At 38.2% G+C, this 288358-nt stretch overlaps 20 protein-coding genes, 1 long non-coding RNA gene and 3 pseudogenes across 31 annotated transcripts; 14 read left to right on the top strand and 10 right to left on the bottom strand.

The window, feature by feature from the left end:
- Nucleotides 1-6538: 6538 nt before the first annotated feature.
- Nucleotides 6539-8754, top strand: LOC126799587 (uncharacterized). Its single transcript, XM_050526826.1, has 6 exons — nucleotides 6539-6973; nucleotides 7151-7253; nucleotides 7343-7398; nucleotides 7698-7865; nucleotides 8007-8123; nucleotides 8594-8754. The coding sequence occupies exons 1-6, from the start codon at nucleotides 6683-6685 to the stop codon at nucleotides 8648-8650; spliced, it is 792 nt and encodes a 263-aa protein (XP_050382783.1). The 5' UTR covers nucleotides 6539-6682; the 3' UTR covers nucleotides 8651-8754.
- A 5985-nt stretch (nucleotides 8755-14739) lies between these two features.
- LOC126799618 (uncharacterized) lies at nucleotides 14740-17165 on the top strand. The gene is made up of 4 exons (XR_007672638.1): nucleotides 14740-14854; nucleotides 15287-15352; nucleotides 15464-15503; nucleotides 16880-17165. It is a non-coding gene; the product is annotated as an uncharacterized LOC126799618 (long non-coding RNA).
- Nucleotides 17166-49242: 32077 nt separating this feature from the next.
- Nucleotides 49243-56363, bottom strand: LOC126782321 (TOM1-like protein 5). The gene is made up of 11 exons (XM_050507542.1): nucleotides 56162-56363; nucleotides 55971-56039; nucleotides 54359-54479; nucleotides 53527-53605; nucleotides 53301-53399; nucleotides 53100-53213; nucleotides 52572-52687; nucleotides 52146-52221; nucleotides 51011-51096; nucleotides 50023-50187; nucleotides 49243-49854 (listed from the first exon to the last, which is right to left on the bottom strand). The coding sequence occupies exons 3-11, from the start codon at nucleotides 54457-54459 to the stop codon at nucleotides 49524-49526; spliced, it is 1167 nt and encodes a 388-aa protein (XP_050363499.1). The 5' UTR covers nucleotides 54460-54479; nucleotides 55971-56039; nucleotides 56162-56363; the 3' UTR covers nucleotides 49243-49523.
- A 13894-nt stretch (nucleotides 56364-70257) lies between these two features.
- On the bottom strand, nucleotides 70258-75564 carry LOC126790452 (uncharacterized). The gene is made up of 6 exons (XM_050516692.1): nucleotides 75461-75564; nucleotides 74511-74932; nucleotides 72649-72773; nucleotides 72081-72395; nucleotides 71677-71846; nucleotides 70258-70818 (listed from the first exon to the last, which is right to left on the bottom strand). The coding sequence occupies exons 2-6, from the start codon at nucleotides 74835-74837 to the stop codon at nucleotides 70409-70411; spliced, it is 1347 nt and encodes a 448-aa protein (XP_050372649.1). The 5' UTR covers nucleotides 74838-74932; nucleotides 75461-75564; the 3' UTR covers nucleotides 70258-70408.
- A 1070-nt stretch (nucleotides 75565-76634) lies between these two features.
- Nucleotides 76635-82133, bottom strand: LOC126791333 (uncharacterized). Its single transcript, XM_050517810.1, has 8 exons — nucleotides 81784-82133; nucleotides 81504-81639; nucleotides 80732-80801; nucleotides 80478-80571; nucleotides 79262-79475; nucleotides 79023-79164; nucleotides 77978-78148; nucleotides 76635-77174 (listed from the first exon to the last, which is right to left on the bottom strand). The coding sequence occupies exons 1-8, from the start codon at nucleotides 82076-82078 to the stop codon at nucleotides 76983-76985; spliced, it is 1314 nt and encodes a 437-aa protein (XP_050373767.1). The 5' UTR covers nucleotides 82079-82133; the 3' UTR covers nucleotides 76635-76982.
- A 1903-nt stretch (nucleotides 82134-84036) lies between these two features.
- On the bottom strand, nucleotides 84037-88708 carry LOC126782810 (uncharacterized). Its single transcript, XM_050508136.1, has 12 exons — nucleotides 88272-88708; nucleotides 88015-88201; nucleotides 87597-87831; nucleotides 87425-87493; nucleotides 86843-86944; nucleotides 86475-86515; nucleotides 85518-85651; nucleotides 85116-85179; nucleotides 84907-85003; nucleotides 84690-84808; nucleotides 84510-84532; nucleotides 84037-84422 (listed from the first exon to the last, which is right to left on the bottom strand). Exons 1-12 carry the CDS (start codon nucleotides 88670-88672, stop codon nucleotides 84341-84343), a joined length of 1554 nt encoding a protein of 517 aa, XP_050364093.1. The 5' UTR covers nucleotides 88673-88708; the 3' UTR covers nucleotides 84037-84340.
- A 17690-nt stretch (nucleotides 88709-106398) lies between these two features.
- On the top strand, nucleotides 106399-107923 carry LOC126796921 (aspartic proteinase PCS1-like). The gene has a single exon (XM_050523639.1). The coding sequence runs from the start codon at nucleotides 106411-106413 to the stop codon at nucleotides 107695-107697; it is 1287 nt and encodes a 428-aa protein (XP_050379596.1). The 5' UTR covers nucleotides 106399-106410; the 3' UTR covers nucleotides 107698-107923.
- Nucleotides 107924-117604: 9681 nt separating this feature from the next.
- LOC126796901 (CBS domain-containing protein CBSCBSPB3) lies at nucleotides 117605-122062 on the top strand. Of its 3 annotated transcripts, none has more exons than XM_050523616.1 (14): nucleotides 117607-117865; nucleotides 118023-118191; nucleotides 118277-118409; nucleotides 118529-118699; nucleotides 118818-118896; nucleotides 119010-119123; nucleotides 119252-119318; nucleotides 119435-119540; nucleotides 119615-119676; nucleotides 119856-119962; nucleotides 120144-120274; nucleotides 120672-120754; nucleotides 120858-120947; nucleotides 121581-122062. In XM_050523616.1, the coding sequence occupies exons 1-14, from the start codon at nucleotides 117747-117749 to the stop codon at nucleotides 121752-121754; spliced, it is 1605 nt and encodes a 534-aa protein (XP_050379573.1). In that variant the 5' UTR covers nucleotides 117607-117746; the 3' UTR covers nucleotides 121755-122062. The 3 variants fall into 3 exon arrangements, with proteins under 3 accessions (XP_050379586.1, XP_050379573.1, XP_050379580.1); XM_050523623.1 differs by having other exon boundaries at nucleotides 117608-117865; nucleotides 119618-119676; nucleotides 121581-122061; XM_050523629.1 differs by lacking the exons at nucleotides 120672-120754; nucleotides 120858-120947; nucleotides 121581-122062 and adding an exon at nucleotides 120385-120649 and having other exon boundaries at nucleotides 117605-117865.
- Nucleotides 122063-122142: 80 nt separating this feature from the next.
- LOC126796811 (uncharacterized) lies at nucleotides 122143-125690 on the bottom strand. Of its 3 annotated transcripts, none has more exons than XM_050523553.1 (4): nucleotides 125619-125690; nucleotides 124932-125046; nucleotides 124631-124720; nucleotides 122143-124419 (listed from the first exon to the last, which is right to left on the bottom strand). In XM_050523553.1, exons 2-4 carry the CDS (start codon nucleotides 125034-125036, stop codon nucleotides 122386-122388), a joined length of 2229 nt encoding a protein of 742 aa, XP_050379510.1. In that variant the 5' UTR covers nucleotides 125037-125046; nucleotides 125619-125690; the 3' UTR covers nucleotides 122143-122385. The 3 variants fall into 3 exon arrangements, with proteins under 3 accessions (XP_050379510.1, XP_050379502.1, XP_050379496.1); XM_050523545.1 differs by lacking the exon at nucleotides 125619-125690 and adding an exon at nucleotides 125129-125255; XM_050523539.1 differs by lacking the exon at nucleotides 125619-125690 and having other exon boundaries at nucleotides 124932-125274.
- Nucleotides 125691-129619: 3929 nt separating this feature from the next.
- Nucleotides 129620-134645, top strand: LOC126796887 (filament-like plant protein). 2 transcript variants are annotated; one of them, XM_050523608.1, is made up of 5 exons: nucleotides 129620-130053; nucleotides 130504-130664; nucleotides 131048-131228; nucleotides 131813-133152; nucleotides 133911-134645. In XM_050523608.1, the coding sequence occupies exons 2-5, from the start codon at nucleotides 130554-130556 to the stop codon at nucleotides 134073-134075; spliced, it is 1797 nt and encodes a 598-aa protein (XP_050379565.1). In that variant the 5' UTR covers nucleotides 129620-130053; nucleotides 130504-130553; the 3' UTR covers nucleotides 134076-134645. The 2 variants fall into 2 exon arrangements, with proteins under 2 accessions (XP_050379565.1, XP_050379560.1); XM_050523603.1 differs by lacking the exon at nucleotides 129620-130053 and having other exon boundaries at nucleotides 130139-130664.
- Nucleotides 134646-136706: 2061 nt separating this feature from the next.
- LOC126796850 (fatty acid amide hydrolase-like) lies at nucleotides 136707-143223 on the top strand. The gene is made up of 20 exons (XM_050523572.1): nucleotides 136707-136814; nucleotides 137252-137361; nucleotides 138165-138225; nucleotides 138457-138644; nucleotides 138820-138949; nucleotides 139282-139359; nucleotides 139502-139649; nucleotides 139882-139994; nucleotides 140171-140246; nucleotides 140352-140423; nucleotides 140517-140565; nucleotides 140822-140893; nucleotides 141040-141120; nucleotides 141328-141431; nucleotides 141520-141612; nucleotides 142143-142211; nucleotides 142435-142499; nucleotides 142600-142661; nucleotides 142741-142836; nucleotides 143020-143223. Exons 1-20 carry the CDS (start codon nucleotides 136712-136714, stop codon nucleotides 143122-143124), a joined length of 1875 nt encoding a protein of 624 aa, XP_050379529.1. The 5' UTR covers nucleotides 136707-136711; the 3' UTR covers nucleotides 143125-143223.
- A 368-nt stretch (nucleotides 143224-143591) lies between these two features.
- On the top strand, nucleotides 143592-146877 carry LOC126796865 (pentatricopeptide repeat-containing protein At2g29760, chloroplastic-like). 3 transcript variants are annotated; one of them, XM_050523593.1, is made up of 3 exons: nucleotides 143592-145438; nucleotides 145534-145787; nucleotides 146515-146877. In XM_050523593.1, exon 1 carries the CDS (start codon nucleotides 143596-143598, stop codon nucleotides 145426-145428), a length of 1833 nt encoding a protein of 610 aa, XP_050379550.1. In that variant the 5' UTR covers nucleotides 143592-143595; the 3' UTR covers nucleotides 145429-145438; nucleotides 145534-145787; nucleotides 146515-146877. The 3 variants fall into 3 exon arrangements, with proteins under 3 accessions (XP_050379550.1, XP_050379542.1, XP_050379546.1); XM_050523585.1 differs by having other exon boundaries at nucleotides 146453-146877; XM_050523589.1 differs by having other exon boundaries at nucleotides 143592-145442; nucleotides 146453-146877.
- An 8699-nt stretch (nucleotides 146878-155576) lies between these two features.
- LOC126796856 (protein PLASTID MOVEMENT IMPAIRED 2-like) lies at nucleotides 155577-157966 on the top strand. The gene is made up of 3 exons (XM_050523577.1): nucleotides 155577-155698; nucleotides 155796-155921; nucleotides 156052-157966. The coding sequence occupies exons 2-3, from the start codon at nucleotides 155802-155804 to the stop codon at nucleotides 157804-157806; spliced, it is 1875 nt and encodes a 624-aa protein (XP_050379534.1). The 5' UTR covers nucleotides 155577-155698; nucleotides 155796-155801; the 3' UTR covers nucleotides 157807-157966.
- A 4400-nt stretch (nucleotides 157967-162366) lies between these two features.
- Nucleotides 162367-172391, top strand: LOC126796842 (receptor protein kinase-like protein ZAR1; annotated as a pseudogene).
- A 1176-nt stretch (nucleotides 172392-173567) lies between these two features.
- LOC126796830 (diacylglycerol kinase 2) lies at nucleotides 173568-180513 on the top strand. 2 transcript variants are annotated; one of them, XM_050523557.1, is made up of 8 exons: nucleotides 173568-173647; nucleotides 174269-175467; nucleotides 175856-176222; nucleotides 176303-176379; nucleotides 176846-176965; nucleotides 177078-177242; nucleotides 178709-178846; nucleotides 179856-180513. In XM_050523557.1, exons 2-8 carry the CDS (start codon nucleotides 174358-174360, stop codon nucleotides 180003-180005), a joined length of 2127 nt encoding a protein of 708 aa, XP_050379514.1. In that variant the 5' UTR covers nucleotides 173568-173647; nucleotides 174269-174357; the 3' UTR covers nucleotides 180006-180513. The 2 variants fall into 2 exon arrangements, 1 of the variants encoding a protein (XP_050379514.1); XR_007672427.1 differs by lacking the exon at nucleotides 179856-180513 and having other exon boundaries at nucleotides 177113-177242.
- Nucleotides 180514-188184: 7671 nt separating this feature from the next.
- On the bottom strand, nucleotides 188185-192448 carry LOC126786260 (phenylalanine--tRNA ligase, chloroplastic/mitochondrial-like). The gene is given in 12 exon segments (XM_050512036.1): nucleotides 188185-188412; nucleotides 188502-188615; nucleotides 189000-189104; nucleotides 189308-189352; nucleotides 189539-189716; nucleotides 190136-190208; nucleotides 190478-190515; nucleotides 190517-190593; nucleotides 190686-190750; nucleotides 190753-190891; nucleotides 191443-191633; nucleotides 192205-192448. Coding segments are annotated over 12 exon segments (1278 nt in total). The 5' UTR covers nucleotides 192407-192448; the 3' UTR covers nucleotides 188185-188361.
- A 3878-nt stretch (nucleotides 192449-196326) lies between these two features.
- On the top strand, nucleotides 196327-201694 carry LOC126789845 (uncharacterized). The gene is made up of 11 exons (XM_050515910.1): nucleotides 196327-196413; nucleotides 197343-197502; nucleotides 197742-197914; nucleotides 198426-198847; nucleotides 198925-198976; nucleotides 199138-199478; nucleotides 199592-200028; nucleotides 200283-200430; nucleotides 200534-200695; nucleotides 200773-200861; nucleotides 201243-201694. Exons 2-11 carry the CDS (start codon nucleotides 197384-197386, stop codon nucleotides 201394-201396), a joined length of 2097 nt encoding a protein of 698 aa, XP_050371867.1. The 5' UTR covers nucleotides 196327-196413; nucleotides 197343-197383; the 3' UTR covers nucleotides 201397-201694.
- A 630-nt stretch (nucleotides 201695-202324) lies between these two features.
- On the top strand, nucleotides 202325-205478 carry LOC126789854 (uncharacterized). Its single transcript, XM_050515923.1, has 6 exons — nucleotides 202325-202468; nucleotides 202550-202617; nucleotides 203622-203744; nucleotides 203854-204016; nucleotides 204976-205128; nucleotides 205212-205478. The coding sequence occupies exons 1-6, from the start codon at nucleotides 202373-202375 to the stop codon at nucleotides 205236-205238; spliced, it is 630 nt and encodes a 209-aa protein (XP_050371880.1). The 5' UTR covers nucleotides 202325-202372; the 3' UTR covers nucleotides 205239-205478.
- Nucleotides 205479-220300: 14822 nt separating this feature from the next.
- On the top strand, nucleotides 220301-225489 carry LOC126798983 (uncharacterized). 2 transcript variants are annotated; one of them, XM_050526191.1, is made up of 14 exons: nucleotides 220361-220449; nucleotides 220539-220634; nucleotides 220767-220844; nucleotides 222489-222569; nucleotides 222651-222870; nucleotides 222979-223037; nucleotides 223468-223517; nucleotides 223614-223701; nucleotides 223792-224049; nucleotides 224160-224252; nucleotides 224382-224486; nucleotides 224605-224721; nucleotides 224816-224907; nucleotides 225019-225489. In XM_050526191.1, the coding sequence occupies exons 1-13, from the start codon at nucleotides 220384-220386 to the stop codon at nucleotides 224885-224887; spliced, it is 1383 nt and encodes a 460-aa protein (XP_050382148.1). In that variant the 5' UTR covers nucleotides 220361-220383; the 3' UTR covers nucleotides 224888-224907; nucleotides 225019-225489. The 2 variants fall into 2 exon arrangements, with proteins under 2 accessions (XP_050382078.1, XP_050382148.1); XM_050526121.1 differs by lacking the exon at nucleotides 225019-225489 and having other exon boundaries at nucleotides 220301-220449; nucleotides 224816-225005.
- Nucleotides 225490-226947: 1458 nt separating this feature from the next.
- On the bottom strand, nucleotides 226948-228098 carry LOC126802875 (protein DOG1-like 2). The gene is made up of 2 exons (XM_050530585.1): nucleotides 227228-228098; nucleotides 226948-226958 (listed from the first exon to the last, which is right to left on the bottom strand). The coding sequence occupies exons 1-2, from the start codon at nucleotides 228054-228056 to the stop codon at nucleotides 226948-226950; spliced, it is 840 nt and encodes a 279-aa protein (XP_050386542.1). The 5' UTR covers nucleotides 228057-228098.
- Nucleotides 228099-232887: 4789 nt separating this feature from the next.
- Nucleotides 232888-235998, bottom strand: LOC126802864 (protein DOG1-like 3; annotated as a pseudogene).
- A 10358-nt stretch (nucleotides 235999-246356) lies between these two features.
- On the bottom strand, nucleotides 246357-253911 carry LOC126798552 (subtilisin-like protease SBT1.7; annotated as a pseudogene).
- Nucleotides 253912-254583: 672 nt separating this feature from the next.
- LOC126798826 (cyclin-dependent kinase E-1) lies at nucleotides 254584-261507 on the bottom strand. Of its 2 annotated transcripts, none has more exons than XM_050526008.1 (16): nucleotides 261092-261507; nucleotides 260858-260968; nucleotides 260639-260742; nucleotides 260503-260545; nucleotides 260297-260395; nucleotides 259483-259552; nucleotides 258702-258796; nucleotides 258555-258588; nucleotides 258362-258446; nucleotides 258066-258143; nucleotides 257872-257919; nucleotides 257681-257713; nucleotides 257365-257470; nucleotides 256791-257000; nucleotides 256582-256706; nucleotides 254584-254851 (listed from the first exon to the last, which is right to left on the bottom strand). In XM_050526008.1, exons 1-15 carry the CDS (start codon nucleotides 261344-261346, stop codon nucleotides 256638-256640), a joined length of 1440 nt encoding a protein of 479 aa, XP_050381965.1. In that variant the 5' UTR covers nucleotides 261347-261507; the 3' UTR covers nucleotides 254584-254851; nucleotides 256582-256637. The 2 variants fall into 2 exon arrangements, with proteins under 2 accessions (XP_050381965.1, XP_050381886.1); XM_050525929.1 differs by lacking the exon at nucleotides 254584-254851 and adding an exon at nucleotides 254948-255499.
- Nucleotides 261508-281890: 20383 nt separating this feature from the next.
- On the top strand, nucleotides 281891-284029 carry LOC126802854 (probable metal-nicotianamine transporter YSL7). Its single transcript, XM_050530567.1, has 2 exons — nucleotides 281891-282941; nucleotides 283014-284029. The coding sequence occupies exons 1-2, from the start codon at nucleotides 281891-281893 to the stop codon at nucleotides 284027-284029; spliced, it is 2067 nt and encodes a 688-aa protein (XP_050386524.1).
- Nucleotides 284030-288358: the final 4329 nt, after the last annotated feature.

Below are 288358 nucleotides of genomic sequence, written 5' to 3'. Positions count from 1 at the left end.
TTTGTTTCACAATGACAAAATTGTAAGCAACAAAATAGCCATAGCCATAACCTTACATCAGAATGTCCATTAGCAATACATATCGTCATCATTTCATTATTAAGCTTCAGCACTGCCCTAGGAGTAGAAAACAACTCGTTTGCATTCTTTCCACTAGTATGTACGGCATGAACTTTGGACGCACATTTCCCCCAGAATTGATCTAATTCCATTACAGTAGGCAATTGTAGGTTTTCATATCTAACTCCAGTACAAAAATCATCTTCACCAGTACCCCCATTCAAGAAGCCAGTAGAAATAATCATGAGGGCAATACAGGGCGTAATGGCATCCAAATTACCCAATTTACAAAATTCAGACACCAGACCAACATGATGTTTGTAAATTTCATACATTACAGTTACCTGCTGCACAACTGGAGAATAGAGACCAAACGTGGCATGACTAGCAACTGATAGCTCAACAATTGTCATAGAATCGATACACACTGCATTGGTGCCTCGAAAAGTGTCACTAGTTCACTGCTATCGCTGTCTTTATCACCAAATAGATATGGTGGATCATGAATATCGTCTGTTTGCACCACCTGAAGAGCAAAATCTAAACAATACACCAAAATGACTTGAGAACCTCAAGTTCAGGCATAATAACTTGAGACCAAAATGTTTGCAAGATATGTTTTGATTCATATGGGCAACATTTTTGTGAAGGACCAATCGGGACTACTCTTATCAGGTTCACTGCTCTCGAGTGAAAAATCATTCTCCCAAGTCAGGGACCCTTAATTTTAAGGGACCAAATGACAACCTTGTTACTTAATAACCTTAGAAATTGTGGGACTAATGAAAAAGAAATCACTCAATACCCGGCCTGGAGAACCAAAACACCATACAAAGTGGTTCATCAACCCCAAGAGAAGGTGGCATCACCAATGTTTCTATAACACAAACCTTTTATTTTAAGTAGAGACAAATCAATGCTTTAATCTGCTCTGATCAGATGGCAAAGCATTAGATAACCAACCATACAAACCACACCAATGCGAATACATCCGAAATTAAATTGAAGCAAAAACAGTATCACACCCTAGTTTTGAAATTGAGAAGGATCATATACATTTAACCTCCTTATGGAATCAAAATAAAACCACAGAAAAGTTTGACAGTTTTACCGTGTTATGGTCAAGTAAAGTAAAGCTAAATCCATCAAGGAAACCCAAACAAGAAACTCTACTACAAATAGTTACTTACATGTAATTACAAAATTACCTGGTGTATCGTGATACAGTGCATGCAGCCTCAAGGGAATGGTACTAGTAATATTCCCTCTACAAATTACAGTTCTTTTTCAGAGAACCAAGTATAGTGGCCAATATCCTAGACAATATGGGAAGGAGCGGTGAAGGGCAAAAATATATTTAGCTCATTTGAGTCTAGTACTGAATCTTGATAGAAGGTTGAATGATCAAGTATGAACCACTTGTCCACTAGACAAACCACTCAGACTGAACACCATACATTTTCAAGAGGTTCAAATCTTTCACCGAATTAAGTGTGTCTAACATAGTCCCAGCAGCAGAATAATAGTGCTTTTAGAAGATTATTAGGCTAAAGGTTATAATCTAAATGGCTAAAACCATTCATTAACCTGCCTAAGGCGAGGCATGACTCTCCTGAGCTTGTCACCTAAATCACTAAAGTTACACCTACTGCTTACTATCTTGGGCCAGTCACTAGGAACTTAGGATGCTTTAACCCCAAAACAAGATGAAAAATATTGTAGAGAAAAGCCTAAAAAATAATTACAAATTTATAGATCAAAGGAAGGAGAATACTTCCACACCTTCCACATACGCTCAGCAAATTTAACATGAGCTGCCTTTACTCCATAATCCTCTCCAGCTTTTGACAAACCCTGCAAAATAAATGTAAGAAACCAAATACCAAAACTGCGTAATGGCAGAGACAGAATTTATACTAAGCATTGTCTTACCTTAGTGATAACCAAAAGTGACAGACCCATGCGGTTCATAAGAAGATCAGATAAAGTGTTCTTGACACTGGACTACCCCAGGAATATCTCTGTCAATGAGTACTTTGTGCAAGCACTCGTTACCAGGTTGTTTACGAATAAGCAATTGTCTCTCTGTACTGTTTCGATGCCTGCCATATAGGAATTATGGATTAGTAATATATAGGAAAAAAAATACTTAAAGGAAAAAGAGATTAAGGCATTATTAACCTTATCCCTTTGGTATCCATTTTGTCGAACTTGTCTCTCGATTTGTCTAAAACAAACCAGCATATCTCTTTTTGCTAATCAGGAGATATCGATAGTAAATTTTCTCAAACTCAAGTTGGATAGGCTTCAAGAGAAAGACGCCCAAAATCAAAACAAAACAGCGAAATTTATATATGTGACAGTGGGATCCATCATGCATCTATTACTTAGCAGTGTGCGAGACTGCGTCCAGTGTCTAATTATCTTTACTACTCTGATTATCATAAACTCAACCTCAACCATTATACTCTTTATTTTCATTGAATCTACCAAGGAGCCTTAAGTTTCTGAAACCAAGACTTACAAAATGCAGAAGATTGAATTTAACTATTTAAGGCTCTGCAAAACGAGTACAAGGGTTGAAGGCTTCACAAATTAATGCAGATGATAGAAACTTACTCTAGAGAGCAGAAGTGAGAGGACAAAGCCCTGGTGGATCTAGAAAAGGAGCCTTAAGTTTGTGAAATCAGGGCATACAACGCAGACGATTGAATTTGGACCTCTGCAAAACGAGTACAAGGGTTCAAAGCTTTACAAATTAATGCAGATGATAGAAACTTGCTCTAGGGAGCAGAAGAGATAGGACAACCCCCTGGTGGATACACATCTTGGCACCAAGCTTCAAAAGACATTATTTACTGATTTCAGTCTGATTGCCCTTAGAGCTTGTGATAGCATGATGGATACGATTCAGATGCACATCCCCTGAACATGACTACTACAAGACTCATTAAACAAATGGGCATAGTGTAGGTTGGGCATAGTGTACTTCATATTTAACCAAGCTATTGCCACCACACTCTGGTGTTAACCAGGCCTTCGATATAATAATTCACCACCAGCAAATGTTATACACGTTTCTTTATTGACGAAAGTAATCTCTTACGCATTCTGCTGGATACTAGCGTGATAGACTCGGTGTGCCAACATTTCACTCCAGTTCTAGCTTAGGATTTTGTACAGTCTTAAGACCTAAACAAGCTCGGCAAATGGATAGTATAATGTGAGAGCACGATAATAGAAACCTGATTTACTACAATAAAGGTAAATACACCATAAGATTTACCCAATTACTTTCCTTTTCATGCAAGCACAATGGAAGATCTCTTTCAGTACCCCTCCTCCAATTAATGTTCACTGCTTGTGATACATAGGTCCATTCAGAAATAGATACAAAGAGACCCCTGCTGATGTATCACAATTCAAAACAAAACCAGTTGTCCAGTTTCCCCCCTTGACCTTGTTAGGTTCAGCTCCCTTACTCGGAATTGTGTAATGAACGTCCTCAAGCACGATAGTGATGAGGTGAATAGATGGTACAACTCGCATGTCATTCGCATCGTTCTCTGTTCCATATCTGCAGTCTGGGGATGATGTATTTAAGGTGGCTGTTGTATTGTACCTCATAGGCACAATATTTTGGAACTTATTTTCAACCGGAGAGAAAATTCTCGACTAAAAATCCTGTGAGAAAGAATCAAAGGAATGGACGAGCCTGCAGTCTACATAAATGTAGAGATGAAAGTATACAAAGGGATGGAAGACATGTAAACACACCAAAGGGCAGATCATGTCTAGTGAGCTAGAGTTTTTCGGTACCATCTGTATCAATCTTTATGTAACAAACTTCAGATGCCCTTTCTGGCTGGTGACCCCTCCTTTTTAGGTTAATGTCGTCTTTCATTTTAGTACATGCTTGTAATGTCGAGAACTTACAGGTAATTTGCACCCATGAACCTTTTGCTTTGCCATACAATGCTAATAGTACATGCTTTCTTTGGCTCTTTCTTACTGGATATCTCTCCACTTTGATACATATGCATTAACTTTCAAAATCCATGAATAGATTGTGCGGAATGTGGATCTTACTTGGAATCAGATTCTTTTTTTAACTTTGATGTCTCCCTGAGAAATGCCAAGGATTGGCAAGTGACTTTGATTCTAGCAAAAGAAAGTCTAAATTTTTAGTAGATTTAGTTGAATGTTTTTAATATTATTTGTGTGAATGAATAATGTATTGTAATTAAGTATCGAAAAACATAGAATATTTATTAATCTTACTTGATGAAGTCAATGAGAAAGTTAAAGTTAAAATACTAATAAAAAGGGAAGTAATAGAAAAAAGAGAAAATTAAAAATACCAGCTCGCAACATTTTCTTTATTTGGGTCTATCTCATTTTTCTGTGAATGGTATATCGATGAGGCATGATCCAAATGGGCCCAATATTGGGTTTGAGGCAGATACAATGGTCAATGGATCTCTTTGGAGGAGGACATGTTGGAGGGTCAAACAGGTCATTATACTAGACTACTGGTGTTTAGGCTTGAGATGGGTGGGTCGTGTTTGCCGCCTGGCTTGTTTGAGCGATACTTGTGGAAAAAAGATGAGTGTTGCTCTATGTCCATTAAAGCAAGAATCCCCGAGTTGTCACTATTCTTGCGATCAAAATGGTGACTTTGAAGAACATAGCAACGAGCATTTTGAAAGAAGATCATCACTTTTTCTGCAAAATGTAATCTACTATACCCTAGAGTGCTCAACCATTTTACACCCAACACTAAATGTCTAAATCACAATCTACCACATGAAGCATAAGGAAATCATATGCAAATTCATAGCTCGAAAATATGCACAGTGGCAAAGAGAGCTTTCTTGGCCCGAGTAAGGTTGTGGCCGTCCGGGGACGCGTAGGTAAAACCTTTGGTGCTATTTAAAAACTGGAATATAAATGCAAATGGAGATAAAGACAGAAATATAGAAAATAAATTAATAATCCTTCATTCATGCCTCAACTAAAATACATAGAGATATCTTCTCCAAAAAAGAAATATATATATTATATATTGTATGTCCGCACTTGGAGTATTGGACAATGCAAACATAGATAGGTAATGGGCCAAAAACAATAATAATAGTATTTCCAACAGCCATTTAAAACTCAAATAATCTCTATTATAGAGGCAAAACCTAAAATTTTAGCTCTAACAGCTCGTCTAAACTGTCTCATATAATAGAGAAAGTTGGAAGAGAGATAAATCTCTAAATTTCTAGAATTTTTAGAACTCTATAATTTTCAAAACAATCTATAAACTTTATTTCTTACTAAAATAATTCACTCTCCATCCTAAAAATTAACACAAAATAAATAATAGAGTATTTTAAGATGAGTTGTTAGAGATGACCAATGAGTCTCAACATAAAATACTCTAAAGTCTAAACCCTTATTTGCTTCGCCTGATGGAATCAAGATCCATCAGGGGAATTAGAGGTGGCAAGTGGGGCGAAAAGCCCAAACCATGTACGGGTTTGGCCCGTTAAAAATCTGCCAGACACGACCCGAGACCGTTAGCACTCCGGCCGGCCCGAGCTTGTTATTGTAATAGGGTGGGATTTGATATTTTAACACATGGGCCCGCCCTGGTCTAGGCACGATAAATTTATGGGCCGGCCCGCAAACACATAATTTTATATTATTTATATAAATATTTAAACAATTATAATAATGATAATTGAATATTAAACCTTTTAAATATAAACTTCTTGATTGGTTTATTATTTTAATTACATGATATCACAAATATAATCAAAGTAGTGATAAAAAGTCATAGTTTTGATATATGTAACTTTCAAAAATAAGATTATCAAATGTGATGTAGTATTTTATTTATTTTACTATTATAAATAGATATATAAAAACAAATATTCTAATTACACAATTTTTTTATGTTAATTGTGTCTTATAATCCTAATGGGCCGAGCCGACCCGCTGCTTGGCCCTGCCTGAAATGGGTTTGGTCCGTGGACCGAGCCAAACTTAATATTTAAGTTAATGGGCTGACTCGAACCCGGTACAAAAAAAAATGGGTCGGCCTGGACCGGGCCGTTTGCCACCTCTAAAGGAAATTGACACAAGTAAAATGCAGAAATTTTAAAGAAATAATTAAAATAAATTAATATTCATTTATTTGAATAGGAGCTCAGATGAGTGCCTTATATAGATCTTTATAAAGAACCCTCGATACCCATTTAGAATATGATTCCACCCGTGTACTAATGAACCTATTTAGGTAAATGAACATAATAACCTCAAGCAATATATAATTATAACGTATTAGTCCTAAGCCCTAACATCGCCCTTGCTTCAGTTTTCAATGGCAATAGTTGCAGCTCTCTTGGCCAACCCAATTTTCTTGCGCAATCCTTCCCCAAAATCTCCCGTTGTCAATCCAATTTTGTTGCGCGCTCCTCACCCTAAATTCAGCGCAGCAAAACTGAGGGCAAGTTGTAACAGTCGCCGTCCGTCGACTGTTTCTAATTCTTCTTCTGCTCCTAAATTCGCCGCAGTGGAGAAGAGCAAATGCTCATCAAGAGTATTAGGAACTAGGCATGCCTCCCTGTGTATGCCGCCTAATGCTCACCTTGGTATCGGAAAACCACTTGGACGCGTCGGTGGGAAGTTGTACCCGAAACACCTTCTTAAGTCCTCGACTGATCCTTATACTTCGTCCAGTCGCCTCGACCCGATGGTGACGGCACTTAATAGCTTCTTGATCTGGCTCCTTTACGCATACATCGTAGTGTTCATTAATCCATGGACTATCCGGAAAAAGGCCTTGGTCTTGACACTTTCTGCAGGTCTGGAGTACTTTTTTGCACGAATGATGGCAGATGCAAGTGTTGTTAATCTTCAGGTATTCTAGTTCTTATTGCTAAGCTAAGAAGCTATATATCCTTTATATATTGTGAGTGTACTGGTTGATTTCATCTACTTTGTTAATCAAGCTTTTCCAGTTGCGGTGATATTTTGTCGTCTATATATTTATATTTGAACTATAACTGATGATTAAATTGATGCTATCTCTTTAAAGCTTTGTTTCTCGGGCAAGGGGGGAGAGTTAGGATTCCATCTTAATCAAATTGCTGAAAATGCAGATACTTCTACCCCTACGGGTTTGAGCTATGTTTTGAACGGTAATTTACTAAACTTTGCTTCGATCCACTCTTTTTCTTTTTAAGAGTTCTGATCCCGATCGGTCTACAATGTACACATTTTGTTGCAGAAACGACTGTAGCTTTGCTTCGGCATCTTGATGATTACAAGTCGGGTTCCGTATCTGTAAGTACATTATCATTGCTATTCATTCACTATTTGATGCAGCATATATATAGTAACAGATGGTGAGAGTATGTACGTTAGGACCTGTGTTGGGGGAACAAGGTAATGTAATGGTATTAGAAGAATTAGAGAGTTTATAAGGGAGATATAAAGCCAAGGCACTAGCCATAAATAAATAGCTTATTCATTCTAATATGCCCTTCCAATTTCTTTATAAATCCATATTTATGGGCTTTAAATACTTAGTTTATGATCGATTATATTTAACTTTTAGCTTATGCTCACATTCTTTGTTGAAGGTGCTTTCAACTTTCGGAACGAACGAAGCAAACCTTCGTTTTGATCAATTATCTATCGATGAAAGGATTAACAACACAGAAACACTCGTTAATGTGAACAACGTGAAATTTCACAGCCCAAAAACCCAAAACTCAGCTAATGATCATGAGTACAATGATGATATAATGGTAAGGCCGGTTAAATGCAAATCTTAGACTTAAATTTGATGATCAAGTGAGCTACCCAACGAGGATTGTTTTTGCTTTGTGGGATATATAAAAGATTAATTGACGTGCCTAATTTGATTTTCATTGCATTTCAAATATCAGGTTGCAATATTTGTGGGTGTTCACTTTTGGCTTAAGTTGCCTGCCATCCATGATAAATATGACCTGCAGGTTCTGTTGCAAAAACTCAGATCTGTTGGTACCTCCAACTGCATAAGAGTAAGAACCTATTATTAGCCTTAATTTTTCTTCTTTTCAGTTTATACATATATACAAACCTCATATCCATACTTATTGGTGAAGGGAGGTCTAATTTAAAAGTTTCCTTAATTTAGCTAAGCTAATAAACCTTTTGGATGATTTTATCTTTGAGTTTGAGTTTTTCTTTTTTAATTATTAGGCATTTCAAAATGTGGTGAATTGATGTAATCATTATTCCTATTATATATAAAATTATAAATATGCAAAAGCCTGCTTATGTCAGGGACAGTTTTTAAAAGACTGAAGAACAAGTGCAACATGTTAAGTTGTAATTTCTGCTTTTATGTTTGATACTTGCCGTTGAGTTGCATTTGTCCCTTATAAAAACTGTCTCTCATGTGAACAAACTTGTAAAGATGTCTATGTTTAAACCAAAAACAAGGGATACATAGATTCTATGTGTTTATATTATTTTTTTTCTGTGACAGGCAGTTGAGGTGTTATGGACTCCTCAGATATCTTCATGTTTGGCCACAGCAATGTGAAAAATTTCTGGGTAATGAAGATGAGGGTTCCATGCTGCAAAATATATTTAGTTTTAAGAGGGAATTTTATTTTTCAATGCATCATAGATGCAGATATAAGCATGATGGTGTAATTGGGATCATTTATCTAATATTGTTTACAATGGATAACCGCAATTAATTACAAATTCCATGCTTCTCCTTGGTTTTTTTTTTTGTCTATTTCACTTTTGATGTACTTGCTATTCCTTAATGTCTTGGTTGAGTTAAAGTGTTCATCCTAAAAAAAACGTATTTTAGTTCTGGATAAGGTAAGACCATCCGGCCCAGGATTTGGGTAACACAAAATTTCTCAAGTTCAATCTGTGTGAGGAGGCAGAGCAGGATCAATTCAAGACGAATATGGATGGAGATTAAGGAGATTTCAGTCGAAAAAGATTTTGGGAAGACGAGTCTGCCAAAATTTGATTGAGGCTAATAACTTCAGTATTGAAAAAGATTGCGTGGATTTCATAAATGAATAGGGATAGATTAGAAGGGTACAAAGCTGTATACAAGATTACAAGTCTAGAGTGAGTGGTACTCAACCCTAAGTCGGATCTGATATGGACATTGCAGAACTCAGGAGGAAGAAGGTTTGCATTGTTCATGTTTCACTGATGATTCCGATGAGTTAGTATGTACCACGTGTATGTTTCTAAGCTGCATGGAAACGGAAGCGGGTACGTGGAAGCGAAACGTTTGGAAACGCGGAAACGTTTTTTTTGAAATTTTTTAGAAACGGGTACGTTTTAGAAACGGGTACGTTTTAGAAACGTCTAAAAAAATAATTATATATATATATATATAACAAAAAATTTCATCTTTGTTTATAGGGTCCTTTCATACAAAAAAATTAGAAACGGTTTTAATTGCTTAAGTAACTTTAGAAGTTCAATAATTATTGATAGTGGCATAGTACACAGAGATGATTAAGAGACCATTATTTTGACCAAGTAAGGAGATGATGACCGAGGGTAATAATCGTGGTTGGTAGGATACACAGAAACAAAAAGGCACAAACATACAAAACTAGAGTTTAGTGTTAACCAGACCGAGCATGTTGACACCAAGAAACACGTAATAATTGCAAAGATTATAGAAATAGATATAACGAAGAAGATAAGGATTTAGAAAGCGGGGGGCTAGTTGGCGCCGTGGTAATACCCACTAGAAAAACCCAGAAGTTAAAACCCCGTACCAGATAACATGACTCACCCTCATCCTTTGTTTTAGATTCTTCCAATTTCCTCACAAGTGTTTGGATAAAAAGGACTCTTCAAGTCTTGAAAGCTAGATCAAGTCTGGTCTTGTGGATAAGAAAATCAGAGTAAGAAAGAAAGATGATACTAGTGGCGATTGTGGCGGAGATGATGGAGGAGTACACGGTGCTGCTGGCTAGGATTCTTGAGCACATGTTTCATTCTGCACCTTTTTCCAAGACGGTTCGGTTTCTCATTCTCAGGAACCTTCCTTTTGTGTCCACGTACCCTCTTCCTCTACGTCTTCCTCCTATTCCTCCTCCTTTGCTTGGAGCTACTGCTGATGCTAAAGGAAACTTGAAGAACAGGGACTTGCTGACATTCTTTGTATTACTCCTACCTCTCCTCTTCTTCTGACCCTTCGGTCCTTAATTGACCAAAACTTGGTTCGATTACAGTACCCAGAATCACAATCCAAACCTCGCGCTTCCGGCATAACACCCTCTGGCGCTTCCACTTAAGAAACTCACGCTTCCGGCGAGCTTCCAAACCCACATTTTTTTGGAAACGCGATTCCGACGTGGTTCCGCTTCGGAAGCGGGAAACGCTACCAAGTCCACGTTTCCATGCTACGTAGGTATGTTTAACATATGTTTTATGGTTTTAACTGTTTCTGTGTTTGTTGTAATATGTTGGGTATTCTCATTGGGTATTCTCAGACAGGCCTAAGAGACTCTAGCCCATTTCCTATCTATGTTCGTATTGTCCAAGTATGGACAATTTTGAAAAAACAAAAAAAAACAAAAAAGCCACTTTTACACCTCTAAATTGATTTATAACATTGTTTTCTAAAAATGACCACTTTCTCTGTCTTATCCTTAGTATATATAGCTTTAACTCTCGCAGATTCTTCTTTTCCAAATATGAGATTCAATACGTCATGATGTACAACTGATCTAGTTTCTTCTTCATCTTAATATTTCCCTTGCCCTCCATCTCATCGGATATCATCAATCTTATGAGCAATATACGAGTGGCATATCAAAGCCATAGATCCCAATAGACAAGCAACATATATGCCTGAACATCCCCCATATCCCCACTTTTTTTTCTTATTAAAAATCCAATGTTTCATAACTTATATATCAAATTCAATATTCCTAATTTAAGATCTTTTTCCATCAGAAGTATATATATAGTCCCTATCCAGAGTGAAGGTTCACTCTAAAGTTTCAGAGTGAAGTTCCAATTTTGGCACAGTTTTCGGTCAAATTTTTTCAGTATGAGCGATTCAATATTTAGGTATGCTATTCAAGATCATCTCTACAAAATTTCATCTAATTCGGACATCGTTAAGGTATTGAAATTAGATTTAATGAATGAATTAACACTGTTCAACGTGAACCGTTCGTGTAAATCTCAATTTTGAAAGCTCAAATCATTGTCAAATTGGATGAAACTTTATAGAGATGATCTTGAATAGCATATCTAAATATGCTATCACTTATGGTGAAAACATTTGACCGAAAAGTGTGCCAAAATTGGAACTTCACTCTGAAACTTCAGAGTGAACCTTCACTCTGGATATGGAATGTATATATATATATATATATATATATATATTTCCTATCCAGAGTGAAGGTTCACTCTTAAATTACAGAGTGAAGTTCCAATTTTGGCACATTTTTCGCTCAATTTTTTTTCACTAAAAGTGATTTAATATTTATGTATGCTACTCAAGATCATTACTACAAATTTTCATCCAATTCAGACATCGTTAAAGTATTGAAATTAGATGAAATCAATCATACGAATCGGGACAATCAAACACTTTAATTTTTTGTCTTATATCAAGCTTCCACATCTTATTTAGAAGCCGAATTTGATCATGTTTATGCACCTGATCATATTGCATCCAAGTAGCAGACTCAATCGAAAACTTACAATTCGAAGAGGGCCCCCAAACAAAGCTATCCTCTTGTTCGTAAACCAGTGTAGGAATACCAAGTATGTAGCTAACAACATCTTGGTCAAAAATATCAGTGAGTTTACCTCTATTCCACATGCTATTAGTAATATAATCTTCAACAGTTTCATCCAATTAATATTACTCTGTTTATCAGATGATAGAAGTTTTAACAAGGGATAGTCAAAAACCCAATTAAAAGTCCAAAATTTAATTTGCATACCATTTCTAATGATCCACCTCATTCCTTTCAAAATCAGGTCCCTAGAGTCCAGGACTCCATTCCAAGCTTTAGAATTTCTCCGCACCATTTTAAGGGTTGTGCCTTTGTTTGTTGAATGTAGAATGCTTTCAAATCGTTAGCATGTGCATTCTATCAGGTGGCGGAACTAGCCCACCTGAGAAACATCTTGGTATTTAATCAATTATAAATTCTAGTCCTATAGAAATTAAAGTCAGTTCGGTTGGCCAAATTACCCAACTCATTGGGCTGGGATTCAAGTTCGAATCCTAGCTTGCTCTTCTTTTCTTTATTTTTCTGTTTCCTTTTTTTCTTTTCTCTAACACTCTTTCTGAATTCTGCTCTTTTGTACACTCTTTTCTTTACTCACTCTTCTTTTATATCACATATTTTCTCAGTATTCAAAAAAATCTTACAATATTTTTTGTAAGTAAGCAATAGATCTCATATTTCCTCATTTTCTCCTCCTTTTATTTTGGTCATAGCATTTTATAGTATAATTTATTTAGCTATATAGTTATATGTTTTCTACCATGTAATGTAATTGTGAAGGCTTTTATTTAATTCTTCTTAACTGTTTTCAGGTGTTGAACGCTGCATGGGATGCTAACATTCCAGTTGCTAGAGAGAATGCTCTTAATTGACATGATAGAGAAGGCTACAACAAGACATTGGAAAATGCTAAACCCTTGAATGATCCAGATGGTAGGCATTTTTCAGCATTTACCAACCTGAGCTTAAGCACAGTTCTCCTTGAGACTTGAGAGGCATAACTTCATGGAGTTTGAACGATTTGTCAAGAAAATGCATGGTACTATTCTTCTTCTATATTGTTAAAATACGCAATATCATGACCATACATGCACGGGCAGAAGCTTCTGTATCATACCACGTTGTTTCATACTTCTTTCACTGCTTTGTCACTGCGTTCCTTTTTTAGAATGGAGTCGATCATCTGATATGTACCGATATAGTTGTCACTACTAGACATGATTACTCACATAATGGACTGCTTGTTGTATTTCTGTTGGCCTCATCTCGTAGTGTAAATCTTGATTTATTCTCGCTCTCATCTACGAAACGTACACTTGCAATTTTAGGAGAAGCTGCTCCGGATCAGTTCAATTCAAACGAAGAGCACACTGAAGACTCATATGCAAATCTACAATAGTATATAGTACTGAAATACAGGAATAAATGAGTGTATAGCATTATACAAGTCCCGTCACCAGCTGATCCAACTGTCGTAACTTGTTCAACGATCAGTTAATCCCCTGTCAAAGTTAGACGAACTGCTTCCACTATAATCGTTACTCTTCATTACAAATGTTTGTAGCTTACCGTTGTTTAAGAACCCGAATATACGTAACTATAACTATATGACATAAAAAGATGAAAAAAACATGAATATCAATGTTTACCACTTGGTACAAGATATACGAAACTGTGAAGGGTTAAACTCTGATTAGTGAAAACTGCTTGGAAATTTTAACCTCAATAATCAATTACTGCTTTCTCTTGCATATTTACTATATATTAGACGCGCTTGTAGAATAAAAGTGATTTATTGAATATCAAGCGCGGGGTTACAATCTTTGTGAACTCCTCTGATTCTATCTCCGTATATGACTTAGCTCAAGGGTGACGTGCACTTGATCTTGAGAATTTGAGTTTCATTTGGATTTGGATTTGATGAAGAACGAGCGATTTGTCCACTTGATGATTCATCGTGGACTTGAGTTTGGATTTAGATTTGATGAAGAACGAGCGATTTGGCCGCTTGATGATTCTTCGTGGATTTGAGTTTGGATTTGGATTTGATGAAGAACGAGCGATTTGGCCGCTTGATGATTCTTCGTGGACTTGAGTTTGGATTTGAATTTGATGAAGAACGAGCGATTTGGTGGCTTGATGATTCTTCGTGGATTTAATGATCTTCGTGGACTTGATGATCTTCGTGGACTTGAGAGACTTCGGGATTTGTCGAGAATGATCTTGCCCAAGTGATTTTCTCTTTTCTTCTCAAGTCCCCTCTCTGCATGTTGGAATGGGGTATTTATAATGTCAAAGTTTATAGTTTGTAGAATATTTTAATGACACTAAAATAATAAATTTCTTTAATTGTATAATTAAATCAATATGTATTTTCCGATTAATTTAAAATAGTTATTCTCATAACTAAATTAAACAGAAAGTAATTGACTTAATTATAACCGTTAAAGAATTTATTAGTTTAATCAAATGTCCGATTACCATTTCGAATACGTCAATGACATTCAATTTTCCGATTTACGTCGGAATCCCGTAGCTTCGATTACGATCATCCGTTTATGTGCTGACACGAGTTTTATTCAGATCCGCACCAACTTTATTGACTTTTGGCCACGTGTGGAATTTTGTCAGGCTCTTGGTCAATTTAATTATTTAAAGAAGATAATTTACTTCATTAAATTTCATGTGTCTACAGCGCTATAGTTTGGTATTGTTTATAAGGGTTTTTAGAGAACCTATGTTTTCTTAGTAATTTACGGTGCTACCACTAGGTTTTCAATTGGTGGATAAGCCCCTATTAGTTGGGTGGGTCAAGTCGGACCACATGTGTTATGTTTATATGCCTCCACGTTTATCAGCCCCCGCTTAATTGCTTACCGCGTGTGCTTCCGCTTAAGATTGATAGTCTCTCGGCTTCTTCTCTTTGCTTATGTTCTTTCTGATCTCTTCAAAGTAGTAGTTTGCTCAGGTGATGGGAAAAAAAGATAGTTTGTCAGAGAGAAGAGGTCAAGTCCTTTCCGGATTTTAATTGTTTGATTTAGAAGTCGTATGCCTCTGTTGGTCGATGAGTAGTTTTATTTCCTTTGAGATTTTGTTTTCTGTTCATATGAAAGGAATGACCATGTTATGGTATGGAGTTCCATTGAGTTTAGTTAAAAGTTCAGTCTTTGGTCTTTCCGTTTTATGAGATTCCAATTCTCCAATATTGCTATTGCAACATATGTGTGTTTGAGTTTCCATTGCATTCGGTTTTTTTGTTTCCCTTGATTTTCAGTTGATTGGAGTAAACCTAAGATAAACATGTTAATCTTTATTGAGTGGGCTTTCAAGGTATAGGAGAGAATAGATAGTGGTGACAAGGACATGTTTGATGATTTCCATATAATATCTCTTTATCTGTACAGACCATCATGCTAATTTCATTTATACCTTTTCAGATTCTGCAAAAGCTGAAGAGGAAGAACATGTCAAGGTGTATAAATTGGTACTAAAATTGTGCGCAGGTTGGATTCTTATTTTTAAATCTATGCTTAAATGGATTGATTGTCAAATTTTTAATTGATGTATATATCTGAATTTATCTTGAATTGAATTGGGTTTTTTCTTCTCTACAGGTTGTTGTTCCTGATTCGCTGATGTTTGAGCTCATTTAAGGTGAGTTTGTTTCAGTTTATGATTGATCACTGGTCTTCATTACATGTCTCTTTCTTTTGGATATGAATCTAAATCTGGATTCTTGCGTTTCACTTTTATTCCATTTTGGGAAAGCCATTTACTGGTGAAAGTTATCTTTACTTTGATGTTCCATATGATGTATATAAGCTTATATGTTATATAAGATCCAAAATTGAGGTAGACTTGATCTTTGTTTTGCTCCGTAGATTTGTCCAATTGATGAAGTTTTGCAAAGACTGAAATCTTTGACATCCGTAACATATGAAATATTGATAATATGGCACTTCTGTAACAGTTGAAGTTTGTGTGATGGGTTAAAAAATAAAGACAGAGTGATAGCAATAAAGGGTTTCCATGTTGTTGTTCTATTTTGTGCGGCTTGGGTTTTTTTTTTTCTTTCGAAATTTGCTTATATTTGTTTTAGAATTGATTTTTATTGATCAATTTAACCACAAAATTGTGAAAGTTTATATATATATATATATATATATTACTCTCTCTTTACGCAAATATGTTTTGTGAAGTGAGTTTAGTATTATGAAATTTGTTGGGTCAAACTTTAGGTTTCGCTTCTCTATAATTGTTCTTAGTAATCAACTTGAACAATTTTGCTTTTCCATAAGAATAGCAAGGTTGAAAAACTATAAATGATTTCAACATCAATATAACCAGGTGCATTCTTATAAAGATTGATTGAGTTAGAAGTGGGTTTCGGATTCTAATTGAATACTTCGTTGATGTTTTTGTGGTTGGATTTCACTATTGGTTCTAAAAATATTTGAGGCTTTATTATGTTTTAATGGAAAGAGTAGTCATGTTGTTATTGAGTTCTGTCATGGTTCTGTTCATGTAGGTTATTAATGTTCATGTAATTTTGTTGATGACCTGGGTTTTCTTTTACAGTGCCAATTTCCTTTTGTTGGTACAGAATTTAGTTAAATTTCTTCATTCCCGATGTCAGTGAGAAAAAGTCTCAGTTATGGTATTTGATCGCATGAGTAGTTACATGTTTTCATTTTCATTTCATTCTTTTTGGTTCTTATTTAAATTGACCATATTCAATTTAGTAGTTGTATTTTGTTTTACGCAACCTTCTCTTTTGAATTTAACTGTTCAACATGCAGTTTTAAAGCTATTATGAAGTTGCATACACTCTTGCAAGTAGGTTTATTAAACAAAGCATAATTGAATAAGTAAAACTTTACATCTTATTGTTTGGCCGTTGGAGAATATACTCTACGGGTGTATGGTTATTTGAATTTTGGCAGGTGAATGCTTATTATGCCAAAAATTAAAACTTGATGACAAAGGGATGTCAATCTAATCTTCTAAAGGCATTATTTCGGTCCATGCAGGTGAGTAAATGCTATCAAAAGACAGCTGACAGAGGGATGTCAATCTAAGGTTATTGTGAGCAACATTACCAGCCATATCCTTACTTGATCAAGTTTCTGATTTTTGTTAACTCAATGTCAAAGTTTCATTGTAATGTCAACACGCATGCCTAAATGTTTCTACATATGTAAATATTATAGAGTAGAAATTGTCAAATAATGTTGAGCATTCCATTCACAAACCCGCAACAAAGTGCGGAGAAGCTATCTAGTAAAATCCATCGAGATCATAATGGAAATTTTTACTGTTTGGTAGCATTCCTATGAGATTGAGAGACGTAAAGATGAACAATAAGAAGCACAAGAAATAATAATTGGTTGGTTAACAGTAAATTTTCCTTCCGACACTTCAGCCAGTAAAATCTAGCTAATTGAACTAAACTATGAGTCTAGGATGAAGCCAAGTACACACTTCATGTGAGCCGGTAGGACACAGACACCTCCGCCCCCACACATGCAAACCCCACGCTCCCGGCAAGTGGGACACGTGTTTACCCCACACGTGACCTGCGTGAGAATGCCAACCCTTCCGCTCCGCCGCACATGCTCGCACGCCCGATGTCTCTGCCATCCTCTCCCCGGGTCCCGGCTCCTTTCCCTAAAACCAAGCCGTGCCGCGTCTCCGCCCATTGGAATTAAGTTTGAATCAGGCGTTGTGAGCTGCGAAAGTGGAATCGGATGAGGCTTGTGGCCGGAGGAGAGTCGATATCGCTGGAAATTGGAGCTTCGGTGACCTGAGCTGAGCTGAAAGTTGGAAGGTAATTTATTTCATTAAAGATTTTACTTTTGGTGAATGGTGAGTTTAGTTTTGAGTTAATTATAAAGCTTAATTTGTGTTTGTTGGAATTATTGGATTGAAAATTAGAGAGAATAGAATCTTGATTAGTTAAAAAGATGTAAGCAAACGCATACAGAGTATAAAAGTGAGTTAAAATTCTTTATTGTTTTCAATAAAGTCAACTCATTTAGTTCTAAACCAGTCAATGCAGTATTTTTTTTCTTTGATTCTAGTTGATTGGAGCTATTTTTTAATAATTATTTGGAGCTTAAATTAGTGTTGGTTTTACTCAGTGTGGATGGTTAAGTGGCTAAAGTTACGATTTTTTATACAATCAACATGATTGTGTAAGAATAGGTTGAAAAGTTTAGAGTTATGCTGGTGAATTGGGCATAATGATCAGGTGTATGAGAAGAGGTTAAAACAAGTAGGGTAATTTAAGGGTTGATTGTGTAGGTTTTGAGGGGGATAGGGAGAATATGGCGACAGATATGCAGAGGTTAATTGGGACGAGTGAAGAAGATGATGAAGTAGAAATGGACATGGAAGTGAGGGAAGAGGGAGAGGGGGATGATGGTGAAGATGGTGAGAAGAATGTTGATGCGAACCACATGATGATGGGGTTGATGGAGGGATGTCGACGAGTAATAGTGATGATAATTGGGTTCAACAGCAGCAAATTCAACACGCTTGGTGGGGGAGTAGCTAGTAGGTGTAGACCGTTAGAAGAGAAGGAGAGAACCAAGTTAAGAGAGCGGCAGCGCATGGCGATACTGCTAAAATCTTGGCAGGGTTGCGGAGGCATGGGAATTATAATCTCAGAGTCAGGACATGATATTAATGATGTAATTGCGACATTGACTATGGAAGCTGGCTGGGTTGTTCTTCCGGGTGGAACCATTTATCCTTCAAAAAAATCAGGCACTTGTCTCTTAAGAAATAAGCTTACATTAGATGTTTTGAAAAAATTTGGTAGCGATATGAACATGAAAGCACCAGAGAAAAATGTTCATTATGATTCTCTTACACAAGGAAAATGATAGTGAATGTTGTTTGGTTCTTGACCTCCTTAAATGAAGCTGAGGAAGACAAATCTATTGTGGTTCTCATTATCCACATAGTCCAGAAAAAGAAAATAGCATATCCCAATGTTTTCTCTTCAACTGCTTCAAGGCCTGAGGACTGCTGGTGTCAATTCTACAGTGGTCACTTCATCATCTTCCAAGATGGTGTCCCAACAAACTCCAGTTTCCTTTGAAGGAGTTACTTCTGGCTATCCAAGCTATGTGGAGCATAATGCAGATAAGATGAAAAATGTTTTTATTCCTGGTTCATCACCCTATGATCTTCCAGCCAGTGGCGGATCCAGAAAATTTTCTCAGCCAAGACAATTTTCCCAGTGGCGGATCCAATACACAGTGGATCAAACTAGACTGCATTGTCTTCAATTCTAATAACACACAATACTTTCCACCATAAACTATCCAATATAGTATCAAAATCAGCCATACATCTTCATTTTCTTCAATTTGACACTTTCCAATATAGCAACATCATCTCTAAAGCTATTCATTAACCAGTACACCATCTAATCTGGGTTTTTGTCGGTTTCATCAGAAAAAAATATAGAGGAAATGGAAATAGAGGGATTGAAAATCATAAACATAGTCGGCTGATAAGATTTTTCTTATTCTTCGGCCGCCAATATGTGCATGGTCTTGCCTACTCTGATCCAGTAACGTCACGTACAACTCATCAGTTGAGCACAATCCATGAGTTCCTTTTTTAGCTTCAGTTTTTCTCCTTGAATTTTCAATCCATGAGACTAGCCACTACCATTTCATTTGGTCATTTTGGCGAAAAACTGAAATTATCGATGTCCACCAAAACCACATAAAGTTTGTAATCTGAGCAGCCAGAGAGAATTATTTTTTTTATAAATCCGATCAGTATTAAATTAATGGGTTTTAGTTAATTATGGCTGATTTAGTTGGTCACAGTCCGAAAGGTTAGAGAAAGTGGGGCTGAGTAGGCACCAAGTGCAAACATATCACAATTTAATAAGGGGAAAGAGAAGGGAATAAGAAAATAGGAGTAGAGGATCAACTCCCTAAAACGACACTAAACATATAAAAAAAAAACAGCCAATCTTTTTCCTTTGTAAGTTCTCTCTTCTTTCATCCTTTGTTGGAAACTGCCATTTTCATATGGCATTTCTTCCGGAAAACTTCATCCTCAACGCCTAGTCACTGCTTCCAGCAATCAACACGGCAAATGGAGGAGATCAAACACAGTGCCATCCTCTTATTGGTGGCTCATTGGATAATGTTGGGGACAAGCAGGTACAAACATTTCAGAGTTGTTTAATTTAACACATTTATTGAGCATTGAGCTATGTGTGACATATACAAGGGTTAGTGTGAGTGAAATGTGTGTTAATCCATGTCATCTGAGTACTGAGTAGCATGTTTTAAAGTAAAGCAAGTGTGTCGATAACATCTGATTACATTCATATACTGTAATGGTTTTATTGGGTTCTACCACACAAATGGAGACCCCCTGGTTACTATTGCACTTAAGCTTGGCAAAGAAGGACTCTGTATGTGACATATATGGCTATACACATGTGTATGTATGTGCATGTGTATATATCATTATATCTCTTTTATGGTACGTCGATGCTGATTAGGTCAATTATATACATGGTTACTGTTCTTCTTGCTTGTTTATTTCATCACTTATCACATCTTTACAAGACTTAGAAGTGCCTTGAGAAAAGATAATGTTTGAAATCCCATCCCCTTGTGTGCAAGCCAAAGTTTGTTGATGTATGGCGTCTCCATCACTGTTGCACTGAAATCTATTGACAACACATAAGGACTAAATTTCTGTCTTATTAAATTTCGCTACTTTGTCATACTTTTATTGTGTGAATGTTGAATATAGCTCCACATGTTATGGACTTCTGGCTGTATTTCATGCATTTGACATGCATTTAGGTTGTATCCTCAATCCAAAACCTTGTAATTGCATTGATCTTCGTCTAATACTATATTCCACTCATCAATATATTTCGTTCTCTCCCATGGTGTTTATGGAGTTTGTTTACCTGGTGCTTCATCGTTTAAATAAGTGGCTTACTATGTACCCTTTTTGTACGTGTACCATGAATCCTTGCCTACCCTAAAAATGTGGTTGTTCCTTGGTGTTACGGGAGTTAAATCCGGGAGACCTAACCTCGTAGCCTTGTATTTCAATGTGTCATCTCAGTGGGACCTGCGCACAACACAAGTCAAAGTCAAAGGGCCAACGGTGTGCCGGCCTTTTGATCATCTGAAGCTTAAGTTAGAATCTAGTATGGAATACGTTCGAGAGTAAGGACTTAGGAATACGTTACCCCTTTTAGGTAGTTTAGGCATCCTATTTATAGCTGCATTGGGAAATGTGTCTGGCTCTTCCTTTAATGTGGGACTGTGCACTAGCACATAGTGTCTGTCATTTAGACGAGCCACCGTGAGTGGCGTTAATGGTGATAACCGTGCATGCATTGAGGCTACTGGACATGATTGAGGATTACGGCCACCGGTCCGGCGGCCGGAATAGAAGGAGTTTAAGCCGGAGATCACCCCGTTCAGGGGGTGGTGTTAACAAATCCCAAGTCCCGGTCGAGGAAATACCTTGGGTGGGGAGTTTCGTATCTTCATCTTAGGCGTAAATATCCGAGTTTAAAAACACCCGGGAAGCGGGGCGGCCTACATGTGGCCATTGAGAGTGATCTAGGACCTCGGGGCTAGGCACATGGGTTAACTAGCGCGCACGAAGCATTTATGGATCTAGTGTGACCTAGGTATGTCGGGGTCAGGTACTTACTGCCAAGTCGAGTACTGACCGCCCGGTCAGGTGCTGACAATATGGAGCACCCATGGATCTGGTTAAGGACCTCCGCATCGAACGCATGTGTTAACCAGGTGCGCGAGCGTAGTCGACCTGGAGTGTGACCTAGGACCTGGAGAGTGGTCAGAATCTCAATGTTAGACGAGCATTAACTAACAAACCTAGTTAGGCGCGTGGGTTAACTAACATCAGAGCATCCTTGGACTTAGAGAGTGACCTAGGATCTCGACGCTAGGCTCGTGGTTTAACTAACACGCTCGGAACATCCATGGCTCTAAAGAGTGGTATGGGTCGGTGATTGACATTAATCCGGAGTAACATGGTAAGTCCCCAAAGTCCCCAGTCAAAGAATGTCCCATGTTGCAACGATCGAAACCGCCCAGTGCAAGTGGCCAACCCGCCCAGAGGTCAGGACAATTAATGCAGGAAACAAGCGTGGGTCCTTCAAGGAAACGAAGCGATGGTGACATCAGCGGGAACGATGGCGTATGGGGGAAGATGAGGGAATGGGTTTTTAAGGGTTAATGCGCACATGGGGGGCGCTGGATGGGTAACCGAGGCGGTTTTATGGTTAGTGCGGCACATGGCTTCGATCTGACGGTTGGGGGTTTTTTGGTTTGATGGCCCGGATCAGCCCGAGCGGCTATATATAGAGGGAGAGTGAACTGTATTCTTGTTTCACATTTGCGAAAAATTGATAGAGAGAGCAGAAGAAAGAGGAGAGAAAGAGAAGAATTCCCGGCGACTATGATTGAAAAAGAGTAAAAAGTCCAGCGTTTGCAACCACGGGAATCACCATTTAAGTTCTACCACAACCACTAGAGGTATTTTCTCATTTTCTCTTTGCTTTTTGGTTTGGGATGGGATTAATGGGCGTGAGCTAATCTATGTTGGTGTGGGAGTTGTAGCGAATGGGAAAATTGGCCGGGATTGTTAGGAGTTGCTGATCTGAGGACTCGTACTCGGATCCACCGGCTGCCAACATATGCCGGAGCGGACTGTGAGGTAGGGAGAGGGCGATCCGGGGGAGGTTGACCCATATGAGCGACGGGGGTCGTCAAGTAACCTGCTCGGTCAAGTACACTTTGTTAGGTACTGATACAACAGATATTTGATTCACAAAAGATTCATATGACTTTGATAATCTCCTAGTGGACATATAGTTGGCTACCGGATATTTTGATTTGGCCTATAAACTAGGTTCATATCTTTTGGGGGGTTGACCTCTAGTAGACCTGTTTGGAACACATATTGCCCACTATCAGACTTAATACTAGTACCAATGGATGTACATACCTCAGATGAATGACCTTCTGCACTAGTAAGTTGTTAGTCGGGGGTATATGAGTGATGGCTGGACGGGCATTTGTTCTCTCAACTATTGGTTCTCCTTCTGAAACCTGGGTGTCTGATGCTTCTACCTCTGGTGGAGCTTCTGCCACTGTCAGTATCTGATTATCTGAAGTTTCCACCTCAGAATGAGTTTCTACTACTGCTGATACCTGATTATCTGAAGTTTCCATCTCAGAATGAGTTTCTGCTACTAGAGTCAAAGTATCTCTAATAATGACTTTTTTTTATTCCTCCCCCTCGCCATGATACAACTCTTCAAAAATTAATTCTCCCCTTGAAGGGCTGGATCATAAGAGGTAAAATAACTCATGTTCTCAAAGAAAGTAACATTCATAGTGACATAATATTTTTTGGTAGGTGGATGATAACATTTATATCCTTTCTGATTGCTTTCATATCTAACAAACACACACTTGATCGCTCGGGGATCCAACTTTGACTTTCTTTGGCTTTTAAGAACATAAACAAAAGCCATACACCCAAAAACACAGGCATGTGTATTGTGAAAAGAGGGAATGGATACATGAGATGCAAGAACCTGAAGAGAAACGTTTCCTTGAAGGACACTAGATGGAAGACGATTGATAAGATGAGCTGAAACTGCTACAACATCACTCCACAAATACTTAAGCATATGAGCACTAAAAAGAATGAAACAAGTCATATCAAGGAGATGGCGGTTTTTCCTTTCGAACACCCTATTTTGCTCTGGTGTTCATGGACATGTGATTTGGTGAATAGTCTCATGATCTTTCAAAAACTGTTGAAAAGCATGACTGACATACTCTCCCCCCCCTCCATTATCAGAACAAAGAATCTAAATGGTACTATGATACTGTGTTTGGACATGAGTGAAAAACTTGAAAAGAAGGACAAATCTCATCTCTGGTTTGGAGAAGAACAACCCAGGACAACCTAGTACAATCATCAATAAAAGACACATAATACCGCATACTCGTTATTGTAGGCTCTTTGGAAGGTCCTCAAACATCAGAATTAATTAATTTAAAAAGAGTATGACTCTTTGAAAAGCTCAGAGAATAGGTAGAACGATGACTCTTAGCAATGACACATGTTTCACAACACAAAAATGACTCATCCACTCCAAAGAAGTTTTTTTTTCATAACATGAAAAAATAAATGTCTCAATCGACGATGCCATAACCCAATTTCACGTAGCTGATTAAAACTTGTTGTCGGAGCGATGGGTGGCTGTGCTCCTGGTTTCTGTCCTGCATATATCTGATCTAGGTGAAACAGTCTGCCCCTCAAGTCCCCCGACAGAGTATTTCCCTGGTGAGAAGATCCTGAAAAATCACATACATGGGGAAAAAAGTTACAGAGCATTGAGGCTTAAGGTGTAACTGGGGGACAGATAACAAATGATGTGATAAATCAGGTACATATAGAACATTATGAAGTTCTAAAGTAGGAGTGATATAAACTTACCCTCTCCTTAACACATGAAAAGCCTCACCATTAGTATTAGTGACATATGACACAGGTGGAAGAGATAATTTAGTAATATCGTAAAATTTATCATAAGTCATATGATCAGAGGTACCCGAATCAATAATCCAAGTATTAGAATGAACAAATTAGAAACTTTTCAAAGCCATACCGATCTTACTACCAACCCGAGATTTTGGAATGACAGAAATGTTACCATTTGTGCAGTATTACCAAAGCATGGCTAGAGATGTGCGAGAACTCAACTCTCCAACCATTCTTGCCATCCAACTCTCGAATAGTCTTTGTAGCATCTCTCATGTGGACAAAATCAATGAAAGCATAACCAGGTGGTCTCCTTGCAACCCATATTCTGCTGATCATTTCGAAGTAATTCAATATTTATGTATGCTATTCAAGATCATCTCTACAAAATTTTATCCAATTTAATAATGGTTTGAGCTTTCAAAATCGAGATTTACACGAACGGTTCACGTTGAATAGCTTGAATTCTTTCATTGATTTAATCTCATTTCAATACCTTAGCAATGTCTGAATTGGATGAAATTTTGTAGAGATGATCTTGAATAGCATACCTAAATATTGAATCACTTATGGTGAAAACAATTGACTGAAAAATGTGCCAAAATTAGAACTTCACTATGTAATTTCAGAGTGAAGATTCACTCTGGATAGGGACTGTATATATATATAGTGTGTGTGTTTTACCGACTCTGATTCTTGTTTGGTGATTAGGAAAGTCCGAAGGCTAGTCTCAAAGGGAATTTAGAGGTGACTGGACTTCTCGCTAGAGGTATAAATAAGCCGACCCGAGCCGAATATTAAGTTGTTCATGTTTGGCTCGTTTCCATTCAATCGAGCTCGAGTCGGGCTAAAATTTGATTTTGTGCTTTATATTCAAGCTCAGCTCAAGCTTCTCGGCTCGGTTTGAAAAAGTTCGAGTTGCACTTGGGCCAAGTTGAATCATACGAAATTAAAAAATTTAAATTTAGAAATAAAAAAGAAGATTCAAAATCTAATGTCATTGCATCATACAAAATCTATTTTATTTGTAATAAAATAAAAAAAAACAAATCAAACTCATTATAGAACTTAAATCCTTTAACTAATTATTCTATAAAGAAATATTTTAGCTCTTTCAAACTTCCGGTGTCGGTGCCGGTGTGTGTGGCTCACGAACTTCTTATGGCTGGACACAAGTACTTGGATGTCAAGTTTGTTTTATATACTAATCAAAGATGTTATCTTTGATCTTTTCTTAGCTAACATGCAAAGTCTGATAGTTTTGTTTTTGTTTCCGAAAGTTATTCGATACACGGACCGTGTTGATACACGGGTGATCCTAACCGTTCGTTTCAACACGTGGAGCTAATTTCTGATCATTTGAGATTAGAATAAAATTGGCAGAAAACTCGCGAGTGAGGTCTAATGATAAGGAATAAATATAGGAATTTTAATCTATGTATCGGCCACAACAAATTCTCCATCTTGTTATATCTTTGCAGCTTTCAGATCTGATATAGGTACTTTCAAGGTCTGCTCGGCATGGTGTTAGTACATCATTGGTGTTAATCATTTAGTAAACCTATGTGTTTTCTGCTCTAACCACGGTGGTGTTTGAAGCCAATTCTGAAGAATGGTAAATAATGACGGATCTCTGAGTTCAATCAGCAGCCTTGGTGGCGACGTTGGAGAGGAGAACGGCTGGGTGGACGGGAAGAGTTGGAGAACATTGGTGTAAAGGTGGAGTCTTTGGGATAATAGGATTTTAGGTGGACACCTGAATGTCTAGATCTGAAAACTAATATAACATTGAGAGCAAGGAGAGGTTGCAGTCATTGATCTCGAAGGGCTTTTCGGTTCAACTAGAGATTGTTGCAAAAACTATTCCATTTTATATGGAAGACAGAGATCACGCAATCATCTATGATAGAACCCAATAACAAGCCACAATTTCATGCATGGCACGTGGGAGTGCAACGACCCCATGTGTATACACGGGCCGTGCACAGAATAAGCTCTCTTTTGTTTTTTGGTACTTTTTGTGTTTAGGACTCTTGAAGAGTTTAGTGCACGACAAGTTTCGTACTAGTGAGGTCTACTCCTACACCCACTATTTATATCAAGGACTGAAATATCCATAATTTCCTCTATATTTCCGCGAAAGTTTCTATTTTTCGGCATATGGATATATTCATTACATACCAAACATTTTTTGATGGAAATTTTCGAAATTTCCCAATATTTCCTGATATATCCGGAAACTTTCGAAATTTTCCAATATTTTATAATATCGCCACGTGTCATGCCAACTTCAAATAAAATAAAAAATCACTGGTTATGAGAATCGAACTTCTGATCCATCCTTGTGCAATGACAAAGTTATAGTCAACTATACTACACCAATTTATTGTTATATATGGCTCTTTTTATTATATTATTTATATATTGCATTTCATGTCTCAACATTCACCTAAAATTGAAATAAAACTGAATTAGTTGTTGAGGGGAATCGAACCCCTTTAGTCTAGGAGGAAACAATGATGAACCTTACCCTTAAGGGGGAAATTCAACATGCCTTATCCACCATATGTATTCTGTAATGAGATGTAATAAAATGAAAACATATGGACACAATCTGATGCACAATCTTCACAAAGCCATGGTTATGATCAAAGTCGAGAAATGCTTGATCCAAACGGGAACTACCAGTACCACAACTCACAGTCAATCACCCACGACCCTTATGGTCGGCATATAAATAAGTATATGCAAAATTAGAAATGAGAGGTATCATTTAATGACTATTCTGCACAATAAACTTAGGATTTTATTTAAGGACATGATGAAAACAGTGAAAATTGTGTACCTCATAGATTTTTTATGTGGTTCTAAATCACTCATGTAATCTCATGTTTAATGTATCATATGTAAATAAGGCGTGATGAGCTAATCTATCTTTGAGTAAACATATATATATATATTAAGTATATTTTTAATAATGTTCAACGATTATTTCATCTCAAATAACTATAACTCACTATAAACCAATAGTTATATATTAACTTCTTATGACATATAATAGATAATTAATCAAATAAACATTTCTCAAAGTTTCATTCAAAATTTCCATGTTTTTATATAAAATTTCCATCAATTTACTTAATTATTTTTTAAATCAAAATTTCCTCAAAATTTTCAATTTTCGGATTCTCGATATTTCCGTTCTCACCGAAATTGTACTCCTTGATTAATAGAACTTTGTCGAATCGGGCGGACATCTCCCAAAGTAAGGAAGGCTCCCCTAAGCAATCACTCTCTACATAATTTAAACTAGCAAAATACATTATCTATGGGCTACATTATTTGCTACTCTGAACACTTCTCGAATAGAAACATAATCAAACATTCGCATATACGCATTGCAATCATCAACTATTCGACTCACCTCAGTTGGAGCTCCGGCTTGCTGTTTGAGAGCTGCCACCAATACGTACAGCAGTCACTCTCAAGCGCAATATGGCGCCAACCTTGCAGCCAAGCCTTCATGAGCCCCATTCTACAAGCCACTGCCTCCGCATGAAGGGGAGAATTGAAGTGCGACAACTGAACTGACCACACACCCCTACTCCTCCCCTCAGCATCCCGTGCCACCACCCCCACTCCTCCACTGCCGTCTGACTTAAACGAACCGTCAAAATTGATCTTCTACCTTCCCGTAGGGGGGCACACCCACCTAACTGCCCGCCGCTGGCTCACATTGTTCACTGGAACTGGATTAGCCCTTCTATACTCCTCAAGAAGCTTCAGCGCCCAAGCCACAGTACTCCTCGGCTCAAAAATCTTCCCCTGCCATAAAGTGTTATTTCTCTCAGTCCACACTGCCCATAATAACATGAAGAAAACCTCCACTTGATGCTTCTGTAGCGTCTGTATCATCTCCCCAACCCAATCCACTGTAGACCCCGCCCCATGATTTCGGGCACGTAAGCCAAGCGGACTAAAAATCCACATGCAAGCAATGACATTACAGGCTTCAATACCTACCTGGATGTGCTTCACTTCAGAAAGTTTCATGTGCTTCGTGTATAAAACACACAGATCGACGTCAGAAATAGAGAGCTTCAGCAGCTCACTGTTTCACCATTTTGCTTCATAAAAAAAATTCATAGTTGCTTTACGCACCATAAACCTCCTTAGCTATAATCTTATTCAGTATGGTAATTGTCTCTCTCTGTAATAACCCTAAATTTTAAACAATGTTAGTTTGATTTGGAATTCTATAAAATTTCGAATTTTATTAGAATGAACGTATTTGGTTGCGACGTTAGTAAACGAGAAACGGAAACGTTCTCGGAACGTTTAAATTGAAAAACGTTACATTTCCGTAACGTTTATATCGACTTTTATTTCGTCGATCGGTTGCGAAAACTTCCTTCACGAAAGTTGTAGAGCTCGTCGATACGAGTGCGTGGACATGTGACGCGTCCTAATCGGACGACGTACGTGAAAGTTATTAACGACGGAAGTTGGTTTCCGATTTTGAGAGGGGGTATATAAGTAAATGTTGCAACTAGGGTTCCCATAATTGGAAACCCTTTCTCCCTCTCACCCCGCCGCTCTCTCTTCTCTCTCCCTCTCTCGGGTTTTTTCTCTCCTTCCCCGACTCACCCTCCCCTCCTCAGAAAACACCACGCCGATCTCCCTCACCGCTCCACCGTGTTGCCCACCGCCTATCTAGGGAGCATCACGCGACCCTTCACTACCGACCCCAAGCTCGACACGCCGTTCCACACAACGCCGGAGCTCCACCCGACCCCTGGACTTCGGCAGAAGAGACGTCCGCATCCTAAGCGCACCCCCGACGAAGCACGAGCACGGAGGAGGACTTCTCTACGCCGATCCTCGCTTGGTGCTCTCTGCCTTCATCTCGGAGACCATCGACGATCCAAGCCCTTCCAAGACCAAATCGGAGATTCAACTTCGATCAAGGTATTAATGGATGTGTTGTTTGGTTTTGAGTGATTGATGTTGAATTTGGGATAGTTTAGAATGATTGTGGAGTGAGAATCGGAGGAGGAGGAATTTTAGGGATACCGCCGCCTTAGGCGGCGCGTGTGGAGGCGTGGGATGGTGTAGGGGCTGCCTAGGGGCGGAGGAAGGAAGAGGGGAGAAAGGAGGAGAGTTTAGGCACGGCGGTGGCATCACACGCGCCTTGGTTGGCGTCGGCGCGTGGGCCCCACGCGCGGCCGGCCGGAGGTGGCGCATGTGCCACACGCGCCGCCGTGTGAGGCGGTGTAATTAGTTTTGACTGAAGGGGTATTTTGGTAATTTACTGTGTTACGGTAAATGTAAATGTAATTTTTATTTACTATGGTAAATGTAATTAAGTTTTACCTACGGTAAATGTAATTATAAATTACTTTCAGTAAATGTAAAAAAGTAATTTGTAAAAGGGTAATTTAGTAAATTTTATTTACTGAGTTGTAATTATATTTTAATCGTACGTATACGTACAGAAATACGTATTAATATTTATACGTACAGAAATACGTATGAATATTTATACGTACAGAAATACGTACAGAAATACGTATTAATATTTATACGTACAGAAATACGTGTTTAATATTTATACGTACAGAAATACGTATATAGTATTTATACGTACAGAAATACGTATATAGTACTTATACGTACAGAAATACGTATTAATTGAGTATTGCACAGTAACCGTGAATAGTGAACCGTGAACAGTAATTTCGTAAAACCGAAAATTGTTGAACAGTAACCAATTAATACTGTTACGGCGTTTAAAGGTTTAAGAAACGATTCTAAATTCTTTTCTTATTCTTTTAAGGTGTTCATTAATCGAGGAAAGGAATTATCATCGAGAATTGAGGATTTACGCTCGAGTCGATAAGGTGAGTAAAATCTCACTGAATTACGAATCTACCCTCGTGGTGATTCAACATTTTTACAAGTGTGTTTATCAGATGAATTACAACATGTATATAATTTGGTGGACTACATATATACAGTATAATGGTAATAAGTACATATATATATAGTTCATTAAATTACGTACTGTTATTAATTCATTAAAAATAGTCATTTCGGTGACAGAAAAATTGTGCATGTGTGTGATTTAAATGGTACGATATGATGTGAGATTATCGTACGTAATTTTCAGGTGTTTATGAAATATGACATGTATAGGATATAGTGGACTATGTATATATTGTATAAATGGTAAATAAGTACGAATATATATAGTTTGCTATATAATATACTGTCATGATTTTTATTGTGGATATATCGTGAAAGTTTTAAAACGTACAATATGATGTGTGATTATTGTACATGATTTATCACGGAAAATGTGAAATATTGTGATTTGTCTTCGGACGTGATGTGTGGTACAATATGATGTGAGATTATTGTACATGTGAGGCAAGTCGGAACCTAGCCTTTGGCCGGGCGAAGGTTACGATACAGTTAGAGCTCTAGTCTGTCTGCCATAGTACTGCATGGAGGTAACGGGTGGTTATCTGCTCATGGGTACTCAGCTTGTTTTGGATGTTGGGTGGCGGGTGGTTACCCAACATCAGCGGTATACTAAGTGAGGGGTAACGGATGTGTACCAGCGCTCATTAGTTACCATTTTGTGAAAGTATTAGAGTAACCAGATGGGCTGCTCATTTTCTCATGATTTTCATTATACTGTGTTGATGTGGAGTTGTGTCTTTTACGAGACGAGAGTTATTTTAATATTTTACTCATACGAGCTGCAAAGCTTACCGGGTTTGTGTTGCAATCCCGGTGCACCAATTTCAATGGTGTAGGGGATACTTCCGCAGGTGCTGAGTAGTGGTGATTGAGTGACGACTCCGAAGACTCGAAGTCGATCGCATCCAGTCGTGGTGAGGTTCCAGCGTGGATTGTGTGTGTGATTTGGTGTGATTTTATTTGTGAGGTTGTTGTGAGGATTATACAATTCCATTTGTTATATGTTGAACTATCATTTGGGTTTGTAATAATCGGCTTGACTGAGTTATATTTTAAACTCAGATGTGATCCGCTGTTACGCTTTAATGATTTCGATTTATTTGAGATTATTTGGTGTTTAACGACTTTAGAATTTTGAGTTTTTAAGCTCGGAATTTTGGGGTCGTTACAGTTGGTATCAGAGCCTAAGCGTGTATTTGGCGATTATCAATATCATCCGGGAGCGATGATCCGACTGCAGGCGGGCACCCATCACATGCTCCTCGGTATTGATATGTCGTCGGGTACGCGAGAGTGTTAGGAGCCACACCTCACGGTTTGGTCCTCTAGGGAGTATTGTGATGATACTTCGATGATTCATCTGATTTTGGAATGTCATGTTATAATCTTTGGATCTGTTTTGGCTGAGTTCGAGATTTCTTGAGTATTGACTAAGTATATTGTTTTTGAAGGTGATGAACGGTGACAAGGGCCGAGGACAGGGCCGAGGACGGGCGAGAGGCCGAGGTCGAGGTAGGACCACAGGCCGAGTCCGCAACGTGGAGAACCTTTATGAGGAGGCTGCTCCACAGGTAGAGCAGGTAGGCCGAGGTCGAGGTAGGGCCACAGGTCGAGTCCGCAACGTGGAGAACCTCTATGAGGAGGCTGCTCCGCATGAGGAGCAGGATGAGCCAGCTCCTGCGGTTAGAGATGACGGTCGAGTGTTGAAGCTGATCAAGGACATTAGTGCACTGTCAGCTCCGACCTTTCATGGGGGACTAGATCATATGGTAGCTGACCATTGGATCGAGGGTATGGAGACATATTTTGAGATGATAGAGTGCACAGAGATTGAGAAGAGAAAGATAGCTACATTCTTTCTCAAGGGTGATGCTCTAGATTGGTGGAAGAGCATGAGGCAAACTGTGGATGTGTCTACATTCACATGGGGAGGTTTCACCACCATATTCCGAGAGAAGTATTTTCCAGCCTCAGTACAGGAGGACTTAGAGTTGGAGTTCCTGGCATTGGTACAGGGAGACATGACCATTAGAGAGTATGATGCACGATTCTCGCAGCTGTATCGGTATGTCAGGCCTATGGGTACGACTGCTTTAGCTCAGAAGTATCTACGTGGGCTGAAACAAGAGTACAAGACCATGATATCAGTCCTTTGCCTGACTTCACGGGAGCAGATATTTGAGAGTGCTATGAGTTTGGAGCAAGCAGAGAAGACTCAAGCAGGTGATGTGGGGAACAGAGATGCAAAGGGGAAAGGCAAGGCAATCTATACAGGCAGGGAACACTTAGTGCCGAAGGATAGGTCATGGAAGAGGCCAAGACCCCACTATCAGGCCCCGATAAGGGCACCACCCCTAGCTATCAGGGCAGCACCAGTCAGACCATTAGCAGCAGTGAGGTGTTATGGCTGCAATGAGATGGGACATTACGCCTCAGCATGTCCGAAACCGAAGAGAGGAGGGTGCCATCGGTGCGGGCAGGTGGGGCACATAGCTCGAGATTGTACCCGACCACTTCCGGGTAGACAGGAACGGCCGCAGAGACAGCTACCAGCAGGCCAAGCTAGAGTGTTCGCAGTGGGTCAGCGAGACACAGGAGTGGAAGGTACATTATCACTCTTTGACTACCTTGCTAGAGTATTGTTCGATACGGGAGCATCGCATTCATTTATTGCTAGTTCGGTAGTGGAGATGCTAGGATTGATTCCTACACCTCTTGGGAACGCTTTATGTGTCACTTCGCCCCTCGGAGTGTCACTTGAGTTAGAGACAATCTGCAAAGCTTGTCCGATCTTGATTGGAAGTAGAGAGTTCTCTGCTTCGTTGATTGTGATTCCGGATCACACTTATGATGTGATCTTGGGTATTGATTGGTTGAGACCACAGCATGCTGTGATTGATTGTTTTGACATGGTGGTGTCATTTCATAGACCTGGGGAGCCAGTGTTTCGTTATCGTTGCCTCAGGTCAGATAACGCCATGAGATCAGGAGTTTTGGCACATGTGGAGTCGGCGGGTCAGAAAGTATCTATCGCAGACATTGTGGTAGTATCTGAGTTTGGTGAAGTGTTCCAAGAGATACCGGGGCTACCTCCTCGAAGAGTGGTAGATTTCTGCATTGATGTAGTACCCGGTACAGCACCTGTGTCAAAGGCGCCATATAGAATGGGGCAGAATGAACTTAAGGAGTTGAAGGTGCAGATCGATGAGCTATTAGACCAAGGGTTCATTAGACCTAGTGTTTCACCTTGGGGAGCACCTGTTTTGTTCGTAAAGAAGAAAGATGGTTCTCTGCGGTTATGTGTGGACTACAGAGAGCTGAACAAGGTGACCATCAAGAATAGGTATCCCTTACCTAGGATTGACGACTTGTTCGATCAGCTCAAAGGTGCTACTGTGTTCTCTAAGATTGATTTAAGATCCGGTTATCATCAACTCAGAGTGAAGGAAGAAGATATATCGAAGACAGCCTTCAGGACCCGGTATGGACATTATGAGTTTTTCGTCATGCCATTTGGTCTAACGAATGCACCAGCTGTCTTTATGAGTTTGATGAACCAAGTATTTAGCCCGTACTTGGATGAGTTTGTTGTGGTGTTTGTGGATGACATTCTGATATACTCCAAGACACAAGAAGAACATGTGGTGCATCTGAGAACAGTGTTGCAGACCTTGAAGGAGGCGAGACTGTATGCCAAGCTAGAGAAGTGTGAGTTCTGGAAAGAAGAGGTCAAATTCCTTGGTCATGTTGTCTCAAAAGATGGAGTACTAGTGGACCCAGCAAAGGTAGAGGCAGTGAAGAGTTGGAGTCGTCCAAAGAACCCTACAGAGATACGTAGTTTCCTCGGTTTGGCAGGGTACTACAGGAGATTTATCGAGGGGTTTTCTAGTATTGCATTTTCATTGACCAAGTTGACCAAGAAAGATACTCCGTTCGTGTGGACGGATGCATGTGAGGAAGCATTCAGCAAACTAAAGACTAGACTGACCACAGCTCCAGTGTTGACGATTCCTTCTAGTGGTGGTGGTTATGTCATTTACAGTGATGCTTCGCTCCAAGGTTTGGGTTGTGTGTTGATGCAGCATGGAGGAGTTGTTGCTTACGGCTCGAGACAGTTGAAGATTCATGAGAAGAATTATCCGACACACGACCTAGAGCTTGCGGCAGTTGTATTTGCTCTGAAGATTTGGAGACATTACTTGTATGGTGAGAAATTTCAACTCTTTTCAGATCATAAGAGTTTGAAGTACTTGTTCTCACAGAAGGAGCTGAATATGAGGCAGAGGAGATGGATGGAACTCCTCAAGGACTATGATTTCACATTAGAGTACCACCCGGGGAAGGCAAATGTAGTGGCTGATGCCTTGAGCAGAAAACCGAGAGGCGTGGTAGCTTCACTTATGGTCCAGGAATGGTTCATGCTAGAAGCTGCATCAGAGTTCGATTTGGTACCATCGGGAGGAGAACCAAGGGTCTTTCTTGGTAGTGTCACAGTGCAACCCACATTGATCACGAGGATCATACAGGGTCAGGCGCAGGATAGACACTCACGAGCTAAGTTGGCGGATCTTGTAGTTGATATGCTTGATGAGTGCCCTTCTGAGTGGAGAGTTGGACCCGATGGAGGGTTGAGGTTTGGGGCAAGATTGTGTGTCCCAGATTGTGATGATCTTCGGGAGGAGGTTCTTCGTACGGCACATCGTTCACGCTATACCGTCCATCCAGGGAACACCAAGATGTACAAGGACCTATGCAGACAATTCTGGTGGAACGGTATGAAGAAAGATGTAGCAGAGTTTGTATCGAAGTGCCTTACATGTCAGCAAGTGAAAGCAGAACATCAACAACCAGCTGGCATGTTGAAACCACTGACTATTCCTCTTTGGAAGTGGGAGCAGATATCTATGGATTTTGTGACCGGGTTGCCTAGATCGAAGAAGGGTCACGATGCCATATGGGTGATTGTCGATCGATTGACGAAGTCGGCACATTTTCTTCCAGTGTCGATGAAGTACTCAGTGGACGTGCTTGGGAAACTATATGTGGATGAGGTAGTGAGACTTCATGGTGCTCCAGTTTCTATTGTTTCCGATAGGGATGCACGTTTCACTTCGAAGTTCTGGGGTGGTTTGCAGAAGGCGATGGGCACTACCTTGGATATGAGTACAGCATTTCACCCTCAGACGGATGGACAGACAGAGAGGGTGAATCAGGTGATGGAAGACATGTTGAGAGCATGTGTGTTGGATTTCAAGGGTAGCTGGGAAGATCATTTGAGATTGATTGAGTTTGCCTACAACAACAGCTATCATTCTAGCATCGGCATGGCACCTTATGAGGCACTTTATGGTAGACCATGTCGATCTCCGATCTGTTGGGCCGAAGTTGGTGATGAGGCACTGATGGGTCCAGAGGTGGTTCAGGAAACCACGGAGAAGATCTCGATCATTCGAGATAAAATCCGGACCGCTCAGAGTAGACAGAAGAGCTATGCAGACTTGAAGAGGAGACTTGTGGAATTTGAGGTCGGTGATCATGTGTTCTTGAAAGTTTCACCTATGAGATGTGTAGTGAGATTCGGCAAGAAAGGAAAGTTGGCACCGAGGTACGTTGGGCCCTTTGAGATACTTGAGAAGGTGGGCGAACTAGCTTACCGACTAGCCTTGCCTACTAGCATGTCGGGCGTACACAACGTCTTCCACATTTCCATGCTGAGGAAGTATGTACCAGATGAGTCACATGTGATCGATCATAGCACCATTGAAGTGAAGGAAGATGCCACTTTTGTTGTCGAGCCGGTTCGTATCCTGGATAGATCCACAAAGAAGCTTCGGAGGAGAGAAGTTGGGCTAGTCAAAGTGTTGTGGAGTCACCATGATGAGGGCGATGCATCATGGGAGCTAGAGTCGGACATGATGACCAGATATCCACAGTTGTTTGTTGAGTGAGCTTGAATTTCGGGACGAAATTCCTTTAAGGGGGGTAGATTGTAATAACCCTAAATTTTAAACAATGTTAGTTTGATTTGGAATTCTATAAAATTTCGAATTTTATTAGAATGAACGTATTTGGTTGCGACGTTAGTAAACGAGAAACGGAAACGTTCTCGGAACGTTTAAATTGAAAAACGTTACATTTCCGTAACGTTTATATCGACTTTTATTTCGTCGATCGGTTGCGAAAACTTCCTTCACGAAAGTTGTAGAGCTCGTCGATACGAGTGCGTGGACATGTGACGCGTCCTAATCGGACGACGTACGTGAAAGTTATTAACGACGGAAGTTGGTTTCTGATTTTGAGAGGGGGTATATAAGTAAATGTTGCAACTAGGGTTCCCATAATTGGAAACCCTTTCTCCCTCTCACCCCGCCGCTCTCTCTTCTCTCTCCCTCTCTCGGGTTTTTTCTCTCCTTCCCCGACTCACCCTCCCCTCCTCAGAAAACACCACGCCGATCTCCCTCACCGCTCCACCGTGTTGCCCACCGCCTATCTAGGGAGCATCACGCGACCCTTCACTACCGACCCCAAGCTCGACACGCCGTTCCACACAACGCCGGAGCTCCACCCGACCCCTGGACTTCGGCAGAAGAGACGTCCGCATCCTAAGCGCACCCCCGACGAAGCACGAGCACGGAGGAGGACTTCTCTACGCCGATCCTCGCTTGGTGCTCTCTGCCTTCATCTCGGAGACCATCGACGATCCAAGCCCTTCCAAGACCAAATCGGAGATTCAACTTCGATCAAGGTATTAATGGATGTGTTGTTTGGTTTTGAGTGATTGATGTTGAATTTGGGATAGTTTAGAATGATTGTGGAGTGAGAATCGGAGGAGGAGGAATTTTAGGGATACCGCCGCCTTAGGCGGCGCGTGTGGAGGCGTGGGATGGTGTAGGGGCTGCCTAGGGGCGGAGGAAGGAAGAGGGGAGAAAGGAGGAGAGTTTAGGCACGGCGGTGGCATCACACGCGCCTTGGTTGGCGTCGGCGCGTGGGCCCCACGCGCGGCCGGCCGGAGGTGGCGCATGTGCCACACGCGCCGCCGTGTGAGGCGGTGTAATTAGTTTTGACTGAAGGGGTATTTTGGTAATTTACTGTGTTACGGTAAATGTAAATGTAATTTTTATTTACTATGGTAAATGTAATTAAGTTTTACCTACGGTAAATGTAATTATAAATTACTTTCAGTAAATGTAAAAAAGTAATTTGTAAAAGGGTAATTTAGTAAATTTTATTTACTGAGTTGTAATTATATTTTAATCGTACGTATACGTACAGAAATACGTATTAATATTTATACGTACAGAAATACGTATGAATATTTATACGTACAGAAATACGTATTAATATTTATACGTACAGAAATACGTATTAATATTTATACGTACAGAAATACGTATATAGTATTTATACGTACAGAAATACGTATATAGTATTTATACGTACAGAAATACGTATATAGTACTTATACGTACAGAAATACGTATTAATTGAGTATTGCACAGTAACCGTGAATAGTGAACCGTGAACAGTAATTTCGTAAAACCGAAAATTGCTGAACAGTAACCAATTAATACTGTTACGGCGTTTAAAGGTTTACGAAACGATTCTAAATTCTTTTCTTATTCTTTTAAGGTGTTCATTAATCGAGGAAAGGAATTATCATCGAGAATTGAGGATTTACGCTCGAGTCGATAAGGTGAGTAAAATCTCACTGAATTACGAATCTACCCTCGTGGTGATTCAACATTTTTACAAGTGTGTTTATCAGATGAATTACAACATGTATATAATTTGGTGGACTACATATATACAGTATAATGGTAATAAGTACATATATATATAGTTCATTAAATTACGTACTGTTATTAATTCATTAAAAATAGTCATTTCGGTGACAGAAAAATTGTGCATGTGTGTGATTTAAATGGTACGATATGATGTGAGATTATCGTACGTAATTTTCAGGTGTTTATGAAATATGACATGTATAGGATATAGTGGACTATGTATATATTGTATAAATGGTAAATAAGTACGAATATATATAGTTTGCTATATAATATACTGTTATGATTTTTATTGTGGATATATCGTGAAAGTTTTAAAACGTACAATATGATGTGTGATTATTGTACATGATTTATCACGGAAAATGTGAAATATTGTGATTTGTCTTCGGATGTGATGTGTGGTACAATATGATGTGAGATTATTGTACATGTGAGGCAAGTCGGAACCTAGCCTTTGGCCGGGCGAAGGTTACGATACAGTTAGAGCTCTAGTCTGTCTGCCATAGTACTGCATGGAGGTAACGGGTGGTTATCTGCTCATGGGTACTCAGCTTGTTTTGGATGTTGGGTGGCGGGTGGTTACCCAACATCAGCGGTATACTAAGTGAGGGGTAACGGATGTGTACCAGCGCTCATTAGTTACCATTTTGTGAAAGTATTAGAGTAACCAGATGGGCTGCTCATTTTCTCATGATTTTCATTATACTGTGTTGATGTGGAGTTGTGTCTTTTACGAGACGAGAGTTATGTTAATATTTTACTCATACGAGCTGCAAAGCTTACCGGGTTTGTGTTGCAATCCCGGTGCACCAATTTCAATGGTGTAGGGGATACTTCCGCAGGTGCTGAGTAGTGGTGATTGAGTGACGACTCCGAAGACTCGAAGTCGATCGCATCCAGTCGTGGTGAGGTTCCAGCGTGGATTGTGTGTGTGATTTGGTGTGATTTTATTTGTGAGGTTGTTGTGAGGATTATACAATTCCATTTGTTATATGTTGAACTATCATTTGGGTTTGTAATAATCGGCTTGACTGAGTTATATTTTAAACTCAGATGTGATCCGCTGTTACGCTTTAATGATTTCGATTTATTTGAGATTATTTGGTGTTTAACGACTTTAGAATTTTGAGTTTTTAAGCTCGGAATTTTGGTGTCGTTACACTCTCTGAGACAGAAGCAAGTCGCAAAGGTTCTCTCTCTGCATGGAATGTTTTCTAAACCCATATAAGTACGTACCCCGCAAACGTACACTTGCATCTTACTGAACCCAGCAATAATATCAACCAAGCAATTCTAAACCCAGCCTCAAATTCTTCATTTTTACTACACCAGATTTCAGATTTCCAGTTCCTGATCTGTCTTGATTGTAAACTCGTTAGTTCATGGTTGAGCACTGTTAAGTCTTGACTCGAGAGATACTCTTCCTGAAGTACATAGCTAGAGAAGTATAAAAAAAAAAAGGCATTCAGCTCGACCAAGTATTTACAATTTTAGGCTCACATATGGTTCCGGCAGCAATCAAATGTACCTTAACGGTTTTCCGGCCAGGGCACATAAAAAAGGTTGGAGGTTGGGGTTACCTGGTTTCGTGCAAACCCACCCATATCGACACTTCAGTCAGTTCAGTGCACCACAACAGATAGACCGGTCTGAACGACACTTTGGTGCGAGACACTTACGCCGGTCTGTGTTCGGAGACCATTACCTCGGGAGAACATGTACTTGAAGCAAGTACTCGTTCACTCTGATAAGGAAACGAGCATTGCCCCCAGCGGGTTAACCGGAGACAAAGCCTCCTTATGTACATGCCTCTTCCAGAGGCTGCCGATACAGCACACGCAGACCCCTGTCTAGTTTTGGCCAAATCCTAGACAAGGAAGCCCCTCCCAACATTGCCACAGTTCCACCTTAATGCCCCCAACTCGGGTCACAAGCTCTCGTTACTGAGCTCCGTGGTGATTGCTCGATTACTCGACATCAATATTTAACCCTGAACACATCATAGTAGTATAAAACAAGATGGTATCGTTCACAAACCGGGGATCCAGCCAGGGCTTAGGATCATAACACTTACACGAATTCATAAAGGTTTTAAGGTTTGATATAGTTTCGGATTGAATCATAAAAACAGTAAATAAAACCTAAACTAATATATACATGTGATCAACCAACCAACACATAAACAATCACCAAAACATCTCATACAAAGGAAATCGAACCAAGCTCTATGTCTTTCTTCTAGCATCATGCCGAAACCATATATATTGAACAACTAAGGTTGGATCATGCAATCTAAGTTCCAAATCAGTAACCTATATGCATAGATACTTAACACATTCAAGTCTTGCCACTCGGCTTCATTGAAATCTAACATGTTCATCTTACCACATAATCCCAAAGCCATGCATATCGAATTCATTAAGTATGTCACCTACTTAACCCCCAATCATGCAATTTCGAAAATCATATAGAAAAGAATAAACATGTTCATAGCATAAGTCTTTAATCCAACAACCTAAATATCATGCTACAATCGTACACATAACACTTAGAAATCAAAATTGATCAAGAACAAGGTTCGGCAGAAACCAAAAACAGAAATTCCATAAAACCAAAACATAATTTCGAATCCTCTACATAAGTTGAATCAAGTAGCTATTTCATAGACAAAATTGATACAAGATTACTCTACACAAATCGCAACTCATCCAAGAACAAGAATAAAACCAAAAACCGAATTGAAATAAAGAGAGAATCATGGTTACACTTTATCAATCAATCGATCCTACAAGGTGTAGCCAAGACTTCTATGGATGAAACCTCTTCTCAATCGTGCTTCAAGGCTATAGATAAAGGTGGAGAATGGTGGAATCGGTTTTAGGATTTCTTGGAAGGATGAAGGATGAATTCGGCAAAGCTAGGCTTGTGTTTATGTGTAGGGCTGATGATGTTGCTGAATGGAGAGGCCGGCCTCTATATATAGAGGTCTAGGAAGCCTTCTTGCCGTGCCATAAGGAAATAGAATCCAATTGGGAAACTGAAATCCTCTTTGTTATGGATTTGATTTATGTACTCCATATCCAAATTGATGTAGGAAACCAAGTCCAACAGGGAGAACTCTAAAGGCAGCTCGGCAACAATCTTGGTCCAACTAGGAGTAGCTAGGCCGGCCTCCTCTTCTCCTTCTTCAACTCGAATATGATTTCCTTGTTCAACTAGGAATGCAACTCGGCAACTTTCCTTTCTTTCCAAATATGATTTGTCTTTCCTGAAAAGAAATCGTCGATTAAGGAATAGGAAAGAATGAAAATAGGAAAGTAGAGTCCTAGTCGAGTAAGGAATCCTAGCTCAATCAGGAGTTCTAACACTTAGCACAATTTCATCATCAAATCATCTCAATTCGAAATAGCTCTACCTAGAACAAACATATGACAAATATGAACCTAAAGCAACTAAATAGGAAGTAACAAAGCATAAGAATAGGGCATATATACATTAAGAACGTCACACTTTGTGCTCCTATCACTCCGCAAACTAATTCGTAAAGCTTAATTATATTAGGTATTGGATAGAAGAATACTTTTTGGATGTGGGATTTTTTTTTAAAGGAGAAACTTTGATTTAATTCTTGAAGACAAATTAAGACCCTTCCTTATGTAATTAGGATAAGCAGTCTTCAAGAAAAATATTAGGTTTTAGGATGAAATCGATGAGAAATCATGTTTTGAAAGTTGATGAACCCTTGCAGGCTTGTGGCATACTTCTTATTATGTGAGCATATTCGTGTATTCGCTCCAGAAGAGGTTTTACTCCATGAAATCATACTCAAGGTTTAGATACGAGATTGAAGGATTAAGTTATTGTCATTTGAAATAAAAAGAAAATCACGTTCCATCAAGTTGATGGGCACTTGTATGCTTATATATGGCACACTAGGATGTTGAGTGGTGATTGATTATATCATATCATATCTCATTAGGCTCATGTCGACCTGTGTTCAAATTTCGAAACAAATAAAGCCTTTCTATGTAGTGAATTGAGGTCTCTATATAAGCTTATCTTTTAGAACTTTCTACAATTTGATTTTGCCATTGTAATGGGAAATTTTAAACTTTGTTGCCACTACTCTTTTATACAATTCCCTCTGAGGAAGTAGGAAGCACTTTAATAGACTTCCCTGCACCATTCTCTGTAATATCCCTTAGGAACCGTCGCAATTGTGAATTTGTTCGTACTGAATGTGCAGTTTCAAAAGCTTCATGCGTGGAAAGATTTCTCTTGGTTCTACAGGCCCATATGAATACTTGGTTCTTGATTCTGACGATTTCTCTTGAAGTTGTTAAACAAAGATTCCATCACGTACCATCCGGCCGGGAAAGATTGCGACTCATACTCCTATGAGTTTGAGGAGGACCAACAAGAACCTCGATCGGCATAGTTCTTGCGGGTATGTTCTGAAGAGCGCTGTCCCTTTCTTGAGGAAGATGATAATTCGAGGCAATGCATCCAAGGCCTTCTCGATCAACCTCGTAACCACACTGAGCAAGGACTTCTTTTATAAATCACACCCAAGCTTAACTCCGACTCGTTTCAAAACGCTGAGTCGTGGACAGCATCTTGATTTTACGTACGTACATTGTATACCTAGCTATTTCGTCCCATACTAGCTTTCTCACAACCGTCAAAAACTGGTCGCCGGAATGAAAACCTTAACCCTAGCCTTTTACGTACTTCTGCTCTTACTCTTTGTGATTAGCAGTTTCTAAACTTTAACACACCGTAGCTACACTTTAGGTTTGATATTAAAATGCTCGTGTAGGGCTCACTCCACATATATATAGTCGATAAGTGTTTATTGATTGATTGCATATTACATACATTTGATGATCTATATATAAGTTAATTACAAGTGGAGTTAATCATGCTAAAGTGAATTGCACTAACTAGCACCAACACACACTAACTAGCACTAAGTAGCACTAACAAGCACTAACACTCCCCCTCAAGTTGGCGCATATACATCAACCATCATAAAAAGCCCTTTTAGACACTCCTTTTGTGAGCATATCGGCAAGTTGCTCTTCTGTACGAACAAAAGGAAAATTAATGATCTTTGTGTCTAGCTTCTCCTTTATAAAGTTACGATCAACTTCCACATGTTTTGTACGATCATGTTGCACAGGGTTATGTGAAATATCAATAGCCGCTTTGTTGTCACAGTACAACTGCATAGCACCCTTAGGCTCAATGCCCAAATCTTTGTAGCAAATTTCTCAACCATAACAATTCACACACTCCCTGAGCCATACCTCTGTATTCTGCCTCAGCACTAGATCGGGGTACCACTTTTTGTTTACTACTCTTCCATGTAACAAGATTACCCCCAACAAAGGTAAAGTATCCTGATGTAGATCTCCGATCTGTAATATTTCCAGCCCAGTCTGCATCTGTAAAGCCACAAATTTCAAGGATTTTATTATGATTAGAGAACATTACTCCTCTCCCCGGAGCTGACTTCAAGTACCTCAAGATCCTTACAACAGCATCCATGTGATCCTCGCTGAGATTATGCATGAACTGACTTACTACACTTACTGCATGTGCAACATCTGGTCTGGTATGTGATAGATAAATCAGACGTCCAACTAGCCTCTGATAACGAGGTTTGTCAGTAGGGACTTGATCTGGATACTCTGCTAACCAATGGTTCTGCTCAATAGGAATATCAATGGGAGTGCAGTCCAACATACATGTCTCTGTTAGTAGATCAAGAATGTACTTCCTCTGACATAGATAGATACCATCACTTCCCCGGGCTACTTCAATGCCTAAGAAGTACTTTAGTGTACCTAGGTCCTTCATCTCAAACTCTGTGGCAAGCTGTTTCTGTAATTTATCCACCTCAACAGAATCATTCCCAGTAACCACCATATCATCAACATATATAATTAGGGCTGTTACCTTCCCTTGTTGATGTTTGAGAAATAACGTGTGGTCTGAATTACTCTGTTTGTAGCCAATCTTCCTCATGAATTGTGAGAATCTTCCAAACTAAGCACGAGGTGACTGTTTAAGACCATACAAAGACTTTATCAATCTACATACGGAGTTACTTGGAGAAACGGCCATATATCCAGGCGGAAGATCCATGTATACTTCCTCCGTTAGTTCTCCATGAAGGAATGCATTCTTAACATCAAACTGCCTAAGTGGCCAGTTTAAGTTAGCAGCGACAAAAAGCAATACCCGGATAGTGTTTATCTTTGCAACAGGTGCAAATGTCTCATCATAGTCTATGCCATATGTCTGGGTGAACCCCTTCGCTACTAAGCGTGCTTTATACCGGCTTACTGACCCATCCGTATTATGCTTCACTGTAAACACCCAACGACATCCTACTGTCTTATTGCCATATGGTGGAGGTACAAGCTCCCAAGTATTGTTCTTTTGTAATGCTTCCATCTCTTCCTCCATTGCTTTCCTCCATTTTGGATCTCGCAATGCATCCTGCACTTTGTTAGGTACTGATACAGTAGATATTTGATTCACAAATGACTCATATGACTTAGATAATCTTTTGGTAGATATAAAATTCACTACCGGATACTTGGCTATAGTCTGAAGGGTAGGTTCATATCTTTTTGTTGGTTGACCCCGAGTAGACCTATTTGGCAAAACATATTGTCTACTAGTAGCTCTAATAGAATGACTAACCTCAGGTGAGTGATCTTCTGTACCAGGAGACCATTGGTCAGGTGTAGAAACAGTAGTATGGGAGATATGAGGGGCAGTTGTGTTTTCATCTGCTGGTTCCTGAATCTCTGGAGTGACTATACCGCCGGAACCATCCGGTGGCGCCTGTGTAGGTGCTACATTGGTAATCTCAACTGAACCTGTCACCATATCTACTGGCTTACTTGTCTCCCCCTCTCCATGATACAGCTCTTCAAAATAGGAATTCTCCCCCTGAAGAGCAGTATCAGAAGGGGAAAAATAACTCATGTCCTCAAAGAAAGTAACATCCATAGTGACATAGTACTGCTTGGTAGGTGGATGATAGCACCGGTACCTTTTTTGATGGCCTCCATACCCAACAAACACACATTTAACCGCCCGGGCATCCAATTTAGACCGCTGATGTTTTGGAAGATGGACAAAAGCAACACAACCAAAAACACGGGCAGGAAGATTATGAAAAGAGGGTAAGGAGACATAGGATGCAAGTACCTCATACGGAACTTTACCCTGAAAGACACGAGAAGGAAGACGATTAATGAGGTGGGCGGAAGTGATGACAGCATCACCCCAAAGATACTTAGGCATATGGGCACTAAAAAGAATACACCGAGCCATTTCAAGTAAATGACGATTTTCCTTTCAGAAACGCCATTCTGCTCGGGTGTGTAAGGACACGTTGTTTGATGAACAATTCCGTGTGAGTTAAAGAACTCCTGAAAGACATGATTCACATATTCCCCCCCCCCAATTATCAGAACGAATAACTCTAATTGTGGCATTATATTGTGTTTGCACAGTGGTATAGAAGGCTTGAAAAGCCGGGAAAACCTCATTTTTAGTTTTAAGAAGAACAATCCACGAAAGACGGGTGCAATCATCAATAAATGACACATAGTACCGCATTCCTGACACAGTAGACTCTTTGGAAGGTCCCCAAACATCAGAATGAATTAATTCAAAAGGAAGAGTACTTTTATTAGATTTACTAGAGGAATAGGTAGACCGATGACCTTGCCCAAAACACATGTTTCACAATGTAAAGAAGACTCATCCACACTGAAAAACAAAGTAGGCATAGATTTTTTCATAACACTAAAAGATGGATGCCCTAAGTGACGGTGCCATAACCAAATTTCACTTAGCTTATCAGAAGTGGAGATTAAAGCGGTTCGAGACTGTGCCCCTGGTTTCTCCCCCGCATATGTTTGATCCAGATGAAACAACCGGCCCCTCAGATACCCCGACCAATTAACTCCCCGGTGAGAAGATCCTGAAATATGACATACATAGGGAAAAAGGTCACAGAATACTTAGCGTCAGTGTTCAATTGAGGAACAGATATCAAATGATGAGATAAAGCAGGTACATAGAGCACATTGTGAAGCTCTATTGTGGGAGTAATACGAACTGACCCTTTTCCTAATACGGGAAAGGCCTCACCATTAGCATTAGTAACATAGGGTACCGGTGGAGGAGACAATACGGTAAAATAAGATTTGTCATAAGTCATATGATCAGATGCACTAGAATCAATAATCCATGTATCAAAACCGACAAAGTGAGAAATATTCAAAGCCATACCAATTTTACTACGAACAGCTATGGATGCGGTAGGTATAGCTCCTCCTACTGTGTGAGGATCATGTCCAACCCGATCATAGATATCTGGTTCGTGGACGAATTGAATGGCGGCGTGCGCATGTGGATGATAATTAGGCCGCTTAGGCCTAAGGTGTGGATACAACTTCCAACATGTTGCCCGAGCATGATTAGTATCATAACAATAAGAGCAAGGAACACAATAGAACTGAGAACTCTCTGTGTCATCTCTAAAACCCATTGAAAACGAAAAAACAGGATTGATGCAGCGGAAACACAATAGAATGAAGTGGAGTTGAACCTGTCTTGGGTGTACCTACACTGACAACCAAAATAATAGAATTCGGGTCTCCGGGTCGGGTCGGATCCTGATCTCCGGGTCGGGTCGAAATGGTTCCGGGCCGGGTCGAATTGGAATTGATCCGGGTATTATTTAGGGCTGAAACACCCCGAATTTGCCAGAAATTGGAATTCCTCTGCCCTTGTTAGATTCGATCTCGGGCGGAGCGGTGGAGCCGGAAATCGGTGCCGGTGGAGACTCCGATGCGGGCCGGTGAGCGCCGAGGCTTGGTGTCGCTGGGAGGCCACGCAGAGGTGAGCGCCGAGGCTTGGTGTCGCTGGGAGGCCACACAGAGGTGAGCGCCGAGGTGCGGAGGCAGAGGGGAAAAAGTGGTGGAAGCAGAGAGTGGCGAGGAGGACCTGGACGCACCGCGGATTGCTGACGTCATCGGATGATTCCGACGAGGGGAGGAAGGCGCCGAGGCTCCTGCAAGAATACTGAAGGCGCCGAGGCTCCTGCAAGAACACTGCCGGTTCTCTAAAAAGGTAAGGACACCCAAACCCAGAAAATAGAAGAACTAGGCTCTGATACCAAGTCGATAAGTGTTTATTGATTGATTGCATATTACATACATTTGATGATCTATATATAAGCTAATTACAAGTGGAGTTAATCATGCTAAAGTGAATTGCACTAACTAGCACTAACACACACTAACTAGCACTAAGTAGCACTAACAACCACTAACATATATCACAGTATATTACGTACTGTGAACTAATAAAATGAAGGGACCAAAATTAAGATACGTGAACTTTACGTACTTGAAGTTCAGTACGTATAAATCTGGGATCAATGTTATTGCATTTTTGGAAATATTAATAGCCACTGAAATCATTAGGTTTAATGAAGCAGAAATTAACAGGATATAAATCAGGGATCTGATCTTTCCTGTTGCAGTGTTACAAAGGGAATGCATGTTAATTAAAACGCCCATTAATTGTATACTTGCTCACTAATTTTTCCTGGCACATATATACTTTACACAGCATAATACTAGTTGATAATGTTTATGATGCCCTGGACGTATTTTTGGCTGGAGAGCTTGCAACTGGCTTTACTTGGGAGATAGAAGAATCAATCCAATAAAAATAAGGCCCTAAAAAGAAATCATTTAAATTAAAAAAAATCAGTTAACTGATACTTGGCAGAATATATGTATGATCTTGTTGGCAATGCAACAATTCTAGGCTGGATGTATCACTCTTATAGATTTATCTAGCCTTAGAGAGTTGACAGATTGTACATTTTTGTACATGGCTACATGCAAGACTTCATCACCTTCATCACATTATATACTTATATTGATATAGAGATGGGCTTACTCTATCTATGTATCAGTAGCTCGGTCTAATCTCGACCTTGTCTAATTAACATATATCAGGGAGAATCAATCTACTGATACACTAATGTAGCACTCTCCAATGAAACCAACTGTACTTGCTAGAACTCATGTTCAACTTGTTTTATACATTAGACTCACATTGGAGAAGAGACTAACTCGCACAAATGCACCATTTATGGTGCCATTGATTTTCAGTACGTGCTAGATGGCTAGCTAGTGACTTCAGGAAGTTCGTCCAATATATGATGATGGAGTTTGGAACGACAAGTTTGGTCAATTTTAGTGGATTCCAGATAAATGCATCTCTGAACAATGATAGTGAAGGCTTCTAGCTATTTCACGTTCGTTAATCTCATCTACCTTCTGCAAGAGTAAAGAGAAATTGTTCTGACTGAAAGAAACAAGCCGCTCCAACGAAAGCGAGATACTTGCTAAGAATCACAATGCAGATCGATGCATGTATATATATAAGACTAGCATATTGGATCTGAGTGCTACAGCTCACCGTCTCATAATCCCATTTCGACATGTAGGAAATAAGTTCATGTTTAATGTATTACGAACGTTCAAATACTTTTATCATTTTCCACTAGTAACACATTTCCAGAAAAGAAAAAGAAAAACACAAATGCTAGCTGTGCTTGGTAAATGATTTAGTGAGATGGTTCGCACTTGTTGCAAAATCAATATTGTTTACCTCATTTGAGCTCCTCCTTCATAGGTGAAAAAACAAAATTACAAGAATGATGTATATAAAGAATCCATGAGAACAAGTCAACGTCACAAACCTGGCATTATCAAATCATCACATTATTGTGATTGCTACCTGCTTTTGATATCCAAAATTCCAAATGTGCCAAATATTAACGAAGATGATGGAATCATTGGCTTCAATGTTGGCTTCTGCATTATAAGACGCGAAATTTATCTGTTGGAGATAGTTCTCAGATTTGGTCCATATAACAGATGATCAGAGATCACCTGATACAATGTTTGTAGTCTTTGTTCAAATGCAAAACGTAGACATTTTGTTAAATAAATTGAATAAAATTAGCCTCTTAAATTCTCTATACAACTCTTCATATATGAAAGGGTCAAAGCTTAAAAGCACAAAAACCTGAGGTCAGGATACATCACATATGGAACATGAGTCACATGACTAATACAGAAGCTTCTGCATATTTTCAACTCCACAACACCAACAGCACTACCAAATCTGAAGCCGGCACCATATTGACTGCTAAAGAAAATGAAACAGACTAAGCGCACGAGAGGACCCTTTAGCAAGACGGTCAATCACTAAAATCCATGCTTCCACTGAGAGAACTACTTGCATTGCGGCTATGTAATGAGAGACCTCTCACATGGCTAGCCAAACTAGAGCCATTGACTTTGGTTTCCTGGAAGTATTTTTCCCTCTCAACGTGTTTTGCAGGTGGGGGTGGAATCGCAACAGGTGGATGATGTCCATTTGATTCAGGTGATCGCTCCAGGGAAAGTGGCCGTATAAGTGGACGGTTGAGCCTTTCTCCAGGGTTGGATGATCCAAGGAAACCCAAGTGGGAATGCTCATTTGACTGCTCTTCATCCTCAGGCCTCAGACAAGCTTTTCCTTTTCGTAGCCTGTTAAGGTTTTCAGCCAATTGACAACTAGTGTCAGATCACAAGATTATTCCAACTCTTCATCTCCATTTATAGGGACACCCAGATCAAAACAAATTATTAGAAATACCAAATGCCCATGTAAAAACATACATATCAAGTTTCCACAAATATTCGAATTGAAGGTACCTTCGAACAAGCTGTTCTGGCTCTTCTTCTTCCTCCTCTCCCTGTTCTTCAATAAGATGGTTCAAAGTTGATGTAGGCTTGCAAGAAAGAAGGGCATCATGTCTTGTAAGAACCTTCTGGAGCTTCTCATTCAATTCAACAGCTTGAGAAACCACCTTTTCATTCCTTAAAAGTGAAATACATGGATCAGTTGATGTTCAAAGTGCTAAAGTTGCAAATTCGTGGATGTTTGCTTTGATGTATGCACAGCATCTAACCAAGTACCAGCTTCTTTCCTAACTAAAGTGATCGCATTTTAAGAGAATAAGAGGCAACTACAGATGCCAATAGCGCCACGTACTATATTATGTTCACATTTTCAAGACTCATCCTTCAGAACGTGATAGAAACGAATTGGAATTTCTTACCAAATATACACCACTTTTTATTCGATGCAGTTATACATACCTTTCTATTTTTAAGTTTTCAAACAGTTACGTATATCCTATAATGTGCGCGCGCGTCACTGAATCTAGTTTTATGAAACACAAAAAAAAATTTACAAAGGTGCTAAACCATCTGAACAATGGCACACTTATTCAAACTGTTCAAGGCGCAGGACCTCCTCCCTTCTGAAGAAGTCTACCCCACTTGGATATCATCCAACCACGGTCAAGGTTCTCATACTCTGCTCGACTAAAAGACAGCTGTAGTTTAAGGTCTTTGTACAAGCTAGGGTTTCAACATTTATGCATCATTTCAAGACCTTTTCAGTATTTATAAAGGTTTGTATTTTCCCGTTTACAGACCTATCTGCTCCTGCTATTCCCAATTATTAACACAAATAATTATACCTGGATTTTCCTGAGACCTACATTTCAATTGCTCCCCTTGTGGATTTAACACATCCTCAACAACATTTAGTTATCAGAGTGCAGTTTACTCAAAAATATTATGAAGCCAGTAAAGGAGGAACTTACTACATTTCAGAGGATAAGCAAAGCCTTACCGAGAAGTCATCACAAGATGCATAACCTTTTGCTTTTGGAATGAACACTGCTCCACAAGATCAAGTGTGAATTCATCTCTTGCCCCCTAAAGAAACATGTCTACGAGTCAGAAATTAAAAGTAATACAATCAAAATTAAGACAACTAAAAAAAAGTTTGTTCCCAAAAGGTTATAGTGTTATACAGTGCAATTATCTTTAATAGGCTCAAGGTATATTACTTGTGTATTCCCCTGTCACATCATATGCATTCTGAATACACATCACTACCTACATCTATTAGAAGAGTCTTCTGTCAGACTTGAATATCCAATCACGCCTTATGTACACAGTGCCAAAATATGATGGCCATAACTCAAAAGTGGCCCCTAGCGTCCATGCATTGATATAGACGAGAAGGAACTTCAGCAACAACTTCTGGAGGGGGCCTTGGGAACTATTACTACAAACGGTACAACCTAACCCCATGTCTATGACCCTATGAGGCTCATGGGACATGGTTTTGATGACGGTTCCATGTTGCTGAAGGAAATGATGCAGTCCATATGCTACAAGTGGAGTGGATCTGTAGCGACGTAAATCATTCTGTAATGTGGTTTATAATGCATCAAGGAGGTCTATGATAACTTAAGGGAGGCCTAGGAATCCAAATTACTTTCAACTGCCACTTTTGCATGAGGCCTTGGGTCAAATTCGGTACATGCAAAATCGTTGAAACGTAAGGGAAAAAGATTTTAGTTACACAAAATTAATGCAGCACCAACTTAAGGTTGGTAACCTTATTTACACAAAAGAATGAGATAAAAGTATGAAATCAGCCAATTAACCAAAAGTGCACCTGCTATTCAATCTTACTTGTGTATTTAGAAATTGGTTCAATAATTCTTTATTGAGCTTAACTGAGTACATGAGAACTGAAGAAATTCATATCAGCACATACTATTTATCAGAAAGCACCAAAAGGATGTGTTAATTTTCCGACTTCAGTTTGACACTCTAAACCCAAAAAAAGGATGAAGAAACCCTACACATATATAATTTCACCTTCGAAGATACCATCAAGAAGATGTCAATTTGTCAAGTAGCATGGTGAAAGATATTAGTTTGACTGATTTTTCACATGTTTATTATCATACCTCTGGATGCTGACTATCAACTGCATCAAGGACCTCTTTCAAAACCTCCAGTGCATTAGCAGCCTTCTGAATAATACTGCATGAAACATGTACAGAATAGTAGATAACAATCTTTCGGAGACAGAAGTTGTGTCTGATATGTAACTTTCAAAGCCCAGGATGCAGAGAGAAAAGCACAGAAACATTGAAAGAACAATAGATTTTTCATGGAGTGGCTCTTTACAGGAAAATGGAATATTTTCCTGGGATCTATTGGTAACGCTTCATATTTGCATTTCTTCTTGGTGGATTTTGTGAGAATACATGAAGGCGAGTATGCAATGGATGTTTTTGTATCTATTCTATTGTAGGGGATGTAGCAGCATGTATTATTATATGGTTTCTACAAAACAAAAGTTTACATTAAAAGGCTGAAACTAAAAGTACCTAGATTCAGGAGCAACCCCTTCATCCCTGTTAGCTATACTATTCTTAGCTGGTTCTGGTACTTGGCAAGTTGAAGGGACCGGAGGAGGCCTTTGAGGGAACTGTATTCCAGCACTCTAAATAAATGATTCAGAAGGAGTCAGACAGTCATCACATGAAAGTATTAAGAATCTTGAGAAAATCTGTTGTCTTTCATCAAAAATATAAAGGAAAGCAACTATCAAAGTAAGAGGATGCTAAAAATGTTCTTTAGCTGGCACTCGATGTTTTAATATAACCTGAGATCTATATTATAGCAGGCACTAGATATTTGGTAAGTGATAGGGGCAGCTATATTGAGTCTATATAACAAAAAAAAAACTGAGATCTATATTATCTCTGCACCTCCAAGTATGCATGATATAATTGATATAACCAATTCTTCTCCCAACATGCCATAAATCAAAATCGGCACCTTATGCTGTATTTCCAGCAAAAAAATTATTATTATGTGTGAATATTAGTGTTATATTGGTAGTTTGTACCTACCACCAAGTTGTAATAAGCAGTATAATACTGAGGGAATTTTCCAGAGGCACCACCAAGGGATGTTTGCGTCGCATCTAGCAATAGAAAAATGCGCTCCCTCACCGGTAAATCTGACTGTAACCACCAAACGGAACAAGTACATAAATTACTTTTGAAATCAGCCAAGTATTAGTTATTGTCTACATCAGTACAAGTTCAAACCTTTTTCTTGACTATCTTCACCAGAATATGAATAATCCCAACATCGATGACTTGCTTATGTATTTGTTCTCCAATATTGTTCATCAACATCTCCAGTAACTACAAAGCCAAAAGAAATGGATGATATTATATCAAACCAAATTACAGGAGAAATATCAAGACTCCTTCCCCTAAAATAAGAAAACATTACAAAATAATATCATTAAGAAATCAGGCTCTTACTAACCATAACTGCATAAAGTTGAGAATTTGCATTTTTACTCCCCAGACGTTTCTTGATAGCTTTGATGACATCTCTAGCTTGCCTACACCAGAACAAGAAGAGTGCATGTGCAAGATATAAGTGACTATGTAAGTTTGGATACAAATTATGAATAAAGATATATTTGCAAAAGATTAGATTACTCATGTCAAAAATGCAATTTCAAGACAGAGAGTTTAAACTTAGAAACAAAAATCTACCAAGGGCATTATGGCCAGACCAAAGAAGTTGGCTTGCAGAGTGCAAATACTAACCAGTTTTTCAATGTGATAAAAAAATATAATAATGACACCATTTCATGAAAAGGCACGGAGGAATTAGTTGGCAGATCAAAATGTGGTAGTACTACTTCTTCCGTGTGAAACAACTACAACTTAAAGGAAATCACAAGAAAAATGAACAATAATATGTCCTAAACTAATTATCTCACCTCCCAACAGAATTTTATACACTTAATTGTAATCACGTTCACATATCTCAATTGTCTGTACGTGTAAATGGCCTATTACGTCCTAGCTAGTTTCCAATAAGAGCATGTCAAACATGTAAACGGTATATAGGCGAAATTACATTAGTTCAGTGGACCTTATAGTAATGTTGTGACAATGCAATAGCCCTTCCCAAGCAATGGGTACAAAACGACTAGAAATTTTACCCAAAAGCAAAACCCTAAGGCAACATACCAATAACAAGCATAATCCACAGTACAACTACTAAACAAAATGGTATCCTTTCTCTGAGAGAGAGAGAGAGAGAGAGAGAGAGAGAGAGAATTTGTAATGTATAACAGACATACCTATTATCATGAGCGACTAATTCACATATTTGAATATTCTTGGTCCAATCCATCTCACTCAGTTTCTCACTTGTTGCAGAATTGACAAGCTCAGCAGCCATCTTTTGGTTAACTACAAAAACTGAACAAAAAGTAAGAATATGGACTTAAAAGATGTGCCCGATCAAATTACAAGCTCAAATACTCCACAGTGGTTGGCCCTACTTGCAAAGTAAAGCTATCAGAATGATTTATTTTGCCGCATTCATACCTTTTATAGTTTTTCAACATTTCAGTTCTAACATAAACTTAGTAAAGAACACAATCCATCATATAATATACAGAAAAAAATCATCTTTTAAGAATGCAGGGAACTTATCTTGCAAAGTCTAAGTTAAGGCCGAGAATGCTCTAGGTATCAATTAAACAGTGGTTTTTATGAGTATACATTCAAAGCTTTCACCCCATACACACAAACAGGTCTAAAAGCAGCGACTTTGCCGCCAAGGTTGTGTCAGACTAGTCACAACGTTGGGTTATGATTTCAGCCACATCATCTTAATGTGGAAAAAGGACATTGAGCTGTGTCACAAAATCTTTTGGAAATAGCCATGCACCCATTGTATTCAATATTTATTTCTATCAAAAAGATACAGCATCTCCACCTAATTACTTTTCTTATATAATCCAGAAAAATTGTAAATGCCTACTTTAAAATCAAACAAGAATGCGGTTTATTTATTTTATTATCTTTTATCCTGAGGATATCATAAGATTGACAGTTACTTAATTTCCCGAAAGAAGAGGCAGTTACTTATAAGAAACATGATCTCGTTAATAATGTAATCAAATGCCATCAATGGTGTAGAGGGCCAGACACCCAGTGAAAACTGTGACATTAGAACAGTTAAATACCGGATATATGAGTGACAATAAAATCCTTCTTTTTAAATATAGTCCGCACTCATATATGCAAAAACAGCAAACTGATACATGCTGCAAAAACCTAGAGAGTAGAGATGTCCAAAACAAACTCTATTCCAATTTGCCTATAATCTTGAAAAAAAGAAGGATTTTATTGTGCAAAACAAACCTTCCCTGAGACTGTGAGAAGTCTTTTCCATGTCATTCCATCCAACTGTCCAGAGCACGACACCCCAAATATTAAGAAGTGAACTATAAACGGCTTAGAGAGTGCTAACCAGAGAGCAAGCACAAGAAACTTAAGGCATCCTGTTTCAATCTATAGTTCTGTATTCTTCTGATTGTCTCTTTATTAGCTTGAAACGAAAAAACAAAAAACAAAAATCGGAGCATAGATAGTGTAATAGAATCTAAAATGTTGGTGTAGTTATGAAAGATCAAGGCTTTGGTATGTCTGTTTACTTAAAGGAGCCAAACTTTGGTATTCCCACCGACCCAAATCTTTCTCTGATACTCTCATAAACATACAAAAACCAAATCCTGGTGCAGAACATATAAGTAAAAGCAACTAAGCATACACAACTCTATCATACAACAGTTGGGAGCTGAATTCCTATATATCTATCTATATCTATATCAATATCCGAGTATGAATCGATATGCTAAAATACAGTAGACACAAAGATATAGGAATGACAGGAAAACCAACCTGAGAAAGATGATTGGAATACAGCAGCAGCTTCACAGTTGAGAACAGCTCAAAATGCTAAGCTCTACTCTGCAATCATACACGCATGTTTTCCTTGATCGAACGACTTTAATAAATCCAAAAAAAACATAAAGGTAGAACCTTTGAGGATGATTGAATTGAAGACAAAAGTATTGAGCTTTATGATGTACCAGCTAACAAGAGAGGGAGAGGGAGAGCTAAACCCTAGAAAGGTTGAGCATTTCTGAGGAAAAACACCAAGAAGAAGAAGAGGAAGATCAAAAGGGGAGATTTTTACTGATTTGGAAGTAATAAATATATATAGTTTGTGCTCTCTGGTGTTAGTTGTATTATTATTGAAAAGAAATATGAGTTTTTTTTTTTTTGAGAAAGAAAAGAAATTGGGTTTATTAAAAAAAACATAGGGAAATCTAAGTGAAATTGACTAGACTGGGATGGGAAGACAGAGAGGTTTGAGGTGGTAATGGAGAATCTTGTCGGGTGATAAAGATTAAGGGTTGGATTAACGGAATAGTTAATTGAGATTAGAGAGAAAAAAAAAAGAAGAAGAGAGGAACTGAGGAATCTAACAGAAGTGTGGAAAGAGGGGCACCGCCCAGGGCCCACTGAGCTGTCAAACTAAAGCTATTAATCGTCTCCCTACAAAAAGCATCGGGTTTTGATAAAGTTACGGCAATTTCACTTGAGTTTGGATCCAAAGTGCTCATTACACAAAAATAATGACTCAAATCTGGTCATAACACAAGCACTAATAATCTGTAAAATAACTCCCAGCTATCAGCCGCACCCGCACCAGCTCAGCTACCAGCCGCACCTGCACCCTCACCAGCTTAAAAGGGACTTAGAGAGGCACTGAAAGAGATTTACAGGCAGCTGACGGATTGAGAGAACATTTTATCTCATTCTTGCTTATTTTTGTAATTACTACCCTCAGGAGTTTCTTCTCGCATATGCAACCGGTGAGCCGTTTTTTGAGACAAAGCCCGTCCCAGATATTGTCTTCAGGAAACATGAATGGTTCTTCAACTGTTGGATGGCTGTTTTTGTTGTATCGATGATTTTCTGTTGGTGCGTATTTATTAGATACCTAGCTAGTATTCGGTGGTGGTTTTCTATCTCTATTGGTACTTTAGCCGACATGTATGTCATCATCACACATTATTCAAAAACAAATTTTTTTTTTTAAATAAAAGGCTAGTACGATTGTCCTCAAGTCTTTTAATAAAATTGTTGAATATAAGGAGAAACATCAAGCCTAAATCTCTGATTAGAAAGACCTGAAATAATATCAAATGTTCCTACGAACAAGTACTTAACACAACACCAACTAACAAAGAGAACTACACTAATGCCGACTTTATTTGTTACACAGCGGTAACATAATGGAAAGATCAATAGATATGCAACACGACTACACATCCTAATGTCTCATAAAACAATTATAAAATCTCCACGTTATGGAAATAAATTTGTATACGTAATATCTCCACAATTGTGAATTACTTCTCCACTATATATCTATTATAAAACTCGCAGCAACGATGAGGGGAAGTTAATTGATTAGGCAACAATATTAGATATCGGCTAATATTATGGGTCATCCGCACCACTTATGCTAAAGGCCTCCAGCTCAATATGGATATATTGGAAGAGCGCGGAAAAAAAGCCCACCTCAGGTACATAAACAACAAACATCAAATTGTTCGGCATTTGTTGTAGAAAGTCTTGCCCCGGTCCGAAACATCATATCGGGGGACTAGGTAATGAAGGAAATTTTACCGGAATCAAGGCTAAGTGAAAAGCAACCATTCAAAATTGTTAATGCTCCACGGCTTGCTACCTTTACCTTTACCCTTCGAAATTTTTTTTAAGGCAGTACACATAGGAGATCCTAGGTGATGCAATTATTAAAATTAAAGACAAAAGGCAACATGGGGGATGAAGAGCCAAGACCCCGTGCTACATTAGATAGATCACAAATATCCTCGTAGAGCACATTTTGTATAATGTCAGGATGCTCCTCAAACCACATACTGTCAATAGAACCACCACAAGCAAAGTGAACAAGATGATCCACTACACAATTTGCTTCCCGGAAAGTATGACGTATGGTAGAAGACGGCAAGGCACGAAGATACCTCTTGTAATCCTCTATAATACACCCACCTCTGATGTATCTACTATAGCAGAACTAAGAGCAAAGACTAGCACTGAAGAATCGCTTTCAATGTCTATGTTACACCATCCTTGGTGAATACCAAGAAGCAAGCCCTCTCTACACGCCTCAGTCTCCATGACAAGAGCCGAGTAAGCATATAGATAAGACTTAGCAAGCACATTGATACTCCTTCCACTTTCATCTCGACAAACCACTCCAACACCTCCTGCATTCCTACCTAAGTCGAAGGCACCATCCACATTAAGCTTCTGTCTACCTCTAGGGGGTGACTGCCATTTAGCATGAACCATTTTCTTCATGCTAATAGACTTAGGATGGTACATCTGAAATTCATCAAGCATCTGAAACACCCAATGCACCATATTCATAGCCTAAAACCCTGACCTTTTCCATAAAATTTGATTACGCTCAAACTAGATCGCTCACAGACTCCTGAAAAAATGATCTATGTCATCTACAAAAAGGGAATCCACAACATCTAATAACCAATCAACCAAAGACACAACAGGGTGGGCCATCGTTTGCAAATGAAGAGGACCATGCAACTAAAAATCCTAGACCATGAGATCATTCTTAAAAAGGTGAAGAGATGACTCAATCAGATCCCCACAACTTAAAAAGGTGAACACCACATGCCGACGCACTAGAGCTGCCCTAGTGGGAAGAACCTCTCAACACTCTCCATACAAAATTGTGCACCTTAGAGCATCTTTGTCAAATTTGAATTTGACATGTGTGTTGGCAAATTTGAAATTTGACATTTTCATGATATTTCTACTCCAACCAAGCTTTTTTCTTTGGCAACCTCATTTCTTGTTCATTGTTTCCTTCATATCTTCTTCCTTTTATTTCTCAAGGTATTCAATACATGCCCGACCAGTTTTTTTCTCATCTTCCTTTTATTTCTCTTTGTAATTAAACTGCCCATAGATAATTCTTTCGACCTTCCCAAGTTATTGATCAATTGAAGTCAAGATCAATAAGCAAAGCTATTGAATATATGAAAATCCAGATCCCAAAATTCAATTCCACCAAATCATGCTCATAAATTTAGATTAAAATTCAATCCCACCAAATCACACCCATAATAGACCACTTGTAGTCTTCAACTGTGCTTGGTCTCTGTCCAAGATCCAGAGAGTCCAAACCATATTGATCAACACATACTCTTCCCAAATCAATCAGTCATTCTCAAGTTCTCATTGATATAGAATCCTCAACTTTTTCCAAATCAAGCCCAGATCAAGTGCGTTTGAATTCTACTTTTTCTCTAGATTCACCGCCTCTACTCTCCTTCAAATCGATTAATTGGTTGTTATGATAAGAAAAGAAAGAATGCAGAAGAAAAGAGGAATCAAGAAACAATAAAATATCATTTGACAGTTTCCTTTCATAATGTCAAATTTGACATTGCCCAGCTCAATGTCAAATCCATGTTGCATTTGACATTGCCACATCAAAATTGACATTATTGTTGGAGAGGATCAGAATTGAAAACTAGTTGTTGGAGACTCCACCTTTTATTTGACAATTTTGTTGGAGTTGCTCTTAAGGGGGACCTTTGCACCCCACATCATTTGCCATTGTCTTTTGTTAACCCCTCCAATCCCACCAGTTGAAGTAGAAGCATAAGCCATGTCTTTCTTCACCTCATTATACACATGATACACATTCTTCACATTATAATAATATCTCCTATCAAAATGACATACATACCTATTAGGGTAAGACTCAAAGCCAATCAGAATTGCAGCCCATCATCTCCACCTCCCCCACTGTAAACAACTCATGTAACCCATCAATATTCCAACTCTTACCATCTTCATTAAACAAGTTACACACTAAAAGCTCATCAGTCCCCTCCATCACCGCCGAATACGGCCTTATCCCCATTTTGTTTGGGAAATCCCAAGCGAGTGGGCGGAATCTTTTGACCCGACCACTTATGCTAAAGACCTCCAGCTCAATATGGATATATTGGAAAAGCGCGGGGAAAAAGCCCACCTCAGGTACATTAACAACAAACATCGAATTGTCCGACATTTGTTGTAGAAAGTCTTGCCCCCGTCCGGAACATTATATCGGGGGACTAGTTAATGAAGGGTATTTTACCAGAATCAAGGCTAAGTGAAAGCGGCCATTCGAAATTGTTAATGCTCCACAACTTGCTACATTTACCTATACTCTTTAAAATTGTTAATGCTCCGCAATTTAGGGATCTTCTTATAAATTGGCACATACACCTCCTTGGTGAGTGGACCTACAATTTGCTTTTACAATATAGTGAAATGCTATTTAAACCTCCATATTTTTTCCAAAATACCTATAATCCAATTGATAATAAAATATTATTCATACCTCCAAAATTGTATTTTTAGTACGAAGTAAAAATGATTTTATTCAGTAAGAGTACACCACACAACAAACATGAGCCAAGAAGCTAACCAAGGCCCATGAGCCAATCAGCCCAAGTCCCAACAAGCTAGCTCACTGATTCCTTTAGCCAAATCATCGTCAACACAGTCGTCTGCACTGTCATCATCTCTAAAATTGTTGATTTGACCACTTTTAATTTTGAACATTTGACTATGATATTTTTTTATTCAATAACTTATGTCGAGATTCAAAGCTTGTTTGTTTAAATCAATACATCATCAAATATATTTATCTTTAAGTTCTTTGATCTCATCAAATAAAAGTAGAAAAATTGTGGAGCTATACACAACAATATTGGAGGTGCAAATAGAACTCCCCTCATGAAAAAGTCGATGGAACAAAAAAATAAACTCACTATAATTAGAAGCACAAAAATATATAATTATTAAAATTCTATGACTCTAGTTATTTAACTAAATTAGTAATGCATTCAAAATTCTTATAACTCTATTTCATTAGCTTCTACTATACTGTGTTCTTACATGACAACACACAATTCCATATATCTAGTTCATTAGGCAATCTTACATTCTCATTTAGGATCGTTTTTGGTCTTAACTAAAATTGATGTAATTGTTTTCTATCGAACTCGTTTCATGAGTGAGCCGAGCAACAACCCACTTTTACGTTCACAATCACTGACAAATTAGTAGGTGATTAATTATTATCGTTGTAAATTATTTGGGAATGTTGAAATTTCATTTGTCACATCCCGCAAAGTTGCAAGATTCCAATCCCTAGAGGCAATAATAGTAGCATCTAGTTCACCATAAGACATTTCGACAACATCCTAACAACAACAAGCAAATACATATTGAGAGTTTATTGTCAGTGTTCAGCAAGCTTCAATACTCAATATACTTGGGGCAAAGAAACCACTCTTATCACAAAAATAACGGTCATGGAGAGTTTTGACTCTACCTTAAGTGGATACTTCAACCAAAAGAGAAGTACGTACATTGTAACTCTTTCGGCAAAGGAAAATTTCAGGGCAACTCACAACAATAGAACATAGTTGGACGACAGATAAAGTGGGTGAACTCATCAGGTATTTATGATTAAATTTAGAAATTCAATTACAACTACGTCATACTTCAATCATTCTTATTTATGATATATATATATTCACGATATCATCAAAAGCACCGATGAGTTAATGTATGGTTGCAAGTTAAGTCACAGTATGGACTCAGATTTGATATATGTGATTGTCAATGAAGTAAAATATTATGGACTTCTACCGCATTTGGGTCATCCACACATTCCAAAATGTTGTGTTTACTTGTTTGAAAAAATTGCTAGGATCTAGCCTCACCAAAGAACTCGAAGATTTTTCAAATTTGGATACCGAATGTTTGAAGTAAGTGTAACATCCCACTCCTAATTTTGAAGATTGTGTTTTTATTATCTTGAGTAAGTTTCTTGTTAAACTTCTTATTTCTTTCACCATCAAGGTATTATACTTGGGTTAAACTATTATATATATGGATGTTCTACGAGGGAGGAGAAAAAAAGACAAACTTGAGAGAGAGTGTGTGGTGATGATGATTAGTGGAGAATCAACTTTGATTTTTGGCAGACGAGAATTTCTAGGAGGAATTGAGTAGTGATCTTGTCATGATGAGTTTCGTTTCCAGAAGAGGGAGCGAAGGAAGTTTAAGATGATTGTAATAGCTACATAGAAGAGGAATGAGTTCAAACTCTTTTGATTTTTAAGTTTACTTGACTATCTTTATTCCTCTATCATTGCACATTTATTTGTGATAGTTTTATAAGATGGTATTGTTTCACTATTACTATTTGAATCAAGTAAACCATTTGTGAAAAGTGAGTAGATGAATAGGATGTGGAGTTTGGTGATGGTCCGATCATCACCTATTGCTTGGTGCTATTTATCTATTTAATTGTTTCCTATCTATTCTAAGATGTCCTTCACCATTTATTTTCTTATAAATGTAGAGAGCAGTTTCAGTTTTATGGTGCACATCCTAGGATCTCAACTCTCAAGTAAATGTCAGCGGGCTACTTTAATCCTTATGGAATATGATGTATGTTCGAACGGACGTGTGCTAGAAAAAGAGATAGAAGCTCTATCCCCACTCTTCGTCTCTGAGTTTTTGTGGCTTCTTCCCATACCTCACTGGAAGGCGAGGATCACTAAATTTGAATTGAAGCAATTAGATAGTTATAACAAAGGCATTGTGCACATGGCGACAGACCTCAACCCTCAAAAAGGATTTTGGAAGTTTTGCAACTTTCATGTGCGTTGCTTGTTATCATTGTAATGATAAAAAGGTTTAGGGTCTGCTATCTATTGAAGACTTGCACGACGAAGTGGAAGAAGTTAAAAATCACAAAAAAAATTTGAACCGAGTGTACGAACATCATATAAATCACTGCCTACAAATTTTGTAACCTTCAAAATGACATAAATTATTACTTAATCATCAATTGTGAATGATTCCGGATATATAATTATTGGACAAATTTCACTTTCTTCCATGTTGTATTGCACGTATGTTGGGAAAAAAATTTCTCATCCTAAGACTTATGTTGTGGAATCAACCACTCATTTTATTTTATACTTTTTATTTATATTTAAACTCTTAATGTCTTTTTCGGTCATTTTACATACATTAACCTTTTCAATGTTGATATGAAAAAGGAAGGAACTTAGGTAATTTTTTTTTTCGCGAAAGATGGTGATGATAAAGAAGATGTGTAGGAAAATTGGGAGCTATATATGTAATTTACAAATTTGAGAAACCATAAACCTTGAGAAAGAAATGGGGAATTGATGAGGAGGAAGAATGTCATAGGAGATCATATGAGTCTCTATTGGGAGAGAGTGAATGACAAAAGAGAAAGGAGGAGAGGTCTTACCTAAGGGAATCAAATATGAGTACTTGGGATAACACCTCTTAAAGAGGTAGAAAATGAAAAGCGGTCCTAACTTGTGCCATTAATTTTAGCCCCTCCCCACATCAAACATAGGACAAACTTCTTAGCACCTCTTATATAAAGCAGTACCACTTAAGACTGTCAAACGAACATACACTAAGAGTCTATTGGTGGATAGTAGAGAGTGGGGATAATAAGAGTCTATTGGGGGTAATAGAGGTGTATTGGGAGGCGATAAAGAGTTTTAATGGGTCAAGGACCAATAGTCAATATACAGCGGCCAAAGTAAATAGTTAATGGTCCATGACACTGGAATTCGGCCATCGGTGTTTGGAGTCAACGATCAACTATTAGCGGTCAAGTATTGTCTTGTTATAGGTTTATTGTGGGGTTTATTTAATTTACTGAGAGTACAATGGTCTTTTTAGTTTATTTTAGGCTAATGAGAATATTTGTGTTTATTTTACTAGTGGGGATAACAGGTTCACAATTTGGGCTAATATGGTCAATAGATGCTTTTGATTTTTTTCTTCGGGGGATACTTACAAAGATGAAGGTCTATATGATCAGTTTATCATACATGGTTGATTAAGTATAACTCTACGGATAATTCTAGTATATGCATCAATGCATCCCACATTAATCTTATGACGGTCATTATTTTATGAGTGGGGATTAGAAAAACAACATCAGACTACGTAGTACTGTATATTAATACATATATACTTACCGATATATTATGCTAGAGTGCTAGTAAAAATATATATGATCAATGTATTATACTTATATGATCAATATATTAACAAGGATGCTTGTGGTATTAAAATAACGATCTTATGAGACTGTTCTTCAGATCATCGTGTAGAGAAAGCAACTGAGAATAGATAAGTCATTCACTCATAGAGCGCGCTCTGTAGTTTTTACGTAGCATCAATCACCAATTATGGAGTGGAAAAAATAGAGCACGCACACAACAGATCTTAAACAGTTATAGCTGTTTTTCAGTTTTTGCTTTGAGATACTGCCCCGTTTTACTTCAAATCCTGAGACCAGTGGTTACATTGGCACTACAAATTACAAAGGATATATGCTCTTTTCTGTTTAATTATACTAGTGACCCAAAGGATCGGAAGCTTGATGCGCTAATCATGTTGAAGTATGGATTAAGGTTAAAGTTTAGTACTTCATATCCGCACTTATTGGATGTCGACCCATTTTTCTTCCTCGTGTTATTTGTCACAAAGGTTTGCAGTTGAGTTTCTTCACTTTCTTGTAATGAACCTACGTACGTTTACTTGTGTTAGTTTGTCATACATTGCTGCTTACTGTTAAATCTAATTGATTTGAAAACTAAAAAGCTGAAGTTCTGATAGATCAAGTCACTGTGTCACAATATGCATGCTTAATTATTGGCTCAACGTACCTTTAAACCCTCGCCGGGCGCTACTGCTTAGCAGAGAGCCAGAGAAAGATAGAAGTGATAGAGACTGGAAAACACTCTAGCCTCAAAAGTCAAAACTTTGCGAAGTGGATACTGTTGACGAGATCACGGTCCGGTGGCTGGAAGCTAAGCCCGTCGATCTCAGCCACCAAAGGGTGTAGGCTACCTAGGTCGGCGTCGGAGACATATATACGTTTTTTGTTGGAAAGCAGTCCGCAACTAACTAAAGCTAGGGTTTTTATAAACGCTCCTTCATGGGCAGGGCATGTCTCGACGGCATGGAAGGTGTACAGTATTCAGGAACATGTGTCGATCACGGTGACAAGTTTCTCTTCTCCATCAGATCGACAGGAATCAGATTCTTCGATTGAGAGAACGTACATACCGTTAGCAACACTGGTTTTCGAGGTCAACGTGCGAGGATTTCTGCCGGCGTTTCATTCTGACCAGTGTACGTATGCGGCGTCTGGGAGCTGATATATTCAAACGGATCCAGTGGAGTTCGATGAGCCTGCACGAGAATGTGTACATATCAGAGTGGAAGTTGATCCACTTCCAGCTACCGGCCTGTTGTTTATGTTGGATTGAAAAATATGGGAACATATACTGTGTTGGAATATGAAGGAAATCAGATATTGGTTCTTTTGAGTTGCTGCAGCAGAGCTCTTTTTGGTTTTTTATTAACTTGACATCATTACCTACAACAGTACATTAGCTAAGTACTTATAGCTTATAGGCATGGTTAGTGCTCTAGACTATTCTATTCTAGAGACATACAGAAGACTAACTAAGACTAATACATTATTAATTAAGCTAACAGATATTTCTAGAGATAAGTAGAGTTGTGTAGAAAGTACATTAATTCTAAGTTTCCAACACTCCCCCTTAATGTGCTTTCTTCACAACGCCAATGAGCTCCCTGAAATGGCAAAACTTTTCCTTTGAAAGTGTTTTGGTCAGAATATCAGCTAATTGTTCCTCTGACCTGCAATATTCCAGCTGCACTATCTCTTTCTCAATTGCTTCTCTGATGAAGTGATACTTGATTGCAATATGCTTTGTCCTTTCATGATTGACTGGATTTTTTGCAATGGCAATGGCTGACTTGTTGTCACAATATAGGGTGGTTCCTTTCTCTTGCTTCTCTCCAATATCTTCAAGAATTCGTCGAAGCCATATTGCTTGAGATGTTGCTTTTGCTGCTGCAATATATTCTGCTTCAGTTGAGGACTGAGCAACAACACTTTGCTTCTTTGAAGCCCATGAACATGCTCCAGAACCAAGAGAGAACACATAGGCAGATGTGCTCTTCATGTCATCAAGGCAACCAACCCAATCACTATCTGTGTACCCAACAAGAGTTGAATTTTCTGCTGTTCTGTAATGGATTCCATAATCAAGAGTGCCCTGCAAATATCTTAACACTCTTTTAGCTGCTCCAAAATGAATTTGACTTGGCTCTTGCATATACCTGGAGAGAAGACTTGCAGCAAACATGATATCAGGCCTAGTAGCCGTTAGATACAAAAGGCCACCAATTAAACTTCTGTACTTTGTAGGATCTGCCTTCTTTGCACCATCTTCCTTCTTCAACTTTTCATTTGCTATCAGAGGAGTAGCTACAGAATTACAACCAAGCAAATTGAACTTCTTGAGGATGTTCTCTGCATACTTCCTTTGGGAAATAAAAATCTCATCTTTCGATTGAGATACTTCAATCCCCAAAAAGTAATGAAGAAGGCCCAAGTCATTCATCTCATAAGTATTCATCATATCCCTCTTAAATTGCTGAATCATATTCTCATTGTTACCAGTAAATATTAGATCATCAACATAAAGGGAACCAATGAGAATAGAACCTGACTTCTTGTACACATAAAGTGTAGGCTCACTTGGACTCTTCTGGAAACCTTGCTTTGCAAAGTACTTGTCAATTTCAGCATACCACGTCCGAGGAGCTTGCTTTAACTTGTAAAGAGCCTTCTTTAACATGTAAACTTTGTCTTCTCCCCCTTTAACTAAAAATCCTTGAGGCTGCTCTACATAGACTTCATCTTTCAATACTCCATTTAGAAAAGCAGACTTCACATCAAGTTGATAAATCAACCAATTCCTTTGAGCAGCAAGAGAAATCAAGGTTCTAACAGTTTTAAGTCTTGCAACAGGAGCAAAAGTTTCAGAATAATCAATACCTGGCTGTTGAGTAAATCCACGAGCCACCAGCCTTTCTTTATGTTTATAGATGCTTCCATCTTGATTGAACTTTGTCTTGTATATCCATTTCACCCCAATAACTTCTCAATCTTTTGGAAGATCAACAAGCTCCCAAGTTTGATTCTTTTCTATCATACTCATCTCCTCCTCCATTGCTTTCACCCAAACTTCTTCTTTTTTAGCTTCTTCAAAGTTTTCTGGTTCTATATCAGCAAAGTTGCAAGACTCATATAAATCACTTAGCATTTTGGTCCTTTGAGGAGGGCTCTCTGGTGATGAGTACTTTGGAGTAGGTGGATCCTCATTTGAATTGCTTGTTGAAGTTGTTGGTGACTGAGGAATGACACCATCTTCATACTGCTCCATTTGAATGTTTTCTTCTTGCTGATCAGTAGCATATGGTAACTCCTGCACTTTATTTTCTTTCCAATCCCAGCTAGCTTTTTCATTAAAAATAACATCTCTGCTCACAATTAACTTCTTCGTTTCAACATTGTAAAGTCGATATCCTTTTGAGCTAGTACTATACCCAACAAATATGCATTTTTGACTTTTATCATCAAATTTACCTCTTAAATGGATTGAAAAATATGGGAACAGATACTGTGTTGGAATATGAAGGAAACGAGATATTGGTTCTTTTGAGTTGCTACAGCAGAGCTCTTTTTAGTTTTTTATTAACTTGACATCATTACCTATAACAGCACATTAGCTAAGTACTTATAGGCATGCTTAGTGCTCTAGACTATTCTATTCTAGAGACATACAGAAGACTAACTAAGACTAATACATTATTAATTAAGCTAACATATATTTCTAGAGATAAGTAGAGTTGTGTAGAAAGTACATTAATTCTAAGTTTCCAACAGTTTAAGGCTCATGACCTACCTATAGTATCAGAGTAGTAGTCGATCCACTTGATCGTGCCCTAGATATCGTTTGAGCGATACATTTTCCTTTGGCAAAGGATACAATTAAACAAAACAAACAAACACACCAGAAAACAAAGAACCAAACCTGCAAACCTCCTAACAAAGTAACAAGCCTGAATGCCTGATGAGGGCAGGCCATCAAAAACCAGAATATTTAACAGGGAAGAAGGGGGGCGAACTATCCAGTCTGTAGGACGACAACGCCCGTTGAGGGAAAGAGCAGTTAGACAACCAGCAGCTCTATTAGATAACCTGCTGGTCCACGACCAGCTGACTTTCCGGATTGAGAGGAGCGACCGGGCTTGGGAGAACAATTGCAGAACTTTCCAATCTTTAGGGATACAGTTTTCCTTGGAGGCAGAAATGAGAACCTTGGAATCTGATTCAATGGTAATTGAACGGTTAGTTAGGGAAATTTTGGGCTATCCTCGATCAGCGCTTCACAAATAGCCAGAAGCTCCGCCGCAAGAGGGGACTTGCGCCGGAGCATTTCCTGCAAAACCAACTCCGAGGTGATTTCTTACAATGACAGCCAAGCCTGTAAGTTTGAGAGCGTCACTCCAAGCTATTTCGTGTTAATCAGCAACTGGTCATGAGCAGGAGGAGACCAATTCAAGTCGGGGGAGCAGGCACTTGTGACTGAGAACGGCGAGGATGCAGGAGGGAGGCGTTATCCAGAAATTCCAGAGCTGCCGTGTGGGCACGAGAAGCAGTCCTAGCTAATAGGATTAAGAGAGATGTGATCGAACACAAACTTGCATCGAAGAGTCCAAATAGACCACAACATGAATGCAATGGAAGAGTGTGTATGTGATGAGCATTGGGGATAGCCATAATAGCTTCCAGCCATTGAGATATCGAGGTGATAGAGGGAGAGAAGAAACTCTGTAGCTATTTGCAAAGAGGAGAAAAGCAGGTGCTCGATAGATTCCAGATAGTCATTGCAAAGATGACATAAAGGGGAGTGAGGTAGATGGCGCTTGACGAAATTTTCTTTAGTTGCAAGAATGAGCGATACATTGGTGCATACCTTGTGTTGCAGCACTGAACCGGCCGGGAACGTCGGGCCTGGCAATCGAAGCTCTTGTTAACACACGGTATGTGCATGCATGGGATCTGATCAACTTCAATTCCTTTATATCAATTCTATGCCGGCTAGATATCATTAGTGAAGAACCGACTCACCGGGGATCATAGTTTGAGCTAGCAGATCGAGTACTCACGTACAGTAGTGAAATCACATGTACAGTGTGTTGACAATTACGTTCATTCCTCATCCGCTACCCATTTTTTCGACTTTGATTACCACAACTCCTCAATTGTCATGCAATGTTAGTAACGGTTGACTAACTAGCTAAAATGTGATATAGAGACCTTGGCAACATGTCAACATGATTCTTATAATTCCACATATACTGTATAGTGTATACATGTTTCACAAATGGAAATAGCGGAACTTTGCGACGACGATGATGAAATCCCGTTGGAGTTGTACCATGAATGGTACCAAGGAACAAACCAAAAATTAAGAGCCCAATTACGTACATACTTTCAATGAGAAATTATTATATATACCCGCCACATATTCCGCGCGTGACGTACTCTCTTAATGTTATTGGTCTATTCTGATTGGTTCTTATATGGAAATATAACTAATTACTTACAATGATTAATGAAGTTTTTAAGCATTGATGAGCCAAGGTACCACTAACATAACCAAATGGAAAGCTGAGAACTAGTGCTCAATCTCAAACGCCTTGCCTCAAACATGATGATATCCTCGCAGCTCAGACAATGTTACATATTGGGCTGAACTAAAGGTTTTACAAATCCAACAAAAGATGAGTCTGTAAGACAAAGGTTGATATGGTAACGAGTTTATCACTTTGAATTACTATGGTGGGGACTGGGGAGAGGCCAATAGGCACACTCAGTCAGTAGCAACGAGACTTAGACAGCATCTGATCATTACTTAGTTGGTATATTCACCACTAACAGTAGTCTTATCACTAGTTCTAGATTACGATAACCTTATGATCTCAGAAGTCGAGTACTTGCCCCAATCCCCCAAGAATGGAATCGTATAGCAGGTACTTGCTCGACTTGCATTACATACTGAATCACTGCATAAAATTTATCAAGTAGCTTTATAAAGAAAAACAAAACAAACAGATAATATTATTGGGGCATGCCTTACCAAATTAAATTCAAAAATAAGAAATTATCAAGTTTGGAAAGATGCCAATGAAAGCTCCACAAAAACAAAAAAAAGTATTTTACTTGGTTGCTCAAAATTCACTATGAAGAATCATAATTATTTACTCTCTATAGCAACCTGCCGCACCTGCTTTCCTCCGTGATTAATTGACATACGAGACAGCTTCACCTTGATGGCCTCAAAAACTGCATTTTGCCTCTCTTCATTTGTCAACCATGAATACAAGCAACGATCGATCATATCCTTGTCGCAGCTTAAGGAGGAACCTCCCTTCCTGAACCTTGTAATACTGGCTAGATTTGAATCTGAAGGTTCGTCAGCGTAGCTCTCTAATATGTGAGCAATGGCACCACACCAAATCGGTCGAGCTACTTTAAGAAAGTCGCACAAAACCAAAACTGGAAGGTTCACACTACCCAGCTCGGACTCACCATGCCCACCTCTGCCATGGTAATCTGACCCTCCTAGCTTCAGAAGACCGTAGTTATCAGCTAGATCACTATATGCTGTCAACAAAATAAGCAGATAAAATGAGACAGGGATGAAGAAATCTTTATAATTGCATGCATTCAAATGCCAGAAGCCAGTAATGAAGGCATTAGAGATCATATGACCAAGAGGCTCTACATACCCATTCATGCCAGTTGAAACTTGAAAGTAATTTCATCCAGTCTCACTAACAATTGCTTTATGTCTCAAGGAATATCTGTGGTTAATACTAACAGAAAACACTAAACTAAAGTCCAAAATGACACCCGATCCTATGTTTTGAATGTTGTTGCTTGGTTAAGTGTATGCACATATAGTAAACCGTACCAATTTTCAATTCTATCTTAAGTTCGTAACTCTTTACAAGATATTTTCAGTAGAACTGTAGGGATTAAGAAAAACTGAATGAACTGATAATTGTTATTTTCTATTCTTCAAAAGCAGATTATAGCGGATTCCTGATATCCTGGGAAATGACCACTTCCGCACTGTCCAATAATGTTTGGTTTATCAAAAATTACAAGGCTGCTTTACCCTAAAACATAGGTTATGATTAGGGATAACTTGTTTTCTTTCAAAAAATTGAACCCTAATATTTATAACAGCCTAAAATATTATGATCGACATCTACAACCCAACTTCATTCTCACTCTCATCTTGCACCAACATATATACCTGAAGAGATATGGATAAAAATAATAAAAATAGAATAAAGCTAAGACTCAATACAGATAGAAAATGGAGGATGGGATGAGAATGTAGGTTAAACAAGAAAAACTTGTAGGAGTATAGTCTCCACACCGTATCCAATAATTTCAGAATGCTACCATTTATTCCGCAGTCTAAAATAAAAAGTTGATTCTCAGTTTACATACCAGTCAGTTTTCCATCACATCTGTAAACTTCCATCCCATGAAGACCTGCTTCTTTCAAACTTCTGATGATGGCAACTGTATTTTTTAATGCCCATGGATGAGCAAGCACAGCCACACCTCCTGTATCACATATCATTTTTATTGCATCTTCTGTTGGGGGTTCACTTCCCCTGGACACAATAAAGTGTGGATCTTTACTTCTTTAGTCACAATGGGTTTCTTAGTTTAAGTTCATATATACCAAACTATTTGCAACAATATACACATGCATATGCACTCTTTCCAAAAGAAAAATACACACACACACACACACACACACACACATATATATATATGTGTGTGTGTGTGTGTGTGTGGTGTGTGTGTGTGTGTGTTTGTGTGTAACAATAGGCTTAGAATATTACGTAGAGTATGCAGGTCCACCGTCGAAAAGATAGCGAGCAAAAGCTTGTTTTAAATTTTCCACATAACCAGCTTCAACCATGGCCCGGGCCACATGCAATCTCCCAGGAGCGACTCCCTTTCCTGCAACCCGTGCAACATGCTCCCACGTAAGAGGAAACTTCAACTTGTTCAATTTGGAGACCATATTCTTGGCACGAAGATAACGACCATCCCTTATATTAGACAAGAACTTTTCAACCTGTTCATAAATTGTTGGCCCACAGCTGCTATAATATGCCAGGATGTGCACTGGTTCTTCAAGTTCAGACTCTCCTCTGAAAGCAGTCCCAAATCCATGGTTAATGAAAGAACTACACATATAAAAATAAACCTGCTAACATTGATGTATTTAGTATTCTCTTGCAATGTCTTGGAAGTAACAATTTTTTTTAGAATAAAGTTTGGCATTCGTGAATCATAAACTGATAAAATTAAATCAAGGGCCACTGCAGAGGTAAAACACGAGTAACAAATGTAATGGCTGCAGAATCTGATATAGTGCACAATGTGTAATTTTAAATAATTTACCTTGGTTGGAAAATTGTACTGATTTCTACACCAGGAATTATCTTCAATCCAAATCTCCTAGCTGCTTCTAGGGCCTCAGGGATGCCAGACATTGTGTCATGATCTGTGAGAGCAAGAACTTTCACCTGTTAAAGCAAGTATACTAATTAAACCCTCACTACATCTTAGCATACACTTAGTGTGTTCTCAGTGATATAGGAATAACAATTTTCCTAGCTAAATCCCTTCTGATACTCAATTACTCAAATAAAGGAGTACCGATTTTTCTATGCAAAGAACTCTTTGAGTGTCTGCCAGGAACATGTTTAGATTTAAAAGAAATGTGAACATCAATTACACCGCAAGATTAACACAGACAAAAAACGGCAAGTATGTCTTCTTAACACTACAGCCTATGATGCACAGGTACGGATACGAGGTGCGTGATACGTGAATTTTCAAGAAAAACATGATACGGGATACATTTTTAATTATTAAAATAACATATACTATAATATATATAAAAAAATATAAACATTATTGAAACTATTGGCATAAATTTGCATATATAAAAATAATGGAAAAGAGGTTAGTTAAATTGTTTGATATAACCTTTACTAAAATAAGCAAGAAGTTAACCAAAAAAAAAGAATTAAAAGAATAGGGGTTTATCTTTAATTGATGAAGAAAGACAAAAATGACCCTAAAATGTATCCAAAAACGTATCCCTGAAGTGTCTATTTGGTCAAACGCGTATCCGAATTCAAAGATATGTCAAAATAAGTTTGGATACGTATCCAACGTGTATCCGTATTGGATACGGATACGATACAGCATTTTAAAATTTATGCCGTATCCATGCATCATAGACTACAGCCAATCCCAATGAAGATATATCTTTTGCTTAATTTTGACAGTTTTGCGTGATAAGTATGTAAATTTTTAGACATGAGATTAAAAACTACCTTGTTCCACCTGTTTGACAGGCGCACTCACTAAAAGACGATGATACACGTACAAATTACATGACTATTAATATCTAATTCTGAAATAACACAATACAGACAAACCAAACCCAAATTAGGGATCAAATAGTATGCTATCTAGATCCTATCGGGGTCTCTAGAAGCTAACTATATATTTTCTTAGGCTAATTCCTTTTGCCATACAGTACGCAAGAGAGTGCAGTGAAAATAATACTGAGCAGATACACAGTTATAATCCAACTAAAGACAATGGTTTCTTAACATCTAGAGCAGTCTCAATTTTCAAAACCAACAAAAATAAAACGAAAAAAGTTGTATGGATAAAGTATATACTTTGCATCTTCTTTTTTATTTACATATGCTGCAATCTATGAACAATCAAGTATTCTCCAGCACGGGGCCACGGGATTGATTATTGGCCCCCACCTATATATATACCATAGTACCACGAATGCTGACAGTGTTGAAGAAACACCATAATAACTGAAATTCAATCTGGAGGATCATAACTAAGAATAAAAGTACAAATGTCCAATACAGGAGAAGGAATTAAAATATCAGGGGAAACATTATAATTTTTTCTTATACGAGGTGAACTGATACATCTTATATCTCATAATCATAAAGAATAACACGGAAGTAGTTCAGATTTTACCTGTCTGTACAGACTGTATTAATAAATTACCCCACATAAGTGAAAAATAAACAATGTCTGTCAGGTAATTTATAGTTCCCAACACAAGAGCCACATATATAGACAAAATCTAATACCAATTGCATTTTCTGAATTAATCTCGTATAGAATACTAAGCCCATAAGAGAAAGATAAAAAGGAAAATGTAAGACCAATATAAGCAAAACTGTTGGACAAACAGAATAAATGCAAGTTGAACTTACCCCATTCCCATGAGCCCTTTCCACCAACTTGGAAGGCGAAAGAAACCCGTCACTGCACTTTGAATGCGAATGCAATTCAAACACCACCTTCTCTCCACCTCTTCCAAGAGTCTTCTGGACCCCGAAATCATCCACGACACAAGAAGCTGCAGAGGCAGCCGGTGAAGCAGCTTGATCCAAATAAACCCATTCACTCACAGACTTGAAAGCCATAGTCTGTTCGGTGGTCATTTTCTTCTTACTTCCACCACGTTTTTTCTTCTTAGTTTTCTTCTGGCTTTGTTTGTTGGACATAGTTGGGGTGTGAATGACATAACTGTCACCCATCCCTGATTGTAAGAAGCAAGACCTTAGAGTTGTTGTTTGTTTGGTTATTTAGACCATCAGCTTCTCTTATAGATATATACACTTTTCAACTGCGCCTGGAGAAATACGAAACGAGAATGAGCCAGTTATCTAAAAAGTTCAAAACTTGTGGATTTCTACTTCATTCTAACAACTTCAACTCCATATAGATGATTTAAAACTGTGTACTAAATTCTAGCCTGGTACACAATAACAGTCCGCCTACAAAACCATCCATCCTAAACTCAATTACTCAACTTGGGTTTTCCTCATGATGGTTCAAATCAATTCACCTCAAAACAGATATACTATACTAAATCCCACAGATTCAAAGCTAAAAACTTTTTCCACTAAACTCTGAGAATTAATTTTCCATTAATAAAGAAAATCATAAAGAACCAAACTTGACAGAGAACATGAGCCAAAAAGAACAGAACTCACATTGCAAACAAGGACAAAGACACAAGTGAAGAAGCAAACATAAATCTCAAAGTTGAGGCAAGTGGATAAAACATAGTAAATCAAACCCAATTCGACAACAGAGTACTACACTTCTAATTTTCTTGTAGCCATTAAAAAACAAAAATTACGAGAATTTCACATACCTTAAACCCAGAAAAGAACACAAGCACTTATGTCTTTCTTGTTTGTTTGGTTGGCGCGGCTCCTTTCTTCTTCTGGGTTCTGCTTTTGTTCCCAAAAAGCTGCAACTTCCTTTTTATTCTGTGCTGCAACTACAATATGCTTGCTTTTCAATCTCAGCCGTCTATTATCACTTAAAGCGATAAACAGTTGCCACGTCACCTTTTCTGATTTTGGTGGAAATGTATTGGACAATTCGACTGATGAATTTGACACGTCCATAAAAGGAAACCTAGCTCCTTTCTTCTTTGGGAAAGGAAATGGGGAACTTAATTTGCGGCTACGGCTGAACTCGGTGTCAACGGTTCAGTTTATGAGCACTAACCGAAAACCGACACTGAATTCTTGGTTTCATATTTTTCAAAACTAAAATCGAAAAATATATATAAAAATCGCGGTTTCGGTTAATCTATAATTCAGTTCGGTTTCGGTTTCATTTCGGTTACAAAATCTAATATCATTATTGATCATTCGTAATTGACTAATAAAAATAAAAAGATTAAAAGTGAAGGAGTAAGTTACAAGTTCAATACTTCAATTAAGTTACATTTACCAAATGAATAATCAAAAACTCAAATATTAACTAAATAAAAATATTGTACTTCGCTGAAACACAAGTTAACCAAAATACACATTAAACCTACTAAGCTTCATCATTAGACGTCTAGACTTGTCTTAACATGAGGGTTAGTTGACAAAACCCCCAAGCATTACATTAGATATTTGCATGTATGATTGTACACATACAAAAATCAAAATCACATCTCTTGCATGTACATATTTATTACTAAATATATTTTTTGCATAAGCACCCGATTATATATGTTCACCAAATACAAGCTATAACCTTAGCTCATAATTCTCGGTTTGGTTCGGTTTCTATCGGTTTTATAAAAGCATATAACCGATAACCGACACCAATTATTCGGTTGGATTTCCGACACAGACGCAATAGTTCCGTCCAGTTCCGGTTTATCGGTTTCAGTGCGGTCGGTTATGGCCGGTTTTAGTTTTTTCGGTGTCATAAAGTCCAGCCATAGCTACGGCTGTCTACCTCTGTCGTTCTCACATTAGAACTTGACGAACTCAACATTTCTGACCTGGTTTATTATTTTTCGGTGCAAGTTTGCAATCGAATAATCCGCTCCGATGTGACAAGCACAGAGCTTTAACAAAGTGAGTTCTTTATTGCATGTTACTCTTACATGAAGAAGAACTACAATTTTATTTGTTTCATATTCTGATATGTACATCTAAACAATAAGAAAAGTTTAATGTGCATAAACAGGATTACAGAAGCAATACTGAAGTAAAAAACTGAGGAAAATCGTCTAGCATTCAACTCATTAGGACTGATACTGAAGTAGATTGAGCAATGTCCGTCCGGGCTATGTTTATTTATGTTCCTTCAATCTACTTCGGGGTCTACTTGTACCTTGAGGCAGAGCTCTGGCATCAGGAACAGTCAGCTTAGAGGGAATAAAGCTACATTATCTCAACGACAGCCCGACCAACAATTCTTCCCCGGTTGAGATCCTGGAACGCAATGTCAGACTCCTCAAATTTGTATTTTCTTGAAACAGCAGTAGACAGATCAAATACACCACTTTCTGCTAGTCTAACTATCTTTGGAAGATCCTGCCTTGCCCTTCCTCCGTATGATCCAATGATTTTTATCTGCGCTCCACATTACAAGAAGGGTAAGATGTTAGTAATTCCAGACAACTTGAGCATGGTTCAGCTCTACAGAGGATAGAAACAAGCATGAAAGCATATATGGATTTAAAGTCCACAAAGGAGTTTGAGTCAAATCTTGCAGTGGTTTTGATGCAAGGTAATAAATCTTCAGAATCAAGGGAGTTGATATAGCCCTTGTATCACTTTAACTGTACATTAACATATCTGCCATTCCCAATGACATCCACTTGTTTATCAACAATACAGATGCCATCTACTTGTTTGTCAACAATAAAGATGCCATCAAGGACCACCTAATGTGTAAGTCTTTTATTGAGAATAGATGACAGTAATTGATTAGAAGTAAGAACAAACAAACAAAAGAAAAAGGGGAGGAAGAAGCAACGGAAGAGCCGAGAGCAAACAGGCACAATGCCCCAAGTAATGCTGGAACCATAGCAGAAGAGGAATGAAGGAAAAATAGTAGGCCATATATAAATTTCAAGCTGCAAAACATTATGCGTTACGAGGACTTTACTTTATTACTAGTTTACTACTGGTAAGAAATATCAATGGTCCTTGAGGCACAACAGAAGTAGAATTTAGAAGACCAACTGTGCAAGTAGATTACTAGAAATTGCTGATAAGTTCTTGTGATTATTATTTCCATCTTTATTAATTTCTTTGAACTCCCATAATAATGTCATGAGTATGCCCAAGTACTACTGCTTACTGATATCATCATAAACATTATACCATGCTGGAACAATTGAAATTCAATTTTTACTAAGATGCATACCCACCTTTCTACGAACAAGACGATTAATATCTACTTCCCCAATTGCACCGGCTGCTGTAAGCCCGATGAAGACAGCTTTTCCTCCATCTTTCACACTCTTGGTGCATTGCAAAAAGGTCTGTTGTTTTCCAAGGGCTTCCACAGCAACGTCCACACCTTTCCCACCAGTTATTTCCTGCCCACAATAGTAAAATATAATAAGAACAGTAAATGAGCAACATAACAAAACAATGGTTGCATTTGTAGGCATGTCTACCAATTTTCTATTATAGAATTTAGAGCAACAATCATTTATATTCAGAATCACTATAAGCAGCAATGTTGTTTAGAAAAAGAAGAATCTTTCTTAACAAACAGAAGTTCTTCATGCATTTGCACTTGAAAGTGTTCTTCAGGAAGCACATGCTGGTGCCTCTCCAGGAAGGACTACAGGTGGATCTATCTCCCCAAAAAGCACCATTTAACTTTAATGCCAATTACTATGTGGAACACTTTGCAATGTTAATGCTACATAATTACCCTTGTGTTGAGCAGAAGAGAAATTATTCAGGATATGCTCTTATTGTTTACTAGTCAATCGTTCAGCGGATTACAGTTCATGGAATCACATCTTAAGATACATAAGATATTAGCATATCATCTATTCCTTCCACAGCCACATGTATATAATGCCAGAAGCTTTTGGTCAATTATTTAGGAGATCACAGTTCATTATAATTTGGTTAAGGATGCAGCTTTCTATCATCAAAACAAAAGGCATAATACAAAGAAGCAGACAAGAAGTCCAAAGAAAGCACAAGGAAGATAGTTAGACAGCTCAAGTGACTTTAGAACAGCAAGCAGATCACATATCATAGAATCACATCTCAGTGTAACATGCATAAAAATCTGAAAAAATTTGCAGCAGGTAACTATCCGCATAAAATCAGAAGAGATCAACGCTTTTTGCAAACTAAATGAATTGTCTATATTGGAATTAGCATAAAATCAAATTTAGCAAGCACTAAAGTAGCACCTCGTACTAGGTTATATATGGTAAGGTTACATACCAATATTTTATCAACAGCATCTTCTTTAGCCGCATTTATAACATGAGTAGCACCAAATATCTTGGCCTTCTGCAGTTTGTCGTCCTGAATATCGACGGCAATAATATCAGAGGCACCAAATGCTCTGGCTATCTGCAGACAGCTGTACGAAGTGACATTGTATTTAATGAGCAGGAGTAAGAGCACCATCAAAACCCGAACAATGTGTAGATGTTGAGTACAAAATTCTACAAATTTACCTGGATCCAACGCCCCCAGTTCCAATAATAGCAACTGAATCCCCAGGACGAACCTCAGCCGCATGTGCCATAGCACCATAAGCAGTGAATACTGCACATCCTAAAATGGCAGACTCTGTAAATGGCAATGACTTAGGTAAAGTGGTCAATGCATTTGCTGGTACAACACAATACTCAGCAAGGCCTCCCATACTATACATGTATACAGGTTTTCCTGCAAAAAAGAACAGCTTTTAGTAATCATCTTCCACTTCATCAAAACCAACCAAATTTTATTTCAGTCGAGGACAAAGCTTGAAACAGACTACATGTCACATTAATAGATGGCAATCAAGATCAAAAACTGTTTTCACTGAAATTTTCTTGCTGGACTCTTATCATTCAACTTGTTCTTTCTTTTTCCTGGTGACTAATGCCTACATTCTTTCAATTATTCATCCACTAAGTGCACAGCAGCACAAGTAAATGATCACTTCTCTACTTTTTCATCACATTAAGGAAAACATGTATTATACTTGTTACATACTTCTCGACTTTCTACAGGTTAGGTTTTGAATTAGATTGCAAAGCAGGATGGAAATCAAATTACATTTATTAAAGTTGTGGAAAGCCAAGATTCTTTCAATACATGTCCATCACACCTTTGAGATACTCCGGCATTTAATCAATTTTAATTTGATTGTAGGAGTGGCTTTTACTTATATACTTTTATCGTTAGCCTCAATTCAAGAAAGATGCATAATTGGGTGTCCTTTGATTGTTCCATACAGACGTTTTTCAGTTTTTTCCACCAAAAAATTGGTCTTACAACAGAAGTTAATCGTAGATAGAACTTAGAACTAGGAATTTTTCATTTTCTTTACTAATGGAACTTTCTAATGCTCCTGCTGTTCCCAGTAAACAAACCAAACCATAAGGCTTAAAGATTGAAATTACAGGTCCCGAGATAGAGTACTACTACAAATCATGTCATATGCATTTGTGCTAAATGCTGATTCATTATACTATGAGACTGAGACCGAGTCATAAATAAATTTACAAAGTAGAAATTAAGAAAGATACGATATGAAAACAATATTGGAAGGTTAAACACCAGCAACAAAAAACACTTTCTGGACAGAAATACTAGAAATAAAATAAAGGCATAAGGCATGGGGAAATGAAAAATCAAGACGAAATAGAATAATAATGAAGAAGAGATAGAGAGCACACTTACCACTGCTACGGAGGAATAACCGAGTTTCACCATCATAAAGGGTTCCTTTGGCACGGTTGTAGGCAAAGAAGTCCTCGCATAAATCGTCGTGGCCCTTTTCTCAATTCAGTCACCAAGAAAAATCAATGAAGTGATACAAAGTTTCTCCAAAAAGAAAATAGTAGTACCCACATTCCTAAGCAGTCATTAATTACAAAACCAATCAATACTGATTAAAGACAAATAATCAAAGTTCAATCTCAAAGTAATTTTACCTTTGAACAATAGGAACAGCTACCACAAGGCATGATAAAAGCTCCAACAACATGAGATCCAATTTGTAATCTGAAACAAATTTTCTGTGTCAGAATCAAAGAGCTGGTAATCTGAAACAGGTAAATGATGCTTGCCTATACAAAATACTAAGGTGAAAGAGGAAAATGCAAGTTGTTACAAAACACCTAAAGATATCTGCTACAGGTCTATAACCACATTAAGCCACTTTTAGACAGACTCTCAGAGGAGAGGTTTTAATAACTTTAAAGTGGGGCACTATTCCATACCAGCTCCTTTCGTTACTACATGCCAAATACTTTTCACTTAAGCTTCATCTCTATATCATCCTCAATTTTAGATATATCTTTTTGTCAGCAAGATTTTTCCAATAACATTTCTGGAGCGGCACTAGCATCCAAAAGCTCTCTCCGCAAACCTAATAATATGTGATTATCTCTGCACCTCAAACTTTCTCTAGTAGAAATACTTTGCACAGGATATCCGCTTCAACAACAACAGAGCTCTACCATTCTTAACTCCCAATTTTTTAAATCTTGCTCCACTGAGTTGCATACATCCTTATAAGTCCCAACTTCATATATATCTAGATCGAATGCTCTCTCCTCCCAAACATGTCAAATACTTATCAGTCTACTGTCTAAATCTTAACTATCAGTCACTTCACACTTCTTATATTAAAAATAACTTTCAATTCCAAATTTCTAACATCAATGAACTCTTATACATTGCTGCTATATAACTAAGGTGTACCTTTCTGTGGTCTTATTGTCCGTAGCCGGTCCATGTTCAACAACCTCACCAGTGATCTCATGCCCCACAACACAGGGGCTAGCAAACGGAAGCTCACCCTTTATAACATGGAGATCAGAATGGCAGACTCCACAGGCTACAACGAAATTATCGAAAACCAAACAAAACAATGTCAGAGACCACACCAAGAACACTAAATTAATCAATCAGTTTAAAATGACAACACCCGAATGAGAAAATAAAGGGAAATGATGGAGTGGAACATAGTCAACACATATACCTTTGGTTTTGATCAGAATTTCACCAGACTTGGGGCGAGGGATGTGGAACTCTTCAATGGTGAGAGGCTTGTTGGGTTCCCAGAAGACAGCTGCTCTCATGTAAGAAGGAAGACCAACAGGCGATGAGGTGGTGCTGCTGCTGCTCCTGCTCCTGCTCTTCTGAAACCCATGGAGGGTTTGATCAACACAGTTTGAAGAAGTATGAATGGGGGTGGTGGTGGTCAACCAAGCATGAGAGGAAGAAGAGGAGGAAAGTCTTCTGCCGATGGCACTGCGGATGATCATCATCATCATGGACGATAAGAAGAACAACAACAACAGACAACTAGTGAGACGGAAAGAGTGAGTTTGGGTCAAAGCAAACAGCTATGAATAAAGTCATTCGAAAGATTATCGTGTGACAGTAAATATATATTTATTTTAAGCACGAAAGATAAGAACGACAACTGCAACAAAAAAAAAGTGAGTAAAAAAGGAATGCTGGCATGCTGCCCCTTCTAGCTATCCGCCAAAACAAAATTGGTAGGGTATAACCTTATAAATGATATATAATTTACCACTTTAACATATTATTTATTATTATTTTTTAAATTCTCGAGTTATAAACGATAAGATATACCGTATACATATGATTTTTGGATGACAACGGTTATTATTTGAATCTTAATTGAAAAAATGACCACTATTTTTTTTGTCAACATCTACAACAGGTAGTTAAAGAACATTTTTTAAAATTATATATAAACACATATTCATCGCATCATTTTTCATTCCTCCAACATTTCAATTTTATCTTCTATCCATTGTCATGAGCAATTTTGATATATCATCCTCCTCTTTTTCTTCAAATGAAACCGATGATTACTTTTATCGAATCATGGCTTCATTTGATCAAGAGCAAGATTTATTGTTTCACACTTATGCAAATAATAATCAACTCTTAGCAGAGTTGGAGAAGGGTGACGAGGCTGAATCAAGACACATAGGAGCGGTTCCTGGCCATATCGTTATCAATCGGAATCGAGAAGAAGCTGGATACAATCTTTACATAGATTACTTTGCTGAGGTGCCACGCTATCCTGAAGCCAAATTTCGTATAAGATTTCGAATGCGCAGAAGCTTGTTTCATCGGATTGCAGATGTCGTCAAAGACCACAATATTTTCGACTCTGGTAACTTCGGTAGATATGGTGATCACCATGGAGAAACAACTGCATTTAGTGGAGTCCCTCATTATGGAGAAAATGGTGGTTCTGGAACAAGTGGTTCACAAGGAGTCCAACGATTCGACGATAGCGGTGGAACTGGAACATATAGTAGATATGGACGGATGCCAGAATATGCAAGAGGTGATGATGACCTTCAAGAGTACTAAATTCGGTGATTAGTGACTTCTTTTAATATTTATGTAATATTTAGTTATTTTACTTTTATGCATAAGTATGTATGGTACTTTTTCCGAGCTCGGAGGTCATTCCGAGAAGGTTTTGAAGAGACCGTTAATTATTGTTTATAAAACCCTAAATTACTTATGATTTATAAACAATAATTAACGGCCTCTTCAAAACCTTCTCGGTGATGACCTCCGAGCTCGGAAAAAGTACCATACACACTGATGCATAAAAGTAAAATAACTAAATAATGCATAAATATTAAAAGAAATCACTAATCACCGAATTTAGTACTCCTGAAGATCATCATCACCTCTTAATGTGATGAATATGTGTTTATATAGAATTTTCAAAAATGTCCGTTAACTAGCCGTTATAGATGTTGACAAAAAAAATAATAGCCGTTTTTTCAATCAAGATTCAAATAATAACTGTTGTCATCCAAAAACCCTATGTATACCTTACCATTTATACCTTATGGTGGGAGCTTAAAAACAAAAAGCAAAAAAGAACTAAGGAATATGCTAAAATGGTAAGCCATATATCACTTATACCTTACCAATTTTACCTTATGGTGAGAGATGCTCTTAGGAACACATTCAGAAAGCCGTCACAAACCCTATCTATCGAAACCCTAACTTTGCCAATACCAAATTGGCAAATTACATGAAGCAACAGGAATGATGACATCAACAGAAAAACAACTATATTTTTCCTATCATCCCTGACATCCCATGTAGCTGGATTACGGTCCAACAGTAATACTGAATTTAGATAGGGGAACATATTAACCTCATTGTTATCATCGTCGGCTCTGACGTCGGTTGAGGATCAAAATTCAGTAAACCAGTAATGCAAACTAAATTTGTTACAGTTTTCGCATCCATGTCATTTTATCTCACTTTTTTGAAGTAACAAAGAAGCCATTTTTTTGAGTTACATATGAAAACACATGCTCATACCTGCTATACAAAGTAAGGAGCTCAAATCCTTTTCGACAAGAAACTAAACTAAACCTCCTGCTCAAGGAACTAATATGATCTTGGACTTAATTAAGCATGGTAATTGTAAGAAAATCCATCCGTCGGTCCAATTCTAGATATGTGCATCTTTGCTGCAGAATGCACAACCAGCAGAAGGCAATGAAAAACTTCTGCAATCAATGTTAATTGGCATCCTCGGTAGCCTTTTTCTCCTTTTGTTTCTCCCTTTTCTTCTTGTTTCGCAATGCATTCTTGCTCATTGTTCTTCATTATGTAACATAGAGAAGCATTAAATTAGTAAAAATGTATCAAAATCAGAACTATAAAGTAGACAAATATGTGTTTGCATACTCTGATGAGGTCCCTCCGAACAGCTGCATTACAAAATAAGTGAAACCATCAGCATCCCATAAAGCAATAAATTATTCCAAATATACACCAGAAGCAGATGTCCTTATGCATGAATATGATTACATCACCCATGAAGCAACAGAAATCAAGAAAACCAATTTGTACTTGTATCAACAATACCTCTGCCTGAACGACAGCAGCTTGCCTAGCATTTGGGGGCCGATATGCAGCAGGCTTTTGTGCGGGTGGATTTTTAGGGGTGGCTTTGACAGACGTCTGAGAAGATTTTGACCTTTCTCCTGATAATTACCCCCAAGTTACACGGGAAATGAAATACATATATGAGAAAAATGTCCAAAATCCACAATCCACTGAAGTTCAGATAAATTAATGAGACCTTGAGGTTTTGCATTATCGACTTTTATTGATTCGAAGGACTTGACGAGGTCTGAGATGTCACTGAAACTATCTGGTGACTCTGGCTTCCAGTCAGCCTGAAAAAAAAAATAATGATTCAGAAAAAAGAATTAAGAAGCCAAGGAGGAGGTATGCATAAAACAAAAGACCCGGTCACACTACTTCACAAGAGTCACCATCAATACTCACCTGGAACAGCTTGTCAAACATCTTCTTGAAGAACAAAGAACCGTTGTGGTGGAAAATCTTAATCCTTCAGAAAAGTAGAAGAAATATGAAGTGGTTTACTGGTTATTAAGTTTCTTAAAACCAAACATCATACTCTCGACATATCGCACATGATAGCATGTTCCATACACGAACATAAAAGTGACATGGTTAATCTTACAGTGTTTCCGAAATTCATTAATGAACAATTCAAGATTAAATGCAATATCAAGATTTACTTTGTAGAACTTAATTAAACAAGAGCCACAAATGCCAGCGACATAATTTTATTGCACCTAATTAGTTCAATTAAGTGAACCACTATATACTTGACTCTTATGCCAGCCCTCATTTCTCCATATCAGTAGCAAAAGGTTAACATACCCATTGTCAACTTGCAGTCTTGGAGCAGTTGTGGCAGTCATGAAATAGCGTCCATCTGGAGACCATTCGCTGGTCACAGATAATTCAGCCTTTGTTGTTCCAAGCTGTTTTTTCTCTATATAGTCCCAAAATGCCTATACGGTAAACAAACTACGGATCAACTTCAGAACTCATAAGATATGAGGCCATCACGAGTATATGAACAAATGAAAGCTTGTAAATATATCAAATGATGAGTTTCTTGCATAAGATTTTGTACCTAAGATATAAGATATGAGCATGCAAAATGGGAACAATTCTATAAGATAAGGATTTTTGGATGAAAAGGTCTCTGTCTAGTATATTAGGAGTGTGTTCTTCGAAAGAATTAAAGAAACACCCAGGCTAGTTGGTTTTCCTATCATTGTATACTGGTCTTCCATCTTCAAAGATGCATGGATGATTTTACGATATAAATGTTGATGACTTCAACAATAAAGGAGTGGTTAATTCAGAAACAAATGCAACTTTTACTTGACTTATTCTGAAAATCTAAGCTCAGCTAAGTTCAGATACATGGTGCCCGTAAAACTTTTTATTAATATACGTTAAACCTTGTCATGTTTGGTTGTCATGGCTCAGGTAATGAAGTTGAAAGAATTCAATAGTGTCCAAACAAGTTTCCAGATACAGGAAAAGAAAGTGATATGTTTGCCAGTGTTTGATTGGCTGAAGTTCTTAATTTTCCAAGTGTCAGAATTGCATTTTCAACTTGATTTTAGCATCGCCATAGACATTCCAAAACTTATTTGAGTGGTTACCTACTCACCAACCACATTTTATTAGTTACTGTTAAGCTGCTTATCAGAAAAGAGGCAAAGGACAATAATTGAAAGGGAACCACAGTTGATTTAATCAATAACAGGGAGAATAATCATCTATGAAATATTAGTAACAACTAAAACAAGGATAACGTACCATATCACCTGGTAAGTTTCCAAAGCCTGCCACACACACAACTGCAAACACAAAATTAAGGCCAACAAGGTATAGATTTTTATTTTTCGTCATACCACAGAAATAATCAAAATGGGTATGTTCTTGGCTTGGTTTTTTGGCCTTTTCTTTTTAATGTTTCAAGTTACCAACCTTACTGAAAACAATCAAATAAGAATGAAAACTTAATTTAAAAGCACTACTCACGAACTGAATTCTTCAAAAACACTAGATGATAGACACATGTATGTGTCAAAAGGAATATAATTAGCTATTTCAAGTAGATATAATCGAACAAAATTTCATAAAGTAAACACCCCCAAAATGAAAGAGACAATTCTGAAGGATACATTTTCCCTTTGGATTCCATCGGATAGTATTGTATGGGCCTGTTCCGAGCTCAAGAAGAGGATTGCACTTCTTGTCAAACACGGTTGTTTTAGAAGGCATAACTATTGTTGTTCAAGGAACTAAACAAATCATACACATTTGCGAAAAGGATTGCAATGAATGATAAGCTAAAAATAAATAAAAACATATACTAACAGAACATACGTGTACCATTCAGACATCAATAGTCAAACTCTCGCACTGATGAGAGTTCTAGCAATTACAATGATTCTGAGATGTCATAATTATGTTCAGAGAGTCATGCACCAGCAGAGAGCCCTACTCAAAAGGTTTATCAACAGCTGACGAACATGGTGATAAAACACCCATCTGATGACTGTCCAAGATAATTTAAATAAAACCTCAAAATTCTGCTCTCTGGAGTGCAACAAACATGCATAATACAAAATGAACTGGATCTTTCACATGTATGCTTAATTTTTTTCATTACCTATATGTAATAAACATTGAGACTTGTTGGATAAGTGCCTTATATAAGCTATCTCTTCAAAACATCTCATAGGGGAAAAAAAAAAGGATACAGCCATAAACTACAGCAAACTCTGATCCTGAATATGACCACTGAACATCATGAACTGGCCCCTCTTTACCTGCCAAATATTAAGGAATATCATGATGTGGGATTTTAAGATTGAGGAAAACTAGGTTGTGGAAAATTTTAAAATTGATACGGTTTTAGTATTACAAACATACGAAGTGGTACAAGTCCTTCATGGGTTCCATCTGTTGTCAAGTAGTTCAGCTTTGATTCCCCGTAGTAACTTTGGTTGGTTTTATCAATATCAGACTGCGCCACAACTAAAAGCCCCGTCGAGCCATTATTCCAATGCAGTTGCACTGAAGAGCATCGAAAGAAACTCCTTCGAGCAACCGGCTGACTCTGTAAATCTTTACTAGTTGAAAATATCTGGACACTAGCAGGAATCCCCTGCACCAAAAGAAGCGACCTCTGAATTAATGTGACATAGTAGCTGCAAATGTCCAACTTATATCCACTACACATATTTCAGAATTCTCCATAATCCAAAATGTACTTTCACAATCCGAGAATAAACAAAATAAACACTTATTCAAAGCAAATAGTTCCGAAAAATCGTTTCGGCCTACGAACCTTGGCTTCAGGAACAAATGCGGCCACATGGGAGCCTGGAGACTTCGAAAGCTCAATTGCAGCAACACCAGGAACTCTCAACCGATTCGTAACTCCTTTCGAAAAATCCACACCATCGAAAAACTGAATCTCATTCGTCGCCATCTTACACGCAACCGCCTCGTCGGAGCTGAACCTAACCGACGGCCTGAAACACCGGAATCAAAACCAACACAGTAGCATAACCAAAACAGCATAGAAATTCCGGCACTGCTTACCAGTTCGTTCTGGTGATACTCTTCTGGTAATGCTCGTACACGCCCTCGCCGGAGTCGACGCTCCACAGCGTCACGTTCTTGTTCTGCGGCGTCGAGGACTTCTGGAAGGTCTGGAGAAACCTGCCGCGTGGGGACAACGCGGCGGCGGTGAGGTTGGGGACTTGGAAGGACCTAATCTCGGCGTAGCCCCGGCAATCTAAGATTGCGACGACGCAATCGGGCTTGAGCACCATGAGGCGTGATCCGTCGTCGCTGAATTTGGTAGTGGAGCAAGGGATTTTGAGGTCGAGCTTGACGCCGGATTGGCCGTTGGTGAAGGGAGGGCCATTCCAGAGTGAGAAGCCTTCCGGTGACCGGACTAAGATGTCGAGCGGCGGCGGAGGTTGAGCCGCGGCTGCCATAGCTGTAGGCTTTGTTTGGTAGAGCTTCTTGGATATGGTGATTATAAGTTAAGCCCCTTAAAGTGTTTGGTAAAGTGGCTTCTTCCTTCCGGCTTCTAAAAACTTTAGCTTTTTTCCCTGGCTTTTAGAAGTTGGTACCCCCCAGCTTTTAGAAACAGAAGCCTAGAAAACACGGAGAGAACTGTAGCGTAATTAAATGAAGTTTTCAAAATACCTTTGGGTACCTCTCGTCTATTTCAATAATTACCTGATCCAAGTTCTTCTTCGTCTTCGTCTGTTCAACTTTAACTCAGCATGTTCTTAATAAGCTTTGATCGAATACAATAAGTGACTCTAAGGAACACGCCCCAAGCGCCCCCTTTCGAGTCCTAGGGCAGAAGCAATCAAGAGAAGTTTACTCTGTGTAATGGTTCAGTGGATCATTTTCGATCTTATGGGTGGCGTGGGTCCTTTGGTGGAGGGCTTGTTGGCCGGGTTTTGGAAAAGATATGTATTGCTTAGAATTTCATGGCTTCTATTTTAACAGAGTAAGAAGATATGCATAAAAAGCTATTGCCAATTGAGGTTAGTGATTGCAAGTTCATTTTTGTTTCTATATTTTGGAGACGAACTGAAAACCCATATATTACATGTATGGAATGATTGGTTTTGATGCAAATGTCCCTAGGTTTGAGATTGAGGATTGTTCTAGTTTCATGGGCTCTTTTGTTTATCATGAGTAATTCTCTGTTTTAGGTGCGTGGTGTTATGAAAACTCAGAGGGGACCTATTGGGTTGTGCAATTCCTTGTTGGTGGGAGTTTTCTTGGTATTGTATTTTGGTATTGGTTCTTCTGCAGTTTCAGATGAGGTTAGTTGCTTTAACTTTATGGATATTTATATGTGTATATGACATTATTGCACTGCAATTTTTTATGTTCTCTTGTTTTGTAGTTGTAACTGATCAATTCTTGGCAATTACATTGTCTATATAGATCAGGATTGAGACGAGTTAGCTGCTTCTTTTCTGGAGGCAGATACTGTATTAAGGATCTAGTTGTTTACAAATAGTGTTGGCTTGTGCTAGAACATAGTTGTTTAAAAATTTACTAAAGTTTACTAGAGGTAGTAAACTTCTACTGGGGATATTAAACTTGAAAAACAGTATTTCTAAAGGCCATAACACACCTTAAAACGGAGAAAAATCAACTTAGATGCAAAAAAATAAAGTTTACTGGGGGTAGTAAAAATTTACTAAAATTTACTAGCTCTAGTAAACTTCTACTGGGGGTATTAAACTTGAAAAAAAAGTATTTCTAAAGGCCATAACACACACCTTAAAACGGAGAAAAATCAACTTAAATGCAAAAAAATAAAGTTTACTGGGGGTAGTAAAAATTTACTAAAGTTTACTACCTCTAGTAAACTTCTACTGGGGGTATTAAACTTGAAAAACAGTATTTCTAAAGGCCATAACACACCTTAAAACGGAGAAAAATCAACTTAGATTCAAAAAAATAAAGTTTACTGGGGGTAGTAAAAATTTACTAAAGTTTACTACCTCTAGTAAACTTCTACTGGGGGTATTAAACTTGAAAAATAGTATTTCTAAAGGCCATAACACACCTTAAAATGGAGAAAAATCAACTTAGATGCAAAAAAATAAAGTTTACTAGGGGTAGTAAAAATTTACTAAAGTTTACTACCTCTAGTAAACTTCTACTGGGGGTATTAAACTTGAAAAACAGTATTTCTAAAGGCCATAACACACCTTAAAACGGAGAAAAATCAACTTAGATGCAAAAAAATAAAGTTTACTGGGGGTAGTAAAAATTTACTAAAGTTTACTACCTCTAGTAAACTTCTACTGGGGGTATCAAATCTATGATGTATGCATCTGTAGTATTGATTTAGGCCTTACATAATAAAAGGTATGAAACTACTTGATGAAGGCTTTCCATGATTGTCACCTTCTTGTTGTGGCAGCTTGACTGCTGTTTAGGTTTTCCTAAAAGCAGCTGTCTAGGTTACCACCCTATAAAGTGCCCCAATAATTGGTGCATTGTGATATAATGATAGTCTGATATACCATATAGATTCAAGCAGTCTGTCCAATCAATTAACCAAATACACAAGTGCTTGTTAAATGTAACATCTGATCGAATTTCACAAATTCTGAAACTCAGAAATGATGCTAAGTACATGTTATGTAGTACTGTGTTAGTAATACAATCCCCAACATGTTAGTAGTTAGATCACTTAGATGCATAGATTTTTACTGTACCACATGTGTATCTAAATAAGTTCAATCACTGTTATGATTAATTTAAACATCTCTTGTTGTTTTGAATTCAATCAAATTAACATATATTCATCTTCTGCATTCTTTAGGTAAATAGCCATTCTGATTAAGGAGAGAGCTGCAGTAACTTACAAAACAATAGTGTTCCCAAGGTATCTCCTCTAATTCGAACCTTAACAACAGATGAACTATATTCTTGAACATCATGTTAGCTTATGTATTTGGTGACATGTGCATGGTTCCTATATAATTGTGTACTTGATTGTGTGTTTTCATTACGTATATGTGATAGATGGCAAATTCCAAAGAACAAGCTAGTTGGAATGAGAATTTAGTTGAAGTTTTTGTTGACTTGTGTATAAAGGAGGTGCATAAAAATTCAAAGCCAGGTTCTCATTTTAGTTCAGCTGGATGGAAGACTATTGTCAAATCTTTTGTTGAACAAACCGGAAAAGATTATACCAGAAAACAACTTAAAATAAGTGGGATTCCTTTAAAGGTGACTGGAAATCATGGAAAACATTGAAGAGTTTAAAAACCGGTCTTGGGTGGAATCCTGTACTTAACACCATTGATGCGGATGAGGAGTTTTGGCGTGAACATATCGGGGTACGCGAATCAGTTTCTTTCAATTTATTTATTGATAAATATATTTACAATGAGCTGTTTTTCATACATCTTATGATAAATGCTACTGTTTTTATGCAGAAAACAAAGGAATATGCAAGGTTTAGAAAAAAAATGAATATCACCCGAGTTTGAAGCCAAGTTGGAAGAAAAATGGAAGATTTTAAAAGACATGCAAGGATATTCATTCGAAAAACAAGTGAAGATTGTCATCGCTACTATGACACTTCATAATTATATCAGAATATATGCACATCGTGATAGACATTTTGTCCGAGATGAAGAAAGGGAAGGTGGTGGAGATAAGGAAGATGATGATGATGATGATGATGATGATGAACAAAATCATCATGGCGCACAAGAAATTGATATATTAAGAGACATGATTGCTCAAAGTTTGATGAATGCACGTGATTGAGTATTTATGTATTAACATGATCCTAATCAGAACCAAATTATCAATATCAGAGTATATTGGTTTAAGATAATTTTAAAATTATCCAATATTAATATGACATATATTTTTAGGCATTGTTTTAAACTAAAATTAACTAAAAATTATCTTACATGTCTAAATTGGTCATTTGACAAATTAAAAGCATAAGCTAGTTTGAGTTTACAAAACGCTTTGTCATTACTTCTGTCACTAACAGCTACTTATATAAGCCAGTTTACCAAACAATCTGCAACTTTATTTATCAGCCACTTATTTTCAAAAATCAGCATAAGCTGACTTTTTTTATAAGTCCAGCTGTACCAAACACACCCGTAGTTGTGAACTGAAGATTGAAGAAGGAAAACAAGAGTGAAAACAAAGTCTCAAGGTCAAACCATATTTTGATCACAGTGAAATTTTCAAAAACCAGTATTTACCATATAAGAGCAGTAATTATTTATCTACTGAGTTTATACTCTTTTTCATCTAAGAGAGGATTTTGGAATCCAGCCTAGTTGGGAGCCTCACATGCAGTTTTAGTCGTCTATAGTCCCTTCTATTTGATCATCGCCGTAGATGTCAATGGCTCAAGTTGTGATCATTTTGTCTCCCTTCGATTAGGTGTACGTACGTACATGTCTATGAATTGGATCATAGTGTGTTTATGTCATAGATCATAGCAGGGCCGAAGAAATTAATTTATTTGATCCACTTATATCTATTTCTCATGTTGTCTACTACAGTATGTAAGTCCAATTCACATGTTTTTTTTTTTTTGCGATTTCCATATTTTAATTTGGTAGGCCTGCCTTATGGATTGAGAATTGCACAATGTAGTTTGATAACACATCTATGTTTGGATACTTATGCAGGTAGATATGATTTGTGTTAGTGGGGTTGGGCATATGCCCATTCGATCACCACGATGTTGATGTCAACTTTCTACAGATGAGCTTCCTTTTTGCGATGTTTGATGGGATTTTAGGCACATTTTCGATAATAATTGCACAATTTGAAATGTATGATGCAGAGCTAGGCTAAATACATCAAACAAAATGTAATTAAGATCATTCCACAAGAATCATTAGCACATATACATATGAATACAGAAGAATGTATTATTAGAAGAACTAAGAATCATACCATAAATATATATGGTATCTTGATGACTCTCTTCATCAATCTTATTAGTACCTGCTTCAGGTTTAAGTAGCTAGGGGATGCTGCAGCCGGAGGAGGCAATGTCTTACCAATGATCGAGCTCTACTATCTCATCAGCATTATCCATCACAGTCTGCGAACATCAAGAAGATAAACAACTTTGTGAAGACAACCTAATAAATGCAAGGATGTATTAATTAAAAGACAATCCCTTCTCTCTCTCGTTTTCTCTCAACAGTGAGAAGTTAGGGTTTCCTTGTGACGTCTAGCAGCGACAAAGATTCAAGTGGGATCTTATTGTTGGGTTGCTGGAGTCGTATGTGGGGCCTGATTCGCAAGGTGTGGTAAGGAGGGTCACTTTTGGAATCTTGATTGTGTAGGATGGAGGATGTGCCAGGGGAGATGGTGAGGAGATTGGTTCTTTAAGAAAAAGAGGCCAAGGAAATTATCATTCCGGATGAGCCAGGAACGTGGCGTCAGAAGAAATTCTTGATCATGGGACAGTTGTTGACGCATAAGAGATACAACAAGGAGGCTCTGATGGCCACGATGATTTCCTTGTGGAAGCCGAAGAAGTTTGTGCATGATAAGCTTATTGTTTCTGCAGTGGCTCTAGAAGGGAGTGACCGTATTGTTTTCTCGTTCTCCCATGAATATGACCGGAATAGGGTTTTGCGGGCCAGTCCGTGGCATTTTAATAAAACCCATTTTGTGGTGGCGGCTAGTGATGGGGCTGATGATCTGCTTAGAGTGTCTCTAATATGCTGTTCTTTTGGGTTCGTGCTTGGGGTATTCCTCTGTTATATATGGAGCCGGGGACTGGGAAGAGAATAGGAGGGGCATTGGGTCAGTTTGGGAGAATGGAGGAGTCGGAGACGGGTTTGTACTTTGGGTCGAACTTGAAGGTGCGTATTTGTGTTGATACTTATAAACCCCTTCATAGGGTTGCTCATATTCGTCTCCCTGACAAGAGTAGAGATTCGTGCTTTGATGTTAACTATGTTGGCCTCCCAAATTTCTGTGAGTATTGCGGGATGCTTTGGCACGATTCTAATTCGTGTGCGCGGGTGAAATATGAGGAAATTAGGGAGAAACAGTTTGACCTTAGACTGTGTGCAGAAAAGAAGGACCTTTGATTGGCAGCGCAGGAGTACAAAGCCTGGGAGGCAGCGGTGGTGCCGCCGCCGGTGAAGGAGAATTACTTTGGGGTACTGGAAAAAAGTGGAGGAGGTTGAAGAATGACTGCTCCTGATCTCACGGTTTTAGGCTTCCGGAGGGATAGATCGGAGTTTGATTCAGATGGAGTTGATCTGGCGGTTGGTCAAGCAATCGGTGAACGCATGCAGATTGATGCAGGGTTGTCGGAGGACGGTGATAGGAAAAAACAGAGAACTGCCGGAAGCTTCATCTCGGCGTTGGCGAGTTCAAATTTTGAATGTTCCTTCAATCTAGGAGTTGATCACAGTTTGCATTCTTCACAGGGTGCATAATCTTCGCCGTTGGCGTCTCGTTTTGATCTGAATGAGTTATCTCTGGAGATTGACAGTGGAACTGTTTTGGTTAAAGAGGGAGTCTCAGCTGCTGACTTTTCTCATGTGATTATCTCGAGTGGGGATACAGTTGTTTCCTCTAAGTCAAATATAATTAACGAGCTAGAGGTTGTGGTGGGGCCTCTTCATGATTTTAGGGTTGCTAACCCTTCTATTGAGCTTACGGGGGTGGATGTTAATGGTAATGTGAAGTTGGGGTGGGGTGGGGTCAGTTGGTGAGCCTAGTGTAGTTAAACTATTCTTTTGAGTCGGAGGGGTGGTTATTTATGGGCTTGTCAAGGTGGGCCGGGCTACTAGTAGGAAAGGGGACCAACAACAGACCGAATTGGGTTCTCAGAAAAGTAGGCCGCTTGTGAGTAAGGTGGAAAAGCAAAAATGGGGAGTGCGAGTGGGAGGTAGTTTGAAGAAGGGTCGGTATGGGGTGGTGAAGGTCCCAACAAAAGTTTCTAGTAATTCGGAACGCGTTGCTTGTCATTCGTCCGTGATAGGTTCGGTTTCGACCCATCACGAACAACAATGAATGTGTTGTGTTGGAATTGCCAAGGGATTGGGAACTCTTGAACAGTGACGGGGCTTAAAGGGATAGTATCCCTCAATCTTCCCAAATTAATTATTATTAGCGAAACGTATTGTACATCGGCAGATATGGAGGGTATAAAAATGAAGTTAGGGTGGAAGAATTCGTTAACACTTCATTGTCGTTTTATTCAAAGAAGAAATGGTAAAGGTATTAGTAGGGCGGGAGGTCTTTGTCTCTTGTGGGATGATGATGTGTCGGTGTCTCTTCACTCTCAATCGGAGAATCATATTGACGTGGTGGTTGGGAAGCAGGGGGATCCAGGGTGTTGGCGGTTTACAGGTTTATATGGTTTCTCCAAGCCGGACCAACATGTGAGAACTTGGAACCTTCTTTGACATTTGAGTCTTTTGGGAAATTTGCCTTAAGTGGTGGGTGGTGACTTTAATGAAATATGTGAACTGGTTGATAAACAAGGTGGGGCTCGACAGAAAAACTACTTCATGAATGAGATGCAAGACGCTATGGATTTTTGTGCATTACTTGATATTTATTTTGTAGGGCCTCAATTTACATGGAGTGGTAATAGAATAGGGGAGGAAGTGAAAGTTCGATTGGATAGGTTTACTTCGACTCTCTCTTGGAGAGATATGTTTTCAGCCTCTATGGGGCGTCACCTCAATCCTAGTGCTTATGACCATGTTCCGATTTTACTAGAAGTGTCTAAGGTTCGTAAGCCGAGACGGAAGAGGAAGAAACGTTTTAAGGATTTTTCTATAATTACTTATCATTTTTTGAAGTTGAAGATTTGCATTGAAAAAATTACAGATGTTAAGTTAGTTTGAATCTGTGATTTTTATGCAGTAAATGTTTTGGCTAAAAATGAAGTAGTTAGGTTGGTTATTTGCAGATAATGTCTTCTAGAAATTTGTAATAGGCATCCTAAAGAACAATTGAGAACTTGAATCATAGATAAAGGATTTGACTACAATTACTTATTATTTTTTGAAGTTGTAGATCTGCATTGAAAAAATGACATATTGTTTTTTCTTTTTCAGGAAGTATGAGTGCAGGAAGATCAACTCCTATCAGTTCTAGTGTCAGATCAGTTAATACCAATGCTAATGTTGGAGATGGAGGTAGTCATGAAGATTGTCAAATAGATGTAAAACTCCATTGTGGGCATTTGTGAAGAAGATTAGCAAGTCTGCAAGCGGAGGTAATTGGAGATGGCATTGTAGCTTCTGCAATATGTACTACAACGGCTCGTATACTAGAGTTCGGGCACATTTGTTTAGCGAAGGAGGGGAAATTTTTGGGTGCCCTAAGGTTGATCCCGAAGCCAAATCTAAATTGGTCAAGTTGGTAAGAGAATGTAAGAAGAGATTGACGAATACAGCTCCTAAACAAGTTCTTCTACCATCAACAAGACATCAAGGGGGAGTGGTGCCACTAGTAGCGTTGGGCTAAGCACTTATCATGCATATGCACACGAACCAACAATAGGCGATATAAGAAAGAAGAGGAAAACAGTTGTTGGTTCTAATTCCATTGAGAAAGCCTTTCAAAACTCAGCTAGGGAAGAATGTGATGTTGAGATTGCAAGGATGTTCTACACCGGTGGTCTACCATTCAATTTCGCAAGAAATCCACATTACCAGAACTCTTATATTCGTGCTTCTACTCTCCCGGGATATGTTCCACCAGGTTACAATGCCATAAGGACCACACTTCTTGCAAAGGAAAATAAGAATATCAAGAAGCATTTGCAACCACTCAAACTTTCATGGAAGGATAAAGGTGTGAGTATATGTAGTGATGGTTGGTCTCATGCACAAATAAGACCATTGATTAATGTGATTGCTATTTTTCTGAGAGTGATCCGATGATGTTGAGAGTTGTAAATTGTGAGGGAGAATACAAGGACTCGGAATTAATTACAAACTTGATTATTGAATCCATCAAAGAAGTTGGATATGAAAATGTAGTGCAAGTGATTACCGACAATGCTCACGTTTGTGCAATATCCGGTGCAACGATAGCAAGTAAGTATCATACTATTTTTTGGACATCATGTGTAGTTCACACATTATATCTTGATCTGAATAATATTTACACACCTTCTAATTGTTTGAGCAATATAGATGTATATGACTCATGTTCTTGGATACAACCTATTGCGGAGCATGTTATGTATATTAAGAACTTCATAATGAATCATGGAATGAGATTAGTTATGTTCAATGATAATTGCCCTTTGAAGTTGCTTTCGGTTGCTCCCACAAGGTTTGCATCTACGATTATTATGTTTAAGAGGTTTAAGGCAATCAAGAATGGTTTGCAACAAATGGTGATTAGCTCAAAGTGGGATGATTATAGATTAGATGATCAACTTAAGGTAGCTAGGGTAGAGATGTTGTTGGATGATTTAATGTGAGTTGATATTGACTACATTTTTTGCTTTTACAGAGCCTATCCATGAGATAATTAGAAAGGCGGATATTGACAAGCCTTGTCTTCATTTGATGTATGAATGGTGGGATAATATGATTGTTCAAGTGAAAAATATTATCTATAGGAAAGAAAGAAAAGAACTTGAAGAAGAATCTCTATTTTAGAATGCGGTTCATAAGGTGTTGATGGCTCTTTGGACCAAAAGCAACACGTCTCTTCATTGCTTGGCTCATTCTTTGAATCCTAAATAAGTGTTATTTGTTTTCTATTTTAATTAGTGCACTTTATATTCTTGTTTAGTAATTTTATAAAATATATTCATATTTATTTAATTGGTTAGTAGAAGCTTATATATATATATATTTATATTTCAATATTTAGGTATTATAGTTTGGAATGGCTTAGTGGAGCTACTCATCGTGTTGCTCCCCACAAAGATTTGGAGATTACAAAAGAAAGGAAAACATGTCTCATGCGGTACTTTGCCGATGAAGATGAGAGAAGAAAGGTTAACATTGAATTTGCCAATTTTTCTATGTGTATGCAAGAGTTTAGAACTGTAGATGCTATGTATGATAGATACTTATTAAAGCCAATTACATGGTAGGCAATTCATGGAGCTTCGGCACCTACTCTTCAAGGTATAGACTTTAAGCTTTTAGGTCAACCTAGTTCTTCATCTTGTTGTGAAACAAATTGGAGTACATACAATTTCATTCATTCTTTAAAGAGGAACAAACTACTCCCACAAAGAGCGGAAGATTTGGTATTTGTGCATACCAATCTTCGCCTCGTATCTAGGAAAAGCCCAATTTACAATAGTAGTGCAACTCTTATGTGGGATGTAAGAGGTGATCAATATGAATCCTTGGAAGACATTAATGTTAGAAAAATTGAGATGGCCAACCTTACACTTGATGAACCACAATTGGAGGGATACTTATTTGATGATGTTGACGATGATGATGTTATTGAAATGGAGAACATTGTGGAGGATGACATTGGAGTTTGAATGAAGTTATTAACTATTGCCAAATGAATTTTATTATGTATTTTGTTTAAAGTTTGAAACTTTGTTGGACTTGTATTTGTATTTGATATTTGAGATGATCTTGTTCTAATTTAATAATCTATGCTACTTATTTTTTAAAATTAGGTATATATATTTAAAATAATAATTAATTAACGTGTCTAAAACGTATCCGTGTCTAATAAAAATTTCATTTGGCATGTTCACGTATCGAATTGTGTCCAATACGGACACTCGTGTCCGTATCCGTGCTTCTTAGCTTATATAGAAGTATCATGTAGATAGGCGCGAAGCTATCCAGAAGGCTTACATCGTATTAGGTCCTTGTCAACGTAAGCTCCAATCTTATAAACTTTCACAACATGGGAAACAAATGCGAGTGTTTAATTATAAATGGTTTGAAGGTCATCGATGGCTCGAGTACTCGAAGGAGCAAGATAAGATCTATTGTTTCCCATGTTTTCTTTTTGATAAAGAAAATGCTACTCATCATCATTCATCATAGATGGGCAGAGAAATTGGAAGAAAAAGAGGATTCTTCAATAACATGTTGGGTTTACAATGGGTGTGCATCATGAAGCCATGGCGAAGTGGAACTCATTGAGGAATTTAGCTACACAAATTGAGAGAGTTTTCGTGAAACAAACAACAAAAGAGGTGGAGCATAATCGCTTTAGGTTGAAGGCTACTAGGATGAAGCAAGGATGAATTCGAATTGGTAGAGGAGGAAGATGAGCACGGTTTGGTGATGATGGATGAAGGTTTTGTGGCTTGAATTTTCTGGGTGTGTTTGGGCAGCAATTCGGCTAGTTTTGTGAGAGAATAGAGATGTCAAATATGAAGGGAGGCCGTGCCTTTTATAGAGGAAGGAGGAGAAGAGGGGCTGCTAGGGTTTTGATGGGCTTATCCATGTATGCACGGCTATGATATTTTCTCTTTAATTGGATCGAATGGCTGCCATTTTTTTCCTTGTAGAACAAGCTTTTATCTCCTTGTTTCTCTAGGGTTACACGGCTGGATGGGCTGGTCCATGTATGAATTGGATAGCACGACATTGGACTGCTTTTTCTTCTTGGATATGGGCTGAAAACGTGAGTAGCTTCATCTTCAAGCTCCTTGCTTCACACGGATTCCATGTTTTCCTCTAGCTTTCTTCACAAGCCTTGTCGTGCCTTATCTTCTTCCTATCCCATACGGCATGGAACTCCTATAAATCCTCAAGAGTCTTGCACGGTTGGATTCCTCTTTTTATTCCTTGAATTATCTCTTCAAATCTGAAAATAAAAACCGAAACTAATAAGAAGAGATAATGCATTTTAAAATTCATGTCTTAATCTAGACATTTGTTGCCTTAAAAAGACACATGTAATAGACGAGCTTAACTAAATTAGGAAAGTTTCTAATTTGCAAAAAGGAAACTTACTAGAACAAAAAAGTTACTAGAACAAGAAAGTTCATTTAGAAAAGTTTCGTAATAAGAGTTTGAGTTCAAGTAGGACTTTTCAAAATGGTACGTTTCCTAGTCTAACAAGGATTCCTAATGCAAACATGACTCTCAAGATATCGCCAATGCGACCAAAACGTAGAAAGATGAAGACTCCTAATCCAACTAGGTTTCCTAGTCCTATAAGGATTCATACTCAAACTAGGACTCTAGACCAAATCTTCGTTTTAAACTCGTTTAAGCACAAATACACATCCATAACCATCCAAGACTCCTATTGTGACTCAATGACTCGATATTACAACAATAAGGGCTAAGCAAAGTACAAATTGAGGTAAAAACATATCAAGAACGTAGCACAAAGTGCTCATATCAACTCCTTATGCTCACTTCGACTTTGGATCCTCGAGATAAGTTCAACCTCTTTGAAACTGAAAAGATACTTCTTCTTGCTAAAAGCTTTTTATCCTCAAATGTTTTTGCAAGATGACTTACTTTCTCTAGAAGTAGAGTGTGCATATTATATGAAGGATATAGTTGAGAATGCAACATTTAAGAAATTAGATTCTATATTTGATTTATGTTGGCAACTTGTCCAAACAAGGAAGTCAGAGTTTTTTCCGATGATATATGGACTGATTTGCTTAGTGTTGACCCTTCATGTTTCTACTCTACCACCGATAGAGCTTTTTCATCCATGAACATAATAAAAAAACAAACTCAAAAACAAGATATAAGACGAATTTCTTGATGATTGCATGGTACTCCAGATTGAGAAGGAATTTGCTGAAGCGGTTGATAATGAGGTGGTGATCAAATATTTTGAAGAGTTAGTTCCACCTTAGAGTAAAATTTAGTTAGTTTTTATTTATGTTCATTTTATATTGTATCGTATCATATGTTGCGCAAAATGTTCATGAGAAATACTTGCTATATTAATTTTAATTAAAAAATATGTACTGATATGTAAGTCCCTGCATCATTTTAATCTTGGATCCGTCACTGTATGGAAGTGGAAGACTGGAATACTCCATATTTAGACTTTGGCTATAACTTGGCATTTTAGTTGATAGTCTCTAATAAGAGAATCGAATCATGCATGTAAACTTCATGGGGTTCGTTTCGGACTTAACTCCCCTCCCCTTCCGATCCCTCCCCCCATGGTACGTACATATTCCACCCCAGTTAGACTGCATGCATGACATCTACGGTTGCATTTCATATTCCAGACTGCTATGAGGAACAGTGTGGAAGCAGGGGCAGAGAGAAGTGGAAGGCTATATGGGTTTAAGCCCGTACAAGATTTTGGGTCAAAAACCATCATATATATATATATATACAGTCTCTATCCAGAGTGAAGTTTCACTCTGAAATTTCAGAGTGAAGTTCCAATTTTGAGACACTTTTCGGTCAAATTTTTTCACCATAAGCGATTCAATATTTAGGTATGCTATTCAAGATCATCTCTACAAAATTTCATCTAATTCGGACATCGTTAAGGTATTGAAATTAGATTAAATCAATGAATGAATTAAAACTGTTCAACATGAACCGTTCGTGTAAATATCAATTTTGAAAGCTCAAACCATTGTCAAATTGGATGAAACTTTGTAGAGATGATCTTGAATAGCATACCTAAATATTGAATCACTTATGGTGAAAAAATTTGACCGAAAAGTGTGTCAAAATTGGAACTTCACTCTGAAATTCCAGAGTGAAGCTTCACTCTGGATAGAGACTGTATATATATATATATATATATATATATATATATATATATATAGTGTCCACTAAAAAAATCTATGAGTATTGTTTTAAGCCATAAGACGCCCAGCTCTCTGCCGCACCCGCACACAGCCATTGCTTCATAGCCCTCTCTTCCTCAATTCCACTCTTCCAAATTCTTTAATTAAATTTTTGAGTGTTTCATACAGTTTATTGTTAAAAATTTGTCAAAGTGTTGCTTGATTTAAGGCTACAAGATTAGTTTAGTATGTGTGACTTCACTTGCTTGTTTTGGTGAAGCTTATTTGAGGTTTTATTGCTTCATTTCAAAGATGTTTAGAATGTTTGTTAGTTTTATTGTCTGGTCTTCTTTCTTATCGTCAAGATTGTGTTTGTTGTATATGGTTTTAATAGATATTTTTTTCATCTTCTTTGTATGTTATAATCAAATTCATAGATATGTCATAGGTCTCAATAGTTTCAGATAATAAGAAGATATTGATTGTTTGATTATTTCTTTTATGTTAGTATCTTACGATGATTCAATACAATTACATGGTTCCATAGTTGCCCACTGAATAGATTTCTTTTCTTGATAATTTAATGAATCTCTATATTGAATGAACTTGTCAATAACATTGATAATGATTCTATAATTGAAGAGTTTGAAAATTGAAGGAGCCTCGTAGAATATGTTTAGTTAGCTTGTTATTGCATAATTACAATGTTGTGATGTTTGTAGTTTTCAATTTACAAGGTTTCGTTTTCCGTCTTTTCGGTGTATATTTTGATTGAAAGTTACAAAGGTGTGAGAATCATCCATGCATCCATTGAGTTCTAAACCTTTAAAAAAAATTAATGTTGTATATACATTAGCCTAGATGGCTTTTAAATCCTGGATTCGCCACTGTGTGGAAGATGATCGAGGCATGACCGCATGAACGTTCAACACATCTATCATCGATCAGGAATCATTCGATGAGTAGTTTCTACAGCTTTTTGTTTTTTGATTTATTTATATATAATTGAACCTGAAAATCTTGAGAAGGTATGTACGTACTACATTATGCATGTTCAAATTCTAGGAATGCATACTTGTGCCTAATTTCATATATATGTTCATGGAATTAATCATGCATCAACACCGTTATTAATCTGGCCAAATGATTTTGAGCTTATTGCAAATGTCAGTGGATATTGACCGTTAGGAAAACTAATCCCAGTATAAGCATGCATAATGTCACTGCCTCACTGGATATCGATCCTGGGTTATCCCTGTTGTTCTGTGTCCACGGACTCTCAGCTACACAAACCCTAAAGCCGGTCAATTGGGTACGTAATTGAGTTAATTCTGCTCTTAATGCCTCATTTTTTCGTGAATATTTACCCAAAAGAAGCTTAGCTTGATCATGCTCGCTATTAACTATAAACGATCGAGCTGGGGACCATGCTAGCTAGGGTACGTACGTTCAGTAATGCGTTTATATTTTGTACATCTTTAAATTACAATCTTAATAATTTAACATACTTGGTTCATTAAATGAGGAAATTTGGACGATCATTGCATAGAATCATTACGTTATAGCATAAGTCGTACGTGCCGACTGGTTTTTTATACATTTGGACAAAGAGAGATCGCAGTCTAATTAGTTTGGATTTGGAATAATTTCAGTCGATCTCAATCATCAATCAAACCCAGCATGTTATATTGTCAGACTTGAGTTTGAGATTTGTTTCTACAAAAGCACCGCATTTGATTTGTTTTCTTGCTCGGCAAACTTAGATACATTGTTTCTTCACAGAAACAACAAATGATCGAGTCGTGTATCTGATTTATAGTACTAATCAAGCGTCCTAGTTACGACAGAACACGTACAGGGACAAATTAAACACAAACCAAACAATATGTTCTCCACGAGCAATATCACAACAACTTACACTCCCGACAGAGGCAAACACTTCTGTATAAAATAATTAATTAGCTAGGGTGCGTTCCACATATTTCTCTAGAGGAATATCATTCAGCAAAGATATATAATACTTCGTTCTAGCTTATTCCCTATCTTTAATCAATTTATAGGTTGGCACTACTACTGTGTTAATGGGGCACTATTGCAGTTGGATAGAGCATTAAAGCAGCTTCATTAAATAACAAGCTCTGATATGAGATCATTCATTGACTCAACCATAAATAGGTATGTTGCATATATGCCCATCAAACAAAGATTACCATGGGTTTGGTAGATGATGAAACAACTAATTTTTTTTTTCAAGGTATCAACTCTAGGCGTTATGTCTTTATCTTCCTGTTTTAATATATTTTTTTTTTGTTAATGCTACGCCTTTTATAGGAGTAAACACCGTGATCGTCGCCACTTTAGGGTCAGTAATTTCCATGGACGCACACTATTTGGCTCTATAAAATATGTATCTCATCTCCACACTAAAGTAACCTCCTAAACCTTCACCCACACCGCTTCTCATACCTAATTCTACACGTCTATTTTTGTATTTGACTTAGGCATCAGAACGTTGAAAGTCGGCCGACCCGGACTTCACCCCATAACGCCATGTGCTTGTGGTTTACAGGTAATAGAGAGCTTCATCGGTTCACCAGAATTGTCCCACCGGAATCCCAACGTAACACACACACACACACACATATAGATTTTCTCAAATAAGGAGGTTTGCACCAATGGTTTGGGTGCAGATTTCCATTTTTAACCACTTTTCGGTCAAATTTTCTCATCTCCACCGTCTAGTATCTATATAATATTGTGTAGATCATCTCTGCAAAATTTTCAGCCGATTTGGTGATCGTTAAGGTCCTCAAAATTGAAAAACAAATGAACGGACTGAATTCTGTCAAACATGAACAACCATGTTTTTAACAGACAAACGCGATTTTAAAGGCAATAACGATCACCAAATTGACTAAAATTTTACAGAGATGATCTGCCCAATATTGTCTAGATACTGGACGATGGAGTTAAGACAATTCGATAAAAAAGTGGTGCAAAAATGAAAATCCGCACAAAAACAGTAATACAAATCTTGGTGAATCATATCTAACTTTGTATTTAAGTATGTATATAGATGTTGAGATCCAACACTACCCATACTGCCATGCACGCTAGATTATTTTAACGATCATCGTTTAATTAGTCATCTGATAGGGTCACAATACCAGAAAGAATAGTATACTAGTATGCGTCTATTTAGATGTAAGTGGTGAGATTCCCTAACAAATTAAAACCTGGATAAAGCTTTGTTGTTGTCTGCAGCTAGTGCAGTGTCTTTCCAACATCCGATTAAATTAGAGCTTAATTATCATCATCAGCATCTTCGATTGATGATGATATATCAATATCAACACAAATCACAATTTTCTCAACTAAACCACTATAGCTAGCTAAAGCAAAGTAATGAATATATGTGTACTATAGCTAGGCCGACGCGACGAGTCCTTAGACGTTACGCAATTTGTTCATCGATCTAACATCTGGCTGCTGTACCTATTTAAAAGGATGGCAATAATCATGGCATAGCCGGGAATTGAAAGATACAAGATGGAACAGTGTTGCATTAAACTTAACAAATTTGCCAAACACTACTCATCAGTACTCAAATATATATCATCTTTCAATAGACTGTTGAAAGATATGTAACGTAATTGAGAAAAATGTTAATTGATCGACGTACAATATTTCACATCATACTATCATAGGTGGATAGATATATTTCGATCAGCTCGATTGATCATAGACATCAGACTTTTATACAATTATTGACAGTAAATCTAAAGCGGACAATTACGTCGACTTAAACTCAATCAATTCATGCTCGAAAGTCTATATAATTCATGTTATCCTCTCACTCATTTGTATCAATCCATGGAATCCATGTATAGAGCTATAGAAGCCAAACGCCATGATTATCTAGCTTGTAGGCGTGCTCAAAATTCAAATATCATTAATTTGTGATTCTTTTGATTCTGAAAACGAGAGGTCTGAGTCATGAACCATCCAGACTCCATTCCACGGTTCCACCCTCCCCTAATAGCTAGAGGCTGCAATTCTCTTCTTTTTCTATTTTTCAGGTCAAACTTAGTCACCAACGTTATTCATTTCTATCTTATCAGTCATTCAGTCAAGAGTGACATGAAAGCTAAGTACCTCCTAATTATAAGTATTAACATCAATATCTGAGTTAGGTTAACATCATCAAAACCATGCAACGTATATAAATTACACTAGTGCACGTAGCCTAGTTAACTCAGCTCCTCTCAATTATGAAAACGCGTTTCTCCCTCTACTCCTCTCTATCTCTATTCTATGGCGCCGTCCCTTTTGTTCTTTCTCTCTTTTGGCGTCTCTTTGTTCTTTAATTTCCCTCTTCCTTCAATCTTCATCAAACTATTGTAGTATAAATAAATACTACTAGTCTACTACCCACACAAACCCTACTGCACCCAACCCACTCTTTCTCTCTCTCTTTCTCTCTCTCTCTCTCTCATGGCTTCCTTCTTCTTGTTCTTGTTCTTCTGCTCCCTTTTCCCTGTCTCTCTCTCCGCCACTGCCCATCTCTCCCTTTCTTTCCCTCTGTTCACTCCACAATCTCGACCCCCAAGCACCACTGCGACCAACTCTCTCCATGACTCTCTCATTTCTAGACCCAACAACAAAGGTGGCGCGCCCTCCTACAACTACAAGCTTCCGTTCAAGTACTCCATGGCTCCCATCGTCTCCCTCCCCATAGGAACACCTCCCCAGACGCAGCAGATGGTTCTCGACACCGGAAGTCAGCTTTCCTGGATTCAGTGCCACAAGAAGAAGCCCGTCGTCCGGCCTACTCCTCCGGCAACCATGTTCGACCCTTCTCTCTCCTCCACCTTCTCCAACCTCCCTTGCAGCCACCCCATCTGCAAGCCCCGAGTTCCCGACTTCACCCTCCCCACCACCTGCGACCAGAACCGCCTCTGCCACTACTCCTACTTCTACGCCGACGGCACCCTCGCTGAGGGCAATCTCGTCAGAGAAAAATTCAGCTTCTCCAGGGCCACCAGCACCCCGCCTCTCACTCTCGGCTGCGCCCAGGACTCCAGTGACACCAAGGGCATTTTGGGCATGAACCTTGGCCGCTTGTCCTTTCCTTCCCAAGCCAAAATTACCAAATTCTCCTACTGCATACCCTCCCGACCGGTTCTAACCGGCACTTTTTACCTCGGTAATAACCCCAATTCCCCTACTTTTCAATACGTTGACCTGTTGACTTTTGATCAAAGTCAACGCATGCCGAATTTAGACCCTCTGGCCTACACAGTGGCGATGCTTGGGGTGAGACTAGGCGGCAAGAGGTTGAACATTCCGCCTTCAGTGTTCCGGCCCGACGCGGGAGGGTCGGGTCAGACCATGGTCGACTCCGGATCCGAGTTGACTTATTTTGTGGACGAAGCATACAACAAAGTGAAAGAAGAGATTGTGAGATTGGTGGGGCCAAAGTTGAAGAAGGGTTACACGTACGGTAACGTCGCCGATATGTGTTTCGATAGTAACATCGGAACAGTGATAGGTGACATGGTGTTAGAGTTTGATAAAGGAGCCGAGATTATGATACCAAAAGAGCAAATTCTACACAATGTGGAAGGCGAAGTGTGGTGCGTGGCGATCGGGCGTTCTGACATGATCGGCGCGGCGAGTAACATAATCGGCAACGTTCATCAACGGAATCATTGGGTAGAGTTTGATTTGGCAAATCGTAGAGTTGGGTTTGGCAAGGCGGATTGTAGCAGATCGGTGTGAAAGCGTGAAGAAGCAAGAGCCTGAAATATAGATGCACAGTGGTGGACAAAGGAAGTCATTTTCGTCATGATTTTACTCAACTAGCTAGGTGCCAGGCAATAAGTAGTGATATCAATGCTTGGACTATTTCAAGAAAACAACAAGCTAGATTGAGACTAATGTAAATACAAAGGATGTGTGGGATATCTTATTTTGCTTCCAAAAATTGATCCTTTTCTTTTTCTTGATTTAACATCTTTGTATATTCTTTAATTTCAATCAAAAGAATTCGTATTTCAAATCCCGATTTTATGGGTTGTGTATCTATCAACAAACTAATAATTAAACACAAAACACAAGTCATGCTAAAATAATAAAGAAAAAAAGAAGAAGAAGCAAATATGTGGGTTCAGGTTGATCAAGTGCTGACCAAATAGTGAAATAGACATCTGCTTGGTTGTATTTGGGTCATCTGCTAGAAAGAATCAAAGATTTTTAGGACTAAGGTTGGAAGATTTTTAGGACAAGGTTGGGTCTGAGTCTAACCAAGAGCATTCATGCAGAGAACAAATTCAGATTTGAGGTTTCCATCATGAGATAACTGGTGTACAAACAATGATCATCTTTTTGGAAATGAAACAATGATCATCTTGAAGGAATATATATACAAAATTTCTCAGCTGCGGACATCCGCATCGTCTGCACAGTGCAGATTCGGTGATTCCGGCCATCGACGACACACAACGACGGCACCGACCAGCACAACCGCACTCCCCTCCTCCCAACGCTACAGTCTGTGCCGGCCGGAGCTGCAGCGCCGGCCGGAATCTCGAAATCTCCGCACGGTGTCTATACATTTGAAATTTCGAGATTCCGGCGGCACAAACATGAGAGTCGGGAGAAGGGAAGTGCGGCTGTGCTGGTTAGTGTCGTCGTTGCACGTTGCCGGTGACCGGAATCGTCGAATCCGCACCGTGCGGACAGTGCAGACGTCCGCAGCTGAGAAGCCCTATATATATATATTTATTTATTTATGTCTGATTCGTTTATGATCAACTTGGAATAGAGTTGAGTGAATTAGCTTATGGAACTTATGATGACAAAATGTATGTTTATGGGGTAGGTGTTAAACAAAAGATGAATACCTCACGGTATCTCTCCAAGAGATGTCACATTTGGCAAGCCCTACCATCTGCTTCTTCTCATCCACAACCTCTTCAACAACAGTACCCTTTCTAAGATCCTCCAAATTCTCTTTATTTGCCGACAGAATCTCCAAAATTATATGTATCCAAGGAAGGTTCTGATTTACTGGGATAGAAACAGAGGCTCTGATATACCCCTTAATATAATAAGCGACATCTTATATTTGAATTTAAATGCTTCAAAAATTTCGACTTCAAGTCACATTATGTTTGTGTAAGACACTGTAATACGTACACCTGAAAGGATAGAAGGTGATTCCAAATGAATTAGAGCCTTCAAGATGTTTGTGTAAAACGCTGTAATGTCATAAACTCTAGTGTTGAACTGTTGATCCAATATTGCTTGAGAAGAGGTTTCTTGAAAAGCTACGAGATGTATATACACACCCCTATTAATTTATATTTCAAATAACATTGTGCACGAATGTCAAATGACAAAAATAGGCATACATAATACTCATAAAAATTAAAAATAAATTAAATCATCAAAGACGGAATATTTACCTTTAGAAACAAAGAAAATAAGAAAATTTAATGTAACTGTTCCGGGAGAATTACTATTCTACCCTTATGTGTGTCTTAGCCTAATAGGTTTCCTGTTAGGAGATAGATTAGCATCTTCGTAATAGATTAGGACTCTGAATCCTACGGGATTGTGGTTTTGTAATGCCTATATATAGGCCCCCATATCATTCAATAATACACAATTATTTCATCCTGAAACACGTTATCAGCACGTTGCCCTAAAACCCTGAACTTTTAGAGCCCTAGAAATTTTTTCTCTTCTCCACCGCCGGCCGCCGTCATCTCCGGCCTCCGGCATCTCCTCGTCGGCGCAGCCCCTGCTCGCCGTTGTTGCAGCCTCCCCCCCCGCATCGCAGCCCCTGCAGGCCCTGCTCGCTGCCCCTACATGCTGCCCGCGCAGCCCCTACATGCTGCCCGCGCAGCCCCTGCATGCTGCCCGCGCAGCCCCGCGCGCAGCCCTTGCATGCTGCCCCCGCAGCCCCGCACGCTGCCCTGCCCTGCAGCCCCCGCAACGCAGCCCTGCACGCACGCACGCAGCCCCGCACGCAGCCCTGCTGCCCCCGCATCGCAGCCACATGCAGCCCCGCACGCAGATTCTGCCCTGCGGCCCCTGCTGCCCTGCAGCCCCTGCGACCCCCCTGCTGCCCCTGCACGCAGCCTCCGCAGCCCCGCAGGGTATCCTCCGCATTCGCTCCGCAAAAACATCTTTTGCCCCGAAAAACCCCGCATCAGAGGATTCAAAATTGCTCCTCCCGCATATATACGCAATGAACGCGAACTGCACAAGCAAACTCTTCGCTCAAGAGAAGCTACTCCCGTCTTCTCTACCCTTTTGGGCCTTTAAACTATTTCTCTTTTTTCCTTTTTATTTTCTTATTGCTTATTAAATCGTTTATTTGCACGTTTTTGTTTTCTAACTATGTTTCACGTGCTTGCATATGAAAAGTGATCACTCGTCGTACTATGGTGATGACATTCATGCCGAGATGGACGATACTTTTGTCATCTACATATGATTTTGATCGTATCCTCCCAAGATTTTTATGTCATCGGACGAAGATCGAAAAGGAATTCATCAAGCAACTTCATGCATGACAATCGATTTGCAGTGCAATTTAATTATATGCGGTCTATTTGGCAGACCAACAAGTATGTTTTTCTTAAAGTTGCTGCTTTTGAAGATATATATATAAATTATCGGGCGCTATTAGCCTTTTTCATGTCTTCTTTTCCGACCTTTCTTATAACGCCGATGAGACCAAAGAGGGATATGATTCCCCTCTTGGTCGACGTTTTCCGTGTGACGGTCCTGGGGGAGTCATGTTATTATTTAAAAAGGAAGATATCGATTTCGTGTGGTCGCCTGAGTGCACCGTTGTTTTGGGTGCGATCATGAGAATCGCCGATATGCATCGATTATTTTGTGACCATATACATCACAACCCTTCTAATTCCGGTTACATACTTGAATAGTTTCGATTATTCGAAACCTATACAACTCTCGTTTCTTATGGATGCGTCGCCATCGCGACTGTTATTTGAATGTTTGAGTTTCTTAAACTCATGTCTATAAATGATAATCTCAAGGTCTACGTACTCATTTATTTGAGTTGATTCATTACTCTGATGCAGCACTATTTGCTGACAAAAAGATCCCAAAAATAACGAATTCTATGGGACACACTTAAAAGTGATTTAATGAACGTCTATGACGACGTATTACCAAAGTTGACCTTGAAACATGCTCCACATCCGAGAAACACATGTCATTTATTGGCACCTGTATCTATTTCTCGAGGGAATTTTCGAGATGGAAACGTAACATTCTTCCATTCTCAAGTAAGCACATTTTTGAGCCTCAGGCTAAGGCTCCGCCCAATCAGATATGCAAGATTTTGTTGCTACAAACTTTTGATTAGTCAATCTATTTTGACTATGTCTTCTGCTTACTATTTTTCAAGTATGACGTTGGCATTGCCATGATTATTGCTCGACTTTAGCTTAAGTCGTCTATTGGAATTGGAAGCTTGTTTGTGTTGTATTAAATATTGGCATATTCTATAAAATCTCTCGTATTTCTTGTTTACAAGATTGACTCGTGAGAATTTTATTTGCCTTGGCTTAGCATGCATGGTCAACGTTGCAACTCACGTGGTTTTTAAATTGGCCGCTTTTGGGTTACATGGGACCCCAATAGCACTACATTGTGATTTTGGACTTTGAAATTTGGAAAACGGACCTCGGAACGTCAAAATTGACGTCGTTTTTCCCGGTTACTCTTCCGGCGTTTCCGGAACGTTTTTTGACGTTTTACCGGCGTATTCGCCGCCTTCCGGCCATATTCCGGTGTTTCCGGCACCGCCATCCGGTTCCGGACGGCGTTCCCTGTCGGACCTGAAGTTATGGCCTCCATACCAGCCAGGTCTGGCCATTGCCGGCCGGATTTCCGGCAATCGGTGCCGCCGGCTTCCGACGAGTTTTTCCGACGTTTTTTTTCCCTTCGTTTCTCGTCATGTTTTCCGCATATTTCAGCAGTTCTTGCTGTCACGTTTTCCCAGTCCAAATTTCACCCGGTTTTGAGTTAATTTGACATGGTTTTCCGGTTAATTTTCCGGTTTTCTCCAAGTCGTTTCATAGCTCAAATGATTTTATTATTATTGGTGACCACCCGCACCAAATGGAAGGTTTTCCACCGTAATTGTTTGGTATTCAACTGCTCCAATACCATGTTTTTCCAACTCTTGAGTTGAAGAATGTAATTCTATTGCCATGTGATACATTCGATGGGATTGCCATTTGGTTCAATCACCTCTTTTACAATATCCTACGGCGTATTGTGTAGAGAAGTTCACCGCGTTGTTGACTCTCTTAATCTTCATTTTGAGAATGTCCCGCCGTGAAATCGAGTGTCTTGCTAATTGCGTAACCACCCACACTGTCCTACGGCACAGGTAGTTGTTTTACGGATCTCGTGCGGAGATTGTGTTGTATATCTTCGTGCCTTGCTAAGTTTTAAAGGCCATTCATGCCAATGATGGATTTTCATCTTGATATTTGTGTTAAGAATGGAGAGGAATAAATCTGTTTGATTTCATTGACAGTATCTTTTTCAAGCTTCGACAGTAGCTTTGTTAGCTTGCAGACATAGTTTTGCTTGCCTGCAACAGTAGTTTATGTAACTCAAGATTCTTTGAATCATGGGTTCGGTTTTACTGTCTTCTCGGTTTTGACATGATCATTTTTGGTCATTTTGAACAAGATATGATGATTCGAGTTCTTTGAAATTCACATGATCATCTATTTTTCATGTTCACGAAGCGATTGGAGGACCACCTCACCCATGCTCCACACGGTAATGCCGAGCCAATCCGTGCCATGCACGGTGAGGCCGAGCCAGCCTATTTCGGTGGCTCCATGGCATTAAGGCCGTCGGTGGCGGCATCTCCTCCTTCACAGGAGCTTGTGATGCCTCCCGTGTCTTCTAATGCCTCCATGACAATCTTTGATGCCAATCGCTCATTTTGCAAAGCTTGTTCTTTTGCTAGATTTCAAGGAAGTCCTTATTTGCTAATGCTCCAACCGAGAACATTTCATTCTTACGAAGTATTTAAGGTGACATTAGTGGACCCTATCCAACCGAATGCGGACATTTTTCGGTAGTTTTATGGTATAGGTTAAGAGCATCGACGCGTTGGTCACACGTCGCTTTGCTTTCCACAAGAAACGCTGCATTCGCTAAAGTTTTTAGCTATGATCATCATCCTAAGGGCTCACCACCATTCCTATCCTCTCAAATCTATTTGATTGGATACCGTTGGAGAGTTCACCTCCACGACTTTGATGATTTCGTTTCGCATGTCTACTGGGATTGTCGTTGAACATATTATTCCTCATGTTCATTCACCGCACGATCTAGCAGAGCTCGGACTTGGTTATGGGTTCTAACCTGACGATTTTTGCATGGGGATATGTAATGATGTTGCATGCAGCGACACTTATTCGTTTCAGACCCACAACTTGCCAAGCGTTTAGTGCGTACCAGATGGTCACTGGATACAGTCCCAACGTTCTTTTCACTAACGCCTATTTGGTTAAAGTTATTTATGTGCCTCTATTGTAGCTATCTCAATAGGTCTACTTGAAATGATTAAGTATTCTGGTTCGTTATGATTTATGAATCACCAACATTTGTCCGCTATTTTCCAATCTACAACCGTTGATCTCTATCCTGCGATATTTGCAGACGGTCACTTTGATGAGACATACTTCCCATCGTTAGGGGGAGATATGGAATGATCCCATTCTGGTTTTAACGCCAGGAATTGACGTGGTGTGGCACTATGTCTCATTAAGGTCCCGCACTACTCAAAGTGAGCAAATGTGCAACGCATTATCGACCTCCAGAAAGTCAAAGATTCGATGCTCAATGACTTTACCGATATTGTGAAAGTGACGAGATCGCACATAAATACTGTGATGTGCCGGTAAGGTTGGGACTCTCAGAATATGAGAGAATTTCATATGACCTGGTCCTAGCACCGTTGGCACCATCCCTGACAGTGGGAAGGAAGCCGGCGATGGCACCATCGTACGTTGTGGTGTTGTCGGCGCCCGTGGTATTGCACCACAAAACAAGGGCGGCAAACGCAAAGATGGACTAGTAAGGGTCATAGCTTCGGTCTTGGCTCCTGCCTAGATGAGGGGGAGACCATTATTCTCTGGAATCAAAACCAGAAAAAACGAAGTGCGTAGGCACAAGTATTTCGCCCATCATCAAGAGATATTCTCTAAACATGTGTATCAACTAAGCTTCTGTGGGACGCTACAGACTCCTTTTGTTGATATTAGAGAAGAATAGAAATCTCACAAATTGATCATATACATCGCGCGCGTGTGTTTAATGGATTGATCTCCCATGATTGATGATGTATTTGCTTATGCTCTTATTCCGTTGTAAAGCATCAACGATGAGCAACTTGACCGAAGTGGAAAGAATCAATACAGGCTGAACTAGACTTGTTATGTTGGTCGTTGTTCGTAAGTGTAATGAGAAAGATGAAGTCATGCAATATTTGCTGAACTTATGGCGCAAAGATTGTCTCATTATCCTAGTATTGACTACGATGAGTTATATTCTCTCGTTATGGACATAATTGCTTTCTGCTACTTGATCAGTAGTAGTGTCCATGAAAACTGATTTGCAGCATATGATAGTGGTCATAGAATATTTGTAAAGGGATCTTGACGCAGATATGAGAGTGCCTGAGGGACTTTAAATGCCTCTAGACCACGGAGAGCTTATGTAATCAGATTGCGACGTTCGAGAGAACGTAGTACAATCGGTTGCAAGAACTCATACCCATATGTGTTCATATGAAGCTAATTCTTGATTCTCTATTCCGTCTAAGTATAGATGATGAAGAGATTGAATGAGCTATACATTCATACATGTTAGTGTTGTTGGGACACTATTGCTTTCATTATGACGTGATTAACTATGCACCTATGCATTGTCATTGGACTTGCATTGCTTATTTGACATAGGTTTAGTTCTACACTTAGTGAACCAACACAAATCCTATCCACACCAACGCCGCCAGCAGCTCCAGCAACATCAACGTACGCCTTGGTGTAGCAGTCGACACTAGTAGCGTAGAGGATGCGTACGGTTCCGTATTGGACCAAAATCAGTCCTTCATTGGTCCATTCCCCCATTCTTTTCGCGAAAGACACATTAAATGTGACAAATCAGAATCTGTCCAGTTTCGTAGGTCAACTTCAACGAGACTTACAGGACAGCTCGCTCGATGAAATATGGTGAAATTAGTACCGTTGGAAAGGTCTATGTGTCTACTTTGAAGGGATATCAACCTTTCGTTCATAGCTATCATATTGAGTGAGTTATGGCCGTTTTAACAAATTAGGACAGTCCTGTCTGGAAATTTGCAAGTCAGTCAACTTCGACAGAGCATTGTGAACTGCTCCGATCGGATGAGGTTGTGAACCTTATGTCACTGGAAAGCCACGGGTGTCTACTTTTCAAAATATTTTACGGTTCACTGATACCTATTTTGACGAAGAAGTTATGGCCGTTTAAGTGAGTGAAGGTCATTCTATCCGAGAATCTGATTTTCATTGCAAACTCTTGTTTTGAGTTGTTATGCAATCTTGTTTCCTAAAATCTAAATTTGGCTAAGTATAGCATGTATGATCTAAGGATGTGTGGCTAGATTAATGATTAATCATTAGCCCAAAACTACGTTTGAGAAGCATGTAATGAACGTTGTATACGTTGTTCTTTGTACTCCATGATTATGGTACTAATCAGGGGGAGTTGTTTCGTAGACTTCAGGGAGAGTCTACCTCACATGATGCTATCAAATGTAGACGGTGCGTTGTGCTTTTTTTCCCTTCGATCAAGCTTTTGTTTTTACCCAAGAGGTTTTTATTTTGCTTGACAAGGTTTTTACCGAGGCAACGATGTGTGCACCATGCAACCTAGGCATGCGACACAAGGGGGAGTGTTCCGGGAGAATTACTATTCTACCCTTATGTGTGTCTTAGCCTAATAGGTTTCATGTTAGGAGATAGATTATCATCTCCGTAATAGATTAGGACTCCGAATCCTACGGGATTGTGGTTTTGTAATGCCTATATATAGGCCCCCATATCATTCAATAATACACAATTATTTCATCCTGAAATAGTAACATCTATTTTGATTATAAATTAATTAAAAAAATCAATTCATTCCTTAATTTTCACCAAAAAATAGAAAATTCTATTTTAGAATTTCAAACAAGGTAATTCATGTACGAAAATTCTGATTTTTCATTTAATTAGATTTCATCTTCTTACAGTCCAAAAAAAAGTTCATCTTCTTCATTTTTTTCTTCATCAATGTCATCGATATTATATATATATATATATATATTTCATTTTGTTTATTATTTTCATGTTTGAAGAATATGAAAAGAACAACCTATATATTTATTATTTTATTAACAGTAATCGATATGAATGACCTATGATTTTTTAGACTGACCCGACATGAACATTTAGAAGATGTCAATGTAAATCAATCAATATATTAATCACACTAAATAGTAGCCCTATATAGCAATATAATGAGAGTATTTGATGATTTTTTTATTTAAGGGCATTTTAGGTTCTTTATATGGTGTATTTAGTAAAAATATTGGAATATAAATTTAAATTGGTTATGTATTGAGTATGAGTGTGTATTTAGAGATTTAAGGTGTGTATTTAAAATTTTTCAAAAGTTATACAAATATAATTAAACTTGGTATTGGATGATTAAAGCAAATGGTAATCGTGGATTGGATATTGGGAATTATAATTCTTAATATAACCGAGGAGCTGTGCATGCAGATAATCAAACCAAAGGAAACATCAAAACAGAAAAGCAAGATGGGTTCATCTCACCATTGTAGGAATCGTGGATCACCGAATTCTCTTGTGCTTTTCGGCGACAACGAATAACAAACTAAAGAAAGCCAAAAGATTCGGGTTTGGTACACTGTAGTAATTCATTATTGACAAACTTGGTTTGGAGTTTTGTTGCACGGTTTATTCAAAAAAGGTTGATCCAAAAAGGTTTTAACTAGACCACCATATTTTATGATTGAGTCTTCGATTTCTCGTTACAAGTATATATGTATTTGGTTGAAGTTGTAGATAGCACATTTGCGTTTTTATTTCCTGATTTTCTTAACATTTTTGTATTTATACATTTCGCATGTATTTGATTAACGTTGCAGGCCGCATCACGTTTTTTTTTGGATAAATGAGGACCAAAACTACCCAACAACACAAACAGAAGTACATTCTTGAATTTAGAAAGCACAAGTTGCTCTATAACATGCACTCTAATCTCAGCATCAGCGAATCAGCGACCTGGTTACTCTCACGATAGATGTGTTTAAGCTCAAAATGAAAAAAAAAAAAAAACCTTAATGCAGCTTGACAGCTCAAATGAATTTAAATGTGAGCCTTAGCCTTAGGTGTTGATTAAATTCATAATAGATTATATTTTTGTCTTTTACTCCTACTCTGCCTTTGCTTTTCAAACTGAAATGGTTTAATTTGAAACAGTAACAAAAGGTGGGAGAATTGGCCTTTAAGGTAAACCCTGTCCCTCTCTCTCTCTCTCTCTCTCTCTCTCTCTCTCTCTCTCAAACACTTTGAGGAAGACGGTTGGAGAACTTGGAGCCACCACACCCAACCCTCCCCTTCCTCTCTTCTTCTCATCTCCACCACCCTCTCCTCACTTCAGATTACCCACAACAAAAAGAACCCTAATTTATTACACTGAGAGAGATGAGCAGCCAAGTTGGCGTCAGAAGGCCCAGTCTCACCCAGAAGCGCGGCCCCTCCACCGTCACCAAGAAGCCACTCCCATCCGAGAACGGCGGCTCCTCCTCTCCTCCTGCCCTTGGGTAAATTCCCCATTTTGCCCCATTTCTTCAAAAATGGTTCCTTTGTGATAAAAATCGATTCTTTATCAACATTTGGTTAGAAAGATTGTTGCTTGGAGGTTTTGGTTGTAATTAAGGACTTAAAGTTGGTTTTTTTTTAATGATGAAAACTTTGAAGGGCTGCTGGGGGAGAGAGGACAGTGAAGAAGCTGAGGTTGTCGAAAGCGCTAACTATCCCGGAGGGGACGACTGTATCGGATGCTTGCCGGAGGATGGCTGCTCGGCGTGTGGACGCTGTGCTTTTGACTGATGCTAATGCATTGCTTTCTGGAATTGTGACTGACAAGGTTCGTGTTGGAAATGTTGGTTTTTTTGTGAGCTGAATTTTGACTACTGTAGTGACTTTGGTTGGAGTGTATACTTTTTTTTAAGGATATTGCCACTAGAGTCATTGCGGAGGGATTGAGACCGGAGAACACTACTGTGTCGAAGATCATGACGAGGAATCCTATTTTTGTTAATGCTGACTCGTTGGCCATGGAAGCTCTGCAGAAGATGATCCAGGGTTGGTTTTGTTCTTTTCTGTGTGTGATGAGTGTTTGTTTTAATATGTGCTTCTTACTTCATCGAGGCTTTTTATTTGTATGACGCCGCTTTATTTTAATGTGTTATGCTTGTTAACAGGTAAATTTAGGCACCTTCCTGTTGTAGAGAATGGTGAAGTTATTGCGCTGCTGGATATTACAAAATGCCTCTATGATGCTATTGCGAGAATGGAAAAGGCGGCTGAGCAGGGTAGTGCTATTGCTGCTGCAGTCGAAGGAGTTGAACGCCAGTGTGGAGCAAATTTTTCTGGTATGTATTTACGTTTGGATGCTAATGATTTACTTATGTGTCAGATGAGGGTTGCTTCCTACATTAGGGACTATGTTTGTGTTACTTTATTTTTCACTGTTTGATTTACTTTTTTCAGCTCCATATGCTTTTCTGGAAACTTTGAGGGAGCGAATGTTCAAGCCTTCATTGTCAACCATCATTGGTGAAAACACAAAGTATATGGTCTTGCTATCTGGTTCTTTGTTCTTTTTTGAATGCATGCAATTTAGCTTCTAATTTATCGTCACTAGTTAGTTTTCATTTAAAAATTGTGGCTTTATCTTTTCAGGGTTGCTATTGTATCCCCATCAGATCCTGTCTATGTTGCGGCAAAAAGGATGCGGGACTTTCGGGTTAATTCAGTTATAATTATAATGGGGAACAAGATTCAAGGGATACTCACGTAATATTCTCACCCCAATTCATTTATATAAAAATCTTTCAATTAGTTCTACTTCTCCTGTTTTTTCCCGCCATATATGTGTGTACAATAAACAAATGTATATGAGGTTTGCTTTTGACTGACTGCAGTTCAAAGGATATCTTAATGCGAGTCGTGGCACAAAATCTTTCTCCTGAATTGACTCTGGTTGAAAAGGTAAATTAAACCACTTTTTTTATAGTTATTTATTTACTAAATTGACTCTGGTCACACACTTCTACATCCCTATGACTATCTGATTAAACACTTTGATGTCCAAATCAATTTCTAAGGTAATGACGCCAAACCCCGAATGTGCCACATTAGATACCACAATTCTTGATGCGCTGCACATAATGCATGAAGGGAAGTTCTTGCATCTTCCTGTTTTAGACAGAGGTTAGCCATTACTCCTTTAGCTACAGATTTTGAATGCACATGTAAACTATTGAGTATTGACATCTGTTGTTCAGCAGATGAATCTGTTGCTGCCTGTGTGGATGTTCTCCAGATAACTCACGCAGCAATCTCTATGGTAAAGTCTTTACAGGATCCATCAATTTCATATTTCTGTCTTTCCTTTTGAGTTTTGACACAGAAGATATTGATTCTTCCTTCAAATGATTTTATTCTTCTATTTTATATCATAAAGTTTTCCCCAAATTTTATTATATATTTATCTGATTAAGTAGTGTTGTTTGTGTCTTTTCTTAGGTCGAAAGTAGTTCAGGAACTGTTAATGATATGGCGAACACAATGATGCAAAAGTTCTGGGATTCAGCACTTGCTTTAGAGCCACCTGATGATACTGATACTCACAGGTATGCAAGTTTTTAAAAAATGTCATTTTATCAAGTTAAAATAAAAATAAATGCTGATGCAGTAGTTTGATTCAATAGATAGTCATTTGGGGATAAATGTTTTGGAAATGCTTTGAGAATGAGAAAAAGATATGTTCACAAATCCATATTGCACAAGTGTAACTTAAAACTATGTTTGCAGTGAAATGTCTGCAATGATGGCTTCTGATGCGGGAGAACAGGCCAAGTTTAATTATCCTTCTCTTGGTCTTGGAAATTCATTTGCTTTCAAGTTTGAAGATCGAAAAGGTCGAGTGCATCGATTCAATAGTGGTGAGTAATGGTCTGACTGAAAAAAAAAATCATTGCAAGGATAGATAACATGGGGCTCTTTGTTTTAATACATGATATTATGTCTTTGCCAACTAAAATATCATGTGCAGTGTCCGGCGTTAAGAAGGTGTTGTGAAATACAATGTGCTGTATTGTAATATTGGTATCTGTGGCCCGGTCAAGTTTCTATATTTGCTGCTGGTGAGATGGCTGATATTGGTAGTGTCACTGTACATGGGAAGGGGTGGCATCAGTTCAGCACTCTGTTTTCAGTGAATTGACACTGATATTGGACATGATTGATCCTTTTGTCCTTGTAGATCTATAAGAATTGCATTCTCAACCCCCATGATGATCCATTTGTTTGACTTAATATATCCTAATCACTCCTTGTCAGGCATTGAAAATTTAGATGAGCTTGTATCTGCTGTCATGCAAAGGACTGGTGGTGCTAAGGATAATGATCGTCCTCAGATTTTGGTAATTCTCTTGAGCTACTTTAGATATGTATTATCGATTTTGCTTAGAAGCTCTCTTTTATACTCCAGTAACCTGTTCTTTTTTTTTTTTTTTAATCTTACAGTATGAAGATGATGAAGGTGATAGAGTTTTACTTGCAAGTGATGATGATCTTGTTAGCGCTGTCAGCCATGCTCGAGCAGTGGGGCAGAAGGTAGTGTTGAACTGTTTATGCTTCCTTATTATTATTATTATTATTATTTATCAAAGAGGTTTTGTTTTTTTTGAAGTTATTGGTCATAGAACAACAAGTTCTCAACCTGCATCTCTTCTTTCTTTTTTCTTTCTTTTTTAATTATGGGTTAACAGTAATCAAATAAAGTAAAAATTTAAGCTTCAGTGTTCTCATATGCTCATCAGTAATATGTTGCGGAAATTCTAGAGATTTTCAATTTCTTCTCTGGACTCCCATCTTCTCCTTGAATCTTTAAATTGCAGTGGTCATGGTTGACCACTAATTGGGTGAGGATAAAGTAGGAATTATTGGGGTTCATTCAGACTTTTTTGTCCATGGCTGTTATTACTGACTGCAAGTTCTATATATGTAAGTTACTGATTTATGAACCAGTTATTAGTGGAAAAAGAAAAAAGACAGAACTGTTGTAGTCTTCTAGTAGTTATCGTTACGGGGGCTGCATAACTCTAATCGAAGAGGAGGAAAAAATTTTAGGGTAGCGCCTAGTGGCACTATTACTGAATCTTAATCTATTGTGCCAGACACAGCTCCTGAGCCGTGCATTTTCATATTTTTGATGTGATCGTTTTCCTATTACTCTATCTCTGTCAGGTCCTGAGGTTGCATCTGGATTTCTCCGATTCTGGGCAGCAAACCACATCCCAATTGAGTAAAACCACAACCCAGAAAATGGGATGGACATATTCCCACACTGGAATTTTGGCAGGTGTTTGTGCTTTGACTGGCTTTGGCTTGATGGTCTACATAAGGCGCACTAGTCTGTAATGACTGTTACTGGTTCATTGAAAGAAAACATCTAGGATTAGTGAGATGACTTGCTGAAGAGCCTTGCCAATCAAGTTGGCGGAGGTTTAAGATGAATACATTTTGATTAATATCACCTGCAGAAGCAAGTGCTATATAATAGACAAAATAATGTCCTCTAGAATACAGTGAGCCAAAACATGATTGGCAAAACTGGTATATTTTTTGGTCGTTAGGATCCAGATTCATGTCCCTTTTTTAAGGTGAAAGTAATTAAGAAAGGACTGTTTCAGGTCTTGGTGTAGTTAGGCACTTGGAAAGAAGTCATGCATATGTTCCTGAGTTCCTCATTCCTTGCAATTTGAATGTCTCAAATGGTTCTAATGATTTGCAAACTAAATCTTCAAAGACTACGTTTGCAATTGCTTCTGACTAAACTCAATACAAAAGGTTTCTGCTCTATGTACATGAAAATGAAAATGTGTCAAAAAAAAGTTTGCCGGTCTATGAGAGACCTTGGCATTCATTCAGTGGTCATATCTTCTTCAGTAAGACATGTGAAGCTTAATGCCAAATATCCCTACTGTACTTTTCTATGTTGAAGTGGTCTGGAGAATACATGCCTCAATGTGTAAATGCAGACTGATATTACTCATCTCTTCATTGGTAGTTTTGGCCTTTTGTTGGCAAATCCTACTTTCACACGTCCTCTGTTAGGTAGCTTAACTCCACCACCTCGAGACGTCTGCCACCAAGGCAACTTGTTCACAACCTTCCTCTTATTGAGGCCGGGAGGCTGACGAAGTCCGATCCCTCCTTTCGACTTCTTTGAATGCTTAACGTGCCTCATTAACCCTTTCACGAGTGCATGAAAATTCCCACCCTTGTTCTTATTTGACCTGTTTTTCACTGCTAGTGATTTTTTGACCCCTTCTGCTTGACCATGATCATTCCTGCCATGCTTCTGTTTGTGGTAAAACATTTTCTGCACCTTCTTCCAGGTCGAACCATCATTGCCATGATGGTGATGGTGATGATGATGATGGTGGTGATGGTGGTGAAAGATGAGTCCCAACTTGTTCTTGATCTTCTTCAGCCTCCCAATAGATTTCTCCGGATATTTTTTATGGCTATAGTCACTCTCTATAGAATCTGTCAATCTACTTCTATCCTCTGATGAGTGATAGCTACTACTTATACTCTTCTGCAAGTTACTTTCAGTTTCGGATGAATCACCATTTCTTGGACTCCAAGATTCGTCAGAATAATAGGTTCGACTACTACCACTGCTTTCATTTCGGTTACCTGTCCATGTTGACAAACTGTGTGAACTTGAGATGCTACTCTCCTCCTCCTCCTCCTCCGACTCTTCCTGACGCGGCATGATTCTTCTCCCTAAACCGACATGTGACATCTTACGGGTCTTTGTTCTCTTACTTGGCATGTCATCGTCTAAAAACACTGGCCTCAGCATTGTTTGATCATGCGTCTTTGCTGTCTTCAGTCTCCTTGTCTGACTCGTATTTTTACCAAGCCCACCTCCAAGTGAAGATACTGTGGATCCCATTGACTGTGGTGGCATTGATGAATTATAGCTCAAAACCACTTTTCTTGCCTTTTGATTCTGGAGAAGACTGGTTTCTGATGTTTGAACAGGGGTGGCAACTGTCTTCAACTGCTGGGGAGGCTTCATAGTTACCTCATTACTCGGTGAGACTCTTGGGCCATCAACATAACACAGCATCATATTGTTTTTCTGACTTGATGAACGATTCAGAGATCCAAATCTCTTCATATAAAATTCCTCTGTAGAATCTTGTCCCCCAGGAACAGACTCAGCAGACTTCCCATGCTTTTGCAACAGTTTAGTGAACTGAGTGCCTTTCCCCAATGAAGACTGTCCCATCTCAGTCTGATTCGTCTCTTCTCTAGTAACGGCCTCCTCTTTCCTCTGTTCATCAACAGGACTAACTGAAATGTTAAGCTTGAATGGAACATGTTCATCACCTTTATTATTGATAGAAGAATGTGCCAAGTCAGAACTCAACTTCAAAGCCAAAATGGAGGACTCAATTAGTCTGATTGCGTTTGTTACAACTTCAGTGAAATGATCACCATCATCCAAGTTTTTCTTCATTTCACCTGTTGGAATATATCCAACTTCTTGCTTGACAGTGCTGGATGTTAGAGACGCTGATGAAAGATAAGTTCTGTTGACAATAGAGTTCTCTCTCCCTATGGTATTGGATTTTTGTAATCTCTTAGCATGCTCATCAACACAACTGACACTGTCACTAGCCTGGTCACGGTGCCGATCTAGATCCTGACGAATTTTGGCTGGCACCTCGGTTCTGGCATTGGACACTGTTGCCTCCTTGATTGAGTACTGTTTCTTCAATTCTTTTGCTATGCAGGTCCGACACCGTTTCTTTTTGTATTGAGGCGCATCTGACAAGGTGCTTACTATAGACCCTGAAACTGCACTCTCACACTTGACTGGATACTGCTCATCCTTTTCTGAAGTGATCATGTTGCTTTTAAAATCCTTTCCATTGCTCATGACAACATCTTGAGAAACTTTTACTGTATCTGGTGAAAGAGGAGATTGTAACTTAGGCATTCCCCTTTGTTGCTCTATCTGAGAAGAGCAAGGCGTGTTCTCAACAACTGATTGCGCTTCTATGATCTGCAATCACACACCCACATTAGAAACAGTCACCACAGGACAAATCTAGTTTTTGCTTTACAACTCCAAGTTCATGCACCTTGTTAGTTTAAAAAAGAACAAGAACAGGAAGCTCAAAGGAGAGCTCGTTTATTTTGGTTTTGGGTTAAAGAATATGAGACCATGAAGGAGACCAGTTCTGCATATAGTGAACACCAGTAGCTTAAAGTACCTTTAAATCAGTATGGAACATCTTCTCAGTAGCATCGTCCAAGAGGTGTTTGAAGAGTTTTCTCGCTCTCAGATCTAAAGTTTGGTGTACCTTCATGAACAAAATGGATATTAACGACCAAAAATTACATGGAAAGTCATCAAAGTTAAATGACATGACTGTACACTATCCCTGCGATTGAAAGGGTGCATCAGTTTCATTATATCAACAGAGAGAACAAATTCTAGAGTGTGGGATCACCAGTTATTTGAAATATGGTTGAAAAAAAAAAAAACAATGACCAGTTGCTAAGAATGCTTACATTCTTTGAATTAATATGTTGCAGATCATCGATGTTCTGAAGAAGTTCATATAATTGCCTCAAGGCATGGAGATTAGACAACGCTTCCACAAGATCCATGCTCATGGATTGGAACCTGCAACCATTTACACAACATAGAGCTGTAACAACACATAGGCGTACTGTAAACATTACAACCAAAGATGAAATGATACTACTTTCTTTTTTGTTAAAATGATCAGTTACACAGAAGACCACTTCTCTGCTCTATCATCCTAAAGTTTTTACTTCTAGCCAAATGTCCAATACTTTTTGTAAGGCAACAGAATTCATCAATCAAAATCAAGATGGCTCATAGTAGAGAGCAAATGTAAATCAAATGGAAACTATATCACACCTAAATTTTATTTATTTATTTATTTTCGCATAGGGGAGGTCATCAATTATGCAATTCGGCAATAGTATATGACAATTTGTCAAAAGTGCCATCATAAAGAAACATCACCCAATCAAAACCAAGATGTGTCATAGTAGATAGAGACTAGGACATTTCAACCTGAAATGATAACCATTATGCAATTCATCTTCAAACCCCTAAATGCACATATCAATATGACTTTCTTTGTTCTGTTGGAGCATATAAAAAAAAATTAACCCAAAAGAACCATTTTGTCTAGGATATATATATCTCTAGGTTCAAACGATTACCTTAAGAAGACAATGGAAATGGGTGTCGATTTCTAAAGTGAAGTCTACATAATACTGCAAATTTGATCAAGAATACCAAGAAGAATGAAAGTTTGAGGAAAATAAGGGGGGGGGGGGGGGGGGGAGAGAGAGAGAGAGAGAGAGAGAGAGAGAGAGAGAGAGAGCTGAATATATTGTAGTTGTTTACGCGCCTTTTGGGACCAAGGAAGGAAGGTGGCGGTGAACTGGTACGTCGGAAAATGCGAAAGGATGCGTCTTTTTCCAATGGAGGGCAATGGGTACGTCGGAACTGAAAAGAAGCAACTGGGTCGGGTGGGGTCGGGTTTGGGGTCGGCAGATGTTGGGTTTTTGTTGCGTGAGACCGTGAGTCACCATGTCCTTCTGGGTTGAAACTTGAAACTGAGAGAGCAAAGAGATTAGAGGGAAGAAGACTACCTACGAGTAATTTGATCTTTCTTCTTCTTCGTGCTTTTAGACGAAATGTAAAAGACAAGTTACCACTAACATGTTTCAATATTTCAATCCATGAATCTGGTAACTAATAAAGTAATAAATCTACAGATTTATTTTTTGCGACATTGTTGGGGTCAGTAACATTACGTTTGTGGGTGTATGAGATTGCAGAATATCAAACTATATGATTGCTTGCAATAATTGAAAGTTTTAGAATAATATATTCATAGATCACACATCTAAAATCCCTGACTACTTTAATGCAAAATTTTAAAAACGATATGCCATATGAGAATTAAGGTGAATATACTTTGGAAACTATCATATTATTACATGAATTTTAAAATCTGACATAATTTAAGTTTATTCCGTCTTATACCCCGTTGATATGTTTGATTTATGTTAGACCTTTGTGGGCAAATTCGTTTTTCCATTGATTAACTAAAATCTTTCCCAAAAAAAGTCTATTGAGATCTGTTGCTCAGTCAGATTAGATACTCCTAAGTGATATCTAGCTTAATTAACCCGCTCAATCCACTGCTCTTCGGCATCACGATGACCAATTTGCGATCAAATCTCTTGAGCATCATTGTAATTTTTCCCCACAAAAATTCAGGAAATAGAGAAGAAAAATGCTAAAATTGACTCCCTCTATCTCTACAATCAAACCAAATTACAATGGAAGGAAGAAACTCATGGGTCTAGAGGATTAGATGACACTCATTTCGAGGAGACAAATGTTCAGAGGCTCCATCAGAGGGCAAGAAGCCGATGAAAATGAAGAACAAGAAAACCCAATCTAGCATCTAAAAACAAAGAATTTGAATTGATAGTATTGAATTCGGTTGTAGGGTTGGGATTGAAAGGAAAGGTGGTGCTCGACTAAGTATATAGAAGAAAATAATTATGAAGAAAAGAAGTGTGTCGTTGGGTAGGAGTCTAGGAGATTGGAGAATTGCAATTTGCAAGTGAGGTGGTGAAAGTGAAGCCTTGGATGAAAATAGTCAAAAGACAATGAGGCATCAGGGAGAAGAAGAGAAATACTAATTTACCCTTTAAAAATTGGAAAGAAGTTACTAATTTACCCTTTAGAAATTGGAAGGAAGTAGCTAACTAATGGTGTTAGTAACAACATGTACTAAAACTATGTTAAGTTTGTAAGATCATGTACTAATCTGATAGTTTTGAAATTTGAATAACCTTAATTCTTAGTGAATGATAACTCATGTACTGTTCTTAATATTTTGCCCTACTTTAACATCTCTTGAATTAGCTTGCTTTTAAGCTCAAAGACAAATGTTAAGTTCGGTTTTTTATGCAAATTTTATGCGTTTGTGAGTTTCATTTTTATAAATAGTAGACATATAATTTGTACAATGTGAGTTTCATCTAATAACGGAGGGATATGTACAACCACTAATATGTAAAGTCATACGATTTTTCTTAAGGTAGAAATATCACTTTGGTCATCAAAATATGCTTCGATCGACACTTTGGTCATTGAACATTTGAAAACTTCACTTTGGTCATCCAATTGTATTAACCGTATGTCACATTGGTCATTTTGTCTATCTTTTTTGTTAACTGAACGTTGAATCGTAACATGTAAGGCCATATTAGTCATTCTAATTAGAAAATAATTAAACTCTTGTACTAACGAAATTTAAGGATAAATTGTCATTTGATTGCTTTAATTTCCGAATTACCCTTCAAGTTAACAAAGAAAAGAGGTGAAAATAAACAGAATTACCAATGTGACATACATGTGGTATAGTTGGATGCCTAAATTGAAGTTTTCAAAAGTTCAATGACCAAAGTGTCGATCGCAGCAAACTTTGATGACCAGTGATATTTCTTCCTCACCTTAAATTAAAATGTATAATAAGTCTACATCAGAAGTGCAAAACTCGTAAGGATCCACCGTGTCACGGTCTGCACAAATGGTTGTGTCATCGTGACACTTCCTAGGGACTATGTCGAAGAGAAGGTGTCAAGCGGCAAGCATGAAGGCTGATTGAGTGTCGAGTGACATTGTAAGTGGTAATTTCATAATTAATTGGAACTCCTAAGTTTGAGGCACTTAGGCTTGTAATTTAGGAAAAGTCTGAACACCAAAAATGTCCAGGATGTCGAAAAGAGTCAAATGCACTTGATGGTATATTTTTAAGAGCTTGTCTGAATTAATTATGGAAGTTGCCCCTCCTCGGATATTTGATGTTTCCTCCGGCCTTATGAGGCACTAAGCGAGTCACTCATGGGGGATCGTGGGGAACCTAGGCGCCGGGCAGATGTCGCCAAAGAGGGGTGGCATGCTTTTTCATGAGTCAGGACGTCTCGTGGACAATATCGGCTGTTAGGATGATATTGCGGGTCCATGCAGATGATGATGTTTGTACGTGGGCGATCCTTATGCCAACGACATGGACGAACTTGTGGGCTTAAGGAAGATGTGTCAGAATCCCGTGATGCGCAATGACTACGGAGCAAGCGACACAATCATATGTTAGGGGTTCGACCTTGCCCAAAGAAAAGAGTTGCTAGTAAGCACGGAAGGGCGACACCGTGCTAGAAGAAAGGAAACCTATAGTGGGCATATGAAGGCAAGTGAACTATGAAAGAGTAGGCTGTCAAGATGGATACGTGTCGGGGTGATATGTGGGAGGCGAGCCTTGCCCAACAAGTTAACACCCATGGGCTGAGTTGCCCATATGAATACCCCATGGGTGAAGGGTTGACAATGGATGCCTATATGTCGAGTGAGCATGATGATGGATGCTCATGAGGCGAGTTAGGTGCACAAGCTTTCAAGGGACGGTCAGATAGAAGGAAATAAGGAGCATCAAGGTCTTGGCCTACTGTCATGCCGCTTGCTACAGATGCAAGATGTACGATGGTCAGTAACGAGGTTGGCACTAGGCGGGATGTGCACGATGGTCAATAAGGGGGTTAGCATTAGGCGGGATGACATGGAAGCGTATCAGTTGGGCGAGTGTTATATATAACCATGACACGAGGAAATTATCGGTAAGTCACAAGTTGTGAGACTTACGTGTGAGTAACTTTCATTGGTGGAACCTCACACACAAAGAATATAAGTGAAAATGATCAGAATGACACGGGAGGCGCACAAGTAAGAAAAGAAAGTTAACAGTGTGGATGCATGTTAATTAAAAGTAACATTGGCATGCACTAGTCATATTTCACTGCATAGGAACTCGGTCCATGACACACCGCTAGCCCATAGCCTCTGGCCCCTTGCTCGTGAAATCCAGATTCTCTTGCAGAGCAACAGTTCCACATTGCAGTCCAATGATCAGATTTATATTATAAACAACTCCACAACTGATCAATTTGCCGCATTCATGGGCGGAAATGCCGCCGCCACCACCACCACCCCCCTATTTTGTTGAAGACAACGACAAACAAACCCCTCAATGATTGATGAAACAGAATCCTCTTCGCATATGGTCCCTTTCATCACCCCCACATCGGTCCTACTTCTTCTTCTTCTACTTCTACTTCTACTTCTACTTCTACCCTTCTTCCCAACCCCAATTTCCAACACAAAAATATTGGTACATAAATAAAATATTCTGTCCTCTTTTGCCTCCTCCAATCCCAAACCCACCTCCCTGACAATGCTCTTCTTAATTACAGGTTGTTTCCTTATCCTCATTTTGTACCCAACACATTTTCTTTTGATCAGTTTGTACCCAACACATTAATTAACCAAAATTCTCTCTCATTTTTTGTTGTCTTCTTTCTTTATTTCTATGTATGGAAAGTCCTCAGTTTTTAGCTTGATGGGTTCTGAAAATTTGTGTCATCTGGAAATGGGTGTTGCCAATTTCTCACTTTTGTGTGGTTCTTGGAAGTGGGTCTTTGCTTGTTTTATGTATTGATTGGTGTTTTGAAGTGGGTATCTGCCTGTTTCATTTTCAGGGTTGCTGCTTCTTTATCTTGGCGTGAAAATGTGGACTTGGTAGGTGCAAATCAAAGCTAGTGCTGCTGTGTTTGAGCTGTGTGTTTTAAGTTATACAACAACAAGCATCTTATTAGTCTTCAAAGCTTCTGTCTTTTTGTTACTATTCAGTGCTTATTTTATCATTGCTACCACCTTCCTTTAGCAAAATTATGGTTTTTTTGTTGGTTGGGGATTAGATCAAACATTCAAACCAGAAGTGAATTCTAAGCAAAGATGAGAAAGTTGTCTTTTTGATGGATCTTTTTGGGCCCCCCTCTGGATTTCTCTTTTCAAATGTCTTGGAACTCAGATTTTCCCAGTGCAAACCAACCACATTTACTAGAATTGATTATAACTTTTCCCCAGATTTGGATATGCGCAGATACTGCTTGGTTTTTCAGCAAAAGGGGTCCACATCTGATGTGATATGCTCTCTGGTAATGCATTGATGGTTTCATCACAATGCAGGTGAGGTCCCAGAGGGGGCATTGTGAGATGTTTAGTTGTTGAGTTTCGAGATGGATCGGCGGAGTCAGCTGTGGCAAAGGAAATCATCAGAGAAGAGTTCTGGTGAGACTGAGAGTTCAGGATCGATATCTTCTCATTCCGAGAGATTTTCTGATGATCAGGTAGCTGTGTTCACATTGTTCTTAAATAGATTCACTCTGTGACCTTATCATTGTTTCAATTGTTTGAATTATAATTTGAAAATGTTCATGAATCTGCCTATTTGGTTATTAGTTTCTTGCTTTACCATAATATCTGCAAACTCTCTCTCTTCATTGTAGGCATGATCAGTGTGGTATCCATTCTACTTGAAAATTTACTATGAATGGAAAGATTGTTCTTGAGTGAAGTTTAAGTTCAGAAAGATTTGGTCCATTGGTATTCCCACTTACTAGAAGCTCACGGAGCTGTTAGGACATAGTTAGTATAGATTCTAACATCATTCTTTGTTCTATCAAGTGGTTTGGTTAAAGAGTCTTAACTTTTTCGTTCTTTGATGTCAAAGGCATTCTCACCTCATAGCATTCAGTCGCCCGAAGTGACTTCTAAAGCTCCACACAGTGATGAAGAACCTATTGATAGTGTTGATACGTTGAGAGAGAAATTATCTGCTGCTCTTCTTAGCTGTAATGCCAAGGATGAATTGGTAAAGCAGCATGCTAAAGTTGCAGAAGAAGCTGTCTCAGGTTAATTTTCCTGCTTTCCTTTTGTTCCCTTGCATTTAAACTATATATAGAATCTATATGTTCAGAAACTATGTGCCCAGTTGTTAACCTATGTGAACAATAATACTGCTCTTTGTTCATCAGCTTAAGAATTTGGATTTCAGTTGTTGTCTTAACGTTATGCACTATCTATATAGGCTAAGTTTTGGATTATAACCCTACATAAATCATATTAACTGGAAAAATCTTGTAGAAAAATAAAGAAAAGCAAACACATATCCTAGCCATGTTGAATTTATGAGAAACGAAGGACTTTTTCTTTACACTTACTATAGTTTAGATTTTCCATGACCAACGGGTTTATAGAACTCATATTCTTATTGTTCTAGAGAAGGTTCACTCATCATTTTTTTTTTGTTTTTTTTGTTTTTTAAGCCGTTCTAGGATGGATTCCTGAGTTTATAGAAATGGAAAATATTGGGTGTTGCTGAGCTGTTCTGTTTAGGGGTCAATGGTATGTCATAGATTTTCCTGTGCTATTATCACTTATTGTTTCTGAAGATGGTCCCATTCATGCTTTCTCTTGCCATTTCCTATATATGTAGGTTGGGAGAAGGCTGAAAATGAAGTGTCGGGCTTAAAACATCAGCTTGATGCTGCAAATCAGAAAAATTTGGCTCTTAAAGACCGGGTTGGTCATCTTGATGGAGCACTGAAAGAATGTGTAAGGCAGCTTCGACATGCAAGAGAAGAGCAAGACCAGAATACTAATGAGGTTGTTGCCAAAAGAACTCGTGAATGGGATAGTTCAAAGTCCATACTTGAGAGTCAGCTCTCTGATCTACAAGCACAACTTCAAGTTGCTAAAACTGAAGCAGCTGCCTCTATTGATTTGGATCTCCAGTTAAAGCGTGAGGCTACTCAAATAGAGAACTCTGCTCTTAAGCATAGTCTTCGTTCTCGACTCAAGGAGCTTGAAATTACGTTTATAGAGAGGGATTTGAGCACCCAAGCTGCTGAAGCAGCGAGTAAGCAATATTTAGAGAGCATAAAAAAGGTTTCCAAGCTTGAAGCTGAGTGCCGTAGGCTAAACGCCTTGGCTCGTAAAGCACTACCAAATAATGGTCACAAATCCTTTTCTATGTCCTCAGTTTATGCAGAATCCATTATGGATAGCCAATCAGATAATGGGGAGAGTGTGCTGGTAATTGATTTAGATACACATAAAGTGAAAAACTTGGAGCCAAGAGAATGTGATTCTATACAGTCAGATTCAAGGACATCTGCTCATACAGAAAATCTTGATAAGTTTAAGAATAACAAGAGTGTTGAAAAAGATCTTATGGTTCCTTCTGTGGAAATCAATCTCATGGATGATTTTCTTGAAATGGAAAAGTTTGCTGCATCACCAGTTGCAGAAAACGAGAACTGTTACCTTAAGGCAGGTTTTGGATCAAATCATCATGCTACTGAAAAAAAACTTTTAGAAACTGAACTTGAAACCATGAGTCACAGGACAGCAGAACTGGAGGCGAAGTTAGAGAGGATGGTGACTGAAAATGGTGAACTTGAGATGACAATGACTGCATGCCAAGAGGAGATTCAGACATTAAAAAGTCAGCTCCTGGAGGCTGATTTGGAGTTAAAAGACCTTCAGACACTGTTGGATATTGCAAATTCTTCGAAGCGTGCTGCAGATGAAGAAGTAAAGGTCTGTCGAACAATGCGAAAAGTGGCTGAGGTACAACTAAGATCTGTTCAAACTGAACTTAACTCCATGATTTTTAAAGTTGGTGCACTAGAAGTAGATGTTTCAAAGGAGCGAGCTTTATCAGCTGAATATATGGCCAAATGCCAGAAAGTTGAGAATGAGTTATTGATAATGAAACATGAAACTGAGCTCCAGTGTATGACTAGTACTAGTGGACATTTGAAGATACAGCAGGTCAGTTTTCTTGTCAAAGAAATCGTAGCTTATTAAACAACTGCAACTGCAAAACCCATATCCAGCATGTAGTAAACTGTCAAGCGTCCAAGGCAAAACCAATCAATTAGAAATAATACTGTAGAGTGAATGATAGGAATGGGCATAAAACATGGAAAATCAATCTGCTGTGTAATTGATGAATGAGACTGACTATGGAGTATAGTTTTAACATAAAAAAGAATTAGGCTAGTAGGTATGAAGGCTGTAGAGTGTAGACTAATTGATAGAAGGTATGAAGCTGTGGATTAATTGTTAGATGCACCTGTATCCAGAATAAGAATAGCAAAACAGCAACAAAGATAGATATAGGATTAATATGAAAAGGCTAAAAGAAATTAGAATTATTAGGAGGTAGTGCATATATATGAAAAATGTAAGATGTGAGTTAGTGTCAACTCCATGTATTGTATAATGGGAAGGAGCAGAAGAAGTGAATTATATACCCACATTATAGGCTTAGAGCTTCTGCTGTACGGTGAAAGGAAATAAAGTTCTCCTAGAGTTTAGAACTAGAGAGTGTGCTATTAACTAACTTCTGATTAAGAATTATTCTGCAAAGTTGCATATAATATTCGACAACATCATATATAGTGGAATTATGAAATAGTCCTTAACATGTATATGGCTTCTAAGACTTCAGTTGACTTGCATTTAATTACACGATTAATTATATATATACTTTCTAAATTTGTTCTTATATGTTCTTGTTGTGGCAGGAGCAAGAGCTAGCGTTGGCTGCAAGTAAATTTGCAGAGTGCCAGAAAACAATTGCATCCCTTGGCCAACAGTTGAAATCACTTGCAACATTGGAGGACTTTCTGATGGACTCAGATAGGTCATCAGATCATATTGATGAAACCATGCAATCAAGACCTGAATAATCCAAGGATAGTGGAAGTCTCAAAAGCAGCAGATGACTGGTCAGATGCTTCAACAATTGTCTGCGAGAGATCGACATTCTTTATCACTAGCCCCTCACCATTAATACCTGCAATATTAAATGATTGAAACCTCTTGGGCAGAGGTAAGAGTGGGACTGACGAAAATCGTAATAAGAATAATTGAAGAAACAAGGTTGATTTATTGCAGACACAACCAGTCTGTATTGCCCTGATATGTTCTCCTGCTTATTCAATACCTGTGAATCGACAGATTGTATTTACATACAAGGTACTTCTTCGGGACCAACAATTTTATCTTCAATTTTCCATTAAGGGTAGTAGGAGTAATGTAAATAGGAGGAGCAGAATGAAAGAGGTATATACTGTATATAGTGAAGTCATACATAACATTTAAGATATGTGTTCCACCAAGTCCCACATTTCAGGTATCTAAACCTCATATTGTTTTTGAATTGCAAGTCGCTTTCACAGTTTCACTCATGTGAGTGAACCAGAATGAAAAAGACGACCCGTCGATACCTTCTGCATTTTGGGTGATATGAAGCTGTTGCTTCTCCACATGTTGATTTGCTTTTGCCTAATTTTCGTAAGTGTTGATGCTAATACATAACTGTGTTGATATGAAGCTGTTGCCTTCTCGGGCAGTCTGATTTCGGTTTTGCGTAAATGCTCTTAATTGTTGCTGTTAAGATGCAACTGTGAGTTTTAATAAGCTGTCGCTTTCTCCAGTATTCGATTTTAGTTTTGCAAAGATGTTCGAAATTGTTGATGTTAATGTGCTAATGTGACTGATCCTAATAGGCTGTTGCTTTCTCCAACTGCCATTTTGCTATTGTCTACTTACTTTCTTGTTGGTGTTAAACTTAAAATCGTACGAGGAAGTAGAATGCATTGAAATAAGTATAGTGCTCAAATCAGTCAAATGATGTTTTTCTTGCAATTACATTGCAAAAATTTAAATGTTTTTCGACGAAATGATATTATTGAAAATAAATTTTCATGTGAATTTTCTTGGCAGAAAATACGTTCTGGATCTGTGTTACACTTTTACAGATGCTTACCGCAGGTTCCTCTGCATTGCCTTTTGCCGGCCGAAGGTCAATGATGAGGTTTCCGGATTGCGGCGAGGCTTAGTGTGACTTTAGAATAGGAAGAGTATCATATTCCATATATTACATAACACAAAGACAAATCAGATTGACTTGGGGTGACCTTATTGTCATAAAAAAAAACTGAACAATTATTTTCTCCTCACTTGCAGTGGAGAAATTATTAATAGCTCTAGGCCGATAATTTGTAGAGAACAGAAGATGAACTGTGCCAGCAGAGCAGAATAGCCCCCATTTTGGAGTTTTATGTAGCCGAAAAAAAATATGGTCCTTCATAAATGTGTCTTTTATGTGTGTCTTAAACCCTCATTGTTTTAGTCTTACACGAGTCTTGATGTCGTTATTTATTATGGTGTTATTTTGTGGGGGATATAGTGTTTTAATTTGTCCTTGATGCTTTCTTGTAAATAATATGCTGGTTATCCGAGTTCTAAATTTTTGGGTGGGTGGAATAGGGTGATTCTCACAGACTCGATAAAAATGATGGTTATTATGGTTATAACTACTCACCTACACAGATATTGATCAAGTAAATTAAGCTTTGCCTGTTTCTTCTTAAAGGAGTAGAGGACCATTACACGAAATGAGACTTATCACATACTTCATACATTTTTTTTTATTTGAGAAATATGCGCGCACGATGAGGAGGGTTATATTATGCCATCGTTAAATCGCGCCAAAATAAGTGAGAAAGAGTATCACACTCCATGATGAAACATAAAACACTCGTCTACTACTATGATTTATTCCAATCTAACACGTCATGTTAGCGTAGGAAGATCTCTCATGCACAATGTCAACCTCATCGTTTAACTTACAGGGTAAGTATGATCAAGAAAGTGAAAATCTTGTAGTGCATGAGATTCATGATGTAATTGACAAGAAAGTGTACTTACTCCAATAAGGTCAAAAGCCACAAAAAATTCAGGCGGGCAAACCCGTTTTGGCATAGTCAAGAGTTGAAAACAATGAAGACAACATATATATTTTATTTTCGATCTGTCGAAATCTTAGACACATATATTCCAGAATTTTGGAACCCTGCCTAATCGGGAGGCTCATCGTCCGCGGAGGATGACAGGTAATTTAATAATAACGAAGAACATTCAAGAAGGAAAGGATATATTTTAATGTTCCGGGTCGAGTCAACCCGTGGGGAATAATATAGATCATCTTCGTTTTTCTCGCTATGACCTGTTTCGTGAAAGCAACTATGTTTCTCCAACTTCCAACTGAACCCAACTTTTCTGTTTCATAGAGACTCTCTCTCTCTCTCTCTCTCTCTCTCTCTCTCTCCCCCCCGTGAAATATCACAGTTTGGTCGGTGGTACGTACCTTTCTATCTTTCTATCACACCTCTGTAACATCAATCCATTTCCTTTTATTGCTTTATCCGCCTTAAGTTACGTTTGCAATGATGCATGTTCTGTTTATATATATTGATATATATATAATGCTTGTATGTGTGTGTAAATTTGATCAACAAGGCTGAGGAGGAGTTGTGATATGGGGTTCTTCAAGAGGGAGGCTCGTGTGGTTTACGAGCCGGCGAGTGAAGTTGATCTCGGTTCCGGCAGCTCTGAGGTCTACTTGCGAGCCAATGTCAAAGGTTTGGTCCATTTCCTTCTACTTCTTCTCTCGACTTTCATTTTCTGTGGGAATGTTTATAGTGAATTCTGTTATTTGGGTTGTTTTCATGGATGGATTTACAATGTGGAGTAATCATTGAGATGTTTTTGGTTGATCGAATTACTCTTGTGAATGAAAATGAAAGGTGATCAGTGAAGACAGTGATCATTATCAACATCAAATCTTAAATATACAGGGGCTTTGGTTAGTTTTGACTGTTAATGTTTCGTTACAGATTTACAATTTGTCTCATCTCCAAGCCAATCGATCAATTTAGAAACAATGCAACCAGAAATTTACAGTCCTAGTGTTTTGGTGTACCTGGTTTTGTCCAATCTGGACTGTGGAATTCTTCATATGTATTACCATGTTATATACGTACCCAGAATAGTAGTAATCGATCTCTTTTGTTTGCAGCTCCTCGTATGGCTGGATTTCTGGTCAAATTGTTCGCCTGGTTTCTGGAATTGCGGATCTTTGGGACCATGTTGTTGTATATGTTGAAAAAAGATAACTTGATTCATAAGGTATGCACATGTTTTGTGTTTATATCTCATTCAGTGTTATGATCGAGAACAAACATTTTTCTCAAACTGGCTCAAACTAAGTTCCTTCGATCCTTTTGAGATACAAGGGTGGACAATCTACTATATTAAATAGGGTTGTTATCATTTGAAATTCAATGATGCCATCCTGTGTCAAATATTAGGAATTTAGGATCAATTGTATGTAATCACCTCCAGCTTGGAGGATTTATAGTAAGCTCAGGTCTACAAATATGGTTGGGAGTTAGGAGGATAAAATTAGTTACAATAACTATGTTAACTATAATGAAGGCACATAACAGAGAAGTCAGTAAGGTTAAAGCAGTAACGGTGAATGTACTTGGGGTGATATGCATTTTGGGTAAATTCATGGCTGCTGACAATGAATCCAAGCAGCAGATTGGAATAACTTCTAGTTGTATCAACAGTTAGCAACTGAAGCATATCATCTAAAATGTCTTGATCAGATATTTCTAAATTCAGTGAAAATAAAAAATTGTCAGCGTTTCCTGCTAAATTTCTTAACATTTTATCAAGAATAAACCAAGAGTGTAGTTCATAGTTCAATCAACATATATTTGACTTTACCTAACTCATAGCGTAGTGGATACTTACTATATGCTTACAACATACTAGGAATGTGAGTACACAGATATATCCAAGTAGTTGTAAGACAGTATCTTGGAGGGTACAGGTTTAGGAGCCTTCCATCGGTGCTTTGTGTAATTGATCATTTCATTCCCTTCATTCATTTTCAATTGCTGAAAATCGAATTGAATTTGCAGCTGGTTAGAAATGCTGAGCTCAAGGAATCACCAGTCTATGTTCCCTTGCATCCTTTCGATGGTATGCATTTTTTTACAGATATATGGAGAAATGACTCACTGGTTGAAACTCTGTATCATTGAACCTCAGAAGTCACATCTCAACTCCATTTCTACCAATCTGTTTTGCCCGGCTGGAGTTGCATTTCAAATCTTTACATCTTCTAAACTTACATTTGTTATGTATTTGTTCCTCCTTGTGAAATTTACAGTGAGGTACTTTATCTGAACTTCCATATGTTTATCAATGCAGAGATTAAAGAAAAAGATGTCAAACATGTACGATCTGACTTGTCACCACCTGAAATGGTTCAACAGGCAATTGAATGTCTTCCTTTATCCGTACATAAGGAATTAAATGGTACAAATTCTTCTTTCCGTTATTGGACAATATCAGATTATTCAAGAGCCTACACCTCTAAAGAAATAACACCTAAATTGGTATGTCATGTTCTTTTACTCTTCATTTGGATGAACAGTTACATAAACCCCCTGTTGCCTAGAGTAAATTGTATTCATACTGAAGTTTTGCTATTTAAAAGGATAACATCAGAGGTAACTTGTAGGTTTCTGTTTCCATAGCCTCACCTGACATTTTCATCCCCTTTTACTTCAGGTTGCGGAGCGTCTCATAGCTGCCATCCAAGAATCATCTAATCCACCATTTAAGATGTCATTCTTTATTAATTACAACACTGAAGACATTCTAAACCAAGCAATTGAATCAACTTTGCGGTATGAACAAGGTACATGCAAAGATAGAGACCAAACACATCTACTCCAAAACAGAAATAATGCGATAGCATTTACAATTGAATTGACAATATTTCGCTGCTCCCACCAATAGTAAAATAGAGTTGGAACTGGCATGTCTACATGTACCATTTAATATATAGTCTCGTGAAGATTCTAGTGCATCTATTTTTTTAAGCACCAATTTTCAATCGATCGATCAAGTAAAGGATGAGCCTATCTCTCTCATGTTGGTCTTTCCATTTAAGTATCCTAATGCCAGTCTCTCATTTACGATATTGCATTTATCATTGTTATACACTCTCACATAATTGTTCGCCTCCAGGTGTGCCTATTTCAGTCCTGGATGGGGTCCCAATTGCTGTCAAGGATGAAATAGACTGCAGACCGTATCCAACCACAGGTAAATTTTTTGTTTATTCTGCAAAGAAATTGCTGTAACATGCAGGGTTTCCATTGATAAGAGTTGTTTATGCATGTCAATCCACTGTTCATATTTAGAATCATAACTACAAATTTCTCAATAGAAAAATGTGCTTTTGCAGGTGGTACGAAGTGGCTTCACAAATTTAGACCTTGTACAGATGACGCATGCTGTGTCAAGGGTCTCAGACAGTGTGGTGCCATGCTTATTGGAAAAACCAATATGCATGAACTTGGAGCTGGTACAAGCGGGATAAATCCGCACTATGGGTAAGATAAGGCTACATTGTTTTTCCAAAACTGAATCAACTTTCTCCTGTATCTGAGGTTGATCATTCATATACATTTCATATCCTTTTGCTACTCTGACTGAATATGAAAGGAGTTACTAGGCTATGTGGTCTATATTGCAGCAACATTTTCCTTATCATTTTCTTTGTTCAAATCAGTTTTGTTATATCTATGACTGCAACCATGCTTATTCTGTAATATCATACTTTAGGGCAACTAGAAATCCGCATGACCCCAGCAGAATCTCTGGGGGTTCTTCTAGCGGATCGGCTGCAGTGGTCGCCTCTGGATTATGCCCTGTTGCTCTTGGTGTTGATGGAGGAGGTATTTTATATGTTTCATGGAAAAAGCGCATGTTATAATCTGTTATTCATATATAGTCTGTAGTCTTGTACCAAGCTTGCTTGTTTCTTATGCAATCAAACATTTTTGTGTGTTTGATTTAAATATAATGTTGCATGTGACTGAAAGATGAATTTCGGTTGGGGATGTATGACTAGGATCTGTGCGGATGCCTGCAGCTCTTTGTGGTGTTGTAGGTTTAAAACCTACCTTTGCTCGGGTATCTCATTTGGGGTAAATTATTCAATATATATATATATTTTCAATTAATCCTCTGCATGTTTCATATTCTTGAGAGCTTATTACTATTTTACTAGTATGATTTCGGTTACTCTTTAGTGTTCTTCCTCTGAATTGGACGGTCGGAATGGTTGGAATACTGGCCGGAACTGTTGAGGATGCTCTGATAGTGTTAGTGTTTCTTTACTAATGGTCTTGTTCATTTTGTTATGCATGTGCCTTCCTTTGTGCATACGCTATAACTTTTACCCCAAATTTCTACAGTTATGCAGCAATCATCGGCCAAATTCCATCAAGTCAACCCAAAATATCTGTAAGTATGGCATCATGCATGTCAGCAAATTGTTACCAGAAAATTGTTTTAAATATTTTCATTTACGGAGTGTATTATCTGTTGCACAAGTTTAAGTCTGCTCTTGTCTAAGAATCCAATAATGTGGAAAATCAGTAGATCAAAATTCTTTTCCACATGATGTTTGATTAAGATTTGAATGTAGAATTTATCAAGCCAGATGTTCCCATTCTTACCTTAGTTTCATTTCTCTGTTTGTTCTTTCTAAAATTTTCAGCCCGAAGTATATTTTCCTATACTGAACTCAACAAAACCTACATCGGATATCAAATTTGCAAAGTATGGAGAGGTCAGTCAAAACATTCCCAACCTAGCTAATGAGTACTTGGAAAATTGAAACTGCACTGTTAATGCTAAATAAGAATTCATTTATTTGTATCAATTCAGCTCCTCTTGATATTCATACAATTTTCAACCACTGATTGGTTCAATTAGTGGTTTAATGATTGCAGTGATGACATCAGGGAATGCTGTACCAATGCCCTGGACAGGCTTCACAAGCAATATGGTTGGAAGGTAATTAGTCAGGTTCTTATTGCGTAAGGATATTATAGTGCTTATTCTATACCACCAGTTCCTTGATTGAAGGTTACTAATCTGAATCATATCAAGAAACCAAGTGGTTGCAAGTTGCGACTACCATAACAGGATCATGATTTTGATTCAGCCAATACAATAGTCAGCATATATTACTTTCTGACTTTGCTTTTCTTCATCTGTAAGACTGTAGAGGTGACCATACCAGAGATAGAGGTGATGCGCTTGGCACATTACTTAACAATTGGTTCAGAGTGTACCACATCGCTTGGTCCTCATTTTGAAAAGCTGTATGTTCTTGACGACTGTTAATTTCTTCTAGTATTCTTGAAATAAACAAGTACTTTAAATGCTGACATTTTAATCTCATCAAGATAGGGATTTCAAAGAATTAGGGTGGGATGTAAGGGTAGCACTTGCTGTGTATGGTGCTTTCAACAGTAAAGAGTATATACAGGCTCAGAGAATTAGGTAAGTACTTCTTGACACTATCAAACTGTACCATTATGTTATTTGTAAATTTACCGTCAGTTATGGCATAATGATCTACTACTGTATCTCTAGAATGCGCAAAATACTGATCTAAAACATGATTTAAAGACCTTTAGTGATATCTTATTGTGTACACTGACGGACTGAAACAACTTTTGAGTTGTTGACTGAAAATCACATCTTATTGATGCAGCTGCTATAACTTTCTGATATAAACAATGGTCCATGGGCAATTTCTGCATTTTTTTTTTACATATACAAGGTGCTATACATAGTTCGGATACATAGCAGAAGCTCTGTTGAATTTTGATGCTGTTGTGAGTTCTACCAATGTCCAAGGAAATATTAAATAGCAAGTTCTTAACATTCCCACATATACAAGGCACACAATCAGCTCTTTTATCAATTACTTTTAGTTTGGAAAATCACACCTGTTATCAATATTATATTGAGGGTCGTTTGTTTTTTTAATATATCTTAACCATGTAAACGTGTTTATATATCTACAGGAACCGGCAGATGCAATTTCACAAGAATTTGCTTTCTCACGCAGATATCATTGTTTCCCCAACAGTAGGGTATTGTTTTCCACTTCATTTGTAATTCTGCAATGTATTGACACGATTTTCTTGTCAAAATTAAGTTGGAGGTATGAGCCAGTTACAGAATTAGAAATACAGTGTAGGACTAGAACCTTTAGGTAGCATCTCAAGGGAAGGATTTTCATAGTAAAACTTCTTAGGTTTTCTTAAGTTTTAGTCAAAACTTTATCATCAGCATGTCTAATGGTACACATAACAGGGTAACAGCATACCCGATTTTGGACGATGCTCTCAAAACCGGGGAACTTGACTATATAAACGGAGGTAATGAATGTTTTAATTACATTTTAACACATTTTTTACTGATTTGTAATCATTTGTGTCAACCTGCAACATTGAACTAACCAATTTTCTGTTTTTTAAGCTGCACTTGTTCGATACTCCATATCTGGAAACTTTTTGGGACTACCAGCAGTGACTATTCCAGTATGATCTTTATCACTAAACTGTAGTGCTAACATTGTAGTACAGAGTTTGAAGTTAATATGCATCTGGCTCTTGGTAGGTTGGATACGATAAATGTGGTCTGCCGATTGGTCTTCAGTTGATTGGAAAACCATGGTCTGAAGCAACACTAATTCACGTAGCTTTTGCAGTGCAGGTAGATTCTCTTTTGCTCGAGTCGATATATAAATGAAATCTTATCAGCTCTAAATTGAGAGCTTTGCTCACCTTAAAGTTTGAACTAGAACAAGTTGTACCAATAGCATTACCAATGTGAAATTATTAGTTATTGTACGATCTGATCACAACTAACGGTCTGATATTGTTATATTTGTTCCAGAACCTCTATGTTGCTGAATGCAGAAAGCCCCAGGTTTACTATAATTTTCTCAATACAAATCCAGTTGGCGAAGGAAGTTCAAGACAAAATAATGTTACAAGTTAAATTTGGTTGTATAGTACATAGCATGCCATATATAAAGTGTCTATTACTTGGAAATAAGGACATTCCATATGAAGTAATGGGATTCGTCTATGGTGCAGCGCTGCATACCATACATACCGAATCCAACGGTGAATAGAGGGTGTCTTAAAATGCACGTAGAATCCGTGGGATGTATGAAAGGTGGATTAGAGACGCTGCACGCATGCAGCGCTGCACCATAAAATTTTCCAATGGAGTCAATTCTTAGTTAGGGGCCTAATGAATATGTTACTTTTAAAATTATGTTCACCGAGGTCAATAGTCAATTATTAGACGTTACAAGGGTTACGATTTATTATTAAACGTTATTGGGTCAGTAATATATTATGATGACCGACCGACAAACCAGTAGACGCAGTCCATTGACAAACAGATGACACGAAAAAAGTGAACCAGTTGAGATTGTAAGAACTATTTGAACTCCAAGACACCATGAACTACTTGATCCTGTCATCTCCAAACCTCAAGTCTTGTTCTCCCCTTCATCATCACCTAGCTTGTCTCCTACGAGGCCCTCTCTCACCCTCCCACCTCCTCCAAATCCACGCCCAAGTCTTCCTCCTCGGCGCCCACCAACACCACCTCATCGCCACCCGCCTCATCAACCACTACTCCCCATCTCCCCACGTTGCCCTCCGCATCCTCCACTCCCTCCATAACCCCAATCTCCTCCCCCTCAACGCCGCCATCAGACTCGCCGCCGAGCACCGCCTCTTCTCCACTGCATTCTCCCTCTTCAAATCCCTCCTCCAAACCCCCCTCTCCCCCAACGGCTTCACCTTCTCCTTCCTCCTCAAGTCCTGTTTTCGCTGCCAAAACTCGGTACCTGTAAGGAAAATCCACGCCATTGTTGTCAAGACGGGGTTCCTCCGCGATACTTTCGTATGTAATGGGTTGCTTTCTGTCTATGGGAAGGGAGTGCGGGATCTGGGCTCTGCACGGAAGGTGTTCGATGGAATGCCTGACAAGAATGTAACGTGCTGCTGGACGTCTTTGATCGATGGATATGCCAAGGCGGGGGAGGCCGAGGAGGCCTTGAGGGTTTTTGTGAGGATGGTGGAGGGGGATTTGCGGCCGGAAGATGCGACATTGGTCAGTGTGTTGTCCGCTTGTTCCAGTCTTGACATGGGGAAGATTGAGGAGTGGGTTTCGGTTATGGCGCGTGTGGGTGGCAGTGTGGTTGGGTTGGACTCTGTGAGGACTGTGCTGGTGTATTTGTATGGGAAATGGGGGAGGATTGAGGAGAGTAGGGAGATGTTTGATGGCGTTTCGGAGAGTGGGAAGCGAAGTGTGCTGCCGTGGAATGCTGTCATCGGCGCGTATGTTCAGAATGGTTGTCCTCTGGAGTGTTTGAGTGTTTTCCGGATGATGGTGGGAGATCCCAGTCGTGAGCCTAACCATGTTACTATGGTCAGTGTGCTTTCGGCTTGTGCTCAAGTTGGCGATTTAGAGCTTGGTAGGTGGGTTCATGAGTACTTGGAAAGTAAAGGAAACAGAAGTGTAATTGGATCAAATAAGATTCTGGCCACTGCATTGATTGACATGTATTCCAAATGTGGGAGTTTGGAGAAGGCAAAAGAGGTTTTTTACCAGATGGAGTCGAAAGACATTGTTTCTTTCAACGCTATGATCATGGGTCTTGCAGTTAACAGTGAAGGACAGGAGGCCCTCAGGCTGTTCTCGAAAGTTCAAGATTTTGGTTTATTACCCAATGGTCGTACCTTCCTTGGTGCTTTATGTGCATGCAACCACTCAGGTTTATCAGAGAAAGGGCGTCAAATATTTCATGATATGACCTCCAGCTTTTCCATTTCACCTAAAATAGAACATTATGCTTGCTATATTGATCTCCTTGCTCGAGTAGGCCTACTTGAAGAAGCCCTCGAGGTTGTGACTTCCATGCCGTTTGAGCCTAATAGTATTGTGTGGGGTGCTTTGCTTGGTGGTTGTCTGCTCCACTCTAGACTAGACTATGCTGAATATGTTTCCGGTAAACTTGTCCAATCTGACCCCAACAATACCGGCGGTTATGTCATGCTGGCTAACGCGTTTGCATCTGACCATCGATGGGGTGATGTATCTTCTCTGAGGCGGTTTATGAGGGAAAAGGGAGTGACCAAGAAGCCCGGCTGTAGTTGGATCAGCAATAATGGTGTTGTGCATGAATTTCTCGTGGGACGCTCATCACACCCTCAAAGTGAAATTATATGTAACACGCTAAATGGATTGGTGAAACAAATGAAGATAGCAGTTGACATACTATGAGACATCTGTCGTAAGTATGTTATTTTCTTTTCTTTACTAACTGATAGCAAGAAATGTTTTTGGAGGTTTCTTGAACATAGTATGGTTTTTCTTCTTTTGCCACAGGTATACACCAAAGGGAATGCCATATGCGGGCTTTGCCTTAGATCACAGTTTTATTTGTGAAGGGAAAAAAAGTTGACGCATAAACCTCAAAAACATCTGAAGTTGACCTGTGTTGCCTAAAAGCAAAAGAAAAGATTAACCCAAAGATGGAGTTGTTACTAAATACCCATTGGAGTTCTGGAAATTCAATGCCTGGGTAAAATGTGCATGGAGGCTCAATATTTTCATTTCCTCAGTTATCTTCTCTCCTACAGGTATCCCCTAGCAACTTTGTCATCTTCATCTTTAGGAAAATTATTTGGATTTAATTATATAGCTCTATTGAATTTATGGTTCATTCAGGTTATCAAAGTCCTGCTCTTTTTTTCTTTCTGTGAACACTATTCCGTGTTTCCAAATTACTATAATGTTTTTCTTATCCTAAATTCTTGATAATAAAGCTAAGTAATCCCACTTCCAAAGGATTAAAAAGATGCATAAAGATTTATCTGTTTACAAATTTAAGTGGACGGGTGAAAAGTTTGTCTGCAAAATAGGCTCTCAAAGCTACTCTGTTTCTTTTTTATCATCCGATGTTTTTCTATTGCCTCAACTTAATATACACTTCTTTTGTTTTCTTCTTTTTTTTTTCCTGTTTTTTGGTCGAGGACTTGATGTAAATTTTAGTAAGTGGTTTCTAAGTGAAGGTGAGAGTCAATTTACCAGAATCATCCTATTTGGTTGGGAATTTTCTTTCACATTGTTCAGACTTTAGAAACTCATTTTCAATGGAAAATAACTCTATTTTTATGATTGATAGAACCATTTGCTATATTTGGATTCCAAGATATCAATTTATTTCGAACAAAAGGGTTTGAATGATAAAATCTGATGTTGCATGTCCTGCTTGTCAATGCTGGTTCATGTTTTTATGATAAAGTGATCATGCAAGTGAAGTCTCAGAGGGGGCCTACTGAGATGCCATATGTTGCTGAATTTCAGTGTCTGCAATGCAAAGAAGTTCGTATAGGAAAACTGGCAAAGAAGGTCATCAGAAAAGAATCTGGAAAAGACCGAAAGAGAGAGTTTGGGGTGATAATTCTGTATAATCTCTGATGATCAGGTATATGGTCTTTACATTGTTATGAAAGGAATCCAATAATTTACCTTGTGATTGATTGGATTCCTGAGCTGTATGATATTAGAGGTTTTCATAATTATGTCTTTTTGTTATGTAGTCACTGTGTTGTCCATATTAGATAGGACCATTGCCTTACAAATAATGCTCTTCTTCCTAATCTCACTTGAATGATCATTATATGTAACTGGTTGAATCCTTTCAGTCTATGAGGATAAATAACCGTCCTTTTGCCCTTTCATTCACATGCAACATTGGTTGTTGTATCTTCCCTTGAATGACTCTTTCTCCTAAACATCTTCTTTAGCTTTGACTCCCTATAAATGAGCATTTAAAAAGTTCTCTTTTTTATAGATTCTCTAATTTTTTAACGTAAAGGGTAACTTAAAAACACTTGCCTCACGGCATTTATTTTCACAATGAAATTTACCCTTATTTTGTCACCCTGGAAGGGTTTATGTCAAGTGGTACAACAGGTGTGTTGGGAAGGATTTTGTACTTAATTGGGTTGAAGGAAGTAGGAAACCAACTGTCTATAGGGTTTCCATATTGGTTGAGATTCTTGTTGTGTGTGTACTCATGTTACCAAACATTACCCACCCCACATTGCTTTCTGATGAGGACATCACACCTAAGCCTTTTAAGTTTTATGAACGGAAGAGATGGAAGAAGAGAGCAGCTAATAATTATATCTCTTTATGGTTTGATTGATTGCTCAAGTTATTAATTTCCAGCTTAAGAAGGGTCTGATCTAGAGGTCTCCAGGCTTGTATTTCAAGAGTTTTCTTGTGTCTCTTAACTGCTACTTTATTAGGCCTTTTATGTTTCAGTTTCTGAAATTTAAGAGTCCTAATGAGTACTTAAGGCTAGCTGGTGTCAGTTATAAACATTAGTATAAATAATGTAAGAGCCCTAGGCTGGGTTATGCCATGTTGAATAAGATTATCAGATTTTCTGAATTTTCCTGTGATAGGATTAAGGTGAGAAACCTGGGAGAGATTCCCAAATTATAGTGTTGGGTGTGAAGCCTAGACTAGGGTGTGAAACCTGGGAGTGAATCCTAAAATCAGTGTGTGCTTAACTTACAATTCTTAGAGCTTGTGATCCAGGTTCCTAAGCAGCTATTGTTCTGCGTCAGCTTTGGTATCAGAGCTGGACAAGCTCTAGTATTGCTAGCTCCAGCCCATAGAAATCTCATTCAGCCATGGATGCTGAAACTGTGGCTAAAACCTTGGAAGCCGTACTCGCTCAACTTGGACAGATTGAGACAAGAATGCAAGACCATGCAACAGCCTCTGACCGGCGTTTGGCAGAACTTGAAGCCTCCATTCTCAATGAAGAAGAGAGTGTAGGTGGAGGACGGAGACTGCAGCCTAGAAGGATTGCTCGCAGGCAGCAGCCCCTCCGGAATATTAATGGGCAAGATGGATATGATCATGAAGAGAAAGCTTTGAGGTCTATTAAAGTTGAAGCTCCAAACTTTGATGGCCAACTGAATGCAAAGGTATGTTTGGATTGGATTTCAGACATGGACCATTATTTTGATTGGTATGAATTGTCAGAAGCTCGAAAGGTGCGCTTTGCAAAGATGAAGTTGGTGGGCAAAGCGAGGGAATGGTGGACTGGTTTGGAAAGGCGACTTGCAAGGGCAGGTGAAGAACCTGTTACAGAATGGGATGAGATGAAAGAAAGGCTGAAGGAGAAGTATGTTCCCTTGGCTTACCAACAACGTTTGCTGGACCAGTGGCAATCCCTTCGTCAAGGAGGCATGCCAGCTGTGGAGTATATCGATGAGTTTGAAGAATTTATGGTGAGATGTAACATAACTGAAGATCCATCTGTAACCCTTGCCCGTTTCAGAACCGGCCTTCGTCCAGAACTTCAAAGGGAGTTGATTCCTCATGAGGTATATTCATTGGAGCGAGCCTATCAAATTGTGCTGGAATTGGAGCGTTATTTAAAAAGTCCCACAGCCCCTGTGCAAAGGCGGTTTGACCAACGAAATCTTGAATTTCGTCCTAGTGCTTCCGGCATTAAATCATCTCCATATTCTAGTGGTTTTAATGCTGCCAATTCCCTGGTGAAAACTGAGAGGGGAAAAGGAGTACAATCTAGCAATCGGGGAGAAGGACTCGCACGGTGCTATAAGTGTCAAGGTTATGGCCATTATGCTGGTCAATGCCCAACTAAAGAGCAATTACGAAGTCTATTTGCTGCTAGCACAGAAGGAGAGGCTAATGTTCAAGTAGACCTAGAGGAAGAGGTTTATGACCCTGAAATCCCAGTTGATGATGATCTAGAGGAAGATGTTCAACCGAAAACGGCTGTGGTGAGATGCACCTTGACTCAACCTAAGGAAGCTGAAGATTGGAGGAGAACGACCATTTTTCACACTTATGTTAAAGGGGGAGACAGAAGTTATAAGGTCATCATTGATAATGGGAGCTGCATCAATGTGGTTTCCCCGCAAACCGTTTCTAAATTGGGTTTGACCCCGGCTGATCATCCTCAACCATACCGTGTAGCATGGATTGATAAGTCTTCCATTCCGGTAAAGCAGCGATGTCAGGTACCCATTCAATTTTCATCCTACAAGGATACTGTTTGGTGTGATGTGGTGCCAATGGATGTGGGACATATTCTTTTAGGCAGACCATGGTTGTATGACCTCGATGTTACTACGGCGGGCCGTGCTAATACATGCTCTTTTATTCATGAAGGAAAACATATCAAACTTAATCCAGTTCAGCCTAGACTTATGTCTCAACCGATACCAAGCAGGGAGCAGTCAAAATCCATTAACATCATCAGTGCCAGAGATTTCGTGAAGGAGACAACAAGAGATTCTGTAATTTTTGTATTGTTTGCAAAGGAATCTCACCCTTTGAGTAGTTTGGAGCTGCCACAGGGTGTTAAGTTAGTCCTCGAACAGTTCAGCGATGTGTTCCCTGAGGATCTTCCCAATGAACTTCCTCCTCTCCGAGATATTCAACATGCAATTGATCTGGTTCCAGGAGCAACATTACCTAATTTACCACATTATCGGATGAACCCAACCGAGCATGCAGAATTGAAGAGGCAAATTGATGAACTGCTCGCAAAAGGATTCATTCGAGAGAGTCTTAGTCCATGTGCTGTTCCTGCCCTCCTCACACCAAAGAAGGATGGTTCTTGGAGGATGTGTGTCGATAGTAGAGCTATAAACAAAATTACAATCAAGTATCGATTTCCAATACCGAGACTTGATGATATGCTGGACATGATGGCAGGAGCAACGATTTTTTCTAAGATTGATTTGAGTGGTTATCACCAGATCCGCATCAGACCTGGAGATGAATGGAAAACTGCTTTCAAGACAAAGGATGGCTTGTATGAATGGCTAGTCATGCCATTTGGGTTAACCAACGCTCCCAGCACATTCATGAGAGTTATGACACAAGTTTTAAGGCCATTCATGGGTAAGTTCTTAGTTGTTTATTTTGATGACATTCTAATATATAGCACATCCCAAGAAGAGCACCTTACTCACTTGAGGCAAGTCTGCATAGCTCTTCGAAAAGAGAAGCTGTTTGCAAACCTTAAAAAGTGTTCATTCATGTCCAATGAGGTTGTCTTTTTGGGATTTGTTGTGTCGTCAAAAGGTGTTAAAGCTAATCCGGAGAAAGTCAGAGCTATTGCTGAATGGGCTGAACCAAAAAATATTCATGAGGTGCGTAGTTTTCATGGATTGGCCACGTTTTATCGACGATTCATTGCTGAGTTTAGTTCTATCATGGCCCCAATCACTAATTGTTTGAAGAAAGGGGAGTTTCGGTGGACAAGTGCAGCAGCAAAGGCATTTCAGGAGATCAAAACAAGAATGATCAATTCCCCTGTTATGCGTCTTCCTGATTTTACAAAAGTTTTTGAGGTAACATGTGACGCTTCAGGTGTGGGAATTGGTGGAGTTCTAAGTCAAGAAGGGCACCCTATTGCATATTTCAGTGAGAAATTGAATGAAGCCAAGCAAAAGTATTCCACATATGACAAAGAATTTTTCGCAGTGGTTCAATCTCTGCGTTATTGGAGACATTACTTGCTGCCACAAGAATTTGTTTTGTTCTCTGATCATGAGGCCTTGCGTTACCTCAATTCTCAGAAGAAGTTAAATCCACGACATGCAAAGTGGGCTGAATTTATCCAAGAGTACACTTTTGTGTTGAAGCATAAGTCTGGAGTGGAGAATAAAGTGGCTGATGCTCTTAGTCGCAGAAATCTACTTTTACACTCTATGAGTGTGGAGGTGGCTGGATTTCATAATTTGAAAGAAGAGTATTTGAGTTGTCCAGATTTTGGAGGCATATATTCAGCTCTCTTGGAAAAGCAGTCCAAAAGTGCTGAGTTTGTTCTACAAGATGGGTTCCTATTCAAAGGAACCAAACTTTGTATTCCCTGCACGTCAGTGAGGGATTTTCTGATCTTAGAGCTACATGCTGGTGGAATTGCTGGGCATTTTGGTAGAGACAAAACCATTGCTCTTGTGGAGGATCGTTTCTATTGGCCTAGTCTCAAACGTGATGTTGCTAAAGTTGTTGAAAGATGCCGTACTTGTCAACTGGCAAAACACAAGAGGCGAAACACCGGGTTATACACGCCATTGCCGGTTCCACATACTCCTTGGCAAGATATCAGCATGGATTTTGTGCTAGGATTACCTAAGACAACACAGCAGCATGATTCAATATTTGTGATTGTGGATCGGTTTTCAAAAATGGCTCACTTTATTCCATGTTCTAAGACATTTGATGCCTCTGAAGTAGCCAAGCTTTTCATGGAAGAAGTTGTTCGGTTGCATGGGTTGCCTAAAAGTATAGTGTCTGATCGTGATGTTCGGTTCATGAGTTATTTTTGGAAGACCTTGTGGCACATGATGGGTACCAAACTCCAGTTTTCATCTGCTTACCATCTGCAAACAGATGGGCAAACTGAAGTAGTGAATAGAAGCTTGGGAAACTTGCTGAGGTGTTTGGTTGGTGAGCATATCAGATCCTGGAGTTCAGTTTTACCAGTTGCTGAGTTTGCTTATAATAATTCAGTCAACCGGACTATAGGTATGAGTCCTTTTGAAGCTGCCTATGGTCACAAGCCTAGAGCGCCGATAGATCTCATTCCTATGGCCATGTCACAGAGACCCTCACAGTCGGCCACTGAGTTTGCAACACATATCCATGAGTTGCATGCTGAGATTAATCGTCGGATTAATGCAAGTAATGATCAGTATAAGAAGGCTGCTGATCTACATCGGGTGTTCAAGGAGTTTTCAGTGGGAGATTTTGTCATGGCCCGAGTTAGACCTGAGCGTTTCTCTAAAGGGAAGGCAAAGAGGAAGTTGCATGCCCGCAGCATGGGACCATTCAAAATATTGCAGAGGACAGGAAACAATGCATATGTGTTAGACCTTCCACCCGAGATGGGAATCAGTTCAACTTTTAATGTGGAGGACTTGCTTCCATATAAAGAGCCTGCAATACCTCTACTACCATTCTCTTCTGAGTTTACAACTGTCACCCCACCTCTACCACGTTCTAAAACCTCCAAGAGAGAAGTGGTAGAAGACATAGTTGATGAACAAGTGGTGTCCACAAGACACGGTGGCTACCAGAAGTATCTAATTAAATGGAAGGACAGACCCGACTCTGACAACACTTGGGTAACTAAGGAGGAGCTGCAGCGCATTGATCCAGATATCCTTGAAAGATATTACAGCTTTATCTCGCCGGAGACGAGCCCTTCTCAGCAGGGGAGAACTGATGAGGACATCACACCTAAGCCTTTTAAGTTTTATGAACGGAAGAGATGGAAGAAGAGAGCAGCTAATAATTATATCTCTTTATGGTTTGATTGATTGCTCAAGTTATTAATTTCCAGCTTAAGAAGGGTCTGATCTAGAGGTCTCCAGGCTTGTATTTCAAGAGTTTTCTTGTGTCTCTTAACTGCTACTTTATTAGGCCTTTTATGTTTCAGTTTCTGAAATTTAAGAGTCCTAATGAGTACTTAAGGCTAGCTGGTGTCAGTTATAAACATTAGTATAAATAATGTAAGAGCCCTAGGCTGGGTTATGCCATGTTGAATAAGATTATCAGATTTTCTGAATTTTCCTGTGATAGGATTAAGGTGAGAAACCTGGGAGAGATTCCCAAATTATAGTGTTGGGTGTGAAGCCTAGACTAGGGTGTGAAACCTGGGAGTGAATCCTAAAATCAGTGTGTGCTTAACTTACAATTCTTAGAGCTTGTGATCCAGGTTCCTAAGCAGCTATTGTTCTGCGTCACTTTCAGGACCAAAGGCCTGATCCAAAGTTGCATATGTCCGGAAATGTGAACTGGGAATATCTCCCCCTGATTTGTGGTTTTTACAAGATTATCAGAAAAATTGGCATAGATGGGGAAAAGGGGAGGGTAAAAACTGTGTGATGCGAGTGCACTCAATCTTGGTATTTTGCAGATGACATTATGGTTTTTATGTAGGGTACCAAGAGATTTTTGAAGAATCTAATGAAGTTTAAGGAGGAATATGGCTTGAATTCAGGGCAACGAGTCAATAAATCTAAATCACTTGTGTTTCTTGGGAAATATGCTCACCGTAGATGCTTTGTTATCCGGAAAATTTTGGGTGTCAAGTATGGGTCTCTTCCATTCACATACCTTGGGATCCGATTTTCCAGGCACATCCCAAGAGAGTGTATTTTCAGGCCATTGCAGATAGAGTGAGATGCAAGTTGTCCTCTTGAAAAGGTTCTCTTTTGTCGCAAGCGGGTATGCTACAACTTATTCAGTCATTGATTCAAAGCATTTTGGTTTATAGTTTTCATATTTATGAATGGCCGGCTGGTTTACTTCATGACATTCAATATTGGATCATGAATTTGTTTTTGGACTAGAGACCCTTTGAAAAATAAGCATGCCTCTTGTTGTTTGGCGTCACTGTTGTAAACCCAAAGAGGAAGGAGGTTTGGGGTTACGTGATCTATTTGAGGCTAATCGTGCTCTTCTAATAAAGAGATGTAGGGAGATGCTCTCTTCTTCCTCTCCAGCCTCTATTTTGCTTAGAGTTCGTTTTTTGAAAGACGATTTTCAACCTATAAAGTCTTACAAGAGATCTTCAGTTTGGTTGAGTCTCAAAAACGTTTGGCAAGAGGATATATTGGTGATGGTAAGAGGATATATTTTTGGCAAGATAATTGGTTGGGTGAGCCTCTTGCTACTAGTGTTGGAGTAAGTGGTTCTATTGCACTTCATGTTAAGGTGAATGATGATATTGTTGATTCTCATTGGGTTCTTCCGGTAGATTTTAATTCTTCATTCTCTCAAGCAGCTAGAAAAAATTGAGCGCATTGCTCTGCCTGATGCAGACACATCTGACTCTTTTATGACCGCATTCCTCATTAAGAATTCTGACAGTAAAAGAAGCTTTTGTTTTCTTCTCAAATCATGATGAGCATAAAAAGATTGGGGTAATGTGATATGGAGTAAAACAATTCAACCCTGCAAAACTCTTGTTGTTTGGAAGGCTCTTCATGGGCGTTTACTAACTGATGATGTTTACAACGGCGAGGTTTTTCACTTCCATCTCGTTGCTCCTTTTGTGGAAGTCATGCGGAATTGGGTACACATCTTCTTTTGCATTGTTCTGAAATTGTGGCTTTATGGAAATGAGTTTGCCTTTTATTTTCTTATTCATTCTCACCTTAGGGTACATTTGATGAAATGTTTAATAGTGTTGGTGTTTCAGCGTTCCCAAAACCTAAACGTCGACTTTTGTTTCTAGTCTCCTGTAATCTAATTTGGTTTATTTGGATCACTAGGAATCTGGTGCGTTTCGAAGGTAAGATTTTTAATGTGTTGGAAGCCCAACGTCATCTTTGGGAATTGTTTAGAGAGTCTGCTCTGCACTCTTTTCTTCCTTACAAGAAGCATCATGATATGTCTATTTTCTCTATTCTTGGTATCTCACAACTGTCTGCTAATACTACCAGCTTCATCACGTCCTTTAATTAAGGGTTTCTTGGTTGAGGGTTTGCTATTTTCTAAAGGTTTTTATATCTATGGTTTTGCATGGGTGTGTGTACACATGTCGGATTGAGCTTTTGTTTATCCTCTTTGTTAGAGTTTATCAGACATAAGAAGTCATGTTTTTTTGTTTCTCTCTTTTGTTAAATAAAAAAAAAGTGCACTCAATCAAACAAAGCCTGGAGCAGCCAATAGGGAAATTTGCATTGGATCTTACTCATATAATTAATGCCTCTACTATTTGAATAAGGTAAATTTACTATTTAAGATATTCTATCTGTTTCTCTTGAAGGCCTTAGGGAATGATCTTGGAGTCTTGGTGATTTTTTATTTTGAAGTTCATTTTCAATTGGTATTTATTGATATTTTCTCCATTATGTCAACAACAGAAGGTGGAGCAAATTTGCTTCCGAATTTATCAGTAAATTCACATTTCATTCCCTTTATCTTTACAAAATCTACACACTCCAATTGAAAGTAACACAATTTTTTCTCTATGTGACACAGTTGACCACTCCGATAGATAAATTCGTAAATTTATACCGCCGGTGAGCCGTGACATGTGGGACGTCATGCATCCAGAGTTTATATTAATGGCTACCAATACCAACGAACAAGCCAGTAGTTGGTTCTCTTATGTGACTTGTTGGACTCACTCAAAGTCTCAAACTAACACCAGAAAAAAAAAAGGTCATAATATTACTGAGTATGAAAATAAGGGATGAAATGAAAATAGACCAGATGATGGGGAATTGATATGGGGAGGGGAAATATGAGGCTGGCGATAGTTCCAATATAAGCCAATCATCAGAAGTTCAGACCCAAAGGAATGAATGAGCTGCCTTTATTTGTTGCCTTGTCAAATGGAAGTGAATAATATTACCGTCTCTCTTGCAAACAAAGCCAAGAACAAGAACAAGAACCAGCATCAACCCTCCAGCTACTTCTTCCTTAGACATAACAAGCAGCTAGCCTTTCCTGGACTGTTGCACATTTCCAAGTAAAATCCTCTATTTCTTGTTTGTTTCCATGCACATTCGCCTCGAATTTGAGCTAATGTTTCAGTGGAAGTTAACAGAATTGTGTTGAACTTACAGGTTGGGATGAGCAGAAGAAGATTTGGGTCGGTTCGATCTGCGAACAGTCTATATGGAGATAGAACCCTTGAAGGGAGTCCTTCTCCTTTGCTCAAGAAACATAATGGCCAATTAGATAGCCCAGAGGTATTTTCGTGTTTTTTTTTTTCCAGTTAATTTGAGTTTCCTTGAGATGTACTAGTTTCTGTATTGTAAATGTAATAATGCCTTGCCTAATATACTTCCACCATTTGCATCTTTTTGTCTACAAATAAAGTATCCTTCAAGAGCAAGAGAACTCCATATGGCAAGGAGGGACATAGTTCGGTACAGAGAAACCAGAACTGACACAGACTTGGTCAAAGAACAGGCACAGATTGAGCTATATGATGCAACGAAGATAGCTAAAGATTTGTCTTCAGTAATTGAGGAATCAAACACGGTGACAAGAGCGCACACAAGAGAGATTGAAGCACTGAGGAGACCAAGAAGGCGTGGAGATAGTCGAGTAGATAATCATGTGGAGAATAACAAAAATTTTGAACAAGTCATGGGAGAATTGCATCTCTTGAAGCAGGAGCTGAGCATGCTCAAGCTAGATATGGCTAATGTTTTGGAAGAGAAGTCGCTGGCAGAGAAGCAAGCAGAAGCCGCAAACGAAAAGATGATGTTTTACACAAGCTCAGCTGAAGCTATCAGCAAGGAGATTGAAGAAGCTAATGAAGAGCAAGTGCTAGTTGAGCTGGCTAAGATTGAAGCCTTGAAGGAATTTGGAGATATTGAAAGTGAGAGACAAGAAGAAGCCAAGCATCTCTCATCTGTGGTGGAGGAAACCAGGAAAAGAGTGGAAGATATTACTCAAGAGATTGATCAGTCAGAGCAACTTGAAACCAAATTATCTGAAACACTGTCTAATGTGGAGGTGTTGCAGAATGAACTTGATCTGGTTAAAGGGATGGACAAAATTAGTAGTCCAATGACTGATAGCTTGCAGGTTTCGGAAGCCAGTTTCCAAAGAGAAGAGGACTCTGAAGCTTCACCCTTTTTACAATCGATCACAGAAAGATTAGAAGCGGCAAAGAAAGAACTGGCTGCAGTAAAGGAAGAAGGAATGCAATACATGGCCTCCATGGATGTAATAAGAAAAGAGATGAAGCATATCACAGATGAGACAGCTCGGATAAAGAAGGCAGAAGATAAAGTGGATTTAACTGTTCAAAATCTCAATTCAAAGCTTCTTAGAGCCAAAGCCAAGTTGGAAGCTGTATCTGCATCTGAAGAAAAAGCAAAATCAATTCTATCCAGTCTTTCTCTCACTCTTGAACAGCTTAAGGCGGATGATGATGCTGCGAAGAAGGAGAAGGAGCAGGCCAGTGAAGAGGCTGCAACCACTAAGTCGGAAATACTCAAGATTGAATCAGATATAGATGTAGCTGAGGAAAAGTTTGAGGCTGCAATGCAAGAGCTTGAAGCTGTCAAATCTTCAGAGGCTATTGCTCTTGAAAATCTCAAAAATCTTATTGAGACTAGCATGAGAGCTAGAGCTTCTGCGGCTCAAAGTAGTTCTTCGATAACCATATCCAAGTTCGAATATGAATACTTGACAGGACGTGCACTTGTGGCCGAAGAAATTGCTGATAAAAAGGTAGCAGCAGCTCAGGCTTGGATTGAAGCTATAAAGGCCAGTGAGAAGGAAATATTGATAAAGATAGACTTAGCTGAGAGAGAGTTGAAAGAATCGACGGTGGAGGAGGAAGAGCAAGAGGCCTCTAGGTCTGGAAGACAGTCTTCAGGACAGAGGATGCTCGAGGGACAAGAATTACAAAACTGGAAACAAAAGAGGGATAAAAATGCAGCATCTGGACACCGGCGTTCTTATGGAAATTTAACTCCATCAAGGCGAGTCAAGCTCCGAAAATCTGCGTCTCCTGGAGCTCGACAATTTAATAATTTTCCCATTCAGAAAAAGAAGAAGGTAATACCTAATCTGGGCAAATTGTTTGGGGGTAAGAAAATTGAAAACGAAGAGTGAGCTGTTTCAAGTTTATGCAAACCTCAGTTCACTAGAAACTACACTCCCAAATACTTTTAGCTTTAAGTGCTCCTCAATAAAGCTTTTGGTTTCCAATAATATGTAGTCTGAATGATCTAGTAGTGCGTGCATGAGAGTATTAATGTACAATAATGCCATAGTTGTGAAGGATCCATGTCTGTTATAAAAGAGATTAGAGTTGTAAGCATGCGAGTCATAATGGTACAGCAAGCACCCTTTCTCAACATCCAAATGTCTAGGTTTAATCACAGTATTAAACACATTAGCTAAGGCCCTGGAATATTACTCTATTTTGACTTGTTTCAACACATCTGCTCCATTACCTTTAACTTGCAAACTTTTTGAGAGTTGTATTTCTGATCTAACTTCATGAGATTCATGCTGTTGAAGAAGTTTATTGATCTCATCGATCTGAAAACCCTCCTCTCTTGCTTGGGCTGCCATTTGCTCACCTAACAGTCTTAAACTAAAGGACTACTTTGTAACGACCCTAAAATTTTGAGCCTAAAAACTCAAAATTTCAAAGTCGTTAAACACTAAACAATTTCAATGAAATCGAAATTATTTAGAATGCCTCAGAGGATCATCTCTGAGTTCAAAACACAACTCAGTCAACCAATTATTACAAATCAAATTTATAATTCAACATTACATAAGATGGAAATGTAATAATCCTCACAAATTCTCACAAAGTTCACAATAAAATCCACTCCAAATCTCACACACAAATTCACGCTAGAAGCCTCACCACCGCAGAATACGAGCAACTTCGAGTCTTCGGAGTCGTCACTCACTCTCCACTAATCAGCACCTGCGGAATTATCTCATACACCATTGAATTGGTGCACCGGGATTGTAAACACAAACCCGGTAAGCTTATAGCTCGTATGAGTAAAATGACAATATAGTTCGCATATCAATATATACGAAAAATCACAAATCAACAAATATAAATGCACTCATGAGTCAATGGACGGCCCATCTGGTCGTCCCAAAGAAATATAAAATAAAACGCTCATGAGAAATTAAGTAACCCTTCTGGTTACGCAAATGCATTTATATTACGGGTACCAAGAACGCTGGTACACATCTGTTACCCCTCTCGTAATACATCGCTGATATTGGATAGCCACCCGCTACCCAACATCCAAAACAATCTGAGTACCCATGAGCAGATAACCACCCGTTACCTCACATGCAGTACTACGGCAGACAGACTAGAGCTCTAACTGTATCGTAACTTTCGCCTGGCCAAAGGCTAGGTTTCGACTTGCCAAACACGTACAATAATCTCACATCATATTGTACCAAACATCAGGTCCGAAGACAATTCACATTTTAACAATCTCAATGTTAAAAATCACGTACAATAATCTCACATCATATTGTACAAATCAAAATCACAATAAAATCATAACAGTATATTATATAGCAAAACTATATATATATATATATTTATTTACCATTTATACGATATATATATATATATAATCCATTATATCTTATACATGTCATAATTTATAAACACGTCCGAAGACAAAACATTAAACAATCTCCATATTAAACTCACATGCTTGTCATCGAATTAACCTAATCCAGATGAATTTATAACAGTATATAATATAGCAAATTATATATATATATATATGTACTTATTACCATTTATACAATATATATAGAATCCATTATATTGTATACATGTCGTATTTCAATATTAAAAACTCTTGCAAATATCTTAGAATCACCGCAAGGGTAGATTCGTAAATATGTGAGATTTTACTCACCTTATCGAGTCGAGCGTAATCCCACAATTTCCGAAGATAATTCCTTTCCTCGCTTTATAGATCACCTTGAAAAGATAAGAAAAGAATTTAGAAACGTTTCGTAAACCTTTAAATGCCGAAACAGTAATAATCGGTTACTGTTCAGCAATATTCGGTTTTACGAATTTACTGTTCACGGTTACTAGTCACAGTACTGTTCATGTATTACTGTATACATACACAATTAATACGTATTTCTGTACGTATACATACTGTTTACGTATTTCTGTACATATACATACTATTCAAAATGTAAATACAATCTCAGTAAATAAAATTTACTAAATTACCTTTTACAAATTACTTTTTACAATTACTGAAAGTAATTTATATTTACATTTACCGTACGTAAAATTTAATTTACATTTACCGTACGTAAATAAAATTTACATTTACATTTACCGTACGTAAGTAAATTACCAAAATATCCTTCTCGGAATACTGTTCACACGCCGCACGTGGCGGCGCGTGGGGTACACGCGCCACCTCCGGCAGGCCGCGCGTGGGGCCCATGCGTCGACACCCTCAACGGCGCGTATCACGCCACCGCCGCCGCATTTCTCTTCCTTTCTCCCCCCTCTCCTCCTCCACGGCCTCACGCCGCCTCCTACTCCCTCCTAGCAACCACACGCGCCGCCTAAAGCGGCGGCATCCCCAAAACTCATCCTCCTCAGATTCTCTCTCAAAACAACTCCGATTCAACAATCAAACACACCAATCGATATATCTAGCAAACCCTTACCTCGTGCTGGTGCAGCGATGCCGTGAAGACCACCGGAGAGACTCGTGAATACATCAGAGTTGGATCGAGTCGGGGCGAGCAACAAACGTCTGTCTGAGTTTCGATCGCTCTGCAAGGGGGGTGCTAGGGTGGCGCACGATGATGACAAACAGGTCACTGAACCCTAGCCCTGCCGGCGACGTCGCGTGGAACGACGAAGCTCCCCTCCAAGCCTCGGGTTGTCTCGAGGAAGCTATCGGCGGCGAGGCGCGATGCGGCGAGCTCGAGGGTAGTTGGGAACTTCCACACGAAGCTCCTTGGGAGGGGGGCGAGTTTTCGGGGAGAGAGAAAAGAAAATGGGAGAGAGGAGGCGCGGATGAAGGGTTTCCAGAAATGGAAACCCTAATCCCTAAAATTTACTATTTATACTAGTTTCCAAAATCGGAAACGAACTTCCGACGTTAATAACTTTTACCTCCGACGTCCGATTCGAACGTGTCACATACTCACGAACTCGTATTGACGAGCTCTACAACTTTCGTGAAGAAAGTTTTCGCAACCGAGCGACGGATTAAAAGTCGATATATAAATTGCGAAAACGTAACGTTTTTTTTTCCAATTAAACGTTCCGAGAACGTTTCCGTTTCTCGTTTCATAACGTCGCAACCAATCACATTGATTCTAATTAAAATTCGTAATTTTAAAGAGTTCAAATCAAACTAATATTGTTTGAAAATTTAGGGTTATTACATACTTGGTCTAAGGACCACAGATAGATTTGTATTGCAAAACTAGCTAAACTTGGTTGGAAACTCCTTACTTAACCTGATAATTAGTGGTTAGTTATAATTATAAGATGGATTATGGGTAGTGGAATTGACATGTGCTTCTGCCAGTTTAATTGGTTCTACTTCTGCCTGGTTCGTACTGATCACCAAATTTCAACTTTTACCTGAATAGATAGTGTTTGTTATTATATAGTTGCGCTTTGATTTTTCCTAAATTTTTTGTCCAAAGCATTATCAATCTTGTTTTGTGCTGCAAAAGAATTGTTTTAGCCATGTTTATCGATGAACACAGTGACAGCTACCAGACATCAGACATCATCTTGAGGTCTCCAATTGGATGGGTCCATTTTCTTCCCTCTAAATGCAATCATTGTTAGTGTTGGTTGTATTAGATTACCAAAATAACACACAGTTCAATCATACAACATTCTTCGTTTACGACATATTCATATAAGTTTCCCAAGCTTCATTAAGCATAAGACATGGCTAGCAAATCTTGTCTTTAATAATCGAACACCACATTTTAGAAGATTGCCGATACTAGGAGATTATGTTATGTTACATTATGTTGTCGCCTAATCATCCATTATTTAGAAAACTAGATTGATATGAAGATAGGCTAGCTCGAATATAACTTTCTCACTTCCAAAACATGACTCAGAATAATAGTATACTCGAGCATGTTTCTGATACACAACTGTCCACATAAACCATACCACACGGAAGCTAGCTCTTGCTGAAAATTTCACTTGTGAAACTGGCGTATTGCGTGACTATGTGTTGGTCAAATTCATCACACCAGACATAAGCCTCGCCTCCAATTGCGTTCCAATGATTAGAATGGTCCAGACCAGATCAGATTTGACACCATTATTAAGACTTCTTCATGCTAGACAACAATTTTAAAGTGCCTTAGTTCTACATAATTGTCTTACTACATGCTTACTTATGAAACTTAATTCATATAATCAGGCTTATCTTTGAAAATTGCCTTTTATGAAAAAGGTACAATTCAACTTCATTAGAAGTTTCATGATTTGCATGTCATTGAAGAATAACTAGCAGCAAGTACAAAGCTCTCATATATATATATATATATATATATATATATTGTCAGTCTCTCCCTCCATCTCCATCTTTATTCCAAACCCCATTTTCCACTATGTCTCAAGCCATCAAGCTTGCCTAGCTATTTGTGTTTTGCATCATGGTTTTGCAAGTTCTTCTCTTGATTATGCTTGTATCCAACTCTCTTGGATTTGTAAGCTGTGTTAATGTAGAAGGACTAGCACTGATTCATTCAAAGAATCTTTAACTGAGTATGCCGAAGGCTCTTTGAATAACTGGACCTCTTCAGACCAAGCCCAGGTTCATGGGATGGAGTCACATGCAAGCAAGAAAAAGTTGTATCCCTCAGCCTTCCATATACAAATCTTGCTGGGATTTTGCTTCCTGCTCTTGGGAATTTCTCTGCTCTCCGCTGTCTAAATCTCAGAAACAACAGGCTGTTTGGAAGACTGTCATCAGAGTTGTTCAATGTCACGATCCCAAAATTTCGAGCATAAAAACTCAAATTTTGAAGTCATGAAAAACACTAAAACAATCTCAATGAATCGAAACCATTTTAAATGCCACAGCGGATCATCTCTGAGTTCAAAATAAAACTCAGTCAACCGATTATTACAAACCAAATTTATAATTCGACATTATAACAAATGGAAATGTATAATCCTCACAAAGAAATCCACACAAAATCTTCACCACATGATGTAAATAAATAACTCCAAGTCTTCTGAGCGGTCCGTTAATTCCCGCTAATCCACACTTGCGATGTTATCCTCTGCACCATCGAATTGGTGTACCGGGATTGTAAACACAAACCCGGTAAGCTTTGCAGCTCGTATGAGTAAAATAACAAATACCACCCGCATATCCATATATACGAAAATCACAAAACATCAATTATAAATGCACTCATGAGTCAATGGACGGCCCATCTGGTTGTCCAAAAATATGAAAATGAAAGTGCTCATGAGAAATTGGGCAACTCCTCTGTTTACCCAAATGCATTTATAATACGGGTACTAATGAGCGTTGGTACACCTCTGTTACCCCTCATTTAGTACACCGCCGACATTGGACAAGCATCTTTCATCCAATATCAAAAATATATATGAGTACTCATAAGCCGATAACCCATTTGTTACCTCATATGCAGTACCCCGGCAGACAGACTAGAGCTCTAACTGTATCGTAACTTTCACCCGGCCAAAAGCTAGGTTCCGATATGCCAAACACGTCCGAAGACAAAACTCGTCCGAAGACATAAATCACGTCCGAAGACAAAACTCGTCCGAAGACATCACACGTCCGTAGACAAAATCACGTCCGAAGACAAAACACGTTCGTAGACTGCTCCGAAGACAAAAACTCGTCAGAAGACAAAACTCGTCCGAAGACATCACACGTCTGTAGACTTGTCCGAAGACAAAAACTCGTCCGAAGACATCAATCACGTCCGAAGACAAAACTCATTCGAAGACATCACACGTCCGTAGACAAAATCACGTTTGAAGACAAAAACGTTTTAACAATCTCTATGTTAAAACCACGTACAATAATCATCATGTCATATTGTACAAAACAAATCACATGCTCGATATATAAATCTCATCATCAAAATGACATATTTACAACGAAATCATAACAGTATATAATATAACAAACTATATATATGTACCTATTTACCATTTATACAAATATATATATATTTCACTATATCATATACATGTCATATTTCATTCTTTAAAATTCTGCATAATCTTGAATCTCCGCAAGGGTAGATTCGTAAATATGTGAGATTTTTACTCACATTCTTTCCTGCGTGCAACTTCCACGACACTGAAAGTAATTTTCTCACTAGTTTCGTCAGTCACCTAATAGCATGATAAATGCTTAGAAAATGATACGTAAAATATCAGGTGATGATTTTCAGTACAGCTAAATGTTGTTCATAAAACATTGTTCACAGAACACTGTTCATGTTTTACTAATCACTGTTCCAATGAACTGTTTTATTTAAGCACTGTTCACAGTCACTGTTTAACATGACACTGTTCACATAACTGTTCTTTTACCGAAACACTGTGCATAGCACTGTTTGCTAAACACTGTTCACATTTACTGTTACATAACAATGTTCATAAAACACTATTCACAGTCATATTCATACGTCGTCACTGTTCACCGACCGCCACCAATGATCACCAAATTTCACCACCACAATCTAAATGACATTCTTAACAACTTCCTAGTTCACCACAGAGTCTAATTCTGAGCCTAAACACTTCAATTTAACAAGAACTAAAAAACCTCAATTTAAAAACCTAGAATTTCTTTTCTTCGATTCTCCTAGCACACAACGATTGAGGTTAAATCTTTTGGAGGGTTTGTAGTATGGAAGGAGACCTTCAAAATGAAATAAGAATCGTACCGATTAGTTGCCGGAGGAGGGAGATCCGACGAGTTGAAGTTCGGCGAAATATGCTTTTTCGGGAGAACTTATGGGCTTCACCGCTCTTAAACGGCGGCGAGATGGCGGGTGACGCTACCACCAATCGACAGGGGATACAAAAACCTTTTAAACGTGACCGGTGCGCCACTCTATGGTGGCCGGACGGCGGAGATTCGGCGGCCCAAAGTTGGGTGCTCGGGAGAGAAATTTCTGGATTTTTTTTCGGGATGAACATTACCCATGAACAGTACCAATCCGAATATCTGATTTTTCTCCTCCTTTTCTCTTTAATTCCCCTATTTATACTATTTTCCAAAATTGTCCAAATATCTTTTGATTCGTAACTTCTTCATACGAACTCCGATTTAGGCGTGCTACGTGTCCACTAATTCGTATCGACGAGCTCTACGACTTTCTTGTAAGAAGTTTCCTAAGAATCCCAATAAGTCAAAAGTCAACTCTTAGACTCGTTAAATTGAACGTTTCCGAACAATTAATATTTCGAACTCTTTCGTTTTCATTCTCGGCTAATAAAATTGGACAATGACCAACTTAATAATATCTGTGAACTCATTGGAAATTAGATATGAATTTTTCGGGTTATTACATTCAATGCAAAGGAGGTCCAGAGTGTGGTACTATCAGGAAACTCATTATCCGGGTCTGTTCCGGATGAGATACAGATGCTTACTTACCTACAAACTCTAGATCTCTCACAAAATGCTTCCAAAAACTCGATACCATTATCTATAGTTGGGTGCAGGAGACTGAAGAGTCTTGTCCTTGCTGAAAACCATTTTTCTGGTTCCCTCCCAGATGGCATCACAAGTTTGGTGAGTCTTCAAAAGCTCAACATTTCCTTCAACAGGTTCAGTGGTTCCATCCCCAAGGGCATTAGCAACTTGTCGAATTTGAGATCAACTCTCACATGTCTCACAATTTGTTCAATGGTGCTATCCCAGCAAGCCTAGGAAACCTTCCTGAGAGAGTTTATATTGATCTCAGTTACAACAATCTAAGTAGACCCATTCCACAGGTTGGCTCTCTAATCAATCAAGGACCAACGGCTTTTGTAGGCAATCGTTTTCTCTGTGAACCGCCGATGAAAAACTCATGTATTCAAGCACTCCGGACTCAAATTTCCAATCCTCGTCATACAATCCGCCTCATAATTCAGGTTGGAGAAGCAACTCTAGTACATGTGCTGTGGTCTTTGTCATCGCAGGTATCATTCTTGGCATATGTCTTTCTTCCCTATTGTTCTCCAAATGGTATAAGAAGATATGTTCTTGTAAAATCAGTCAACATTTTGATCAGACACTCGTGCCCACAAAGGACTTGCTATGCTTTTCAAGACATGGTTCGGAGTCTCCGGAGCATTACCAATTTGTTCAATTGGATATGCATGTCAATTTAGACCTTGACAAACTGCTGAAAGCCTCTGCGCTCCTTCTGGGTAAGAGTAAAAAGTTGGGATTGTGTATAAAGTTGTTCTAGAAGATGGACGAACCTTAGCAGTGAGAAGACTTGGAGATGAAGCTACGCAAATGTTCAAGGAATTTCAAACAGAAATTGAAGCTATTGGAAAGATGAAGCATCCAAATATCACCACTCTTCTGGCATATTGTTGGTCAATAGACGAGAAGCTGCTTATATATGAGTACATTCCGAACGGTGACCTTGCTACTGCAATTCATGGTAAATTGCTTAAACATAACTTTTCATTGAGATTATGACATAGTTAATTTATTCTAACACATGTGATATATGGTTTTAGTTGAATTGCTTGAGTTTGAATTGATATTCATATACATATTACAATGGTATATATAGGCTAATTCATCCACCTACTCATTCCACTATCTCCACTATACCTACTACATTCCACTCACACTCACACCTACTACATTCCACTTACACTCCCCCTCAAGTTGGCGCATACACATCAACTATGCCCAACTTGCAAAGTGAGTCATAAAAAACATTCTTGGACACTCCTTTGGTGAATATATCTGCAAGTTGTTCTTCTGTAGGAACAAACGGAAAGCAAATGATCTCAGCGTCTAGCTTCTCTTTTATAAAGTGACGATCAACCTCTACATGTTTTGTACGATCATGTTGCACAGGATTCTGTGAAATATTAATAGCTGCCTTGTTGTCACAGTACAGTTGTATAGCACTCTTAGGTTTAACACCCAAATCTTGTAGCAAATTCCTAATCCACAACAACTCGCACACTCCCTGAGCCATACCTCTGTATTCTGCTTCAGCACTAGATCGAGTTACCACATTTTGTTTCTTACTCCTCCACGTAACAAGGTTACCTCCAACAAAGGTAAAATACCCTGATGTTGACCTCCGATCTGTAATATTTCCAGCCCAATCTGCATCTGTGAAGCCACAAACATCAACGATATTGTTGTGATTAGAAAACATTACTCCTCTCCCTGGGGCTGATTTCAAGTACCTCAAGATCCTTACAACAGTATCCATGTGGTCCTCACTGGGGTTATGCATGAACTGACTTACTACACTTACTGCATACGCAACATCTGGTCTGGTATGTGATAGATAAATCAGGCGCCCGACTAGCCTCTGATAACGCGGTTTGTCAGTAGGGACTTGATCTGGATACTCTGCTAACCGGTGGTTCTGCTCAATAGGAGTATCAATGGGAGTGCAGTCCAACATACATGTCTCTGTTAGTAGATCAAGGATGTACTTCCTTTGACACAGATAGATACCTTTGCTTCCCCGGGCTACTTCAATGCCTAAGAAGTACTTGAGTGTACCTAGGTCCTTCATCTCAAACTCTGTGGCAAGCTGTTTCTGTAATCTATCCACCTCAACAGTATCATTCACAGTAACTACCATATCATCAACATATATAATTAGGGATGTTACCTTCCTTTGTTGATGTTTGAGAAATAACGTGTGGTCTGAATTACTTTGTCTGTAGCCAAGTTTCCTCATGAATTGTGAAAATCTTCCGAACCAAGCACGAGGTGACTGTTTAAGACTATACAAAGACTTTCTCAATCTGCATACGGAGTTACTTGGGGAGGTGGCCACATATCCAGGCGGAAGATCCATGTATACTTCCTCTGTTAGTTCTCCATGAAGGAATGCATTCTTGACATCAAACTGCCTAACTGGCCAGTTCAAGTTAGCAGCGACAGAGAGCAATACCCGGATAGTGTTCATCTTTGCCACAGGTGCAAATGTCTCATCATAGTCTATGTCATATGTCTAGGTGTACCCCTTCGCTACTAGGCGTGCTTTATACCGGCTGACTGACCCATCTGGATTATGTTTTACTGTAAACACCCAACGACATCCTACAGTTTTCTTGCCATATGGTGGAGGTACAAGCTCCCAAGTATTGTTCTTTTATAATGCTTCCATCTCTTCCTCCATTGCTTTCCTCCATTTTGGATCTCCCAATGCATCCTGCACTTTGTTAGGTACTGATACAGTAGATATTTGATTCACAAATGACTCATATGACTTAGATAATCTTTTGGTAGATATAAAATTTGCCACTGGATACTTGGCTTTAGTCTGAAGGGTAGGCTCATATTTTTTTGTTGGTTGTCCCCGAGTAGACCTATTTGGCAAAACATATTGTCTACTAGTATCCCTAATAGAATGACTAACCTCAGATGAGTGATCTTCTGTACCAGGAGAGCATTGGTCAGGGGTATAAACAGTGATACGGGAGACATGAGGGGCAGTTGTGTTGTCAGCTTCAGGTGTCTCAATCGATTGAGTGACAACCTCTGGTGGCGCCTGTGTGGCTGATACTTTGGTAATCTCAACGGGACCTGTTACCACATCGACTGGCTCACTTGTCTCCCCCTTTCCATGATATAACTCTTCAAAATATGAATTCTCCCCCTGAAGAGTAGTATCAGAAGAGGAAAAATAACTCATATCCTCAAAAAAGGTAACATCCATAGTGACATAGTACTTCCGAGTAGGGGGATGATAGCACCGGTATCGTTTCTGATGTCCTCCGTACCCAACAAACACACATTTAATTGCCCGGGCATCCAACTTAGAACGCTGATGTTGTGGAAGATGAACAAAAGCAACACAACCGAAAACACGGGCATGAAGATTATGAAAAGAGGGTAAGGAGACGTGAGATGCAAGCACCTCATAGGGAACTTTCCCTTGAAGGACACGAGATGGAAGACGATTAATAAGGTGGGCGGAAGTAATGACAGCATCACCCCAAAGGTATTTAGGCATGTGGGCACTAAAGAGAATACACCGAGCCATTTCAAGTAAATGACGATTTTTTCTTTCAGAAACCCCATTTTGCTCAGGTGTGTAAGGACACGTTGTTTGATGAACAATTCCATGTGTGTTAAAGAACTCCTGAAAGACATGATTCACATATTCCCCCCCCCCCCCCGTTATCAGACCGAAGAATGCGAATGGTGGCATTATATTGTGTTTGGACAGAGGTATAGAAGGCACGAAAAGCTGGAAAAACCTCATTTTTATTTTTAAGAACAATCCATGAGAGACGTGTGCAATCATCAATAAATGACACAAAATATCGCATTCCTGATACAGTTGACTCTTTCGAGGGTCCCCAAACATCAGAATGGATTAATTCAAAAGGAATAAAACTTTTAGTAGAAGTACTAGGGGAATAAGTAGATCGATGATTCTTGCCCAAAACACATGTCTCACAACATAAACAAGACTCGTCCACATTAATAAATAAAGTAGGCATGGATTTTTTCATAACACTAAAGGATGGATGCCCTAAGTGACGATGCCATAACCAAACTTCACTTAGCTTGTCAGAAGTGGAGAGTAAAGCGGTCTGAGACGGTCCCCCTGGTTTTTCCCCTGCGTATGTCAGATCCAGATGAAACAACCGGCCCCTCAGATACCCCCGACCAATTACCCGTCTGGTGAGAAGATCCTGAAAGATCACATACATAGGAAAAAAGGTCACAGAGCACTGAGCGTCAGCGTTCAATTGGGGAACAGAGATCAAATGATGAGATAAAGCAGGAACATAGAGTACATTGTGAAGCTCTATGGTGGGAGTAATACGAACAGACCCTGTCCCTAATACGGGGAATGCCTCACCATTAGCATTAGTAACATAGGGTACGGGTGGAGGGGATAATACGGTAAAATAAGATTTGGCATAAGTCATATGATCAGATGCACCAGAATCAATAATCCAGGTATCAGAACTAACAGAGTGAGAAATATTGAAGGCCATACCAATTTGATCACGGCCAATGATGGATGCGGTAGGTGATCCTCCAGCAGTATGATGATCCTGCCCAACCACATCATAGATATCGGGTTCTGGAACTAAGTGAAGAGCTGCTGTTGCTTTTGCCTGGGGACGATAATTAGGCCTTTTGGGCCTAAGATGTGGATATAATTTCCAACAGGTCGCACGAGCATGGTTGGTGTCATGGCAATAAGAGCAAGGAGGGCGGGGCTGATTCCCGAAACCTGGTGGTGGTCCTTGTCGATGAAGGGGAGCAGAAGTTGCTTGCGGAAGGGGTGGTGTCGGAGATCGAGCATGAACAGTAAGGCCGAAAATGAACAGTAAGGCTAGGTGGTTCGGTCATTCGGAGCAATTCGCCTTTCGCACTGGTATGCTTTGCATCAAGACCTTTTAGAAAATGGTGAACTCGTTCAAGCTCCTTCTCCTTTTGGTACCAAACGATATCCTCTTGATTTTGAATCATGCAAGGACGTTTCACATCAATCTCAGCTCAAATATTCTTTAGTTTGGTGAAATAGTGCGCCACCGGCTGCCCATCCTGGTGTATGGCCAAAGCTGTGCACATTAACTCATGAACCTGTATGAAATCAGAGTCATTAGTAAATAAGCTAGTTAGTGTCTCCCATATTGCCTGTGCGGTGGCACATGCCTCCACCAGATCAACTATCTCATCATTCATAGCTTTCCATAAGATGGACATGACAAGACCGTCGTCGTCGTCCCATTTGTTGTAGGCAACAATATCCTCAGGACTAGGGGCTTTAATGATGCCGGTTACATGTCCCATCTTGTGCATGTCTCGAAGATGAGCAGTCATGAGTCGTTTCCATTTACGGAAATTGGTTTCGTTGAGTTTGGTGCCCCCAAATGATCCACTATCAGAACTTTTGACAGATACTTCGAAGGTTGGGAGCTGAGAACCCTCAGTTTCGTGTCCAGAACCCATTGAAAAGAAACAAGGTATTAAGATAGCAAACAAAAACAAAAAATTGAGAACAATCTGTCGTCGGTGTATTTGCACTGACGGTGAGTATGCACTGAACAATCTGTCGTCGGTGTATTTGCACTGACGGTGAGTATGCACTGACAGAATCTGGCGAACCGGGTCGGGTCGGTGGACCGGGTTAGGTCGGAGTACCGGGTCGGGTTGGAGGACCGGGTCGAATCTGTTGACCGGGTCGTGGACCGGGTCAGATCTAGAGCGGGCCGGGTCGGCCGGGGCGGTTTTTGGGCCGGGCCTGGGCGAGCTCTAACCGGGTCAGTGTAGAGAGATCGATCGGGGAAATGCTTCGGCGAGCAGCGGCGACTGAGGACGGACGTCCGGCGAGGAGCGGCGAGGAGCGGCGAGCAGCGGCAAGGAGCGACGATCAGCGACGAGCAGCGGCGAGGAGCGGCGAAGAGCGGAGAGACTACTTCGGGTCGAGTGCGAACCGGAGGTCGTCGGGTATGCCCGTCGTCGGAGGAGCAGGGAGCCGGATGGGAAGAGCGTCGGAGGGCGCAGGGAAGGAAGCCGGAAAACCAGTGAGGCAGTAGGTGGAACCCGACCGGAAGATGGAGGCAGAACCCACAGAACCTGACCGGAAGAAAAAAACGGGAAAAAATCCCAGAAAAAAACAGAGCTCAATGCTCTAATACCAAGTTGAATTGCTTGAGTTTGAATTGATATTCATATACATATTATAATGGTATATATAGGCTAATTCATCCAGCTACTCACTCTAGTATCTCCACTATACCTACTACATTCCACTCACACTCACATCTACTACATTCCACTTACAGTTTTGCTAGGAAAAGCAGGCATGCATGATATCCTTCAAACCTCTTTCTTGGCCTATACGTCTTAAAATCATGATAGGCATGGCAAAAAAGGTTTGGTTTATATTCATGAGCATAGTCCTAGAAAATATGTCCATGGACGTTTGTCCTAGCAATGTACTTCTTGGACCAAACATGGATCCCCATATCTCCAATTTCGGACTAGGCCGCCTCGCCAAAGTAACTGAAGAATCCCAATCCTTTCAATTTGAACAACTCACAGCTAACACATCATCGCTTCAGAATTCTCCATACGTGCAGAGGGCTGCAAGCTCGATAGCGGCAGCAGAGCCTTGCTACAATGCTCCTGAAGCCACCAAAGTTGCCAAACCTTCCCAGAAAGGCGATGTGTACTCATTTGGGGTGATAATGCTGGAAATGATTTCTGCAAAAAAGCCATACATCAGAGCTGGTTCTCTAGATATTGATTTAGTTGAATGGTTTAAGACCAGCACAGAGGAACCAAAGCTAGTGTATGATGTATTAGACCAGTTGTTAGCTCCAGATGTGGACATGGAAGATAAAATTGTTGCAGTAATGAAGATTGCTCTTGCTTGTGTTGCTGAGGCCCCTGAAAAGAAGACCCTCAATGAGGTGGGTCGACTGTGATAACTTGGCCACATTGGCCTAATTAACTATTTACATGGTTGATAAAAAAAAAACACAATTTCATACATGTACTGGTAAGAGCTATGCAATCATTGTAAGTATCCAGGCAGTCACTTCATACCTGACTGACCGTTCTACACACCTGATAGGTTCCGTTTCCGGAAAATTTCAACCAAAATTTTTTCCCTTGTATCTCGGTCACTTTTACTTTTTCGTTATTTCGTAATCCCCAGGGTATATAGCTTCACAGTTACAAGTCATATTCTCATTACTTTAAGTGATTTAAATCAGTTAACTGTAATAATCCAAGCCAGCGGATAAATGAACCTGATGCACCCAATGTTGTTTATGGTTCCGTCCAATCTAAGAGAATTAGTACTTCTGGTTTTACAGAAAATTAGAATAGTTTATGAACTCTCTACATTGTCGGATGTAGTAGTGATGTAATGAAATCCACAATGGTGTAATTGTATCCTCTTACTGCATCCCTTGAAAGCTTAATGTTAACATGTTTATCATCATATCGTAGCAAGTCTTTCTCTTTTCATACCATTGGGATTGCCTTATTCTTTTTGTAGGTGTGGCTTTATGACATTGGATTGCGAAGTCTTGTTTATCAGGTTGAGAAAATCTGTGATGATTGTGGTGAGGAACCAACCTGCAGCAGGTAATCCATCTTGTATAGCAAGATCATGTAGATTTCTTCTCTGAAAGTTAGTCAATTCTTTTTTTATTATTTCCATTTGTTTTCTATCTTTTTTCCTCCATCGTCTCTTCCTCTCTTACCTATACTAAGATAATGAATTAATTTAAATATTAAACTGTTGGGTTGGAGTCGAGATGTGAGCAAATTGTCAAATACCACATTAGAAAAGGAGGAGCCAATTTCAAATCTAAAACACATGCTATTTCGACATCTGCATTAGAGATGCTCTAACACGCTATCATTTCCTCATTTCACACATCACAAATTAGTGAAGCAAGTATTGAAGAAAAATAAAATCTTTTTTATGAAATGGAGCTATGGCATTTGCTACGGAGCTCCCAGAGAAGCTAGGCTTTTTCGGCCGTGTTTGTTGCGTAGTGAAAAGAAATCAAAATCCCGCGCTTTTCTTTTTCTCTCGTAACAATAAAGCGCGTCCCTTCATATACCTTTTTTATTTTATATTGAAAATTGAAAGTTGAAAACATCGTCTAATTGAATTCCACTTCCTCTCTCTCTCTTCTCCGATTCCCCATTTCTAGGGTTTCTCCGATCTCCACTCTCGCCGTCTTCAGGTACGTCTCTTCTAGATCCCCTTTCAATTTCCACCTTCTATTTCCAGATTGCAGCTTTATTTCCTAGTTTTATATCTGCCATGTGAAATTTGAATTGCTGCCGATTCGTAATTCATTGTTCTATGCTTTCGTTTTGCTGTTTTTTGTTTCATGAATTTTTAGGTTTAGATTACTGTTTATGGAATAGGTAGATTTACATTGATAATTCGATTTGGTAGAGCTGAACTAGAACACATAAATTCTCGTGCACGTTACCGTGACTCGAACAGTTTCGTATCGATACATTTAGAAGTTTAGCAATTGGTAAAGGACTGAGTCCAATTGACATGATGCATAAATAGATGCCTACATTGGGGACTAGGAAGCTGAGTAGCTTATTACGGTTCTCATCGTAATGCTTAGCTCAGCATTAAGTATTGGCGTAAGATTTTTCTTTTACATTTTGTGGGAGCTAAAATCGTAGGTTCTTGCTTTGGCATCATTCTATCAAGTTGAACTAGTGGTGACTTCTATATTGTCTTCACTGTTCTGAAAATTGAACAGCTGCAGATTTTTGTTTCTGTTTTTTGTTACAGTTATATCCCCTGAAATTTGTATGTAATGATTCTTTTTTACTACTAGGTTTGGAATGCATAATCTAGATGTTGCGGAGCGATTCCAAATCTGTAATCTGGGGAAAGTAGCGATATTTGAAGTAAAAGTTTGAGACCATGATGGTTGATTTGGGCATCTCAGTTGCAAGATTTGTGACCGGTTCAGACAGTAATGGTCCTTTTCTTCTGGGATGGCTGGTCACAGGATCATTTGGTCTTCTAGCTATCATATTTGCGTTTCTTAAATGGGAGAGGAGGACATCTCTGAATTGGGTAAAAGCCGCCGCTAGAGCAAAGAAGAAAGTCTGGAAGAAGTTTAGAGCTCCTTTATCAACCCATACTTGGATCGAAGATATTACTAATGGTGAACAGCCATCTACATGCTGTGTTTGCTTGACTTCCTTGGTGATTCTTCAAAACCTTGGCACTAAATCTTCATCGCGCATTCCTGTCCATCGTTGTGTTGTTTGTGGTGTGGCAGCTCATTTTTATTGTTCGGAGTTTGCAGTAAAAGATTGCAAGTGTGTGGCACAAGCTGGTTCTGCCCATGTTCGACATCACTGGTCAGAAAGATGGGTTAATATGGATGATAATCCTGAGATTTCTGCCTGCTGCTTTTATTGTGATGAGCCATGTGGTGTTCCTTTCCTTGATGCTTCTCCAACATGGCATTGCCTATGGTGTCAGAACCTCATACATGTCAGATGTCACAATAAAATGGCAAAAGAGTCTGGTGATGTATGTGATCTTGGTACTCTTCATAGGGTTATCCTCTCTCCTTTATGTGTAAAAGAAGTCGGTCCCTTAAAAAGAGATGGAGTGCTGCGTGCAATAACAGATGAGTTTATAACTTCATCCGTTCATGGCCATTTTAGAAGAAAGCGTAATCGTTCGAAACATGGTAGTGGTCATCCAGCTAATTGCAACCCATCCAATGATGCTCTGGAGCATGTGCTCAATGGGCTTACTGGTATGAAGAAATCCCGTAGCGAGAAGAGTTTTGACCATTTAAAGAACGACGGCAGGGCTCTGAGTGTTAAGGGTAATCATAATGGGATTATGCAACAAAAGGGTGGAATTGTCACCTATGGTCAATTCAAGAAATATAAAGTGGTTAATTTACCAAAGGACGCAAGGCCTCTTTTAGTTTTTATTAATGCCAGGAGTGGAGGTCAAAATGGGGCCTCTCTAAGGAGGAGATTGAACATGCTATTGAATCCTGCACAGGTAAAATTCCTTTAGCTTTAGCACAATTAATTTGGTTAATTAGACGACTTGCACGGAGTGATTATTAAAAAAATTTAGAAGGTCGAAAAGAACTAAGTAAAATAATTATTAAAATCATAAAGGAGCTATGTGGGGAGGGATAAATTGCTCTCCTTTGTAGAGTCTAAGATTGGCATCCAAAATTTTCTATTTTCTATTTAATAGTTCTATTAGGTTAGTTAGCTGTTAATATGATCTTTGTAAGTATATAAGTGATAAGTATTTACTGAGGATTACTTCATCAAGAACTCGTACTTGTGTGCAGCCATTGATATTGTTATGTTATAACGGCTTTCCATTTTAAGTATTATGCTCTTAACCATCTGAGTTCTTTAATTTGAAAATGCAGGTTTTTGAATTGAGTTCTTCTCAAGGGCCTGAGGTTGGTTTGGAATTGTTCAAAGATGTGCAATACTTTAGAGTTTTGGTATGTGGTGGAGATGGCACTGTTGCATGGGTCCTCGATGCAATTGAGAAGCATAAATTTGAATCACCCCCACCTGTGGCTATTATCCCGCTCGGCACAGGAAATGATTTGTCAAGGGTTCTGCAATGGGGAAGAGGCTTCTCTATCGTTAATGGACAAGGAGGCTTAACCACGCTTTTACATGACGTTCACCATGCTGCAGTTACAATGCTGGATCGCTGGAAGGTAAACATCAAATCAGAAGCTGATCCAAATAAAGTGCAATCCAAGTTTATGATGAACTATTTAGGTATATCTCTAAATCTTCAATTTTCTAGTTACAGTATAGATTTTAGGATCTGTCTGACATTTCTCATTGCACTTTGAAAGGTATTGGATGTGATGCGAAGGTTGCTTATGAATTCCATGTGATGCGGGAAATAAATCCTGAGAAGTTCAGTAGTCAGGTACCTGTATTTATGTCCTTGTGTGGCTGTGTCTTATTGATTATTTTTTTGACACTGGTCCTTTTTCAATTCCTTAGTAATATGTGCATGGTATACTTAATTTTATGTGAGGATTTTTCAGTGGTATTATATGGGAGCTAAAATTTAAGATACCCAAAAGAGCTAGCATGTCTATATCTTGGTCATGGGAGGTCATGGGAGAATAGGTTTAGATATACAATCCTTGTTTATTTGGCAGAAGATTAGAATTAGAATTATCAAGGGGCTTCATCTTTAGGAAGTGGATGACAGATGTGTGAGCAGATCCCAAATTATGAAATTCTTCTGCTGTCTGTATGCTACATGGCAGTGCTTTTTTGGTTAAACATCGCATTTTCTAAGCTGGGAAGTTGTATTAAATGTTGCATGTTATATCATATTTGCCTCCCTCTGATTTTCAATTTACTAATAATTGCCATAATAACAGTTTGTAAATAAACTGCGATATGCCAAGGAAGGTGCGAGAGATATAATGGACCGAACTTGTGCCGACTTACCATGGCAAGTTTGGCTTGAAGTGGATGGGAAAGACATTGATATTCCTAAGGTATACATGAGTCATGATTTTTATATTATATAACATAATATGATTTAAGTTAATTTATACATGTATCAAGGGGCACCTTTTTCCTTATGTCTTCTCTTTTTTTGCCTCCCAGGATTCAGAGGGTCTAATTGTGCTCAATATTGGCAGCTACATGGGTGGAGTAGATCTTTGGCAAAATGATATTGATCATGATGATGACTTTGGTCTCCAGTCAATGCACGATAAAATGCTTGAAGTTGTATGCATATGTGGATCGTGGCACCTTGGCAAACTACAGGTCTGTGACATTCAAACACTTAAAAGTTCTTCATATTAGTGATATAAGTGTCTTTGAATCTTTATCTAGAACCTGTCTCTTTTGCTTGGCAATCTCCATGCGACTTTTGGCAGAATTAATTGCAGAAAGGGTGGATTCTAACTTATTTTGAACTGGTATTTGATCTTCTGTACAGTTGTTTCTTGAAACACGGCCTTAGCCCCATAACCATGTTGTATACTGACTTGTTAATGATAACAAATAACCAAGTTTTATGAGTTAGTCTTTTCGCCTGTTTGCTTTATGTTTGGAAAAATTGTAGTATGTATCACTAGTGTAGTGTATTTTGGATAGGACTATACCTGTGCTCCTCATGAAGTAAGTAAGTAACAGGATCCCTTCTCTTTTACATCAGAATTATAATGTATTTACATAATCTACATAAATGGAGATTTTTTTTTATGAGAACCATTAGGTTATATAAATATTTCTGAGGTCTGAATAGCCATTACATACCAATCCGCTAATAACGACATTAGACAAGAAGTTATGAGCCTAAACTCAAAGCTAGTATGCGGCATAGAATTATTCTTTGGTAGTAAGTGCATAAAGAAGTAAGCAAGCCTACGCTATGGCAGTGCAACATAGCAATAGGGAATAAATTAAAAACTAACTACTAGTAAAAAGGCTAACACATAGGTTACACAGCCCACAATAGCAACCAAGGGAGCCTAAACCAAAAGAATCATCTTGGGCCCAAAAGTTAAATCAGCCCAGTTCCACCCTCCATTGTGCTGCCGATCGAAAACCTCCACCTGAGGCACACCACCGTCGACCAGTAGGGAAGCACCCATAGATGCACCCACCACACTAAAGCCACACCGCCATCAGCCATCAGCCCCACAAAGAAACCAAAATCCAACGAAGGACCTTGGCAACAACACCCAAGATTGAAGTCGAAGGCGCTGTCGCACAAGGAGGAATCCAAAGGAGAGCTGATTGCCGACTACCGAGCAGGCCACCGTTGCCTAACCCCATCCCAGATCCAGCCCTCAAGCCCTCAACGAAAACCTTCTAGGAGAGACTCCCTGGAGTTGATAGTTTATTGAAGAAATCCCGTCCGGAAGCAACCATGCGATGGCAGCAGGGCCGCTGCCATCGGCCCGACCATACGCCCATGTGCCACCGAACGAGATAAAATTGAAGGAGTTTGGCTGCTAGGGTTTGCTGGAGCGAGAGAGAGAGAGAGAATAGACTTCTGTTCTTCGAGTAGGAACAAGTTGAATGTGTTTTCTTCTAGTTATCTACATAAATGGAGATTAAGTGATTAACACAATGTTTTGATGCTTTATTGTAAGAACAATTTAGCATCTCAATAGAAAAAACAAACGATCGTCTTTCTCTTGACTGTTCTGTAATAATCTTTTTTTTTTTAATTTGGGTGCTGTCGGCTGTGCTTAACAATTTATTCTTGTTTTATTGTACAGGTTGGACTATCACAAGCTAGGAGACTAGCCCAGGGGAATGTTGTAAGAATACATGCATCTAGTCCATTTCCAGTTCAAATAGATGGGGAGCCATATATACAACAACCTGGCTGTATAGAGATAACACATCATGGGCAGGTATTTTTTTTAACATTCCCCATGAAATTAAAATTGAATTCAAATTCATATGCTTGATAATGTAGTATAGTAACAATATAAAGATTTGGTAGAATTTAAATTAAGCATGCTTAGAATCCTTGCTTTTCAATGAATTTACCATTTAAATTAAGTTCGGAACACAGACCTCTTAGCAGTAGCAATATATATATATATATATATATATATATAGTCCCTATCCAGAGTGAAGCTTCATTCTGAAATTACAGAGTGAAGTTCCAATTTTGACATACTTTTCGGTCAATTTTTTTCACCATAAGCGATTCAATATTTAGATATGCTATTCAAGATCATCTGTACAAAATTTCATCTAATTCGGACATCGTTAAGGTATTGAAATTAGATTAAATCAATGAATGAATTAAAACTGTTCAACGTGAACCGTTCGTGTAAATCTCAATTTTGAAAACTCAAACCATTGTCGAATTAGATGAAATTTTGTACAGATGATTTTGAATATCATACCTAAATATTGAATCGCTTATGGTGAAAAAATTTGACCGAAAAGTGTGCCAAAATTGGAACTTCACTCTGTAATTTCAGAGTGAAGCTTCACTCTGGATAGGGACTGATATATATATATAGGGTTTCTCGGCTGCGATTCCAGCCACCGGCGACGCTCAACGACGGCGCCGACCAGCACAGTCGCACTCCCGGCGCTTTTGTCTCTGCCGGCCGGAATCTCGAAATTTCAAGTTTTTGGGCACCGTGCAGAGATTTTGAGATTCCGGCCGGCGCTGCAAGCTCCGGCCTGCACAGACAGGAGCGCCGGGAGGAGGGGAGTGCGGCTGTGCTGGTCGGATCTGTCGTTGCTCGTCGCCGGTGGCCGGAATCGCCGAATCCGCACCGTACGGACGGTGCGGACGTCCGTAGCTGAGAATTTATATATATATATATATATTGTATGACCGCTAATAAGAGTAAACTTTGAGGAGACTAAACTTTTGGGTAATTGTCATTTCATATTTAGGTGTTTATGTTGAGGAGGGCTTCAGAAGAGCCTAGAGGGCATGCAGCTGCAATCATGGCGGAGGTTTTATTAGACGCCGAGTGTAAAGGCATCATAAATGCGTCTCAGAAGACAACACTTCTGCAGCAGATGGCTCTCCGGCTTTCTTAATGTCACTCCTGCCACAACTCCAATTCTGGTCTCCCCAAATCAAATTTTGTTCTCCTTTTGCTTTATTTTTAAATTTTTTTGCACTTATTTTTGGGTGAGTTTCTTACCCCATATTGGATGTAGTTGTCTTTAGTCTATATACACATCGCTTATTTGTAGGATCAGGTTTTGTAAACCACATAGCGAGTGAGAAAGAGTTAGATGAGAGCGTATAAATAGGCAACCTTGTATGATATGATATTGGGTTTTACTCCCAATTTTGTGCAAGTCGATTTTTACCGGATTCTATTTGGCTTTGTAATAGAAGCTCGAACTGCACCTAATTCTACAAATGTACCTTAAGTCCTTAACTAGCTAGAGGCAACCAATTACACCGAGCATCACAAGTCCTGACCTAGAGAAACATTCTGAAGCTGCAAGCCAATCATCAAAGAAACATGGCTGTGAGTTGCAGAACTTGCATACATTACATGTAATATAAACCTTCATTAGCACTATAAATGACCCAAAGGCGGGAATTTCTATCTAGATTACCATCATTCTCTAGCTGTTTTATTTTCTTCCACAGTGCAGAAAAAATACAATCTTCAGCTTCTAATAGTCAAAATGCAAATTAAGCAATAAAGAAGAGGATTGTGCCAAGCTTGATCCCCGAGATTGTGGTTGGACTTTGCAACCGGATAAACGGTGCCGTTGGACCAGGCATATAACTCTTGCAGCAAGATTTTCATAATAATGTTTCATAACAAAATATTGGAAAGGCCAAAAATGCTCTCAAGAGGCTTAGTAGAGAGGAACTTAAACGCTCCTAATTCATTTGTTGAATTCTGGTTATGCAAATCTAGAGGTTGGCATGCATATTGCATAAGACAATAAGACTAAAATTAGTAAGAGTTCTCTTTGCATCACACTTATTTACAAATCTCAACAGTATAATACTTCTTAGACTCTAAGATGAATGGTAGCATGCTTCTTACAGAGTTACAGTCACGTTCATAAATGTTCCATACCATTGTTATCAGGATGAATTTTAGTTTAATTAGAAGAATCACTCTAATAATATATTAACACAGTAGAAAAGCATCTCAATGCATGGATATATGGCGAAAGCCAATTAGAATGCGTAATTTCAAATATAGAACAATATGTTAGACAACAAAATTGCTACCTAGTTCAACTGTTCAAGACTAAGTACAAGTATTTGAATACAACGTTAACGTACTGAAATGAGTAAATGCAAGAAATTAATTATGTGCAAGGAGCAAGTCAATCAAAATGTTTATTCACAAAAACTATGAACCTTGTAATTGAAATCTTAATTAAGATTTGTGATTGAAGAAAACTGCGACGGCATCTCCAACTGTAAGACTCAAAGTCATAGACGTTGAGAAGATAGACGAGTCTGCAACGAGCCTGGGTTTTCTTCTCAAACTGCAACTTGGCAAACTGACGATCGGAGATCATATATTGAGTGCCACCGTCTTGAAAGGTGGCGGAATCGGACCAAGGATTGGACGGGCAATCGGGAGAGGATATATCGTCCACAAAGCCATAGCCATATCCATAGCAACTCAACCTTTACTCTCAGGGACTCTCATAGTCTCATCTCTTTTTCTTCTTGCTATATCGTCCATTTCTACACCATTCCGATCAGCTGCAGCTTCCAAATCGATATCGAAACCCTTTATTTCCGACGACTGTAACAATGGCCATTTTCTCAGGTATTCTCACTTGCTTCAAACCAACATCTCAGGTCTCCGATGATGCAAAACCACCTTACTCATCCAAGGGATCTAAAGTTCAGAGCAAAACTTCTTCAGAGAGTTCATCGTCCGGAGCTCCCATTGTTGTTTCCCACTTCCCCCATAATTCCTATGTTTCTCGTTTGAGTTGTGATTACTTGTTTTAGTACCACTGTACCGGCCACTTGGAAACTGAATATCATATCTGACTGATCGAAGATACTATTTCTTTGAGTTATTTTCTCATACGTATCCCAAGTTCCCAACGAACATGATCCACGGCTGCATGGAGTACGGAGTTCATTTCACGCCTCAAGCTGGCATGGTCTAAGTAGCCTGCAGGCTGCAGCTGAGTTTAGCTGGAGACGAAGAAGCCAGGACTTAATCGCATAGAGTACTTTACTCGAATGTGCATTTTCTTCAAATCTGTAGGTTGGTGTTGTGTCATGCATGTAGCTTTCTGTATATATCTCGCTCAAGAAGCATAGGGAAGACCTATTGCAGTAGCTATATATGTCAATATGTGGCTCTCATTTTGCCTTAATTTGTCATATAGATTATTTAGTGAAGACTGACTGCCATCAAAGATCGATCAACGTACAAACAATACTCCACAACCAGAATTAATTGTCGGTCAAAAGGCATAAAACTTCACTATCTAACGATCGACTCGAAAATTAACTTGCAGTTGGCATGTATTTTAATAGCACGATGGTCAATTGATTTTTACACACCAGGATATATATAGGGAAGTACGTACCAGATACATGAACTCAAAATTATATATATGGTGTCTAGAGAAATTATTATATATACTGGGTATATAGTCCACGTGGCGTACCCTCTTAATGTTATTGGTTAGTTTTTTATTGTGTTTGTTTCTGATTGGTTACTCATATTTAAATAATCTTTCACCGCGTGCATGTTTACCACACCATGAAGTAATATGATTAGTTTAGTACATTACATGGTAATGTCACGTGGTGTTCTGAGTACACAGAATAATTACTCCAAGATCATACTTGAATTCATATATTTTAATTAAACTGTTAAAGGCTAGGTCTTCGTCGATCTTTATCTGTAAATCAAAAAATAATAATAATGATTCTACTCTGTTAATTTCTACCCTATAATTAAGCCTATAAATAATTAAGAAACATGTAGTACGTACGTACTATCATAGAGTCCGCCAAGACCCTCAACTATAAAAATTTAGCTAGCTAGCGCTTAAAATTTCGAATGTTAGGTTGCTATGTACTGCTGCAGCCTCTAAGGGATGCTTGGTTCGTCTGCTAGCTATAGGTAATTAATTGCGTACCGCCGGTTCCGGCTCACTTGTAAGGAAAAGCCTACATTTCACATCTAGGATTTCAAAGAAGTATTTCCCATGCATGTTATAACGTATAACTATGATCGATGGTTTCACAAGCATTCTTTATGGGAAATATGAATATATTATATATATATATATATAATCCCATTTCAGAACGTAACCACGCTTTGAAATTAAAGTCCGGGATTTCTTATTTCACTAATTTTTTTTGTCATTTTTTCACATCTCCACAATTTAGTAGTTATGTATGTATATTTAGATCATTCATACAAAATTTTACCCAATTTAGTGATCGTTAAGGTTTCAACATTAGTAAATCTATGAACCAACATAATCTGTCCAATCAAGACCATTCTTGTAAATCACAATTGTGAAAAGTTTAAACAGTCACCAAATTAAATGAAATTTTATATGGATGATCTATACATATATACTTAACTACTGAATAGTGCAGATGTGAAAAAATTACTGAAAAATTAGTGAAATAAGAAACCCCGGACTTTAATTTCAAAAGCAGGGCTCTGCTCTGGAATGACTGTATACCTAGGATGCATGAAATCGGGTGCGGGTACGTGAAAGCGAAGCGTTTGGAAACGCGGAAGCGATTTGTTTCAAAAATTAAGGAAGCGGATGCGTTTTGGAAGCGTCAGAATAATAAATATATATTATATATTATTTTTATCTTTTATTTTTAAATTATTTTATCTAGTTTTAAAATAACTTGATAACTATTAATAACTTCTTTTCTAAACCATAATTATCCTTGGTTATAGCAATATTAAAGCTTCTTTTCAAAATTCAAACAAAAGAAAGTCTAGTATAGTGTGAAGGTATTGGCCACGTGCAAGTCAAAGAAACATCACTAGATGAAATTGAATAAAATAAGGTTCGTCTTCTCTCTATCTCGTCAAGATTTTCTTCATATCTCTCCTCAGCTCTTTCTCTTTTCTCTGACACATTAGATCAATTGATGCTATTCATCTTTAAATGCTTGAAGAAATTGAAAGAAGATGAGACGACAAGAAGAGACTCAAGACATTGATTGATGAAATAGAGGAATGAAAGGAATCGCGCTTCCAATTTGGAAGCCAACGCTTCCGCCGCGCTTCCAATTAGGAAGTCAACGCTTCCACCGCGCTTCCATTTTGGAAGCAAACGCTTCCACGGCGCTCCCAAACCCTCATTTTCTGAAATCGCGCTTTCGTCGCGCTTCCCCGCGCTTCCGCTCCCGCTTCCTCTTCTGAAGCGGGAATCGGTCGTCAAGACAAGCTTCCGTGCTATGTAGTTTTATACATATATATATATAATATTCATATTTCCCATAAAAAATTCTTGTGAAACCATCGATCATATATATACGTTATAATGTTATATATATCCCACTATATATTAAAAGGTTAGGTCTGTATTAGTGATAGAAGCATATAATGAGACATTGTTAATATATTATCTCTCTCATTTAGTTTAGTTATTCTCTTAATAATGTTCATTTTGACTTAGTTTACTGTATTTAGATACATTTGAGTAAAATAAGAGAAGATGTCTCTGCAGAACAGTCAATTTCGACCGATCATAGTATGCAATCTACTGGGAAGCAAATTATGAATAATATATCAATGGAAAGCTCTATAAGTGTAGTTTCACGAGGTACTAGAATCACAAAAATATAAATTTTCTGGAGGAAGTTATGATCGATTTATTGAAGATAGGTCAAACTGTCCGAGAATAAAGAGATAAAATAATCCTAGTCAAGAAAGGAAATGTGTCAGCACGAATTGGGCTTCTACTGGGTTTTTCTGAGCATCAATTATGGACAGAAAAATAAGCTATTTCAAGCCCCTAGATCACTTTAGCATTGGCTCAAAAAAAGGGCCAAGATTAATTCAACTATTATAGGGTTTCTTCCCTATATCTAGGATATTTAATTAAGGAGTTGAGGACCTCCTTTTTACAGCACCAGTTCTCCATCTCCTGCCTCTCTTTCTCTACTTCATAATAGCTTAGGTTTTTCTTTCTCCTTAGTTGTGACCCTCTTGTGTAATCATAATAGTTTTGCTTGGAGTTTCAACTACCAAAAAGTGTAACTCTATGAATTCTTCTTTTTCTTTTAATTCAATCTTATGTCTTTCATCATCTTAACCTTCTACTGTCTGTTTTATTTTGATTATTAATCTATGTGTGTGTGTTTTATTGTTCTTATGTTATCATATGATATTCTAGTAATATGATTCATGTATGTTCAAAATCGTATATCTATGATTTTGATGCTTAATATTATGTACCATAGTTTATGTTTGGACTGCGTAGGGTTATGATGAGTTAATTGGTAGAGGGTCATAGATAGCATGTTAGTATAGGGCATTTGGTTGTGTAAGGCTATACTCATATATTTACATGTTCAACTTTGGTTCTTCATGCTTAATGATTCATGTAATAACTTTGACTGTGTATGGTTGTTTTTGCATGAAATATTTCTTTGTATTTTGGCTGCGTTGAGCTAATACTTAGGAAAATTTGGAAGAATTTAGATGCTTACTTGGCTGAGGAGGGATGTTTTCATCTAAGCAGTTGATTTGATTATGTTATATGCATGCTTTGTTTTGCTAGAATTGAGATAACATGAGTATGTGATTTCTTGTTTCATGTGTATGTATGTGTGCATTAAGAATGGCTACCTGTATATAATTATTTTTTGTTTTCATAGGAATTTAGAACAAACTTCAACTCTTTAAACCTCTTGTATATATGTGAATATTGTAGATTTTATTTACTAACGCTCTATCTTGCAAAGTACCTTCAATCCCCGGCCTATAACGATACCCTTACTTACACTATACTATCTCCTCCAAGGTTTTATTGATGGCCGTAAAATGCTTCATCAATTAGCGTTATGATGTTTAAGCAAAATCGATAATCTACCGACTTAAATCAAATCTAGTTCATCTTTTAAATTATAAATTATGTTTGTGTATGCACTCATGAATTCATAATAATTAGCTAATAATGTGCAAAATTTGAAATATATACCTAAAATTACTTGTGAGTGAAAATAATCTTACAAAAATTTGAACCCTACATGTAAAACAAGGAATGCCATAAAGAAGAAGAGTATATATATATATATATATATATATATATATATATATGAAATGAAGCAATTCAGTGGCGGATCCAGGAATTGAAGTTCGGGTGGGCTTGAGTTTTTTATGAAATGAAAAAAAAATGAAAAATCTCGGCGGTGTGAGAGACTTATATTAAGTGGGAAAAAAATACACTTTAAAGGATTCTTACTCATCAATACTATATAAGAATAAACTAAGTAAATCTAATCTTACGGTTCGATAAATTTTCAAAGTCATGGATCACAATCTCATTGTCAACAAAATCAGCATACACTTTTTTAGAATCATCCACTGGATTGATTGGAGACTCTAAAGGCAATGGTGCATCATCAAAGTTTGGAGAAGCTACGGAAGAAGTAGAAATTACAATAGCAAGGCAAACACATCAGCAGGGCAAACACAATAGCAAGGCAAATACAAAACTCCATATTAATTGTGAATTTGTAATAGAAGTCACATAACCTAAAACTAAAATTAAATTACTGTAAATCAATAAGAAGTATAAATTTTAGCAATAATCATTTGACAAAACTTAGAGTTCATACCAGAAAAAAGCATAATCAAATTCTCAATTTGGTATTCGAAATCAATACACCATTGTTTGATTTGTCACTCCATGCCTGCCTTTGTCCAGCCTCCAGAGACTCTAAGCTAAAACCCAAGTACCCAACAAGATTAGAAACAAATTAAAACATAATCAAGTCAAATAAGAAAACCCAATTGAAAATAATATTATATAAGCTTACAACTTGTTGATGAAGTTTGAGAGAGTGAGGTGTAGAATTGAATGCGCAGTAGTGATGGAGAGACTAAGAGGGAGGTGAGACTTTGAATCTTTGATGGAATGATGGAGATTTGGAGAATGCACAGAAGTGAGCAGTTGATAGAGAGTGGTGGACTGAGAGAATTGAGAATTATATCGGGAAAGATAGAGAGGAGTGAGAGTATTAGTGATTTAGTGTAGTACTAAGCAGTTGATAGAGAGTGAGGGACTGAGAGAACTTAGAGTTATATCAGGAAGAATATAGAGAGTTAGAGTGTTAGTGATTTAGTGTAGTACCAAACATTTGATACAGAGTGAGGGACTAACAGAACTTAGAGTTATATCAAAAATAATATAGAGAGTGAGAGTATTAGTAATTTAGTGTAATACTAAAAATATATATATATACCTCAATTTTTTTTTTGCCCAAAATTCTGGGGTGGGCCGGATCCGCGGCTGAAGCAATCGAACGTGCATGAATAAGATGATAATTAGGCCAAAACGTGCGTGTAAAATATGGGAGCTTATTCTATGCACCATGGTCCAGTTGCACCATGGTCCAGTTGCACTAACGGCTGAATCACGACGTTAATAGAACAAAATACAAACAACAAATTTTTTTACCCCCATAAAGAGAACTTCGAATTCCCTGGACCAAAGTGGTATGAGGATTCTCTGGAAGGTGGTGTAAAAGTTCTGCCAAAATCAAGAGTTTTGTTTGGAGGTTAATTGGGGGGGGGGGGGGGGGGGGGGGGGGGGGCTGCCTACTCGGAGTGACTTGAGTAGAATAGTTTTTGTGGAAGACCAAACTTGTAGGTGTGAGCAAGAGACTTCTCTGCATGTCTTTAAGGACTTGTTATACAACTCTTTAAAACAAGATTCTCATATTCCTCGAATCCCAGAAAAGAAAAATGAGTGACGAATCTGCAATTCTGCTTGCAAAAATGAAGATGGGGGCATGTTCGAACAAACATGTTGACGTCTGCCATTTGAATCCTGTTCCACCCTGGATCCTGATCATAGATTTATAACCACTATTGCTCAAGTCCTGTATCCTTCTAGCGGGCTACTGATTTCTAATTTCTTCTGTCAACTTAAATTACAACACTATCATATATAAGTTTTCATAAATATCTGCAATTTATATATGTTTATGCAGAAACATTGCTTGAAGAAGCATCTTGAAGTTTGCCGACGGTAGATTTTGCCACCCGAAATTCTTAATAGGTTTTTAGGTTTATTTATATTGCTCAAGTCATGCGTATTAGGCAGGCATAAATACAGTTGGCTCAGAAAAGAGGGTTTTACATTGTAAAGACAAAATTTCATCACCAATAAATGAAGTTCAGAATTTACAGTGTTGAGCTACCAGAATAGGCTACTGCACCGGGAACTCTTATCTCAACACCACTTTCAACTTGCTCTCAACCAACTCTCTTACAGAACCCTGCATAAGTGATTGCAACAAGTCTTGAGGTTATGACTTGTGCATATTATAAGGAAAGAAATGTCACAATCTTGTAGTATATGAACTACCTGCAACTTATTGATTTCCTCATCTGTAAGTGACCGTTCCATGGACCTATAAGCAATCCTGTAACAGTGACTGGTCATTCCTTTCTTGTTTGTGAAATTGTCTATCAATTGCACCTGAAAATTATACAAGAGTCGTTTCAGTACACTGCTTAAAAAATAGCTAAATTGATAGATTGCAGAAGAAATTGGCAAGTATCAGAGACTCATTCCACAAGAACTGTCTTTTCGAGCAGACTACATGTTTTTGGAGACATTTCGAGGTAATTTGGATGGACAAGGTAAGCAAAAGTAAAACAAATTCTGCAGTGACAAAAGCAATTATAGAACAGGCATTCAACACTGAGCTATAAAACTTCTAAGTTTGACCTACAAAGTACTTTGTGAAATGCAGGGATGATATTACACGAGACAATTTCCTTGGTGCAACATATTTCATCAATATATGATATTGAAATACCTACAGAAAGTTAGTACCAGTGAAAATACTAAAAGACATACCTCCTCAGCAAGATCACCAGCAACCTCTCTAACGACTTCACATAGATTGTTTTCGGTGAAAGATTCATTGATCCAAAAACTAACATCTTTGTAACATGGAGGATACTGAAAAGAAAAGAATGAATATCATAAGAAATGCTTGCCAGCAGTACCTATCTGGAAACCTACAGTTACAAAAATAAAGCAAACCGCCTTCAGGTGACTAATACTAGCTTTTATTTTTGGACCTATATGTAAATCTTCCAATCAAACATAAAGTATCACTAGAAACAATGCATATTGCATATAAAACTGTAACTCCAAAGTACCTCTGAATATGGCTTGAACTTGACTCCCAGCTGCCCCTTCAAAAACTGTAACCAGAAATTAAAATTAAATGACCAGACTTGTAGTTGAGCAAGGAAAAGAAAAGATATCAGCGGATTCCAAAAGTATGAAATGCTTATTTGATGTTTTTAAGAAGACTTATTCCAATAAAAAAAAGGGGGAAACGATTACACGAGAGAAAGGAGGATATTACGAAAACATTAATATGGTACAGTAAACCTTTCATCTGTTGACCAGAACAGACGAATATCAGGGATGTCAAATAGAACCATTGCCAGCCGCTCCAATCCAAGTCCAAATGCCCAAGCAACATTATCTGTTTTGCCACTCCTCTTCAAGATTTCTTGTTCTGTTACTCCGCAACCCAAAACCTCCAACCATTTTTCCTGAGAATATATTGAATATCAGTTTATATATTTTTTATTAATTCAAACACAAGAATCACATTTCAGGGAATGGATGCCAAACTTTGACAGGAGTTTTTTTTGTCTTACTGCAAGACTAATTCGTTTTTGTCTACATGAATTATAGCATATGAAACAGTTCAATAGTTTCCTTCACCTATTAGCGGCCCAAAATATCACATCAAGAAGGGTAATATACTTCATCTTATTTTTCTTGAATATCAGCCATTCTTATAAGTTATTCGCAATTACGACATGTCTATGTATATTGTATAACTTTTGATTACCAGTAAATGGGATAACAGAATCTAAAACAGAAAAATAACAAGATAGAGATCAATAATACAGGGATTAAAATTAAAGGTTGTAACTTTCAAATGATTGATATCAATATCATACTTGAAAAAGAAAATCTCAAGTTCATATGACGGGTCGGTGAATGGAAAGTATGTATCAACCCAGCGCATCTCCACACCACCTGACAATATTGATCTCTTCAAATCTAAAGGTTCAAAGATAAGTATGAAACATGATGTATAAGAAAATCACAGGGCAAAAAAGAAATATAAATAAACTTAAACTTTTGTGAAAAATAGATTAAAATCTCCACAAACATATTCATATCCTCAACTTATGCACTATAAACTTTGGATGCTGAAGCCCTCTAGACCTCAAAATAGCGTGCTTATGATTATAGTTATGCATAATAGAAGTGAGGATTCAAGATAATTGTCACTCTTATCTTACCAAATAGGTGGCGTGGCAAGCCCTCAAGATATTTCTTAGTCCTCAGCTACATAAGATGTTGCATCTGTCCCGGATGCCGCCCAATCTTCTGGGGTAAAAACACGAACACCTTCCATCTATATTCACAGTAAACTATGTCATCAGACATGACATGATCCCAACAAGCTACGCAACAATAATATGGTAGTGTGCATTATAGATATGAAACCTGATGGAACACAGGGTAATGTGTGGAATCAATGGAATCCCTACGGTACACATCTCCAGTTACAGGAAATGAGTGTGTCCTCTTCTCAATAACTCTGCCTGATGAGCACTTGTATGGCACCTCAAAACTGTTTGAGAGTCCACATAGTACATATCATTATAACTTCGACTCACATGATCAGCAGGAACCAATACATCATCAAAATTCTGAAAGAAATGACTTATGTCAAGAATTAAGACACAATGACTTGCAATAACCAAAAGCACTGCGCCACACATCCATTTGCATTTATTTTATAATAATTGAATAGAAAAAAAACATAAACTTAATTAATATGATTAATTATCTGGAATCAGAGAGTGGGAAGCACGCAGAGTCTCTCCCCAGAACTTCAGTACATGTTTTCATTAAAACTGCACTGGTTAACGTAAATGTTTAAAACCTCTATTTTCTGTAGCTACTTTTTACTGTATTTGTTGGTGTTTGGAGGATGAAGTAATAGATCTAAATGAATGTCTTAACTTAATGCAGCTTTATTATTTAATAAGTAGAAACATGATATTAATATTCTAGTCAACGAAATCCTATATGCCTAATAATTAGCATGTAAGAATCCACTGTTTCCGACTCTTATTGTCAGCTCAAAAGACTGGATGCAGTGTTTCCACTCTAATAAATAAATCAGAAACTGTGCTTTAGAATCAAATATATGAAGCAACAGAGGTATCCACAATAGACAACAGGATCAATGTCATACCTCTTTGACAGAAACAAGTGGGCATAGATCATCAAACTTATCAAACTTGTTTGAATAATTGGAGTCAAAGTACTCGTATATAGCATTCTTCAAAATTCCAAGTGGGTGCTGATCTCTTCTATGCAGTTGCATTCCAAGCTTTGCAAAAATTGTATCCGGAACATTGTTTGTAGGATCATCCCTCAATACATCTACAAAACCATAACCCAAATTAATGCATGCCACGACATGTCTTTCAAAAGAAGCTACAGCCTTGCAGAAACTATAACCATAACAAAGTTTGCAGGGCAATCTATCAACAGATCTACAATACGTAAACTAAAAATATTATCCCATACAGCATATGCAAACAAAAGTTGCTCAGCTTTCCAGCAAGTGTTGAATCACATACATGTTTACATCATGACAGTGGCTTTGCCTCTGTAAGTATCAACCACAGCTATTTATCTTTGTCTAAGTTAACAATTCAATGTCCTCATTCAATTACCCTTAACACTAATTCAGAGCATTCCTACAAAAAAGGCTTAACCTTTACAAACAACCAAACTGCACATCAAAAAAGGCAAAACCCAGCAGAATATGAACAACAATCACAAAACCTGAACCAACCCAAGTTCCAAAAGAGATTGCCCACTTCATGTATCACACTTCCACTGATCCAACACCAATTTGAGAGAAACACAATTTGCAAGAACCCAATAAAGCAACCATCTTTAAGCAATACGAAGCTCAAAAATATGAGGAAAACAGTGAAAATTTTACCCTCTTTAGTAATCTTGACGCCGCCGAGGTCCAGCGCCGAGGTCACTGGCTGCCTCCATTTCTTGCTGTCAGGCTTATCAGAGAGAGCTGCAGAAGAAGAGAAGGGTAGGCAGAAGGTGAAGCTTCTGAGGGCATTAGTGCGGAGAGAGAGTGAGGCTTTGGAGAAGACAACAGTTTGGGCAAAAGAGAAGGCAGTTGCCATTTCTCGTTGGAACTCAAAGATTTGGTCTGTGTGATGGCTAACTCGAACTCATTCCATCTAGGCTAGTCGTGTCTTTGGGGTAGAAACCAAAGAGGGCAGCTACCCAAATTGGTCTTTACCATTTGTGCAAGCTAGAGGCAAATACGAGATTTAGATGAAAAACTGGATTAGTGGTACATATGAATTTATTTAAAAAATTGGCTATGTTTATTTTTAAAAATAAGTGACTGATAAAAAAAATAACTGAATGTTTGATAAACTGACTTTTATAAGTAGTTGTTAGTAACAGAAACAGTGACAAAGTGTTTGGTAAACTCAAACTGGCTTCTGTTTTTTATTTGTGAAATGACTAATTTAGACATATAATATAATTTCAAGTTGATTTTGATGTAAAATAGTGTTTCATATGATTAATATTGAATGGTTTTTAAATTTTTATTAAATATATTCTTAACATTAATTCTGATAATTGATCATGAGTGCCTCAACTATTTGTTAATAACGTAATATCATGTAATTATATTACAATATATATATATATATATATATTCAGAAATATTGTTACAAACTTGCATTGATCATATTCCTATCCAAAACGAACACCATAAGAAAACAGATATGATATTCTATTTTAGCTTCATATCAGATCACAAGTACAAGCAGTTGCTAACAATTTCTATCTAGGAAAAAAGGCAATGAATAATGAATGATATTGCTTCAAGGTTAGTATTTTCAATGAATGATTCTGTAAATGATCAGGAGTCAATTTCATATCATTGGCATTTTATTTATTGGATAAATAAATCATATCATTGAATGTAAAATCTATATTTACTGGCTAAGCTTCAGTAAAAGTGTATGCAAATACAAAGACTGCAGATTCATGAATGATTTATATGCTAACAGTCACAAGTACAAAAATATACATAGAATGATCAGCATCACAACAAGCTGTCATGAAATAAAATAAACCAGAATATCTTATGAACAACTTCAATTCTAGCTCTTTGCAGTTATTGTCAACAGAACAGGGAACTTGAGTGAATGTAAGCTTGGTTGCCAAGAAGCTTGATACAACCTTAGGTGGTCTAGCACCTATTTCGGCATATTTTGTCCATCAGCTGTATTGGTGCCAGAATGTTAGTCTTGCTTGTCTCGACAATACATCTGTTCATGACCATTCCTCCTGCATGAAATGCGCTTTCTCCAAATGCAACATGATGTCTAGTTCACACTGCAAATGTGACAAAAGAGAGAAACAAAATCAGTATATTGAAGCCAAAAGTGTGGAACACTAAAGTGAAACAAATGCAAATGAACTCATAGATACAAATGATCTCACCATGAATGAATTCCAAAATTGCAGGTTCATTCTACAGTAAAAAATATCAAGAAAGTGGGAACATATGTTAAGAAAACAATGGTAAACTAATGAATAGGTTTCATTATGAGATAAAAAGAAAGAGCTTTCAATCATATTCAGCCTGTAATTAATTTTAAAAAAATGGTCATACCATACCCTATTACAACCAGGGACCAGATCTTGCAAAATTTTCATCTTTTCACTAATCTATTCTCTTCTAGCCTTCTAGCCTGTGCACCATCAGTATATTGATGAGTATTGTGTTTTAGGTGCTTGATCAATCATGTTCTAGAACTCCCATATATGATTTGCTATCAGAAGGCCCTAAAGATATGAACTTTCTAAATGAGCTACTTCCATTGACACTAACAACAACACATCATAGTGCAAATCATGGGATAATGTAAACCCACTTATTAAATATCTGAACAAAACTGCAAACTTTTGATCCCAATCACTCTTTATGCTAATGAAATAAGTAAAACCAATCCAGCAATACAAAAGTTAATATCTTTAACATGCAAAACTAGAACAAAACAACTGGGTATTTGACAATTTTAGATGCAAAGCTAAATAAGGAAGAATCATACTGAATTTGGAGGTAAAGATGGAACTTTGAGATCATATAAACAGGTAAAAGCAATCCAATGGGAGAGAGACAAGAATAAGGACTTGTTGTTCATTGTAGGCCAGACATTTGCGGACAATTTCAGCTTCAAGAGCTTGCCTTTCTTCGAGGGTGAGATATTGACGGGTCTGCCCTTATTTGTTCACCATCAAATCGGATCCCAAAGTGAGAGGGCTGAGATGTTGTTCAAAGTGAGAGGGCTGAGGAAGGATTGACGAACAAAGTGAGAGCAGGGCTAAGGGCTTGGGTGGAAGGGTTGAAGGTTTCCGTGGCCATTCGTCGTAATTGATTGAAGGAGACGAGGCATCGGGATCAGTGTTCTAAAAAGCGGCCGCCTAGACCGCCTAGGCGCTAGGAGGTCACCCACCGCCACGCTTTTTGCCTCGGCGGTCATCTGTGGCGTTTTGTGAATTAAGCAGCCGCCTAGGCGGTCCTAGGCAGCCCTATTCAGTCCTAGGCGGTCTAGGCGGCCCTATTCAGTCATAGGCGGTCTAATCAGGCATATTTAGTCATAGGCGGTCAACCATCACTTGACATTAAAAAAAAAACTAAAAGATGCTGCAGCTCTCACTCTGTCTATTTTCTGAAAATTGAATCTCATCATCTCATCAACAAAAGAAGAGGAAAGAAATATGAATATTAAGTTTGAGTCCGATACTGAATAAGTTAGGAAACAATTTGGAGAGAAAGAAATTGAGATTTAATATTATTACATTTGTTTCATTATTTATCTTTTCTTCAAATATTTTTTTATGGATTTTCTATTTAAGTTATGTGAATTTAGACTATTTTAAGTATTTTTAAAATTAATATTAAACATTATTAAATATTTTAATCATTAAAATAGTTTAAATATATGTATAAAAATAAATAAATATTTAATAATTCGAAACCGCCTAGGCGCCGCCTAGGAGGCCGCCTAACCGTCTAGGCGCTAGGAGGTGGCTGTCCGCCTGCATACCGCCTAGCGCTTTTTAGAACCTTGATCGGGATTAAGAAAGTTTCATTAAACTACAGTGTCGTCCGCTACAGTAGGCACACGGCTTATGCTTCTAAAAAAAGAGTAAGGGCAACTTCTGCTTATCGAGCTTAAAAGCTCCGACTTCTTCAAGCTCGAGATAATAAGTTAAGTTACCAAACGGATAATTGCAGCTTAACTTATAATCACTGGTGTGAAAAACCTTACTAAACACAGCCTTTATTGGTCATTAATGCCGTGGATGCATTTGCTCTTAAAAATAGTATGTGGAAGAATACTTCATACTTGTCCCTCCTGTAAATCCACAAATTTTTTTTTTGAATCTATGTGTCTTTAACACAATATATATACTAGCATCATGACCCGCGGAAAACACATTTTTAATTGTTCTTCTCACAATTATGTCTTTCGTGTTTTTTTTATATTTTGGTTAAACATGATTATCTCTTTGCTTATTTATGGGGACAAAAGTTGTAGAAGTGCATATCCGTTTCATCTTCTCTTCTTAAGACTTCATAAGTTCTTATTAAATATTGTTAAACGATGAAATTAGTTTTTAAGAATTTTGAAAATCTCTCTTTCACTTAAATCCCTCCACTTTTTCCCTCATCCAAACACACCATGAAAAAAAAAAGTGAATTCTTGGGCTGATTGTTTTATGAAAAAAATTAAGCACTAGGTCCCAAACTATTGTACCACCTAGAAAACTACCAAACGTAGTACCAAACTCACAATTTGCTACTAACAAAAAAAAATATCTAGGTAAGTAGTAATTTATTGAAAGTGAAACCAACCTACTGCAAAGCACAGGTAATTGAGGTAAAATGATCTACCTATGTCTTATGATGTAAAGCAGTAAAATAGTAAGAAAGTAAAAAGGTAAAAAAGTAAAATTTTTCTAAGAAGCTATAAAGCCCCAAGAGGCGAGGAGAGGTGTGACATATTACAAAGGAGAACCGCCCTCAGGATCCTTCTCTCTCTCTCTGTTCAACTCCCCTCTCCTCCTCTAATGCTTCCCTTCCCCACATTTCACCATTGTAAGACTCCTCCTCTCTCTCTCTCTCTCGTCTTCTCTTTCCTTCACACACATACACACACAAAGCTTCATGCTTTACTCTCATTGATTACTACTCAAAGCTACGAGCTTTATTCTGCATGTGGCGGGAACGCGCTCTTGTTTCTCGCATCGCTTTCGATTCCGTTGGTTTCGATCGCTTCGTGTTTTGGATTTGTTTCGCTGTGAGGGTGATTGGGTTTCAATGCCCATTGCCCTGATTGCTTTGCCGAATGTCAAGTCCTTGTGGTTTTTTGGGTGTTGGTGTTTTGTTGTTTCCCAAAAAGCTGGAATTTTGGGTATCTAGGGTTTTGATTATTTTCTGGGATCTCTTTTGTTTTGTGGAGTTTTGTTTGATGAGTTAGGATGATCAGGAATCAGTGGAGGAGTGTGATTGTGCTTAAGATTGTTGTAGCTTTTGTGATTTTTGTTATGGGGTTTTGTTGATTAATGCTAATGAGATTTTTTCTTACTGAAGCATTCTATTCATGTTCAAGTTGTATTAGTGAGGTGTGAATTGGATTTAAGATGACTTGATGGATTTTGTTGAATTGAAATCATGTTTTGATTTTGTTAGGGTGATATGTATGTTGTTGGGATTTTGGTATCACTGTTTTCTTGATTGATTTTGTTTGTGCTCGAGTAATATGTTTTTTGATAATTGAGGGTATTCAGTCAAGTGGAATTTCGAGCCCTGTGTTTAGTTTCTTGGCTGGAGATTATTTCGGTTGCTAAATCAAACTGGTTCCTAACATTGCATAATGCTACTGCTAAGTGGGCTTAGTCGTGCTATCAAGACTTGTTACATTGTTTATGGTTCTGTTTTTTTTGTTTTGGTTTATGTTTTTCTTTCTAAGCTCTTGATGCAAGCTAGCTTTTCATGTTCTAATCAACTAAATATTCCGCATGCAGGATTCTCGTGGGCTTTATTGTTGCATCTTTGTTGAATAATTATGAGGATTCCCTTATTGAAAAGAAAGCCTTTTCACCTGGCTGAACTGCCTAATGACTTGGATCCAAATGAGGTCGTATACCAAGTTCGATATACAGGAGAAATATTTCGGGATTATGAGTATCCTTTCTTCAGATCATTAAGTTGTTTTTGGCTTAATGTTTTTTCCCCATGTTTATCAGTCATACTGCATTCTGTGTGTCTGCGAAGGCAAATATAGATAGATGATGTTAATCAAAGTTCTGTGCCTTTAGGCATCTCAATGATAGAATGAGGAAGGAGCATAAAAAAAATTTATTTTCTCCACTTTCCATGCATCAAATTACTATTTTATTCGTGTCTGACTTAACATGGATCAGTGAATATTTGAACCGGTTGAAGTTGTATCGCCAAAGAGTTTGGATGTGCAAGATATCTGGAAAGACGAACTTGACCTATGAAGAGGCTTTGCTATCAGAAGAACATGCTAAAGAGAAGACGCATATGTTCCCTAAAGAGCTCATGGCATCTGCCCTGCAGATTATTCAATACAGTAAGAAGTAATATCAACCAGTATTTTATACATTGACATGATTTATTGTTTTCTCTTTCTTAATAGATGTTCCCACTCCATACCTCTGAATAATAATCTGTAACATATATTTTAAAAAAAAAATTACTGTTATAGTCTTACTAGATATCACTCACTAAACTTATTCGTTACTGATTGTATGGATTGATGTAGCTATTTTTCTGTAAAGAGGTCAATGTTTCATTTTATAAACTTAACATTTAGCTTTTATTTTTATTTTTGGTTTGTGTTCTTTGACTGACCACATCCCACATTCTAAAATGCAAATATAAAGGTCCAGATTGGAAAACAAAAAGTAGGTTGTAGCCTTTTTAAGCAACTAGAATGTACCTTAATCTAATTGTTAACTAAATTCTCAAATTATAGCTGTTGGTTTTCAATTAAAAAGTTGCAAATCTCTATCATGCTGCTACTGAATTGTGGTTGCAACAGTCACACAGTACATAATTTATCTACTTTTTTGTCGTGGCAGGTATGCTTCCATTGAAAGATCTTGCTGACATGATAGCTGCAAAGTTGAATGAGCGGTTATATGTGGGTGCTGAGTTGTATGCAAAGAAGGATGCTGGTACCTATTCCTGCAAGGTATCAAAAGTTCTCAAGGATGGTGCTGGAACGGTCAAATATGAAGTTGCCTGGCTGGACAGGAATAAAGAAGTTACAGGGACTTCCATTGTAAATAAGGAAGATCTGATACAGAAGAAGCCTCAATTTAGTAGAAATTTCGTAAAATTGTTTATTCGGGAATCTACCTACCGAAATGCTCCTTGGGTTCTTCATGATAAACTTGCAAAAAGCCATGGAATCTCTAAAAGTATTCCACCGAACTTAAAAGGCAAAGTATCTTTCAAGGATGGATTACTAGTTTACAAGAAAAGGAAGGAAATGGATGAGGTAGTCAAATAAACTCATTTGTCTATTTTTTGAGGAATGTTGACATGGTCCCCTGTCTTATATTTTATCACATGCAGGAAGCAAAAGACGAACCAGGAAATGGTAAGAGGAAAAAGTTTGATGGATCAGGTATGTTCTAGTATTTTATGAGGTAGACTTTTAACCTATAAATTGATGTTTTATGGTATATTACTGCATGTGTACTTGATCCACTACGCTTTGCCCAGACGTATGTCTTGTATATAATGTAAGTCTATCTTTAGTATTAATCTGCTGTCTTGAATTTGCAGAAAATGATCATCCAGCAGAAGAATCTATCAAATATCCAATTGATGACCTCTTGGTTCAGCCACATCCAGATGATCCAGTTTTTACCAATTGCCCTTCTCCATCTAGGGATTTTGATGTACCACTAGATTGTTTTGGTGATCTTCTAATGGTTTGGGATTTTGTTTCATCTTTTGGTAGGCTATTGCACTTATGGCCATTTTCTCTTGAAGATTTTGAAAAAGCTATCTGCCACAAGAAGGGAAATCTGACTCTTCTTGTTGAAACTCATGGGGCTCTTCTTCGGGTGCTCATAAAAGATAACGGTGAATATGCAGTAGCTGTACAAAAACGGCGACCAAAGGTTAAACACCAACTTCTTGTTCCTATTATATGTTGTTTCATGCCGGGTTTGTGTTTTGGTATTGATGACCTGATAACATTTTCCCTTTTTGTTGTGTATCTTAATTTCTTCAGATTACATTAGTCACTTGGACGGATTATTTGTATGATTTCCTAGAAATGGTGAATATTCCTGAATTACATGAGCACACAGCAACTATCAAGCGGGGTCACTATGGTCTTTTAGATCCTAATGCTAAATTGGCAGTCTTCCGAGAATTGATTAATCAAGCACTTGAATCAAAGATTGTTAGGGAGAAGATGGATGAAATTGTTGAACAGAGGCAGGCACTTGGGGTCTCAAGGAGGGAGGAAGCATTGGAGGAAGCCAGGAAGAAACGAGCAAAGAAAGAGCAGTTGAAGGCCGAGCCAGATGGCAATCGAGAAGTCGATATCAAGGGTGTAGGAAATGCTTCAGCAAATGGTAATCATATAAAACAGAATGGAAATGTAGTAAAGAAAAGAAATGGTGAGATCCAAGCGTATGGAGAAGATCTTGACTCAGATAAAAGGTCTTGATTTCCTTACCTTCTTTATATGTCTTTATAAATATCTTATTGTAGAAATGTCCTCCTGGTCACCAATTACCAATAATTCACAGTTGGTCACCAGACCTTGGATTTAATATCGCAGCTTCAGATTAAAGGAATACATGTTTGTTGTTTAATTTGGAACTTTTAACATTAGATCCAAAGGTATGACCAGGAGATCAGTACTCTTATTCTTTACCTCTAGATTTAACAATATCTATTTTTGTTTCTTGTAGTGAGAGCAAGCGAATGGAGACCGTGTCAAAACAGAATGTGGAAGGGAAAGCTCCAACAAAAAATGAGAAAGATTTATCTGACAAGGAAGCAATGAACTTGGCAAAGGATAATGGAATGGAAGTCAGGGGAAAGAGTAGCAAAGAACGGGTTGGTCTATCTCCTTATTCAGCTCTTTTTTCTTTCCTTTTTTTGTATCTTTTCCTGTTTTCCTGTATTCCTTTTTTTTATTTTTTATTTTCTTGCTTAACAGAGAGAATATTATGAGCGGGAGATGGAGAAACGATTTGTACGCACCGACTCCTTGGGCAAAGACAGAAATCATAACAGATATTGGTGGTTCCAGCGAGATGGTAGGGTATTTGTCAAGAGTTCCGATTCCAAGCAGTGGGGATACTATAGTAGCAAGGAAGAGGTATTAAGTTGCATAACCTTTCCTAATTGCATTCCTTTTTGTTTTAGCAAATTTTATATCTTTTCTTATTTGAACAGCTTAATTTGTTGATGGGGTCACTGAATTGCAAGGGTGAGAGAGAGAGGAAACTCAAAAAGCAGCTGGAAAAAGGCTATAACCGAATAAGGTTTGTCTATTCAACATTAGAATTGATTCTTTGAACACACTTGGTCTAAATTGCTGTCTCTGTGGATACGTTAGACTAATTGCATAAGCTTGTACATCTCGGCATGTTTATTATAGACATTTTAGCAGGGTGACTCCTGATTTAAGACTAAATTACTTAGATGTACAATTGATAATGTAATCAGTGATAATTGAGTTCAATTTTAAGATATTGAAGTTAAGCTGAAGGAGAGATTACCACTACTGTAAATCCTAATGGGCTTGGTAAGATATTTTATTAAATGCTCGAACTTTTTGGCAGCATAAATATGGGTTATAAATAGTTTGCACTTTATTATTGCCTGCTAATGTATTATCGTGTTAACCAAATGCATTTTGACAGCGAGGCTCTTGAAAAGAGATCAAAGGACCTGGCTCAAAAGATTGCAATGGAGGATGACTCTGTGGTTCGAAGGTCTACTCGTGTGCGTGCTCCGCCAAGCAAAAATCATGTCAATGCTTTCCTCGAGTATGTTAACAAGTGGAAGGAGGAATAATTGAGCTTCAGTTTTGCATTAAGAGGCCGAAGTTTTGATCAGTTTAGACTATTGGCTCCCTCCCTACATTTTAACTTGACATTTAGGCCAAATTAGAGTAGCAATTTTGGATGGGCTCCAGTACTTTCTGGATATATCTCTGGTGGGTATGGAAAAGGTTTGGAGTCCGCTGTCCTGGGCCGAGGAAGGGAGGAGATAAAACTCATAAAAGTAGGAGAAGAATAGGGAATGAGCAGGCATGTATTTGTGCTCAGCCATTCAATTTTTTTTGTGAATGATCTTGGTTCGCATTGATTCTCATGATTAACTGATGCATAACATAATATGGTATTATCAATCATTTTCCTCGCATTGATTCACAACTTGCTATTCTAGACAAATGATCAACCGAGACATTCGAATTTGAGGGGAGAAATATGAGCAGATGAATCGTGCACTGGCAGGTTTATTTCCTTGATGAGAATTCCATCGTATTTGGTTATTCAATAACACACTTACTTGCGGCAAAAATGACAAGGTGTGCGTGTGTCTACGGTAAATTATTTCAGGTTTAAACCTTGCAACAAAGCTTCATTATTGCAGCAATATCATCATAGTTACCTTGCTGACGCTGGTGTAGCTCATTATTGCAGTCAACTATATATGCGGATGATGACCAGTAACTTTGGAGTGTTTTTACTTTTTAAAGTTACATTATGGTCAGTAAATAAATAAAGTAGTAATTTTGCAAACCCGCCAGTTTGGTGTTTTTAGCGCGCGGGTCCAAACTCCAAACCCGCGAAACCTAATCACACCCAGATCCAAAACACACACCACCACGTTTTTTTCTGTTGAAAAACAAAACCCATCAGTCATTCCACTCAATCTCCTCAAAGTCTCCACCTTTTGGTAAGTCTCTAATCTCTTCTACCACCCCAACTCGCTTCCTTGGTTCCGGTATGATGCCCACAACCTGTTTGATGAAATGTCTGAATGAATGAAATTGCAGGAACTCAAAATGTACGGGAGAAAAGCCTGCCAATTGGTCAAAGAAATCGCAAGCAGCGAAAAGGGCCAGCTCACGCCTTTCAATGTAAGAATTTGCCGCACTTGTTCTTAGTTTGTTTCATCGGGTTATTCAATCTTTTGACTTGACTATGTTTTGATTTTGTAGAGTGAACTGTTTGATGAAGTGATTAAAGAATGTAAGCAGCACTATCATGAGCTTGAAGGCTTGATCAGGTAGACCCAATGTTGCGTGTATTCGTTATACTTATCGGGTTCCAGTCATATTTCGGATATTTTTGTCATAGTTTTGCGACTGATATAATTGATTTTCTTTCTGTGAATGCTTCTTTTTATGATGAAGTTAAGGATTTAGGTCGAAATCAATCCCGATACTCTGCTAGTAATCCATATGTCTTGCTTTGAAGTTTCAAACTTTTGGTTGCTGAGAGTTCAGAATCATGATTATGTTTACATATAGAAACAACTTTTGATTGTGCGAATAGCACAAGTACTACTAAGGCACAGATAGCTGCTGTGTAGTTTTACATCTAAATTTCCTAGGTTTGGGTCTCCACGTAAATATTGACATACATGAGCATTGAATATTTTGAATTAGTTTGCTTCAGTGAAGAAGACTTTTCATCTTTCTTTCATCTTCTCTGTGGTCTAGCATGTCATGTTTCAACCATACCTCGCTTCCAATCAGAATCCCATCACTCAGTTATTTGTCATTTCATTTATATTGCCCCTGTAGAGGAGTTCTAATTGACATAATATATATTTTCAAGCTTACTAGATTCTGTCTTCAATCATAGTTACATCTTCGTAAAAGAAGATTGTGTGGTTACTACATGTAACTCTGCCTTTCTCATATGCATCATGCATGACTGATTTGACAAAATTCCTAAATTTCGCTCTTTAATTTTTGTTTACATTAACAAGTTATAGAAAAAGGACTCATGCCAGTTAAAACATATCAGACTATAATAAAATCTTCGAGTCTCTACTCATTACTAGATTATTGCAAGTTGCAACTCAGTTTGCTCATTGTCCTTTTTTTTTTGTAGTCCAAAAATGTGAACTTTGTTTCTTTCTTTATAATTTTTATTTTTCAAAAAGTCCCATTTAACTTATTGCTTAGTAGTGTCAATCTTTGTGTTCTTTCTGTTTACATTTCTATCTGGTATGATATATCTTCTATCTTGTATTCTCAAGAAACTCATATCAGTTTGCAACAGGAGAATGGAAGAGCAAGGATTAAATGTCGAAACAGCTAAAAATGAGGACCACTATGGAGCACTCATCCACCACCTCTCTTTAGTTCGTAACAAACGCTGCTTAAGGCATATCTGTAATACTTTGTCCATTGTGCTATACATGATCAAAGTCATTAAAATGATAGCTGGTTTATATGGTTTAGGTTTATTTATATATACTCATTCATGTTGTATTGGTGTTATAAACATGTAGGTACAACCGAGCAGAAATTTTACGAACTCTGATGTGGAAGGTAGGGTCTGTAATTCCTGAAGAAATCAAAGAAAAACTCAGTTATTCAGAGAAAGATTACATTAAAAGACATTCAGCATCTTTGAAAAACTATATGGCGAATGTGGAACTCGATTTGGAAGTGGTACTCTCTCTCTCTCTCTCTCTGACCTTGATAATGAACATGGGATAAGCTGATGAATTATTTAGAGTCCTTCAGGATCTTAACATATTCCTGTGGATTACAATTAACTGAATTTTCTGTATATGTAAGTGGTAATTACTTGAGCAGGATGACTAGGGGTGGTTTAGTAACAAAGGTCCTGTAACTTTAACTGAGTGGTACTAAAACACGCTATTGTTGAAACTTTTGTTGAGAAAGCGCTTGCGCACTTTCTAGGTTACACAAGTATTCCTGAATGTGAGAAGGTTTCTAGTCTCCAGACTAGTTGGATCATGTAACCAATCCGCCGCATACCACATTCTGTTTATCATTATTACGACTATAATGATAAGCCCAGTTCCATTGTCCCAATTTAACGGAGTCATCAACTTTTCTCTAGGTGTATCAAGTTGTGCAATTAAGATAGTTAGTGATGTCTCTTTTAATCTTTTGTGTATGGAAATGGTGGAGAAAAACATTGATTTATGGGGATATGCACATATGACAGGAAAAAGCAAGGATATTTGTTGTCATTTAGATTAGCTGGTCCTATAATTCAAACACCTATGAACTACCATACAATTAGTAGCTGCAGAAACGAGACCGACATCACATACAAAGATCTTTGCTTCAACTGCCGAGGTGCATAAATTCCATTGCTTTAAATGAAATTTGTATGCTGGTATTAACTTCTAATATTTCTCAAGCGAAGCTTTTTAAATGAACTCACTGCTAAAGTTGTTTTACCTTAGCCGGTGTGTGCATGTCAAACCGACTTGACATTATATAACGGGTTGTGCAATATGCCGATAATTTAGTAAATGCTATGGGCTATGCCTAACAAATTACAAAAGAGGATCCTTGTGCGTATGAAACTTATATGTCTAATGTTTGTCTCATTATGGTCTTTGATTATCACTTTGAGTTGTTCTATCTGCCAGGATATGGTACCACCAAAAGATCCCTACATCAAGGTGAGAGTCCTTGATGATTTGGGGGGAGATATACTACTCAGCGATGATAAGAAAGCAAATTTTTCTCGTCACTCGATGCATTTTCTTAAACGAACTGATGCTGAGCAGCTCATCTCACAGGTATGGTCATGAACCTGATGCTTGAATAGTTGAATAATCCACTTGGATTTTACAGTTGTCTAACTGTAATACTCAACTAACAGGGCAAGATGGAGGAGCTCAAAGACTAAAGGGTTGTCCTTGGACTTGATCGATATGGTCTGTTATGTGATAATGGAATGCTTAGTGTTACTCAATAATGTAGGTTTGGTTCACTGCTGAAAACATGAAAGTAAAGGTGAAAGGTGTGTGTGTATTTCTCCTATGAGGCGTGGTGAGCTTAGATATAGTTGTGATGTGTGAATTAAAACTCACATTGGACATGTTTCATGTTTATTTCAATTAGGCGATTCCCGTTCGGTTCCAAACAACCTAATTCTCTAACAATTCCCCCCCCCCCCCCCCCCCCGGACCGGAAATGCTGATTGCAAGTCGATTTTTTTTTTTAGAAAATTAGATATAAGCTCAATATTAGAGCCATCTCTTTAAACTAAACTTAAACCTATAATTTTCTTTAAATCTACACTCAATGTGAACTTTTGATTGACTATGTTATCCTTCTAACATCAGACAAAATGCTTCCTTGATTATAGTTGCCGACTATAATTGAAATTTTACTATCTTCTTTTTATCATCCATTTGAATTTAAAATATGAAGCTAAAATATCTAATTTTACCAATGGCCTAGGGGCTGAGCCAAGAGCTCGGCTAATTTTTGATTCTTGGCTCGGCTAATTTTTGATGTCATTAAGAGTAAAACCGGGCGATGGAAAGAGCATCTTAGTGATACTACCAAGGTCATAACTCACAAACCTGTTATAGTTTGTCACTCCACTAATCTTGTACGAGCGTTAGTTTAATACGAACTTTGTGAAAAACACCATATTTTGAACCGGTGGAATATATAGTACATTACATGGCGTGTGACACTATAAATCATCACCAAAATAAGGTGGAAACATGTCATAACAAGGCTTCATCATGCAAGCGAGGCATAAATATGCTACAACTAGCATTGTCGGTTTGAAATAAAGTCGAGAGCAAATGCTCATGACACGGAGTCGTTCGGCGTTTTGCAATGCTAGTTTGCAAAGTTTTGACAAAATCAATAGATGATGACCTAATCCACCAAAGATTATGGAGAACCGAAACAGATGTATAATAACAACATCAAAGATCATATAAGTGTGCATTGCACCACACAAATATCGTGTAAGCCTGACTTATGCCACAATTAAAACCATGGGCTTACGTAGGTAGTGTCATGTAATATGTAATGCGTTATATTGCATTAACATATTGCTTTTGGAAATTAAACCATAAATGCATCGAGACATTCTTGTATGTTTGTTTACTTGAACTACATGAGAATTTTATAGCCAACAATTGTATTGAGATTTTGACCATGAACCAATTTTTAAAAAATGCATTAACTAAGTAACATTTGTCATTAACCGAAGCTTTATAATTCATTCTTTTCATTTTATAACCGCAATGTATAATTACTTTGAAATCCGTAATAGTGAGAAGATATTCTCATGTTCTTCCATATAATGAGTATCTTGTTTCAAGAACTTCTCATATCTCACTCTTGTATATTTTGACCATAATGTTTGTCTTTCAATGAAACGATGTTGCACCAAAGGAAATTAATCCAGACCAGGTGCATAAACACATTCAACATGAAAATACCAAATTTCAGGTGCATGTTGCGGTTAACAAGAGGGAAGATTCATTAGTATCAAAATCTGATACAACTTCCAAGTACTTAATTGTAGGTCAAGTCCCAAATTATGGTAACTCAATTCAATAAATTGTGACAAATTCCGTCACAATGGTGTAAGTGACAATTTTCGTCACAAACCAATGGTATAAGCGACAATTTCCATCACAAACCGATGTTTTCCTCATTTTTTTTCAAACATGTAGCTACACACACGGCTATGGATGGTAACAATGGCACTCCCAGCCGCTCCAAAACTCGGTACCAGGGGAATCATATCCTTGTATACCACCCGAGAAGTGAAAGAATCAGGTAGAAAATGAAAGAGATGTTGAAAGTCCCCGATTCAGAAGAATTTAAATTTGCATGAAAGCAGCAACATTAATTAAAACATACTTGTTTGTCTGCCAAATAAACAACGTCATAGTTGTGTTTGCTTGATTCCATGAATATACTTCGTGAAGTAACTTTCGACATTCGATTTCGTACCGTTATGTGATAAATTTCACCAAAATGAAAACATATGGTTAGTTTAAATTCATCACGTAAATAAAAATAGTAAAATTAAAATAAAATTACTGTAACGAGTAAAAAAAAATTTGACCTATGGGAAAAACCACCATGCCCCTATTTTTTACCAATTTACATAAGAGGTAAAATCCTCTGTGTCGTGGTTAGGTCGGAGAACACCGACCGGGTCGGGTTGCGGGTCGAGAGGCACTAGGCTTCAAGGCGTCGCCGGAGCTAGACACCAGATTGAACCATAGGGGATTACAAGCAAAGCAAGGGGGATGTCGTGCATGTAACGCTGGTCCTTCGCCGGAGGCGCTGGGTAGCCGACAGAGGACAAAAACGTGATCCGGGAAGATCTGGAGCAGGAGAGGCGCTGCCGGTTATGGGGATTAGCGTTGGCATGGGTCTCCGTCGTCAATGACTCAAAAATCCATGGCAGCATGCTACGGAAGGGAACATGCGCGCATGGCTGGAAAACTTGGACAAGGGCTCCGACATCATTTCAGAATTTAGGGTTCTAGACCTAGAAACTCATGGTTATAACTACATGTTGATAACGTGTTACATAAGATTATAATACGCATCTTAATAAGGAGAAACATCATCTTTATTCATTGATAATGGAGCCTTTATATAAGCAATACATTGAGTATCCCGTAGAATTAGAGATTATATATCATTCCTTATCTAGACACTAATTGTTAGCGTGAGTAATGGAGCCAATTAGAGCATGATTTAAGGAGAGCCAATTAGGGAGTCATTTTTGGTAGGAATATATAAATATAGGTTAATTGTACACTTGTAGCTTATTTATAGAACATTTCAATGTAAGAATTATTCATTCAATATACAAGAAGCATTCAGTCTTTTCTACTTGGTATCAGAGCTAAATTTTTCATACTCTGTTTTTTCTGGGTTGTGTTTTTTGGCGTGGAACTGCTGCAGCCTTGGATATAATCCCCGCCACTTTAGGATCACGCTGCGGGACATTAGGGTGGCAACTTGTAGCAGCGTAGTCACCTCTCACCTGCGGATCACACGGCCCGGCAGTGGTCTTGTAGAAGCTATTCCCCTGGACCCATCGATGCTCGCCGTCACCTTGGACCCAAACTCGGGCAAACGACGCAGCTGTGCGATCCCGGCCGACGAGGTCTGATCCCCTTCAGCTTCGCCCTTTAACGGCAGTGAAATCCGGAACTTCGTCACCGCATTCGGATCGTCCACCTTCACCTATTCCTCCTCTACCGCTGCATCGAGTTTGGGCTTCTTGGATTTCTTCTTGCTCTTCTCCACTGCGCCGTTGGAATCACCGCCGTTGGATTTGTGATTGACGGGTTCGCCGAGTTCCGAGCTGGTGTCGACCAATTTCAACTTTTTCGGCTCCAAATTTGACCCGACCCGCCCCGATCCAAAATTATGTAGTCTTGGTTGTCAGTGCAGGTTCACCGACAGTGCAAGTGCACCCAAAACAAGTTCATATCATTTTTTTGGTGTTTCCGCTGTATAATTCCTGATTTTTAATATGTTTTTCAATGGGTTTTGGAGACGAAGTTAAGAGTTCTCAGATAAATGATGTTCTGAATTTTGAAGTATCTATCAAGCGTTCTGAAAGTGGTTTTTTTTTTAGCCAAACTCAATGGGACCAATTTCCGTAAATGGAAAAGAATTATGGCAGCTCATCTTTGAGGAATGCATAAGATGGGGCATGTAACCGGAGTAACTAAGGCTCCTAGTGCAAATGATATTGTTGCCTACACTAAGTGGGACGACGATGATGGTCTTGTAATGTCAGTCTTGTGGAAAGCTATGAATGAAAATACAGTTGATCTGGTGGAGGCATGTGACACTGCGCAGGCAATATGGAAGACACTAGAAGACTTATATACTAATGACTCTGATTTCATACATGTTCATGAGTTAATGTGCATAGCTTTATTTCACCAAGCTAAAAAATATTTGGGTTGAGATTGATGTGAAACGTCCTTGCATGATCAAGAATCAGGAGGATATTGTTTGGTACCAACAAGAGAAGGAGCTTGAGCGAGTTCACCATTTCCTGAAAGGTCTTGATGCAAAGCATAACAGTGCAAAAAGAGAATTGCTCAAAAAGACCGAACCCCCTAGCCTAATTACAAATTTCACATATATCCGTAAGGATGAGTCTCAACAGGAGAGTCTTCATCAGACACAAGTTGAAGTTTCCAGCCTTACAGTTCATGCTAGATCTCCAGCACCACCCCTTCAGCAGGCAACTTTAGCTCCACTTCATCAGTAAGGACCACCACTAGGCTTCGGAAATCAGCCCCACCCTCCTTGCACTTATTGTCATGATACTAACCATGCTCGTGCGACCTGTTGGAAGCTGTATCCACACCTTAAGCCTAAGCGGCCTAATTATCGTCCCAAGGTAAAAACACCTATTCAATTCGTAGAGGAATCAGATATTATGGTATGGTTAGACATGATCATCATACAGCAGGAGGAGCAATACCTACCGCATCCATAGCTAGTCGTGCTAAAATTGGTATGGCTTTAAATATTCTAACTTTGCTGGTTTTGATACATGGATTATTGATTTTGGTGCGTTTGATTATATTTCTTATGACATTATTTTACAGTATTGTCTCATCCACTAGTACCCTATGTTACTAATGCTAATGGTGAGGCATTCCCCATATTAGGGAAATAGTCAGTTCGTATTACTCCCACAATAGAGCTTCACAATGTGCTATATGTACATGTTATATCTCATCATTTGATATTTGTCCCACAATTAAACACTGACGCTAAATGTTATGTGACATTTTTTCCTATGTATGTGATATTTCAGAATCTTCTCACCGGGGAGTTAATTAGTCGGGGGTATCTGAGGGTCAGGTTGTTTCATCTGGATCAGACATATGCGGGGAGAAACCAGAGGCACAGTCTCAGACCGTTTTAATCTCCACTTCTGACAAGCTAAGTGAAGTTTGGTTATGGCATCGTCGCTTAGGGCATCCATCTTTAGTGTTATGAAAAAATACATGTCTACTTTGTTTATAGTGTGGATGAGTCATTTTTACGTTGTGAGACATGTGTTTTGGTCAAGAGTCATCGATCTACTTATTCCCCCTAGTACTTCTAATAAACGTATTCTTCCTTTTGAATTAATTCATTCTGATGTTTGGGGACACTCCAAATAGTCTACTGTGTCAGGAATGCGGTATTATGTGTTATTTATTGATGGTTGCACCCGTCTTTCATGGATTGTTCTCCTCAAAACTAAAGATGAGGTTTTTTCGGCTTTTCAAGCCTTCTATACCACTGTCCAAACACAATATAATGCCACAATTAGAGTTCTTCGTTCTGATAATGGGGGGGGGGGTAATATGTGAATCGTGTCTTTCAAGAGTTCTTTAACACACACAGAATTGTTCATCAAACAACGTGTCCTCACACCTGACCAGAATGGTGTTTACTTGATATGGCTCGGTGTATACTTTTTAGTGCCCATATGCCTAAATACCTTTGGGGTGATGTTGTCATAACTTCCGCCCACCTCATTAATCGTCTTCCATCTCGTGTCCTTCAGGGAAAAGTCTCATATGAGGTGCTTGCATCTCATGTCTCATTACCCTCTTTTCATAATCTTCTTGCCCGTGTTTTTGGTTGTGTTGCTTTTTTCCATCTTCCAAAACATCATAGGTCTAAGTTGGATGCCCGGGCAGTTAAATGTGTGTTTGTTGGGTATGGAGGACATCAGAAAGGGACCGGTGCTATCATCCACCTACCAGGAAGTGTTATGTCACTATGGATGTTACTTTCTTTGAGGACATGAACTATTTTGCCTCTTCCGATACTGCTCTTCAGGGGGAGAATTCATATTTTGAAGAGTTGTATCATGGAGAGGGGGAGACAAGTAAGCCCGTAGATATGGTGACATGTTCAGTTGAGATTACCAATGTGTCAGCTACACAGGCACCACCGGATGATTCCGGTGTAGTAATTCCAGAGATTCAGGTACCAGAACATGACAACACAACTGCCCCTCATGTCTCTCGTACTATTGTTTATACACCTGACCAATGCTTTCTAGGTACGGAGATCACTCATCTGAGGTTAGTCATTCGATTGGGGCTAGTACTAGTGAGGCTAATAGTAGACAATATGTCTTGCCAAATAGGTCTACTCGGGGTCAGCCAACAAAAAAATATGAACCTACCCTTCAAGCTAAAGCTAAGTATCCTGTGGAAAATTTTATGTCTACCAAAAAATTGTCGAAGTCATATGAATCATTTGTGAATCAAATATCTACTATATCAGTACCTAACAAAGTGCAGGATGCATTAGGAGATCCAAAATGGAGGAAAGCAATGAAGGAAGAGATTGAAGCATTATAAAAGAACAATACTTGGGAGCTTGTATCTCCACCACATGGCAAGAAGACTGTGGGATGTCGTTGGGTGTTTACAGTGAAGCATAATCGAGATGAGTCAGTAAGCCGGTATAAAGCACGCCTAGTAGTAAAGGGGTTCATCCTGACATATGGCATAGACTATGATGAGACATTTGCACATGTTGCAAAGATAAACAATATTCGGGTATTGCTCTCTTTTGCAGCTACCTTAAACTGGCTACTTAGACAGTTTGATGTTAAGAATGCATTCCTTCATGGAGAACTTACAGAGGAAGTGTACATGGATCTTCCACCTAGATATGTGGCCGCTTCTCCAAGTAACTTTATATGCAGATTGAAAAAGTCTTTATATGGTCTTAAACAGTCACCTCGTGCTTGGTTTGGAAGATTCTCACAATTCATGAGGAAAATTGGCTACAGACAGAGTAATTCATACCACACATTATTTCTCATACATCAACAAAGGAAAGTAACATCCCTAATTATATATGTTGATGATATGGTAGTTACTGGGAATGATAATGTTGAGGTGGATAGATTACATAAACAACTAGCCAAAGAATTTGAGATGAAGGACCTAGGTACACTTAAGTACTTCTTGGGCATTGAGGTTGCCCGGGGAAGTGATGGTATCTATCTGTGTTAGAGGAAGTACATCCTTAATCTACTAACAGAGACATGTATGTTGGATTGCACTCCCATTGATACTCCTATTGAGCAGAACCATCGGTTAGCAGAGTATCCAGATCAAGTGCCTACTGAAAAAACTCGTTATCAGAGGCTAGTTGGACGCTTAATTTATTTATCACATACCAGACCAGATGTTGCGTATGTAGTAAGTGTAGTGAGTCAGTTCATGCATAATCCCAGTGTGGACCACATGGATGCTGTTGTAAGGATTTTGAGGTACTTGAAGTCAGCTCCAGGGAGAGGAGTAATGTTTTCTAATCACAATAATATCCTTGAAGTTTGTGGCTTCATAGATGCAGATTGGGCTGTAAATATTATAAATCAGAGATCTACATCGGGTACTTTATCTTTGTTGGGGGTAATCTTGTTACGTAGAAGAGTAAGAAACAAAAAGTGGTAGCTCGATCTAGTGCTGAAGAAGAGTAGGTATGGCTCAGGGAGTGTGCGAATTGTTATGGCTTAGAAATTTGCTACAAGATTTGGGTATTAAGCCTAGGTGTGCTATGCAGCTATATTGTGATAACAAGGCAGCTATTGATATTTCACATAATCATGTGCAACATGATCGTACAAAACATGTAGAGGTTGATCGTCACTTTATAAATGAGAAGCTAGACGCTAAGATCATTAGCTTTCCTTTTGTTCCTATAGAAGAGCAACTTGCCGATATGCTCACAAAATGAGTGTCTAAGAAAACCTTTTATGACTCACTTAGCAAGTTGGGCATCGTTGATGTGTATGCGCCAACTTGAAGGAGAGTGTTAGCGTGAGTAATGGAGCCAATTAGGGCGTGATTCAAGGAGAGCCAATTAGAGAGTGATTTTTGGTAGGAATATACAAATATAGGTTAACTGTACTCTTGTTGGCTTATTTATAGAAGATTTCAGTGTAAGAATTATTTATTCAATATACAAGAAGCATTAAGTCATATCTACTCTAATTATGACTAGATACACCGGAAGATTACGGAAAGTAATTCTCCTATAGAAAATGTTTATTCAATATAGAAAATGTTCTATTCAATTGGATGGTTCACCTATCATTGAATAAAAAATCAGGATGAAACGCAAAGGATGAAACTATTGGAGCCACGACTGTGAGTTTTCTAAAATTGTTATTAAAATGTTCCCTCGAGTTACGTTGCAAGGTTCACAAAACATCGCTCAGATACCAATCAAGCTTTGTTGAGACATGAACCCCACATTGGAAATATGGTGCTTTATTGATGAGTTTATAAAGGGTTTGAGATGCTCTATCTGTTACGTAATAATTCCTGAAGTAAAACCTATATCACTTTAAGAGCAATGAACTCAAATCGGACTCGGATTCTCTCCTCATATACGTCTCCTCATATTGCCTCATAACGAAATCTTAACCATCCAATACGACGGGAAGGCCATTATCGTCCTTATCTTCCTCTCACGCCTCTGTCTTCCAAACATCGATATCTTTTGGAAAACAATTGAGAGAAGAAACCAAATATAGAGTATGCGAGCCGGCCTTCATGAGGGCCCACGTCAGCAGCTCCTTGTTTCTTGATGACAATGACCACCATCTTTGCTTGGGCTCAGCTCGTCAGCCACTCAAGTCATGTGAGTATTGAATCCGGCGGGTTCTAGGTATTAATTCAGAAACTTTGGGTGTAGGATTCATAAAGTTTATGAAAAAGGAAAGTGGGTTTTGTTAGAAATGGAGGAAATGGGCAGTGGGCAATCTGGATTTTGGTTTGAGTGGTTGAAGATTGTGGCGGAAGCCTTGTGACATTTCAATTAAGAAGACATATAGAAGAGCTATTCTCCTCTATTCATTTAATATTTAGGGTTATCTTGAAACATTGATTTAAAATGATCAAAATTTGAGGTGGCGTGATTGAAAATTCACAGAATAGTGTGTCTTGAATGCTTGAAGAGATTGTAAAGACTAAAGAGGTGATGAAAACACCAATCTTGCCACTGAACCCAGAATCTACAGAGGCATGAAGAGATTGATTTTGGGAGAGAAGAAAAGGACGTGAAGAGAAGGACACGAGATGATATCATGAGAAGAATTAAAATATCTTTAAAATTAAAGTTAGAGAAATCTTGGCCTTTCATTTATTTTGGATGGCTTAGATTATGTTATAAGGCAATATGAGGAGAGAGTTATGAGGAGAGGATCCCAGTCCTCTCAAATCCTATATGTCATGCCTTGTAAGTAAGTACAAATTTCTAAATCTAATTCCACCTAATATATATATGGCCAAATCATAATATTGTATAGCCAAATTTACCCTTTTTATTTCCTTTTAGATTTTAAGAAACGATCAATGACATTAATGAATTGAATCTGATGATGTTGTAACCTATTAATTATACATCAAATTTAAGATATATGTCAAAAAAATCGAACAATAATATAAAGTCAAAAGGAATTAAAGTCTTTCCTAAAACTTTTCTTTCCAAATAATATAAAGTCAAAAGGAATTAAATATCTTTCTAAACATCTGTTAATCTCGTCCAAACAAAGAAACATAAGTAAATTGAAATAAGTTTGTCCAACGTTCATGTGTGTATGTACATACACAGTTATGAATATGTATTTGACATTATGCTTCGGTAATGTGCAATAACCCAACAACCTTTGAATTCATACTATCATAAACATGAGTTGCGTATGAATCGAATGTGTGTGCAAATGTATAGATCGATCAAAGCATAAGGGAAGCAAATTTGCCAACCACCCATAAATATATTAAAAAAAATTTATTGAGTGAAAAAAAAAGATGTCAATTAAAAGTAAGAAAATAATAACCATTAGATTCGTAAATGTTTTGATGGTATTTTTACTTAAAAATGACACTACAAAAAAAAAAAGAGTAAGCAACACCTACATTTGAGTCACAATTCAAATATCTCAAATGTGGGTGTTGGTGGTGTGGGATTTGCCCAAAATCTCACAAAATCCCCACAAATGTGGCAATTTTTAATCTCTATGAATGAAAGAATTTACCAGCTTTACTTAATAGTATTATTGAGATATCTCACAAACTGCTCATTAAGTTGATGTGGATACAAGAATACAAGTCTCCACATCTTCGATATGAGATCCTATTCACAATTACATTAAATTTTGGAATATACTCTAATTAGTTAGACTATTTAACTCTATGAAGATCAAGTATATGAAATACTGATATTACACAACAAAACTCGGCCACAGTGATACCTTTTTAGAAAAAAATTATCTTATTTTATATATCAAGTGATATCTTTGTTTGACAGAGGATGAAATGTAACCATGTGGGTTGATGTCGCAAGACATCACTGTACTGCAAACGTAGTAGGAATCGTAAATATCGTGACTACTTCTATGACTTCTGTTGTGACCGTATTTGTGCCTACCAATGCGACTGTTGTTGTGCCTTTTTGTGTGTAACTCTCACTGAAAACCCCAACATCAATCTCCAATATTCACATTTGTCACCAAATTCAAAGACAAACTCTCAAATCTAAGTCAAATTGCGGCAATTGCCCAAAATTCCAATATAAAACCACACCTAGGTCACACCCACCCTAATTTTAACTCCGCATCCAAAACCTCGCGATTCAATTACAATTCCAAGTCCGACGGTGAAATCAGCCCCAAGGTTGACTTTGGTGGTCGGAAGATGACATTCTTTAACTCCGACAGTGATGTCCAAGACCTGGCGAGTGGGGAGGAGGGAAGAATCACAAATTTTTTCGATGGTTCAAACTAAGTGCAACCAACCTTTTTCAATATTTTCAAATAATCAGTGACTAGTTTTATAATTAAATAATTAATAATTTAAATTGGCCTAAACTGATTTAAAAATATCTTTTTTGGTTAATAAATTGATTTAAAATAGAAAGCTTTTATTCATACATTCTAAAACAGCACATAGATCTTTTTTTTTCAAGTTAGTGTTGAATTGTCAACAGACGCAAAATTACCAAAATGTATAAAAAAACAAAGATTTCAATACAATATATCTGATTTCTCAATTTGTTTCTCACAATAATAATTTCAAACGAATGAGGATCTAGCTAAACTATGATATTATCGTTTTCAATAATTCACATATGCATAGTAATAATAATATTGTTCTCACTTTGTAGACGTTTATTTTTTTGTCTTTTATCTTTCCAATTTATCCACCATTTTGAATGTATTTTGTTGTTATAAATTGTAGATAAATTTTATTAAACTATAATTTGTTACGGGAGAATTACTATTATACCCTTGTGTGTGTCATAGCCACATTAGGTTTTGTGTTAGAGATAGATTCGCATCTCTCCAATAGATTAGGACTCAGAATCCTACGAGATTGTGGTTATGTAATGCCTATATATATGCCCCCATATCATTCAATAAAGATACAGTTATTTCATCATGCATCACTCGTTCTATCAAACCTATTTATTTCACTACATAAGAGAAAACCCTCTTACGCTGACGAGAAATAAGAAAACATTTCACTCTTACAATGTATCTATGGTGATAGTTTGTGGACCTATATATCCAACTGAATACAAATATTTTTCAGTATTTTTATGGTATAGATTAAGAGCATCGATGCGTTGGTCACACGTTGATTTGCTATCCACATGAAATGCTATATTTGCTAAGTTTTTAGCTATGATCATCATACCACGGGCTCACCACCCTTTTCATCCACTCTAATCTTTTCGATTGGATACCGTTGGAGAGTTCACCTACAAGACCTTTAATAATTTCATTTTGCATGTCTCCTGGGATCGTCGTTGAACATATAATTCATCATGTTCATTCACAGAACGATCTAGCATAGACTCGGTCTTGATTATGGGTACTAACCTACCGGTCTTTGCATAGGGATATGTAATGATGTTACATGCAGCGACACTTATTCGTTTAAGACCCACAACTCACCAAATATTTCGCGTATACCAGATGGTTAATGAGTACGATCCCAACATTTTTTTCACTAACGCCTATTTGGTTAAGTTATTTATTTGTCTATACTGTAGTAATCTCAATGGGTCTACTTGAAACGCTTAAGTATTTTGGTTGGTTATGATTTATGAATCACCAACACATGTCTGTATTTCCAATTTACAACCGTGAATCTCTATCCTGCGATATTAGCAAACTGTCACTCTGATGAGACATCCTTCCCGTCGTTAGGGGGAGATGTGGAATGCTCTCATTCCGGTTTTAACACCAGGAATTGACGTGGTATGACACTATGTCTCATTAAGATCTTGCACTGCTATGAGTAAGCAATAAGTGCAACGCATTATCGACCTCCATAAAGTCAAAGATTCGATGCTCAATGACTTTACCGATATTGTGAAAGTGACGAGATAACACATAAATATTGTGATGTGCCGGTAAGGTTGGAACTCTCAGAATATGGGAGAATTTCATATTACCTGGTCCTAGCACCGTTGGCACCCTCCCTGACAGTGGGAAGGTAGCTGACGATGGCACAATTATACGTTGTGGTGTTGTTGGCGCCCGTGGTATTGCACCACAAAACAAGGGCGGAAAACACAAAGTTTGACTAGTAAGGGTCATAGTTTCGGTCTTGGCTCCTACCTAGATAAGAGGGAGACCAATAAATTCTCTAGAATTAAAACCAGCATGAAGCAAGGTGCGTAGGCACAAGTATTTCACCCATCATCAAGAGATATTCTCTAAACATGTGTATCAACTAAGTTTTTGTGGGACGCTACAGACTCCTTTTGTTGATGTTAGAGAAGAATATAAATCTCTCAAATTGATCGTACAAGCGCGCGCTTGTGTTTAGTCAATTGATCTCCCATGATTTATGATATATTTGCTTATGCTCTTATTTCGTTGTAAAGTATCAACGTTGAGCAACTTGACCGAATTGGAAAGAGTCAATACAGGCTGAACTAGACTTGTTATGTTAGTCATTGTTCGTAAGTGTAATGAGAAAGATGAAGTCATGCGATATTTGCAGGATTTCTGGCGCAAAGATTGTCTCATTATCCTAGTATTGACTACGATGAGTTATATTCTCGCGTAATAGACATAATTGATTTCTGCTACTTGATCAGTAGTAGTGTCTATGAACACTGATTTGCAGCATATGATAGTGGTTATAGCATATCTGTAACATGATCTTGATGCAGATATGAAAAGTGCTCGAAGGACCTTAAATACGTTCAGGCCACAGAAAGCTTATGCAGTCATATTGCGACGTTTGAGAGAACATAGTACAATCGGTTGCAAGAACTCATACCCATATGTGTTCATATGAAAGCCAATTTTGGATTTTCTATTCCATCTAAGTAAAGATGATGATGAGTTTCAATGAGTTATAGATTCATATATGTAAGTGTTGTTGGGACACTATTGCTTTCATTATGATGTGATTCAACTATGCGCATATGCATTTTCATTGGATTTGCATTGCTCATTTGACATGGGTTTAGTTATACACTTAGTGAACTAACACAAATCATGTCCACACCAACGCCGCCAGCAGCTCTAGCAACATCAACGTATGCCTTGGTATAGCAGTTGACACTGGAATCGTAGAGGATGCGTACGGTTCCGTCTCAGACCCAAATAAGTCATTCATTGGTCTATTCCCCCATTCCTTTGTGAAAGACACATTGAATGTGACAAATCAGAATATGTCCAGTTTCGTAAGTCAACTTCAACGAGACTTACAAGACATTTCACTCAATAAAATATAGTGAAATTAGTACCGTTGGAAAGGTTTATGTTCCTACTTTCCAGTGATACCAACTATTTGTTTATACTATCATATTGAGTGAGTTATGACTGTTTTAGCAAAGTAGGACATTTCTATTCAGGAATTTGCAAGTCAGTTAACTTCGACAAAGCACTGTGAACTGCTTCGGTCAAATTAGGTTGTGAACTTTATGTCATTAGAAAGCCACGGGTGTTTACTTTCCTATTAACATTTTACGCTTCACCGATACATATTGTGACAAAGAAGTTATGGCCGTTTTAAGTGAGCGAATGACATTCTACCTGAAAATCTGATTTTCATTGCAAACTCTTGTTTTGAGTTGTTATGTAATCATGTTTCCTAAGATCTAAGTTTGGCTAAGTATAACATGTATGATCTAAGGATGTGTGACTAGATTAATAATTAATCATTAGCCAAGACTACTTTTGAAAAACATGTAATGAACGTTGCATGCGTTGTTCTTTGGACTCCATGATTATGACACTAATCATGGGGAGTTGTTTCGTTGACTTCAGGGGAAGTCTACCTCACATGATGCTATCAAATGTAAATGGTGAGTTGTGCTCTTTTTCCATTCGATCAAGTTTTTGTTTTTCACCCAAAAGGTTTTATTTTACTTGACAGAGTTTTTACCGAGGTAACGATATGTGCAACCTAGGCATGCGACACAAGGGAGAGTGTTTCGAGAGAATTACTATTCTACTCTTGTGTTTGTCTTAATCTCATTAGGTTTCCTGTTAGAGATAGATTCGTATCTCTGTAATAGATTAAGACTCCGAATTCTACGGGATTGTGGTTATGTAATACCTATATATAGGCCCTCATATCATTCAATAAAGATACAATTATTTCATAATACATCATAATTCTATTTAAGTTTGAGAGTTTCGATATAATTATAATAAGTTTTGAATCAATTGAATTATAATAGGTTTGAATCAATTGAATGATTTTAAAGTAAAAGAATCTTTTATTAATTTTATTAGACTATAGACATTTTAGAAAAATTGGAAAGATTTAAAACTTTAAATAGTATTTTAATTGTTTGTTAAAATAAATTAGAGTTCTAAATACCGTTTTTGATGTGTAAATAAGAATTTTTCTTAAAATATCACATCCAAAGAATAATAATAATAAAAAAAACTCGGCACATAATTTGTCATCGGACTAAAACCCAAACCCTTGGGTTCTCTCGTCCAATTTCTACAGAACTCCGACGCGACGGCGATGGATTTCCAAGTGGTGGTCCTAGCCGGCGGAACATCCAAGAAACTGGTCCCTCTCGTCTCCAAGGTATCCCCCTTCTCTTTTTCCCTTTCCGCTATTCTCTCCTATTCAATTCCGTTTTCTCAGTCTCTCACTCTCGCTAAAACCAATGGCAGGATGTTCCCAAAGCTCTCCTTCCTGTGGCGAACAGGCCGGTCATCTCCTACGTTCTGGAGCTCCTAGAGCTCAGTAACCTCAAGGATATCATCGTTGTATGTTTCCTTCTTCTTCTTCTTCTTCTTCTTCTTCTTCTTCTTCTTCTTCTTCTTCTTCTTCTGATCTCTATTTGATTGTTCATGATTTCTATGGCTTTGACTGGTTTAGTTTTCTGCTGACGTTTTCAGGCGGTTGAAGGCAAAGATGCCTATGATTGCGTTGAGCACTGGATTATGGAAGCTTATATGGATCGATTACGTATCAAGGTTTGTTTGCCAGGCTCTAATTTAGTATTTTTATGTAATCGGATAGTTATTTTGTGAATGAGCACACACTTGTTGTGGTGAGGTTGACTGTACGAACGCTTGGATTTCTAACAAATCGGAGACATAGAAGTTGAGAAATTCGACATAGAATTGAACAAAGCAGCTTATAATGGAATTGTAGAAATGGAATCACCAGGCATATGATTGACTAGATAACAGGAAGGACTTTATCGGAGGGAGTTTTTGTGACGTTGTAGGGGCATTGTTGTTACCAACTCGTGGCAGATATATATATATAATTTTTTCTGTTTTGGGGAAAGAAATGTAAGAAGAGAATTGCATTTGGAATGTCTAAACTAGTTGACGTACCACATCATGGTTGCTTTTCTCCCAACTGATACCAGAACGCTCGTTCAACTCTAGGCAACTACGTTGTTGTCTATGAAGGACAACGATCGGCTACACATCAGGCTCATCCCAGGTCTAATATTTCGAGCAATTGAAAGCATGATATGCTACATATGAGCTATCGTGCTATGTGTCCAAGAGACGTAACCTCTCTATTTGATCACATGTAACATACCTTCCAAACCTCCATTTAGGTTTATCCCTTAAGTGATCTACTTGAAGCTTGGAATTGGATTCAAGCACTATGCTTCTCCGGCCTCTTTGCATGCATACTTCCAGATTGATTAAGTGCGTCAGTCTTTTCCATCACATTTGAAGAACATTGAAATCTCCTGCTACATCATTGGGGTGGATAGTGCTTCCCCTAACTTTAGTATAGGACTAATCTTCCACAATTTAACATACTCAGCTCATATTCAATGCATCTCTCTGTTGTAATTTCTGCTTTGTTTGACAGAATTTGGAAACAAAAAGTTAGGAGAACTAGGAAATGAAGATATCCAACCTGTTTCTTATCATAAATGGCCCATCAAAGCTTTTCAACCAATGCTGATTGAACTGAGAGCTCCTAAAGAAATCTAAGGACGTTAAGTCTGCTCAGATGTAGGGACTTGACTTAGGAAGGTGGGAAATGATGATCCATACGAATGGTACTGATCATGTAATGCTGTTTTCTTTGGGAATTGTGTGATATACTTAGTTTTGGGCACCCCTCTGGTTGTTTGTTTCTTTAGCTTGCTAGGCCATCAGTGTCCTGCTGTGCTTTAATCAATTATATTTTATTGGCATCCCTTGGTCGTTGGTTTCCTGAGCAAAATTCTTGCCAGGTCATTTGTAATGATTGAAGAAATATCCTGTGTTAGCATATATCTAGGTTATTGATTTGACCGTAGTGTCAGTATTTGTACCGTCCTAGTGGTGTCTTAGATTGTTGAAAAGTCCAAAGTGCTTTGTCCCCTGTGTTAGGTATTACTACCTATTTAATGGTTTGTGCCACTAAGACACTGAATTTATTTAGTTCATTTGTTTGATTGCTTCGATTCTAGTGAATCTGGTTGCCGAGTATCGTGATATTCTTTGATGCAGGCCTCCCTTTAATGCAATTCCTTCAATTTCTCTAGTTCTATCTACTGCTTAAATTTTCAAAAGATGGATAAATTTCTTTTAGGCATGGAATGTAATTCTAAACAAAATCTTATAAAACTGATATGATACTGAGCAATCTGTTTATAACAGGTTGAAAGAGTCCCTGATGATGTGGGAACCGCTGGTGCACTTCGCGCCGTCTCACACCTTCTGGCTGCAAAGGACATTTTGGTTAGCATCTATGTCCTTGATATTGTTTTTACTTCTCAAGTGTTTCTTCAAAACGATTAGTAAGCCTTGTTGTTCATGCAGGTTGTTAGCGGTGATCTTGTCTCTGATGTCTCTCCTGGTGCAGTTGCTGCTGCTCATAGACGTCATGATGCAGTAGTAACAACGATGCTTTGCTCTGCTCCTGTAAGTGGACCTTCAGATTCTGGGTCCTCTGCTGCAAAAGACAAAGCCAAGAAACCCGGATATTACAATAGAATTGGGCTGGATCCCACAAAACAGTTTTTGCTGTATATTTCAACTGGTTAGATACTTTTGCTTTCTTTATTTTAATTTTAATTTATGATCTTTTACTTATTTTGCTTTTGGTCGAGTTTAGCAGTTAACTTGATATGTTCCTCTATGTTATCAGGAGCGGAACTTGAGAAAGATATGCGAATTCAGAAGAGTATACTCTGTGCGGTTGGTCGGGTAATTGCTTGTCATTTCTGGCATTTTGGACTCATTCAAGCCGTAAATGGTTTGATTGATAAATTGCTTAATGTCATTGCACTCACAATCACAACCTCAAATGACTTTCTGAAACTATTTCCTTTGGTCTTAGCCTCTTAAATATCATCCTAATAATGGCATCCCAAAAGAATTTCAAAACTTTTATTTGATTTCATACTTAATTACATCACTGATGTTGATTGAAGACATTAATTGCTGATATGAGTAGGTTATTTCAAGGATAGCATTTGAGCATGATCAAATGTGGGTGTTTAGCAATTTTTGCATTCTCACTTATTTGCTGTTATTTTGTTTGGAGAGTTCGTGTGGAGTTTTAAATATGTAGTTTAGTGTTTATATAAGTTTACTTGTTCTTAATCCTAATATGTTTTGTTTATCATCTGTTCAGATGGAAATTCGATCGGATCTCATGGATGCTCATTTATATGCATTCAAAAGGTTTTACCCTCTTTCTGTTTTTCTCAATGGAAAGTTGTTTTATATGCAACATTGACTGTTTTATATTCTAATATATACTTTCAAATGCCTTCCCAGGTCAGTTCTGATGGAAGTTCTAAGCCAAAAGGAGAAATTCCAAAGTTTAAAGCAGGATGTATTACCTTATCTTGTTCGTACACAGCTGGTTAGTTTAGTTCATGTTGCTTGCTATTTCCCTGAAAGAACTTCTCTCTTCTTGCTGTTTTATCTCTTTCTTTTTCTTATGCGTGCATAGAGTTCAGAGGTGGTGCTAAATGGCGTACAACAACCAGAAGAAAATGTAAATGAAAAGGCTGGTTACCAAAACAACCAAGAAATTCTTTCCCAAATCCTGGCTAATTCATCGACTGCTAGTTTCCATGAGCTCTATGAATTAGGTCCCAAATGCTCACCTCCTGTTCGAAGAACCCATAAATGCTGTGTTTATATTGCCAGCAACAAGTATTGTATGCGGTTGAATTCCATTCAAGCATTTAATGACATTAATCGAGATGTGAGTTGTGTTTAAAGGTTTTGTTGGGGCTTTGTGTTCAATGGAAGTTATCTGTTCTTACATCTCTGCCTTTACGCTTACAATTCGCGCACGCCTTATCTTTTTCTCAGGTTATAGGTGATGCTAGTCATCTGTCTGGGTATTCTTTCTCTGCCCACAATAACATCATTCATCCGTCAGCAGAATTTGGATCAAAAACGACTGTGAGTCCGGCATTTTATATACCCAAACTATTCAATACTGAATAACATTAAAATTGCTTGTTTTGCCAAAGATTGTTTGATTCCATGTTATTAGCATAGTATTACTGATCTGTTGGTGGATATTGTTAGGTTGGACCACATTGTATGCTGGGGGAAGCTTCAATAATGGGTGACAAGTGTAGTGTTAAACGGTCTGTTATTGGCCGTCACTGCCGGATAGGTTCTAATGTGAAGGTTAGATAATTTGTTTATTTTTGCCAGATTTGCAATTCAGAGGGTTCATTTTCGTGCACGTATGTATTTTGATTATAGAGAGTCTTCTCAAATCTGAAATTATTTTTATTTTCTGCAGGTCGTGAATTCAGTTGTTATGAATCATGTTACTATTGCCGATGGCTGTACAATCCAAAATTCAGTAGTCTGCAGCAATGTGCAGCTCCAAGAGCGTGTTGTACTGAAAGATTGTCAAGTAAGTAATCACTAATCAGGATGTTTTCCCATCTTTTACCTTTGGCCTTTTCTGATGTAGTAGGTGGCATCTCATCTTATGTTTTGTATCTCAGGTTGGTGCAAATTTTGTTGTTACTACTGGAAGTGAGTGCAAAGGGGAGGCATTGGCCAAGAAAGAGAAATGAGTACAAGGACTTCTTAATCGGTAAATGACAATGACGATTTCACCTTTCTTTTTTTTCTTTGAGAATGACAATTTCACCATTTCTTGTGTTTCAATAGATTTTTTTATTTTTGGCAAGATGTGTTTCAATAGATTGGAATACATTTTGTTTCGATTGATGAAATGAAAGGCATACACCATGGCAAGAACTAAGAACTGAGGAGGATGACCTTTAGGAATAGCTTTTAGTCGGTGATCTGTCTATTGATTTTTTTTGCCTTCCCTGTCAGCTTATCAATGTTATCCCTTTACTGTCAATTGAGAGAGAACCATGTAGACGGGTTAAACAGTTCACAATGACCACTTCAATGAGATTGTGAAGGAACCCTTTTCATGTTAAAAACAAATGTTGAAGCCTCAATGTGCTATAAACTTCAGTGCTTTCATGTAGAGGTTGACAGTTTATCAATCAAATTTTGTTTAATTCGCAAACTGCTCCAGAGACACAAGGATTACAGATATGCTGTGAAATCCTGAAACACTAGAACCAAACTAAGCAACACTAGAACTTCAGCAGCAGCAAACGGGAACTGGACTGCTGGAATCAGAGTCGGACACTAGTGATGTTCTTGTATTGCGAGCCTATAAGGCTATAATAGTGCCCGCTACAAAAATCACCTCCAAATCTTCAACCATACAGATAAAGCTGTAGCTGATTAACATACCTTTGAGAATAATAACTCCAGCAAAGAGGCAAAAGTAGAAGTGTTAAGTTTACTACGTTGCAATCTTACAAATCATCCAAATAATATTGCATTGCCTTTTTTGGTAAAGCTATAGCATAGTCCAGTGGAAGAACATATCAGAATTCCAGGAGTCTCTTTGTGTAATGGAAGAACAGATCAGAAAACAGATCGGAGAATAACGAATAATCTTCAACTCCATTGGAAAAAAAAAACCAAGAAAGACGAACAAATAAATAAAAGAATCATTTTCTTGATTATAAGTTATAATCAAGAAAAGCTAAGTTTAGGGTTAAAGCTAAGAACAAGTATTAAAACCTAAAAACCACAAGAAGACTAGTTAGGCTAGAAGACTACTTAGGTGCTGGTGAAGATAAACACAAATCGACTTTAGCGTTGTCATCGTAAGAGAGGAACTTCATGCATATTGGTGCTTTGACGTTGGAATGCGATAGGACGCAGCCGGAACATAGACTCACCACAAATCAAGCCCGATGCCACCGCCGGTTCTAAATCCTCAGCCTGCTGTTCGTTCGTGACTTACATAAGAGACACTTTAGGTTTTCTGGTATGAACTTAGTTGCATATTCTATTGAATGATGAGGACTCATAGTCTCATATTCTGGCAATTCATTCGTCCGTGATTCTATCTTTCTTATTATAATGACTTGAATAGTTTGATCTATAAGGACGCTGAAAAGATTTTGTTTATTTTTTTGCCGCTTTGCTTGCGCAGCCTTCATGCCTAGAATCAAGATTTATTAGTCTTTTCAGTTTTTAACAGTTAATTTCACGATTTACTTGGTGGTATACATCAGTAGCAGTTGAAAGACAGATGAATAACATAGATAACCGAATTTGGGAAAACCTCACACTTTACACATATTATCCCTTGTATTGCCTTATTTATATTACATCATGTAGACTTGTAGAGGTAATAATGTAAGTATTAAACATAACGATCTAGAAGGGGCTTACCACAAACTAAACTAAGGCTTTGTTGAATAGTTTCTTAGGCAGCAAGTAGAGTTTTGTCTCCAAGGCTTGAACCAACTAGAAGATCTGCAGCTCTGCAAGGCTCAGAGATTATGGTCATCAGATCAGCAGTTACATTCACAAATCTAGTGTTTCTTGGTAAAATTTGACAATCTAGGGCAAGAAAACGACTCTTAAGATTATAGGAGTTTCGATGAAACAACTCACTAAGTCACTATACCTTAATTCTGTTTTTTTTACCGAAGAGAGTGGATAAGAACAATGAATATAAACTGTGTGACTGAAGATAATAGCAGACAGAATGATATATACATGATGTTGCGCAAGCCTCACTTGCTCACAGTTATTCATGATCTATCAAATAATAGAGAATTCACTAATTTAAACAAAAAGATATAGTAATTAAAACATATATGCCTGAAATCATGAATTTTTATAACAGTAATGGGACAAAGAAAAACACATTAAATCACAGAACAACCAAGCAAAGTTGAAAACTTGAAGCCATATCAAGCCTTGATCTCTCATTTTAAGTTCCAAACAGAGCATGAAAACCTTCTAAGCCCTTATCTCCAAAATAAATAATTTATATATAATTAGACTTGCAAAAACTTGCGACTTACCATTGGCGATGGCATTAGTTTCTTTTAAGGTATCTTTCTTTTTGCCCCAGTCATGAAGCCTCAAGTGTAACTCTGCAGCAGCGATTAAGAAATGAACGGCCTGGAGAGGACTCAGATTATGGATGATGTCCTGTAGTGTCCTCATCCTTAAATCATCAGCCTTGTGCAAAATGCTCTCCAAACCTTCCTCCTCAGAGGCTAGAGTGGATTCAACTCGCTCCATATGATTACCATCTCCTCCTACATGGACATTATCGTTCCTTGTCATCGCGGTGGCCGCATGTGACAGCTCGACAAGTGTAGTGTCAGCCACAGTCTCTTGCTGTTTGGCCATCTTTTCCGATATGTGCCTCTCCTCCTGGATAGTCTTCCTTTGCAACTTGTCCACCATGGTAAGCTGGGACTCTGAGAGATCACCCAAGTCATCGGTGCTCAAGCTCAACCCTCGCATCAACTCGGCAAAATAAGACTCTAATTGCATCCCCGACTTTGCATAGAGCAAATGAAACGCCATGCTTGGTCGCCAACCGCCTATCCAAAGGAATGCAACTTCCAACGTGCTCCTCCATGGCGGAGACAACATTCCCAGCACGTCTTGCTTGGCCCATTGGAACTTTGCGTTGTAGTATTGTTCATAATGTTTCATCACTCGCTCAACCAATGAACTTAACAACAGCTGATTCTCTGCACCATTGTCGTCTCCAGCTCGGTTTTGGTTTCGTTTAGAGGCAAGGATGAGATCGTCGAGGTGTTGGTTTTGTTCAGATACCCAGCACTCGAAGAAGGTCTGAAAACCATTCATCGTAGGAGCAATGTTCTGTCCACTCATTACTGCAAAGCCAAGTGTGCATGCGGTGTGACATATATAGATGCAGGTATATGATGTACGTGGACAAACCCGAGACACAGGTTCCGTTTGCTTAAGATAGGATCAATTTTTATTCGACATTTTTGATGCGATGTACCTCTCCAAAGCAAATCTGAGAGACTGATCGGTTAAGTTCGTCAGGATGCAGAATTGAAGAACAAGATATTGAAGTTAATTCCATTTGGTGATCGATTTGAGAAGCGAAAGAAGCCAACAATCAAAGTTTTAACGTACAGTGCTTGTCATTTTTCCTCAACTGTCAATAAAGAAAGACATTAGGTCAGATATTCATGCAAGTAGAGAAAGGAGTTAGTTTTTGCCACTTTCACGTACACAAGCAACAAAACCAGTTCGTGTTGGCAGTTCTCAAACAAAACCAAAGGTACACAAGTTGGCAACTTCGGGTTTTGAAGTCAAGATGAGCATGAATCTGTTATTTCTCATATTAAAATTATACTTGCTGCAGTTCGATCTCCTTAACTCCTTATATTTGTATATTGGATATTTTGTACAATATTTCATATCCGCCGCTGTGTACGTATGAGTCTGTATACAAGATAAGTGTATTGATGGAGAAAAACGCATGCAGCTGCTATGTGCTTGCTTAGATATTGCTTCTTTTATAACCGAACTTTGTTTAATATATGAATGAATTTTTCTATGGATTTAATTGAAACGGTTAACTTTGTCTACTTCTTCCATATTCTACAATCTACGTACATATATTGTATGTTACACCATCTGAATTTCGTATTATATGAGATCATTATATAAGTACGTACAGATGTCGTATCATTGCATTCGATCAGCTCGACGAGATATATGTTTTTCAATGTGTAGGTGTAAATTGAGGGGTGCCTACAGGCTACAGATGTTAGGATACGACCGTGAAACCCATGCTTTTCTGTTTTGGAGTTCATGTTACTGTCCGCAGCAGCCGCCAATTGTTTTGTTTGGATCAGAGGGTTCCAAAAGATGATGAGGCTGAGTACCTGGTTTCTTTTTCTCGCTTACCTTGGACCTGCTGACCTGGATATACTGTAGGTAAAAATTGTAGCTTCTACCCTCCTCGGGTAAATTACTAAATTATTAGGTCAAATTTTTCCTCTTGCTGATTAAGCATGTTATTTGTAACACTTACATATAATAAAAAAAAAACACATGTATGTATGAACAATTATCTATAAGGAGATTTGGTATTTGTGGCGACCCTAGTCTTCTGTCGATAGTTTCCTGGTGGTGCCAGGAGGTTCTTTTCATCATATGTGCGTACAATAAGAAAGTCTGAATTTTAGCACCAATTGCCATTCCAGCTACTTAGATAGGTTCTTGATTAATTTACTACCAAGCAATACTAATAGCTTTGTAAATTTAGAAGGATTTGTGACACTGAGGCCTCTAACCCAAGCTGCCTTTAGAAATTCTTCTGAGTGGTGCAATCATGTTGCATACTAGCTGCAATGCTGCATGGCTTTAAAGAAATGTTATAATATTTTGCAGATTCTATTTATATTACAGTTCTACTAGAATCATATACATCTAAATGAAGTTGACAACTAGACATTGCCAGAAAGTGACCATGATCTTAGATGAAGTTGCATAATTTTTTCTTTATTCGAGGATCAATAAGTTGCATAGAGTAAATTTTTCCTTTTGGTTTCATTGTTGTGCAGTACTCCTTGATACGATCAGGAGTACTTCTGTGGCGCATAATTTTGCTATCAACAACATTTTGAGCAAGCATTGGACCATGTTGTGGTACTGAATTAGAGGATCCTTCTCTCTTTTTGTTGAATCTGCTTAAATGGTATACAGCAATAATGTGCAGTTGAAAGAGATGAATAACACCGAAAATTTGGGAAAAACCTCACTGAATCCATTGTTTTGCCTTATTAGTGTAATAACCCGATTTTTCAGAACGATGTTTGGTTGATTTAATTTCTATAAAGTTGTGAAATTCATTTAAAGTGAAATTTAGTTGTTTGCGACATTTCGAAACCAGAACGGAAACGTTCTCGGATTTAGAAAAACGTTACGTTTCCGCGACGTGAATATCGACTTTTATTCTGTCGTTCGGTTGCGAAAACTTCCTTCATGAAAGTTGTAGAGCTCGTCGATACGAGTTCGTGGACATATCATGCGTTCCAATCGAACGTCGGACGTGAAAGTTAGTTTCCGATTTTGGAAACGAGTATAAAAAAGACATTTTTGTGATTAGGGTTTCCATTTATGGAAACCCCTTCTCTCTTCTCTCTCTCCGCCTCCCTCCCTCTTTCTCTCTCCCCGATTCGCTCTCTGTCTCTCTCAAAAATCCATCTCCGGCGATCTCCCTTTCCGCTCGTCCATGTCGTACACCGCCGGCCTAGGAAGCTTCGCGCGACCCTCCGCAACCGACCCCGAGCTCGACACGCCGTCCCGCGCCGGAGCTCCACCAGCAACCCCAAGCTTCGGCAGAAACCCCCTCAGTCCTAGGCGCATCTCCGGCGACTCTCCGTGTTTCTCGAGCTTCGTCGAGGTAAGGGTTATTACATGTGTGGGCGATTGATGTGTTTGTTCTTGAATCGGAAATGTTTTAGTGGAGAATCGGAGGAGGAGGAGGAGGAGGAGATTTGGGGATACCGCCGCATTAGGCGGCGCGTGTGGACACCTGGAGGTGGCTAGGCACGGCGTGATGCCGTGGGAAGGAAGAGGGGAGGAAGAGGAAGGTTTTGAGGGCGGCGGTGGCGTGCTACGCGCCGGCTTTAGGCTCGGCGCGTGGGCCCCACACGTTGCCACAGTGAGTGGCGCGTGAGCGCCACGCGCGGTCGCCGGAGGGTGGCGCGTGTACCGCACGCGCCGCCACATGTGGCGGCGCGCGAACAGTGATTCGACACAGTAAATTTGTAAAATTTATTTTTACGACGGTGAATGTAAAAAGGTGATTTACGTACTGTAAATGTAAATTTATTTTACGTACGGTAAATGTAAATATAAATTACTTTCAGTAAATGTAAAAAGTAATATCAGAAGGGTACATCAGTAATTAATATTTACTGAGACAGTATTTACATTTGAATAGTATTCATACGTAAACAGTATGTATACGTACATAGATACGTTATTGATGTGTATTTGTACAGAAATATGTGAATAGTAATTACGTAAATAGTACTCCGTGAACAGTAAATTCGTAAATCCAGAAATTGCTGAACAGTAACATATTATTACTGTTTCGGCATTTAAGGTTTACGTAACGGTTCTAAATTCTTTTCTTATCTTTTCAAGGTGATCGCTAAATCAAGAAAAGAAAATACTTTCGAAATCGTGGAATTACGCTCGAGATTATAAGGTGAGTAAAAATCTCACATATTTACGAATCTACCCTTGTGGAGATTCAAGATTATGCAGAATTTTAAAGAATGAAATATGACATGTATATGATATAGTGGAATATATATATTTGTATAAATGGTAAATAGGTACATATATATAGTTTGCTATATTATATACTGTTATGATTTCGTTGTGAATATGTCATTTTGATGATGAGATTTATATATCAAGCATGTGATTTGATTTGTACAATATGACATGATGATTATTGTACTTGGTTTCAACATGGAGATTGTTAAAACGTTTATGTCTTCAGACGAGTTTTTGTCTTCGGACGTGATTGATGTCTTCGGACGAGTTTTGTCTTCGGACGTGATTGATGTCTTCAGACGAGTTTTTTTGTCTTCGGACGTGATTGATGTCTTCGGACGAGTTTTGTCTTCGGACGTGATTGATGTCTTCGGACGAGTTTTTGTCTTCGGACGTGTTTATGTCTTCGGACCAGTCTTCGGACGTGCTTGCATGTCGGAACCTAGCCTTTGGCCGGGCGTAAGTTACAATACAGTTAGAGCTATAGTTTGTCTACCGGAGTACTGCATGTGAGGTAACAGATGGGTTATCGGCTCATGAGTACTCATATTTTTGGATGTTGGGTAGCAGGAGGTTGCCCAATGTTGGTGGTGTACTACATGAGGGGTAACAGAGGTGTACCAGCGCTCATGAGTACCCGTGTTATAAATGCATTTGGGTAAATAGAGGGGTTGCCCAATCTCTCATGAGCACTTTCATTTCATATATATGGATAACCAAATGGGCCGTCCATTGACTCATGAGTGCATTTATAATTGATGATTTTTTGTGGATTTTTGTATATGGTGATATACGAGTTTTATTGATGTTTTTACTCATACGAGCTGTAAAGCTTACCGGGTTTGTGTTTACAATCCCGGTGCACCAATTCGATAGTGTAAGGGATAACTCCGCAGGTGTGGATTAGCGGGAAGTGACGGACCGCTCAGAGGACTTGAAGTTATTTATTCCCAGCTTGTGGTGAGGATTTATTTGTGGATTTTTGTGAGAATTTGTGAGGATTATTACATTTCCATTTGATGTAATGTTGAATTATAAATTTGGTTTGTAATAATTGGTTTGTCTGAGTTGTATTGTGAACTCAGTAATGATCCACTGAGACATTGAAACGATTTCGATTTATTGAGATTTGTTTTAGCGTTTTTCATGACTTCGAAATTAGAGTTTCATACTCGAAATTTCGGGGTCGTGACAATTAGTATTACATCATATAGAGGTGATAAGCTAGGTGTGAAGCACATAGATTGAGGAAGAGGGAAAAAAATGGTAACATTATCAAATCTTCAGCTAGAATTCAAACTCCAAATAAAGGATGAAACCCTTCCATGCCCCTCATCTTCATAATGAAAATAGTATCGAACTCTCATACTACTTACCAGTCGCAGTGGCATTAGTTCCTTAATTCGTCAACTTTTTTACCCCAATCCTGAAACCTCAAGTGCAATTCTGCAGCAGCAATCAAGAAATGCACGGCCCGGATTGGAATCAGAATTTGTGTGATGTTCTTGAGTGTTCTCATCCTTAAATCATCAGCCTTGTGCAAAATCTTCTCCAAACCTTCCTCCTTGGATACTAGAGTGGACTCAACCTGCTCCATATGATCATCAACTCCATTTTGGTGGACATTATTGTTCCTCATCATTTCTGTGGCCAGGTGCAACCAATGTTTTAAAAAACTCGCCTCAAGACTCGCCTGAGACTTAAAAAGCTCAAGGCTTAGTCAAAAACGAGTGGGCGCACAGGTGCAAAAAAAGCACATAAAGGCGCATAAAGGCGTAAAAAACACGCATACAAGGCGCGCTTTTTAAAAAAAAAAAACCGAAAGACAAAAAACGATGTCGTTTTCAGTTGAGGGTTAACGAAAATAAAGAGAAGAAAATTCTCAAGCCCTCGGCCAAATCTATTCTTCCTCCTCTTCAAGCACTGCATTGCAAAGACGAAAACGAAAAACAATTAGATCGTGATCGGTGATTCTTCTCTTCAAGAGTTTCGACCCTCAATACAAACAGAAGAAAAGTCTCAAGCTCTCAGCCAAACCTATTCTTCTTCCTCTTCAAGAGCTGCATTGCAAAGAAGCAAACGATTAGATCGTGATTCTTCTTTTCAGGAGTTTCGGTTGGTTGGGCTTTGAAGGTATGATAAAAATTGCTTTAATTTTGTTAGTGACTTCATTGAGTTCATTCAATCACTTCAACTGAGGGCTGGGTTCTATTTATCTTGTGAAGTTCACTGTGATGTTCTTACGATTAAGTACCTTAATCCTATCTTTTGGTTTTGTAAATATACTACAACAATCTATAGACTTGTTGAAGTTCACTGTGATGTTCTTACGGTTAAGTACCGTAATCCTATCTTTTGAAGTTCACTGTGATGTTCTTACGGTTAAGTACCATAATCCTATCTTGATATTGAGACTCTCCGATCCAAACCCCCTCCCTCAAAGCACTCTTTTATTTGTATATAATATATCTTACTCATCTTACCATTGATTTGAATTCGGATGCTGCCACTCATATATCTTTGTATAATTGTGATAAAGTGGAATCCCAAATCTTATTGATAGAAAGGTAAGCTAAGCTCATTAAATGAATAAAGCAGAAGCTTTAACCATAATGTTTTTGTTGAAATCTCTTGCTTGATATCATCATCTATTAAATGGTATGCATTCCAGAAGCTAAAGCCAAAAGTTAACCTCTATAAAGATGCTCTATCGATGATGTGATTAGCCCACTTCTCAAATATCGGCCATGTTTAACCCTGTACCTAGAAACATTCTTGTACATTCTTGAGTACTTATGTTACATTGTCACTGGCATTCTTTTGAATTGTTTGGTTTGTGGAAATCACATAAAAGAACTGAAGGAACTTGAGCTTACTGATCTGGTAGTCAATTTTAGTATCCATTTACATATTATGAATAAGATGCTCTGATATTTACTATATAGATTTGTGCTCAAACAATATATATTTTTTCCAAAACACATCACCACGCAAGTCCTGCACAATTATTGTACAATCTTCACATATACAATCTAATATATACTGCACATATTTGAGTTTAAGATTCAAACAATAAATTTTTTCTGAAACAAGTCACCATGCAAGTCTAGCTATTATAGCATGCAATCTATGCATATTAATCCACTGAGCTTAGTGGTGCTTGTTGATATGGCATGATTATGGATAACACTTAACAATTGAATGATAAAGTTAATTGTTATTTTATCGTTTCTTGTTTGTTTATCAGTAGACACTCATAGTTAATTGTATAATTATGTTCTTATTAGCTTTTGAATTTGGATTATTGATAGGTAATAATGAGTACTTCCAGTAGTAATAGTGCTAGTGCTAGTGCTAGTGCTATTACGTCAACAAAGAAAGATGGTGCTTGGTAATGGACTACACCGATTCCTGACCACACAACATATTTTCTATGCAGTTTCTGTAATTAAAGATGTACCGGTGGCATTTCTAGGTTCAAGGAGCATCTTGTTGGTTCACGTAAAGGAATCAAAGCTTGTCTGAAGATTTCACCTAATGTGAAGAGTTAGTGCATTGCAGCACAAAAAACAATGAAGCAGGGAAGTTTGCTAAGATTGCACTTCGCAGGGATATAAGGGGATTACTACCACAAGAAGAAAATGATGCCGAAGTTCATAATACAGTTGTAACTTTAATTTCAAGCTATGTTGGTAGATTGGTTGAGTTGTATGGTTCTAGACTTTTGCTACTTGACTTATTATATATATGCATGAAAATTATTATGTTTTTCAAGTTATTCTTCAAGTGGTATGTATAAGAATAATAGGTACATTTAAATAGGTGTGTTTATCATTTATGTCGTAAGGCTTACGCTTTTTACGCCTCAAGCATTAAGACTTAAGGCTCTCGCAAAAACGACTTGAGGTACGCCTTCGCGTTTTAAAACATTGGGTGCGACAACTGAACAAGTGTAGTGTCAGCCACATTCTCCTGCAGCTTGGCCATCTTTTCTGATAGTCCTCCCTTGCAACTTGTCCAACATGTTGAGTTGGGACTGTGAGAGATCAGCCAATTCACCGGTGCTCAAGCCCAAGCCTTGCATCAACTCAGCAAAAGAAGCCTCTAGCTGCAGCCCCGACTTTGAGTAGAGCAAATGAATAGCCATGCTTGGTCGCCAGCCACCTATCCAAAGGAATGCATCTTCCAATGAGCTCCTCCATTTCAGAGACAACATCCCGAGCACATCTTGCTTGGCGCATTGTGACTTTCTGTTGTGGTATATTTCATAATGTTTCATCACTGTCTCTACCAATGAACTTAACCTTACCTGATCATCCTCACCATTGCCGTCTGCAGCTTTGTTTTCGTGCCGTCTGGAAGCAAGGATTAGTTCCTCGAGGTGTTGATTTTGGTCAGATATCCAGCGCTCGAAGAAGCCCTCAAAAGCATTTTTCTCAGACTCATGCTCAGATTCAGGAGCATTGTTGTCTATGGCCATTTTTAGTGATCTATGCTGCTATATGCAGCAATATGCAAAGCTAAATGCATGTAGCGTGATATATATAAGCAGAGTTATGATGTGGTGAAACCCCAAATACAGGTTTCCTTTTGTATGTTCTAAGATGTACGTGTGATTAATCTCGGCTGGCGATTTCTGATTCAATGTACCATTGAAAAGAGAATCTGAGAATGCTCGGTTATGTTCATCATGATGCAAAAGCCAAGAACAAGATATTGAATTTAATTCCATTTGCGGGTGTCACATTGCTTGTCATTTTCCTTCAATTGTCAAGACATTTTTTCATAGATATTCATGCATGTACGCAGGTAAGGAGCTAGCTAGGCCACTGATTTGATTTATAGTTTTATACTGCAGCATATCATTATGTCGATGCGACCAATCTCATGTGGCCAGTATTCATACACAACCAACGCACATAGGTTTTGTTTTGTTTTTTCTCTTGATATAATAAATAAAAACAGCAACACTACAACACTAAATCACGATTTACTTCCCTTTCTATTCAGCGCACACAAAAGACGCAAGTCGGCAGCTTTTGGTAGTGAATTGATGTTCGTCCCATCATATAAGAAATAAGTAACGTACTCGAAGAGTACTAATCAATTCTTTACTGTTCAGGTTTTTTTTTGTTAAAATTCGTCGGATAACAAAATTTTTGTAAAGAGTGAGAGAGGCACCGAGCCACCGACAGCCTCTTACACTAATATTAACGGATGCTTGGATATTATTATGGAAACCTTTTTTATTATTAACAAAAAAACTTATAACAATTTTCAAGGGTTGATATCGCTTAATAGGTTCTTTACCACTTTTAACGTCAGCATATAATTAAATTCTGCTATCGGCATATCGCTAGTTGACAGTAGTCTCCAAAATTTATATAAATTTTGGGTAACATGTTTTTTGTGGGAAAATATTGAATCATCTGTATGTTCTCATGAATAAATTGAATATAGAATCAACTTGTGGGAATAATTTATAGATATCCGGCCAGTTGGCCCTTGGAATTCTCATTTCTGCGGCTGTCACCATACTAGCATAAAATTTCACATCCGCCGATGAGTTTACGAGTCATAGACAGCGATGATATAGATGGATACAAATGAATATGCAGCTGCAATGTGGCTTCGATTGATACTCGTACTTTCTTCAATGAATGAATCTTGATTCTATGGATCGATTTGCAAACGGTTAGCTTTGTCCTCTTCTTTTATATTCCATCCACATAGCTAGGTATGTCTCACCTTTGACATTGATTGTATGTGATTTCTTATTTTGTAATTATTTTCTGCAATGACTTCTAGAGATGTAAAGAACTAATAGGAATAGTTTTCTTAATTAATTTATGCTTTCATTTGCGCGCCTAAGTAGCTGCAATAGTTGAAGGGTCACAACCTCATCGTTTTGAAAAGGGAAATGTAACCAGATTAATTAAAGTAAATTTAGCTAAAGCTTCTAGGAACACAAGTAAAAAAAAAATGAACACGATAAGAATGAATCTTGATTCTATGGATCGATTTGCAAACGGTTAGCTTTGTCCTCTTCTTTTATATTCCATGCACATAGCTAGTATGTCTACCTTTGACTTTGATTGTATGTGATTTCTTATTTTGTAATTATTTCTGCAATGACTTCTAGAGATGTAAAGAACTAATAGGAATAATTTTCTTCATTAATGTATGTTTACATTTGCGCGCCTAAGTAGCTGCAATAGTTGAAGGGTCACAACCTCATCGTTTTGAAAAGGGAAATGTAACCAGATTAATTAAAGTGAATTTAGCTAAAGCTTCTAGGAACACAAGTATAAAAAAAATTAACACGATAAGACAGCTTCTAGGAACATTTACCAGATGTGATGCAATTTGCTTGACAAAAGAGCATAGCTTTTGCCCGCTGAGGATGCCCTAGCTATATAATCGATCGATAATTTTTGTTGTTATAGAAGAGAAAATAATGGATCGATAGAACAAAGATAAGGAGAAATCTTGTTCCTTTGATTATCAAATTGAGCCTTGCTTACAGATTGTGGCGTCCCATACATGACATGTATATGAAAATAGCTTAACGTAATTAAGTTGATACATTCCAACCAAGTTCGAAAAAGCACTAGGAGGTATGCAGCCAGACAACTATCTACTAGCGTTTAGACGACCTTTTAAGCGATGCCTAGGTGAATTCGAATGATAAAATATTTATTTATTTTTACACATATATTTAAATTATTTATTGATTAAAAATATGTAATAATACTCATATTCCGGGAGAATTACTATTATACCATTGTGTGTGTCTTAGCCTATTTAAGTTTCCTTATTGAAGTAGATTATGTTTTATGTAATAGATATGAATCCCTGATTCATCGGGATACTTCGTATGTAATGTCAATATATAGGCTTCATTATCAATCAATAAAGAGTTCGGTTATGTTCTTTTATGTTGTTATTACTCTCGTTTCGTTCCTCCTCGAACACGTTATCAGCACTTTGTTCTAAAGTGTCTGAGCGACGAGGACACCAAAACAATTTTAACTATATCCCTAATTTTTATTTCCGACAACCTCCTTTTCTTAACATTGTCGAAAAAATAGAGAAAACCCGACTTTGTTGTCGGAAACCGAAAAAGAAGATCCTAAACCGCAGCTTCTATGGGCACCTATGATTTTCCTCTTGGCACCCTAATTTCATCATCGACCCGCGTCGGCGACTTGCTTTTGATCCGGCTCCAGTTTTCGTCGAGTCTCCCCCTACTCCATCCTCATCCCAGTCCAGACGCCAGTGGCTAGAACTCGGTTTTCTGGTTGCCTCCTCAACCCAGTCCTCACAGTCGCCGACCCGTGCAACTCCAACGGTGTCCCTTGACGTCATCGAAGCCCCAACCAGCAGCCAGCATTGCTGACGCCTTGAGCCTCTAGCCTCTTCTACCTCTTATATATAAATTACCGGGCGCTATTAGCCTTTTTCCTGTCTCTTTTCCAGCCTTTCTTATAGCGCCAATGAGACCAAAGAGGGATATGATTCTCATCTTTGTCGACATATTTCGTGTGACGGTCCTGCGGGAGTTATGTCATTATTTAAAGGGAATAAATCAATTTCATGTGGTCGCGTGAGTGCATCGTTGTTTTGGGTGTGATCATGAGAATCGCCGATATGCATCGATTATTTTGTGATCATAGACATCACAACCCTTCTAATTCCAATTACATACTTGAATTGTTTCGTTTATTCGAAACCGACACAACCCTCATTTCTTGTGGATGATTCGTCATCGCGATTGTAATTTAAATTTTTGAGTTTTTTGAACTCATGACTATGGACGATAATCCCAAGGTCTACGTACTCATTTATTAGAGTTGAAATTCATTACTCTGAAGCAAAACTATTTACTGATAAAAGATCCCAAAATTCTACGGGACACACTTAACATAATTAAATAAATGTCTATAACGTTGTTTTACCAGAGTTGACCTTGATACATGCTCCACATTCAAGAAACACTTGCATTTTTTGTCACCTGTATCTCTATTTAGTGAGGGAACATTTGAGATGGAAACATAACATTCTTGCATTCAGGCTAAGGCTCCGCTCGATCCGATATGCAAGATTTTGTTGTTATAGACTTTTGATTAGTCAATCTATTTTGACTATCTTTTCTGCTTACTATTTTTCAAGTATGACATTGGCATTGCCATATTTCTTACTCGACTTTAGCTTAAGTCACCTATTAGAATTGGAAGCTTATTTGTGTTGTATTAAATATTTGCATATTCAATAAAATTTCTCGTATTCCTTGTTTACAAGTTGTTCTTTTGAGAATTGTATTTGCCTTAAACCAAGCATGAATGGTCAACGTTTGCAATCACGTGGTTTTTAAATTGACCACTTTTGTGTTACATAGGGACCCCAATAGCACCACATTATGAATTTGGCACTTATCATTTGGAAACGAACCTTAGAATGTCAAAATTTGACATCATTATGATCTTTGGCACCACTGCCTGGTTCCTGCCGGCGATTCTTGTCAGATATGCAGTCCGCCTCTTATCTGGCCAGATTTCGACTGGCGGTATTGGATTTTCCGGTCACCGGCGCCACCGGTTTTTCTAGCGAGTTTTCCGGCGATTCTTCGCCGTTATCTCGTTTTTTTTCCAGCATATTTCCACCATTCTTTGTTGAAGCGTTTTTCCGCCAAAGTTTCATTCGGTTTTGAGTTATTTGGACATAGTTTTTCGATTATCTTTTCTGGTTTTCTCCAAGTCGTTTCATAGGTCAAATGATTTTATTATTTATTGGTGACCACCCACACCAATTGGATGGTTTTTACCACCCTAACTGTTTGGTATTCAACTGCTCCAATACCATGTTTTTTCAAACTCTTAAGTTGAAGAATGTAGTTCTATTGCTATGTGATACATTCAATCATCTTTTTGACAATGTCCTACGGGGTATTGCTTGGAATTGTTCCATGTGTCTCTCTCGCTTAATTTATTTTGATGATGTCCCGTAGCGAAGTCGAGTGTCTTGCTGATTGCGTAACCACCAACACTGTTTTACGGGATATGTAGTTGTTTTACAGATCTCGTGCATAGATTGTGTTTTATATCTTCGTGCCTTACTAAGTTTTAAAAGGTCATACATACCAATGATAAATTTTCATCTTGATACTTGTGTTGAGAATAGAGAGGAATAAATTTGTTAGATTTCATTGATAGTAACTTTCTCAAGCTTCGGCAGTAACTTTGTTAGCCTACATACATAGCTTAGCTTGCCTGCAACAGTAGCTTTATGTAACTCAAGATTCTTTGAATCATGGGTTCAGTTTTGCTTTCTTATCGATTTTGACATGATCACTTTTGGTCATTTTGAATGAGATATGATGATTAGAGTTCTTTAAAATTCACATGATCATGTATTTTTCATGTTCACGAAGCGTTTGGACGATTTTTCTCCATGCAAATCCATGGAGAGACCGTGAGGCCTCCTCACGGCAATGTTAGGCTTTTATGCCGTCCACCCCCTTCCTAGGGGATTGTGACACCTCATGTTCATCTATCTTAGCTATTTCTCCATGCCCATCGTTTATCTCAAAACCTACTCAATTGATACTCTCATTGTCATCTTCTCATGTGAAGACTCTAATTGAGCATATTTCATTCTTACAAAGTATTTAAGGTGACATTAGTGGACCCTATTCAACCGAATGCGGACATTTTTCGGTATTTGTTTATGGTATAGGTGAAGAGAATCGACGCGTTGGTCACACGTCGCTTTGCTATCGACAAAGAATGCTGTATTTGCTAAGTTTTTAGCTATGATCATCATACTACGAGCTCACCACCCTTCTCATCCGCTCTAATCTTTCCGATTGGATACTGTTGGAGAGTTCACCTCCAAGACCTTTGATGATTTCGTTTTGCATGTTTACTAGGATTGTGTTGAACATATTGTTCCTCATGTTCATTCACAGAACAATATAGAAGAGTTCGGACTTGGTTATGGGTACTAACCTGCCGGTCATTGCATGGAGATATGTAATGTTGCATGCAGCGACACTTTTCGTTTCAGACCCACAAATTAGCAAGTGTTTAGTGCATACCAGATAGTTACTGGATACGATCTCAACATTCTTTTCACTAACGCCTATTTGGTTAAGTTGCTTATGTGCCTCTATTGTAGTAATCTCAATGGGTCTACTTGAAACGCTTAAGTATTTTGGTTGGTTATGATTTATGAATCACCAACACATGTCTGTATTTCTAATTTAGAACTGTGGATCTCTATCCTGCGATATTAGTAGACTGTCACTCTGATGAGATATACTTCCCGTCGTTAGGGGGAGATGTGGAATGCTCTCATTCCGGTTTTAATGCCAGGAATTGACGTGGTGTGGTACTATGTCTCATTAAGATCTTGCACTGCTCTAAGTAAGCAATAAGTGCAACGCATTATCGACGTCTAGAAAGTCAAAGATTCGATGCTCAATGACTTTACCGATATTGCGAAAGTGACGAGATCGCACATCAATACTGTGATGTGCGGGTAAGGTTGGAACTCTCAGAATATGGGAGAATTTCATATTACCTAGTCCTAGCACCGTTGGCACCATCCTTGTCAGTGAGAAGAAAGCTGGCGATGGCACAATTATACGTTGTGGTGTTGTTGGCGCCCGTGGTATTGCACCACAAAATAAGGGCGGCAAACGCAAAGATGGACTAGTAAGGGTCATAGCTTCAGTCTTGGCTCCTACCTAGATAAGAGGGAGACCATTAAATTCTCTAGAATCAAAACTAGAAAGAAGCGAGGTGCGTAGGCACAAGTATTTTGCCCATCATCAAGAGATAATCTCTGAACATGTCTATCAACTAAATTTTTGTGGGACGCTACAGACTCATTTCGTTGATATTAGAGAATAAAAGAAATCTCTCAATTGATCGTATAAACACGCACATGTGTATAATGGATCAATCTCCCATGATTGATGATGTATTCGCTTATACTCTTATTCCGTTATAAAGTATCAACGTTGAGTAACTTGACCGAAGTGGAAAGAATCAATACATGTTGAACTAGCCTTGTTATGTTAGTCATTGTTCGTAAGTGTAATGAGAAAGATGAAATCATGCAATATTTGTAGGACTTATGGCGCAAAGATTGTCTCACTATCTTAGTATTGACCACGATAAATTATATTCTCTCGTAATGGACATAATTGTTTTCCGCTACTTGATCAATAGTAGTGTTCATGAAAACTGATTTGCAACATATGATAGTGGTCATAGCATATCTGTAAAAGGATTTTGACATAGATATGAAAGTGCCTGAATGACCTTAATTGATTGATTAAATGCCTCCAGATCACAAAGAGCTTATGCAGTCAGATTGCGACGTTCGAGAGAACGTAGTACAATCGGTTGCAAGAACTCATACCCATACGTGTTCATATGAAAGCCAATTATGAATTCTCTATTCCGTCTAAGTTAAGATGATGAAGAGATTCAATGAGCTATGGATTCATATATGTAAGTGTTGTTGGGACACTATTGCTTTCATTATGATGTGATTAACTATGTGCATATGCATCGTCATTAAACTTGCATTGCTCCTTGGACATGGGTTTTAGTTCTACACTTAGTGAACCAACACAAATCCTATCTACACGAACGCTGCCAGCAGTTCCAGCAACACCAACGTACGCCTTGGTGTAGCAGTCTACACTAGTAGCATACAGAATGTGTACGGTTTCGTATCGGACCAAAATCATCTTTCATTGGTCCATTCCTCCATTTTTTTGTGACAAACACATTGAATGTGACAAATCAAATATATCTAATTTCATAAGTTAACTTCAACGAGACCTACAAGACACCTCACTCAATGAAATATAGTGAATTAGGTACCGTTGGAAAACGGCCATAACTCACTCAATATGATAGCTATGAACAAATGGTTAGTATTCCTGGAAAGTAAACACATAGACGTAAAGTCTGACAGTTCTGTCCAGGAATTTGCAAGTCAGTCAACTTCGACAGAGCACTGTGAACTACTCCGATCGAATTAGGTTGTGAACTTTATATCACTGGAAAGCCACGGGTGTCTACTTTCCAGAACATTTTACGGTTTGCTAATACCTATGATAGCGAAGAAGTTATGGCTGGCTAAGTGTGTGAAGGTCATTCCACTTGGGAATCTGATTTTCATTACAGACTCTTGTTTTGAGTTGTTATGCAATCTTATTTTCTAAGATCTAAGTTTGGTTACGTATAGCATGTATGATCTATGGATGTATGGTAAGATTAATGATTAATCATTAGCACAAGACTACATTTGAGAAGCATGTAAATGAAACGTTGTATACGTTGTTCTCTGTACTCCATGATTATGACACTAATCAGGGGGAGTTGTTTCGTAGACTTCAGGGTGAGTCTACCTCACATGATGCTATCACATGTAGATGGTGCGCTGTGCTCTTTTTCTCCTTTGATCAAGCTTTTGTTTTTTACCTAAGAGGTTTTTATTTTACTTGACAAGGTTTTTACCGCGGTAATGATGTGTGCACTATACAACCTAGGCATGCGACACAAGGGGAAGTGTTTTGGGAGAATTACTATTTTACTATTGTGTTTGTCTTAGCCTATTTAGGTTTCCTTATTGGAGTAGATTATGTTTTATGTAATAGATATGAATCTATGATTCATCGGGATACTCCGTATGTAATGATTATACATAGGCCCCATTGTCAATCAATAAAGAGTTCGGTTATGTTCTTTTATGTTGTTATTATTCTCGTTTCGTTCCTCCTCAACAGCTCAATATTAATTTTCAAAATAGTCTAAACTCAAAATTACTTAAGTTCAAAGTCCATACAAAGATACTACAACAAAAGGTAAATTGTAAAAAAAATGCAAGACTAAATTTCAAGTTTTTTTTCTCCAAATCATTTACTAACTTCTTCGGTATCGGATTAAACTCAATGTCCCAATCTTCTGTGTCATCATCCGAAATAAAATCTTCATCATAAAGTTCTTTTACTTCAACTGCGTTTTAATTTTTTTATTTCTAAAAGTCCATCATTTCTGACCGCCACGAACCGCTGATAAATGCCGTGGATCACCTAGGACCACCTAAGCGGTCACCAAATCTCTCAAACACCACGGATGACCGAATAGACAAAAAGTATAGCGGTGACCTGCCTCATACACCTAGGCGGTCTAGACAGCAGCTTTTTAGAATAGTGATTCCAACAATTAAACTTCTATTAGTTCTATACACTCCACTGCCTTCCAAATTATTTGACGAAGTGACGACGACTGACCTTCACCAAAACTGGGTTTGTTACGCAGGGGCGGAGCTACGGCATAAGAGAGTGGGACTCAAGTCCCACCCGAAATTTTGGGCGGAAAAAAAAAACTTACATCTAATATATACAGCTTACATAGGATATTTGAGTCTGTTATATATTAGTGCCATCCAAAACTATAAGTCCAACACTTAATTAATAAAAGTGTTCATGCCCACTATGTATGATGTATCAATAATAGAAAAAATAGACTTGGTCAATCTCATACATTGTTGCAAATCTAATTAAACAAAGAGGGAAACAGACTTGGTCAATCTTATACATAGTTGCAATTAAACAAAGAGGGTCAGCACGACAACACCTCTATTCTTCTCCCTTCTATATCTTCTGTTTGTCGGACTGCAACTCTGCTCTCCACTCCAGTATCCAAAACCAGCACATATGTTTTGGTAAGTCACTGTCCTTCACTCCAATCTCTCTGTCTAAGATCAACCAATCTCCGAGAAAGATTCTTGCCATAATATTTATCTTTATATTAACCGTAAGTATTCAAATTAGTTCAATTTTTGTCAAATTGAAATTAGGGAAAAAATTAGGGTTTATGGTTGGGTCACTTTGGGTTTCGAATTTCTATAAATGAATATGTAATTTGACTCTTCCAGTATTTACATCAACAACTGAAAAAACATTTTAAACCATAAATATCATCAAGAATAAGGAAAATTTTAGGTGATTATATGGCCTTTCACATTGAAAATGAATATGCTGATTCCATTAATAATGATTGTGTGATAGAGAAATATAAGGTTTCAGATACTCATATTTTGTATCTAGTTAGTTGAGATAGGTTTGCATCTATATATTTTGTATTATAATAAGATGATTATATATATACCTTATATAATTTGTAATACATCCGAATGATTATTGAACTTATTTTTAATTTTTATATTAGAGTACCGTCAAAAATATTTCTATAGACAAATTCAAGTCCCACTCGGATTCAATTCCTATATCAGCCACTGTTGTTGCGTTCTACGTACAATCTTCAAGGATGTTTTGTTGCTATTAAGATGGAAACTCTTTCATATACAGTATCAAAGAGAGAATGCGCTCAATTAATCTATTGAATGAAGAATCTAGCATCAACGAGATCTACAAAACAACTGATCGATCGTGGTTGCAGAACTAAAGTGTTACATCAGGATATATAATAAATTATGACTACAGAATAAATAAAATTACACAACCTTTTTAAATGAGTGAGACTGAAACTGCTTATTAAACAGCCGCAATTTAGAAACAAGCACAACAATTCGATCGACGAGCTTAAATTTTTCTTTGGAACCACCCAAAAATAAATTTTTTTTTTAAGTTTGGCTGAACTTGAATTGGAGCTTAATCAGCTTAGGCATGAATTAATAACCAACTAGCTTATGCATATTTCTCAAAAACAAAAAACAAAAACAAAAAAAAAAACTAGCTTATGCATGGCATATACATGTACAATATATTTTTGCTTAACCCTAAATTAGTTGCATTATATTTGAAAATTGAAATCACTATCCCAAATATGTCACACAAATTGGTGAAGAAACAATGTGTTTTCCATCTGACCAAATCAGCTGGCCAAATGCAACATCCCCATGCCGCGGCGCTCCCACACTCCGATCAGCTGTGAACTTGACAGCATAACTCTGAACTTCGCCTTTCTTTGAAAACTTTAATTTCCGAGGAACAACATCAATCTTGACTCCAAATGGATTGACGGAACTACGTATAATGTAAGTGGAGGAACCTTCACTTACATTTGTAACACTTTTCAGGACAATTACATCCTCCGATTTCAGCCACCGTGAAACATCCAAAGCCGGCGAGATAGCCGGGTAGTTGAAATCCCACGGTTGACTGGGGCTTTTCCTCGTATACTCTTTTGCGTGATTGCTCTAACTTGTTCGTTACTATAATTCGAGGCACACAAGAAGTTGATATAGTCATCGACCTTAAGATCATACACCAAACCAGGATCAAGCGCCTTTTCAGGATCCACATGTCCGGCACCGATCCCCCACGCCACCTGGTGGCGACCCAATGCATCCACCAACGGTCCTCCATCCGAGTACTTTGTGTAAGTTGTGGTCATCATCGCCGATTTGATCATGGCCGGAGACCAGCTACGGCGGGCTCCTTTCAACAATGCAGCTACTCCTGACACGTGAGGGCAAGACATAGACGTCCCTGAAATTATACGAAACTCGGACAAGTCATCAAATTTAGGCCATGCAGCTAAGATGTTCACCCCGGGCGCTATGACATCTGGCTTCATAACAAATGGAGACAACTTATTGCGTCCTCGGGACGAAAAATCGGCGAGGACCGGTGCCGGCTTCACCCCTGTTAGGGTTCCACGGAAGTGCATCGCCGCACGAGGAGTCTTGGTGACGTTCATATACCGGAGAAGTTCTTTGCCAGCTGACTGTGTGATCGATAGTGTAGGAATCAAATATGAATCCGACACCAATAGTTCGTTTCGTTCAATCCCGATCATACCGACCGCACCAGCATTCTTGATCCTGTCGAAGTTAGCAGCGTTAAATGTGCTTAAAAAATGGCAAATTACAAGGCTTCCTCTGACATAGTCGGGAATGGGTCTCCCACCACCACCAAGTGACATGCATAATGCATTGCACTACGCCCATAATACGTTTAAGTGACGATCAATCGACGTCGCCTATAGCCGATATGCGTCGTTAGACTCTTACAGCGACGCCATCTCCGTCGCCTAAAGACCGTCGCCTAAAGTCTGTCCTTCCATATCTAACGCGACGACAGTACCAATGTTCGTCGCTCTAATTGACACAGGCGACGACACCAGTATCCGTCGCACATTTGTTCTCATGACGAATATATCTATCCGAGGCGACGACATTTCATGGCGCGAAAGTTTTAGGCCACGAGACCCTTGCCTTGTTTAGGCGACGACCCTGTGTCGGTAGAGTGTTTAGGCGACAGACCTTTTCTGTACTAAGGTCGTCGCTTAGTTGGGATTGAGGCTAAGTTGTTACTCCGTCGCTTTAGCATTTTTTGTTATATAAAAAAAATTTGACCAAGTGTGCCCAGCAGCCCTGTCTACACAACCAATTTACCAAGTGTGCATGAATTTAATAAGAAAATAGAACCATGAATTTCAACACATTTGTTCAAAGCTTGAAGTACAAAACTAGCAAGTGTGCAAAATATGTACTTTACTTCCACAAACTAACAACCATACACATTTGTTCAAAAAATATGTACTTTGACACCCTAAACACAACAATCTAGAACCTATGAAGTACTACCTACCAGACCCGGCGCTTGTGTAGCGGGCAAAAATGCCTCCAAGAGTGCAAAACGCGCTTCAAATGTTGCCTTACACTCCGCCAATTCTGCAAATAGACGATCGGCTCTTTCTTTGTGGCCCTGAGACTTCTCTCTTACAATCCTCAATTCCTCCAGCGTATCTTGATTGTAGCTTCCAAACTGGCGTGGTCCTCCACTCTTCTTTGCAGGCCTTCTAAGGGCTCTTCCCGCACCTGTCATTAAAACAACACAATAATAGATTGTAAACAATGCAGTAAATTAATTTGGGCAATACAAGTAACTGTAAACAAGAACAAGTTTAAAAAATGCGAAACCTTAAAGCAATAGGTACATTTTCTGCATTTATCTATCATTTCCACTGCTCCTATATTAGCCTAAATGAACAACAAAGTGCAAATAAGAAACAACCATTAGGCACAAACCCAATGAGTATTACTAATAACAAGATTGACAAACATATTTGCAATATGTTAATCATTATATAGATAGCAGCCTAGCAGTAAGTAATAGCACAAAACTGCAAATTGACTTTTACAAAATACAGAAGTAGTTTAATAATAATCTCATAGATATTTATAAGATAGGAATTCACCTATTACTGCTGTGCCCCTCCTCTGTCTGAAACCCTCCTCAATGATTTCAATCTCATCTGGATGTGACATGGGTTCCACTGCTCCCGGGTTTGACTCATCTCGCTTTCTCTTTTTCTCGTCAAACTTTGTTTTCATTTTTTCCTGCCATACATGCACATTGATTAATATTGAAGCAACAAAAATATTAATTCAACAAGTCAAGTAGTCAATGATACAACCAACTAGCAATATTCTGTTGAAGAAGCTCACCAACGCTTCCCTTGCATTTGGTTCTGGTCCGTACACGTCCATCACAGCAGCACAAAAGGGCGTCAGATGCCCTTTCTTGAGATGCTCCTCAGCTCTGTAGCTTATAGCCCGTGAACCGGAGTGGTGATTGATAGGATCCGCCTTGTTGTTTCGATTGGCTTTGTTGCGCTCACACACAGCCTCAAAACAAGAAAAACAAAGAGTTAGTCACTAGTTGACAATGTTAATACATCAAAATATAGAACAGTTTAAAGCAATAAGGTGAGATGACTTACAACATATGCTGACCTTTGCCAATCTTTTACCAACCACTGCCACTGCTCTGGCCGTTGCAAAAACTCAAGAGGAACAACATCAGGTCCCTTGTCCAAATAGTGCTCTTTGTTAGCCAAGAAGTGTTTCCGGCAGTCATACTTCCAATCTTTGAATATTGCTCCCGCCTCAGTGTCAATCCACTCCAACATTTGTAATTCGTCTTTCGGTAATTCATAGGTGAGAGAGGTTGAGGGCGGCGAGAGAGGTCGAGGGCGGCGAGAGAGGTCGAGGGCTTTTGTAGAGAGAGGTCGTGGTTCTGTTTTTTACTTTTATACACCCCCACATTCTCGACAAACTTAATAAACGCTCGTCGTCTAAGTACATTTTAGAAATTCGTTCAAACTTTCGGCGAATTTTTGGGGGAGATAGTAACGCGCCAATTATTTAGCTTAAGGCGACGGTAAAACTAATATCTCGTCGCCTTAGGCGAAAAAATTCTAGTGACGAGCTTAGCAAAGGACGAGCTTTATGGGGTGTTACAGAACTAATGTTTTCAGACCATTTTCTTCTAATTATATGTTTTACACAACATGATGCATTGATATAAGTTACAAGTCCCAAGATTAAAATAGAGAAATTCATACATTCATTCGGTATGTTCCGATATCATAAAACATAAGTTTTGATTTCATAGTTTCAAAATAGAAATCATGTTTGTTATCGATTATCATGGAGACCAACCAAGCCCGTCGTATTCTTCATCATTATCATCATCACTTTCTTCTTCTTCTTCTTCTTCACTCTCTTCTTCACTTTCTTCATCTTCTTCTTCACTTTCCTCCTCTTCTTCGCCCATGCCGACATCATCGTCATCCCCCACTTCTTCATCTTGAACAAGAAAACCCAAATCAATGGTAAAACCAGCAATCGGACTGTGTCCCGTGAATGCTTCTACTGTAGGTTCTTGATAGGGTTCTTCAATATTATTCCTATTAGAGGTCTCCTCTCCTCATATATTGCAAGTGTACTTGCATTATAGACATTTCTGTGTGACATCTCATTGACGACCTTCCAAGTCTCACCGGCCTTCATATCTTCTAGGTAGAAAACTTGTTTTGCTTGTGTCGCTAGAATAAAAGGGTCGATCAATGGCTCCATAAACACACTAAGACATTTTCCTGGAGACTTAGGACCTGGAATCAACAAAGCCAGCATATTAAATTCCTTCTTCATACACATTGATGGAGGCAAATTATACGGCATCACAACAATAGGCCACGTGCTATGCAAGGTTCACATTGTTCCAAAAGGATTGAAACCGTCTGTTGCAAGTCCAAGACGCACATTTCGAGTGTCGTGGGCAAAACCAGGAAATGATCTATCAAAATGTTGCCATGCCTCTCCATCTGCCGGGTGTTTGAGAGACTCATCATCATCTACACGCCTCTCTCCATGCCACCTCATTGCCTTTGCAGTGTGCGGCGACATGTACAAACGCTTCAACCTTTTGGTCAGAGGGAAGTAACGGATCACTTTCCGGGCAATTTTAGTGTTCTTCCTACCTTCTTCATGTGGCATCCATCTTGGAGTTAGGCATTTAGGACAATAATGAAGACTTTTGTTATCTTTGTAAAACAACACACAATTATACTCACATGCATCAATTGTTTCATAACCCAAACCAATATCTTTCAAGATCTTTTTAATCCTTTGCATATTAAGGGGAAAAATGTGTCCAGGAGGAAGCAAGTCTTTGATATAAGTACATATGTCGTTAATACTTTTGTCAGACAATCCATTATCTACTTTCAATTGCATTGCTTTTAAGACGGCACTCAAAACTGTCTCAGTGCTGCCATCATACAATGGGGTCTGGGCTTCCTGTAAAAGCCTATCATACTTTTCATAATCATATCCGGGGTAATACGGGAAAGAATCATGAATAAGCTCTGTGATTGGGTTCATGGAAGGACCGACATCACCACTAGAAGATGCCCTTTGCTGAATGTATCGCCTTCGAAGCTCACTCATGCTTGCTTCATTTGAAACTTCACCGTGATGGTCCCATACTGTATAAGTGCTTATTATACCCCTACAAGACAAGTGTGCATACAAGTTGTGTTTTGTCACCGTTTTGTGGTTACAACAATCTACGCACGGGCAACGGTAGTAGACATTCCCATTATTGTTATTACGAGCCCAGTTCACAAAAAGATATATCCCATCAAGGTATATGTTATCACTTCTATGGTATTGCATCCAACTCTTGTCTGGAATATCTGTCATAACTGAAATAGTAAATGTGCATTAAGTTAGTAAAAATATACAATACATGCACGTAATATACTTATTCTTATTGCTCTTCTTCGCCTTATGCCTTCGGTTAGGGTCCTATCCCATTTAGGAGAACACTTCCTTTGTTAAGCTTCTTGCTTTCATGAGTTTCAATTTCGGTTTTGGAAAAATTTCGGTAGCATCTCCCTACAGTTCTCCAAGTGCACAAATATCTAAACCTAGTTTGCACTTGAGGAACAATATAGGGAGATCCTGTCGAAATCAATATCCAAAACTAAAAATGAAATCACATGAAGTGCAAGGTCGCTCAACAAAGTCATGTTCTCCCAAACTGTCCAAAAATGGGACAATTCAAGAATCAAATGCCGTACAAGTGATTCTCGAACGGGAATTCTAAGTTAAAAGCAACCGGTGAATTATTGCAAGAGTTCACTCTTACACACATTCAACCGGATAATAAACACATAGTAAATAAATTAAAATAAAAAAATTCATGAATAAAGCATATATTTGATTTTCACATTCACTAATTCTATATGCAAAAACTATTACGCACTAAATTAATCTATACATATAACTTGGACAAAACCAAAATCAACACTACATACATATATTAAGTGATGAATAAAGTACTGATTTTATCATAAATTGAGTAAATTAATACTAAACTCTTAAACACTAAATTGAAGCTCTAAAATGAACACCAAATTCAAGCTCTAAAATCCTAATTCAAGCTCTAAAACACCAAATTCAAGGTCTAAAATTGGGTAATATTCTAACACTAAACTCTACAATAAACCTCCAATTGCATGAGTACATTAAAATTAAACTATAAAACACTAAATTCATGCTCAAATAAACACAAAATATGGTAAAAAAGATGAAGAAATGATATAGAGTTCATGCTAACCTCACAAATCAATGAGAAGAGAGCTAGAAGAAGGTTTACACAACTTACTTCAAATTTTCTCCCCAATCTCTTCAAAATCGCAGCTGCAGCATCATTTTTCAATTTCAAATCCAGTTTCTGTTTGTCTTTAAGGCCAACTGCCTAAATAGATTTAAAAACTTTAAAGCGACGGAATAAATCAATGTTCGTCTCTACAGAGTTTAAGCGACGGAAGTGTTTACTGTCCGTCGTTCCAGAGGGTTTTGTGCGACAGACTCTCTTTCTTAAGTGACGAACTCAGTTATCTGTCGCTTAAAGTGTTTTGGGCGACGAACGTTGTCCAATGTCGTCAGATGTCGTCGCTCAAGAGTGGATCTGGCGTAGTGTTGGTGTAAACCAAGGGTGCAGATGTATTCTCCGGCCAAATGCCGTGAAAGAGAGAAGCACCAGAGATGACGCGGCCATTACCAAGCACCAGATCGGCGGGAGACTCCCGATCGACAGTGCTTGCACCAACGGTTGTGATCCACGGTGCCACGTTAATAACGCTGCCATCACTTGGGCCACTATTGCCTGCGGACGCCGAACAAACTATCCCTTTCGCGGTTGCAGCGAATGTGGCGATGGCAATCGGGTCTTCATCGTACGTCGAGGAGTAGTCGCCCCCGAGGGACATAGAGATGACGTCGACGCCATCTTGTACCGCCTGTTCAATGCCGGCAAGCACGTCGGATAGCGCGCAACCACCTCCCTTCCCACACACTCTGTACGCTGCAAGTCGTGCTTTCGGGGCGATTCCCGATGCAACACCATTGGCGTAGCCGAGGAATGATGCGTTTCCGACTCGTCGCCCAGCCATTGTCGATGCCGTGTGTGTTCCATGGCCAACATCCTCTCTAGCAGTCTCACCACCTCTCTTGCTACCTTGTGTGAAGTATCTTGCTCCAATTAGCTTTTTGTTGCAAAAGGTGGCTGCGTTCTCGGCATCTCCGGGCATGCACCGGCCTTTCCAACGTGAAGGAATTGGTCCGAGACCTTGATCCTCAAAGCTGCGGTGTTCGTGCCATACGCCGCTGTCGATGATACCGATAATTACGTTGGCACCGGAATCAGACAGTTTCTGAAGTCTCGCGTCTTTGGTTTCGAGGCCGAGGAATGCAGGAGACCTGGTGGTGTGAAGCTTGAGGAGTCTGTCAGGGAAGACGCTTACTACTTCAGGACGTTGACGTAGCTGGTCGGCTTGTTGTGTGTGGTGAGGTCGGCAGAGAACCCATGAAAGACTTCGCTGTAGACGTAATGGAGGGAGTCGTTTGTAGCAGACAAGGTGTTGAGGGTGGAAGCGTACCAGTCATGGACTCTGGAGTGTTGTGATGGCTTCAGCTCGTTATGGACTCGGACGATGAAAACGTCACTGCGTGATACAGTAGACAAGTATGAGAACAAAAGGACGTAAATCAAACATGGAAAGAAACTCATTTAGGATGATAGATGTAGGTTTTATAGCTTCAATCTCAAATGAAGGATTTTCCATTTTATAGAATAGTATGGAAGGTGAAAATAGAATGAAATTGATCAAGTCAGCAGTGCTCGAAACAACTTCCTTTCATGTAGGTCAGTTTCTGACTCACTCCTTGTATGTAGATATGTAGTTTCTTTTTTCTATGTTACATGTTTACGAGGGAATAGGTATGCGACACTTTCTTTGTTCGACTACTTCCAGCTCCAATATAGCACCTCAACCCAAATCCTCTACATCCTAACCAAGTACTTTGATTATCTTTGTCTAGACTGGAGCAATAGGGTGACAATTGGGAAATCCTCCGATCTTAATTTGAAGTCCGGACATTAGAGATTCAAGTGATTAAAACGACCAAGATTTTAACAACTAAGAGTACATGGAAAGCAAAGCTAAGTTCAGTCTTTTAGTTTCAATTGCAACTAGCTTGTATTAGCTATGTTAACGGAAGAGAAGCCTTGAAACTGCAACTTTCCCATTATCGAACAGGTCTGAATCAGACATCCGATTTGGTATTTCCGAAATATGTTTGTACTTATGAAAGTTAATAACTAGTCTGTATGCTTGTAACAAGAACGCAGGTTTCATATTTCCATACCTGCTTCAATGGCGACTTTTATTGAGAAGTGCATTAGTGTTCAAGTATGAAGGCTCTCATTGAGACAAAAAAGGTTCAGCTGCGGCATCAAGGCAAAACCCAAACTTCGGAATAGAAATAGGGTGACAAATCTGGGCAGGTTAACACGGCTTTGATAATACAGCATACATTTTGCAGCGAAGCTACTGTAACTTGGATCTATAGAACCTGAACATGTACCTGAACGAATCAACTTACAAACTTGTTTGTTCCTCATCTGCGGCTTTGATAAGTTTTCATCATCAGACCAAGATCAAAAGAAACTGTACAATACAGATCAAGGCATACAAATCCATGAATACAAATGTCAGAAATACTCTGATAGTAATCCAAAAACAAAAGGAAAAAAAATAGCAGTGTTTTGCCCAAAGTCCAAATATATATATTTCATGTATACAACATACACATGAATCAAATCTCCAGTCCCAGTTAATGAGATTCTCATCAAACAGCAGTCTTTATTACCCTACAATCCTCCAATCCAATTTCTCTACTGGTGAGGATGCTAAAATGCTTCGATGTGGCAGTAATCCAATCTTGTCTAGCGACAATTCTTGGGCTTGCTTAGCTACAAACTTGCACAGAAATCAAGTCATAATTAGTGACCAACGCTGGCCTATAACAGTAGCCCAGGCAACATTGCAGTGTCTGGGAAACTTTTATCCAACTGCAATAACCAGAGGGGCCAAGAATTAAAAAAACGTGAAACGTACACTACAACATTCCGCCTGACATAATAAGAAAAAACCGGCGGTCCTTTTGTCCTCAATGTTTGAAGTTTGGAAGACATCAAACGGTATAAATACGATCACATCAATCATGTCAACACGACGGCTGGGTCCATAGATTGAGACATGCCACAAGTCAGGTGTAAATGATTGAACTCATGTCCTATGCATGACTCCGGGAACCTACTCCACAAATAAAAGGATGTAAGATGGCTCATCAGTTGATGGCATGCATCATACAATTGAACTCAAGTTATCACTATTACAGATTTTCACAAAGCAAAAAGAAAACAATAGGCAAACAAACAAACAAACCCTGAGGTAAACATATATGCAAAGGGATAGTTATGATATGAAAGTGGCATGACACAAGCAAGTGACAACACTGACATAGTTGTTATTCCAATTTTAACGAGTTGTGGCCCGCATATACCAGTAGGCATACAAATTCACTTTTTTCTAAACGATTGTGTCTGGATCTTTGACCCACATAATCCCTAGTCTTCCCTCCTGGCTTTACAACATTAGGGAAACTCTAGAGTTTCCAAATTGCTAGGTGGAACCCCAGATCACTTGGGAGCAAACCAAATGTCGGGACACTAGACCAACAACTCGTTGGTATAGGCATACAAATCATTAAACAATTTGTCTAACGAACAAAGCAATTGTACTTATAATCAAAAATAAGTCAAACTAGGGCCATAAACCCTAAACCCCTGAGTCTCCCATAAAGCTTGCTATATTCAAGTAACAGTGTATTATTGGTAGACCCATTTCCTGCAGAGATTTTTAATCAGTGTAGACTAGTTTTTCCTTACTACTGTGGTCACTGGTCAGCCTTCTGAATATCAATGCCAACTGTTCATTGTGCTTCAAATTGCTGCAACTACTACATTTAAATGGGGGTATTGCTACGTGTACATACACACTTTTTCATGTAGCACCTTATGTGGTGACTGATGGAACATAAAACAACTAAATAAAAAGATGTGTCAATTCCACATCAACTGCCACCTAAGGTGGTCTCTATGTCTTGGAAATAAAAAAGGACAAAAAAAACAACAAAAAAACACAGGCGGTCTCTGCGTAGTACAATTAGCATTGTTTGAAGTACAAACATAGATCCAAGTGACCTCGGTACTAAGAGAGACGTAAGCATCAAACAAATTTATATTGCAAAGGGGAATGGATATTTGTTTTAATTTCTTTTTAAGATGAAGATGGAGAGCCATAGTGTAGCATTCTAAAGCATCAGAAAGACTAACCTGCATGAGCTTCCAGAGATACAATGCCAAACAAATATAATCAGATGCAATGAGCTTCAGAAACGTCTTGATTTCTGCTGCGGAGGGTAACCAGTCATCCCCATTCCTGGATCTTTCCTTCTCAACTGCATTGAAAGAAGAAGGATGCCAGCATACATCACAAAGACACAATTTAACAACCAAATAATATAGCAGTCAGTGCAATATACCTGTTGTTGGTGATGGGCCTGGGCACCAACACCCCGCTGCATAGGGATACCACCAGGATTCATTCCACCACCCATGCCTGCCTGTGTTGGAAGATTATAAGCAGTCACACCCTGGGGCTGCATTCTTGGCATGTTAATTAATGGCCTGGGCATACTTCTGTTCATCCCTACATGAGCACCTGACATGCCTCCTGCATTTCCAGACGATACCTGGCCCAAAACATAAAAAATAAATTATAAGCAGGGACATAAATTTAAAGGCTTGAAAAATAAAATTGATCGGCAAAATTTGCCACTCTCTACACAAACATATTTATTTTCAGTTTAAGACATTGAAACAAAGATCTCAACTATTACTGATGTAAATAAGTTTCTCGACACAATTACCAATGTAAATGAACCCAAGACAAATCAACTTGACTACACACAGATGTATGTTTCAAAAAGAAAATCACAGTAGAACTATCAACAAATAAAAATAATTAACAAGTAGGAAGTCAGCCTCAAGTCCTCAATAAGCTTTACAATACAATACTAATATAGTTGCAAAGCCATTTAAGCCAGATAACCATACCGGTTGTGAAGGTTGCAGGCTGGTTGTCCCTTCAAAGTCTGTAGTTGTGTCAACTGGACGAGTAAGGTAATTCACTGGCTTTTCCCCTTGACTGGCTACCAATGCACTGACCATTTACATTAAATACAACGCGTCAAAAATGACAGGACAATGAACCAAGTATCCCCCAATTCCTAGTCCAATTTTTCTCTTTACACTTTTTTTTCTCTTCTATCCACACTTTTCAGTGGTATTTACGAAAAGATGAAAGAAGTGCACAATAAGAGATACACACAGTCCAAAGCATATAAGAAGCATGAAAGTATAAAGAACTTACTTGCGTCCTGGTAGAGGTTCCATACGGAAGTATCTGAAAGACAACACATATGCAATTTTAGAAATTTGTCATGATGATCACCCTTACACTGATACCAACTTTTAACAAGAACTCCAAACACAGATTATCAAATAGGGAAGGAGGGAAAAAAATGAGCATAATGCAATATATGACAAGACATGAAACCATACTCATGTTCTAAGGCCTGTGCTGCTGTTATACGCTTCCGAGGATCATATCTGCATACAAAAATGGCTTAGCAAGAGAATAATAATAACCGACTTTGATATCACTACATCTGTGAACATAATTAGCTAATTTTGGTATATATCAATCTCATGATCTCCTCATCTACTCAACACTAAAATAAAAAGGCACCACTTACTCAAGCATCTTCGATAGGAGGTCATATGCAGGACTTTTTGGAGAGAGGTGAACTACACTATAGAGTGCAGTATTGTCACTGTCAGGAAATAAAAGCATATAGAATAAAACATGATTAGTTTCATTGAAGAGAAAAGAAACAAACAAAGAAAAAGCTAAGAAACGAACCAAAGACTCACAAAGGAGAAAGAATAGTACATTGTATACATGAAAATAAATTAAGATCAAATAAAATACAAATAAATGCTTCAAAGCGCACAATTTTGTATACATAAAACAATACAAGAGAAAACGTACTACTTGTGCCCTTGAATGTGTTGTAGGTCTTGTTGCCAATGTGGAAGATGTGAAAGTGTTGGCCACTTTTCTAGTGTAGGATGGCCTGAAATGGAAATGATAGATACAGAACTAAGATAGATCCATGGAGTACATAGAAACAACACTGATTGGCTCCCAAAATAAAATAAATAAATAAATAAATAAAGAGTACCTAGAACCTTGAAAATCTTGTCAAGTTGATCAAGCTGCAACAGAATCATACTTAGTCACATATGGAAAGATCACAAAAAGGTCTAGAAACAGCTATTAATTAAAACGATCAGAATTTCGAACTATATATTTCCTACAACAATTTTACCTGGAAAGGATTTGGTGTAGCTTTGACTTCTGCCCCTTGAAATAATGGCTTCAAAGTCAAAAGTTCAGCAAAAATGCACCCAACAGCCCACATATCTGGGTGCATATGAAGGAAATACTGTTTTCTTAATGAAGTAGCAGGTGTTTAGTCTGCTAAGTATTTCAATTCATACGACATACATCAATAAGAAAAGACGAGTACTGTATGTAGAGGTATGTACATGCATTGCTGCTAAGCAATGTCATCAATTAAATCTGTCTTGAATTTCAAACTTAATCAGGAAACTACACTAACATGACTACAACGGATATTGGGTGGAAAAAAAAACAATAAGAACAAAGTTAACATTCCATTGGATGTTCTTATTAGCTTTTCCAATTTACTTATATCATGGTATGGTGACATTTACTGACTTCTATTCTTAAGCGCTTCCTTGTCCTATATTATAGATATGTTAACATCAAAATGGCAACAACTGATAGTGCAAAACTAAAAACTAAAAAGTTCGAACTCTTTCAAGTTCAGCAGGTTTTTGTAATCCACATACAGTTCACTCCTTGTCCTTCCAATAAGGTTAGCCATGTGCAATTTCTAGGTATATAACCAGATGTAGGCTGGCATGCACTTTGGCAATAAGGTACAATTTTTTTTTTCCCAGATGAACTACTACGGTAAAAAGTTGTTATAAATTGGAAGATACTTTGGGAAAAAACAAGGCATACATATGATAATATTAACCAGATGGAATTGGTTATAATAGAAACTTAATAACTGAGGATACCGACAGCACTTGTGTAGTGCTTTGCCCCAAGGAGCAATTCTGGTGCACGATACCATATGGTTACCACAACCTGCAGGTAGAATTGTTGACGTGTCAAACACACTAGTCCTGTTATTAATCAATCAAGTGTATGAAAGTTGATTATTCTATTCAACTGGCTGTTCGAAAAAATAGTATTGCTCGAAAAGATAAAGAAAAGAACATTACCCTCGTAGGCTAGTGCACAAATCTAACCAAAAAGAATTGTGAACAATTAAGTTTGAAAAAATTGTTGGGAGAAATAGAGAAGAATTATCATTCTAAAGAGGTTGTCAACTGAAAGAAGCATATTCCAATGATCCTTGAGGAATCTGCAATAGTCTCTCAGACACACAATCACTACTGGAATAGTATTTGAGATCAACTAAACACAATTTATCACACCGAGCAAATTAGTTTCTCAAGCAAGCCAAAACCTTACTGACTAGAGAATACTCTAAACATGAAGACCCACGTTAGATGCTTAGGAATTTTAAGAAAACAGTCCTGACTTTTGAAACTGAAAATGTGAAAGCAACGCTTATGACACCATATATGAGACTACAAAACAAAATACTTATAATGCGCGTGTAAGCTGCACACAATACACAATTAACTACAAAAACCCCTAACCACATGGTGATACATTTCAGATTCTAATAGACTGTTTAAACCTCATACTCATTATGTACGCTTACCATTATTCAGCTATTAAATACAATAAATGTTTTTACAAAAATATATGAGATCAAGCTTAACAGTCCAGGCACCAAGAGAAACATTGAAACAAACATACCCCGTTTTCAGACAATGACTTCAAGGGTGCCTGATATATTCTTGCAAGTCCAAAATCAGCAATTTTAACCACTCCTTGTTCCTCCGCGTCACCCATGACCTAGCAACAAAGATTCATTTTCACATAACAGCCTTTACATCGGTTCATAGTCCCACTTGCTACAAGATAGCAACTTAGAATCAAACAAAATGTCCAATTGTTCATACCAAGATATTAGACGGCTTTAGATCACGATGAATTATCCAATTGCTGCATGACAAGATCCACAGCAGTTAGTCACAATGCACCCCAATCAAACTAACCATCAATATCACAAAAAACGAAACAAGACCAATGCCGTACCTATGCAGGTAATTCAGTCCATTGAGCAGTTGATAGAGCAGTGACTTTACAGTATACTGATTGATCACGTGGTTAACTTTGTCTCTATGATGTCTAATGATTTCCTGCCACCAAATAACCCTAAATTTTCACTCCCTACTCAGTATAGAAGCCTCAACCAAACTTTGCCATCGCCGAAAACAAGTGAAAAACAAACTAGAGCAGCATTTCGACACTCACATAGAGATCATGCTCGGCGTAATCAAACGCCAGGTAGAGCGACATATCGGAGTGATTGATGTGTACATTGACAAGCTTCACCACATTCTCGTGAGAAATTTCCCTCAGTAACTGAAACAATTAATTCAATATTCTAAATATTAATTTGGTGATGGGAAACAAGAACAGTACAGAAAAGGAAAGAATCTCAACTCTGATGTTTTTATTATAAGAAAAGGATTTAGAATCAGAGACCATGATTTCGCGGATGGCGGTGGGGGAGACGCCGTCGCCGTCCTTAGACTGCTTGAATTTCTTGATGGCGATCGACTTGCCGCGGTTGTTAGGGGACTTGGTTCTGGCGAGGAAGACCAGGCCGTAGGTCCCTTCGCCGATCTTGCCGATCAGATCGTACTGCTGGAGCCACTCCGGCTTGTTGCTGCCGCCGCCGCCACTGTGGTTTGAATTCGAATTCGCCAACATGCCGGCGCGGCCGCCGCCGTCGCCCATGCTCCTCTCTCTCTCTCTCTCTCTCTCTCTCTCTAATGCGGAACCTGGAATCAAACCACCGCCTCGGGATTAACTACCTTCTCACCTCCGATTGTTCTTATTCTCGCATCAATCAAACGTAGAATGACGGCAGCTCGGAACCTCTCCGTCGTCGTCGTCGTCGTCTTCGTTCTCTGCTGCGTTCTGCTCTCTCTCTGACCTCCTTCGAAATTTCTATTTATCAGGACAGAAAAGATTTCTTCCAATGTTTACCGGCGGGGCCCACGTTTGTATTTTTTTGAATTGTAACATGCATTAAAAAGATGGGACTTTCAAAATTGGCACTTTAACCACCTTGCTTAATTAGACTTTCATTTTTTTTACAAGCAGCTAAAATATTTTTTAGATCTCCATAATTTTTTCAAAATGTCCATAGTTTCTCAATATAACTCTATTTCTTACTTTAAAAATTCATTCAATTAGTTTAAATAATAGTTATATCGAGACTCTCAAGTGGAATCACAATATAATTAACATATGTGATTTATATGCATCATAACAACAAAATGCATACAAACGGACGAAACATAATAAACTAGAAAAATAAGAAGCTAAAAATTAAAAATTTAAACTTCTACAAAGTGAGAAATTTTTTTTTTGTTAGGATGCATGTAAATTGTTGAAATAGACAATATCATAATCTACAAATGTTCAAAATTATTACGATACAAAAAAAATTGAGAAATCAAATGTATAGTGTTGAATTTTTTTTGTTTATTGTTATATTTTTTCTTTTGGTAATTTCAAATCAATGAAAAAGTTAATACTAATTTGAAAAAAAAAGGTTATTGTTATTTTAAAAGGTATGAATATTGAATAGAAGCTCCCTAAAAAGACACTTACATAGACTTCTTCCAAAACCTAAAGAAGAAAAGAAAACAACAAGTACTAAACCTAATACAAATCTAGATAAAGCAAAGAAGACAGTCAAGGCCGGCCTTGAGCCCAAGCCATTAAAGCAATAGCTTTGGGCCCCCAATTTTAAGGGCCCCTTAATTGTACACAAAAAAAAAACTGGGTCAGAAAAAAAAACGGTGACAGTGTTTTTTACGGTAAACGCTATGAAAAAAAAAGAAGGGCCAGACTTTAAAATACCAAAATAAAGAACGAGATTCTAAAATATATATGTATCCGAAGAAAATGGTGATTCTGTTTCAGTTATTGGAGTTTTGAAGCAACTACAAGAGGACCATTGGTTTGGGTGAAGATCAGACTGTGTCTTGGGTAATGTAATGTGTGTCGTAACTGTCATTTCTATCTTTCTTGTATGTATCTAGTGTTGATTTTCTTTAGCACCAGTAGGAAAATTTAACAATCTTCTATGTGTGAGACCCCTCTAAGAATATATTGATCTTTCAAGGATATCAGTAAGTTAATATCTTTTGACTTTGTGGACAAAAGATATTGACAATGTAAGTTAAATACAAAACCTTGTTGGTTGAGACAATGTATTACCTGAGCAATTTTGTAATATAATACAACAATTACTTGTATTTATATTTGTTGTTATATTACTTTTACTAACAGTTATGATGAAACTACATCTTACATTATGTAGAATAACAATTTGTAAGCACTTTGAAATGAGTAAAGATAGCAGTTATTACATGCTTAGATTGCTTACAAACTTTTATTAGCCATACTTGTTACTGTTGCATGTGCTAAGAGAAACTTTTCGAAGTTAAAGTTGATCAAATCTTATCTTCGATCAACTATGTCTCAAGAAAGACTGAATTATTTGGCTATGTTATCGATTGAAAAAGAGTTGGCGGAAAAGCTTGAGTGTTCGTGCTTAATTGATATTTTTGCTTCTAAAAATGCAAGAATGACAATTTTTGAGTAAGAAGATACTGATATTTGTAACTTTTATATTTTTGTTTCAAACATTATAGCATTTTATTATTATTGAAAGTTTTATTGCTATGTTTTGTTGTTTCAAAAAATTTATTGTTTCAATTTTTTTTTGACAAGAGGCCCCAATTTTTCTCGTCGCTTCGAGCCCCGGAAATCTCAGGGCCGGCCCTGAAGACAGTGCATGAGAGAGATGGAAACTGAAATAAGAAAAAGATGTGATATGCTTGGTGGAAGAAAATAAATAAGGTAGTTTAACATAGTAACCAAGAGTCTCATTTTTTTAATTAGGTGGTTAATTGATAAATAAAAAAGGTAAAGTAGTAATAAAGGTATTCAGTGATATCTATCTATTAAATTTTGTTTCGTGTATAAAAAAGTAGTTAAGGGGTTGTCGAGCTTAAGAATTGACAATCGTCTTGTATGCATTAGATTAAAGTCTTCAAGACCTGAAATATGTCTTCACGTATTTTAAATAATTAATTTTATCAATAAAGATATATATATATATAATGTACCAAGATTACGTGATATTGTTAGAAAGTTGAAGCTCGTTAATGAATTTCAATTTTAGTTTAAAGTCTCTATTGGAACAATACATACAATTATAATCATACATTATTATAGATACTTTAAAAAGCATTACTTTCTCTTTTAAGACAAACAGTTAAAAAAGATGTGATAAGAGTCTCATCCATAAGTATCTCCCTCCTTGCAAATAAGAATACTTGAAACCATCTTCAAAAGCGTAGTTCATACTGTCTGTAACAATTTTTTCAATATTAAAGTACATCGGCATGATCCTTAAATTTGAGCAAGTAATTATTTAAAATTATAAGAACTATTACTTTTTAAAGATTCCTCATCACTTGTGGATGGGTGAACTAGTTGTCTATTGTAGATCTAGTTATATTTTTTATATAAAACAACGCTCTTAATATGTGAAAAATAGATAATAAAATTTCAAATATAGGCATAGTCAATAGTTTTGGGTTATACCTTTTTAGTACTTTTCCGAAACAATGTTTAGAAACTCTCAATCTTTTTGTTTAGAAAATGTCACGACCCCAAAATTTCGAGCATAAAAACTCAATTTCGAAGTCATGAAAAACACTAAAACAATCTCAATGAATCGAAACCATTTTAAATGCCACAGCGGATCATCTCTGAGTTCAAAATACAACTCAGTCAACCAATTATTACAATCCAAATTTATAATTCGACATTATAACAAATGGAAATGTATAATCCTCACAAAGAAATCCACACAAAATCCTCACCACATGATGTAAATAAATAACTCCAAGTCTTCTGAGCGGTCCGTCGATTCCCGCTAATCCACACCTGCGAAGTTATCCCCTACACCATCGAATTGGTGCACCGCGATTGTAAACACAAACCCGGTAAGTTTTGCAGCTCGTATGAGTAAAATGACAAATACCATCCGCATATCAATATATACGAAAATCACAAAACATCAATTATAAATGCACTCATGAGTCAATGGACGGCCCATCTGGTTGTCCAAAAATATGAAAATAAAAGTGCTCATGAGAAATTGGGCAACCCCTCTGTTTACCCAAATGCATTTATAACACGGATACTCATGAGCGCGGGTACACCTCTGTTACCCCTCATGTAGTACACCGCCGACATTGGGCAACCTCCTGCTACCCAACATCCAAAAATATGAGTACTCATGAGCCGATAACCCATATGTTACCTCACATGCAGTACTCCGGCAGACAGACTAGAGCTCTAACTGTATCGTAACTTTCGTCCGGCCAAAGGCTAGGTTCCGACATGCCAAACACGTCCGAAGACTGGTTCGAAGACATAAACACGTCCGAAAACAAAAACTCGTCCGAAGACAAAACTCCTCCGAAGACATAAACACGTCCGAAAACAAAAACTCGTCCGAAGACAAAACTCCTCCGAAGACATCAATCACGTCCGAAGACAAAAACTCGTCCGAAGACATCAATCGCGTCCGAAAACAAAAACTCGTCCGAAGACAAAACGTTTTAACAAACTCCATGTTAAAACCACATACAATAATCATCGCCTCATATTGTACAATTTAAATTGACATGCTCAATATATAATCTCATCATCAAAATGAATATATTCACAACGAAATCATGACAGTAAATAATATAGCAAACTATATATATGTACCTATTTACCATTTATATAAATATATATTCCACTATATCATATACATGTCATATTTCATTCTTTAAAATTATGCATAATCTTGAATCTCCGCAAAGGTAGATTCTTAAATGTGAGATTTTACTCATCTTCTTTCCTGCGTGCAACTTCCACGACACTGAAAGTAATTTCCTCACTCGTTTCGTCAGTCACCTAATAACATGATAAATGCTTAGAAAATGATACTAAAAATATCAGGTGACGATTTCAGTATAGCTAAATGTTGTTCATAAAACATTGTTCACAAAACAATGTTCATGTGTTTATTAATCACTGTTCATATGTACTGTTTTTACTAAAACACTGTTCACAGTTACCGTTTGTACCAAAACACTGTTCACATTTACTGTTTTACCGAAACACTGTTTACATTTAGTGTTACATAATACTATTCATGCGGCGTCACTGTTCACCGGCCGCCACCAATGGTCACCAAATTTCACCACCACAATCTAAATGACATTCCTAACAACTTCCTAGTTCACCAATTGGGGTTAAATCTTTTGGAGAGTTTGTAGTATGGAAGGAGACCTTCAAAATGAAAGAAAAATTGTACCGATTGGTTGCCGGAGGAGGGAGATCTGAGGAGTTGAAAGTCGGCGAAATATGCTTTTTCGGGAGAATTTCCGGGCTTCACCGCTCCTAAACGGCGGCGAGATGGTGGGTGACGCTACCACCAATCGACAGGGGATGCAGCAACCTTTCAAGCATGACCGGTGCGCCGCTCTATGGTGGCCGAACGGTGGAGATCCGGCGGCCCAAAGTCGGCTGCTCGGGAGAGAAATTTTTGGATTTTGTTCGGGGTGAACAGTACCGATCCGAATTTCTGATTTTTCTCCCCTTTTTCTCTTTAATTCCCCTATTTATACTATTTTCTAAAATTGTCCAAATATCTTTTGATTCGTAACTTCTTCATACGAACTCCGATTTAAGCGTGCCACGTGTCCACTAATTCGTATCAACGAGCTCTACGACTTTCATGTAAGAAGTTTCCTTAGAATCCCAATGAGTCAAAAGTTTTCATTCTCGGCTAATAAAATTGGACAATGACCAACTTAATAATATCCGTGAACTCATTGGAAATTCGATATGAATTTTTCGGGTTATTACAGAAAAGAAATCAGATATTTAACTATTTCAGCTACCAATTGATCTATCTCTATATACCTCTACAATAAGAATAAATATACTATAATTTAAAGGATAAGTTTGATAAATTGTTATCAGATGAAAAATCAATATATGATTTTTTATTAGAAAACATGAATATACTTGTGTTATTCTAGATTTAGAGGGTACAATGGTTGCAGAAGGAGCTAGTCCTCTCTCGGGTCTTTTCTCAGCTGAGCATGCTGAACTTCTAGCTTGTAAAATGGTCATTACATTTGTTGAGGATCAAGGTTTTACTCCGGTGGTATTTGAGATGAATGCTCTGGAGCTTTGTCATCAATTGGATAGTGTTTATATCAATAACATTTTTGTTCTTTGGAGGATTTATGAGGATGTATGGATGTAGGTGAATGGACACAAACTTTGGAGATTATTCACACTCGTAGAAAAGGGTAATCATGCTGCTCATACCCTTGCTACACATGTTTGTTCGCTAGGACAAGATGAGTTTTTTCTGTCTCTTCCATTCTTCAAGCCGGGATTGCAGCTTGAATAAAGAGTTGTCATTTTGATTTAAAAAATGAACACAGATAGGATATGAATAGAAAATATGACTAGAGAGCCCAATTGAAACAGAGAAAGTTAGTACATTTTCAAATTTCAAATAAACTTAAATTTAATTTCGGATAGATACGAAGAGAAAATAACAAATATACAATGAATTTGTTTTCTCTCATTAATTGTAATTGTATGCAAGGACATGGCAGAGTTTGTGGATAGTGACTACATACATTAGAATAATAACTTTATTAAAATGGTGTCACTAATAGCCCCAAGGTAGCAACAATAATTTTGTCTTATCTAAGTGAAATGAGACAAAATTATTATTAAGTACCAAAACTGTTACACTGCAACTAGAGTAAGAATCGAGTAACGAACTTTAGTTTCAACAACAGATAATCAACTAGCAAATTATACATAACTCTATATTGCCCGATTAGGAAAATAATGAACAAACAAACAACTTATGTGTTTAATTTATCACCAGTGATAGTACACCAACTATTAACTATATCCACATTTCTTATTCCTCATGATATACGTTGTAGGTTTGTAGCCTTTTGACATTTTCTTCAGTAATAGAAACTGTCAATCACCCAATTGCATACTTGGTTGAAATGTGAAAATAAGTTTACCTAAGAGCTTGATGACAAAAAAGACACAACGGGTTACTTACTAGATGGTGGTCATAAATATTTGCTTGAGTTGCCACATAATTGGTTAGAGTGCACCAAAGGAAGTTTTTTCACTTTAGGGATAGCTCGAATGGACAAAATTTTCTTCCACGAAACCTAAGTATTGAGACCTAAAGAAGTAGGCAGAGGACGTAAGGTAGTTATAGCTTCAGCGTGTCGAGCATGATAACCATTCTTTACAGAGAATAAACCTGATTTCACTTGTGGCCAACACACATCAATCAAGACACATAGAAACTACCTAAGGGATAACCTAAATTGTGTTTTGCTCATCAGAGTATATGGAATGGGAAATAGAGCTTAAGTTCCAGATCTAGTTGTCCAATCAATGAGAGAAGAAACCATCAAAGATGGATTAGTGACTTAATGAGGATGAAGATGCATATCAGGGAGATGTGGAATCCAATTTGAGTTCCAAAACCGACAAATGAGACCCATTACCTACTTGATGTGCCCCAAAATTTTAAAACAACTCTATGCAAAATAGAAGGCTATACCAAAGCCAAGAAGGCAAGGCCCTTGAACGAGTTTCAAGAAAGGAAGAAGATGGAAAATACCGAGCAGTAACAGTCGAACCCATTATGCATTTGGATTATGAAGCAGTCACCATCCTTGTTTTATAAGCAAGGCTTGGTTGAAGTGATGAAAATCACGAAATCTCATACCACCATGAGACTTAGGAAGAATAAAAGAAGACCAATTTATCCAATGCATTCCAGATAATCCCCTATTACCCCACCAAAACTTTGCCAGAATGGTATTCTAATGAGAACATAGTCTTTAGAAATTTAAAACACATCATGGGATAGGTAGGTACAACTTGAGCCACAGATTTAATTAACATTTCCTTACCGCTTGTGTCAGGTAGCTAGTATTCCATCTAGATAGCTTTCGAATAATAGATTCTTTGACGTAAGACAAAGTTGCAATTTTTTAGCGGTCCCAAAGAGTTGGAATCCCCAAATAACATCCCGGATTGGTGTGGTTATGAATGTCAAAAGATATGAGATATGTGATGAACTAATGATGCCAAAAAAACATCGCAGACATTGCATAATTGATGAGCTGACCAGATGCATAACTATAAGATTGTAACAAATATTGCAGCTGATGAGCATTATGTTAAGTAGCTTGAAGAAAAAACACTGAGTCAACAACAAAAAAAGGTGCCTAACTGGAGGATCCTTATGAGTAATGTGAATCGGAGATTAACCAATGGAGTTCACAAGGTCTCCGAACAAGAGAACTTAAAACATCACTAACAGACAGGAAAAAGTAAGTAAGGTGAAAGGGGATCATCTTGTCTTAATCCTCTTGTCGGAGTAAAAAACGGTGAAGGTTTCCCATTGATGAGAACTGAAAGAATAACCAATCAAACACAATTCATATTGAGCATAGTCAAATGCTCATGGAAACCTAATCTCAACAAAACTGCTTGAAGGAAATTCCAATCTACTATGTCATAAGCTTTTGATATATCTAACTTCATCCCAAATGCTCCCTAGCCAAGTTATTTCATTAATTTCAAATGATGAAAAAGTTCATGAGCTGTAGTGACCCTAAATTCTGAACAGTAAAACTTCAAATTTAGAATGCTAACACTCTACAATAATCTCAATCTAATTGAAATTACAATACAACTGTTGAATGATCCTGAGTTTAAATAACAAACTCAGTTACAACTTGAATCCAAACGCACTATTTACATTTAAGTATAAATTACAGTTGTAGGATTCACTTGAGACTAACAAAAACTAAAGAACTAAATCAAACAGCACGCTGCTAACACCTGCTTGACTTACCAACTGCAACTACGTACAACCTGCGGTACTACCCCTGCCCCATTGATTGGTACATGAGATTGCAAACACAAACCCGGTCAGCTTCACAGCTGGTATGAGTAAACTGAATATAACTACTCAACAGATAAACAACAACAATAACATGCAACAACAACAATAGATAATGCATCTCATCTTAATTAACACCACGCCCAATACACATCCTACAACACTCTCGACCTCTTACTCAAGGTCCAACACACACCACTAAACGAGAAAACAATTAGTGAATCATGCATGAAAGTAAAGTTCAGGAATTCACGTATAACAAGAAGAAAAAGCACATAAGAAGATAAGTGATTCTTGTATAATATCTTAGTTCAAAAATCAATTAACCAACAATAAGATAGAAGAGATAAGTTAACAAACAACAAACACAACAAAACACAAACAAAGGAAATGTAACAAATTACCTTTTTTAAAACATGTGTACTCATGAGACCCGGGCAGCCCACCTGGTTACCCCTCATATAGTACAACGACCGACAGACTAGAGCTCTAACTGATCATAACCAATCACCCGGCCAAATGCTTAGTTCCTGATTAAATATCATCACCAAGTCCGAAGACCAGAAAACGTTTTAACAAGACTCAATGTTAAAACCATGTACAATATAATCAATCCACCCATGATCATATTGTACAAAACCAAGCGACTCTCACAACAACACAAAATGAACAAGTCATACAATTAAACCAATTTATCGGAAGGTACATTTTCTTCCCTTCCGCCAATATTATCAAATATCCACATTCAATAAACCAATTTATTGGAAGGTACATTTTCTTCCCTTCCGATCTCTTCCTCCATATCAACATTTAAAACGCATTCAAAGATATAAAATATAATATAGCAACGTATATATATATGTTATTATTACCATTAAATATACATATATAAATAGACTATATTATATCAATATCAACATGCATATTCCAAATTCATTCTCACATTCACCATAGTCCATAATCACTAAAACTTTTAAAATCATTTATTAAAATAGCGTTTCACTTACACATAAACTGTAGACGATCAAGTTCACATTATTTAACCAAAATATATTTTTAGAACAATTTTTATAAGCTAGTGATGCAATGACTATGTTAACAACTCAAACTAAATTCAATAATTATAACACTACTTCGATCATGATGATCATTGTGAGGTTTACTCACCTTAGCTCCCGTTGCGTATTCTACTCAAAATAAGGACGGTACTAGCTACCACAATCATTCCATAACCAAGCAACAAGTACCTAATTCAAATCGAAGCCTAAACAGTCCAATCAACGAAGAACATAAATTGGCACTATTCACATACCGTAGAAAAAGAAATAGTTGATAAACTCTTTGTGTGTTTATTCTTTGTGTATTTCGAAATAGATAAAACTGTTTTAGAGGGTTAATAAACATCTTACAAACTTCAAAATACAAGAAGAATCACCTTGATTGGTTGTTGGAGGAGGGAGTTCTCCTCACTTCTTCAAATGGGACAGCTGCATTGTTTCTTCATTTTTGGGCTTCAAATAGCTCGAATCTCTCTCAAACACTAATCCAGATGGGTAGGGGATGAATAGACAGTTTCAACGCCACCGGTCTCACTCAATTCCATTGTCGGGCGATGGAGATATGACAGTAGAAAGATCCGACAACTAAGAGGGAAAAATCGCGTGAACAGTACCCGAGCTCAGGTGAATAGTAACCGATCTGATTTTGAAAAAGAAATGATTTTCTTAATTTATAATCTCCTCACCTTCCTTTTATACTCATTCCAAAATCGGAAACTAAACTCTCATTGCTAACAACTTTCACATACGACATCCGATTAAAGCATGTCACGCATCTACGAACTCGTATTGACGAACTCTACGACTTTTATGAATGAAGTTTTCTGAGATTACTAACGAATAAAAAGTCAACTCTTGACCCCTCACCGTAACGTTTCCGAGTAAAAAACACTCGAGCACTTTCGTTTTCTCCCTCGTACTATATATTCAGATCATCACCAATTTAAATATCTTTGAACAATAATTAGAAAATAATTATAAATTTCTGAGATATTATATGAGCAACTATCACATTCTCTTGAATCTACCTTCCGATCACAAAGGCTTCTTGATTTTTAGAGATTAAGTCTGGCATGACAGGGCGTAATCTATTTGCTATCAGCTTGGACACAATTTTGTATGAAACATTGCACCACCTTTGGGAGTTCAGGGTGCACCACCTTTGGGAGTAAAACTAGGTGAGTTTTGTTAAGTTCAGGGAGAAGATTTCCTGATTGAAAAGAGGAACTGCTTGCCTAATATACTACTTGATTCAGAATAGTCAAATAAGTTTGAAAGAACTTTTCCCGATGTTGGTGCACTTCGTACTCTATATATAGTTTGTTTTTTCTGAACATGTACTCTATATGATTCAATCCACTTTTCTTCTTGTTCGTTTATCCCCAGAAAAATAAAAGTCCTTCGACGACGACCCGATTGCAATATTCTGCGAATTTGAAAGCTCGTTTACGGGTGAGACACCTCATACGGTTTTGCACGGTAAAAGAATTACGGTGAAAGAAGAAACCGAACCATACCCAGATAGAGTCTATGATGCACAAGTACGGGTACGAGACACAAATACGAATACGGCATGACACGGGATACGTTATTTCTAAAATGTAGTGTTTTGGATATGGTTTGTAAAATAATATTATATATATATAATAAATTCTAAAATTTGATCCAACAAGCAATTAGAACACCTAAATCACATCAATTTTACAATAAACATAAGTTCATGAATTAAATTCTTAATAAATTTAAGTAAATAGAAGATAATTAGTACTTAACATGTTAAATAAAAGGTGATGTATGTAATCATATATCTGTAATCAATTGTCACAAGGGAGAACCCTTGTTATTACCCCATGCAGCTTCATCCTCACCCATGGCTTCACTCTCAGCCACATGGGAGATAATAGACGGATCAATCATCTGTAATCAATTCAAAGTATGAAACAATCAATCAATGAGCTATAATTTGAGTAAGACTCAATATGAAGACTAGTTTTTCCACTTCATAACCTATAATTTCTTATCCTAAATCGGTAAATCATAATTTACAAATGTATGAAATATTGAAACCCAGATTGAGAGATTAAAAACTTATTAGAAGAGGTCGGATTGTCCGAAAAAGGCCGCTGCGTCAATGACTCCTTAACCCTCAGTTCATCACTTCGTCATTGTTGGCTTTGATGGAATCCTCAGTTCGTCGTTCTACTAGATTGGGAGACGATGGTGTTAGTCTTCAAATTCTCTCTTCGTCAAATCAAAACAATACGGTTGAGGAGTGAGGATATTAGATTTAAGTTTTATTTATGTGACAATGACAATTATATCCCCAAAACGTATCCAAAATGTACTCTGACCGTATCCACATAGTTGACTATTTATTACATAATTTGTGAGCATATTTTCAGCCTTAGATACGTATATATAGAGTATGCATCCTGTACCCGTACCCGTATCTAATACGGATACGATAGGTGCATTCACTTTTCTGCACGTATCCGTGCATCATAGGATATAGTCGGGTTTGGCGACAATTACATACTTGTCAGAATTAGATTTTGGACAGGAATCGGTGGCCGGCGTAGCCGTGACTGCCCAATAACTTTCGAAACGCGAACCCATGAAGTAGAAAAACACTACTGGCTCAAATTCCTTAAAATCAAGAACGTTCTGTCCCGCTACCGCAGCAAGTTTACAAGATCAATCGAAGACCTTCTTGCATCCATGAATGTCCCCGAAGTAGATCGTATAAGGTTATTGACGCGGTTGTCTCCCCCGATCTGCTGATTACAGTACGTGGACGTGTGGGACATGACTCTTCATGTTCATCAATCTGGGAGTTGATTCCTGCGACAAGGGAGTCCATCGAAGGCTTGGAAAGAGTGAGGCTTGATGGATCACAACTCGTAGACACATGTCCCATTTGTTTCGAGTGCTATGATGATGATGAAGCGGTGGTTACTAGGATGCCCTGCTCACACTATTTTCATGGAGTTTGTATCCTCATGTGTCTGCGCAACCATCACATGTGTCCCATTTGTCGATTTGCATTGCCAACAAAACCCTGAACCTAAGAGGTGTTGTTGTCCTACGATCAAATTTATGATAGAATGTATTCGACAAATTCACTAATGTAATCCTACGATTTAATTTTAGGCTTTAATTTTTTCTACAAATTTACTTCTGAAATTAGCTTTATGATTGACTCTTATATATAGAGGGTGTGTGTTTATAGAAAAATAGGGTTTAGGTTTTAGGGTTCATGTGTACCTTTAATTTAAGTGTTTATGTATGCTAATTCACTAGGCCAAAAAAGGCTTCAGACATCGGTTTATAACTGCTGACTGATGAGAATCTATGTGCTGACTACCTCGTGCCTATGTGATAGTACCTCAAACAACAGTTTTGAACCGTCGTATGAACTACTCTCAGACCGCATATTTTGTCTAGTCAAATGTCGTCTGAATTATACCAACTTCGTCCAAAACTAAGACAAAACTAAGTTATATGCTGTCTCAGATACTATCAGACCACATATTAATGATGTCTTATTTACACATATATAACATTATTCCCTATCCAGAGTGAAGCTTTACTCTGGAATTTCAGAGTGAAGTTCCAATTTTGACACAATTTTCGGTCAAATGTTTTCACCATAAGGGATTCAATATTTAGGTATGCTATTCAAGATCATCTCTACAAAGTTTCATCTAATTTGACAATGGTTTGAGCTTTCAAAATTGATATTTACACGAACGGTTCATGTTGAACAGTTTTAATTCATTCATTGATTTAATCTAATTTCAATAACTTAACGATGTCCGAATTAGATGAAACTTTGTAGAAATGATCTTAAATATCATACCTAAATATTGAATCGCTTATGGTGAAAAAATTTGACCGAAAAATGTGTCAAAATTGGAACTTCACTCTGAAATTTCAGAATGAAGCTTCACTCTGGATAGGGACTATATATAACATAATAATGTTCTGTCAAAGACATTATATAGTGAGTTTTATGTTGTCTAAATGATATGATATTAGGATTTAATACCATCAAAAGCTATTGAACAACAGTTAAATGTGGTGTGAATATGTTTGTCATGATAGGGTTTTATAGTTCATGTTATCTAAACATGGTTTAGAGAGCATATTAATATTGTTTGAGGAACATGTATGTGTTGTCTAAGTTAAACCAAGATAACATATTTGTTGATTGCATATGTTGACCGAGTACACATAAACAACACACTGGAAAGTTTCACATGTGCTGTCTCAGTCCAAACTCTAGTTAGAGAGCACATTCTAAAATTCATATGTGATGTCTCAAGCTCAGTGATACATATGCTAGATTGGCAATATATATGCCCAGAAATTTGAGATCCCCAGCCTGCATTAAGTATATACCTGCTCCATATGTACAATATCTCATTTCAATCATCCAACAATATCCAATGTCATTGCAAGCAAACAACCAAAATACACTGTCAATAGATACTTGTACTATCGATAACCATGAGTTGAGAAAGCATATATAGGCCTACGTATATACCATACTTGTTCCACAAGTGCACATGCCTAAACAAAAAACAGAAAACATTAGTAAAAGCTAGCTAGCTAGCTAGTAGATATAGAAACTGCATGCATATAATTGTTCAATACTTTATATACGCACAAAAACAGTTTCTAAGTCATACTAATCTACCCTTAACACCGCCTTTACTGCTCTAACACGCAGGGACGCCATCTCCAAACGACAAGACATGAGAGGCCCATTATGCTCGAACTATGTCAATATCAGTAGCTTTGCCTTGAAGACAACCACGTGCATCTTTTAATTCCCACTATAAGAAGCATTTCATTAAGTTACCATTGATGGCAGATCAACAAACAAAAACAACATAAAATCTTAGGTAAGTTCAACAAACAACATGAATAATTCTGAACTGAAATGCATACCTTGGTACCAAAATTCAAATTCTTGTCTAGCACAATACATTTCATGAAATACATGAGAAAATATCCACAATCCTGTGCAGTAAGTTGCTTTGGAATGCCTGAAATAAAAAATTAATATTGAAAATAGGTAACAAAAGTTCAATATGAGAAAACAACTTAAAACTAATAAAGTTAACATCATAAACTTCATCTTCATGCAAAGCCACAGAGGAAGGTTATACATGTGAGGATAAGGCTAGCCTAAGATTCCTAGGCTCAGCACCAAATTCTGGCCACTTTGTGTCCACTAAATCCCAAGTAGTTGAGTTGATAGGATGTCGCATCTTCCCATCTTTTTTTCCTACCATTAGCATGCCAAGTCAAATTCTTGGCCGTTTTCGGAGATTGGAACATCCGTTTGAAGCTTGGGATTGGTGGGAAATACCACAACACTTTCGCGGGCACCCCTTCTTTCTCATTATGATCTTCAGCCAGCTTCCACCGTGAAACACCACAAGTGGGGCAACTTAATGCTGCTGCATGGTCTCATCTGTAAAGAATGCAATCATTTGGACATGCACGGATCTTTTCATACTTCATCCCTAATGCAACCAGTGATTTTTTAGCTTCATAAAAAGAATCAGGCATGACATTCTCTTCAGGAAGCAACTGCCCTATCATGAGTAGCATGTCAAAGTAACAAGAGTATGTCATTCCATGCTTTGCCTTCAAATTGAACGTTTGTATCAAAGCGTTCATCTTTGTAGTCTTTGTACAATCGGGATACAAAGGCTTGTCTCCATCCTCCACAAACCTCAAAAACTCATTACACTCGTTCGAAACCTCTTCATCCTCACTATTTGATGCATCTGCCTCATGATCCCCTATCCCCAAATCTGATGGCATGTCCACTGATTTGGATAGCTGTGCATCTGTGGCAGACTCCTCCCCATGCCATTTCCAGTAGGTATATGCATTCCAAATGCCATTGAAGTAGACATGTTCCTTAATAACTCTAATTGAATAACAATCGGTGTTGCAACATTTCAAACAAGGACACCGTATCCTTGTTTTATCGCTTGCATTCGCTAAAGCAAACTTAAAAAAAAAACTTCAAATCCTATCTGAAACTTTGCTGATCTTCTATCAGCAATCATCTAGGTCTTATCCATGCTACGTAAATGTCTAGATAGACATACCACAAACATGTCAAACTATAGGCTATATAATGCTCTTATTTCACACTCATACACAGACAGTATGTTCATATATCTATTAATTTAAATACCACATCAATATACAATATACAAACACAACACACACACACACACACATATATATATCACAGAAACGCACACATAAAACATAAAAACAAATGCTACGACATTATACGTATCTCCATTATATTGGTTCATAATTTAACTTAACAACCAAATCAAAACATAGCCTTATTACTCAGAAAATAGTTTGTAGAATATAAGAATTCATATGGCTTCTTACCTCAATTCCCTCCGGCCACAACTAAGCCAATTACTATAACAACTTCAACCTTCAAATTCCACTTCCACTTAAGCTAAGTAAATCAAAAATAGTAAACTCATCAATTCGACAATTTACAATAGAATCATATCATGAGGTAAGTATGATCAAGTAATCATCAATACTGCAGTATAGTATAAAACCCAAGTAGCCACAACATATATCCCACATTTGTGCATTACCAGAAAATAGTAGTGAGTTCATCAGTTCATGTACTGCCTTATTACTTTTGAAGGGTAAAAAACAGAGCGTCATTGCAAATAATGTCAAGACTCCAATCTCATCCTAATCACCCATCCCACTTCCATTACTGAGTAGCCAACAGAAGCGAACTATATCTACAAAAATTTAAGTTGTAAGATAATCTATACATGTATGTATATCTGTGTGAATGACGTTCATATAGCATAAGCAATCAAATAAAAAAGATAAATGACATCTGATAATCGTATATTGCATATCTTGTAAGTGGTAAGATTAATAGAAATGCATTAATTGTTTATTATAACTTTTGGCAAGAGGTGATAGCTATGAAGCTATCAAAACTAGAAGCTTAATCAAAGTACCCGATGAATGAACAAAGAAACTAAACAAAAAAACACAAGTACAACACAAAAGAATTGCAAACAACCACCAAAACAACGGAACAATGTGACTTTGAAGACAAAACCCCAACTGGGTTTTCAAAATTCATATCAAGCTATTCAATGCATATTGAAACATTAACAACAGGAACAAGAACACATAATGTTGTGATACTCAGAATATCAAAACCAGCTAATATGAAACAATAACTCGAATCAAACAACAAAAGAAACCAGTATACTTAAGCTCTCCAAATCCCATATCTTAATTCATCTTGCAAAAACCCAAATTCAACAGATAAGGGAAGAAGAGGAGGAGGAGGAGACCAGAAGGGAAGAGGAGGACTTAACCAGAAACGGAGGAGACGGAGGAACTCGCTGTCGTGGTCTTTGAGCTCCGTCACAGTGAACTCCGTTGCTTTGAGCTCCGTCGCAGTCCTGGTCGCTAAGAGACTTGATTTCGAGTGGGCTAAGAGTGGGGTTGAAAGGGAAATAGAATGAGGGGGGAACTGAAATTTTGTGTTAAGTGTTTTAGGGTTGTAAAATTTTGTCAAGTGTTGGAGGGAACTGAAAACTTTACGCGCAGTACGGTTGTGAAATTTTCACAATGGAGCCAAACAAAATTGTTTGTCCAGCTCTTTTTAGTCTCTAAAAACTCAGACAACATACATCTCCATTATGCTGTTTGAAAGATTTCAAAATTTTGAGTAACATAATTGAGTCAACACATAATGGTTATATGTTGTATATATGATGTTTCCTATATTTCTAAAAATTTCAGAAATCTTGAAAAATTTTAAGAAATTTGAAATGTTCAAATTTAGAGACAGCACATATCCACTTATATGCTGTCTAAAGAGGTTAAGAAAAGTTTAGACAACATATATGAATTCTACGCTGTCTGAAATGTGTGGTGTAATAACCCTATTTTTTCGGAACAATATTTGGTTTTGATTTGAATTCTATAAAGTTGTGAAATTCAATTAAAATGAATTTGGTGGTTTGAGACTTTACGAAACAAAAACGGAAACGTTCTCGGAACGTTTAATTAGAAAAACGTTACGTTCCGCAATGAATATATCGACTTTTATTCCGTCGCTCGGTCGCGAAAACTTCCTTCACGAAAATTGTAGAGCTTGTCGATACGAGTTCGTGGACGCTTCACGCGTTCGAATCGGAAGTCGTACATGAAAGTTATTAATGTCAGAAGTTAGTTTCCGATTTTGGAAACTAGTATAAATAGTTAATTATTGGAGTTAGGGTTTCCATTTCTGGAAACCCACACCCCGCGCCTCCCTCTCCCATTTCTCTCTCTCTCTCTCTCTCCCTCCCGAGCTCTCTCTCCCTCCGGCGCCGATCTCCCTCCTCCGAGGGACGTGTCCCTCACCGCCGACACTAGCGGCCTCGCAAGCTCGACACGGTCTTCCTCCAAGCAAGCCACGGTCTCCAGCGCCACCGTGAAGCCTCGACGTGACTCGCAAGAGCCGAGCCCAGTCGGTCCGAACTCTCCGACGAGCTCCGGCGCTCCCAAGGCCGGGAATAGGTGAGATTTCTATCTAATTGGATGTTGTGATGCTTGTTGTGTGAATTTGGGTTGTTTTTGGATGAATTGATGGAGGTTTAAAGGAGATCGGAGGAGGAGGAATTTGGGGGAGATGCCGCCTCCTTGGGTGGCGCGTGGGGAGCGTGGAAGGGGTAGAAGGCGGCGTGAGGCCGTGGAGAGGTAGAGGGGAAGAAATGAGGGATTTTGGGCGCGGCGGTGGCGTGCTACGCGCCGGCCTTAGGCTCGGCGCGTGTGCCCCACGCGCTGCCACAGTGAGTGGCGTGTGAGTGTCACGCGCGGCCTGCCAGAGGTGGCGTGTGAACAGTGTTTCCGAAGGGTACAATTGTAATTTCCTTTTACGTGCGGTAAATGTAAAAGTGATTTACGTATGGTAAATGTAAATTTATTTTACATACGGTAAATGTAAATATAAATTACTTTCAGTAAATGTAAAAAGTAATTTCAGAAGGGTAAATCAGTAATTAATATTTACTGAGACAGTATTTACATTTAAATAGTATTCGTACGTACATAAATACGTAAACAGTATGTACACATTCATGAATACGTAATTGATGTGTATTTGTATAGAAATACGTGAATAGTAAATACGTGAATAGTAACTCCATGAACAGTAAATTCGTAAAACCAGAAATTGCTGAACAGTAACATATTATTACTCTTTTGGCATTTAAAGGTTTACGAAACGATTCTAAATTCTTTTCTTATCATTTCAAGGTGATCGATAAATCAAGGAAATGAATTACCTTCGGAAATTGTGGAATTACGCTCGAGTTGAGAAAGTGAGTAAAATCTCACATATTTACGAATCTACCCTTGCGGAGATTCAAGATTTTTGCAGAATTTTTATGAATGGAATATGACATGTATACGATATAGTGGATCATATATATATATATATATTGTATAAATGGTAAATAGGTACATATATATATAGTTTGCTATATAATATACTGTTATGATTTTATCGTGAATATGTCATTTTGATGACGAGATTTATATATCGAGCATGTGATTTAATTTGTACAATATGAGGTGATGATTATTGTATGTGGTTTTAACATGGTGTTTGTTAAAACGTTTTGTCTTCGGACGTGTTTATGTCTTCGGACCAGTCTTCGGACGTGTTAGGCCTGTCGGAACCTAGCCTTTGGCCGGGCGAAAGTTACGATACAGTTAGAGCTCTAGTCTGTCTGCCGAAGTACTGCATGTGAGGTGACAGATGGGTTATCGGCTCATGAGTACTCATATTTTTGGATGTTGGGTAGCAGGAGGTTGCTCAATATCGGCGGTGTACTACGTGAGGGGTAACAGAGGTGTACCAGCGTTCATTAGTACCCGTATTATAAATGTATTTGGGTAAACCGATGGGTTGTCCAATTTCTCATGAGCACTTTCATATTCATTGTTTTTTGGACAACCAGATGGGCCGTCCATTGACTCATGAGTGCATTTATATATGTTGATTTGTGGATTTTCGTATATATTGATGTGCGAGTTATATTTTCATTTTACTCATACGAGCTGTAAAGCTTTCTGGGTTTGTGTTTACAATCCCGGTGCACCAATTCAATGGTGTAGGGGATAATTCCGCAGGTGTCGATTAGTAGAATCGAAGGACAACGCTGAAGACTCAAAGTCGTTCATTATCCTGCTTGTGGTGAGGTTTTTATTGTGGATTTGTGTGAGAACTTGTGAGGTTTTTATTGTGGATTTGTGTGAGAACTTGTGAGGATTTATTTGTGAGTTTTGTGAAAGATTATGAGGATTATTATATTTCCATTTTTTTGTAATGTTGAATTATAAATTTGGTTTGTAATAATTAGTTTGTCTGAGTTGTATTGTGAACTCAGTAATGATCCGCTGTGGCATTTAAAATGATTTCGATTCATTGAGATTGTTTTGGTGTTTCACGACTTTGAAATTTTGAGTTTTTATGCTCGAAATTTTGGGGTCGTTGCATGTGGCATGAAGGTTTTTTTGGCCTAGTGATTGTAATACTCTTCGCTCTAGAGTCCGTAAGATCAATGAGAATCAATTATCCATAAAAGCAACTCGGTCATCATTTACAAGTCTAGCTTTTGGACACTCTTAATTAAGCTTTTAAAACAGCATAAGAGCTAGAGTATCATGAGATCTTCAAATTGCCGAAATAATTTCTTCGTCAAGGGTTTGGAGAAAGCATCTAGAAAGTTGAGATGATACATTTCAGATTGGATTGAGTAATCCACGTACATGCACCCTTAGAATTGTTAGTGAAAAAGAGTCGATGCGGCAACAAATGAAAGAAGGTTTTTTAAATCCAACCTGGATTTGGTTTTCCATGCAGAGACGTATGCATGTGTATTCCGATCTGGGTTTGCTCTAAAATCCAAATAAGTTTCTAAACCTACTTCTAATCCAATTCTAACCACGACTCCAAGTCCTTGCTGATTGAAGTCGGATATTATTCTTATAAATACAAGGCCTCTCTTCATTGCATCTCCACAACATCTGAAAATCTCACATCCTACCGAGAGTTAGAAATTAAAGCCTCCACTGAATATGATGGAGACAGACGATTTAGATTACTTGGACGATTTCAACAATGGAAAACAGATGGCTCAGGGCAAGGACTCGATCGAAAAGGCCTTCAGAGACACAAAGGTACCCCCATGGACGAAGCAAATAACTGTGAGGTCTATGGTCACAGGCTTTATTCTGAGCATCGTCTTCAACTTCATCGTGTGCAAGCTCAATCTCACTACTGGCATAATACCATCTCTCAACGTCGCGGCGGGGCTGCTGGGATTCGCAATGCTGAAAGCATACACTGCCTTCCTTCAAAAGTTTGGCCTGTTGAAGCAACCTTTCACTCGTCAAGAAAACACAGTGGTTCAGACATGCGTTGTGGCCTCGTCTGGGATAGCCTTCAGCAGTGGAATGGGGAGTTATTTGCTAGGGATGAGCCCTCTCGTAGCTGCTCAGGCAGATGCAGGCAACACCTTAATCAACATTAAGAAGCTTGCGATTCCGTGGATGATGGGATTTCTCTTCTTAGTCAGCTTCGTTGGGCTGTTTTCGATAATAGGCTTGAGAAAGAAGATGATCCTCGATAAGAAACTAACCTACCCAAGCGGAACAGCAACGGCGCACCTCATCAACAGCTTCCACACCCCTAAAGGAGCTAAGATGGCAGCGAAACAGGTATCTGCTCTCTTCATGAGCGGCGGCGGCAGCTTTATCTGGTCTCTTTTCCAGTGGTTTTTCAATGCTTCGGATGACTGTGGGTTTGCTAGCTTTCCAACTTTTGGTCTCAAGGCGTACAAGCAAAAGTTTTACTTCGACTTCTCTATGACATATGTTGGTTGTGGAATGATCACCTCTTACTTGGTGAACTTATCCATGCTCTTTGGAGCTGTGATATCATGGGCATTCCTGTGGCCATGGATTGAAACAAAGAAAGGTATCTGGTATGGAGCTGATCTTGATCAAAAAAGTCTTCATGGAATCCAAGGTTACAGGATCTTTATCTCCATAGGGATGATACTTGGCGATGGTCTATACCATGTTCTGTACCATGCTGGTTATATGGCTTTCATTCTCATTCAACGTCTCTGTAGCAATAAACCAGACGAAAAGAAGCTAGAGCACTCATCTCCATCACGACTAGAATTAACTAATATGGAAGCTGGACTGCCCTTGTCAACAGAAACTGAGCCTGAGCTGAGTACAAACTACGACGAGAAACGGAGGACTGAGTTTTTCTTAAAAGACCCAATTCCAACATGGTTTGCTGCCACTGGTTATATAGGTTTTGCAGCCATATCAACTATTGGTCTCCCACACATATTCGACCAAATAAAGTGGTATTATGTTGTATTAGCTTACATCATCGCTCCGATTCTGGCCTTCTGCAATGCCTATGGCAGTGGCCTCACAGATTGGTCCCTTGCTTCCAACTATGGCAAACTCTCAATCTTAATCTTCAGTAATGCAAATGGCCTTGAGAAAGGTGGTGTCATTTCTGGGCTCGCTTCTTGTGGTGTAATGATGAGCATTGTCTCGACGGCCTCGGACCTCATGCAAGACTTCAAGACTGGATACCTTACTCTGTCGTCTCCTCGATCCATGTTCATCAGCCAACTTCTCGGAACAGCCATGGGGTGTGTCATCTCGCCTTTGATATTTTGGTTCTTCTACAGTGCTTACCAAGTTGGCGATCCCAATGGACCATATCCTGCACCCTACGGCCTAGTCTACCGTGGCATTGCACTCCTCGGAGTTGAGGGCATTAGCTCACTCCCCAAACACTGCTTTGCACTTGCAATCTCCGCTTTCGCATTTGCCTTTGCCATTAACATAGTAACTGAGCTGTTGAAGCGTTTCGATAGCAAGTACAAGATCTATAGGTTTATTCCAAACGCTATGGCCATGGCAATCCCATTCTATCTCGGCCCCTACTTCGTGATTGACATGTGTTTGGGAAGCTTGATCCTTTTTGTGTGGAAGTTACGCAACAAACAACAGGCTGAGGATTTAGGACCGGCGGTTGCATCAGGCTTGATTTGTGGTGAGTCTATGTGGGGTGTTCCGGCTGCGATCCTATCTCTTGCCAACGTCAAAGCCCCAATATGCATGAAGTTCCTCTCTTACAAGGACAATGCAAGAGTCGATTCGTTCTTATCTGCACCAGCACCTAACTAAGTAGTCTTCTTGTGGTTTTAATTAGCTAGGTTTCAACGAAACTTGTTTTTAAATTTTAATGTTCTTCCAGTTCTTAGGTGCTTTTAGTTTCGTTAAAGAAATAGTTTCTTAGCTTTTCTATGTTGTAACTTTTGTATTTCATTGATAATCAAACGATTCATTTGTTAAATTTTTTTCTTCGTCTTTCTTAGTTCGTCGTTTGTTTCTTTTTCTTTTCCCGGAGAATTGCATCACTTGCATATCATTGTTATTTCTTTGTTGGTTTTGAAAAATCATTGTGGTATGGCATTGTCGTAATTCGATTCTATTTGTTATTTGATTTTCTCATTTTCTGTGGCCTTTTTTTTTCTTTGGGAAGGATTTCTATGGCCTTATTGTAACAGACATATATGGGAGTTCTGATCGATAAGTTCAGGGTATCAATAATTCAATATTACTACAGCCAAACAATCTAGGCAACTATATTATTGATAGCGATAGCTGCCAAGTAAAATACATTCAAAAATCAAAACTGATGCAGCTTGCTGAGGTGAAAGAACCATTTACAAGTTTACAACTGATGTATTGGGACGTCATTGTTGTACACTTGTACTAAGTTCTTCAACTTTAACTCTCACTTCATATCTACCAGACAAGAATTGGTATGTCACTATGTCATGTCAAGGCTTTGTTGGAGCTGCAATTCTCGTCAAGCGGGAAGGTCGAGTTGCAGCTATTGCATTTAACTTGGTTTATTATTGTACATTGATGGTTAACATTATGTCGAATAGTCGAACTAGCAATGGAACTCTGTAATGCATAACTGATATCGGTGCAGTTCTGGGTTTTGCAGGGTTTGCTTATACTTGAAGATATTCATGAGGTAAGTGTGGTACGCATAAGTGACATGCAACAATTGTAAAGCCGAAATTCTTCATTTATATGTCTGCAGTCATCAGTATACAAATGTAGCCAAATTAAATATAACAATTTATGCTCAGGTGCCAGCAGTTCTATCTTCCATACTTACTGTAGTCTGCTTAATCAAGTTATATTAGTCGTCTACTTGCTCTTTCTTCATTTTAGGTTAATAATTGTGTGTTACTGTGATGATCAAGGAGGATCTTTGTAAATGGTCAAGTTTTGAATTGGGGTCTGGAAAACAGAACCGAAGTGCAGATGATATTTTCCAGGCCTTACCATTCATTGTTTATGCACAACATAATGTAAGTATGTAGAACCTTTAGAAAATAAAAGATAGGTAAAACCTTATTATTGACTGGGTTGGAAAAACATGCAACTATATCTAAAAACTCTTTAGTACTTTCGGGGATTAGATTTTTAACCCAAGAAGATTGTAGAACGTAACATGAATACAGAAAACTGACAGCTGTTCATGGAAAAATTTAGGCAAGATCAGCCTGTATTACTTCAGTGATTTTTACTCTTTACAAAATTACAGGTACCTAAAGAAACTAACCATGGCCAAGTAATATACATATTTACTCAAAAGAATTTATGCTAGAGTAAGTTTTTCTTTTGATCGAAAGTTAGTTCTGTGTTCCTCTGATCCATATGAAATGAAGAAAATCAATCTATTGACAGTTTTGACATCACAATAGGACTTCAAGACCACTGCATACCCCAAATATTTGCAATATTTAGAAAATAGGGAACAACCTCCAAGAGCTATTGTGCATTTAGCAAAAGTACCACACGACGGCAATCCTATCATATGCCTAAGAGATAAAACTCATATTATCATATATTTTCTATTTCTAAAGATGAATAGCATCAAAAGATAAGCAATGGCATATAATTGTGTAAATTAGTATTGAGAAAATCCAAACATGAGACAGTAAACAGCTGAACCCATACTCTGTTGCTGAAGTTGTAATAAATCTGTTTGAACAACCACCTTATTGGTTTTCTGTTTGGCCACAGTTCATATATCAAGAACCAAAGAGGCAAAAGATTTAATCTGTTGACAAAGGGTATTACAATTACAGGATGTCCTGTCCTGACCTCGCTAAAATAGTATAACTTAAATTGTAGCACATTTACTGGGTTTATCCGTACATATCCTAATAATTGATGATACACACCTGCATTTCATTAGGGCACGCCACATTAAGATAGGGCCATGATTGTCTCTTGTGCAGTCCTCCAAAAAACGCCAACTTTTTTTTTTTTCTGAAATCCATTTAACAGAAGCAAATTATAGCAATTGATTCTCTTCTAAATAAACAAGACCAAACAAAACGGGCACATATATGAGATACTTCTCACACCAATTGTGTGAAAATCACACTAGAATTCAAAGCATATCAGCAGTCGATGTCTTACAGGCGATTTACTAATCACACAACTAGAAAGTAGAAACCAGAAAACGAAATAGATTATTGGCGATATGGTGAGGGCCATTGAATCAACTCACAATATTTCAAAACCAATGACTGGAAGCAAAGAGAGCTCCATATAAGAACATTGATAGAGTTAAACTCCATATACGAAGAACTAGTCTGTTTCTATTCATGGGTGAAGACTGGTAACTGGAAGCCCTTAACTGTCAGACTGTATAAACTATTTCAAAGTAATTATGCCTATGGGTGTATATGACTATAACACGCATATATATATATATATATATATATATATATAAGTTATTGCTTGACATATAGTGCATCAACGGAATGAGTTATTGCTTAAATAAATCAGTGTCAGAGTCAGCCCCAGGCCCAAGCAGACCTTAGTGATAAGAACAGTGAACAGACTCTCAAACTCAATTCTTATGTCTTAGTGATGTTAAGCACTTTCAAATATGGTGTTGACTTTGAAACATTTTAATGCATGCAATGAGCCAATCACCTGGCCATAATTGCTAAGGTAGTCAATCCATCACAGATTTGCAACTTCCAAGCATTTTGGAAATTAAACCACACATAAAAATTTAACATGGGGTTTGCAAAGAATTCAGGATCCAGACTTGGCAAAAGCTACCTGACGTTCTAGAACCACAATTAGAAATTTTAGTGCCACACACATTTTAGATTATATTATCTAAAAATTAGATTGCCAGACCGTGTTTCTTTGGTAAAATTTCGTGGTATTCATATTTCAAAACTTCATTCTTAATACAGTTGCTATCTGAAGTGTTTCAAGATCTATACAATTTGGATTTTTTGATCACATTTATTGTTCAACTTACAATTGACTTAACAATCAAACATTTATATAAACACAGAAATTGTTGCACGCATTGAGATTTCATATATACCCATCAATTTATTCATTATCTCAGACCAGTTTTGATAATGAAAACACATTAAGCATGCAATTGAAGCTTTACCTTGCATAGGTCGCTGAATTTTGTCACAATGAGTGCTGGCCAGGTTTCACATATAGAGCTTTACTCAAAGACAGCACACCACGACAGAAATTGCAGAACACGAAGCCTTGGATCCATTGATGGGACTGAACCTATGAGTAAAAAGGCAGGTGAAATTCAGCTGTATGTTAAGATAACAAAGACGGATCACGTCAACCTTTCAAACAGAATTGACCATCAGTCACATGGTAAAAATCCAGGGGATTTAAACAACCTATGATGATTCAGCCAAGACAAATGAAAACTCGTGTATGGTTTTGGTCATACAATATGTAAGCAGGAGAGGAACACCTTGAGACCATCAAAGCACAGAAGCTCTGCAGCATATAAACCCCATTAGATGCTGCTAAGAATGAGGTAGTCATTGTTCCCATGAAACCCAAAGCGTCAGCAAGTGACTGAGACTTCCTTAAGCTGCAAACAATCAAGACAACAATATTAAACCGAAATTCTAAAGCAAATTAAAGTTGGGAACTGGGATAAGAGGAATTATCAAATATAGTGCTAAATATAAATCGGCGTCTCCAATACTGATCATAACCCTGAAAAGACTATGACTGAATCTCTGTCAAAACGACGAGGTCAGCATCTAAAACCCCACAAACCCCTAAAGAAATGAATTGAAAATCCCATGTATAACTGAGAGAGGAAAAGACAGACTGAGGCTATACACCAAAATTGAGAATGCCGTTTCAGTTTTTAAGGTTTTAAATTGGAAGTAAGGTAATACCACCTGTGTTTGCAGAAACACAAAGGCCCTCTCCTTGTACTTAATAACACAACAACACAGTTGGAGATAAACATATATAGGAGAAGATGAACAACATAAGGTTAGTGCTATCCCACTATTCTGTTACCTGCATGACCAAGGATTCTTATGGTTTATTCCGTTTTCTATTCTGTTGAAAAAGAATTCTGAACAGGTAAACACAGGGCAAATAATGTTACACACAGATACTGAG

This window comes from Argentina anserina, chromosome 1 (assembly GCF_933775445.1).
Source record: "Argentina anserina chromosome 1, drPotAnse1.1, whole genome shotgun sequence".
In the NCBI taxonomy this organism is placed as follows: Eukaryota; Viridiplantae; Streptophyta; class Magnoliopsida; order Rosales; family Rosaceae; genus Argentina; species Argentina anserina.
This window is presented reverse-complemented; position numbering and strand designations above follow the sequence as displayed.

What these genes read in the sequence shown, in the direction of transcription:
- LOC126799587 (XM_050526826.1), top strand. Translation starts at nt 6,683, where the DNA reads ATGCCGCCTAATGCTCACCTTGGTATCGGAAAACCACTTGGACGCGTC. An exon ending in TTTGAGCTATGTTTTGAACG is followed by an intron (nt 7,254 to 7,342) that starts GTAATTTACTAA and finishes ATTTTGTTGCAG; the next exon opens with AAACGACTGTAGCTTTGCTT. An exon ending in AGTACAATGATGATATAATG is followed by an intron (nt 7,866 to 8,006) that starts GTAAGGCCGGTT and finishes TTCAAATATCAG; the next exon opens with GTTGCAATATTTGTGGGTGT.
- LOC126782321 (XM_050507542.1), bottom strand. Translation starts at nt 54,459, where the DNA reads ATGGCTGCTGAGCTTGTCAATTCTGCAACAAGTGAGAAACTGAGTGAG. An exon ending in CTGCTTATTACAACTTGGTG is followed by an intron (nt 52,688 to 53,099) that starts GTAGGTACAAAC and finishes TCATTTATTTAG; the next exon opens with AGTGCTGGAATACAGTTCCC. An exon ending in CATCTTGTGATGACTTCTCG is followed by an intron (nt 50,188 to 51,010) that starts GTAAGGCTTTGC and finishes TTCACTTTTAAG; the next exon opens with GAATGAAAAGGTGGTTTCTC.
- LOC126790452 (XM_050516692.1), bottom strand. Translation starts at nt 74,837, where the DNA reads ATGGGTGACAGTTATGTCATTCACACCCCAACTATGTCCAACAAACAA. An exon ending in AAAGGGCTCATGGGAATGGG is followed by an intron (nt 72,774 to 74,510) that starts GTAAGTTCAACT and finishes TTGCTTTAACAG; the next exon opens with GTGAAAGTTCTTGCTCTCAC. An exon ending in ATGTGATGGAAAACTGACTG is followed by an intron (nt 70,819 to 71,676) that starts GTATGTAAACTG and finishes TTTTGTTGACAG; the next exon opens with CATATAGTGATCTAGCTGAT.
- LOC126791333 (XM_050517810.1), bottom strand. Translation starts at nt 82,078, where the DNA reads ATGATGATGATGATCATCCGCAGTGCCATCGGCAGAAGACTTTCCTCC. An exon ending in GACAATAAGACCACAGAAAG is followed by an intron (nt 80,802 to 81,503) that starts GTACACCTTAGT and finishes AATTTGTTTCAG; the next exon opens with ATTACAAATTGGATCTCATG. An exon ending in GCTGTTCCTATTGTTCAAAG is followed by an intron (nt 80,572 to 80,731) that starts GTAAAATTACTT and finishes AATTGAGAAAAG; the next exon opens with GGCCACGACGATTTATGCGA.
- LOC126782810 (XM_050508136.1), bottom strand. Translation starts at nt 88,672, where the DNA reads ATGGCAGCCGCGGCTCAACCTCCGCCGCCGCTCGACATCTTAGTCCGG. An exon ending in CATTTGTTCCTGAAGCCAAG is followed by an intron (nt 87,832 to 88,014) that starts GTTCGTAGGCCG and finishes CTTTTGGTGCAG; the next exon opens with GGGATTCCTGCTAGTGTCCA. An exon ending in GTTTGCTGTAGTTTATGGCT is followed by an intron (nt 86,945 to 87,424) that starts GTATCCTTTTTT and finishes GAACAACAATAG; the next exon opens with TTATGCCTTCTAAAACAACC.
- LOC126796921 (XM_050523639.1), top strand. Translation starts at nt 106,411, where the DNA reads ATGGCTTCCTTCTTCTTGTTCTTGTTCTTCTGCTCCCTTTTCCCTGTC.
- LOC126796901 (XM_050523616.1), top strand. Translation starts at nt 117,747, where the DNA reads ATGAGCAGCCAAGTTGGCGTCAGAAGGCCCAGTCTCACCCAGAAGCGC. An exon ending in CTGGAATTGTGACTGACAAG is followed by an intron (nt 118,192 to 118,276) that starts GTTCGTGTTGGA and finishes CTTTTTTTTAAG; the next exon opens with GATATTGCCACTAGAGTCAT. An exon ending in TCTGCAGAAGATGATCCAGG is followed by an intron (nt 118,410 to 118,528) that starts GTTGGTTTTGTT and finishes GCTTGTTAACAG; the next exon opens with GTAAATTTAGGCACCTTCCT.
- LOC126796811 (XM_050523539.1), bottom strand. Translation starts at nt 125,102, where the DNA reads ATGTTTACAGTACGCCTATGTGTTGTTACAGCTCTATGTTGTGTAAAT. An exon ending in AACATATTAATTCAAAGAAT is followed by an intron (nt 124,721 to 124,931) that starts GTAAGCATTCTT and finishes TTGTTCATGAAG; the next exon opens with GTACACCAAACTTTAGATCT. An exon ending in TGTTCCATACTGATTTAAAG is followed by an intron (nt 124,420 to 124,630) that starts GTACTTTAAGCT and finishes GTGTGATTGCAG; the next exon opens with ATCATAGAAGCGCAATCAGT.
- LOC126796887 (XM_050523608.1), top strand. Translation starts at nt 130,554, where the DNA reads ATGGATCGGCGGAGTCAGCTGTGGCAAAGGAAATCATCAGAGAAGAGT. An exon ending in AGAGATTTTCTGATGATCAG is followed by an intron (nt 130,665 to 131,047) that starts GTAGCTGTGTTC and finishes TTGATGTCAAAG; the next exon opens with GCATTCTCACCTCATAGCAT. An exon ending in GACATTTGAAGATACAGCAG is followed by an intron (nt 133,153 to 133,910) that starts GTCAGTTTTCTT and finishes TTGTTGTGGCAG; the next exon opens with GAGCAAGAGCTAGCGTTGGC.
- LOC126796850 (XM_050523572.1), top strand. Translation starts at nt 136,712, where the DNA reads ATGGGGTTCTTCAAGAGGGAGGCTCGTGTGGTTTACGAGCCGGCGAGT. An exon ending in TCCCTTGCATCCTTTCGATG is followed by an intron (nt 138,226 to 138,456) that starts GTATGCATTTTT and finishes TTATCAATGCAG; the next exon opens with AGATTAAAGAAAAAGATGTC. An exon ending in AACTTTGCGGTATGAACAAG is followed by an intron (nt 138,950 to 139,281) that starts GTACATGCAAAG and finishes GTTCGCCTCCAG; the next exon opens with GTGTGCCTATTTCAGTCCTG.
- LOC126796865 (XM_050523593.1), top strand. Translation starts at nt 143,596, where the DNA reads ATGAACTACTTGATCCTGTCATCTCCAAACCTCAAGTCTTGTTCTCCC.
- LOC126796856 (XM_050523577.1), top strand. Translation starts at nt 155,802, where the DNA reads ATGAGCAGAAGAAGATTTGGGTCGGTTCGATCTGCGAACAGTCTATAT. An exon ending in GCCAATTAGATAGCCCAGAG is followed by an intron (nt 155,922 to 156,051) that starts GTATTTTCGTGT and finishes CTACAAATAAAG; the next exon opens with TATCCTTCAAGAGCAAGAGA.
- LOC126796830 (XM_050523557.1), top strand. Translation starts at nt 174,358, where the DNA reads ATGATGGTTGATTTGGGCATCTCAGTTGCAAGATTTGTGACCGGTTCA. An exon ending in GGCACCTTGGCAAACTACAG is followed by an intron (nt 177,243 to 178,708) that starts GTCTGTGACATT and finishes TTTATTGTACAG; the next exon opens with GTTGGACTATCACAAGCTAG. An exon ending in AGATAACACATCATGGGCAG is followed by an intron (nt 178,847 to 179,855) that starts GTATTTTTTTTA and finishes TTTCATATTTAG; the next exon opens with GTGTTTATGTTGAGGAGGGC.
- LOC126789845 (XM_050515910.1), top strand. Translation starts at nt 197,384, where the DNA reads ATGAGGATTCCCTTATTGAAAAGAAAGCCTTTTCACCTGGCTGAACTG. An exon ending in TACAAAAACGGCGACCAAAG is followed by an intron (nt 199,479 to 199,591) that starts GTTAAACACCAA and finishes TAATTTCTTCAG; the next exon opens with ATTACATTAGTCACTTGGAC. An exon ending in GATCTTGACTCAGATAAAAG is followed by an intron (nt 200,029 to 200,282) that starts GTCTTGATTTCC and finishes TGTTTCTTGTAG; the next exon opens with TGAGAGCAAGCGAATGGAGA.
- LOC126789854 (XM_050515923.1), top strand. Translation starts at nt 202,373, where the DNA reads ATGAAATTGCAGGAACTCAAAATGTACGGGAGAAAAGCCTGCCAATTG. An exon ending in GCCAGCTCACGCCTTTCAAT is followed by an intron (nt 202,469 to 202,549) that starts GTAAGAATTTGC and finishes TTGATTTTGTAG; the next exon opens with AGTGAACTGTTTGATGAAGT. An exon ending in AGGCATATCTGTAATACTTT is followed by an intron (nt 203,745 to 203,853) that starts GTCCATTGTGCT and finishes ATAAACATGTAG; the next exon opens with GTACAACCGAGCAGAAATTT.
- LOC126798983 (XM_050526191.1), top strand. Translation starts at nt 220,384, where the DNA reads ATGGATTTCCAAGTGGTGGTCCTAGCCGGCGGAACATCCAAGAAACTG. An exon ending in TGGCTGCAAAGGACATTTTG is followed by an intron (nt 222,570 to 222,650) that starts GTTAGCATCTAT and finishes TTGTTCATGCAG; the next exon opens with GTTGTTAGCGGTGATCTTGT. An exon ending in AATTTGGATCAAAAACGACT is followed by an intron (nt 224,253 to 224,381) that starts GTGAGTCCGGCA and finishes GGATATTGTTAG; the next exon opens with GTTGGACCACATTGTATGCT.
- LOC126802875 (XM_050530585.1), bottom strand. Translation starts at nt 228,056, where the DNA reads ATGAGTGGACAGAACATTGCTCCTACGATGAATGGTTTTCAGACCTTC.
- LOC126798826 (XM_050526008.1), bottom strand. Translation starts at nt 261,346, where the DNA reads ATGGGCGACGGCGGCGGCCGCGCCGGCATGTTGGCGAATTCGAATTCA. An exon ending in GGACTGAATTACCTGCATAG is followed by an intron (nt 260,546 to 260,638) that starts GTACGGCATTGG and finishes CTTGTCATGCAG; the next exon opens with CAATTGGATAATTCATCGTG. An exon ending in GCACTACACAAGTGCTGTCG is followed by an intron (nt 258,797 to 259,482) that starts GTATCCTCAGTT and finishes ATATGCACCCAG; the next exon opens with ATATGTGGGCTGTTGGGTGC.
- LOC126802854 (XM_050530567.1), top strand. Translation starts at nt 281,891, where the DNA reads ATGGAGACAGACGATTTAGATTACTTGGACGATTTCAACAATGGAAAA. An exon ending in CATTCTCATTCAACGTCTCT is followed by an intron (nt 282,942 to 283,013) that starts GTAGCAATAAAC and finishes CTAATATGGAAG; the next exon opens with CTGGACTGCCCTTGTCAACA.